General features: G+C 34.1%; 1 protein-coding gene and 1 pseudogene across 1 annotated transcript; one reads left to right on the top strand and one right to left on the bottom strand.

Moving 5' to 3' along the window:
• Positions 1 to 20938: 20938 nt before the first annotated feature.
• Positions 20939 to 35580, bottom strand: LOC130844306 (protein zyg-11 homolog A-like; annotated as a pseudogene).
• A 77962-nt stretch (positions 35581 to 113542) lies between these two features.
• Positions 113543 to 283569, top strand: CYLC2 (cylicin 2). Its single transcript, XM_057720613.1, has 4 exons — positions 113543 to 113745; positions 279208 to 279248; positions 280445 to 280566; positions 282367 to 283569. The coding sequence occupies exons 1-4, from the start codon at positions 113543 to 113545 to the stop codon at positions 283567 to 283569; spliced, it is 1569 nt and encodes a 522-aa protein (XP_057576596.1).
• The last annotated feature ends 4789 nt before the right edge of the window (positions 283570 to 288358 follow it).

Genomic DNA, 288358 nt, shown 5'->3' with positions numbered 1-288358 from the left:
AGTTTAGCACAGGACATTTTATATCTAAACTTTTTTAATTTTCATCACCACTCCTATTTGCTGCTGTTCTATATGAACTAAGCTATGTGTTTCATATAGGTAGCTAAGTATATGTGTAGTCCTGTTAAACATATAGTGTAGTTGTGAGATAAATGATTTAATTTGTATAAAGAGTATTATACTGCAAATATTATTCCCCTTCTACTACCCAGAATTATGTGTGCATTCTTACAGGTCCTGGGAGACTTTCTCTAGAATATATACCTAAAAGTGGAGTTCCTGAACCACAAAGCAAACACATACACTTAATTTCAATAAATAAAGCCAGATTGTTTTCCAAGATGACTGTATTTATTCTCCTGAGAGTAGCATCTGAGGTTTCTTCCCTCACATCCTTTACAACCCTTGGTATTATCTTCCAGTGTGGTATTTTATTATGCTAATATATATTGTGCTATCCCTCTTGTAACATGGGTGAAAAATACACCTTTGTTATTTTAAGTCACTGAATTTTGGATTTTTGTTACCAAAGCATAACCTGTTGTGGTTGATTCAATGACCATTCAAGTTTTCACTCTGCTGAATGTTTAGAGCCATATCACTTGGGTCCCTGAGGTTGTTAAGCTCAAGGATGTACTTTGGCAACATGGATATTGAAGGCATCTTTGCTTGTTACCACATTACCAACTATTTATGGTGAGAAGTGAAAAGAATGTTGGAGCGCAACACCAGTCAACCAACTGTGAGCATAAAAAATGCCAATTATTCAATGTAATCCATACAATTATTTATAACAGATCATTATTTTGGAGTTGCTCAACTGTGAAGCCTACTAATACATGGCATACCTATAATTCTCTATTGAAGTGGTTATATACAAATACAGCCAAAGTGTTTTGCAGAAAACATTAATTTCTTGAGTATGTAATGCCTGATTCAGGTAGATAAAAAGCTTGATTAAAGCAATAGCAATCAAAGTACTGGTCAAGGCAGTACAATTAACAACTATCCTTATGTAGTTCCAGAAATAGTTGCAATTTAGTGTACTCTACAATTGGAATCAAATCGGAACAGTGATAAGCTGTCACAATTTCAATTAATCACAACCTTTAATTAAGTATAGCAAGAGAAGAGCTACTCTCTTAAAATAATTAGGGTTTATTCTAGTAAGTGGGTTAGAAGCAACATAAAGTAAGCATTTTGCTGGCCAGAAAGCAGAGAAACGAGACAGACATGAAAATATCTTTTTTCTGAACCTCTGCTTTTTTTTTTGCTCTATATTTTATTCTTTAGCACAGCATATAACTCAATGTAAAACTTCACAGCTTTTTAGTCTTTCACTGACAGTGAGGAAGTCATTGCCATTTCTTCCTTCTTGGCTTTACCAATTGGATAATGGGAATAATGAATGGTAGATAGTTGTAAAAGGATAAATTAGTTGTAAAAAGATAAGATCCAGGGCTCACTTTTGATTGTAGGACAAAGAAACCTAATCTTATTTAGATAATACAAAGAAAATTAGTATTTGGCAGAGGACAGATGAGCTTCAATGATGGCTAAAATCAGAGGACAATGCAATCAAGACTAAATTTGTTTCTCATTTGTCCCTATCTCTCTATGCCAATTTAATTCCCTCATCAGAGATGTCTTCATGAGGCTGTAACCATGGCCTTTACATATTTCTAGGTTTGCCACAGGGAATTAAAAACTTAGTTTCCCTTAGTTCCATTTCTAAAATTCCTTCACCAGCCTGGTATGGATTACATAATCACTACTATGGCAAAGTGTTGGGCAGGATATTTGACTCACAACTCTGATTAAAATACATAATTGTGGTTAAGGAAATAAGTGTGGAGGGGAGGTGTAGACAGAGAGTAGACTAATATGTGTGATTTTTCTAAATTTAAAATTTGAATGTTGATAATCGATTAAGACTTTCCCATAGAAATGTGCAAGTCAACAACAATAGCAAATAAAAACAATGAAATAACCATTGAACCCTTATATGAATCTCCCCCCACCCCCCAAAATAAAGGATAACAACAAAAAAGATTAAATACAAAATATCCATTTACATTACCCAGAGTTGTTGAAAGACCCTCAAGATATCTGCCAGTTCCACAATTACTACAAAAAATTTGGGGAAAGAACATAGAGAATACTACTTCTTAGGTGGAGGAAAATTTTGCAAATTTTACAGTATAAAGAGCAGCTAAAAACTGTATATGGGTTCTATTCCTTATAATGGTGGAACAACTTCTACTAAACAAACACATCTGCCAATAAAAATATTGAATATTGGATAAGCTAAGTATTTTTGAAATGTTTACACGTGTGGTAAGCAGCCTAATATATGAACAATAAATGGCTCCTGATCCTTGAAATGAAGGTGGCAAACTAGAAGTGTCCCACATTTTAATGATTTTGCCCTTCAGGGAATCTCCCAGTTACTGAGGCCCAAGAGGGAATAAATTTCAAGCAGAAAGTGGAGAAGTCTTACTAGAATAAAACAACTGCGTTTCTAGTTTGAGACTGTAAGAGTGACCAGACATGGATGGGGCATTTACCTAGTAAAAAGGAAACCACAGTAGGGGAGGGAGTCCCAAATCAATATACAAATATACATCACATGTTTGGTTGCTCTGAAACTCATCATTTGCTACTCTAAGGAATCCCGTGAAAAAAAATAGTAAATGGGAGGCTTAAAATTAGAGCCTCTGCAGGAATAAAGCAACGAAGAAGAAATTTAACTCTTTTGCAAAACTAAAAAGAATGAGTGAACAGATTTTAATAGAGGATTAAAAACTCTATGAAAAAAGTAAATGGAAGTTATTTACAATTCAAATATAAAACATGTAAAATGAATTCAGAAACATACTAGAATACTAGATGGTCCGGACACTGCAAAATATAGAACCTCTGAACTCAAAACCAAATTTAATACATATTTTCAAACAAACTATATCAAGAAAAAAAGTGATAAAAATGAAAGAAAATGCCCAAGTATTTGATAATTGTGGTGTTATGTCAACAGGCGTAAACCTCATATAATTACAGTAAAAGAAAAAAAGAGAAAATTGTGCATAAGAAAAGTTTAATGAGATAATGGCTACTTTTTCCCCCAAATAGTTAAAAGATATCTAACCATTAAGCCAAAAAATTCAGCAAACTCAATAAATACAAAGACCACACCTGGGTACAGTATAGACAAGCTGCTGAAAAATAAATAGAAAAATCTTAGAAGCAACAACAGAAAAAAAAATACTGAGTAACAAAAATTAAAATGATAGCAAACTTCTCATCAGAAACTAAGCAAACTAGAAGACAATAAAGTGACATCTTTAAAATACTTGGAGGGACCGAGGAGTGGCAAGACATGGAGTTGGAAGACCCTGAGCTCATGTCCTCCCATAAGCACATCGAAATTACACCTATTTACAGAGCAACTGTCAATGAATGACCTGAAGACTAGCAGAAAATATCTTCTATCACTAAAGATATAAAGAAACAACCACAATGAGATGGGTGGGAGGTGTAGAGATGTGCTATTGTCAAGACCCACATGTCTGGGTAGGTGACCCCAAAATAGGAGAGTAATCACAATTGCAAAGGTGCTCCTCAAGGAGCAAGAAGTCCAAGCCCCGCATCAGGCTGCTCAATCTGGGGATCCTACACTGGGAAGAAAAGCCCCCAGAACATCTGGCTTTGAAGGCCAACAGTGTTTGCATTCAACAAAGCCAGAGGCTGTAGGAAACATAGACTCTGTTCTAAAAGGGGGCACACAAAATCTCACATGATGCCCAAGAAAGGAGCAGTAGTTTGAAACAAGCCCAGGTCATACCCATTTGCTAATATTGGAGAGCCTCCCAGAGAGGCAGGAGGCAACTGGGACTCACTCTGGAGACACAGATGCTGGCAACAGCTATTTTTAAAAGCTCATTCTACCACAAGGACATTGGTGCTGGCAAGCACTATTTTGGAGCCCTCGCTCTTTGGTGTAGCCTTGCACACCATCTGGTTGTCTCCTGATCTAGGAAAATTCCAGGCCAAACAGCCACATAAAGGGGACATAGTCCATTCCATCAGCAGACTGACAGCAACTGTAGATCCCTGTGAGGCCCACAGTTGCCCTAGGCCCTCACCCTGCTCTCCAGTACTGACAGCCTCAGCCTTAGTCAGAGCCTGGCAACCAGCTGGGCCAGAGGGCAGCCACATTTACCAGTGCACCCACAGTAGTCAGCTCTGCCACAGCAGAAGGGCCCACACAGCCTACATAAGGGGCACCCCTAGAGCATATAGCTCTGGGGAACAGAGGGGAGTGTATTTCTGGGCCCCATAAGATGTCTCCTACATAACACTAATTCTCCAAGATCAGGAAATGCAACCAATCTACCTCATATGTATAAATTTTAAAAAGGATCAGGCAAAATGACGTGACAGAGTAGTATTTTCAAAACAAACACAATAAAACACCAGAAGAAAAGCTAAGCAAAGTGGAGGTAAGCAATCTACCAAATAAAGATTTCAAGATAATGACCATAAATACACTCAGTGGACTCAGGAGAAGAATGAAAAACACAGTGAGAAGATTAACAAGGAGTCAGAAAATATAAAGAAGAATTAAACAGTTGAATAATACAATAAATGAAATTTTAAAAAAAACCTAGACAAAATCAACAGTACAATAGATGATACTGAGAAACAGATCAGTGAACTGGAAGACACAGTAGTTGAAATCACTCAAGTTGAACAGAAAAAAAATGTTAAAAATGAGAACAGTTTAAGAGACCTCTGGAACATCAAGAGTATGAACATTCACATGGGGGGATCCCAGAAGAAGGAGAGAGAGAAATAAGCAGAGAACATATTTAAAGACATAATAGCTGAAAACTTTCCTAACCTGGGAAAGGAAACAGACATCGAGGTCCAGAAAGCACACAAAGTCCTAAACAAAAATTAACCTAAAGACACATCATAATTAAAATGTCAAAAATTAAATACAAAGAGGGGACTTCCCTGGTGGCAGAGTGGTTAAGAATCTGCCTGCCAATGCCAGGGACACAGGTTCGATTCCTTGCCAGGATCTTCCCACATGCTGTGGGGCAACTAAGCCCATGCGCCACAACTACTAAGCCTATGCTCTAGAGCCTGCAAGCCACAACTACTGAGCTCATATGTCACAACTACTGAAGCCCATGCACCTAGAGCCCATGCTCCACAACAAGAGAAGCCACTGCAATGAGAAGCCCAAAACTAGAGAAAGTCCATGCACAGCAATAAAGACCCAACACAACCAATAAATAAATATATTTATTTAAAAAATTAAATATAAAGAGAAAATATTAAAGCACCAAGGGAAAAGCAATAAATGCTACATAAGAGTATCCCATCAGACTCAGATGACATTTCAGCAGAACCTCTGCAGGTCAGAAAACAGTGGATGAATACATTTAAAGTGATGAAAGGAAAAAACCCACAACCAAGAAAATTCTACCCAGCAAGGCTATTTAGCTTTGAAAGAGAGAGAAAGAGTTCTACACACAAGCAAAGACTAAAAGCATTTAGCCGTTAAACTGGCTTTACAAGAAACATTAAAGGAAATTCTCTAAGCAGAAAGGAAAATGTCACAACTATAAATATGAGAATTACAAAAGGAAAAATCTCATTGGTAAAAGCAAATATACAGTAAAGGTAGTACACTTATAAAGTCACTTATAAAGCTTGTAGGAAGGCTAAAAAACAAAAGTATTAAAATCATCTATATCCACAATAAGTAGTTAATGGGTATGCAAAACAGAAAGAAGTAAAATCTGATGTCAAAAACATTAAACATGGGGTGGGGACTAAAAATGCAGGGTTGTTAACATATGTTCGAACTTAAGAGATTATCAGTTTAATATCATGGTAACCACAAAACAAAAATCTATAATAAAAACAGAGAAAAGAGTACAAACATAACCTGAAAGATAGTAATCAAGTCACCAGGGAAGAAAACAAAAGAAAAAAGGAAACAAAGTATCACCCAATAGCCCAAACAATTAACAAAACAGCAGTAAGTACATACTTATCATTTATTACTTTAAATGTAAATGGAGTAAATGCTCCAATCAAAAAACAGAGTGGCTGAATGGATATAAAAATAAGATGCATATGTATGTTGCCTACAAGAGGCTCACTTCAGACCTTAAGACACACACAAAATGAAAGTGAGGGGATGGAAAAAGGTATTCTGTGCAAATAGAAACCAAAATAAAACTAGGGTAGCAATACTTATATCTGACAATAGACATTTTGAAACACAAGTTCTGTAACAAGAGACAAAAAAGGAATTGCATGATTCAGGGACCAATGAAACAAGAAGAAACAACAACTGTAAATATATATACACCCAACATAGTAGCACCTAAATACAAAGCAAATATTAACAGACATAAAGGGAAAATCTGTAACACAAAAAGAATAGGGACTTTAACACTCTACTTAAAACAATAAACAGATTATTCAGACAAAAAAATCAGTAAGTATACACTGTCCTTAAATGACACAGTAGAGCAGATAGAATTTATATTTATATATATACATGTATACATTTATAAACACACACACATATGTATATATATAAATAAAACATTCCATCAAAAAGCAAAAGAATACAGATTCTTTTGAAATGCACATGGAAGATTCTCCAGGACAGATCATATACTAGGCCACAAAACAAGTTTTGGTAAATTTAACAATATGGTACTAAACAACCAATGGGTCACTGAATGGATCAAAAAGGAACTCAGAAAATACTTGGAGACAAATGAAACAAAAACACAGTGATCTAAAATCTATGGGATGCAAAATGTTAATCTTAGAGGTAGGTAAATCAGTATCTGTTTTACACACAGATACGCATACTCTGGTTTCTCTAAAGATCATATAACTCACCTTCTAAACACACATATACACATCACATATTTGTTTTTAAATATTTTGTTATTAAAAATAAACAGTTAAGAATTAGCCTGCAATTTTTTTTTTAACAGACAATAAACTGTATATATTTAAAGTGTACAATTTGGTATTTTTTTTCTTATTAGTAATGTATATATGGGCATCCCAATCTCCCAATTCATTCTCCCCCAATGCTCTCTGCTTTCCCCACTTGGTGTCCATATATTTGTTCTCTACATCTGTGTCTCTATTTCTGCCTTGCAAACCGGTTGATTTGTACCATTCTTCTATATTCCTCATATATGTGTTAATATATATTTGTTTTTCTCTTTCTGACTCACTTCACTCTGTATGACAGTCTCTAGGTCCATCCATGTCTCTACAAATGTCTCAGTTCCATTCCTTTCTACAGCTGAGTAATATTCCATTGTAACATTTTGCCTTTCTTAAATCACTTTCTTTAAAAACAAACAAAAAACCCTAAAATTCTGTACACTACTAATTCTTGCCCCTCTTCTGTAATCATTTTCCTCAAGTCACTGCAAATCACTCTCATTACGGTCTTACACTTTCACCCTAGACATTTGTATTCATAAATAAGAGATGTTATTATTTTGTGTGTTTACTAAAAAGCCTCATACTGTGTGTGTTCTTTTAAAACTTGCTTTCCCCCAACATTATGTTTTAGAGATTTACATATGTTGATTTATGTGTGGTTAACTTTTGCTGATAAATTATGTCAATAAATCAGTTTATTTCCAAAAAATAAAAATAAAATAAAATCTATGGGATGCAGCAAAAGCAGTCCTAAGAAGGAAATTTATAGTGATACAAGCCTCCCTAAGGAAAAAGAAATATCTCGAATAGGCAACCTAACCATACACCAAAGTAACTAGAAAAAGAGCAAAAAAAAAAAAAAAAAAAAAAAAACCAAAACCCCAAAGTTAGTAAAAGAAAAGCAATCATAAAGATCAGAGAAGAAATAAATGAAATAGAAACTAGAAAATGATGCAAAAGATCAATGAAATTAAGAGCTGGTTCTCTGAAAGGATAAACAAAATTGATAAACCTTTAGCCAAACACATCACACAATAAAGAAAGAGCATTCAACTAAATAAAATCAAAAGTGAAAAAGAAGTTACAACCAACAACATATAAATACAAAAGATCATAAGAAATTATTACAAACAAGTGTTTACCAATAAAATGAGCAATCTAGAAGAAATGGACAAATTCCTAGAAATATACAATCTCCCAAGAATGAATCAAGAAGAAAAAGAAAATAATTTTAACAGACCAATTATCAGTTATAAAATTCAACCAGTAATGAAAGAACACTCCCAGCAAACTAAAGTCCAAGACCAGACAGCTTCACTGGTGAACTTTACATAACATTTAAAGAACAGTTAATACCTACCCATCTCAAAATAGTCCAAAAAATTACAGAGGAAGGAGTAATTCTGAACTCATTCTATGAGGCCAAAAACACCACAAAAAAAAATTACAGGCCAACATCACTGATGAACACAGATGCAAAATCCTCAACAAAATATTAGCAACTGAATTCAATCATGCATTAAAACTATAATATAGTATTGTGACGTGGTATCTCCCAGGGATGGAAGGATGGTTCAATATCTGCAAATCAATCAATGCAATATATCACATTAACAAACTGAAGAATAAAAATCATATAATCATCTCAACAGATGCAGAACAATGCTTTTTGACAAAATTAAACACATATTTATGATATAATCTCTTAAAAGCACACATTTATGATATAATCTCTTAAAAATGTGGGTATAGAGGAAACATATTGCAACACAATAAAGGCCATATACAACAAGGTCACAGGTAACATCATACGCAATGGTGAAAAGCTGAAAGTATTTTCTCTAAGATTGGAAACAAGACAAGGATGCCACTCTCATCATTTTTAATCAATGCAATATTGGAAGTCCTAGCCACAACAGAGAAGAAAAAGAAATAAAATGAATTCAAGTTGGAAAGGAAGAATTAAAACAGTCACTGATCTCAGGCTATAGGACACCTGAGGCCAATGATCAGAGCCTGAGGCCAATGCCACCAGGACAATGGTGGGGCAGAGAGGGCCTCTGCTCTTATCTTTCAATAAAGCTGTTGATCTAATTAAAAAAAAAGAAATATAGTCACTGTTTGCAGATAACATAATGATATATATAGAAAATCCTAAATACACCACCAAAAAACTACTAGAACTCATCAATGAATTCAGTAAAGTTGCAGGATAGAAACTTAATATACAGAAATCTGTTATGTTTCTATACACTATCAATCAACTATCAGAAAGAGAAATTAGGAAACAATCCATTTACAATTGTGTCAATAAGAACAAAATACCTAGGAATAAATCTAACTAAGGGAACCTGCACTTGGAACAATAAAAGACACCGATGAGAGAAATTGAAGGTGATGCAAACAAATGGAAAGATATATTGAGTTGGACAAGAAGTTTGTTTGGGTTCTTCTGTAAGATGTCATGGGAAAACCCGAATGAACTTTTTGGCCAACCCAATACTTAGATCATGGATTGGAAGAATTAATATGTTAAAATGGCCATACTAGCCAAGGCAATCTACAGATTCAATGCAATCCCTATGAAAATGTCTATTTGTTATTTTTCATGGAAATAGAACAAATAATTCTTAAAATATGTATGGAAACACAAAAGGTCCTGAATAACCAAAACGATCTCAAGAAAGAAGAACAAAGCTTGAGATATCACACTCCCTGATTTCAAACTATACTATAAAGCTATAGTAATCATAACAATATGGTCCTGGCTCAACAACAAACACATAGCTCAATGGAATAGAATAGATGGCCCAGAACTGAATCCATTCAATTAATCTACTGCAAAGGATACAAGAATATACAATGGGGAATAGACAGCCTCTTCAATATATGGTGTTGGGAAAACTGGATAGCTACATGCAAAAAAACAAGTTGGACTACTTGCTCATACCATACACAGCAATAAACTCAAAAGACTTAAAGACTTATAAGACTTGAAACCATAAAAGTTCTGGAAGAAAACATAGACTATGCTTTTTGACACTGGTCTTGGCAATTTTTTCTGAATCTGTCTCCTCCCGCAAGAGAAACAAAAGCAAAAGTAAACAAATGGACTGCATCAAACTAAAAAGCTTTCTGCATTGAAGGAAACTATCTACAAAATGCAAAGGCAGCATACTAAATGGGAGATATTTTCAAATACATATCTGATAAGGGGTTAATATCAAAATATACAAAGAAATCATATAACTCAGCATAAAAAAGCAAGCAACCTGATCAAAAATTGGGCAAAGGACCTGGAATAGACACTTTTCCAAAGAAGACATACAGATGGCCAATAGGCATGTAAAAAGATGCTCAGCATCACTAATCATCACAGAGATTCAAGTCAATCCACAATGAGATACCACCTCACAACCGTCAGAATGGCTATTATCAGAAAGACAACAAATAATTGTTTGCAATGATGTGGAGAAAAGGGAGCCCTCCTACACTGTTGGTGGGAATGTAAATTGATACAGTTACTATGGAAAACAATATGGAGCTTCCTCAAACAAAAATATAACTATCATTTGATTCCACTCCTAGGTATTTATCCAAAGAAAAGAAAAACACTATTTCCAAAAGATATATACACCCCTATGTTCATTGCAGCATTATTTACAATAGCCAAGATATAAAAGCAACCTAAGCGCCCAACAGTAGATGAATGGATACAGTAGATGAATGGATAAAGTAGATGTGGTATATATATACAATGGAATATTAGCCACAAAAAAGTAACAAAAACAAAAACAAATCTAAAACTTGCCACTTAGGATAATATGGATGGACCTAGAGTATTAATTCTAAGTGAAAGAAATGAGACAGAGAAAGACAAATACCATATGATCTCACTTAAGTGTGGAATATAAAACACAGAACAAACAAACATAACAAAACAGAAAACAGTCATAGATAAAGAGAACAAGAGAACAAACAGGTGTTTGCTGGAGGGGTGTGGTTGAGGGGATAAGAAATCTAGGTGAGGGAGATTAAAAAAATACAAATTTCCAGTTACAATATAAATGAGTCAAGGGTATGAATATACAGTGTGGGGAATACAGTCAATAACAATATAATATCTTCCTATGATGACAGATGGTAAGTAGACTTATGGTAGTGATCATTTTGTAATGTACAGAAATATTGAATCACTATGTTGTGCACCAGGAACCAACATAGTGTTGTAAACCAATTATATTTCAAAAAGAAACAAACTCATAGAAAAATAAACCAGATTTGTGGTTACTAGAGGTGGGGGAAGTGGGGGGGGGGGCGAATTGGATGAAGGTGGTCAAAGAACAGAAACTTCCAGTTATGAGATAAAGAAGTACTAGAGATGTAATTTACAACATGATTAATGTAATTATCACTGCTCTATGTTATACATAAAAACTGTTGAGAGTAAATCCTAAGAGGTCTGATCATCAGGAAGAAAGAATTTTTTTCCTTTTTTTTGTATCTATATGAGATGATGTATATTGACTAAATTTATCATGGTACTCATTTCATGATGTATGTAAGTCAAATCATTATACTGTACATCTTAAAATTATTCAGTGCTGTATTCCAATTATATCTCAATAAAACTGGAAGAAAAATAACAAAATAAAATACAGATAGGGAGAAAAAATTCTATAAACCTAGAATTCCATACTCAATTAAAAATAACTTTTATAAATAAAGGCAAATAAAGATTTTTCAAACACAAGAAGCTAGAATTTATTGCCAGAGGGTGGCTCTACAAGAAATATTTTTTAAAGTTCTTCAGATAGAAGAAAACTAATAATTGATCAAATTTTGAAGGTACACAAAAGAATAAAGATTATCAGAAATGATAGTAGTTTTTATTTACTATTAGATATAATTTTTCTTATTATATCTAATAGTAAAAAGATAATAATGACAATATGCTGTAGGGTTTATAATTCACGTAGAGATAAAATATTGCAGCATATGTCAGTCAATAGAACACAACAGTCTAGAAATTATCTCATATATACAACACATACAGTCAATTGATTCCTTACAACTGCTTCAACACAATTCAATGAGGAATAGAAAGTCTTCAACAAAATGTGGTAGAATAAAATAACTTTGACCCCTGCCCCATATCATATATGAAAACTGGATCATAGATATAAATATAAATGCTCAAACTATAAAGCTTCTGGAATATTTTCACAGTGATGAGATAGGTAAAGATTTCCTACATAAAATCCAAAAATTCCTAATTGTTAAAGAAAAAAATAATAAATTGGACTTCATGGAAAGTATAACTTCTGGTCAGTGAAAAACACTGCAAAAGAAAATGAAAATGCAAGTTTTACAGATGTTAAAATAATTGCTCTTTATAGAAGTCTTTATCTAGAATATACAGTAATCTTCTATAAATGAGTAATAAAAAGTTAACCCAATTAAGAATGGGCTAAAGACTTAGACCTTTCACAAAAGCAGGGAAATTATCCTTTATTTAATGACAGGCCCTGTGGTAAAGCCATGGCAAATGTCTTTGGAATTAAACATTGGCTTGTTATTTTCATTTCTCTACCTTTGTTTTTAGTATGGCATTTTATTTTTCAAGTAGTAGTCTATGACCACTAAACACCAGCCGCCTCCACACACACACAGAAACACAAACAACTAGAAGCCTAGCAACTTCAAATAAGCTATTTTTGAACATCTTGCCTTGTATATATGTGTGTGTACATATGTGTACTTTTTAATTTCACTTCCTCCTGATCAAAGATTTTAAAATAATTGTCATCATATAACATCATTTAACAATCATTTATTGAGCAAACTTTATATGTAAATGTATAGGGAGGTTCATACCTTCTCATTATTACAGGAGTGAACACATTAACTGAAGAAGATAGATATATTGGCTATAAAAAATGCAAGTGTTGTTAAATTTTTTTATTTTCTAAATTTGGGTTTTGGGCAAAAAAATGGAATATATATTAAATTTCTATTAGATATTTGACTGTGAAACGCCAGTTTTTCTTCCCTCCTTTCTCCTTCTCCTCCTACTTGTTTTTCTTATTCAAAATAGAAGCAAAAAAAATCTCACTGCTATTTAGGGTTTATAAACAAGTATACAGTAGCACATTTTCCTTTTCATTGATCAGGAAAACTATATAATGGTCAATGAAACTCAGATACATGAATTGCTGGATTTATTAAACTAATGTTCCTAAATATAATAGAGAAATTACACCAGTTTGGAGAAACTGGACTTTTCTCTCTGGATCTTAGGAGAAATTTTATCAAATAAATATGATCTTCTAATGCTAGAAAAGGAGAAGAAGGAGAAGAAAAGAGGATGAGAAGGAAAGGGAAAAGGAGAAGAAAACACTTTGGGGAAGCAACAAGTAAAGGACATGAGCTGGAAGTATAAACTTTGTGAGACCTGGTCACAGACCTGAGCATGTCAGCAAGACATCCAAAGACTCAAACTTTCTCTTAGTTCTCTTTTAGAGTAGGGAAAGATAGAGATTATACATTTCACTATTAGATAAGAAATACTGTTTTATTCTCTTTCCTTCCCTTTATCCCTCCATTCCTCCTCCTCTCTTTCTCTCTGTCTCTTGTGATAATGAGTAATCCATTCTATTAGGTAAATGATAACAGACTGACTACTGAAAAAAATGCCTCCTGCCCAGAGGTCGTTATGCTACAGCAATAACACAATCTGAAAGAAAGCAGGACACTATGAAATCACAGATATGAGAATAACTGGGTGAAATTGGACCTGAGATTTTTTTAAAAAAAACTTTTATTGCGATACAGTTAACATACAATAAACTGCATATATTTAGAGTACACAATTTGGTATATTTTTTCTTATTAGTAATGTATATATGGAAATCCCAATCTCCCAATTCATCCCCCTGAACCCTCCCCACTTTCCCCACTTGGTGTCCATATATATGTTCTCTACATCTGCGTCTCTGTTTCTGCCTTGCAAACTGGTTGATTTGTACCATTTTTCTATATTCCGCATATATGTGTTAATACACGATATTTGTTTTTCTCTTTCTGACACACTTCACTCTGTATGATAGTCTCTAGGTCCATCCGTATCTCTACAAATGTCCCAGTTTCATTCCTTTTTACAGCTGAGTAATATTTCACTGCATATATGTACCACATCTTCTTTATCCATTCATCTGTTGATGGACATTTAGGTTGCTTCCATGTCCTGGCTATCGTAAACAGTGCTGCAATGAACATTGGAGTGTATGTGTCTTTTTGAATTATGGTGTTCTCTGGGTATATGCCCAGTAGTGGGATTGCTGGGTAATATGGTAACTATTTTTAGTTTCGTAATGAACCGCCATACTGTTCTCCATAGCGGCTGTATCAATTTACATTCCTACCAACAATGCAAGAGCATACCTATTCCTCCACACCCTCTCCAGCATTTACTGTTTGCAGATTTTCTGATGATGCCCATTTTAAGCAGTGTGAGGTGATACCTCATTTTAGTTTTGATTTGCATTTCTCTAATAATTAGTGATGTTGAGCAGCGTCTCATGTGCCTCTCGGCCATCCATATGTCTTCTTTGGAGAAATGCCTATTTAGGTCTTCTGCCCATTTTTTGATTGGGTTGTTTTTTTGATATTGAGCTGGATGAACTGTTTATATATTTTGGAGATTAATCCTTTGTCTGTTGATTCATTTGCAAATATTTTCTCCCTTTCTGAGGGTTGTCTTTTCGTCTTGCTTATAGTTTCCTTTGCTGTGCAGAAGCTCTGAAGTTTCATTAGGTCCCACTTATTTATTTTTGTTTTTATTTCCATTACTCTAGGGGGTGGATCAAAAAAGATCTTGCTGTGATTTATGTCGAAGAGTGTTCTTCCTATGCTTTCCTCGAGGAGTTTTATAGGGTCTGGCCTTACACTGAAGTCTTTAATCCATTTGGAATTTATTTTTGTGTATGGTGTTAGGGAGTGTTCTAATTTCATTCTTTTATATGTAGCTATCCAGTTTTCCTAGCACCACTTATTGAAGAGGCTGCCTTTTCTCCATTGTATATCCTTGGCTCCTTTGTCATAGATGAGTTGACCATAGTTTATCTCTGGGCTTTCTCTCCTGTTCCATTGATCTATATTTCGGTTTCTGTGCCAGTACCATACTGTCTTGATCACTGTAGCCTTGTAGTATAGCCTGAAGTCAGGAAGCCTGATTCCACCAACTCCATCTTTCCTTCTCAAGATTGCTTTGGCTATTCGGGGTCTTTTGTGTCTCCATACAAATCGTAAAATTTCTTGTTCTAGTTCTGTGAAAAATGCCACTGGTAATTTGATAAGGATTGCGTTGAATACATAAATTGCTTTGGGTAGTATAGTCATTTTCACAATGTTGATTCTTCCAATCCAAGAACATGGCATATCTCTCCATCTGTTTGTGTCATCTTTGATTTCTTTCATTAGTGTCTTATAGTTTTCTGAGTACAGGTCTTTTACCACCTTAGTTAGGTTTATTCCTAGGTATTTTATTCTTTTTGTTGCAATGGTGAATGGAATTGTTTCCTTAATTTCTCTTTCTGATCTTTCATTGTTAGTGTATAGAAATGCAAGAGATTTCTGTGTGTTCATTTTGTATCCTGCAACTTTACCAAATTCATTGATTAGCTCAAGTAGTTTTCTGGTGGCATCTTTAGCATTTTCTATGTAAGGACTTGAGATATTTTTTTAAGTTCCATATTCCAAAGTAGTTAATAAAATTCTAGAGAGAAAGAATGATGTGTATGTTATTTAGGGATGTAAAAGCACATAACTTGGTATACATATGACATAATTCTTAATATGTTACATTTAAATGTATACACTTGTATATTTATATATTCATACATACATCTAAATGCAATTTCAACAATTTAAAGTGTATTGAAGTTTTGTGTATTTAGCTTTTATATTTATATATTTATTAAATTGTAATAATTTATTAAGATTAATGTACGTATTTACTGTTTGACTGATATATCAGACAAATTATTAAGGTAAAATTTTTCCAAAGTTTTAAATATTAAGATACATGCACAGAGATTTTTATGTCCAAACCTAATGCAACTCGACAGACTTCAAGTGATATTATTTCATACTAATGATTTTTTTGACAAGGTATTGTTACCAGGATGGAGGTATTTATAACTTTCTCCCAGATTTAATAGAAACCTAGAAGTTTGCAAGATATATTCTTAGTTACCATTTACTAAGAATATATTGCACCTAACTTCTTATTACTCTCACCACAAATAATGGGTGTAATTGGAGATATTGATGAGGAAATTGAAACTTCCATACTTGTAATTGCTTACTCTCCTCTATCTTGCAAAGGCCTGCTCGCCACTCTCAGTTAAACAGTAAAATGAATTACTAAGAGTGATCAGATAAGGGAAGAATGTCTCGCTCTCAGGCACCCACCCCAAGCCTTTGTTTGAGACCCTTTGTGCATAGACTTGTTAAGTGACCATTAACAAAAAAAAAAAAAAATGATTTTTCTTTTTAGTTATTCCATGAAGTAGCTGACTTGTGTTTCATGTTTTATCATTTACAACACTTTAGCAGAACTTGTATTTTTAGCATGGTCTTAAAACTACTTATCTATCTTTTTTTGTATCAAAAATAACTGCAATTTTAATGAAGAGGATAGAGCTTGTGGGGCAAAATGTATTGAAGCCCCATGATATGGTGCACTCAACTTAAATTAAAAAATAGTCATATTCTCTAAATAAGATCATTTCATTACAAGAAGATTCTGGCTTCTGAAATTAGAAGTTTAACTATGTTACATTTTCCTTAGTGAGTGAATTGTTCCTATGATAGTTTAATTCTGCATTGCTTGTTATTAAAATCTTTAGTTCACATTTTTATGAGGCTTCCTCAGGCACCTGATTGTTCTGCGTACCTTTGAAGGAAAACAGTTATTTTCCAATGAGGACATGCGGAGTGGAGACAAAGGAATGTTTAATGCCACAGTTCTTAAATGCATGAGCTTTGAGGCTAGGCATACCTGTACAAATTCCCTTTTTCACTTTTACTGGTTGTTCCCATTGCACAAGTCCTTTTTCCCCACTGGCACACATAAACCATAAAAACCTCTCCTTCCTAAATAGTCATTGCTTATTTGAAGCTCATGTCATCCAACAACACACTGAATCCTTTCTCTCAGCCTGACTACTGTTATCTACCAATACAATACCACAGCTCTTTCATCTTTGAAGATCTCTGTTCCAGTCTAGAAATTTAAGTATTCACATGCATAAAATATGCTAATCCAGATATCTCATTTATTTTATCTCTTTATCAGTAATATTTTCAACCCCACCTCAACCAATTGTTACCATAGTCATAGTCTGAATTAGCCATCACTTCCTCTCAAATCTTGATTTCAAATATTCCAGTCCCTAACTGGCACACTACATTTTTCCAGATAACTTGCCCAAGCATGTTAATGTCAAAAGTTTTTGACTCTATCAAGAGCTACCTTCCATGACCATCCCCACCTTTTTCACCAGCTACAAGACCCAATGGACTTTCTCCTTCTCTAGTTGAGCTTCTATGACTTATCCTTATGATCACTTCTCTTTAAATGCACTCAACTAACTGTCTCAGTCTCCTTCTAGTTTATACTCTTGATGAACTACCAATTGTGTATGCTATCTTCTATCTATCTATTTTACTTTTCTACCGGCGAATACGAAAATTGTTGTAGAAAAACCTGTGCAACTGATTTCACTGATTTAAATGACTGATTTCTAAATTTAAATCTACCCCCAAGACTGCACAGCTGTTCCACTATTATATTTCTCTATTCAACTTATTTCCCAATCTTTAACAACAGTGTTCAGCAAACTACAGCAAGCAAGCCAAATTACACCACTGCCAGTTTTTGTAAACAAAGTTTTTTAGGACACAGATACACCCTTTCAGTTTATTGTCTATGGTCACTTTTGTCCCAAAATGACAGAGTTAAGAAGTTGTAACAGAGATTGCATGGCCCACAAAGCTGAAATTATTTACCATCTGGTATTTAGCAGAAAAAGTTTGACCATCACTGCTAATTGCAATTTCATACCTTTTCTTTGCCCCTGAAGCCTCCCAGATACCCTCCAGAATTTTCTTCACTTTCACTGGAAAAATCTAACATATGTAAATTTTCTCATCTCACCATCACAAACTTATTTCCATTTTCCTCTATTCAACTTTTCTTCGTTCTAGATTAAAAGCAGGAAGTACACTTTTTACAAAAGGCTTACCATAACTTTTGTGCTCTGAATTCCATCCTCTCTTTCCTTATTCAAAATATTGCTCCCTTAATTATTCCTTCTTTCTCTTTGCATCATTTCTTCTCCTTTGGATCTTGGTTATTGGAAACATTTAATAAAGTTAAAAGGATAAAGAGAAGATTTTTGTTTCCTAGGCAAAGGACTAATTTTAGGGAAAATTTACCAGTTTCTATACCTGTGCCTTTCCTTGTAAACTTCCAAGTTCCACTGATTTTATTACACTATAAACCTAAAGTGGATTGATTGATAAATGACACCAGAGTAATGCATGATCCAGTTATTATTCTCCTTTAATAGTTCAATTTCTGAGTGAAATTGATCTCAGCTAGACTCAAAAGAAAGAAGGCTGATGGAATTAGTTCATATAACGATGGAAGGCCAACAATCTCTCAATTCATAAACATTTTATTTGAATAGGAATGCTTGTTCAAATGAATTTCTAGCTAGTGGAATTTTTGGAATAGAACAAGAGAAATAACATTCCAGGCAGTCTAAAATCAGACTTTTTTTTTCTTTTTTTGGTTGCTTTTTTTGTTTGAGGGGTATCACATAGGCCTTTACAAAAACATCTAATTATAAACACTGTTTCACAACAAAGTGTTTTTTTTAAACTATTACAACATCAACAACAACAATAGGAGCAGCATCGATGACTATCATTTACTGTGTGTTAGGCATTGTGCAAGTGCTTTATTTGATCAAAAACTCCTGAGCTAGGCATTCTCAATATGCCCATTTTACACATGAAGAGAACAAGGGTCAGAAAGGCAACTTATCCAAGATCACTCAGTAGGTAGTAGTACAAATCAAGGCAGGTTGCTTCCTGTGTTCCCTATATTTATCTCTGCACTATACTGACTCCTACATCTCTTATAAACCCACCCAAACTTCAAAAGCAACAATGCCACCTAGAAGGTGGTTTCAGGACTCATCAGTACCCAAATCCAGACAGAAAGCCAAAGGGCTGTGGAGGAAATACACTAGAGTTATAATAGTAATTGCTAACACTAATTGATTCTTTTACATAAATGTATTCATTTAACACTTACAATAAACTCTATGAGGTACTTAGATGTATCACTTTCTCAAGAGCCACATTTTACTTGTTGACTTGTACTCTTCGAAACTTAAGGTAATGAATATTGAAATTAAAAACTACTAATTCTATCTATCTATCTATCTATCTATCTATCTATCTATCTATCTATCTATCATCTATCTATCTATCTTTCTATCTTTGGCCTTCGACGGACTATACTGCATCTATTTTGCAACACTATTTTCTCTATAGCCACATAAAATAGGCCACCCAAGGCAAGAAATAAAAAGCAATGTGATAGGAAAGAGGCGTCTGAGAAAATGTGCTGATCTGACTGAGGAGAGGGCTGTTGTTACAGAGAATACAGGATACCATTCTGGAGGGCTTTGAAGAGCAGAAAAAGGCCTGGTTCAATTCGTTATCTTCTTTATTCTATATGACAACCCAGAGGAATGTTCTATTATTATCATTTGGGGTGATCAAACGACTCATTAAGCTAACAGTCCATAGTGGTAAGCATTTAACACAGTTCTATCTAACTCCAAATTCTGATAGTTTAATATCTGAAATGCTCTTAAAAAAGGAGAAAGTGGGTGAAAACATCATTTTAGGGTTCAATAAGTTTACAAAATAAACAAGAATATACATGAACAATGAAAGAAGATAAGACTTCTCAAAAAAAGATTATATTGTCATTGTACTACTCAAACTTTCAAAGGATTCAATCAGGAGAATAATAACAATAATAATAATAAAAAATTTCATAGTAAGTAGTTTATAAGAATCATCTTTCATAAATTCATGGTAAAGCAGCAAAACTGGGGGATTAACAAAGCAAATGTGAGGAAAAGTAGCATTAATTGTCTTATAGGAAAATTTAGGAACTCTATTATGTTCAGTTTAGAACAGGACAATATTCTTTAGGACACAGATAGCAACAAACAACATTTTTGTGTTTATTTAAAATGAGTTATGGGATCAGTATGCAGTGTTGTAGCATGAATTAAAAACAAATTCTTATACCAAAGTGAATATATTTAGAGGGGACTATGGTAGATGTGAAGTAGTTATATGTGAGATGGAGGACGGGATATAAAATTAAGGTCCATGGAATGGTAAAAATCTAAGTGAGATTAGGATTTAACCAACAGCCTAAAATTCCCCTGGGAATAATAATGAAGAAGCACAGTCGTAGGTAAGAGCATGAGCTCTTTTTCAAGCTGGATTTCAGTCACCAACGTACCAAATCCCCCTGAGGGTTTCTTCATCTACAACATGGGGCTGGTAATAATAGCATCCACATCATAAAGTTGATGTGCACACTGAGTAAGATAACATATTTAAAACACTTGCCTTCATGTCTGGCATATGGTAAGTAATCAGTAAATTATACAGAGAGAGAAATCACTGGGGCAAGGTTTGGCTTAGTCGAGCACTCCCTCACTTCCCCTGGATAGTCTCCCAAGGAGTGGAGTGAGAGTAGAATCTTAATTTACAGAGAAGAGGCTGAGTATGGTCTTGGTAATGATCCTTCTGAGTCTGAAGGGAAAAGGAGGACAGGCATCTAGGCTTGCTCCCCTGTGAGTGACACCTGCTTCCAGGCAGTCTGGTATAGAGCAAAAATTCTATTGTTATCATTCCTATCATCTTCATCTTCATCCTCCTCCTCCTCCTCTTCAGTATGTGTTAGCTGAGGATAAGATTTTAAGACTGAGTCACAGTAACCAAAAAAGAAAAACAAGTTTCCAGGAAGCATATGAGTTAAGTAAATGGATGGAATTCCAATTGAATGCAATTTTCCAATGAATCTCTGAAAGTGAAACACCAGAAATTTACTGTGCTTATTAACACCATAGATTGCAGAATTTAACAAGACCTTGACCTCACAAAAATAATAAAACTACAGTTTATAGAATTTTATACTTTTAGTTAACACTTCCATATGTCTACTTTTTATTAAATACATAAACAATGTTACTGTGGTTCTTGTTAATACTAGAAGCTCAACCTTATTGGGAATATTGTCCAAAGATAGTAATAATAATAACTATTTACTAATTTATTATTATCACAAGTTATTTTTTTTTTAGTTTGAATGTGCCAAGCACAGTTTTTGTTTATCCATATTAAGTCATTTAATCTTCAAAAAATCCTATGAACCAGTATAGTTCTTTTTCTGTCCACTTTATAACTGAGAAAGTTGAGGCAAAGATATATAGAAAAACTTGCCTAATGTCACAACAAGGTGGAGAACCTTGGATTTCCACAACTCTATAGTGGCTGTAATGTAAATGCCAAAGACCCAGTGCAAGAGGCACAGGGAGCTGAAATGAAGTAATTTAACCTTTATGTAACTCCAGTTTAACTGAAACAGTTATTCTCTTTGGTACATTTAAGTTGTATTTTCATTTTACTCACTTGATAATGGTTTCATAATATGCTTTTTGTGTGGATGAGGTAGTCAATGACAATCTTTTCTGAATAAGTAAATATTTTAAGATAATAGATTTAAAAGATTCAATACTCGTTCAGAAACAAACGGGTTTTTGTTGTGGTTGTTGTTGCTGTTTCATATCCTCTTAAAGCTCTTTGAGCCTCACGATTAATAGTGGAATAATGATGATAATATCTACATTTGGGGCTGCTGTGAATCTTAAATGAAATGAGGTGTGTGGAATATAGGGTGCCTGGTATGTAGTGATTGTTCAACAGAAATAAGATGCTTTCCCTTAAGCCTTAGTCAGATTTCAGTGATCATAACTAGGCTCCTAGTAAAATCTGAGAATAAATTTAATGAGGTCAGGTTCTTACAAATGATGAGTAAAATTGTGAAGTCCTATGAGCTGTAAAGCCGTATTCTTATTCTTATCATATTAAGCCTTCTTATGTTCAATAAGGTGTTAATCATGGTCTTAATATGCACAATGTGTTTCTGAGGCTTTACTTTCGGAGACTGTTCAATAGGGAATCACAATCATTTGGAATACTTTTCCTTTCAATTAACTCATACGTTAACTTGAAAACATTCACTCCTCTTTAGACATTACTGTTAACTCCTGATACTGTTGTCTAAGCTAACACCATTTTTTCCAAGTTCTCAAAGCAATTCCTCTTCTCTCTTCTTATTTTTCTGGTTATCCTTTTATGATCTTGTCTATATTTTAGATTATGACAGGAATGTTCCCAGAATATTACTAGGCATGTAACCTTATAAAACTACATGAGGTTCAAAAATCTTCTGACAGTTGTACTGAGAAATACACTAGTTAGAAGCATAAGAATATATCTAGAATAAAATTTAGCTATACATTAAGTCTACTTTAACTATTTACCATTATTTAAAATGATTCCTAATAGTTTTATAATGGAAACAGTCTGGCATAATGGACATATCTCTATGCCAAACCCCAGCTCTACCATCTCTGCTGTGTGAGCCTGGGCCAGTTACTTAGCCACTTTTAAGCTTCATTTTCCTCAGTAACAAAATAGTAATAAAAATATAGTCATCACAGGGTTGGTGAAAGGATTAAATGAGGTCAAATATAAAGTTACCTGACACATATCAAACAAGAGGCAACATTCATTAATGACAGTATATATTATTTAGCCAGTATTACAAAGCAGTTTCACATATATCATCTCACATGTGATAATCTCAGTATCTGATAGAAAGAATAGCATATATCTCATTTTAGAGGTAAAATCACTTGTTAGTAAATAATGAGTCTGGGGCAGGAACTAGAATCCACATTTCCTACCTTCTAATTCTTTTTGTACTTTAAGTATTCAGCCAAATATCTTTTGACTCAGTTGCCTAACACAGCAGCATATTCTGATATTGAGACAACTCATCTGGAATAAGTTTTTTCCTTATTTTTTAAGCCAGATGCTCATGACTATTCCTTTTATTTGGCCTTTCAATGTCTCTGAGTTTCTCTTAACTCAGAGGCTGGTATAAAGGCAAGAGCTAAGGCTGACTAAATAAGTCCTTTCATATATCCCTATAACTTATTTAAAACAAGATATTGGAGTAGCTTTCAAAATATTTTGAAAAAAAATCATTCGAAGCTAATTATTAATAAGGAAAGAGAATTATAATGGAATTAATCCAGCAATAAACATTTAATAAGGATATATATAAATATTTTTGCCAAGCATACATTCTTTAGGAAAACAAGTTTAACTTGTTGAAGGCATCATGAAATCAATAAAGCAATTTCTCTAACCAAACCTTTATGGATGGTATAATTTTAGACTCTATTTACTATAAATGCTCTTGTGAAAAAAATTCCAGCCAGATTTCTGATTACATTTCAAAAAAGGACTCTATCTATAGTTAATGCAATGTTGGCTATACCATGTTTTCAGGTAACTCTGAAACAGGAAAGCACAAGACATTTTTCAGCAGAGTTCATTTTCATGAGACTGCATAACATCTTTGCTGACCAAACAGGTTCTAATAATTTGTGCCTGCAAGTTCTTTTTAATGTCTTCCCCATACTGTATCACTAAGTAGCTGAGAAAATGCTTTACTGTATGAAAAGTGGTCCAAATTCTACTCTCAGTTATACATACACTGAATGTCCAGTATATAAGCATTTCATGTTTAAGTTAATAAGAAATCAAATATTGATAATCTCCAGGGAAACTCAAGACATTATTCATACTGGACACTCAACTTTAGTTACAGTAGGTAACCATCAATTTGTAAACATCAAAGAGCTCACATCTCAAAGCAGCATACATTTCTTGTTACATGAAGAGTAAGTTAAGACCTGATACATGGTGGGTAAACTAAAAGGCAGTGCCAAAATTCATACTGTTAAAAAGAAACTTGAGAAGAATTCCCTGGTAGTCCAGTGGTTAGGAGTCTGAAATTTCATTGATTAGGGTCCAAGTTCAATTCCTGGTCCTGTTCCCCTGGCTGGGGAACTAAGATCCTGCAAGCCATGCATTGTGGCCAAAAAAAAGAAAAGAAAAAAAGAAAAAGAAACTTGACTTACTATGAATGGAAAGATATTTGAGCATAGCTCATTTGCCTAATCTCCCTTAAATATAACTGACATGCCAATACTATTATTAAAAGTATTTATGCATATCATAAAATTTGTGTTATCACTAGAAATATGCAAAAGTGATCTCTCAAAATATGTCAAAAATGACATGTCACTGTGATTGACATTGGTAAGATTGCAGGGGAGTCCACGATAATGCAGTGTGTGTGTGTGTGTGTGTGTGTGTGTGTGTGTGTGTGTGTAGTTTAATATAAATTGTTTTATATATTGTTATACAAAAATAAATATGCATTTATTGTTTATTATAAATGCATGTAATGCATGTATTCTATTTATCAATGATATATGCTTATCTGTTAATTTAAGTACAAATATACTTCATCTAAATAATGTGAAGATGCAACATGAATACATGTTATATGAGTGATACATGAATAATATGCTCAATTGAAAAGTATAAACTACTCATGTATACACAAAGTTGTATAATAAAATAATGAATGGTAAACACTGGAGGTGATTCAAATAGAATTATCCAATCTAATTTGAAAGAGAAACTATGAGTATATAATAGGAAAATAAATAAACCATCAATAGATAGATAGATAAAACTCCTAAAAGGATACCAACTAAACTTGTAGGAAAGAGAAGATATTTGGGAAAAACTAAAATGGAGCAAGGGCCAAAGGTGAATTAAATTACAATAATTACAGAATTTTTCTAAGGGACGCTAACCAAAAAAATGTAATATCCTGTAGCCTGAAGGATTAATTCCACTGAACATGTAAGAAAGAGAAATTTTAATATAAATCTTTCAAGCTCATAGAGGATAATGTAAAATTTTCCAAAAATATTTTATGAAGCCAGAATTAACCTGGCTTAAATGTTTTAGAGCTAAAAAAATAAAAGTGACCTTCTAATTTTATTTGTGAATTCATATTTTTGAAAGCCAACATATAATTATTAGTAAAATTTGCCCAATGCATAGCACAATCTATATGGCAAACTGTGATCTGAATTATGAAAAAAATAATAGTAGGAAGTGGGGTCACAGAAATGAAAATAAACAGTCTAAGGAGACATAAAATTATTGAAAAATTGACTATGGCAGATCATTTTGAAAATAAAGAAAATTCTGATTTTGAATTTGAAATCTTTTAGAGAGTTTTACGTACAATAACATTTGTTGGCAATGTTTTGAGTAAATGAAAATAAAATCTGTATTTCTTGCTCAGACTCTCTTAGGAAGAAGAGAAAACAGCAGCCACAGAAGGTAAGAATATTGCTTAGGAGCCAGAAAACAATGAAGTATACTCGAGTATGGACCAACTTCTGAGTGGTAATAAAACAGGACATTTTTTAATTCAAATATTCATAATAAAGATAAATCTTGAAAAACTGAGATAGGCTATATTGTCTATTAGGTGAAGAGGAGCCACAGAAAAAAGTATATCAAAGGATGGTTCATCAATATGAAAAATTCTGTTAATGTAACTTTCCACGTTAATAAGGTAAACTTAAAAATATGTGATCTGAAAAGTCTTAATTTACTTTAGAATAATTATTTAAAATCAAAACCTTTCAGTGAAACACAGCATTCCATTTAAGTGTGTTCACTACCATCACAGCAGTTCATAACTATGGGTTTTATATGATAATAATACATCATGAAGAGGAAATAAGATGTATAATTTAAAACAAAAAATGGCAAAAATCTTTATGATTTGAAGATGACATGACTATCTACTTGGGGAGAATCCACTAAAAATAATTCTGCTATCTAACATGAAAACAGAATGGGTAGTTATAAAACAAATACTTGAAAAGTACAATTTTCCTATATACCTAAATTATCCTGTAAAAAATGCAATAGAAAATTCGTAATAATAATAATGCTAATGAATAATACTATAAAAACTAACAAGTAGCTGGAATCACCAATATAAAGGAAGCTACACAAATTTTTTTAGAGACACAAAATAGGACCTGATTGACTCCCTAATGGGAAACCCAATATTAGTCAGATGTTAATTCTATGCAAATTAATGTAATATATAAGTAAATACAATTCTAATATAATAATAAGTACTTATTTTATGAAACTTGAAAATAGTTTTATATTCCGCCGGAACAATAAATCTTTGACTGGAATAATTTTTTACAAAAAAGTGAAATCGAAAGAAACTTGTTCCCCAATGTACTAAAATATTACAAAGATATAGTAACTAAAATGTTATAGTTCTGGCACAGAGTGTCATAGCCAAGCAATGGAAAAGAATTGTGAGCCCAGAAAGTTATAGAAATATATATGAAAATTTTTTGATATTTAGGTTTCAAATCAGCAGGGAGAGAAAAGGATTTTTTTTTAATAAATCATATTGTGAGGACATAATCATTTGGGAAAATAAAATGAACAGCCCACTCTGTGTTCTAGAATGGCTTCAGACTATGTTCATTTCATTGAAATATCAGCTTTCAACATTTCTAATCTAGATTAGGCTGATAAGTATCAATATGACCCCTACAGAGGTCAAAATTCTGACAGTTGTCACATTAGTCTCTACTTATGTTATTGTTTACAACTGAAAATATTAAGGGGAAGAAATCTTATACTTTTTTCTTTTTTTTACTTTTTGGGGGAAAGTGAGACATTCCACTGAATATATCTCATTATCAGTTTACAGAGTGTTTAGTTCATTCATTAATTTCCTTAATAAAACATTTTGTTGAATGTCTAACATGTATGAGCCACTGTTTTCATTTCTATGATTTTATTTTGACTTGTTTTGTACTCTTGGAACTTACATTACTACTTGAGAAATTAGGAAACACATCAGCAAACAAGGAGCTCTACTAAGTGAAGAAAGTGGTGGAGCTCAGAAGCCAGCCTGGGCTGTTAAACTTCAGAGACCACTCTGCAATATACCCTCTCATAAACAAATATCACAATCAAGACATTACAAACAGGATCAAGCACTGTAAAACGCTGCAAAATTCTGATTCCTTAAAGAAGCAAATATCCATTCTTGGTGTTCACAAAGAAATAAAAATGTTTGAGTGCAGTTGAGGAGATGCTGGATTTCAAGTACCTATGTCAATGAGAATCCCCAAAGCAGACAGCAAATAGTTAATTATAAGAGAATCTGAAGCACGGAAGAGAGAATGAGAAAAAAAAATATGGGCATTTGAGAGTACTTACTGAGTAGAAGGTAATAGAAGCTACAAGAATAGCTACTTCCTTGCTTATTTCAACTTCTGCCATATATTCTTTTAAATCAGTGGGTCAGCACTGTCAAAATTTCTTTTCCTTCTTTTCTTAACTTATTGATACCATATTACAAAAATTCAAAATATCAATTCAAATTCCTAGGAATTATTTTTTCTTTAATTCATAATACAAGTATTAAACAAATCAAGCATTTATATTTTAATCCCAATTTGTTTCATTTTTACCCTAAATGTTTCAAAGTAATACAACCAAGGATATTAACCTACTTAATTCTCACTTTATAACTAATACATACTAAAAAAAAGTGTCTACATATAATAAGACAGCAATTTAAAAACAACAACAATAAAAAAGTATTTTTTATGGCTCTCATTACCTAAAGACCATATTACCTAAGCCGTCTTAGTGATCTTGACAATATATCTGTGTACCCCAAGAGCCATGGAAATCTCTCAGGGTCTTTGGTTCTTTATCTTATTATGCTTTCCTATTTCTGTGTTTTCCCTCTTGGTTTGGATACTGCAATTATTTAATCCCATCTTATGAGAATCTATGCTAAAATTTCTAACTAGCTTTTAAGATCAAGAGAAGTAATATCCATTGCAGTTCAGCAACTCTGGGAATAGTTCCACTATACCCTCAGAGCAACTCCTGATCTCTAGGGACCCAGTGTGACCCTATGCTTTTGTTGTAATTCAGAATGATATTGCAATACTTAAGCTCCCAGTGCCTGAGCCCCATTCACTAGCTGTACCTTATTTGATTACAGACTGTATAGATGCCAGGACATTCCCAGAAAAGCAAATCCCTGGATCCTTTTGGACCACCCTCCAGATTCCTGTTCTCCTGCATTCTTTCTTGTTCAACCAGCAGTAAAGATGAATATAGAGTTCTCTTGTACTAAATCTCCAGAAGCCTATCCAATTCCTGCTTGCCATTTTTTTATGTTTCAATGAAGTATTTAATTGAGAAATTAAAGACGACCTTTACAGAGAACATACAAGGGTGAGTCAAAAATTATCTGCACGCTGGCTGTAGAATTTACAGAAGTTTTAATATAACCAGAGTGCGGATAATTTTTGACTCACCCTTGTACATCACATTACTCTACTCAGAACACTCCTTTTCACACAAATATGAGCCCCTCCCCCTACACACTATCCCAAAGATTCCTGTACATACCACCTACGCAATAAAATTTAGGGGTTCTTTAAATCTTCCCTTCCCCCTTCAAAAAAAGAGAAAGACGGATAAAATGTAACTAAGTAGGATCCAATGGGGACTTTCCTCCCTCCATGTCCTCTGCCTGCCTCTTGTTTGTGGAAACCTGTAGACTCCCAGGCCTCCTGAGTCACAAAAGCCTGGCTCAAGAATGAATAATTGAAAGGATATGAACACATAGTGACAAAAGTAGCAGTTGGGCCAGAAGAACTGGTAACAATTTAAACAGTACATCAGCCATATGGGGATCACAGAATCTTTAGTTCCTCTCTGCAGTACTTAGGGAACAGGATCTGATGCACGTTTCCTGAGTTGTTTTTACAGATGCTAAAACCCCCACCAAATGGCAGAAGTTAAGGACTTGATGACCATGAGCACATAGCTCCCAGGCCTACTGGAGCCTGTGGATTGACAATGTTAGTCCCTATGACACTGCCCTGTTACTTCACCATCAAACAATCAGAGAACTGTGCACCAGCTGATTACACAGCTTGCAACCCCCCTCCCTCACCTTACCTTTAAAAATGCTTTCCTGAAAACCACTGGGGAGTTTGGGTTTTTTGAGTATTAGCTGCCCAGACTCCTTATCTGGCGCCTTACAATAAACACTGCTCTTTCCTTCATCACAACCTGGTGTCAGTAGATTGGTTTTACTGCCAGTGAGCAAGAAGACCTACGTTTGGTTCAGTAATAAAAAACTCTAGGAAAGAAACTCATGAAATGTGCTGGAAATCCCTGTACCCTGGGGAGTATTCCTGCCTCATTTGCTTCAACTTTCATAATATTGCCATCTTTATGTGAGGCCCAGTAAGAGTCATTCCTAGTGAAACCCCCTAGTTAATCAGTACAGGAAAATTATATGGGGACTTCCCTGGTGGTACAGTGATTAACAATCTGCCTGCCAATGCAGGGGACACAGGTTTGATCCCTGGTCTGGGAAGATCCTACATGCTGCCGAACAACTAAGCCCATGCACCACAACTACTGAGCCTGTGCTCTGGAGCCCACGAGCCATAACTACTGAGCCCACGTGCTGCAACTGCTGAAGCCCACACACCTAGAGCCCATGCTCTGCAACAAGAAGCTACCACACTGAGAAGTCCAGGCACCTCAGCAAAGAGTAGCCCCCACTCTCCGTAACTAGAGAAAAGACTGCGTGCAACAACAAAGACCCAACACAGCCAAAAATAAATAAATAAATAAATATTTGAAAAATTACATGGACACATGTTGGCCTCAGTGAGAAGATATATTTTCTAAATCCCTGTGATTACACAGCATTGTCTTAGGGTCTCCTGCCATGTATCCTGGGAAATACAGTGCTGTACAATTAACAGGAGCATAGTCTTAGTAGGTTGATCAAGCTAGAATTGCTTCCTTAACAGCTCCCTTTCCACACAGAGCTTAATTTAAATTCCCCAATAAAAATTACCTATGATTACTCACTAAAGACTCAGGGAGTTGCTTCAAGCTCTATTATTCTCAAATACTGAACCCCTTTACTCTGGTTGGTTGCCCTATGTTCAGCTTTTTCCCTAATGCTGTTCTATTTGAATGAAGTCCAGACATTTTGTTTTTGTGATTACTTTTAGCGGTATACTTTGCAATTTGGAAATGATGTGTTTCCTACTTCCTGACTTTAACCCAGTCCTTCAGAACTTTTTCTATAGACTTTCACTTGTCTTTATAAAAACAGATCTCTAATCTGATTTGGAAGTCAACTAGAATGTAATCTCCATAAGAGCAGGAATATTTATAATGTATCGCAACATCTGGAATAATGCATAAGTGCTTACTTTATACTTGTTGAACGAATTAATGGATGAGGAGTCTGTGTTGAAAATAGATAATTGTTTGAAAGTTACATAGCTAATTACTAATGGACGAAGCAGCAGCAGAATCCAGGTTGCTACTCAGGCACTTTCATTGCCTATAGTTTTCTTTTTTCTTCTGATGAGAAAACCAAATGTATTAAGTATTCTAGTAAACAGTAATTAGGAGGAATTTACTCTACTCAGAGTTTGAGTTTAAAGTGTAAAATTGTAGTAAACAGCTTCCAAGACGGCCCCCAATGATCCTGTGTCCTGGTGTGCATGACCTTGACTGTGAGCTGAAATTATTAATGTGGAGCCCTATACCAAAATTACAAGACAAAATTCTGGAGTTAACCAGACCCTCATAGCAACCAAATTCCAAGTTATCTCAACCCCCATAGCAATCTTTGATTCATGACTTGAGCGAGCCGATAACCCGACCCCATACTAGGGAAGGTATTCACCATACAGGACCCTAGCCTATCACCTAACAACACCTGTTGCCTTATGGGACACTGAGCAATCGATTAGCACCATTTTCCTGGGAGCAATTTTCCTTGTCTTGGGGTTATAAAAGTTGGCTGCGAGCCGATGAAAAGGGTCGGTTCTCCCTGGTCTGCCAGGAAGCAGGCCCACTGCTTTCCCAGCACCCTTCCCACCATCTCTGTTCTTTGTTCTCAATAAACGTGTTCTTTCCTAACTACTTTGTGTCTGGAAATTCTTTTCCAACCCACACTTGGACCCAAACAATCAACTCCCTTCTTGAACAAGGTAAAGGCTACCTCCTGAGAGATCCTGAGACAGAATCATCTGACTTGACTTAGTTATGCCACATCAGGTTTCTGACCCCTCAGACATTATGTGGGATAATATATGTTTTTATGTTTTAAGTTGTGGGGTAATTTGTGAAGCAACAACAAATAACTAATAAAATAATTTTTAAAATAAATGTACAACCATTTACAACCAAAATTATAAAGTAAAAAACATATGTATATACACACACCACATACACATGTGTGTGTAATATTTATACATTATATTGAATCTCTCTCTATGTATACTACATATGTTATGTATCTGGAGTCCCTTAGGTGAATAAGAGCATTCAACACAGACGGGTATCTCTGAAAATTGTTGAAATAAATTCTGCAGTCATCTAGAACGAAGGCTGCAATCCTCTGTGCTTGGGGGTTTGCCTCATTGTGCTCCTAAATCCTAGATGCCACACAATAGCTGCAGTATTTGCTGGGTTTTTACCGCAGACATGAGACACAGATCACAGTGACCAGAGTAGTACTGAAACCGAGCAGGACCCTCTGGGGGTCCAGGGCACAGAAGGCTTTCTGTGTCCCCCATTTCTTGGGAATAGGCTTCAGCATCCATGACATTCATTGAGTTCCAAAGGGCAGGTTCAAACAGTTGTTAATCAGGGAAGAGAGGAGATGCAGACACAAGGGAGGAGCAGTCAAGAAACAATAGTGAAGTCTTGGGACAGGATCCTGGTTCCAACTCAAGGAGTACACATAAAAATATCTTTGAGCTCTTCTGCAGAACTAAACCCCCCACACATGGAAGATTTTAACTACCTGATGAAGCATTCTTCATTCCAAAGAGAAGATTACAGTCTGATAACCTTGAGAACCACAGAAGCCCGTTAGGAAACCATCTGTGGCCAGATTAAAGGAATGCAGGCTCTACACACACCCCGCTCCTTACCAGCAACCCTGCCCTCGAACCATTGCTATAACCTCCTCACCAAATCCCCCCAGTTGGGACACACAATTTCAAAGGCATAAGCCCACTGTGTCCCCCTTTGCCTGGCAAAGCAATACAACTGTTCTTTTCTATTTCACCCAAAACTCTGTCTCTGAGATTCGATTCAGAACTGTGCACAGACTGAGTTTTCAGCATCAGTACCAAGAAGTGTGAAAATGCCTTGAAGGATCTGTAGGTCACAAATGCTGTCATATTACACCTTGAACTTGGCCATTTCTGGATGTTTCCATGCAGATCCTAGAGAAGAGCACTCCTATGAAGAACATAAAATAGTCAAGGTCGTTAATTAGATGTCACATGGTCAATGAGGCCTGCAGCAAAACAACTGACTTCCACTTCTTTGCTGTGGAGCAAACTGCTGATGTGCTTCACTACATCTTCAGTCACTAGCTTGGAAGAGAGTTCTCTGACACCAGCTACGTTGTTCTCTAAGATTTGAATGAAAAATGCCAATCCTCAATTTTCAATAAATTGCTTGCTGGCAGCTAGAGATTCATTTTCACAATTCCAACATGCTTTCACAGTAAATGAGAGAGCAATATCATGTGAATTCTCAGTAACCTTTTGTTTTCCTACTGCTAGAAGACCCTTGATTGCCATGAAGAGCTTTTCTTTAAGTTGTGAAGTTTGCTGAGGTGAGAGCTATGGGACTAGAATAGATTTGGAAGCCCACTGCCACTGTCTGCATGCTTTCAGAACCATCTCATAACAAACCTGGCAGCATCAAACCTGTCAAATAGAACCTCCACAGGAATCCTTGTCAAGGCATCACACCAAGGAGTTAATTGGTTACTCCCTGAGGGAAACTCCAATATTCCAGAAGATTTAGTATTCCATCACATCTTTCAGAAAACAACTTCTCCAGGGTAACAATCAGAACACTCAGGCAGACATTAGCCAGAGTAGGGAGATGCCTCCTCTTGCACCACATAGCAGCCCAGGGCATCCTTTTGAAAGTAGAGAGGGAAAATGGTCTGGCTCCAGAAGCTCTGGTGCAAGAAGTGAACCAGTAAACTGTGACGCCCAAGAAGGGAACGGGCATCAAGCTGGGCCTGGATTCCTGTGAGATATAACATGGGCCTGCTGCGTGAAGAGGGCACACCGCACTCTGGGAAGGTTTTAGTATCTACCAAACTGAAATGATAGGATACAATTTTCTTTATCTAAAGTAAGTTTCAAAACTTCCAATGGAGGTAATCAGTTGAATAATTAGAATAATGAGAAAGTACAACAAAGACACACTCTGATGAAATTTTAGATATTTAAGTATATCAAATAAATCCTAAATTTATCACCACTGGGGAAGGGGGAGGGATATACAAAATATGGTAAGGCAATGGATTAACAACCACAGTGTTTAATGAGAAGAAATTTTGATCAAATAGTTAATGGCTCCAAGGCAATCCTTCAAATCAAGAAAATAATCAAAATAAAAGAAATATCATAAAACAAGTAGTGATGATAAAAAAAAGTAAATTTTTCTCAGTAATAATCCTTAACATGTCTATTTAAGCATGCAGATGTTACTTCAAAATACTGAAAGAAAATACATTAATATGTAACAATAATAATTCGGACCAAAAAAACCTCTGATTATATCAGCAAAAATTCTAAGTAGTATATTTATGTTCAGAGGGGTAGTATGTTTTTTTCCACTGGGATGATTTTTATTTTTGGTACAAATTGATGCACAGTATCACAGACAGTGCATCTGTGCATTTATATATAGCTACCATGTTATCCCCTCCCCCCAATTTTCCCCATTATGTAGTACCTTAAAAAAACATTCATGTATTATCTCACACAACATTTTGAGGGGTCAGAACTGCAATGAGAATATGTAATTGCAAAATCATTGGGGAAGAGTAAAAATGGTAAAAAAATACTTTTCAAAAATTTTTACAAAACAACTAGAGAAGGAAATACCAAGGAAGCATATCATACACAAACATATCATAACTTTATTAGAGCAAGACGGAGATGATAAACTTTGGATACAAAATCAAAATCTAACACCATGCTGTTATAAAGGAGAACATGAGAAATAAATGTTAAAATTAAGTGTGAATTAAGGAATTGCCTGTTGTTCTTAGCCCTCAGAGCTATTTCCAGCAGAATAGATCACTAAAATGAAATAATTAATTGAAATCCTCCCGAGTCCCTAAGAAGTCAGATGTTTAAAACTGTCATACAGAGTGAACTAAGTCAGAAAGAGAAAAACAAATACTGCATATTAATGCACATATGTGGAATCTAGAAAAATGGTACAGATGAACCTATTTGCAGGGCAGGAATAGAAAGGAAGATGTAGAGAATGGATGTGTGGACACAGTGGGGGAAGAGGAGGGTGGGATGAAGATTAGGTTTGACATAAACACACTACCATTTGTAAACTAGATAGCTAGTTAGAACCTGCTCTATAGCACCGGGAGCTCAGCTTGGTTCTATGTGATGGCCTAGTTGGGTGGGATGGCGGGGAGAGGGAGGTCCAAGAGAGAGGGGATGTGTGTATGCCTATGGCTGATTCATTTCACTGTGCAGCAGAAACTAACACAACAGTGTAAAGCAATTATACTCCAATTAAAAAAAAATGTTGTAATACTTCTGTTTCCATTCCACTAAATGAATAGAAGAGAAACTAAATGCCCTAAAGCACAATAAGGAGGACCTATTCATTAGAAGTACGGGAGAGGGCTTGTATCTAAAAGGAAGAAAAATATATTACTTTAGAAAATTATATCATTTCAGGTAGGATCAGTCAAACTGAACACCATCTATCAGTAAGAATAGTATTTTAAAGACCGCAACTGAGATCTTAGGTTATGGTTTTGAATTGGTTAGAGTATTTCACTCCTCACTTCACTATACTTATCCGCTTGGGAAATGACAAACATTGAGGATACCCAGCAGTATTAAGGGCATTCCTAAAGCTAGTGAACTAAGCATTGAGGGAATTTTCTGTTGAAAGGATCAAGGGATCAAGTTCTCTTCTTGTGAGCAGGGACATAGTTTTCTGAAAAGTGAAGGATATTATTTGGTGTGAAGAGATTGCACTCATTCAACAAATACTTATTGTTTTACCTTCTGTTTCACACCAAATATTGAGGACAGAGTAGTGAACAAGGACTATAATGTTCCTTTTCTTCATGGTATTGAGTTCTAGTAAGGTAGCTTAGAAAATGAACATAAAATGAATCAATTAATTTGGGGTTATACATTCAGAGAATGACTGGGGAGTTTACCTGAAAAGAGTGGTCAGGGAAGTCCTTTCTGAGGATGGACTGTTTTATCAAACCATAATGAGATAACAGCTAGGTACATAAAATTTGAGGGGTGGGGGGAAGGGTTCCAGACACAGGGAAGAAAATGTACAAAAGCCCCATGGTAGAAATAAGCCATGCTGTGTACAGAACAAAAAGCCAGACAGAGTGGTTGTAGCACAGCATTAAGGAGAACAGTGAAGAGAAAAGCTTTGAGCAATAGATAGTAGCTAGGTTATATAGACCACAACAACATGTTTAGATATTACCCAAGGAACAATTAAAAGCCACTGGATAAGTTTAAGCATATGGGATGAGGATGGTACCTGGGAGTGGGTGGACAATGTAGGGTTGCTAATTTTTTTTTTAAAGGCTACTCTGCTATGCTGAGAATTAATGGGAAGGGAACAAATTAGAAAGCTACAAGTATAAACTTAGTGAGTATTAGTACAGTTTTAACCAGAAAGGTAACAGGAAATATGAAGATAAGTAGACTCAGTATATATTTATATTTGAGATAGAATCAATAAGATTTGTCAATGAATTAAATAGGGTAATAGTGGAAGATACAAATGAATAAATTAACTACTAGGTGATTTGACCTGACAAACTAGGTGAAAAGTCTTAGCATGCATGTATACAAGAAAAACTGTAGAAGGAAGTAGTCTTGAAGAAATGGAGAGTGTGATTTATAATTTTGTTTTATACACTTATAAATCTGATAAGTCTATTAGATGCACAAGCAATGATGACCTTTAGATGTACAAATGAAGAAAGCTGAACATAACATGATATATATATATATATACCTACATATACTTTATGAGCACATGTATATGGATTATATATTAAATTATATATACTAAAAGTAGCTTAACAGAAGTTGATTTCTGTTTTGCCAGCTTCACTGAGGCATAATTGAGAAATAAAATTTATATATATATATATATATATATATATATATATATATAGTGTTGGCCAACAAGTGCCTTTGATTTTTAAGTAAAAATAAAAGACACATTTTTCATTTTCACCAAGAACTTTATTGAACAACGTATTCAGCCTTTTGTTCCACTACATTCTGCCATTTTTCAAGCAACTTCATAATTCCATCTTCCCAAAACTTTTTATCTTTTTGAGCAAAGAACTGTTCCAGGTGCTTTTTACAGTCTTTCAGGGAATTGAAACTTTTTTCATTAAGAGAATTTTGTAAAGACTCTAAATAAATCAATATATGAAGGCACAATGTCTGGTAAATGTGGTGGATGAATCAGAGCTTCCCAGCCAAGCTATAACAGTTTTTGCCTGGTCATCAAAAAACATACGCAACACCTTGCATTATCCTGATGGAAGATTATGCATTTTCTGTTGACTAAGTCTGGATGCTTTTCATTGAGTACAGCTTTCAGTTGTTCTAACTGAGAGCAGTAGTTGTTGGAATTAATGTTTGGTTTTCCAGAAGGAGCCCATAATAGAAGACTCCCTTTCAATCCCACCATATACACAACATCACCTTCTTTGAATGAAGACCAGCCTTTGGAATAGTTGGTGGTGGTTCATTTCACTTGCCCCACAATCTCTTCCTTTCCACATTATTGTACAGCATCCACTTTTCATTACCTGCCACAATTTGTTTTAAAAACAGAACATTTTCATTACATTTAAGTGGAGAATCACACGTGGAAATGCGGTTAAGAAGGTTTTTATCGCTTAACTTATGTGGAACCCAAACATCAAAGCAATTCACATAAACAAGCTGGTGCAAATGATTTTCATCCCTTGATTTGGTTATTTTGCGTATGTCAGCTGTCTCCTGCATGGTATAATATTGATTGTTCTCAATTAATGTCTCGATTTGATGGCTATCAACTTCAACTGGTCTACCTGACCATGGAGCATTGTCCAGAGAGAAATCTCCAGCGTGAAACTTCACAAACCATTTTTGACACATTTAATCAGTTACAGCACCTTCTCCATACACTGCACAAATCTTTGTTTGCATTTCAGTTATGTTTTTAACTTTCTTGAAATAATAAAGCATAATATGCGGAAAACGTTGTTTTCTTCTATCTTCAATATTAAAATGGCTACACAAAAATCCACCAATTTTGATAAGTTTTTTTAAAAATGCATACTGATATGACAGTTGTCACATACAATCTAACAAAATTGTTTCGAATGAAGTAAAAGACAACTAAGTGCTACTAGAGCCATCTTATGGAAAAAACCGAACAAACCTTTTGGCCAACCCAGTATTTAAAGTATACAACTTGATGTTTTGATACATGTAAACAGTGTTAAATAATTACCACAATTAAGCTAATTAACATATCTATTACCTTGCATAGTTATCATTTTCATGTCTTTTTTTAAAATTGTAGTGAGAATGTTTAAGATCAACCATTTTAGCAAATTTTGAATTTCAGGTATATAGTACAATATTGCTAACTATATTCACCATACATACTGCATATGGATGAGGGTCAAAAATTATCTGCATTCCAGTTATATTAAAACTTCTGTTCGCTGCACTGTCTTATCAGCACTTTCCATTCAAGGCTACTATGTCCCCAATCACTGCTGTGCAGGTGGGAACGTGTTACATCAGTTCATTTGTAAGGTGCAAGTAAAAATGGATGCCCCACTTATGCTTTGCATGAAAGAAGAGCAGTGTGCAGTGATTCCTTTTTTGTGGTCTGAGGGTGTGCTCATCCGTACACTTCTGCCCGCACTGTCAACACTCTGCAAAAACTTCCTTTTGAGGTGTTAAAGCATCCTCCCTATAGTCCTGATCTTGCTTTATCGGACTTTCACACGTTTGGTCCCATGAAAGCAGCCCTATGAGGATGAAGATTCACTTCTGATGAAGAAGTGAAGACAGTGGTGCATTCATGGCTCACAGCTCAGCCTAAAACATCTTTTTAATGTGGGAATACAAAAGCTTATTGACAGATGGACAAAGTGTGTTGAAAAGCGAGGAGGTTATGTCGAAAAATGATGTGTTTGTCTTTTCTAAAAGTTAACTAAAATAAAATCTACAGCCTGAGTGTGGATGATTTTTGACTCACCCCCATGTGTGTGTGTACTACGCATATATATTACATTATATTACACTATGTACTATATATACTATATAAATATAATGTACCATATATACTATGTATTACATATTGGGTTGGCCAAACTGGCCAACCCAATATATGAAGTACTATACATATATATTGATGGGGTTCAGGGCAGGGTGCCCCAGAATATGTCACTTTGACATGTGAATTATAGATTATTTCAAGTTGAAGACAATCAAGATCCAACAGACTCAAGAAGAGCTTTTTACCTCCCCCTTAACTGTCTAAAAGAATTTAGATAAGGCACCTGTACCAGGGAGAGAGATATTATGATAACTTTATTTTTGCATCAGAAAGACTTAACCACATAGCACTGCAAACAGGCAAACATATGTTTACCAAACATTTGCTCTTCCCATCTTCCTATCAATTGTTTTAGTCCCTTTTGAAGTTCCAGAACCCTCCCCCCTTCTCCTTGGCTCAGGATGGCATATAAATCTTAATAATCTGACTATCAGTGAGCTTGGCATATTTGGGATTCCCATATGTATAAAATTAAATTTTTTTCTCCTGCTACCCTTTCTTTTGTCACAGGGGTGTCTTAGCCAAGAACCTAGAAGTGCAGACAGAAAATTATTTTTCCTCCCCTATAACATACTACATTAGATCTCCAGACCTTATTCGCCTTGTATAACTAAAACTTTGTATCCTTTGACCGACATTCCCCCACTTCCCCTTGAACCTAGCCCTTGACAACCTTCATTCTACTCTCTTTATCTATGGCTTTGACTATTTCAGATCCCACATGTAAAATGTTTTTATATATAATGCATACAGAGTGTAGGTTCAGTTTCAACTTAGTATCTCCACAAGTATTTTAAATTAGGTTAATTATTTTCTAATGAAATTTGTTAATTTGAGAACTTAAGAACAAATGGGATAGATCCCCCCCCCGCCCAGATTAAAATTCTAGGAAATTGTGAAACAATCTCAATCATTATCAAGGAAGAAAAGATAGTAAAATTTGAACTCTGAAGTATTCAGAAATAAATGGCAATGAGAACGCATCATATTAAAACTTACGAAATTCAGCAAATGTTTCACCAATGGAAGATATATTTCCTTTAATTTATTATGGGAGTGAATAAAAATAAAGTACCACTCAAGATGTTTGAAAATAAAATAAACCCACAGGAAATATGAGACTAATTTATAATAAAGTCAATAATGAATTAGAAAACAATGGACTTGCAGAATGGCCATCATTTAAAAGTCTACAAATAACAAATCCTGGAGAGAATGTGAAGAAAAGGAAACCCTCCTGCACTGTTAATGGGAATGTAAGTTGGTGCAGCCATTGTGGGAAACAGTATGGAGGTTCCAAAGAAAACTAAAAATAAAATTATCATATGATCCAGCAATCCCACTCCTGGGCATATAACCAGACAGAACTAGAATTCAAAAATATACATGCATGCCTATGTTCATAGCAGCACTATTCACAATAGCCAAGACATGGAAACAACCTAAATGTCCACCAACAGATGAATAAAGAACACGTGGTACATATACACAATGGAATACTACTCAGCCATAAAAAAGAATGAAATAATGCCATTTGCAGCAACATGAATGCAACTAGAGATTATCACACTAAGTAAGTTAGAAAGAGAAACAAATATATGATATTACGTATATGTGAAATCTAAAATATGACACAAATGAACCCATCTATGAAACAGAATCAGGGACATAGAGAATAGACTGGTGATTGCCAAGGGGGAGGGGGTGAGAGAGAGTTGTCTTGGGAGTTTGGAATTAGCAGATGAAAACTGGCATATGTAGAATGGATAAACAACAAGTCCTACTGTATGACACGGGGAACTATATAGATATCCTCTGATAAACCATAATGGAAAAGAATGTGAAAAAGAATGTATATATATATATATGCATAACTGAGTTACTTTGCTGTACAGCAGTAATTACCACAACATTGTAATTCAACTATACTTCAGTAGAAAATAAATTAAAAAAAGAGAACAATGGACTTGGTAAATATATGCAAGTTCATTTCCTTGAAATAGTGAATACATAAGGTGTAAAACAAAATGTAACCACTATGAAAACTAATTAAGAAACACATAAAACTTAAAATACATTCACATTTTAGGAATAAAATCTGTGCTAAAGCTACACATACAGTGTGTGTGTATACAGACACACACGTGTATACACACATATCCATACTTTCATTATTTAGAAAATAGAAACCAAAAACTCGATTAATCATTTTAGAAAATTACAAAAAGTCTCTCTACAACTGTAATCTAGGAAGTTTGGAAAGTGTTAAGTTTTGGATTCTTAATGAGAGAATATAAATGAGTAAATTTAATCTTAGAACAATCAGCAAAACTAAATAAATTAGAATGAAAATAAGAGTGTTTCAGCAATTCACTTTCAAATGAAAGTGGTCTAAAATGATTTTTAAGACAAGAGCTTTTACATTTATATTTATTACATTTAACCTTATCTTAGCTCACAGAATAAAATTCAGATCTATTAACAATAATCCACATGAATAGAAGCTCGCAAATGCAGGCAAAGAACCAACCTTATGCAATTATGAAAACTGTTTGTACAATCACTGTTTATTCACATTCTCATCTTTAATAGTGTATTGTTTTAGAGAGTTAAAATATCACAGTTTTGAAGATTTTCCCCTTCTATGGTATTATAAGTTCTTTCCAATTCTTATTCTTATACATTATTATAAAGGTAAATCATTATTTTTCATATTGGTAAAGAGGCAACATCTCAATTTCAAAGAGAATGAGATGGCCAGGACAGAGACTGTATATGTGATTCCAACACAGATTGAATCCACAAGTGAGAAAGTCAAAGCCTTTTAAAAAAGATGGAGGTAACTGGAACGGTTAGGAGAGAAAATAAAAACAGGCAGAAAAACAGAGGCAAGCTTGGCTTGAAAAAGAAAGCAAATTCAAACATACAATTGTGTATCTCTCATATCTAGGGCCAGCTTTCTCACTAATAAATTTGTGCTCTGCTTTCTGTCTGTCTTTGACTCTCTCTCTCTGGAAACTTTGAAAATTGGATAATATTTGTGCACACTGTAAGTATATTTAGTAAAGATAAATAGATTTACCACACAAAGAGGAATAATGTATAATAAGATTTAAATAAATTTCTTAAAGAAGTTTTCATATGGTGTGGAGGGGAATGAGAATATTCAAGAAATTTTCACTGATTCGTATAATAATTATAAAATGGGTCTCAATCTATGTGGAAATGGGAAAAAAACTTTTTGGTTTGTCCACAGCTTCATAGCCTTCTGAGAAATATGAAGGTTTATGAGTACATTACTTTTATGACTCCTTACTCAAAGGAAAACAAGAACATCCTGGGAAACAAAAAATAGGTCGAAAAGTAAGGATGAATCCAAATGCTGACAAACTATTGAAAGCCCCTCCTCAAATTAATCCACCAATATGACTGGTTTAGCACCACAAAAGAACAGCATATGGTAAGATAGAAAGAAATCTATCTACAAACTAGAGTTCCTTAGTTTGTTAAGATTACAGATACTACAGTAGAGCCCAGCGGGGGTAAATGGAATGGTTCTTTGTTCCTAACCTCAGTAAATGAACTAATAACAGCAAAAAGAAAATATTTCTGAAGTTACAATGGAGTTATAAACTTAGGGAAACCATGAGGCCTCTACACAGGCAATAACTTCTAAGCCATAACAATTTGTGTTAAAAAAGGAGACAGCTGGCTCAAAATGGAGTCACATGTGCTAAATCTCAGGTCAGCAAACCAAGACTTAATACTTGACCTAATTACAGTTTCAACACCATCTCCCTCCCCCCCCCCACCCCTGCCGGCCCCCCATCCAGGAGTGTGACCTTTCACCAGTGAACCTGGAACTTCCTGGTCAGCACAGGGAGGAAATCTGCTGATAGACCCTTTTCATTCCCCTTAGGATGGTGACCTTGACTAAAACAATGCGTTCCTTGCTGATAATTTCCTTTTTCCCTCTCCTTCTCTGCCTTTGAAAACTTTCCTTTTTTGTAGCTTGAAGGAACTATGCTCCTTTCTATTGCTACATTGCATATTGCCCAATTCATAAATTGTTTAATAAAGCCAATTTTATCTCTAAAATACACTTAGTTGAATTTTTGTTATTTAACATACAGCTCTAGTTATGTTAAAGTAAGATTTCTGTCAATCAACACCTTGTTACATCTATGCAAATGAAATTGGTCAAACAAAGCATAAAATTAATAATATTGGTTTATAAAATCAGAAAACAAACTTATGGGATGATCCTGTTTTAGAGACAACCACCTAATGACTAGGAACTATGAGACCAAAACTAACATATTTTCCTGCCAGCTTTAGCAATGTGTGAATATCTTGTCCTTTGGTGGGAAGTGAGTGGTGAGCATTTTGCTCCCTGAGATAAACCAAAAATAACAGGGTTTTTGTTTTAGTCCCCAAACTAAGTTAATCCCTGAGACTTTCTTACATATTACTGATTCTCTAAGGAAAACAATTTTATCATTGACTTTTTCAAAGCTGATACCTTTATAAATATGATAATCATGAGAATAAACTTTTTTTGTCAGATCTGAACAGACTAACTGGCAATATTATGTTTTTCCCTTTAAATGCTTTTTGTGTTTTCTGTTTCATTATTCAGTCCTTCTAAGTCTGACACCCTTGCATTTCTGGTAAACAGAGTCCTCTTTTCTAAATTCTTTTGTCTCTGAGTCATTCCTTCAAAGTTCTCCTCTGGGATATTTTGTTGGAATGATGAGGAGAGAGGTTCTGATGGGATTCAGGAGAGTCTACCCCAAAATGTGCCACTTTGGCATGTGGCTTATGTGGAACTGAAGACAATTAAGGCCCAACAGACTCAGGAAGAGCTTTTTACTTCCCCCTTAACTGCCTAAAATAATTTAGATAGGGAGCCTGTATCAGAAGGAGAGTTACTACAAAAGATGACTTTTTTTTTCAACATCAGAAAGATTTAGTTGCAGAGCATGGCAAACATTTGTTTACCAAATATTTGCTCTTCCCATCTTCCTGTGAATTATTTTCTTCCCCTCTGAAGTCCCAGACCCCTACTCCCTTCTCCTTAGCTCAGGATGACATATAAGCTTCAATTTCCTGATGGCTAGAGAGCACAACCTTGGCATTCCCATATGCACAAAATGAAATTTTTTATTTTGTCATTAATTTGTATTGTGTCAATTTAATAATTAGGCCAGCCAAAGAATCTAGAAGGGAAGACAGGAAAAATTTTCCTCCCTTACTGCTCTTTCACGCTGGAGATGAGGTTGAGAAAGTAGAAGCCCAGAAATAACCACTGGAACCCCAAATTTCTAGACTCACCACATTGAAAAAAGAAAACAAACAAACAAACAAACAAACAAAACAGATGCAAGAAGGAAGTGGACTTGTAGAAAGAAGCCAAGACTACAGAAAACAATCAGTCCTGACAGGATTAAAACATTCATATCCAATTATTCCAGACTCCTTACTTCAACCCTGACCATCCTTCTGTATGGTCTTATTTCCTTTTTGGCCTAAGCTAGTTCAAGCTTGTTTTTAATCCCTTATAATGGGAGAAAGGCCTGACTAATCAAACAATATTGGTCTACTTGGAAATATATGAAATGTTTAGGATAAGAGAAGCAGTTGTTGGGGTGGGGAAGTCTAAAGAAGGTAGTTGGAACTTGTGTCATTAGATGGAGCAAATAAGCTGCTTAAACCAATTTTGCCACGCGTGAAGGTTGTCATTAAAGACTCACAGGTGAATATTATTGAAATAGTGGTTTTATATCTGACATGATCAACTTTCATTCCCCTTTGCTATTTCAGTTTGGCAACAGACAATGAGTCATACTATGAGATCTAATGGGAGAAAACTCAGTTCTGAGGCAAATGACTGATTCCTTTTTCTTAAGGTAGAATTTTACTTTATGGTAATTCTGGTTGAAAAGACGGTTTTGCCTGAGCAGGTTATGTTCAACTGATGGTGGGCCATTATTATTTTAAAAGTTGTGATTTATCTCCATTCCTGAGCATTCAGATCCAGTTTTCAATCTTCTCTTGACAACTTTTTCGCGTAGTACTTAGGAAACCCAACTGAGGATCCCAACATGGGTACTAATTGCAACATTGTTTTTCCAAGCCTTACTCTATTCTTTACTGATTTCCTTTAAGGTTAATTAACCTCCTCTGCTCTTTGATTTGGTCCTAAATTAGCTATTGGAAGCCTGGTGATTGATTTAACTTTGTCACTGTTGCTTTGCCTTTCTTATTTTTACTAGATTAATATTCACCTCCTTTTCATTTGGCTGTCTTCCTTTTCATTAAATTGATTCTCCTAGCTGATGATTACAGTGAAGCATGTGGGAAACATTATTCTAATATACCTTGTTTATCTTAAGCCCATTTCAGTCAGATTTTACCTGGGAAGGATTTCAAGCCACTGTGTACTGCTTTTAAAAATAGAACTATTCAGTAGGTCCTTGTCAGTTATCTATTTTATATATAGTAGTGTGTATATTTTAACCCCAAAGGGAACTATACTCAATATCTTATAATAACCTATAATGGAAAAGAATGTTAAAAAAAAAAAAGAAAAGAATATATACATATATATTTGTATAACTGAAGCACTTTGCTGTGCACCTGAAACTAACACAACACTGTAAATCAATTATATTTCAATAAACATTTTTAAAAATAGAGCTATTTATCTAATGGTTAAGGTGAACAGTATTTGGGGAAAATATTAACGATTGACATGAGTGAAAAGAGAATTCATAGTACTTTTAAATTAACTGTCTTGATTATTACTTTCATATTAGTGAAAATAATTTCAGAACAGAAGTACCAGTGCATTTTCTTTTGTCATTTACAACCTAAAAGAGTATTTCTCAACTTCCCAAATTTATTTATACTTTAAATGTTTACTGTTGAATTTTCCTGCTAACATTTTATCTTTAATAATAAGATAGAAGAATAATAAGCCAGTTAATTGGCTAAGGTGTTAGCTACTTGGTTTCTGTGACACTCCAGGGTTTTGTAACTTTTTCCCCTTAAAGAAAGCAAGGATAATAATTGACATAAAACTGCAGAACAAAGGAAAAGTGTTAATACTGGGAAGTGTCTGTGGGAATGAACTGTTAAATGAGTTTTGCCAAGTTTACAATTTAAACTAGAATTCATAACTATATGCTCTTTGATCCAAACACCCTGTGGGTATGGAATCATTACACATATCATTACGTATAAAAGCACAACAGGAAGTTTGATGCCTTTTTGACACAAGAATCCAGTTACATTGCAAAAGATTTTCTACTGGAAAGGCTGATAAATGCTTAATGGCTTTTATTTTAGTCAGTTTTTTTTTTTTTCCAAATTACGGATTTCTTTTAATAAGGACTTTAAATAGTGACATACCATTTTTCTTTTTGTTGTTTTTTTTAAAGTATCATACAGAGTCACTAAATTTAACTCAATATTCTATGTGTGTTGATCCATTAGGGTTATTTTTATTTTTAATCCCTAATTTTTCCAAATGTTCTTCAAAGGAGGTAAGGGCTTCATTAAGGGACTGCTGTATCAATTTGACACAGCTCTATTAATTTCTGAAAATTCATTTTCTCATCTAAGAACATATCCCAGACTCCTCTCGACCATTTCTATTCCTAGACCTAGAATCAACTAGCGTCTCAAGGAACCTGAGTTTTCTTTAGTGATGAATGGTTTTAGACTGTATCTTCTGAAGTTTTTATGTCTCGTCATTTCTGCCTTGTCAATTCACTGCTGGTATTTGCTTTACATTTGTTAATAATTATACCTTCGTGATTAATTAGAGCCCTCATCAATATAAAATGTCCTTTTTGAACTTTTAAAAATGCTCACTGTGGGTCCAATTCTACCTTACAGAATATCAATATAATGCCCTCTCTTTCCTTTTAATTCACATTTGCCTAATATATCTTTGCCCACACTTTTATGCACATTATTTTGTTTTAAACATGTCCCATATTCAGCATACAGTTAAATTTTACTTTGTAAGTTAATGGGAAAATTATTTTGTTTTGTTTGATATGTCAAGCCAACTTATATCACATGACATGACTCAAAAGTTTTTTCTAAATTCTGTCATTATTTTCATATATATATGTATGCCGAGACCAGCTCGGCGACTCGAGGTGAGTGACGGCTGCCGCAAGCTTGAAGAAGACACAGACACAGACTGAAGAGAAAGATGGGACCGGGGGACTCAAGACCTCTAGGATCAAGAGCCCTGCTGACTCATCCCAGGTTGCTTTTATTGAGTTCGTGGGCTAACATTCTCAGGTTACACGCATAAACAATCAAAGGCCTCACATGACTGGGGCAATGATCCTTGTTTGCCTCCTGGGTCCGAGCTGAGCAGGTGTGGATTTGAGCTGGGTGTGGAGAGCAAAACAGCCCTGGGGGCAGGAGACCTCTCTCAGATATTGGGGGTCTGTGCCCCACCCGTGTTGGCCCCTCTGCGACTGTGCCTGTCTTAGGTTGTTCCTCCCTTGAGGAATCTTACCCGTCTCTGGCTAACCAGTCATCCTTCAGGACCAAACAGGGTGATATTAGTCTCCACGCCCCGCACCCTCAGCTCCTCCACTGCTCAAGCAGGACATTCTGAATCCCATCGCTCGGCCCACATACTTCAACATTTTCAAGGTTTCAAAAAAGGTTCCCGAATGTCTTCCCACATATGTATGTATCAGCAACCTCTGATCTCAATGATTTCTATAATTTGCCTTTTATGGAGTGTAGTATAGCTAGAATACAGTGTGTGGCCTTCTCATACTGGCTTCTTTCACATAGCAATAAGCACTTAAGGTTGCTCCATGTATTTTCATGGCTTGATATCTTATTTCCTTTATGTGTGTGTGTGTGTATGCATATAAAAGGCAAACTTAATGTATATAAATTAAACACAGCAGAACTTTGTGGTTTCTTTCCTTTATTCTTTGTATTTTTAAATTTAGGACCACTTATTTTTGTTCTCATGGTTACTTATATAAATATATTGAATATATGTATATATCCCCACATATTAATTTTAGACGGTATACCTAGGTTCCCTGTTATGATTTTTAATAAAGTTACCTTTTTACATCTGTTCCTCTTTCCCTCCTCTTGCTTCCTTTATGCATTTTTAAATTTAGCAAATAATAGTTTATTGCTTGTTATTATTATAAATTTGCTTAAGCATTTATTTGTTAATCTGTTAGCTTAAAATGTTATATTTATTCCTTGATTTTACATAAGAGTTAATGAACATTTTATTTTCCCCTTCATTCTCTCTCTTACTTTTGAATCCCCTGTATTCTTCCCCTACTTTGCCTTATGAAATCTGCACTTAATTTTAATTGTTTAACTGTAGATTATTTTAGATTTCTATGCAAACAATCATGTTCCGTGACAATAGTGACAGCTGTATTTCTTCTTTTATAATCCTTATGCTTTTTATTTCTTCTGCTTAATTTAAAGAACTCATTTCAATTTTGAAAGAAATAGGTGAGAGGAAATTAGAGATAGCATCAAATTCCTGATCTCAAGGGAAAAACTTTTAATACATTTCTTATAAATTTAATTTTAGTCATTAAAGTTTTCAGTTCTAGAAATTTTACTTGATCTTTTTTTTGAGGTATATTAACATATCATTAATGTATTCTTTTAAAGTGTACAATTCATTGTGCATAATCTGTAAAGGTTAATTCATGTTGTAACATATACCAGCAATTCATTTCTATACTGAATAATATTTTACTATTTAGATGCATCACATTATGTTTATTCATTGATCAGTTGATGGACATTTGAGATATTTCCATTTTTGGCTATTATAAACACTGCTGTTATAAATATTCATGTACAAGTTTGTTATGGGCATATTTTTTCAATATTCCTGTCTGTATACCTAGGAGTGTGATTACTAGGTAGTATGGTAACTATTTTTAACATTTTGAAGTATTGCCAAACTCTTTTCCAAAGTGGTTGCACAATTTTACAGTCCAATCAGTAATGCATAATTGTTTAAAATCTACATATCCTCTCCAAACTTGTTATTGTCTGTATTTTGAGATTCCTGACCCTGGGAATATCAGCAGAAGGAATTAGTGTCACAAGTCTAAGAGCCCAAATAAGCAAGAAGGCAGGTGAGGGTATGGGCTCTAGATTGATTGTTTTGCATAAATGAAGGAGGTTCCCATAAGAGTCCCTTGCTATCCTTAGGAATCTACTAACCCTGGGAGGAGCAGTCCCTCTCTGGTCAAGATAGTCCTGTAACGTCAAAATACCAGATAGAGAAACTAAAAAACATGGTTAATACATATGTACTTACCATTATAATATCATACAGAAGAGTTTCACTGTCCTAAAATCCCCCTGTGCTCCACCTGTTCATTCTGTCTCCCAGGCAACCCATAGCAACCACTGATCTCAATGATCTCTATAATTTGCCTTTTATGGAGTGTAGTGTAGCTAGAATACAGTGTGTGGCCTTCTCAGACTGGCTTTTCACATAGCAATAAGCACTTAAGGTTGCTCCATGTATTTTCATGCCTTGATATCTTATTTCTTTTATCTTTCAATAATATTCCACTGTATGGATGTACCACAATTTGTTTATCCATTCACCTACCAAAGGACATCTTGGTTGCTTCTAATTTCTGACAATTAAACTGCTATAAACCTTCATGTGCAGGCATTTGTGTATATATTTTCAATTCATTTGGGTAAACAGTGAGCACAATTGGTGTATGGTAAGAGTAAGTTTAGTTGTGTAAGAAACTGCTAAAATGCCTTTCAGAATGACTGTACCATTTTTGCTTCATACTAGCAATGATTTAGAATTCTTGTTACTTTAATCTTTCCCAGCATTTGATGCCATCAGTGTTATGGGTTTCAGATACTCAAATTGGTATGTAGTTATCGCCTTGCTTTTTAAATTTGCAATTCCCTAATGACACATGAATGCTTTGCATCTTTTAATGTTTATTTGTGTTTTCAAATCTTTTGCCTAATTTTAATTGGGTTAAAAATCACATCTTTCCTGAGCATGCACATAGTCCAGCAAGTGTGTGCTGCATTCTACATTCTCAGGAATATATGGGAGCTTTACAAAGCTTGCTATGGGCATCTTATGCCACAGATTTTTCCTTTTAAGTATTCTAGTATTTTAAGTATGTTACTGCCATCTCAGGCAGATTTAATGTTAAACAGTAATCATTGATTATTTTCTGCAAACAACAGGTTCTCTGCATAGAGCTGAGTCAGATCACATAAAAGACTATCCCTGTGAATGGAGCACTTCCAGATATCTGCCCCACAGGTCAACAGTAACAATTATGGGGGTGGGGGATGGTGCTTTTTGTAGTGTTGTGAAAACATACTGCCTGTCCCTCCAGTGGGTAGGCTGCTCTTTTACACATAACCATGGTTGTGAAGTAATTTTTAAAGCTACAGAAGGACTGGGGTGGGAACAGGACAAGTTAAAACACCGTGAAGCTGACTGTTCTTACCTGCATTCAGCAATTTTTTTTTAATAAATACTACCATTGTTAGAAACCTTAATTTCAAGAGTTCTGAAAAAGTCAATTCTCGTTTTTGTTTTGTTTTGTTTTGTTACCAGTATTCTCATTGCTTTTAGGGAGGAGCAGATTTTAAGAGGTCCTTACTTTACTATTCCAGAAGTGCTTCTCCCTGATCCCTTTTTATGAAATCAAGTTTTGCTAAAATTTTCCATATTATTATCTATGTCCTCCATTATTCCATATTTTGAATATATTCATCAAGGTTGTTTAAAAATCTTGTCTACTAACTACAATATAAAGATCACCTATAAGTTTGTCTTTTCTTTTTTTAATTTTCTCCTGCCTTTCATTCATATGGTATTTGTCTGTTCGTAATACCTAGCATTTTTTATTTGAATTATGTAACATTGTATATATAACATTATGGAGTCTCTAGAGATGATTCATTATTTCCTGTCCTAGACAAAGTAGCACTGAATCACCTTAATTAGATTAAAATTAGCTTAAGTCTGGGTTTCAATTATAGAAAGGTTCTATTTACCTTGGGGTCACCTCTGTTCAGAGACATAGGCCTTTGGCAATCTTTAAAGACTTTGTTCACTATGGAACTTCCCTACTATCTTGAACTGTAAATATTTGTTAGACAGAGCTTAAATTTTCATTCCAGACAACATCCTTTTTGCCTCAGTCCAAAACTGAAAAATGTCCACACAAGCAAAGCAGCTGTGCAATTTCAGCTCAGTTTTTTGATGTTCTTACTTCTCCAAAATCTTTGTCTATTTCTCATTGAAACAGCTTTCTAATGTTTTTAAATAGACCTTTTTTGTTTTATATTTTAAAAATCAAGTATTCTTGTTTTTAGCAGGATTTTTTCACTGTCTTATGTGAAAGACCAAGTATGAATGCAGCAGGTTTTCAATTCATGACGACATGGGCAACCTTCCTTTCTTATTTCCTGAGATATAACCTATTTGACTTATAGTCTATATTGATTGTGAGACATGCAATGGATAATTCACTTTTATAAATAACTAATTGCAAAGTAAGGAATATTCAAGTCTCAGTTATATCAAACCTATAAATTACAACTTGGTTGACTTTGTGATATCATAGTTTAGTTTTCCTTAATTTCTTTATTTTTTGGGCCAAAACTGACAAATTTAATATTCATCACTTTTATCTGATTCAAATAAGGCTTTCTTCAAAGGCTAACAGAATGTTAGTGAATTACATTAGTGAATTTTTATAGTTAGGACAAAATTATTCTACAAAATATATAATGATAGACAATTCTACTTGCAACATTTATCTTCATTAAAATTTTCTTTTGGAATGATGATGAAATATGTCATAGAATTTTAGATTATGCTGCTCAATTTTATCCAATTCTCATTTTTGTTTCCTTTTGTTTCTTTTTCTATGAAAACCATTAATTGGACAAAGTATAAAATAATGCTAGCAGCATCTTCAATAAATTGATTAGAAATGAATTCCTATGAACTAATATCTGTGTTTAAAATACTTAGAAATCAAAGTTATCATATTTACTAATTCTATTTGGAATTACACAAACAAGTAGAAATCAAAATGTGCAGAAAGTTACAAAATGATTAAGCTTTTCAGATGATCACATCACTATTATTCTCTACAGTTATACTGATTTCAAATTAAATTTTAAAGTAATGTTACTAGTTTGGGGATCAAAACTTATGGGTTCTGACATACAGCATACTAATTTCTTGTAGTATGATCTCTCCAGCAAGTTACTTAAATATTCAATCCTTGTTTAATTATAAAATAACAATATAAAACATTTCCTATTTCTATACATATGCTTAGAGAGATTAGCATATTCAATTTGTATAGAACTCTAGGAAGTAAGACACTGATATCTTCATTTTACAGATAAGAATCAGGTATTAAGAATAAATCATTCTGTGTGTGCGCATGTATGTATGTGTATGATCATTTTTGTGATATAATTTTAGACTCAGAAAAGTTGGGAAAACAGTGCACAGATTCATATATCCTTTACTCAGACCCAACAATTAAAATGTTCCCCATTTGTTTTATCATCATCATCATTCTCTCCCTCTACATCCATCTCTCTGTCTCTCTTTCTCTCTCCTTTTCTGTCTCTTTCTTTCTCTCTCTTTTGCTCCCTCCCAATATGTGATTTTGAATTATACATATATATTTATTTTTCCTAAACAATTTGAGTATGTCAGATACATAATGCCCCCTTATCCTTTAGTACTTCAGTATGTATTTCTAAAGAATGAGGACTCTGTTATACAACCACAGTATAATTATCAGAATCAAAATATTTAATACTGATATGATGCCATCATATAACTGCTTATCTAACAAAGTCTGTACACAAATTTCTTCATTTGTCCCAAAACTGTTCTTTAAAGTTATTTTATTTTTCTTATCTAGGAGGTAATCCAGAGTCACTAAGTGCATTTGTCTGTTTTTGTAGTCATCTAGCACATAAAAAACTTTCTCAAACTTTTGTTTCTTTCATTTTAAAACTTAATATAATTGAAAAAAAAAAAAAAACAATGATCTCTGACCTTGGAAAAGCTAAAAACTTTAATGGAACTCACTTTCCTATTGGTAAGTTGGATTCTTGTAATAATTAAACGAGGTAAAAAAAATTAAATGAGGTCCAACACAAATTAAGCATTGAGCAAAACAGTGGAACAAAGATACTATTTAAAGGATACAAACACTGTCTTGATAATTTTGATTAATGCCCTGATCAATTTTTAATTTTTATCTTACATTATATTAAGTAATATCTTATCATGATAAAATAATAACAATAGGCAAAATTTACTGAGTACCTACCATCTGTCAAGTACTATGGTAAGCTCAATACATATCTTACTTATCCTTAAACAATTTTTATTTTAATACGGGGAGTTTTATTATAATTTTATAAAATCGGGACATGGATTGTATATAGATTATATTACCTGCCAAAGTAAACTGCTAATTAATCAGAAAGGAGTTAAAGCCAGATAAGATGATTCTATAAACCATCCTTTTCCTTCCATGCCAGATTTTGTAAAATTTGTTGTATCAATTTCTGTTCTGAACAAAACTCCTTAACTGTCAAAAACTCTTTTACATCAAAATGTTAGAATTTTTTTTCAGCAGTCAACATAAATCAAATAGAATTAAATATAAATAAATTTATTTTCACTCATAACTAGGAAGTCCAAAGAAAAGGCAAGTTTCAGGATTGAATTAATTCCAAATAATTTATTTTGATTCACTTCACTCTGGTTCACTTCTCTCCCCCTAAGCTCCTCTAATTCTCAGCTTCCTTCTTAGGCTAGTAGTCAAAGAAATGTCTCACATATCTGAACAACAGCGTTCAAAAACAAACACAATACCGTGTCTCTTCCTAGAGATCTATCAGAATGAAAAAAAATTGCAAAAGACCTCAGAAAACTTACTGTTAGATTTTGGTGAATCTCAGGCCATTTGGTAAATGCCATCCTATCCGAAGGCAACGCTATACACTTCTTAACTTATTTCTATGATCCTGAAACAAGAAAGAGAAGATGACCGTGATCACTTAGACCAGTCAGAGCACAGAGCCCACTGAATCTACTTCATAACATAAAGGGACAAGATAGAATTTTGTGGAGATAAGAACTATATTCTCTAAAATTCTTTTTGACATTTATCACATACACATTAATACAATCAATACTCTGAGAACTCCTAAAGAAATCCATTTAATTTCAAATATCCCAATATTTTCTCAAAACATATGGCAATAGCTCGTCGTTTCACAGGATAGCTATTAGCATATCAAGACACTTTATGTCCATTGCAGAATGTGGTGTATATTCTGTTCCATCTTAATAATTTTCAAAATAAGTGATAGGAAATAGTAATTGCCTCCTACATGACACACACACACCCCCCCCCCCCCGCACAAATACTGGCAGCACTCTGTAAGATCTGTAGTTAAAAGGCCTAGAAATGTTATTTATCATTTTTTACGGTGCATTATATCTGTATAGTGATAAATATATCTAAGCAATGTTATAACACTAGATGAAAACACAAAGATTTAATAACGACCAATTAGGAACTTGGAAACTAATACTGTAAAGCTAGTTTTATAATGCTCTATCATTAAATCTCTTCAACTTCACCATCTCAAATAATATTCCTTGATTTATTTTCTTTCATATATGTGTTTGCCATTGTATTGGAAACTCTTAATCAGAAATTATAAAAAAAAATTTTTTCACCCAGTATGCCTTCTATTCATCATCTAAAATCTGTCAAGAAAATAAATCTAGGAATGAAAAAAATTTCTGAGCTTGTGATGAATGTATACAATGTATCAGAGTCACACAGTGCTTTTAAATATACTATCTCTGTTGATACTAACAGTAAACTTATAAAATAGATATTATTGTCATCATTTTGCAAGCCACTTTGACTCCACTTTCAAAATTTATATTTATAATATAAATTGTTATAAAAATGAAGCTCATGAAATCCTAAAAAAAGCAAGAGATCTGTCAGATAGTAAGTTCTAGATCTTGGTCTGATTCTCTGAACTTAAACTGACATTTTTAATACCTGAGCACAATTGACCAACCTATACAATTAGGATAAACTTCTTAAACTCAGCACATGAGCATACCTCTCACATGGTATGCTGAAAAGAACATTTACATATAACAATAATGATTGAAATAAAACATACTGTGACAATAACTATGGATCCCATATGATATGCGAGATGCTTTATGCATATTATACATTCTTCTCATAATGACTCTGGGGGCTGGTATCATTATAAATCCAATCATAACCGAGGCACAGAGAACTCAGTAATTTACCTAAGTCCTTAGAGTTAAAAGTGAAAATGTAGAAAAAATTTACACTTGCAGGATAAATCCTTGCTCTAGAATCATAGCCTATGTTATCAAATAATCTGACTTTTAAATTAAATTTTGATTAATTTATCACTTAATACCAATTTTAAAAGAATTAACTGAAACTCTTTTTTCCATGTAGTTTGGCCACAGATATGGTAACCAGGGTTTCTTAACCTCAGCACTACTGACATTTTGTACCAGATAATTTATCTTGTCAGAAGGAAGGGGGCTACCCTGTGCATTTCAGTGTGTTTAACAGCATCCTCAGCCTCTACTAACTAGGAGCCACTAGCAAATCCCCTCTCCAAGTTGTGACAACCAATAATATTTCAAGATATTGCCAGATGTCACCTGTGTGCTGAAATAATCTCTTTGGTAACCACTGGGTAATATCTACTGTAGAAAGGAGAAAGAGAATTACTCAGTGTATGTTAACAAAAAGGTGAGAGAGAACGAGAATGGGAGATAAAAATTACAAAAGAATAGAAATGTTATTTCAAAGAAAATTGAGGTCTATAAAAAGGAGAAATAAAATTCATATGAAACCTTATAGGATATAGGATAATTGTCATGAATTTAAGTGAAGTCCGCGGACCCTCTGTGTCAATAAAAGCCAAAGGTTTGGATGGCTCTCAGTTTTGGTGTGCGTTCTTATCACAAGAATACTTGATAAAGAGTCAAATTTCAAAAAGTCACTGCCAGAATTTCTAATTAAATCTGTCTTTCTAATAACACCAGCAGCTCCTCAGATGATTCAATGGATAGAAATAAAAATGTTATGAAAGAGGTCCACTTGAGTATTTGAGTTTTAGATACCAGCATTCTCTGCAGTTGGTGGTATGTTGTAAATAGAAACAACTGCTGAAAGATCCAGTTACAAACACATAGACTACAAGTTATGGATGTGGGGGGAGTCACTTAAACATACTGGGTGAAGCCTCATTTAACAGTTGAAAGAACTAAAGTGAATTTTAAAGTGAATTTTAAAGTGTATCAGTAAAGTTACTTTACTAATACAGAGACCACCTGAAGGAAAATTATTCTTCATAACATTCCCACCAAACATAGCCTAATTCACAGATGCAGTAGCTAATTCTAACTGAAATTGTATCTAGTCATACTTCTCTTGAGATGCTACTGCTTTTCTTAAGTGGGCAGTAAATCAATACAAAGACATGATTGTCTATTTGCAATTACAGTTCCAGAATGTCATTGTATGAGGAATTAGGGAAGGTGTGTGATTGGACAAGAGGGCTAGGGAATTTGACCTGAACCCACTTTTTTTCTTTTTTATGGAGAGAATATTGTTTTTATTTCTACTGTTAATTTTATTGGAATTGTTTGAGACAGTGATGAAGATTATTGGGAAGATGAAGACCCTCTCTAAGGTACTTCGTATCAGTTTGATTCCTCCAAAAAGCAGACATAGGATGGAAATATATGTGCAAGAGATTTATTGGGGAAATATCTGTGAATGGCAAAATGGAGGTAAAAGGATAGCAAGAAGAGCCTTTAGATTAATGCAGGTCTAGAAGCTGTGACAAGAAAGGGGGAAGGAAGGATGATTGGGCAGGAAGATTCTCAGACTGAAAAGGAGTTACAAAAATGTTTCATCTAAGCCTACAGAGCATTCTTAAATCCAAGTTTCAGTTAGAGCACATGCATCCTACAAGAATGGTAAATCATTGTCTGGGAATAACCCAATGGAAGCACAGCCTCAGTGCACCAATGTGGTGGTTTATCCAGAGGGATGGAAGCTGGGACTGTCAGTGGACTATGCACCTTGTAGTAGGCTCTCTTGAAGGAGATTGAAACACTTACCCATGGCTGCCACATACCCCCTCCTGCAGGTACACTCACTCTTACTGGCAAGAAACACTCTGGCATTCTAGTAACTTTTAATCATTGATTAGTGAAGTTATTTTTCATTTTGTTTTACATTTAATATTATTTGTATCTTTCATAATCTTTAATGAGCAACTATTAATTTTATGAAAAAAATTATATTATCTAAAATGGTATTTTTGTGCTCAAAATTATTTATAGCTTTCCAGATATTATACAAGTTTAAATTACTCCTTATTCTTCTTCAAGTTTTATGTAGGAAACAATTTGCTTAATATTCCAAGGAAAAGTATATATGTAAATATGTAATGTGTGTCTAATATAAAATAGGCATTGCTTTCCATTTTTAATATAGTTGTTTACAGAGCAATAACAATAATTTTAAAAGCTGACATACATGTATATTCACATTGCTTTTGTATTTTACATATATTTTTAGGTCATCTACTTGATAAAATGTTTCTTGGGATTATGAATTCTTCTATTTTATTATACACTAATTACAGTTTACTGTGCAAACTAATTGTACAACCAAAAGCATATATTTTATACTCAGAATATATTTTGGAGATTCTTATTTTTCAGAATATATAATGAACATAATATCATATAGTTGAAGAAGTTATACTTTTTTAGAGCACTTTTTCATTTTGATATAATCATATTTTTGAAGCTTTCATTTATAAATATGTCTTAATAGTCCATAAACACAGAATTGACATTTTATTTGCTATATATTTACCTAACAAAAAAGTTAATGAACACATTATTTTGTTTTTGTTTTCCTACTCAGCAAGCAAGACTTTTTTTACTGTTAGAGAATTTCCCATTGTATATATTCTTACAGACTTCAATGGAGGCAGATATATCTGTTTTCAGTATAGCAGCTGAAAGAGCAGGATTTCTAGACTTGTTACTACTCACTCAGAGCTCAAAAAAAAAAGTGAACTAGACATGGTTAATCAAATGCTCTTAACTGTATTCCTGAACATGGAATAAGTGAAGGGGTAATTAGAATTTACTTATGATGTAGCAACAATGATGTCCAGAAGTGTTGACAGGGTCCTGCAGCATCTGTAGCATCGTAACTAGACTCAGTGATGAAACACAATTATTGCACCTTTCTTTTTATTTTCAGTTTACTCATTGACTAAGACTGATATTCTATATCTAAGTATTCAATATTCTTTCAAATACATTTCTCCTTTTTTTCTTAATGATTCTATCATAACTTTTCTGTTGCATACCAAGGATTCAGATCAATACCAATGATGCACAAAGACACCAAATCCTCCAGAAAGAAGGACAGTCTGTATTTAGTTGTCAAACTCAGTGGAGGAATAAAGATTTAAATGTTGCATTAAAAGTCTCAGATGGAAATCTGGCAATTCATGTGAAATAATGATGAAATGGCTACTTAAATGATTATCTATGATAACCTAGTATCAAATGTCCATAGAAGTCAAAGCTTTAGAAAAATATGTTTATGTTGTAATAATTTAGGGTGAATAATATGAATAATTCAAGGATCATAGGGAAGTATGGGTATCTCTGAATTAAAAAGAAAATAACTGACCAGATCAAATACTTAGGGTGAAATTAAAGGGCTTTCTATAAACATACTCAGATTTCCTGATCTCTTCTAGCTGCAGGGCTAAGGTAGCTAAGAAGAAACCTTAAATTTGATCAGAGGCATTGCCAAATTGTAATTACAGAAGAATGTAAAACCTTACTTGTTGCTATAAGGAAAAGTCAGATAAATTATGTAAGGAGAATTGAAATGAGCATGTCTGATGACATCTGGACATGCCCATGCCATAATGCCCTATTCAATATTCAGTCTTTCTTGTTTACTGAAGTCTCTTCTCTTGTACATTGAGACTTTCACCCCTGCTTTAAAATTTTGCTGTGCTCTTGCCTCAGGTAATTTCATTGCAAAAACAATACAGTTCCACTCATGCTTCCCTATACTGTCTTCAGAACCATAAATAGTCAGGTCCAAGTGTGTCCTAAGGAGGAAAAAGGTAACAAGCATAAGGCAGGTTCGCTAGGTGCATGTGAGATGTGAGGATTCTCTATTAATGCTGGAGAAATATAATTGTAGTTGCATTCATCAAGGTTTCAAAGTTCTATGGATAATGGATTGTTTCATTCTAATAGTCTATACCTAAGGTGGCCCACACTAAAAAAGGTGAGCTCCTCAAATGTCCTTGAAATAGCATAGAAAGAGAAATCAAAATATTCAAGGAGTTAAAAATACTAAGTGAATTTAGCCTGTATTCAGCTTATGCAACCTCTATTTAAAATACACAAGGGGCAAAGAAATCAATCACTCAGAGCTTGAGTGGACAACCAGCAACTTTGAAAATTACTTTAGTCATAATGTGAACTGCTATAGTTTAAATGATTGAGTGCTTTAATTTCAGTGGGATGGTAATAGATACAGGTGGGAAAAAATCACTGATATTTTGTTGTTGGAGGCCATGTGACTCTAGTTAAGACATGGTAATAGGGATAGTGTAAAAATCACTACCTGATTTAGAGGGAATATGGATGGTGGATACTTAATCATATATTTCTGTGTTATATACAGTCATGCACGGTTATTCCCATCACGGTTATTCCCATATCTGCACATTTTATTTTTTCCTGATTTGTACTCTTTCTGTAGTCATGAAACCATGTTTGCCTCTACTACTGCTGCAGTTACCGATTGAAACATTTATGACAAACAATCCTGGTCTCTCATATTATGTGCAGGTACAACCTTAGAGATCCTGGCTTCTTAGCTAGCTGTTCTGAGATGCACAACACCTGCCCCAGGGCTTCTTCTCCTTTGATATAAGACACCATATAGCCCTGTTAAAATCAGCCTGGTACAACCAAAAATGCAAGGAGATAAAACTTCATGGGGAAATATTTGATTAATTAGAGATTGAAGTCAGTGGATAAATTCTTTCCCCCTCCTATTCTAACAGACTACCCTGTGACACAGTTTATATGGTTTCTTGAAAGACATGATGGAATTAAATAGTCAGTTGGACATTTCAACAGTCAACTGTGATATAACCTTGCATAGGCTTTCCTGCCTTTCTCATTTTGCCTTTTTTGTCCTTTACATCCACTCACTGAATTATACTCCCTAATAAAGTAATAATATAAAAACTTCTGTTTCATACTTTGTTTTCTGAGGCTGTATTAAGAGAGCTGCACAAAAATCAAGATAGGATTCTGGAGGTCAGAACTGGTTTGATTGCACTAAGGATCCCACTGCTGGTAGAAAGTATGAGGTAATGACAACAGTTGTGACAACAGCAGATATCAAATTACTAAAGTCATCCTTTTTGGTTTATTAGAATGAGGTGGATGGAGCATAATAAATAGAAGTATATATAAAAATATTTTCCCAGTTCTTTTCTAAAGGGGCCCAAGGTCATTTTCTATATATATCATGGCGGGGGGAGATACTCAGACTTTCTGAGGACTGTTTTATGATATCTGACACGAGTCAATTAATGTGAAATATCTTCATCATAATAACTCCATTTATTTTATGTCATTTACTTACTAGATAGAAATAGAGAGTACCTTTAATTTTCAACAAAACTTATAATTAGGCATCGTTGTCCCTAGCCTGAGGATCAAGAAATTGAGTCTTAGAGAAATTAAACAACTTTACTAAAAACTTTACCACTCTAAGCCTCGGAGCCAGATTCAGTTTAAGTCCAAATTGTGCACTCTTTCGCTATCATTATGTAATCATATCATGTTAAAATATTATTTTAATATTTTTATTATTAAAGAAATACATTCTCAATGATTGAAAACAGAAAGAATAAAGAATAGCAAAAAACCACAAACATCCACTCTTGACTACATAACTTATCTACAAGACGACTAGCATTATGAAATCAAGAATCTCATATAAAGCAGCAACAATATTAACTATAATAGTAACAAATGCATTGAGAAGTCTGAGGGTACAATCATAGGTATACAATAAGATGCCTTAATTTCTCATGGGTCATAAGATGTTTCATTGTCCAAAGTTCACTACTCAATATGCTCTCAAATGTCAGGGAAAATATATCAATAGGAATGTAAGAGTCAAAGAAATGGTACCTTTTTTTATTATCTCAATATCATAATAAAAGCTGACAAGTTACTTCTTATCAAGTTACATGCTATCAACTGCAATGAAGAGACTCCCATATGCAGGATGACCTCTGACCTTCCGGAAAAAATGCCGACTTATATCTACCTGACAAAAATCAAGCCTTAATTTACCAATTCACATATGATTAGATATGCTATCACAATGTGAGAATTTGGATGGTTGATATCTACTCTATTTATCTGTTTATCCATTTATGTCTCTCAAATTGCTTAGTGAAAAAGTCAGCATATTATATTTCCTATGTATCTGAGATTATTTTGGCTTAATTTAAATATTAACTTACATTTTTATTTAGAAATTCTGTATAAAGTAATTAAATGCCAGTTTGATGGCCAACATACAAAAATGTGGAAATGAGAAATAAAGTGAATATAAATTATTCTAAACTGAAGCTATCATGAATAAACTTAGAAAACTCAATTTTTTTCTATGGTAAAACTAAAATGCCATGATAGCAGATAACAAGGAAAAAAAGTGATATATGAGGGCTGAAAATGATATGTTAAAGCTTATAAAAGCTACTTCTAATGAGTTTGTGAGATTAAAATAGCAAATATAAAATTCTTAGAAAAAGGAAAAAAACAGTAGAATCAATTCATATCCTTTTGTGCTATTTAACAACAATTATTCCACATCACTATCAGTTATCAGCATTATTTTAGCTGAACTGCTTCCTATATTACTTTTTTCTTCTCTTTCTCTTTCCTTTCTTTTTTTTTTTTTTTTTTGTAGGGCTGTGGAGAAACTTTCTGGCCTTTTAAATTCAATTGCTACGTAATCTTTATGAAACATTTCAGCACATTACCATAAGCTTCCCTTTTTTTAAGTTCGCATAGTTGCTTTATCACATGTTGGGTAACCCTGTTTATTCTTTGAAAATTTACAGAAACAATGAAGAAATACTTTTGAAAATGTTTAAATATTGTGCCTAAGTATAGAGAACAAAAAAAAGAGCATCTATTTCCATGCATTTCACGCCCTGATTTGTTTCCCCAGAATTAAGTGAGCTTTTTAAAATCATTTTTTCTTGTCTTTTAAATTAATATTATTGGAAAGTATAGAAGATATATATTCCCTGAAGCCAGATTGTATGGACTTGAATACCAGACTTTCTACTGAATAGTTGGGTGATATTGAGCAAATTTCCTTACCTCTCCGTGTCTCCTTCCTCATATGTAAAATTTTGGTAATAATAGTCCCTATGCTATGATTGCTGTGAGGATTAAATAAATAACTGAATAAATTTAAAACATTTAGGACAGTGACAGGCAGTTAGTAAATATTCAATATCATTACTGTTATCATTATATACCTAAGCATAGTTTTTTGTTGTTGTTTTTAATGTCTAAGTGAAGGAATAATAGTAAACATTTACTTTTGTTTTTTATTTTTCAAATATATAATTGCCTTGAGGATCTTTCTATGACAGTATGTACATGGGTTTACTCCCTTCTCTTAAATGGTTCCTTGATACTCATAGTATTCATGTATTCTGATTGATTTAATTCAGGGTTTCTCATTCTTGGCACTATTGGCATACTGGGCTGGATAATTCTCTGTTGTGGGGCCGTGCTGTGCATCATAGGAAGCTTAGTAGCATCACTGACCTCTCCCCACTAAATGCCAGTAGCTGTCCCCAATGCAGATGTGACAATCAAAAATGTTTACAAAAATTGCCAAATGTTTTTTGAGAGACAATTATCACTGGATAGGAACCACTGATTTAGCCAATCGTCAATTAAGGGAAATTTAGATGATTTCTAAGTTTTTCTCTATTTTCAACAATATTTTGAGCTTGCTTGTAAAGATGTACATTTTTTTACTCATTACTTGGATTCCTTCTTCCCTTTGCTCCTCGAATTCTGAGTTTTACTGACAGATCCTCTCAATCTGAATCTCCAGTCAAAACAGACTTCTATTTGTTTCTAGAAATACTTCTTTCATTTTCCTCCTTTTTAAATCATAACTGTTTTCTCTTCCCTTTTCAACTTTTTAAAACCCAATCAATTTTTCATTCCAGAACTCCAAGAAATATTCTTTGGGCTCGTCCCATTAAATGGAACAACAATGAGTCCTGAATAATCTCGATATCTTGGTGAGATAGAAAACCTGGCCAGTATCAGAAAGTTAACATAGTATAAAAGTCCAAGGTTGTTGGATGAGACAGAAGATTACAATCACAGAGTTTTCAAGATGCAAAAAAAAAAAAAAAAAATCCAGGGGTTTCAAATTGTCAGGCCATGATATCTGGTCTGTAAATGTTTCTTATGTCCATTATGCCAAAGTTCCATCAATTGTTTTGAGAAGGTCTGCCTTAGCAGGGAATCCATTGAAAAAATAGGACAGCGAAGAAATATTTAGCAGTCATAGTTGTAAAAATCAGATGAATATAGGTACATAATCTGGATTTTACTCTTATTAGATATATGACTTTTACTTTTTTAAATCTTGTGAGCCTCAATTCATAATAAAAAGAAAATAATACAAAGTCCTTATGCAAATTAAATAAGATAACACAGGTAAAGTACTTAGCAGAGGGTCTGGGGCATATTTAGTATGCAATAAATGTCTTTGTTTCCAGATTTAAAGGCAATCTTTCTAGATGTCCCTGTGACAGGATTTGTCTCTAAAAAGCTCTCTAAAATTTACTCAGCTGTGATGTCCAGAGGTGTTGATAAGGTCCTGCAGCTTCTGTAGCATCCTAGCTAGACCCTTATTGGTAAAGCATAATTAAACTTTTTTCATTTTTCACTCAGCTTATTTACTTATTGATAGTCTATCCTAAACTAAGTAATCAACATTTTTTCAAATAAATCTCTTCTTTTTTTATTAACATTTTCAGTGTCACCTTCTGTTGTATACGACCGAAGACCCAAACCAATACTGATGATGCAATTCATTGCCATGTTTACACTGCAGTTCCTGGTATGTATCATTTTTTTTTATTCATTAGTGAACCTTGGTGCTGAATAAAATCTATGTCCCATGTGAATCTGCTTGGCAACCACATACACATTGTATATAAAAAATATTTCCCTGTTACCAGATGCAACATCTTAAAAACTGTGATTTGAAATGTGTATGTAAATCAAATCCTGAATATGTCAGTCATGTATGAAATATTTACAGAAAAATTGGTGCTTGAGTGAATTTGAAAAAAGTTAATTAAACAATAAACTCAATGGGTTTGTAACTAGAAAGATGAATAAAGCTGAACAGAAAGTAAATGACATGAGATAGAAATAAAGATATACAGAATTGATAATAAAATATAAAATGATTTGAAATATAAATTATAAGACACTTAGAGGATAGGATGAGAATATTTTACATATTATCTTAAGAGAATTTAGGTAGAAAGGAATAGAACAAATGAAAGACAGAAAATATTCAATATTATAATATTTGAAATTGATAGTTATTGAAAGAGTGGACTTCTAAAGACTACGTTTTGGAAGAATTAAAACAATCTCAGACTAAACATCTGAGCTACAAGGTGGAAGGGTACACAGTGAAACTGGTGAAACTGACAGGATGAATCAAAACGTGGTCTGTGTGAAATCATAAATTATATAATAAGAAATAATTTGCGTGATTAAAAATAACTAAACTACAGAACAAAAATGACATGTCATGTGAGGAGAGAAGTAATAGGAGACAATGTGTTTTAAAGCCCTTTTATTTTTCAGGGGACAAAATAAGATACCAATTTACTTTAGACTTCATTAAGAATTGGAAAATATCTTTAACGGTAACTATAGGAAAAAAAGAAACTAGAATATTTATTATATCCCAAACCAGTATAAAGAAACAAGTAGAGTGAGAAAACAAATAAAAATGGAATTTTAAAAGGATAAAAAGGATCTAACACCATACACAAAAATAATCTAATACCATACACAAAAACTCAAAATTGATCAAAGACCTAAATGTAAGACCAGATACTATAAAACTCTTAGAGGAAAACATAGGAGGAGAACACCTTTGACATAAATTGCAGCAATATCTTTTTTGGATCCATCTCCTAGAGTAATGAAAATAAAAACAAAAATAAGCAAATGGGATCTAATTAAACTTAAAAGCTTCTGCACAGCAAAGGAAACCATCAACAAAATGAAAAGATAACCCATAGGACGGGAGAAGATTTGCAAACAAAGCAACCTACAAGGGATTAATTGCCAAGATATACAAACAACTCATGCAGCTCTATGTCAAAAAAACAACCCAATAAAGAATGGGAAGATGATCTAAATAGACATTTCTCCAAAGAAGATATACAAATGGCCAAAAAGCACATGATAAGATGCTCAACATCACTAATTATCAGAGAAATGTTAATCAAAACTACTAGGTATCACCTCACACCAATCAGAATGGGCATCGTCAAAAAGTCTACAAACAATAGGGACTTCCTAGATGGTGCAGTGGTTAAAAATCCGCCTGCCAATGCAGGGGACATGGGGGGTTCAATCCCTGCTCCAGGAATATCCCACATGCCAGGGAGCAACTAAGCCCATGAGCCACAACTACTGAGCCTGTGCTCTACAACAAGCAAAGCCACCTCAATGAGGAGCCCACGCACCACAATGAAGAGTAGCCCCCTCTCACCACAACTAGAGAAAGCTCGTGTGCAGCAATGATATATATAAATAATTTTTTTAAGTGTACAAACAATAAATTGGTACAGACACTATGAAGAATGGTATGGAGGTTACTTAAAAAAAATTTACAGTTATCATATGATCCAGGAATCCCACACCTGGACATATATCCAGTGAAAACCATAATTCGAAAGGATATATGCACCCCAATGTTCATTGCAGCACTATTTACAACAGCCAAGACATGGCAGCAAACTAAATGTCCACTGACAGAAGAATGGATAAAGATGTGGTATGTATATATGTATGTATTTACTCAGCCATAAAAAAAAGAATGAAATAATGCCATTTGCAGCAATATGGATGGACCTAGGGAATATCCTACTAAATGAAGTAGGTCAGACAAAGACAAATATCATATGATATCACTCATATGTGAAATCCAATTTTTTTAAAAAAGAAAAGAAACAAATGAACTTATTTATAAAATAGAAATAGACTTACAGATGTCGAAAACAAACTTATGGTTACCAAAGGGGAAATGTGGTGGGGAGGGATAAATCAGAAGCTTGGGATAAACACACATATACTACTATATATAAGACAGATAACCAGTAAGGACCTACTGTATAGCACAAGGAACTCTACTCAATATTCTGTGATAACCTATATAAGAAAAGAATGTAAAAAAATGAATATATGTACATGTATAATTGAATCACTCTGCTGTACACCTGAAAGTAACACAACATTGTAAATCAACTGTACTCCAATAAAAAAAAAAATGGAGGTAAAAACATATTGGACAATTGAAAAACAATTCAATATAGAAAAAATAACTCCAAATATATTATAAATATTTCAAACTGAATGATAATAAAAATACTAAACTTTAAACTCACAGGAGACATCTAAAGCAATACTTAAAGTATACCATTAAATACTTATATTACAAGATAGAGAATGTTGAAAAGCATAAACGTTTAGCTTAAAAGTTGTTAAAATTATACCTCTGCAAACAATATAAGAGGAAAATATTAAGAAAGAGTAGACTATTCACTAATAAACAAATATAGTATAAAGTTAATCCCTGGAGACAAAAAGTAGTCATGTAAAAAAAAAGATTAATAAATAATTCTCTGGTGAGAATAAAAAAGAAATCTACAAACTAATTACATTAGAAATTAAACATAAAATAATGAATTGTAAAAATTTTATCAAGGCCTGTGAAAATTTAGGTCAAATGCAAACATTCCTAGAAAATACAACTTACCAAAACTTAAAAAAAAATAGAAAGTATGAATAATACTATAACTATAAATTGCTTTTTTAGATACAAATCTACAAAGTTTTACAAGCTCCACCCACCAAACTTTCTTGAAATAGATAACACCAAAGATAACACACTTTTCCCACAAATACAGAAAAGAAGAAATGCTCCAAAAACAATGATTTGAGGCTAATGAAACATGAGCAAACCATGTGTGGATGTGCCTGTGTAAAATGCCAACAATCTGGGAGAAGGCTCAATTACAGGTCAATTTCACATATTAACTGAAATATCAGTATCATAAATGAAATAATAACTAAATCCCCAAATGGACAAATTATAGATTATTTACAAAATGGAAAATAAGTGTGAAAACAATAATAATAATGATGGAAATGGTAATCATGAGTTTAAAAAATGCTCAGCTCAAACACTATTCTTAATTACTTGTGTATATTAACTAACTCAATTCTTATAATGATGTTATAATGTAGGCCCTTTTATTACCATAATTTCACTTATTTTCAGGAAATCGGGTCAGGATTAAATATACATTGACATTCAAACCCAAGGAAAACAAAAAAATAGTTTAAAAATAAGTATATATGTGATAAAACTATATATGAATTCATCTTTTGTATATATATTATAAATTCTAAATAAATATTTTGATTGAAGGGGTTGATCTCTGAGAGGAATTTACAGGTGTTTAAAAAATATTGGTATGACAATGAGATTTCACTTGAATTATTTTACCACACAACCATGTCATACATACATGCATGCATACACACATATGTAGTACATATGCATACATCCACATATATGCATATACATATGTAGATATATGCATGTGTGTGTATACATATGTATGAGGGGTATGTTTATGCACATTTATATTTATACCAATATCCATCTCTCTATGTATCTCTCTATGTATCTATGTATCTATTCATCTATCCACCTATTTATCTAATATTAAGAAAAATGTTAAAAATTTGACCTTCTATTTTTAAGTTATTTGATAAGTGAGGAGGTGTTTTTGGAGCATTGACATCTTTAATTAGAGGCATACAAGTGTGACTTCCACAAAATTAAAAAAAAAAGAACAGCTATGATAACAAAAAACAAGAGACTTTAAAAATTATGTCCAACAAGAGGGCAGACAGCAGTATCAAGCAGCATCAGCAGTATTTCGTCTCGTGGAACTGAAAACCACAGCCACAGAAAGAAAGAGAAAATGAAAAAGCAGAGGACTTTGTACTGGATGAAAGGACAGGATAAAACCCCAGAAAAACAATGAAATGAAGAGGAGATAGGCAGCCTTCCAGAAAAAGAATTCAGAATAAAGATGGTGAAGATGATCCAGGACTTTGAAAAAAGATTGGATGCAAAGATCGAAAAGTTTACCAAAGAGGTAGAAGAATTTAAAGGGCAAACAAACAGAGATATACAATGCAATAACTGAAATGAAAAATACACTAGAAGGAACCAACAGCAGATTAACTGAGACAGAAGGGCGAATAAGTGACCTGGAAGACAGAATGGTGAAAATCACTGATGCAGAAAAGAATAAGGAAAAAAGAATGAAAAGAACTGAATACAGCCTAAGAGACCTCTGGGACAATGTTAAACACACCAACATTCGCATTATAGGGGTCCCAGAAGGAGAAGAGAGAGAGAGAAAGGACCTGAGAAAATACTGGAAGAGATTATAGTTGAAAACTTCCCTAACATGGGAAAGGAAATAGCTACCCAAGTGCAGGGAGCGCAGAGAGTCCCAGGCAGGAAAAACCCAAGGATAAACATGCCAAGACATACAGTAGTCAAATTGACAAAAATTAAAGACAGAGAAAAGTTATTAAAAGCAACAAGGGAAAAAAGACAAATAACATACAAGGGAACTCCCATCAGGTTAACAGCTGATTTCTCAGCAGAAACTCTGCAAGCCAGAAGAGAGTAGCATGATATATTTAAAATGATGAAAGGGAAGAACCTACAACCAAGAATACTCCACCCAGCAAGGATCTCATTCAGATTCGAGGGAGAAATCAAAAGCTTTACAGACAAGCAACAGCTAAGAGAATTCAGCACCACCAAACCAGCCCTACAACAAATGATAAAGGAACTTCTCTAAGCAGGAAACATAAGAGAAGAAAAGGACCTACAAAAACAAAAACAAAACAATTAAGGAAATGGTAATAGGAACATACATATCAATAATTACCTTGAATATAAATGGACTAAATGCACCAACCAAAAGACAGACTGGCTGAATGGATACGAAAACAAGACCTGTATATATACTGTCTACAAGAGACGCACTTCAGACCTAGGGACACCTACAGACTGAAAGTGAAGGGATAGAAAAAGGTATTCCATGCAAATGGAAATCAAAAGAAAGCTGGAGTAGCAATACTCATATCAGATAAAATAGACTTTAAAAGAAAAGAAATGTTACAAGAGACAAGAAAGGACATTACATAAAGATCGAGGGATCCATCCAAGAAGAGGAGATAACAATTATAAATATATATGCACCCAATATAGGAGCACCTCAATACATAAGGCAATGCTAGCAACTATGAAAGAGGAAATGCAAGGCAGAAACAGAGACATAGATGTGGAGAACAAACACATGGACACCGAGTGGGGAAAGCAGGGAGGGTTGGGGGGGGGGGATGAATTGGGAAATTGGGATACCAAATTGTACACTCTAAATATACGCTGTTTATTGTCTGTTAACTGTATCTCAATAAAAGTTCTTAAAAAAAAAATTATGTCCCACTCACATATATTAGCATGTTTTGTAACCAAGGAGTGAAGTATCTTTAATGATATGGAGTAATGATAATGGATAATAATTTAAAGGTAAAAAAGCAGGATACAAAGTAATTTATAACAGAAGATGTTATAAATAATTGCAAACAATTAAAATTATCACATTTTAAATTTAAATTCATGTTTGGAAATTGTGAAGCAAGGATTAACACACTTGGTGTGTTTTCTCAGAAATCAAAGGAATAGTAAATTTTATAATGATAGATTTAAGGGAAAGAAAATGAATATTTGTTTAGTCTGACTGAAGCTGTTGCAACTGACAGATAACCTATCTCAAACAAATGTATGCAAACAGGTATATCTATTTTTTCACATAATTGAAAAGTATAAGATCATCCATAAGACCTCTACATTTTACATTATATTACTGAAGAAACACTAAAAGCAATCCTATTAAAATCAAGTACAAACTATGGATTTTGACATTGATTTTACATTTCTACTTTGTTCCTAACAAGTGACATAGAACAAGATATTTTTAAGATTAAAATATTGAGAAGAAAAATAGTCATTTTTATAGATAAAATTACTTCTTAAAATACCCAATGTAAGCAATTAATAAGTTTATGAAAATTAATGAGAAAAATTAGTAAGAAATTGAGGTAGGAAAACAGACAGAAGAAAAAATAATTTAAAAAAATCAATTCCTTGTCTGCAGGCTGGTATTAAATGATATATGTTTAAGAAAAACTTTGGTGAATAGATTATTTTCTCTAAGATCTCCACACACACAAATTATAATTTTATTTGAGATACTTTCAACTTTCCTTATTAATACTGCTTCCCTGGGTATGTATTTTTATGTTTGTGAGCTTCTCTTATGATGCATACTTTTATCAAATATTGGGGGATTCTTTGTTGCTTCCTCTCTCTCTTTTGGTAATCCAATTACCAGTAGCATACTCTGAATCAGAGACAATCAGGCAATTGAAACATAGAGGCAGGATCTGTCATCCATTGTCCTGTAATCCTTTCCAAAGTCTTGAAGTACTTTACTCTTTTTGGAACTTCTATTATTTTGGCCAAGGAATGAATGCAATTGCAATTTGCTCTTCATCCCAAGTGGGAGAGGGGAAAGAGGGTTATTTTCCCAGCTGTTGTAAATGAAGTAATTATCTTTAAAATCTCCTCTTACACTTTGTATTAGTCAATTCTAATCTTGTAACAGTCAAAAATCTTCAGTAGTCCTTTCTCATTTGTCTTTCTGGCTATGATTTCCTTTGGTCTTGTTTCTCCATCAAATAATTCACACCTTCTTCGTATTTTTTATGAATATTTGGGGAAAAAATGTTCCTAATGTTACTCTTTCCTATTTTTCAGCACTGTTGTGATTATATTTCACATTAAATTTTTTCTCTTTTCAAAAGATTGAGTGAGATGGTTGATCAATACCTCAATACCAGTGTGAATACCATCACATCTCTCCAGCTTAGAAAATATATCCATAAATTACTTGGCAAAATTTGCAGTCTTTCAGTTACCAACTTACCTACAAAATGTAGGGGAAAGTGGGGAGGGTTGGGGGGGGAACGAATTGGGAGACTGGGATACCAAATTGCACACTCTAAATACATGCAGTTTATTGTAAAAAATAAACAAATAAAAAGTTAAAAAATAAAAAAAATAAAGTAAGCTACATGTAAGCATACATGTATATATGAATGTCTGTGACTATTAGAAATCACACATACAAAGGTATTTGTTCATTTATAGATACCACACATACACACATATAGTCATAGGTGCATATATACATATATGCATTTGTGTACATATATAACACACATGGGTACGCAGATATGCATTCAGATAAGCACATGCATGTGTATGTTTGCATGTCTCCATGAGTGTATATAATATACCTATGTACACTTTTACTGTATATATAATTATACATACATGAAGATATCAGGAGACACATATTCATCTCCATATACATGCATACATGTGTACATATACAAATATGTATAGAAACAGGTATATGTATGCCTGTTTATGTATATATGCATATGAATGTACACATATACACTGAGATACATACACAATTCATACATATGTATACATATATTTCCATACACCTGTACACATACATACCATGGATACACATACCATGAAATGAAATTACACATATAATTTCATAACATCTATCTTGTTGGAAAATACATATATGACTATGTATATTTTGAACATCTTTCCAGGGCTATGAATATGTCTCCTTGATATCATTTAAATGGTTATTTGCTATTATATACTTGTGTAATAATTTATATAGATTTCTATTTTTTAAAATCTATGTTTCTTCTACTTTTCCACTACAGTATGTGCTTTCCTTAAAAGGCTGGGCCCTGCTGTCACATTACATGGAACATCAATATTAGTAGTTGTTGTTCATATAATAACAATGCCCTCAGGATCTACTGCGTAGGATAAGCAAAACCCACAGTGGCTTGTGTTTAGTAAACACACAGTAATTTTATGTATTATAACTATTTTTGTTATACAAGAATATGTGTATATATAAAATATTACTATATATAAATAATATAGCATATTAATAATATAAATATATACATTTGCCCTTGTGATTTATCACTATCCTACAATATATTTCTAAAAGTAGAGTTGGAAGATCTAAGATGATTTAACACTTTGATAGATATTGCCAAATTTTCTTCCAGAAAAGTTGTGCTAATTTATAATTCTTTTCATGAATAACTGCCCATTCATTTATATACATCCTTATCATTTTTCTTTCTTTTTTCCTTAATAATTCTTTTTCTTTAACATAAATTGAAATATATACCATCTTTCTGTTTAGAAAGACTTAAGAGTAGAAATATTTTAGTTTTACTAAATGCAAAATGATTCCAATCACAATGCCAGGAAGCCAACAGACAAGATGAAGTCTTAAATGCTAACTGTGTAAGACCTTGTTTTCTGCATGTGGTGTTCTTTGTTTACTTGGCTTACTTTTCCTCTACATCATTTCATTAAAGTAATGGGACTAAATACCACACTTCTGAACTTCTTTGAAACAACTTGAATACTTTTTTCCCCTAGTTCATCCCAATTTCAGCATCCTCGATTTAAAGTCTCAATGCAAGAAGCACCAATCTGCTGAATGTGGTTATTTTCCTGCTGATTCTGTTTTGTTTCCTCCACTTCCTAAGAAGAATGACAATGAGGTTTCCTTATGCTGCACTAGGGCACCTGTACATAAGGAATTAAGTCTCTGAAAAATCTGTACATTATCACTTTGGCATGCTATAGAAGAGAAAGAAGACATGAAGCTATCCATCCTCAACTAAGTAAACAAACAATAACAACACAGTTGAAGGGGAATAATAATGAGTGTTTTCACAAAATTAAGTAGAAGTATTAGAATTACATAGTAACAATGGATTTTAACTCTTCTGTGCTAGTAATGTGATTATGTTTCAGAGAATAAAGAACAAAGAACACAGAAAAAGAATAGTCAGACTTTGGTTAAGATTTCAGGGAGGAGAGGTGTTGATAAATTCAGGACCCTGGGAAAGGTCTGCCTTCTATCATGAAAAATCAAGTGGTGATTTGTTGCCTCAAAACGAAGGACCTTATATTTTGATTATAGGTATAAACTGAGCAAAGCATGTATGAATGCAGCTTCCTGGAGTCAAAATTAAGATGTATAAATGAAAATAATTTTATAGACAATGGTGATTTATTTTCATTTACAAACTATTCTAATAACATCAAGTTTCTCACTTAAGACACTTAGAATAGCTAACCTTGAGAGATTAAAATGGTTACATGAAATAAACTATGTTAAGGATCTAGCACAGAAAAACAAATGATGTTTCTTTTTAAATGTTTTCTATTTTTACTCAATTTTCCGAATAAAGAAGTAAAAATCTTGACAATGTATAATTATTTTACTGTGGGCAAGTGAGGATTTGAACATTTTGATGGATATATTATGGAACTATTCAGTGATTCATTTTTGAAAAAATGTTTCCTACCAGGTGGCATCATTTCATATAACTCAAGCATTGCCTTTAGGCTTAAACTGATTAGAATTGAGGCAATGCTATCAATAATGACTTAGTAACTTTCAGTATGTAAAATATAAAGAATTCTACTGCTTTTCTAATCCTCACATTTTTATTTCACACAGCAACTAGAATTTATTTTCAAAAAGCCCAGCTCTCTATAAGATATTTACCTGGATAGTTTCATACAATTGTACATCAGTTTTATTATATATATATGTGTGTGTGTGTGTGTGTGTGTGTATATATATATATATACTATTTCTCATGATCCTCATTTAACAAATAGGACACTTGAGTCACAGAAAATTTATATAATACTGTACACACAGAGTTACATAGAGCAAGTAAGAAGAGTAATTAAATTTAGGTCTGTGTAACCCTGCCGCCCAAGTCCCTACATGATAATGTATTTCTCCTATATGAAAACTCAAGATCCACGTGATCTTTAGAACCTGTCAAATTCAACCTTCATCTCATACAACTCAGTATAGTTTCTTTAGTGCATCCATCAACTGTTTTTCACTGGGTTCCTCTTAGAATATTTTTAAACAAGTCATCTCTTAGATTATAAACTTCATCTATAACCTGCTTATAAAGTGGAAATTTAATTTTTTTCAGTTTTTAAATAGCATTTGGTTTTCCTCACCGATACTGCAGGGAGAGATGACAATAATGGAGAGCCATCTTGATCTAATTGATAGCCTCTTTAGAAAACAGAAAGTGTTCCTTTCATATTTAAATGTAACATTTTAGCTTAAAAGGTGATAAAAGCATTTTATTGGATGTTTTAAATTGTAGACTGTGCCTCAATGAAAATGCTAAGATTCAGCTAAGGTTCCCTGATAATCTTACTTATATGTTGGGTTGATACAACCAGTTTATCAACAGAAATGTACACACATAAAAAGTTACTTATACTTTAAAACTGAAAAAATTTAAAACATTCCCTCCACCTTTTTAGGAAGTGATGATTCTTTTTTACTATACACATAATTTTAAATTTAAAAAAATGATTTTTAATCATTTCCTTTGGGTAAACATATGATGAAACAGTATGTTTAGAATTATTTTGCCTGAAAATTGTTGTGGTATAAATTTCATAGGTTTTGGAGTCAAACAGAATTAGGTTCAGCTATTAGCTCTGTCTTTAGCTACTTTTGCAATTTAGAGCAATTTTTTGGTATTTGATTTATTTAAACTAAAATAAAAAAAAAATCCAAAACAAAAACAAAAAACTGACACCAGAAACAGTCCCCCAATTTCTCACAGACCTCACCCCTTATCTCTCCCAACCAACAACCTGTTCTCTGTAACTATGAGGCTTAGTTATGTGTGTGTGTGTATATACACACACACAATTTCTTTATCCATTCACCGATTCATACACAGTTAGGTATTTTCCCCATGTCTTGGCTATTGTAAACGATGCTACAATGAACACAGGGGTGCATATATCTTTTTGAATTGGTGTTTTTGTTTTCATTGGATAGACACCCAGAAGTGGAATTGCTGGAGCATATTGCAGTTCCAAATTTTTTTGAAGTACATGCATACCGTTTTCTATAGTGGCTGCACTAATTTACAGTCCCACCAACAGTGCACAAGGGTTCCCTTTTCTCCACATCCTCACAAACACTTGCTATTTCTAGTCTTTTTGATAACAGTCATTCTAAAAGGTGTGAGGTGTTATCTCACTGTGGTTTTGATTTGCATTTCCCTGATGATTAATAATGTACATTATCTTCTCATGTACTTCTTGGCCACCTGTATTATCTTCCTTGGAAAAACTGTCTATTCAGATATTCTGTTCAGTTTTTAATTGATTGTTTTTTCTGTTAAGTTGAATGAGTTCTGTATATATTTTGGATATTAACCACTTAGATATGATTTACAAATTTTTTTCCCATTCAGTAGGCTGCCTTTTCATTTTCTTGATGATTTTCTTTGCTGTGCAAAAGCTTTCTGGGGTCTCTTTTATAAGGGCATTAAATCTATTCATGGGGGATCTGCCTTCATGACCTAATCATCTCCCAAAGATCCCACCTACAAATACCATCACACTGGGGATTAGGTTTCAACATATGAATCTGGGGATGGAGGAAGACACATTGAGTCTATAACACTGTGCCCTTGCCCCTCCAGTTTCATGTCCTCCTTGCATGCAGTAAGATGAGTGTTGACCAATATTCTAGAACTGTTTAGAGGAGGGGGAAACTGTGGACAAATTACTTTGGGTAACCTATGTAAATACCTGGAGAGACTGGATTTGAACATGAGATCATATTGTTAGTGGAGAATAATTCCCTACTATTGGGATCTGATGGGTATAAGGACTAAATATAGACACACATATCACTGTATGTAAATGAAAATTATAGATTCTGTTATATTAATTTGAAGAAGCAAACTGCAGACTCTATCTCCTTTGTGGAGAGCAGCAGCTCAAATTTTTGTTCAGTTTTTGATCATCTGGATTTTGCCCATGCATTCGTGGGAGATTTCTACAGATATTTGAACAGAATTTATTCCTAGGAATCTGAGTTCCCTTTCTCTGGTACTCTTTCTCTCTTCTAGGATTTCCTGCCTCGATATTCAACAGCTTTAGTTTCCCTGAATTCTATCCTCTGGGTCTTTGAGCCACTAAAACTGCAGGTTTTCTTTTGAATTTTAGCTGCCTCACATGGCACAGATAGGTACTTATTCTTAGGCTAAAATTCTGAAACCTACCCAATGCTGTTTTTTCCCTTTCAATTGTCAACTCTCCTCCAGTTAAGGCCTGCTTTTGTTCATTTTCCTGTGTCTTCAAGTAGGTTTTATGTTTTGCTTTTTAGAATTTATGGTTATTACCTGAGAGAGGACTGATCTAAAAGGATCCTCTCAGCCATAATGGAAGTGAAGCCTTAGACTACTGTTTTAATATTAAAATATGTTTACTATTTAACATGATAATTATACTTTTGTCATGCATCACTTGAGAAAGTGCATAAAGTTAATGGTTGGTTGAATCTTGTACACTTAATAAATGTTTGGATGTATATAATCACAATATATACATACACTTTAAAAACAGTATGCCTAGGATATCTTTTTTGTTTTACCCAAATGAATCTGGTACCTCACAGGAGTCTTTATATAACATACTGGAAAATATGTGCTTAACTGATATCCTGAGTCTCTTTCCATAGTAAATTTCCATTTTAAAATGTTGCTTGTCGTCATTAGCTTCACCCTCTTTTGTAATTCTTATCATTTTAAATGAGGAGAAGAGGCAATAGGCAGGAATTTAATTTGTCAGGATTTACTCTTAGTACAATAAAACTGGCATACCTGGTAATCTAACAATCAGGACTGGGGAATCTTTCTTCTTTATATATCTATTGTGTCTTTTCATCATCAAACTGCATTAAATTAGAGAAAAATTTTATCTTTAATTATATTAATATATTACTACATTTACATTTTGAGTGACATTTGGCATTCAGTACTTCTATTGTTTGTTTTAGCCTTTCCTGCAATTTTATATACTGAACAGCTAAAGTTGTAGTCATTTTAATAACATATTTATTATATGCACTCTTAGCTTAAATACATATAAACTTTATGCCTGACTGGATAATTGTGGCAACTATTTTTTTCTACAGTCTCAGCCATGAAATAATGTGGAAGTAACATAGGATTTTATAAAGTCTCGTCATCATATCTAGAGCACTTGGTAGAAAATCTGGCCTGTTTTCCAGTATTACCATACTTCTATAAAATCCCTCTGTCTAAGGATTAAAAATTACAAGCTTTTGAGCCTGACAGACTTGAGTTTGAAATGCACTTTTGGCATTAACAAGATTTTTTACTTTCTGGACATTATTAATCCCTCTGAAGTTGAGGGAAATGTATCTATTTATTGAGGTGTTACAGTGTGCTAATGTTTTTATGCTATTCTGTGTGACTATCAAAACAACTACAAATATTAAATGTATATTTAACTGGACATAAGAATCATTAAATTATTTGTCCTAACTTACTAATATCATATATGCAGAAGCTGAACATTGAATTCAATCAGTTCTCTCTAAAATAAATACCATTTGATATATACCATATCACTTTGAGAAACCTCAGTTTCCATGTGTGTAAGATGGATAAAGTAATTACTACTGTAGGAGATTACTATAAGAATTAAAATAATTTTATTGTAAAAATGTATGGGAGATTGTCTAGTGATTTCAGATGCTTATAACAGTTTTGTTGTTGTTGTTCCAGGTTCCCCTATGTCAGTAAATAAAGAATTATGGATAATCAGGTAAAACTTGTGTGGGTCAGGTAAAGAAGAAAAGGAAAAAAGAAATATACTATCCCATATTTCAATAGAATCAGCAATTCTTCCTTTTTGTTAAGTCTTAAGTCAAATTACCAGAAACGTGCAAGAAAAATACACATTCTACTTCAACAATTACACAGTAAAATTATAAATATAATGAGTATGATGTATTTGGATTCTGTTACTGCTAATGACAAGGCAATAAAACCTGGAAATTGAGATGAGATGTCCTAAGGATTACTCTTGGTTGATTGAGGAAGAAAGTTTAAAAACGTAAGCATTTTTGAGAAGTAGTTGGAAAATTACTGTAAGCACATAACTATTACTGTTGTCATATCATGTTTTGGTTCATTGGGGGGAAAAAATTGCCTAATGCTGATCCTAAGGAGCAAAAGAGATAGTGAAAAAATGTTGGGTTGATTTTTCCCCCTTTCTCCTATACAAATGCCTGAATCCAAGTCTGGAGTAGAATCAGGTAGAGTGGTAGACAGAAGCACTTAAAGTCCTGAATGGCTACAACTCATAAGTCTCTGCTTTGTAACAATAGAGCACAGAGTCTAAGATGATGTGCAATAGGACACAAGACAGAAAAGAGTCATGCTCATTATCTGCTATCTCTGGGATTTCCCCTAAATTGGTTTATTTCTTAAATCCCAATGTGTTAGCCTCCTGGTTTTTCAGCTTTACTGAGGTATAATTGACAAATAAAATTGTAACATATTTAAAGTGTACAACATGATGATTTGATATGTATGTACACTGTGAAAGGATTCTTCCCACTACATCAATAACACATCCATCACCTCTGGGGTTTACTTGTGATATGGAAATTGAGAGACAGCAGAGAATGAAGTGAATTAAGTCTTTATTTGTCAACTCAAAGCACACATAAGTTTGAGAATTTTGTATGGAAGATTTGCAGTTTGAATCTGGCTTTTCTTTAACCCAATCCCATTTCTTGTGTATCATTCTGGCTAGTGACAGAAACAGCATGGAGGCATATGTGCAATTCCCAAACATCTCTTTTGATTTAAAGGAAATCTTCTGAAAACTGACCATTCAGCCATTTTAAGGCAGTAATAAAACCTGCATTTTAAAAATCTAGTCAAACTTTAACTCCAAAGGCTAAATCTCTCCTTTTAGTATACTTTTCCAAAGTAGTATTAAAAAGTCACAAACACAAAAATACAAAAAAGGCACAAACCATTAGCTTTCAGCTCATCAAACCTTTAAACAGTAAACACATCCATGTAACCCCCATCCAAATGAAAAAATAGAATATTATGAGCCCCCTTCATGTCCCCATTCACTTACTACCCCTACCTCTAAAAGTAACCACTATCTTTACTTCATCATTAAAGAATAAACTGGGGTGATTTTATAATTCAAGTAAATAATATCATAGTATTGCCTCTATTGTGTTAGACTTCCTTAACTCAACTTTAAAATTCATGCTGTTATGTGAAGCAGTATTTTTATTTCTAAAGATCTTCCCATTGAGTGAATATACCATGATTTCCTTACCCACCCACTATTAGTGAACATCTGGTTACTTATCAGTTTTCATTGATTAGAAAAGTACTGTTGTCATACAGAGCGAAGTGAGTTAGAAAGAGAAAAACAAATATCGTATATTAACACATATATGTGGAATATAGAAAAATGGTACAAATCAACTGGTTTGCAAGGCAGAAAAAGAGACACAGAGGTAGAGAACAAACATACAGACACCAAGTGGGGAAAGCGGGAGGGTTGGAGGGGAATGAATTGGGAGATTGGGATTGCCATATATATATTACTAATAAGAAAAAAATATATCAAATTGTACACTTAAAAAAAAAGAAAGGTACTGTTAATAAACTTTATAAGTCTGGCTTTGGGTACACACATGTGCACATTTTTGTTAGGTCTCTCACCAGAGTGAGAAAAAAGAATGAAAAGAAATGAGGACAGTTTAAGAGACCTCTAGGACAACATGAAACACACTAATATTCACATTAAGTGATTCCAGAAGGAGGAGAGAGAAAGAAAGCGCCTGAGAAACTATTTGAGGAGAAAATAGCTGAAAACTTCCCTAACCTGGAAAAGGAAATAGTCACATAAGTCCAGGAAAGGCAGAGACTCTAATACAGGATTACCACAAAGAAGAACACACCAAAACACACTGCAATCAAAATGACAACAAATATAAAATGAGAATATTAAAAGCAGCAAGGGAAAAGCAACAAATAACATACAAAGAAATTCCCTTAAGGTTATTAGCTGATTTTTTTTAGCAGAAACTCTAAAGGGAAGAGAGGGAGAGGTCAGTAGGGAGGGATACAATACATTTAAAGTGATGAAAGGGAAAAACCTACAACCATGAATACTATACCTAGCAATGCACTCATTCAGATTGGACGGAGAAATCTGAAGCTTTACAGGCAAGCAAAATCTAAACAAATTCAGCAGCACCAAACAAGTTTTATAACAAATGTTAAAGGAACTTCTCTAGGCAAAAAGAAAAAGCCACAACTAGAAATAAGAAAATTAAAGAATGAAAAATTTCACTGGTAAAGGCAAACATACAGCAAAGAAACGAAATCATCTACACACAAAGTTAGTAGAGAGGTTAAAAGACAAAAGTAGTAAAAATCATCTGTATCCACCATAATCAGTTAAGAAATAGGCAAAACAATCAGATGTAAATTATGATATCAAATATAGTAAATGTGAGAGAACAGTATAATTTTAAAAATTCATTTGAAATTAAGAGATAAGCAACTTAAAACAATCATGCATATATATAGACTACTGTATAAAAACCTCATGGTAACCACAATCCAAAAATCTATTATAGATACACACACAAAAAAGAAAAAGGAATCTAAACATAACACTAAAGACAGTCATAAAATCATAAGAGAAGAGAACAAAAGAAAGGGGGAGAAAGACCTATAAAAATAAATCCAAAACAATTAACAAACTGGCAATAAGAACATACATATCAATAATTACCTTAAATGTAAATGGAATAAATGCTCCAGTCAAAAGACATAGACTGGCTGAATAGGTACAAAAATAAGACCTGTATATAAGCTGCCTTTGAGAGACTCATTTCAGATCTAGAGACACACACAGGCTGAAAGTGAGAGGATAGAAAAAGTATTCCACACAAATGGAAATCAAAAGAAAGCCATAGTAGCAATATTTATATCAGACTAAATAAACTTTAAAATAAAGAATGTTACAAGAGTCAAAGATGTACATAATTATCCAGGTATAAATCCAAGAAGGTATAACAATTGTAAGTATATATGAAGCCAACATAGGAGCACTTCAATATATAGGGCAATATTAACAGACATAAAAGGAGAAATCAACAACAACACAATAATAGTAGGGGACTTTGACACCACGCATATCAATCGACAGACCATCCAGACAGAAAATCAATAAGGACACACAGGTCTAAAATGACACATTAGATCATATGGTCTTGATATTTATAAAGCATACTATCCGAAAGCAGCAGAATACACATTCTTTTCAAGTGCACATGGAATGTTCCCCAAGATATATCACATGCTAGACCACAAAACAAGCCTTGGTAAATTTAAGAAAACTGAAATTAGAACAAGCATCTTTTCCACAACGCTATGAGACTAGAAAACAACTACAAGAAAAAAACTGCAAAAAAACACAAACACATGGAGGCTAAACAATATGCCACTAACAACCAATGGATCACTGAATAAATAAAAAAATACCTAGAGATGAATGAAAACACAAAGCTCCAAAACCTATGGAAAACAGTAAAAGCAGTTCTAAGAATGAAGTTTATAGCAATTCAAGCTTACCTCAGGAAACAAGAAAAATCTGAAGTAAACAACGTAACCTTACACTTAAAGCAACTAGAGAAAGAAGAACAAACAAAATCCAAAGTTAGTAGATGGAAAGAAATCATAGACAGAACAGGAAAATAAAATACAGACAGAAAAATAAATAGAAAAGATCAATGAAACTAAATGCTGATGTTTTTTGAAAAGATCAACAAAGTTGATAACCCTTTAGCCAGACTCATCAATAAAAGGGGGTGAGGGCCCAAAGCAACAAAATCAGAAATGACAAAAGAGAAATAACAATGGACACAACAGAAATACAAAGGACCGTAAAAGACTACTGTGACCAGCTATACGCACAACCTAGAAGAAATGAGGAAGAATTAGAAAATATGAACAGACCAATTACCAGTGTTGAAACTGAATCAGTAACTTAAAATCTCCCAACTAACATAAGCCCAAGACTAGATGGTTTCACAGGTGAATTCTATCAAACATTTAAAGAGCATTAATGCCTATCCTTCTGAAACTCTTCCAACAATTGCAGAGGAAGGAACCCTTCTGATCTCATCCTATGAGGCCAGCATCACCCTGATTCCAAAACCAGACAAAGATATCACAAGAAAAGAAAATTACAGGCCAATATCACTGAGGAACGTAGATGCAAAAATCCTCAACAAAATACTAGCAAACCAAATTCAACAATACATTAAAAGGATCATACACCATGATCAAGTGGGATCTATCCCAAGGACACAATGATTTTTTGATATCTATAAATCAATATATATATATGATACACCACATTAAAAATTAAAGAATAAAAACCATATGATCATCTCAATAGATGCAAAAATAACTTTTGACAAAATTCAACATCCATTTATGATAAAAATTCTCCAGAAAGTGGGCACAGAAGAAACATACTTCAATACAATAAAGACCATATATGACAAACTTACAGCTAACATCATAGTCAGTGGTAAAAAGCTGAAAGCATTTGCTCTAAGATCAGGAACAAGACATGGATTCCCACTCTTACCACTTTTATTCTACACAGTTTTGGAAGTCCTAGCCACAGCAATCAGAGAAAAGAATGAAATAAAAGGAATCCAAATCAGAAAGGAAGAAGTAAAACTGTCACTGTTTGCAGATGCCATGATACTATAAAATCCTAAAGATGCCATCAGAAAACTACTAGAGATCATCAATGAATTCAGTAAAATTGTGGGATACAAAATTAATATACAGAAATCTGTTGCATTTCTATACACTAACAATGAAATATCAGAAAGAGAAATTCAGGAAACCATTGTATTTATCATCGCATCAAAAAGAATAAAATACCTAGGAATAAACGTATCTAAGGAAGCAAAATACTTGTTCTCCAAAAGTTATAAGATGCTGATGAAACACACTGAAGACCACAGAAACAGATGGAAAGATATACCATGTTCTTGCATTTGAAGAACCAATATTTTAAATATTTTAAATACTACTCAAGGCAATCTACAGATTGAATGCAATCCCTATCAAATTACACTGGCATTGTTCATAGAACTAGAACAAATAATTTTAAAATCTGCGCAGAAACATAAAAGGCCCTGAGTAGGCTAAACAATCTTGAGAAAGAAGAACTGAGCTTGAGGAATCAGGCTCCCTGACCCTCAGACTGTGCTATAAGCTACAGTAATCAAAACAGTGTGGTAGTGTCACAAAAACAGACACATAGATCAATGGAACAGAACAAAAAGCCCAGAAATAGACCCACACATTTATAGTCAATTAATCTATGACAAAGGAGGCAAGAATACACAATGGGAAAAAGACAGTCTCTTCAATAAATGGTGCTGGAAAAACTGGACAGCTACATGTAAAAGGATAAATTAGAACAGTCTCTAACACCACAGACAAAAATAAACTCAAATAAATACCTAAATTTAAGACTGGATACTAGGAAACTCCAAGAGGAAAACATAGGCAAAACACTCTTTGACATAAATTGCAGAAATATTTTTTGAAGCCATCTCCTTGAGTAATAGAAATAAAAGCAAAAATAAAGAAATGGAACCAAATTAAACCTAAAATCTTTTTCACAGCAAAGAAAACCATAAACAAAACAAAAAGACAAACTACATAATGGGAGAAAATTTTTACAAATGATGTGACTGGTAGAGGCTTAATTTTCAAAATACACAAACATCTCACACAGCTCCATATCAAAAAAACAAACAACCCAATCAAAAAGTGGGCATGAGACCTAAATAGACATTTCTCCAAAGAAGGCATACAGATGGGCAACAGGCACATGGAAAGATGCTCAATACTGTCTCACCACACAGAGTTCAGAATAGCCATCATTAAAAAAGTCTATAAATGATAAATGCTAGACAGGCTGTGGAGAAAGGGGAACCCTCCTGCACTATTGGTGAGAATGTAAATTGGTAGGCACTATAGAGAACAGTATGGAGGTTACTTAAAAATCTAAAAATAGAGTTACCATACAATCCAGCAATCCCACTCCTGGGCATGTATTGTGAAAAGATAAAAACTCTAACTTAAAAAGATACATGCACCCCAATGTTCATAGCAGCCCCAATGCCCAAGACATGGAAGCAACCTAAATGTCCATTGACAGATGAATGGATAAAGAAGATGTGGTATATATGCACAATGGAATATTACTGAGCCATAAAAAAGAACACAATAATGCCATTTGCAGCAACATGGATGGACCTTGAGATTATCCTACTAAGTGAAGTAAGTCAAAAAGAGAAAGAAAAATATCATATAATATCACTATGTGGAATCTAAAAGAGATGATACAAATAATTTATAAAATAGAAATACACCTGCATCTTTATTCTTCCCCTGCCACCAAGGACGTGGGTGGGAGGGGGGAAGAGAAGCTGAGACAAAGTGAGAGAGTAGCATTGACATATATACACTACCAAATGTAAAGTAGATGGCTATTGGGAAGCAACTACATAACACAGGGAGATCAACTCAATGATTGGTGATGACATAGAGGGGTGGGATGGGGAGGGTTGGAGGGAGGCTCGAGAGGGAGGGGATATGGGGATGTATGTATAAATACAGCTGACTCACTTTGTTGTACAGTGGCAGAAACTAGCACAACAGTGTAAAGCAATTATATTCCAATAAAGAGGTAAAAAAGTATAATAGTAGGTGTATTTCTGGATTCTTTATTTTACACCATTTGTCCATTTGTCTGTAGTTGCACAAACATCACACTGTCCTAATGTTAGCTGCTGGATAATGTCTTGATATCTGTTGGTATAAATCCTACAGTTTTTTTTTTCCTTATGGTTACCTTGGCTCTTCATGGCATTTTGCATTCCAATAGAAAGTTTACAATCAGTTTGCCAATATCAACAAAATCTAGTGGCATATGATTGGAATTACACTGAAAGCATAAATCAACTTGGAGGAAACAGGTATCTTTATAATATCAAGTTTTCCAATCAAAACTAGAACAATCTAAGAAGTCTATAAATTATGAAAATTCATAATTTAATAATGGTATTGAATATAAAATATTAAATAAAATCAACTATATTTTCCTATATCAGAAAAATTAAATATGTATTTTATAGCAATTATTATGATTTTTTATTTTTATTTTTCATATTACCAAGCATCTCAAAGCTTTCTCAGTTACATAGTTTGCATTGTAAGCATTTATTTTCATTTAACTTTGTAGGGTATTCCTAAAACTCAAGTATGGTAAAAATCAAGTAAATTATGGAGTAACAGATAATCATAAGAATAAAGAGAATTTTCTCCAAACTTTTGGAAAAATCACAATGCTGAATAGTTTTAAATATTTCTGATTTTCTACTCTCTAATGTTTGTTTTTAGTAAATCACTAAGTATATAATCCCTTGAATATACTGCATTATTCCATGGCTTTCTATATACATGTATAATGACATATTCTACTGCAATTTTCTTTTTGACACCAAATAATTCATATCTGAATTGTTTTGCAAGTCACATATACATGCAAACAGGCAAACATACAAAACAGAATATTTAATATATCCTAATTAATGAATTAACATATTGACATACATCAATGAAATTGGTATTTCTCACGCACATACACACATACACACACACACACACACACAATACCCCAATAAAAAGTTTCAAAACATCTCTGTTGTATACCATGTCTGGCCTTGAACGATTTAATATTCTGTTTTTGTTCATAATCTCAGTGCTGGTTACATAGGTGTTTTTACTAGGGTTTCTGTAACAAACACCACAGATTAGGTGGCTTTAACAATGGAAAATTTTTTCTCACATTCTGGAGGCTAGAAGTTCAAGATCAAGGTGTCAGCAGTGTTGGTTTTATCTCTTTGACTTGCAGGTGACCATCTTCTGTGTCTTTACATGGTTTTCACTCTGCACCTATCTATGTCCTCCTCTTATGAGAATACCAGAGATATATGATTAGGGTCCACACTAATTACCTCATTTTAACTTTACTTGTTTAAAGATCATATCTCCAAATATAGTCACATTCTGAGGTACTGGCATTAGGACTACATCATACAAATTTGTGAGGGACACAAGTCAGCACTCAACAACAGATATTTTCAGATTGTGAAATTAATTGGTCTGTATATATACCATGTGGATAAATATATGCACACATAGTAAACAAGTTTCAAATAAGATTTCTCTCATCTGCTCTCTACTGATCCTGCTCCTTAAGCTCTATTTAAACCTTTTCTTTACCCTGGGCCAGCCCTGCTCTATTTGAATCCTAATCTCAGCAGTTTCATCCTTTGCATTCATCTCCATATTCTGGAAGAAAGATCTTGTTTTAAAGATTATTTTTATTTTATTCCTGACACTCTGATGGCTTAGGCTGTGCTGCCCCATAACTCTCTAATTTAATGATTCCCACTGGTCATTTTGATCTCAAACAAATTGGAGCCTTTGTAGCCCTCTCCTAGTCTCACAGGCTCCCCTTGTCACCTAGTGATGGCTTCCACTCTCCTTCCAGGCAAATATTTATTTCTATTTCTCTCTTTTTTCCTCCTTTCACTATTTCAGCTCACAATATGTGCTCACAGGTGTTGGAGATTCTGTAGGTAGTGAATGTTGTTGATACTTTGTTCTCTAGTTTACTGGAAGTCGTGTTTATTCTGTCCTTTTGGCTATACCAGCTGCTATTCCTAATTTTAGAGAGAATTGGGAATGCTTCTAAACAGTAAATCATGAACAAGATCTTATCCCAGCAGCAAATCTTTACTTTCATGTGTTTCAATGTTTTAATTTTTTTAATGGCATTATATTATTGTGAAGAGCAGAGAAATAAATGAAGGTGAACACTGAGTACTTAAAAATATGCACACATAAAACAATCTAACAAGATTAGATTCATAATTCTGGGGTTGTGCACGGTTACAGTGCCCCCAGCTGCATACTTGTTGGGTTTCTGGGCAAATGGGCTGATAATATCAATATAAAATTCTAAAAGCTACCAGTTATTACTAGAGAGAGAGTTTTTAGAGGCATGCATTTACAGAGTTCAGTAGACTATAGAGATGCAATACATTTAATTTTCATTAAGGATTAGATTATATTTAACCTGAAGTTGTAATTTGAAAAAGGCAAACAAAAATTAAGCTTATGCATAGATTCCAAAAAATATACAAGAAATATGTTATTATATATTATATATTTTATATATTTATATGATAGAAGACATATTTTATATATATACATTATATATATATATATATATATATCATTACACAATATCTGGGCTATATACATGCTCATAATAATAGCTCCCTAACCCAAATAAAGGGGATTTAAATGAAATGTATGTTTCATTTGAACCCCAATTTCCTTTTTGTTATATAATCACTATTAACATTTATTATGTATATCCTCCCATTTTTAAGTGACATGAATATCAATCTATTACACATATAGGAATAGTCTATGCATTCTTGTGAACATCGCCTTTCCTTTTTAATATCTTAAGTACTTCTTTAATTAGCACATAGCTCATTCTTCCATCATATGCATTATAGTCCACTAAATTGGGTCCTCATAACTTATTTATGCCAGCCCTATTAAAGGCCTTATCCATTGTTTAAAGTAATTTGCTATTATAAACAATACGGCAACAAACATCGCTTATGCAGAAAGCATAGTTCAACAATTAAAAAAATTCTCATACAATTTAAATGCTTAGATAGTTTTATATTCTCCAAAAAAAAAAAAGAAAGAAAAATCGTAAAGTCTGTGAAACAGGTATCAAGAGTTAAGAAAACAAGACAGATAAACCAGGAAGAAAAAATAATAAAAGAAAATAAAGAAAAGCTCCATTTCAGAATTCAAAACCAGAAGTATACCTGCTAAATCTCCCTGGGGAAACTTAAAAGACTAACACTGTAGAACCACTGCATCAGACATAGAAACCAATTTCCATATTAAATAGTTAAGATATTTAAGTTTTAAGTAAAAACCTAAACAAAAAGAACAGTCTATAAAAATAAGCCTTAGCTAAATAACTCAGAAGCTTTTATTATAAAAAGTTTAAAAGATATAATTAAAATCAATGAAATATTTGAAATATTGATAGATAACAGAACAATTCAAGAAAAACCAATACACAAAGTAAATAAGGCCATTTTGACAAAATATCTAAAGCATACTGAACATCAATTGAACATAAATCTTTAAACAGTAAGAGCACAAAATACACGTGGTGAATATTTAGGAACCAAAGGAAAAACTGACAGGAATATAATGGTGCCATTCTTTCATAATGTGACTTCAATCAGAACAAATGACATTTAAAAAAAATATCTAGAACAGATGTGATAAATCCCCATGTACTCTGGGACTAAACATGCAAAGCAGATGTGTGAAATGATCTTGTGTAAAGAAATAGAAACTACAAGGACTGTGATGAAGGCAGAATGATGTCTTCAAATGGTATGCAAATTTAAAAAAATTGGAAGCATTGTACTGCCAAGACAAAATGCTTCTGTTCAGGTTATTATTTAAGTTATATAAGCTTATAACATTTCTATGATCCCTCTGACATAAAATTCACTAAACCCATAAAGGTATAAAGATAACCGCTCACATCTATGGTCATAATATGATAAAGCTCGCAATTCATACTACCCATGCACGTGTAACTGACATAGTGATAAAACATCACTCTACTAAATAACACTTCAGCCAAACAAGAGCTTAGAAACTGTCATTTCAGAATATCTTCATTTTTTCCCCCTTTAGAATTAGTAAGAAATATGTGACTTCTGGGAAGAAATAGCTGCAATGACAGATGTAAACAACTAGAACCAATTTTTTCCTCAGAAGATGCCTGAGCTCTTGAATTGCACACATGATTAGGGGTATACAATATGACACTCAGGCATATCCACAACCCTGAAGTAAAAATATACCCCCTCGGGGAGATGTAAATACATAAGCAACTTATTTAAAATGTCACAGTAGGAGAGCAGAGCTCAGGTTCTCCATAGGGGTTACCTTTAAGTACTTCTTTCACACCATCCTCCCTCTCTTCTTATGACCTCACACTATTAATCCCTTAAACCTAATCTTCTGAGTTTGAGAAGAGCAGGGTGAAGCACAAGAATTTTCTGAAAAGATGAGATTATAGTGAAGAGGAATTCATCACCATTCACTAAAACAGACAAGAGGTATTAAAAGGAATATTATAGAACATTAATAAAATACATACTAAGTGAAACAAAAAATTAGGAACTTCCCTAGTGGTGCAGTGGTTAAGAATCTACCTGCCAATGCAGGGGACATGGGTTCAATCTCTGGGCTGGGAAAATCCCACAAGTCCAGAGCCTGTGCACCACAACTACTGAGCCTGTGCTCTAGAGCCCACAAGCCACAACTACTGAGCCTGCCTGTCACAACTACTGAAACTTGTGAGCCTAGAGCCTGTACTCCACAACAAGAGAAGCCATCTGATTGAGAACCCTGCACACTGGAACGAAAAGTAGCCCCCGCTCGCCACAACTAGAGAAAGCCCGTGTGCAGCAACGAAGACCCACTGCAGCCAATAAATAAATAAATAAATGTACAAATAAGTCTAAATAATACTACAGAAATTTACACTAAATTTAGGAAATATTTACCCCTCCATATATTATAATTTAACATTGATCATTATTCAATAAATAATTATAGACATTGGTAGTTCTAGCTAATGTATTCCTTCAATTAGAAGTCTGAATTTATGACTAAAGATAAATTACAAGTTTTGCACATAACATGATAACCTAGAAAATGTAAGAAAATCAGCTGGAAAAAAGTCATTTAGGGCATGAGAGATCATTTAATCACTTAATAAGTAAATGCAAAAAAACTTATAAACTTCTTATATATTTGCAGTGACCCTAAAGAGACTGATACAGAAAAATAAGATCCCATTCATAAAGACAAGAAAAATATAAAATATCTATGCATATAGTATATTGATATATGTTACTGATGTAGTGAAGAGAATAAAAAACTCGAATAAGCAAAGAAGACTGTTCTTGACTAATGGTAAATATAGTAAGATATCAATTAAAATTATACATATAATATAAATACACAAAAATGTAATTTCAAAAGAAATTTTTAAAAAAACCTTGGAACTTTATGATACTAAGAAGATACACAAAAAAATGTCAAAACATTTTTTAAAAGGTATTGAGGGATATGTTTCATACTGCTAAACAGTTAAATACAACATAAATTTCTAATAGTTTAAAACGTCAAACCTGGACTATACTGGTCAGATAGAGAAATGAAACTGAATGAAATAGAAAATCATGCGTGTGTGTGTGTATGTGTGTATTAGGGAGTGTGTGTTTTTTACTTGCTAGTAGGTTTTCTAGAACATTATGTTAATATAGCAAATATGCAATTATGAAAACAGGTGCAAATTGTGTTTGAATGGCTTGTTAACTCTTTGGAAAACGATGTTAGATTGTGTGTAACCATGATAAAAATAGAGAAAAAAATACATAAAAGAGAAATACAGTGTTTAGATTATACACAATATTTTGCTTTTACATGATGAAGACAAGAAAGCTGTAATCATATAAAATAAGATTAGATTTGTTGAGGAAAAATAAGAATTACTTGTTCTTATTTGTCCTCTATGAGGGACAGGGACATGAACAAAACCATCACTTTTAAAATTGCAATAAATGTTCCTCTGTGTCTCTTCAACAGGTGCCAAGGCATAATGCTTTTTCATTTTACCTACATGTTGCTAGATGGGATTACACAACATGCTATTCCCAGTCCCCAGTGGTGCCACACACCCCTGTTAGGCTTTGCAGCTTCTCTACCCTGTCCATCACTGTGTAAAGGGAAGTAAGTTGTTTTCTCTGACATCCCTTGGAACCAGGTGGGCAGGCAGTCTGGCAACAGAACAGCAGTGACTGACACTATCCATAATTCAACTTGCTGACAAGGATTGGTTGATCAATAAAAGCAGTCTTTTGACACAGATGACAATTTATTCTTCATTGATTGTCAGGTGATGAGTGATATCCTGCATCTATCATTTTTGCTGCTTATGCATTATCCAGAGCTCCATTTCTGGTCTTGCCTGACTCTTGACTCTGATTATAGGTTTCTTGCCTTATTCAAAATGAGGAGGACAGTGTTTTTATTCTCACTTTATCCACACATTAACACCTGAAGTTTGATTCATATCACCAGACTCAATTTGTTTTTCAAAGATTTTCCATAATTTGCTTGCTTGCAATGAAGTCTACTGATTACAACACATAAACATAGATTCATCTAGCTGGCTCTTGCCTCTAGCATTAGGGAAATACCTTAAAATACACTGCAGTTACTGTTGTAGCTGTTTCCTGGAGTCCTCAAAATGTATTTCAGGTGTGTTCATTACACATATTTTCTGCTTTGCCTTTTCTTTGAATTATATTCTAAATATCTCAGGGTGCCTGTGAGGGGTACTTTGCCTCTCTCTCTGTTGTTTGCCTATGCAGGTACCTCCAGGCAGCCACCCTTGAGAATTGAACTGTCTTCCCCAAACTGACATTTGAGCTATTAGGGAGATAGTGTGATAGATTAACTGTCCTCCCTGATGACTGCTACCTCTAGTACTCAATGACACACACAAGCACAGGTGCAGAATCGTTTGTTCAACAATATCTCCTTCATCCTCTTCTTGCAACTCTATTTCTTCCCCAGGGTACATGAGTTTCTCAGGGGTCAAATCTTATCATGTACACAACTTTGTGAGAATTACCTCTCTCTACAGAAGACTGAGGCTTTACTATGAAACCATGCTTACCAATGTCATCTTTTTTCAGTTCTCTCCAAGGATGATCTAGTGAACCCATATGGAAACAAACCCATATGAGAATCTCTGCATTAGCTACTAATATATACCTATGTATATCTGACAGGATTTACATGGAAATTGGGACTTTTCCTATACTTAGCTTCTTAAAGTAATATTTTCTATAGATGAGACAATAGATAGTTGCTGTAGGAAAGTAAAATACTTATAACAAAAGTAAGACAGGCAACTATGTATTATTGTATTATTTACATAACATCGCAGGTTAATGAATACATGGAATCATATATTGTGTTATATATTTATTTTTAAATTAATATTATAACATGACAGCTATTCTATATTAATATTATTCTATGTAAACATTAGTAATAGTACTCATTAAAATAACTATAAAAGTAATCATAGCCAATGTTTGATGTACATTTATTATAAGCCAGACTCTATCCCAACTACTTTATATACAAAAACTCATTCATTTGCTTCAACATCCTTATGAGTCATATGCTATTATATACCATCTTAGAGATACATAGTCAGAATTTGGGATTTTCTAGGTATTGCACAATAGTTTTCAGACGGCAAGTGCCCATTCATAGAATAAAATACACAAATGTTCAATAAAATATAACACCCAGGCCTATTAATGATTAAAATGCAAATTAAAATAAGAATAACTTATCTTTGATTTATCCACAACACTTTCAAATTAAAAATCAGAATTTTTTTCATACTAGTTGAGTATGGGATCAGTTATCCTCACATAATGTAGTTAGACATGTAAATGATGACAACAATTAGGGGCTATAAATCAAGACTTAATTTGTAGTATTTTATTCCTATTATCCAACTATTATTCAATAGAACATATATTGAATCACTCCTCATAATATGCTAAAGTTAGAAATAAGTTGAATATTCACTAATTGCATAATGTTTACATAAATTATGTTCCATTCATATAACTCAATATTGTAAAGCCATCCATAATCGTCATGAATATTTTTGATTGTGCTGATGGACAGAAAATCGTGATGCATGCAAAAAGATTAAAAACTCTAGGTTTGAAATTATTTATGTTTAAAATAAGTATATATGTATTGCAAGAACTCTGAAAAACATATTCACCAGAATGAAAATAGCAATGTCTATTGTTGGTGGTGGCATTCTCACACAATTCTACACTTTCATACTTTTGTATCTAACTTTTAAACAAGAGAATGAAATGTTAAAGAGAGGAAAATATATTTAATTTTGTAAAAAATGTCATTTCTGCTTCCCCAAATGTTATGTTCGATGATTTCTTCTAATGGTCCTTCTAATGGCATTTTAAATTTAAGAAATATATTCAAATGATTTGGAAATTTTCTGTGGAGGTTTAATATATTTAAATTATTTGTATTTAAATTTATTTAAATAATGTTAAATTCATTTAAATTTATTCTTTAAAAATGGGTAAACAGTTAATCCCAGTACTTTCACAGATATTTCTTCCATCATTGTTTAATGACACCTCTTTGATCATATATTACATATTTTATGTTTTCCTTATGGGTTGTATTCTGTATTCCACCAAATTACCTATTAGACCTCCTCAGCTCCACACTGTTTTCATTAATTCCTTGAATGACAATTTCAAGAGGTTTCTAGCTTGTAAAATGTCATGTTCCCATATTCATTAAATTTTTATTTCTAATTCTGATAATCTTATCTGATGCTTTAATTACAGGAAATAATTCATTATACCCACCCAGTAACCTGACATTTACAAAGCATATTCCTGTACACCATCCCACAAACTCTTATAAAAATACTGTCAATTAAATACTACTACGTTTTTTTTCTAAGCAGATGATAAACTGAAGCTCAGAGAATTTATCACCACCTGAGGAAATTACTACATTCTAAACATAGATTTATATCTAATTTCTGTATTTCATTGAATTTAACATGCTGTTAATCATTATATTTACCAATATTTCATACATCAGAAGGAAAAGTATTGTTAAACTGTGAAAGAAAGTACCCATATCACTTCAACTTTCTATTTTATTCCTATTATAAAAACACTGTGTATTCTTTTACACACTGATTTTATCATATATTGTGCTGTTCTAGTTTTATATTTTCCTACATGCAAATTACTTTGTTTAAATGCTGAATATTTATAATGTTTTTGAAGGTATTTTAAACAACAATGAATCTCTCCCTCTCTTGTATCTATGTGTGCATACAAATATATATACACACGTTTACATGTTGAGACATATATATATATGTCAACATATAAACAGTTTAAATGAGCAACAACTTTGACCACGTGCACAGGAAATGAAAAGAACATCATATTGCTGATTGACAAACTATGAGTTTAAATTGGTATTGATTATAAGACAAATCTCAAGTTGGAATGATAAAATGTGGAAAAAATGTTCATCTTTGAATAAATGATAAAGTGTTTTTATGCTTTCATCTCCAGGTCAAAGACATTTACCATCTATCTAGTATCATCAACTCCCTCATGAAAGAATTTTGAAAAAAGGATCAAAGGCAAAGCAACATAAGATCTCCTTAGCACCTCTGGCTTTCATTCTTTCATAGCATTAACAAATATTTAAGTATCTAACATTTGCCAAGATGCTACAATGGATTCCTAGTTCCCAAAAATATATACTTTTTTTCTGAAAAGGCACGTGTCATGCCATATCCTTCTTCAAAAACAGTATATTAATCCTGAAACCTACATAAAAAGTCATTTTTAAATCTGTCACTTATTTCCATAATATTATGTAACTGAATGTTTCAGTTTAATCTCAAGCTGTTTTTCTAAAAATTTCTGTATTGTAGCTAATTCAATTCAGTTCTTCTGAGAAGGTTTTCTTGTTGTGAAGATGGATACGATTACCACAGTATCGAATGACAGAGTAGAATATTCCTGATTAAAATTTCAGTGAATATAAGGCAAAATACAAAACTGTCCATTAAAGATGACTTTACTTCTATTCACATAAAAGCCACACAAACAGGAAAAACAACCTGAAACTGAATAAAATAAAGTACTAATAGTGATGATATCCTGGTTTCATTTTTCTTTCATGTGCATTTTTTTTACAATAAATGTATAAAATAAAATCAGAAAAATGCACATTAAAATGTTTCAGTATAATGGTTTTGAGAAAAACTACAGAGAAATAAAATATGCCATAGGAAAGTGGGATAAAGCTTTCATTACACCATGTATTAAAAATATATTCTCACTTTTACAAAACCTTGAAGGTGAGAACACAGGTAATAACAAGGTTTCATACTGTGCCATCGAAAATCAACTCTAGTTGACACTGATCTGTCATGTGGTTCCAGTGCTACTTAATGTTTTTAATGTCTGCTTACTTTATTCAATTTTTGTGATTTCCTGCTGTCAGAGGACTTTACTGTCAGAGAACCTCAGATGACAGTGTTAATAAAGGTGCAATAAAAATATAAAATTTGACTATGCCACTCATCTCCTTGTAAACTTTAAATGAATTCCTTTCTTTCTACAAAATAATACTTAAATTTAGAAGATTCACTTCCTTATTTCAGTCTTATAATCTCCTTCAGTTACGTGTTATGCCTTCATACCCCTCCCCCAAATAAAAATACATGTGATGCCACACATACAGCAGAACTTTCATCTGTGTCCTCATAAATGTTGAAATTTCTGACTAGAGTCCCCCTTTTTTTTTTTACATTCTTATAGTGAAGTTAATTTACAATGCTGTATTAGTTTAAAGTGTAGCAAAGTGATTCAGATTATTTGTTTTCAGATTATTTTCCATTATGGGTTATTATGAGATATTGACTATAGTTCCCCGTGTTATACAGTAGGTCTATGTATAGCATAGAGTCCCTTCTTATTAACATGGAAACTATTTTATATATAATTATTTCTTAAAGAGTATTGATTATGCATATATGTTTCAAAACTCAAGTCAGAGACATACTGACCTGCTCTGTGATACCATAAAACATTGACTATAATCCTAGATTGACCCTTTGTACGTACATGGCATTGTTATTTTTGATGATTTACTTGTGAGTTGTCCCCTCACCTTCTACAGATCTTTACTCAAAGCAATATTTTAGTGAAAACTTCATTAACAACTCATTTAAATTTGAAACTCAAACGGCCATATAGGTGTGTGTCTGTTCTTGAACTTTCACTTAAATCCCATTATTGCTTGTGTTTATATTTTCACCAACAGCATACTGTCTTGATCACTGAAAGTTTACAGTAAGTCTTGATATTAGATAGTGTATGCTCTACAATTTTTATCTTCTTTTACAAATTATTTTGTCCATGCTAGTTCCTTTGATTTTCATGGGTATTTTAGAATCATACTATTGATTAATATAAAAGAAATCTGTGATTTTGATCCCAGAATCATAATTGTGATATAAATCAATTATTACATTATAATGTAATTACATTATAATTATTACATTAAGAGCTAATGTGCTAAACATTCTAATTGAATAACAGTTTGTCAAAATAGACAAAAGTGCAAAAACCAACTTTATGCTGTCCATGTGAGAAATACTTTAAATATAAAAATCAAGGATAAATTGAAAGTAAATAGATTGGAAAAGATTCATCATGCAAATAATAAGCATAAGAATGCTGGAATGGCTAAATTAATATCTGATAAAATTAGATTTCAATATAATGAGTAATGCCAGAAATAAAAAAAAGACATTTTATTATTGATAAAGAATCAATTCAGGGTTTCCTAGGTGGTGCAGTGGTTAAGAATCCGCCTGCCAACGCAGGGGGCACGGGTTCAATCCCTGCTCCAGGAAGATCCCACATTCTGCGGAGCAACTAAGCCCATGCACCACAACTACTGAGCCCATGTGCTGCAACTACTTAAGCCCACACACCTAGAGCCTGAGTTCCACAACAAGAGAAGCCACAGCAGTGAGGAGCCTGCGTACCACAATGCAGAGTAGCCCCCACTCACCGCAACTAAAGAAAGCCCGTGGACAGCAAAAAAGACCCAATGCAGTCAATAAAATAAATAAATAAATAAATAAATAAATAAATAAATAAATAAATAAATTTCAAAATATCTTTTAAAAAAAAAGAATCAATTCATTGGGAGGATAACACAATAATAATAATTGTTTATGTGCCTAGCATCAAAGCTCAAAATTACACATTATAAACATTAATAGAACAAAAGGGAGAACAGACTATTGCATGATCATAGCTGGACATTTTGCACCCCTGATTCAGCAATTGATAGAATAGGCAAAAAAAATCATTGTCATTGAATATCTGAACATAATTATCAAACAGTTTATCCTAATTTATATTCAGTTAACACTACACCAAACAGCTTCAACAAAAACATTCTTTTCAGACAATATATGTTCATTAGGATATACTACATATTGTGAGGACAAGTTTCAATTGTTATGAGACAGTTCTCTATGGTTCACTTTTAAGTAGAAATAACAACAGTCCTTTGTTCTGGGTGATCTTTTCAAGAATGCTTACAGACTGAACAGTTATAGAAGATAGGGATAGTGACTCCCTCAAAACAAAGGACAGGGATCCTTGTTGTCCATAGTAAAAGATTTGTATTGCCTAGGTCAAGTTGTCTCATCTGTAGCTTCCTGGCAGGCATCTATCTGGGTTTATCAAAAACACCCTCATGGGATTTGGGGGCAAAAAGACCTGATATGATGTAAGTTAATGCTTGCTGTACTGTAATTAAGTTTTTGTTTCTGATCCAGGAGCTGCCTGTCTTCTAGCAGTAAGTATGAAGCTAAGTCGTTAGCATACAAGTAGCATAAAATCTATTCACATTGCTTGACAGTTTCAGCCTTGAGGATGAGATGATGACAGAGAAACGGCTTTGTGGAATAGAAGGGTTGAGGGTCTTGCGGAATGACTGACATGACAGGATTTGAGGTAAGGCCAATGGAGTACGTAGTAAACATGTTGATCACATTATATGGTCAACTGGATAATTAATGGACCTCCACTTTCTTATCTATCAGAGAGGAAGTACAGGTTGGTGGTTACAGGCCAAATACCAGAAAATAGTTTCTTCATGATGCCCTCTTTCTGCTAACTCCTCACTGAGTAGGGAAAAGGGGTCTTGCTCACCAAATTGGTAGTCATCCATAAGTCATATCTAAGATGTATCCTGAGTGTTCAGAAGGTTCACTCCCATTTCAAAAAATACACTGAGCATGAAATAATGCGAGTTTGTGACCACTATGTGCAGAAACAAGGTGACTCATCAGAACTTTGGGTCAATTGGAAAGTAAGGGTAGGGGAGCATAATACTTGTTGAGGATTGACAAGCACAATGCTCCTCTACAGCTGGGCTGTTTTATGGCTCAGCCCCATTCTACAGTCTATTATGCCAACTTCAGATCAATTCAGAGACATCAGAAAACATCTCAGAGCTTTTTTGTATGTGTTGTTTTGTTTGTTTGTTTGTTTGTAGTGTGCCCTAGTTTCTACAAGGGAGGTTTAGCATCTCAGATTTTCCCAAAACAGACAAATTTCCATGCTAAAACATAGACGGCACATTGATTAAAATACATATTATGTTTACAGTGCTACCCAATGTGACCCATTGGAGAATGAGAAACTGACCCAAATCTTGATAAATTTGCAATCATCCACACTTTCCTGGAAAACTCCTATAGTCCTTATGTTAAAATTTGATTAAAGCCAAAGAGATGTTATCATTACAATTAGGCAACAAATGCTTCCAACTAAAGTAAATTCCTGAAGAAATGTCTCTACTGTTCAAGGCAAGCTGCTGTCAGTGAAGGGTGCAACCCTGTGGCCCTATTTAGAAACAATTTCGCTGTTACTGCAGAGTCAGGGGGTCCTCAAATAGAAAATAAATCATGCTAGTAGTGATGATCTGGCCACTGGATACATGGTTTCAGAAAATTGAACATATTAGAAAATCCTCTAGTTCACCTGCAAGCAGTTGCTGAACTGCTTGAAAAGGAAAGTAAATTAAACTTCCTTAATGGCAAGAAAGTGGTCTCTCCCTTTGTGTACCCTGATTGCTCAGTCCCTCCTTACTCTAAACTTAGCTGCTTTACAGTAAAAGAACTTTTAGCAGTGAATCTGAGGTTTCTCTGTCTCTAAGAGAGATTTAGGGTCATATGTAACCACCCAAATATGCTAGGGAATTTCAGAGAATAGAGAGACTCAAAAGTCTATTGTTCTATTGGCTATAAACACCAAAGTCACCTTCCTACTAAGTTCCAGGGAGAATGGGATACTTGAATTGAGCTGTTAGAGTTATGGCCAATGTTCACAGAAGCTAAAATGATCTTGCGGAGGAGCCCTTTGGGCCGTTTCAATGTACTGTTGCTATTTTCACATCTGAACAGGTAGTAGGGATTGATGTGTTTCATACTTATGCCTCCCTGTCCCATAAATTCAAGAAATAATTTGCCTAACTGGAAAGAGTACACAGAGGGAACTGCTAGTAGGAGAGGAGTAACTAAACTCCCTGCAATTTTGCCACCAGAGAGTGTGCCAGGATTTAGCATAAGTATGTGTTCTACTCTCTGATATGCAAAGTGTTCTTTTTTTGAATTCTATGCTCTTGCTTGGCAAGTCAGAAACCTCAGTCTCACTGGAGTTGGCTGTAGTATTATACCTGTACTAGCAAGGATGGTTGATAAACCCCAGCAAAATCCAGAAGACTGCAAGGTAAGTAAAATATCTTGGGATTATATGAACAGATACATAATGTTCAATCTCTTCAGTAGTCAAAGAAAAAATGCTGTGTGTTTCTCCCACCACCAAAAAGAACATCCAGCATCAGGCCGGCCTCTGTGTATTAGAGAGAGTATGAGACTTACGTGAACTTTCTACTTGGTCATTTGTATTGGTTAACCCACTAATCAGAATTGAGTGGGATTCAAACCAATCAGCTATGTTGGAAGCTGGCAGATAAGCTGTGGCACACTTTCTATGTTTGAACCTACAATTCTAATAATTCTTTTAAGTTACAGTCCCTGTAATTGATGATTTTGTGGCTTGGGTCCTCTGGCAAAGGAAGACAAGCTTCAACCAAGATGTTCTTTACTTAAGGCAATTTTAAGCGCTAATTCTTAATCAGTAGGTGCAATCCTAGGACAGTGAGAGTGAAAGGCACAGAAGACAGAATATAACCAAATTGGTTATTGCTTCAGCATAGACCTAACCATTCACTCATCCATGTGAGATATCACTGTGCCTTATACAGGTCAATAGAGAAGGGGTGGGAGTGATTTATCTGCATTACCCTCCCATTTTCTCTCCTTCACTGGTTAAGCTTCACTCCTCTCCAATTCTACCTTACATCACCTGGTTCCTTATGTTCTCCCCGGGGAAGTCAGGTACCATGACCTGTGACCTGATGCTTCACATATCTCTGTAAGTGAGAGGAAGCACCAGCCACCCCTCTTGATGCTGATGTAGCTATGAACATTAACAACAGTCAGCCTCTACAGAGGTGACTGAGGAGAAGAATGAGACCAAGTGAGGCTGAGAGATCTGAGGCAGCACATTAGGCACATCTGATACACACTTCATTACCATTCTTGTCTTTTTATTTATTTCCTTATATGAGCTGTAAACATAAATAAAGGGTAGCAAACACTAGGAAGGGCTATTTAAAAGTCAACATTCATTTGAAATCCCTTTTATCACTTAAATTAAAGGTCTAAATGAATCATTATTTTCCTGTCTATTGAAGTCACTTAAAAGTCTCCTGAAATGATATTTCCCATTACATCAGGAAAGTAGAATAAGGAAATATCTTCCTTAGGAAAGGAAATTATGTATGAAATAATTTATTTCCTTTTTCTAGGAAACATGAATTATTTTAGAGGATATCATTTGCCCGCTATTATTAAATTCCTCGGGTGGGGGGTATTAGGCCAGTATTAAATAGTGGGAAGAAATTTCTGTAGTTCATTTTTTCTCTCCAGACATGACAAACATGATTTGATACACTGGTTAGAATTATGTTTGCACGAACTAGTAGTATTTTACATACTCTTAACATCTTTACTTACACTCCTTGGCATAATTCTCCTAAAATGTTATGATATTAAAATGAGTTGTCTGAGGATCCATGCCATTTAATGTGGCAATTTTTTTTTTACCCACATCTTAGCTGTGTGGTATATGCATTTATAACTTTTATCATCACAGTTGGGAATATATGTGGCACAAAACAAAGCAAAGAAAATTCTGTTTCTACCTCAAGAATTTGCATTTAGAAAATATGTGGAATGAAATGAAACATTATGAATATATGTGTTTATCTGCTTGAGGAAGAGAAAGATGTCAAGCATTTTATATGTCAAACTGTTTCCTCCTGCAAATTCAACATTCAAATGATTACCAGTATCTGAAGCAAAAATGGTCATCTACTTTCAAAAAATTCAAAATTAACTCCTAAACATCATCACTTTGCTAGTAATTTAAATTGAGTAGTGCACTCTGAGTCCCAAATCATGATCATCAAGTCAAATACCACAAGAATGACTGTTTCTTAGTCATCATAGAGTCAGTAAATTTCCTCAGTAACAAGATAGAGTCAAAATAGCAGTAAAACTCTTAGAAGCATAGAATAGAATTGTTATTGCCAAGGGCCAGCATAGAGAGAAATGGGTAGATATTGGTCAAAGGGAATAAAGTTTCATTTACGCAAGATGAATAAGTTCTGGAGACCTAATGTACAGTATATATGACTATAGTTAGCAATATCGTATTATTCAATACATACCTGAAATTTGCTAAGGGGGTAAATCTTTAGTGTTATCATGAAAATAATAAATGAAAGCAAAAATATAATGGTGATTATAGGAAGTGATGGATATATTAATTCACTTGATTGTGGTGATTACTTCACAATATATACATATATCAAAACATCGAGTTGTACATCTTTATATAAAATCCTTATTTGTCAATTATCCCTCAGTAAAGATAGGGAGAAAATGAAACTAAGAGAGGAAAAAACAAAAAAATGCCTTTTGAGGGCAATGTCATTCAATGACACAACTGATTCAATGCAAAGCAACAATTCCCTCTCCTTTCCACATCCTCCTCTTTTCCACCAAAGCCTCCTAAACACTTCTTTTTTAGTCTGCATGTCAATCAAGGCCTGGTACAAATGACTCAAATTCTGACACTCCATTACACTTAGTAGGGCATCCATAGGTTCATTTCTGAGGCAGGAGAGACTGCACAGCCTGCTCTCTTCATGGTTAAATACATCAACTTTGACAATATTTATTGAGTCTGACAAGCAACACTCAAGTCTCTCTTGTTTTTTCTACTTTCTACATATACACTAGCCCTCATAATTATTACCAATTCCCTATACTCGCTTTCTTATGAAGTCAGAGATTTTTTAACAGAGAAATTTGTATCCATACCCTATAGACAGCTGTATACTTAATACAGATGAGAGAACATTTATAGTTTTCAACATTTCTATGATTAATTTAACTCTTTCTCGGTTCAGTCATCCTACTTATGTTTTCAGTTTTCATACTAATTTTGCTAGGAACAAATCTGTATGATTTTACTTTTTACCACATGATGATGACTTCCTTCTGTATTGCTAACATGCAGATAACCACCCATATATGCAGCTCAAGCATAACACTGGGATCTAACTTTTGAGAGCAGTGCCAGCAATAGAACTTACTGCAATGCAAGAATTGTCCAATGGTGACTACTAGCCACATGTGGCTATTAAAGACATGAAATGTGACTGGTGTGACTCAGTTTTAAAATGTATAACTAATTTAAATGTAAATAGCTAAAGGTGCTATATGTAGGCAGTACGGTTTGAGAGAGTAAACTCAATTTTCAAAAACACCATTTAAAAAATATAGCCAATACATCAAGGCACATTGTAGTCTACAATTTAAACTAATTATCTGTAATATACAAATTCCATTCCTTGCACTGTAGGAATTTTGGATGAGTTATTGTTTTCAAAGTGTCCATAAATTAGCATATTTTACCATAAAAAGAGGTGAACACATTTTACCTGTCTCTTACTCTTCGAAGTGAGAGTTCCTATAAACAAAAGCTTTCACATCTTAAGAGAAAATAAAAGAACAGAGAAACATTTGAAAATGTCTATTCTCATTTTGTATAGTTCAACACCCCTCACTCTTCTTTTTTCAAATAAGTAAAGTAAGAACTATACAAGGTCACATGACTACTGAGTAACAGTGTGAATTACAGACTCAGGCATACTGGCTTCTACTTAGTACTCTTTAGGCTAAACATATCTAATATAAAACAATCAGTGTGAGGAGTTTGTTTTTTTGAAAAGAGAAAAAGGAAACACAATAAAATTAAACAGACTTGATATTTTAGAAAGGAGTTAAAATTAAATATTTCCAAAAGCACTATCAGGAACAGCAGAGGTAGTTTTTCATGAATGTTTTCATCCAAGAGCTTAATATATAAGATACCTAAATGGTTTTTTTTTTAAGCACTGAGCTTTGAGTCTTACTTGCAAACATAACACCATGTTGGAGTAATCAGGGAGTCATCACAAACTCAAAGTGGATTTATAGACTCTAAGTTTGTTTACCATTTCACAGGGAAGCATTTTTTTCTTCATATATAAGTTTATACTGTAGTACATAGATCTTTTTTATTGCTCAACATGTTTTAAAATGCAGAAAAAGAAAGACAATAATAAAAAAAACACCTGTGTTCCCACAATGTTCCCACAACCAATAATTAACAAGCATGAGATTTTGGCATTTTGTTATAGAAATTTTAGTAACAAAATATATTACAGAAAAAGTTGAAGTTCCTTTTGTTTCCTACACTATATTTTCAATATTTTTCAGTTTTACAACTTACAGGATTTACTAACTCCTCATGTCCCAGACACACTTGGCAGAAATAAAGCTGTTGATTAATCAGGATTCAATTGGGAAAACAAACAAACAAAATAAACCAGAATCTGCTTTTGCTTGGATAAACCAAAGATGCTTATCACAGAGTCTAAAATTACTTAAAGATCCATTGGATAGGATGAAGAAATAAATATTTGGCTAAATCGCCACATAAGACTTTCTAGCTACTCCATTCATTCTCCCCTGCAATCATTCCAGGGATTGCTCAAGCTTTCCTTCCAATCCAAGGTTTACTTTACATAAGAAAATAGGCCAACCTTGTGAATATTTGAGAGCTCTACTTGTTTCTTTTCCTTATTTTCCAGGATATCTTTCTGTTTTCTCAGGGACTATGACAACTCTTAGAATTTTCATTTGACCTGATCTTTCTGCAGTACTTAGTCAAAGTCCCTTAACTGATTTTGGCAAATGGATATTATAATAATCCAGCTGAAGTTTTGGTGAATTAAAGAGAACAGCATCTGTATTCCTATAAATTGCTTTACTATTGACTAATAATTAAGATGGTGAACAAATTATCTTATGGTTATGACTATTAAACAAAAAAAAATCTCATCTTGGTATTAGAATCATGGAAATTTGATTTTAACTCCAAATTTTATTTTTGGCTTATCTAGTTGTGGTCTTGTGGGATGCACAGGTCCTCTCTGAGGTAAATTTCTTTCCAATAATTTGGTTAAAATTAAATGAGACTAAAAAGGTGACATACCACAAGAGAATATTAGTAATATAGGAATCTATCAATAATTATTAGATAACATATATAGTAAATGATTTTTGGTAACTCCAACTCTTAGTGCTTGCACAATACTTACATATTTGAAATGAATATTCTAAAGACAGTAATTTTATAGAGGAACTACAAAGATGATAAACAGATTTTTTTAATGGAATATTTTTTTAAATTATTGATTATTTGTAGGTCAATAAGAGTTTAACACTTAAAATATACTTGAGAATGTTATACTCAAAGACCTTTAGCAAATGCACTTTTTGGCTATGAAAGTTAAATGTTTACTCTAAACTAGAAAGAGGAAATTAACTATTTTTTTTTAAAGGCCATTATAAACTGAAAAGATTCTTGAATATTTTTCTTACTATTTTTCCCTACCACTAATTCTGACATCTCTATTTCTTTATCCTCAAAACTCTTCTTTAAAAGTTTCTTTTAGAATAGTTGCGCATATTTTTCTCAATTTTCTTTTTTCCTTACTACCTTTGTTTTCTTCCTTCATTATACTATAATATTGCACTTAACATACATTTATCAAAGATCTCAATTTGCTACCTAACAGAACAGAGCATTGCCACTGAAAGACTATTTTGTTCCAGGAGTTCTCCCATACTCCTTTAGAGTCCATGGGGATTTACAGACGATTTAAACACCTAAGTTTTTCTCATAGTGTTAAAAGTTCTTGGAAGCAATTAGCAGTCACTGAGAACATATCTCAGTGACTAAGAAGCACACAGGTTTAGACTAAGTCTAAAATCAAGTGTAGGAAAAGGATTTCTCTGAACAATCCAAATAAATATAGAAACAACCTATGTTACTACTTTAGCAAAGTTACACCTACTTTGAATCACAAATGGTAATTTAATTCACATATTTTCAGTTTCCCGTTTTCCAGATTAGAAGATTTTTTAAATATTATATTATCTAATGTCCATAAAATGCCTTAAGTTCCAACTGGTTTCTCTATTATAATTTTACAAAAGGTCATGAAACTTATTCACTTTTTTGGATTCAGCAACTCAATTAGTAAAATCATTTAGTATCACTAATTTATACATCAGGAAGTCAGCCCAAAATGGCTAAATTAATTTTTTATGTATATTAAGTTAAGATTTGTTTAGTACACATACTGAAGCAGGAGATAGATGGGCCCCAGGCTGAGCAGCTGGAGTTGTCACCTGTGGACAGATACTCCAAAACAGCAGGAGCGAGAGAATAGCTGAGCCCTGTCCAGATAAAAGATAGAGACACCATATTTATCATTCCCAAGGTCAAGGAGAACTTCCTGACTATATATGTGCAGAAAGGTTCCTCGGAGGTCAAACGGGAGGGGGTGTCACCTCATAGTAAGTGATGTCAACCTATGAATAGGCCTCTTCGCTAGAATCCATCTTGGCTAAGAGGTATGCATGCACACAGGGGAGGACCCTGAGATATACCAAATACAGACTCAGAACCAGGTAAAGCAAGATGATTGGCCAAAGGAAACCTTGAAGAAATGCCCCATAAAAGTGACTCAACTACCATGAGGGCTTGACTCTCTCTCTAAGACTCCCTGTGTGTCTATCCACGTATATTCTTTTTCCTCCTAATAAACACTTTACTTGCTTCACTACTTTCATCTCTATGTGTAATTTCATTTCTACACAGCTGACAGGCCAGGGCCTTGTCACTGGCCACTGGTCCCTTATCTAGTGACTAGAATTCAGTGCTCTCACTGCCGTGAAATCCTGCTTCAAGCTGCTGCAGGCCAAGGCCACCTGAGATCAATAGCATGCCTTTTGTTATTTAAATAATCATTACTAATTTCCTCAAGAGCATGTTGCTTTTATATATTAAATCTTTAATTCTCAAAAACAATAAAAATGATTAATTATATTTAATGGTTACTAGTTGTTAAGTTACTACATTCTTCAAATACATCAGGAAGAGGGCATGATCACTATCAGTTTGATAGGTAAACACTTTGAGGTTTAGAGAGGTTAAATAAGTTTTAAAGGTCAAAGAGCTAGTAAATGATGGCTGTCAGTGTCTAATTCCATAACGTCTTCCTTAATATGCTATACTGCATTAACATTTATAATGCATATTTAATCTACTTTATGTATATAATTGTTTTAAAATTAAATATCTACTCTACACACCATTCTACATTACTATAAATGGTATATTTTAGGTTACTGCTAGTGCAACAAGAAAAGAACATATAATCAGAAATTTTTTTAATTCTATTTACAAATTAAACAGATGCTTATATAGAAAGATAGATTTATATATAGCAATTATATGTTAGAAATAGAAATAGAAAATACCTTATTAAATTAGTAAGACAGAGTATGTGGTGCATAAAGAAATTTCACAGGAAAGGACAGTACTTATATAGCTCAAACTAGGAGGTGTTATTGAAAGACATTAAATGAAATACCAAGATGAAATATTCTTGGAATACCAGACTTACTATCCTAAAAACTTTATTAATGTACTATAATTAATGGAACTCTAATCAGAGTCCAACAGAGTTAAAAAAAAAAAAAACTAGAAAGAATGATTTTAAAGTTACAAAGGAAGAAAAACAGTTAATAAAAGGCAAATCCATTTTGAAAAAGTTAAATTTTAAGACAGGCTATACCTTATTAGATGATAAAATTTGCTAAAAGTCCACTTCACTCAAACTACTATAATACTGGCACGGGATAAATAAACTATTACAACATATAGGAATTGTGCTAAACATGCATAGGGAATTATTGTATTACAAATGTCATTTTATTTCAATTAAAACAATGGAATTCAATTATTGTTATTTATATTTTATCTATATTTAATTATAAGAAAACAAAGCTAACATTACTTTATAATATATATAAAAATGACACTTAGATGAACAGAATATGGACTAAAAAAAAAACAGTAAGCATGAAAATCCAGAAGCCATTAAAAAAATATAGCTTAATTGACTGAAAAAAATATTAACAGCTTTGTTAGAGTATAATTGATATGTAATAAACTACAAATATTTAAAGTCTAAAATTTGATAAGTTTTGACCTACATATGAAATCCTCACCACAATCAAAATAATGAAGGTATCTATTATCCCGAAAAGTTTTCTTATACTCCTTTATAATTCTATCCTGCTGCCCCCTCTCCTTCCTCAAACTGCTTTCTATCCCTGATTATTAGTTTCTATTTTCTAGACTTTTACATAAATGGAATCATATAGTATCTGTCTGGATTCTTTAAGTCAGCATAGTTATCTTGAGATTCCTCCATGTTGCTGCTTCTATCAATCACTTCTTTCTTTTTATTACTGAATTCTATTGTATGAATATATCACAATTTTGTTTACTCATTCATCTGTTGATGCACATTTGGGCTGTTTTTAATTTTATTCATTTTGAATTATCCTTGTCATGCAAAACCTTGGCAAGTAAAATAACTGAACTGTCTCTTTAGCTCAGAGCTTTGAGTCTCACTTGCAAACTTAACTGCCTAGTTGATATAGTCTATAGTCAGCAGGAACTCAAAACGGGTTTATAGACAATTTTTATACTTTTAATTTCACAAGGAATCATTTGTTCCCCTATATAAGTTCTTTCTTCAGTGCAATTTAAATGTTTTACAGTGCACAAAAAAGAGAAAATTGATAATAAAAGCACCTGTGTTCCCACAATCAATAATTAACAAGCCTAATATTTTGTCATTTTTTTTGTTGTTTTAGATATTTTAGTAACAAAAGAAAGGAAATATAGGCTTAAATTATTTCAAATATAACATTTTAATAAATACCAATATCAAATCAAAAAGCAAAACACAGGCTAGAAGATGTATTTGTAGGATATGTAACAGAAAAGGATTGTTATGTATAACCAACGGATTACTTCAAAATAGAGAAATTAATTTTTCAAGTTTTTTTAGTTTTTTAAATGTCATATTGTATTACTTTTCTATATTAAACAATTTAAAATTTTCCTTTTTCTATTTTACTTCCACTTCCTCTGCCTTTTTCTGCTTCCCTTTTCATCTCTTTCCTTTTCCTCTCCTTGAAATCTCTTTCTGAACAATTAAATTCTAAAGCCAATAATGAAAGCTGAGCAAGGAGTGGTATAGGATATCCCCTAGTCCTGCCTCCTTCTTCAACAACAGCTCAGAGTGGAGTATACAAGCAAGAGGTTTAGGATTCCAAGTGGGATGAGAAGGACATCCATGTGGGAATGTGGGCACCCCTCCCTGTATGGTGGGTGAGAGCTGAGTAGAGCGAAGAGGAAATCTACACTTGGCTTATCTCAGGGACTGAGAGTCTGAGTGTGGTGGGCAGGTCATCCTGACTAAGGAGCTGCTGGAGTGTGGTGGTAGAGCCCAAGCAGGGCAAGGACAGCATGCACACAGAGGAGGGAGTGGATAAACTGGAAAAATGATTAAATAAGTAGTTTTATTAAATACAGAGGAAAACAGTTTTCTCAATGTTAAGCAATGGGATTAAAAATACAAAACTATGATATTAAATAGGAATTTTGAGTATTGGTTTGAGTTTATAGTTTTCAATTTAAACAGATATAAGATGATTGATAAACTGAAAATAAAATTATACAGTTGTGTGTGTGTGTGTGTGTGTGTGTAGCCATAGAACAGCTAGGATCTAATATCAATGAGTGGACCCCTAGCAACCAGATTTTAGCTTCTAAATTTTCTACTAAATAAATTAGAACTCCTTGGGAAAAAAGTTAATTCTAGGGTTGGGTAGGAAAAGAACATAAAGCCAGGAACTTCTCATTGTGCCTGAAGGCAAAGAAGTGCTAAAGGAATAATGGAAACATGACAGAGAACACAAAGCCAGATTGAATGGGCCCAAACTGGACAAACTGGGGATATTTTGAGTACTCAAAAAAATGAATAAAATCCAATGAATATAAAGAAAACTTAAGAAAATTTCATGAGTGTGTGTGTGTATACTTTTATCAAGAATGGGGTTTTTATAGAGCTTAAAATTCTTCAAATTAAATCTTTCCCCAAATCTTAATAATTACAAGAAAGAGAATCTTTTTAATAGAGAAAACTGAAACATACCAACTATCAAGTGATCAAAGTAAACATCAGTAATGGGACAAATTGAAGCTATATACCACTTGATAAGATACAGTGAAAAGAACACATCATTTCTGTGATATTCTGAAGATACATGACATGAATATAATCTTGAGGAAACACTAGAAAAACATAAATTAAGGGACAACACAAGACAACTGACCTGCAATCTTCAAAGCCAAAGAACAATTTAAGAACAGCTCTAGACTGGAGACTAAAAAGATACGGCATCTAAATGCAGTGAATGATTATTAACAATAGCTAAGATAGTGAAACAACCTAAGTGTTCATCAGTGGATGGATAAAAATGGTTTGAAGTATATATAAAAATATTTATATACATATGTGTGTGTGTGTGTGTGTGTGTGTGTGTGTGTGTGAGTGAATATTATTCAGTCATGAGAAAAGGAAACCCTTCCATTTGCAACACCATGGTTAGACCTTGAGGGCATTATGCTAAGTGTAATAAGCCAGTTACAAAAAAACAAATACTGCATTTCATTTACATGTGGAACCTAAAAAAGAAGTTAAACTCTTAGAAACAGAGTAGAAAAGTGGTTGCCAGTGGTTCACAGATGGGGGAGATAAGGAGAGGCTCATAAAAGGGTACAAATTTTCAGCTATAAGATAACGTCTGAGGCTCGAATGTAAAACATGGTGACTAGAGTTTTTAATACCATACTATATAATTGAAATTCGCTAAAAGAGTAGAAAAATAAGATAAATATGTGAGATGTGAAGTAATGAATGTTTTAATTAACCAGATGGTAGAATTCCTTTCACAATGTATTGTAAAATTATATCAAATAAGCACTATGTGTACTTTAAATGTCTTTACTAGAGTTTAACTGACAAATATGACTCATGTTTGTCAATTAAACTCTGGTAAAGCTGAAACAAATAAATGCAGTGAATGATTCTGAAATGGATCATCTTGATATACAGGATATTATTGGGAGATGGTTAAATTGGAATTGGGTCTGAGAGTTAGATTTTAGTAATGTATCAGTGTTAGCTTTCAATTACTGTACTATCTGTCTTCCTCTTTCTGTTTCTGTCTAGGAGAATGTTCATGTTTATAGGAAAACTACACTATATTATGTAGGGATGATGAGGCATCAGGTCAGCAATTTACTTCTAAATAGTCCAAGAAAAAATATTCTTTATATTGTACTTCTAAGTTTTATATAGGTTTATGACTATTTTACATTTTTAAATAAAAATAATATTTAAATGAAGACAAATGGGAACACTATTACAATGATGTAATATGAAAAAAACAGAAGTTAAATATAACATTTTGAATAAATTTTAAGCAAATGTAAACATTAGACAACATCATTACCATTTATAGTTACCTAAATGAATTCATGTGCAATTTAATGATTTATAATTACATGCCTAAATAGCTCACATAACAATCTGTTTACATATGTTTAAATTAATTACATAGTCAATGAGTTCCTCTCATATATCCTGAGTAATCCTTATTAATTTCTCCTCAATGAAACCATAATGCTTAATTTGGTTAAGCAAATACCTTTACTATCATAAATTAATGCAGGCCATGTACTTAATATTCACAGTGAATTCCATCTCAGAGAAAACTACACTGATGGATTAAAGGCATTCCAGGCAAGAAAAATAATTTCAAAATCTATTATTACCATGTTGAATATAATCATTTCCTTCAGTCTGTATAGCATTGTGTCTGCTCTTTAGGGAACTTCTAAAAATTCAATTACAATGAACCAATATGTCACGAAAATGTTATGGATTAGTATTTTTCAGTGATTTGTGCACTAATTTAAAGTGAGAACAGATTTGGACTAAAGTTGTGGGTACCTGGACAACCTGTCTTTGCTGTTTTGTTCTTTTCAAGAACATAAATGAATTTCATGTGTGTGCTTTCTGCTCACAGCACAGCTGTCTGCTAATGTTCTTTCTCCTGTGGAGATAAAGGGTCCCTTTGAAGATGTGGGTCACAAATAGCACCAATTACCTTGAGGGGAGTTCATTATTTGGACAGGAAAATGAGGACTAAGGAGGAGAGTCTCTGATCCTGAGTTGGGGGAAATCTCTGCTGTCTGTGGGCCTCACAGAGAGGAGACTGAATCCACTGACAGGGTTATTGGTATCACGTGTTTTGGGAGACGTGCTCGGCTCCATGGAGCCTCTCTGATTAGGCAGAGCCACACCTGTCAGGGTTCCGTGATGATGGGTCAGGGCTTCCTAGCTGCAGGAAAAGCCACAGATAGAAAATGTACTTCCCTTATATTATTTCTGAGGCATTAATAACATCCTATTTCAAGTGACAATCTAATCTCAACAATTACCTCCTGAAATAAAGATAAGAACTATAGTTGAAACGAAACGGCTATGTGGAGAAAGTAGTAGCAGACTAGGAAAAGCATTTCTCCAGGAGGTTACCATTATGGAGATGTGATGATAGATAAAGCCAACAGGAGGAATCTGGCAAGGGACATTTAGCCACTAAAACACGTAATAATAGCTAGCATGGACTTGTAGAGCAAATAATCTCCAGAGATTCTCAAATATATTTACATATGGGATCCTGATGCAATGTTAGAGTTTTTTTTTAATTGAAAGTAGATGGATCCCTAGCTAAATATGTTTTATAGTATTCATGAAAATGAGATTTAACAAGCTGATGAAGACTGGGAAACACCAGGCAGAATTTTAAAAGGAAGAAACAATTCTCACGATGAAATCACTGCATTCAATATATTGTAAGTAAAGTTTTGAAAGTAAAATGTATCTTCTCCCCCTGCTCCCCCCCAGAATATGCCAAAATATTTCACACAATAGGTACAGCAAGGGGAACGTTAGCTTTTGCATTGGAATTCATCTGTTACCAAAACTCTAACGCACTGACTTTGAACATTCCTACAGTTGAGTAAAATGACACTTTCTTCCACTGCCATTTTGTATGTATGAGAAAAGACACTTAAAGGGGTTTTTCAGCGAGGACCCTGAAGTTATCTCCTGTTGTAGTACAACCCTCCCAAATGTGGAATTTACGCCAGCAACGCTCATTAACAATGCTTGGGAAATAAAAATAGAATCTGGGTAATAAAGTCTAACCTTTTTCTCGGTGGCTCTTGCTCATAGGGTGCTGTGTCTGCAGGTCTCTCACCCAGCACTTCAGACCAGAGTTCTTAGTGCAAAATGGCTGTCCTGACAGCTCAGCTCAGGAGTCACTTGTGGAAGCTGCACAGAATACTCAATTCAACATGGCTGCGGCGGGCCATGCGCAGAGATGCTCCCCGCTGCAATGTGGAGCTTGAGCACGTGAGCAGCACAGCTGTGCCCCACCCGGGAGAACTCCACCCCTTCCCCACTTATGAGATCCCTATAAAGCTGCCTGGCGGGTTGGGGAAAGCGCATAGAGGGCAGGTTGCTTTCTTCCCATACAAAGACTAAAGCTTTCCTTTGCTTCTGATCTGAATTTAGTCTCCTATTGTCCCAAACAACAGGAGGACCCTTGTAGGGGTCTGACTGGAAAGGGTCAATAACGGAATCATTGGATAAAATTAAATTATCTTCATGAGAAATGGCAATTATTCGCTTTAAATTAGGAAACAAAAAAAATTCATATTTAGTGCACTACTGAAGATATTCCATAAATATTAACTGAATCTAATAGTCTCTTTAAGACTGTTCTTTTCTTTTACTGTAAAAATTTTTATTTATCATCATAAGCATGTATAATTCTACAGTAGAAAAACACTATAGCATTGTAATATTTAAATTAAAACTATATCTGGATGCCACACAGGGAATTGGTAGAGTCTATGTGACTTGAACATGAATAAATTCCATGTAAGTTAATTTACATGTTAACAGGCCATCCTTTCATAATGATGCCTTTGATAAAGTTAATTTTATTGAATGTGCATTTCTACTCACCTGAAGTGTTTTTTAGCCACTTTCATATAAATAATATATACTCAGAAAATTTAGGATACCTGATTGGGTAGAAAATAGTTTATACCTGTTGTAGGACACCAGGTTGGGTAAAGATAAGGGAGAAAATAAGCATCTTTGAACTTTCTGCTGAAATCATTTTTAAACTATTTTATTGGGTTATGATTGACATGTAAAAAGCTGTATGTATTTAATGTAAACAGCTCAGAGAGTTTGGGGATAAGGATGCACCTATGAAACCATCACCACCATCAAGGCCATAAACATATCTGTTTCCTCCCAAAGATTCCTCTCACCCCATTATTATTGCTGAGTACAATTCTTTTTTTTTTTATTTTTTTTTATTTTTATTTTTTGGGGGGTACACCAGGTTCAATCAACTGTTTTTTATACACATATCCCCATATTCCCTCCCTTCCTTGACGCCCCCCCTCGAGTCCCCCCCACCCTCCCTGCCCCAGTCCTCTAAGGCATCTTCCATCCTTGAGTTGGACTCCCTTTGTTATACAACAACTTCCCACTGACTATTTTACAGTTGGTAGTATATATATGTCTGTGCTACTCTCTCGCTTCTTCTCAGTTTCCCCTTCACCCCCCGCCCCCTCCCATACCTCGAGTTCTCCATTCCATTCTCTGTATCTGCTTCCTTGTTCTTGTCACTGAGTTCATCAGTACCATTTTTAGATTCCGTATATGTGAGTTAGCATACAATATTTGCCCTTCTCTTTCTGACTGAGTACAATTCTTTTTGAGGAAAATTATTTTTACCTAAAATCATATACAATTATGATTAAAAAAAACTTGTTTATTGTAAACATTCAGGCTTTTGCTATGGATCATGGCAAAACATTTTTCTGGAATTTTTCTTAACATTCTCTAGTTGCTCTGGCATAGTGCAGATTCAATTCCAAGTTTTCTCATCTGTCAATGACTATAATAAAGCAGATCCAACTCACAGTGCAGATTAGCTGTAGGTGAGTCAAAATTAGTAGTAGTTATATTGATCCTCAGATTTCCTTTTACAAAATGACAATGCTGCTACCACTGAATGAAGATAGCAGTGAAAAATCAGCACTCAGAATGCACTCACTGATTAAATCCTGTTCTGATAGTTTATATATATACAAGGAGCATAGTGATTTTGTTCCCTAATTTTCTCTTGTCCCTTCCATTGAGGAATGTCATATCCAGTGCACCATGATATGGCTAACATGTAACACTGTAGCATCCATGAATGCAGAGTTGAAGGGCTATAAAACAGCTAATTCCATAGTAGTCTGACCAGGGGACTATAATAGTCACAGTAGTTTTATAGGGTAATATGAACACTACCATGAGCAGTCTTTTAAACTGTTATTGAAACCAGTGAAAAATATACCTTTCTACCATGTTCACATTTACCAAAGGTAAAAAAGCCTACAGATGTTTGGGATGATTACTCACATAGTTGCACAAAATGGTTAATGTGTATTATCTGCTGCTTTGGAGCAACAGCTCAAATTCCTACCAATTTCATGTCTTAGCAGAAATGGAACATTGATTCTATCAAATTACAAATATTCCATACATTTATTCAACATTCTCTTTATGTAACATGTTGAAAAGCTATTATTACTAGGGTTTGCTCTAAAATTAAAAATAGTGCAAGTGCTACAAAGAATAGCTTTTCATTTGTAAAGTTTTGGGAGAGATTTTAAGCCATAGGTAAAATTTTTACCTGATATCTTTGAAGCATTCAAAAGCAAAACAACCACAATAACAATTTCAAATGCTGAAAATTCTTTGTGCTCTCAGACGTAAATCTTTGAAATTAACTTTGAGACTCAAGACTACATGATTGTGTATGGGCATGAGTGTGTGTGTGTGTGTGTGTGTGTGTGTGTACGCACATGCACATGTGTAGGGGGAAGCGGAGGTGGGGCTGTGGCATTGCTTGCTTTTTGAAAATTCAAAACAAAGCAAAATCCTATTCTGGAATGATGGATTTGTAGACATTGTGCAGCAAAGCTGCTCTTAGTGACATAAAAGTTCCATTTCTGGATGCAGAAGTCATTATGAGGACAATGGATTTGTGCTTTCTTTGAGAGGCCCTTGGGATTTGTGTGAGATTACAAACAAGAGAGGGCTCCTGTTTGGGAAGCAGTATTTGCCCTAGATATTAAAAGCAACTAGGAGCTTAATCAATAAGTCAGCCATAGGAAATTCCTCAAGAATTAACATGTCAAATAAACTCTAAATACAGTAATATCCAGCTTATAGTTGGCATATATAGGTATCTCCAAATCTGAATAATTTTTAAAAATAAATTTGTATTATTCACACCCTGGATAAAAGAGATAGGTGCTGTTTTCCATATTTAGCAAATGAAGCGCACTGGAGAGAAATATGGCAAGAGGGAGAAATTATGAAATAACCGATGCTGAATGAATGAAAAGCATTGAAGAGCAGTTTTAAATGGCATATAAAAAGCAACAACTAGTTAAAGAAATAGACTTTCTTCATGATTCTTCAGTAGTATTGAAGACGTACCGGCCTATTGGCTGTCACACAAAATATGTAGTCTAAGAATGTAATTTAGAGATTGATAGAAAGGATGCCCCCATATGACTCATTCAGATTATTGGTCTGCAGGCCAGGGGCAGACTCTTGATGGCATTCCATTCACCTATGTACTCATCATACATCACGCAATCCATGGAAAATGCCTACACATGTCCTTTAAAACATACGCCATTTGTGCCTGCTTATCATCACCTCCACCACAACGATTCCAGGCCAAGGCACCAACTGTACCTGAGCCACCGCAATGTTTTCTAAGGGTTCTCCTTACTGTATCTCCCTTACAGCCTTCCCTATACACAGATAATATTTTTAAATGGCAAATCAGATCATATCACTCACTTGTCCCAAACAGTTTTATTCCATTTTACTCTTAGAAAGTAACTCAAGTATCTTGACATTATTTATAAGGCCCTAACCCCTGCCTAATGTATCACTCCCTGATACTCTCTCTGCCCTCATAGCACAAAATTTTTATTCTTTCTCAAAGGCATTACTTAGCACCTTTATGCTTGTGTTTCTTAACTGAATTTTTTTTTCACATCTTCCCATGGCTTGTTCCTTCAACATAGCTCAAGACTCTGCTCTTCCTGAAATACATTTCTCATCATTCTCTTTACTTTTTCTTTCATAGTATATATTATTGATTTTTATTTTTGCCTTGGTGTTAACATTTTCATTTCACTATAATTTTAATTAAACCAAAAACAAGTTGAAAAAATTCAAGAAATTCCTATATATCCTTTATTTTTTTGTTCACCAATTTTTTATATTTTGTCCATTTGCTTTTGCTTTATCATTCTCTCCATGTGTCAATATCTATCTCTAATAATCAGTATTATTGTTATACTTCTCAGTAAAGTTATAAAAGAACAAAAATATGGAAATTTATCATTGATATTATATTATCTGATCAATCTTCAGTATTTAAATTTTGGAAACTGTCCTAATAATGTCCTAAAATTCATTATATTTTTCCTAACTCTATCAAGGTCTAATTCTTTTTTTTCAAAAAAAGATTTTATTATATATTTATTTATTTATTTTGGCCACACCACACAGGATGCAGGATCCTAGTTCCCCAACCGGGGATCGAAACTGTGCCCCCTGCAATGGAAGCGCAGAGTCCTACTGCAGGACCTCCAGGGAATCCCCCTCAGGGTCTACTTCTGGATCATCCATTTACATTTTTTTTTGTTAACAGTCTTTTTTTATTTTATTTTGTTTTTTAAGAACTTTTATTGAGATACAGTTGACACAATAAACTGCATATATTTAGAATGTACAATTAGGTAATTTTTTTCTTATTAGTAATGAATGTGTAGAAATCCCAATCTCCCAATTCATTCCGCCCCCAACACCCCCCGCCCCAGCTTTCCGCACTTGGTGTCCCTATGTTTGTTCTCTACATCTGTGTCTCTATTTCTGCCTTGCAAACCAGTTGATTTGTACCATTTTTCTATATTATGCATATATGTGTTAATATATATTTGTTTTTCTCTTTCTGACTCACTTCACTCTGCATGACTGTCTTTAGGTCCATCTATGTCTCTACAAATGTCCCAGTGTCATTCCTTTTTACAGATGAGTAATATTCCATTGCATATATGTACCACATCTTCTTTATCCATTCATCTGTTGATGGACATTTAGGTTGCTTCCATGTCCTGGCTACTGTAAATATTGCTGCAGTGAACATTGGAGTGCATGTGTCTTTTTGAATTATGGTCTTCTCTGGGTATACGCCCAGCATTGGGATTGCTGGGTCATATGGTAACTCTATTTTTAGTTTTGCAAGGAACCCCCATACTGTTCTCCATAGTGGCTGTATCAATTTACATTCCCACCAACAATGCAAGAAAGTTCCCTTTTCTCCACACCCTCTCCAGCATTTACTGTTTGTTGATTTTCCAATGATGCTCATTCTAACCAGTGTGAGGTGATACCTCATTGTCGTTTTGATTTGCATTTCTCTAATAATTAGTGATGTTGAGCAGCTTTTCATGTGCCTCTTGGCCATCCGTATGTCTTCTTTGGAGAAATGCCTATTTAGGTCTTCTGCCCATTTTTTGATTGGGTGGTTTGTTTTTTTTTGATATTGAGCTAGATGAACTGTTTATATATTTTGGAGATTAATCCCTTGTCTGTTGATTCATTTGCAAATATTTTCTCCCTTTCTGAGGGCTGTCTTTTCGTCTTGCTTATAGTTTCCTTTGCTGTGCAGAAGCTCTGAAGTTTCATTAGGTCCCACTTATTTATTTTTGTTTTTATTTCCATTACTCTAGGGGGTGGATCAAAAAAGATCTTGCTGTGATTTATGTCGAAGAGTGTTCTTCTTATGTTTTCCTCTAGGAGTTTTATAGTGTCTGGCCTTACATTTAGGTCTTTAATCCATTTTGAGTTTATTTTTGTGTATGGTGTTAGGGAGTGTTCTAATTTCATTATTTTACACGCAGTTGTACAGTTTTCCAAGCACCACTGATTGAAGAGGCTGGCTTTTTTCCCTTGTATATTCTTGCCTCCTTTGTCATAGATGAGTTGACCATAGTTATTTCTGGGCTTTCTATCCTGTTCCATTGATCTATATTTCTGTTTTTGTGCCAGTACCATACTGTCTTGATCATTGTGGCCTTGTAGTATAGACTGAAGTCAGGAAGCCTGATTCCACCAACTCCGTCTTTCCTTCTCAAGATTGCTTTGGCTATTCGGGGTCTTTTGGGTTTCCACACAAATCGTAAGATTTCTTGTTCTACTTCTGTGAAAAATGCCATTGGTAATTTGATAGAGATTGCCCTGAATCTGTAAATTGCTTTTGGTAGCATAGTCATTTTCACAATGTTGATTCTTCCAATCCAAGAACGTGGTATATCTCTCCATCTGTCTGTGTCTTCTTTGATTTCTTTCATTAGTGTCTTATAGTTTTCTGAGTATGGGTCTTTTACCTCCTTAGTTAGGTTTATTCCTAGGTATTTTATTCTTTTTGTTGCAATGGTGAATGGGATTGTTTCCTTAATTTCTCTTTCTGATCTTTCATTGTTAGTGTATAGGAATGCAAGAGATTTCTGTGTGTTAATTTTGTATCCTGCAATTTTACCAAATTCATTGATTAGCTCAAGTAGTTTTCTGGTGGCATCTTTAGGATTTTCTATGTATAGTATCATGTCATCTGCAAACAGTTTTACTTCTTTTCCAATTTGGATTCCTTTAATTTCTTTTTTTTCCCTGATTGCTATGGCAAGGACTTCCAAAACTATGTTCAATAGTGTGGAGAGAGTGGATATCCTTGTCTTGTTCCTGATCTTAGAGGGAATGCTTTCTGTTTTTCACCATTGAGAATGATGTTTGCTGTGGGTTTGTCATATATGGCCTTTATTATGTTGAGGTAGGTTCCCTCTATGCCCACCCTTATTGAGAGTTTTTGTCATAAATGGGTATTGAATTTTATCAAAAGCTTTTTCTGCATCTATTGAGATGATTATGTAGTTTTTTGTATTTTTTTAATTTAATTTTATTTATTTATTTATTATTTTTTGGGGGGTACACCAAGTTCAATCATCTATTTTTATAAACATTTCCCTGTATTCCCTCCCTTCCTTGACTCCCCCCTCATCGAGTCCCCCCCACCCTCCCCGCCCCAGTCCTCTAAGGCATCTTCCATCCTCGAGTTGGACTCCCTTTGTTATACAACAACTTCCCACTGGCTACCTATTGAAACAGTTGGTAGTATATATATGTCTGTGCTACTCTCTCGCTTCGTCTCAGCTTCCCCTTCACCCCCTGCCCCCTCCCAAACCTCAAGTTCTCCAGTCCATTCTCTGTATCTGCGTCCTTGTTCTTGTCACTGAGTTCATCAGTACCATTTTTAGATTCTGTATATGTGAGTTAGCATACAATATTTGTCTTTCTCTTTCTGACTTACTTCACTCTGTATGACAGACTGTAGGTCTATCCACCTCATTACATGTAGCTCCATTTCATCCCTTTTTATAGCTGAGTAATATTCCATTGTATATACATGCCAAATCTTCTTTATCCATTCATTTGTTGATGGGCATTTAGGTTGCTTCCATGTCCTGGCTATTGTAAATAGTGCTGCAATAAATATTATGATACAAGTTTCTTTTGGGATTATGGTTTTCTTTGGGTATATACCTAGTAGTGGGATTACTGGATCATATGGTAGTTCTATTTGTAGTTTTTTAAGGAACCTCCAACTATACTACAAGGCCATAGTGATCAAGACAGTATGGTACTGGCACAAATATAGAAAGGAAGATCAATGGAATAGAATAGAGAACTCAGAAGTAAGCCCAAACACATATGAGCACCTTATCTTTGACAAAGGAGGCACGAGCATACAATGGAAAAAAAGACAGCCTCTTCAATAAGTGGTGCTAGGAAAATTGGACAGCAACATGTAAAAGAATGAAATTAGAACACTTCCTAACACCATACACAAAAATAAACTCCAAATGGATTAAAGACCTACACGTAAGGCCAGACACTATAAAACTCCTAGAGGAAAACATTGGCAGAACACTCTATGACATACATCAAAGTAAGATCCTTTTTGACCCACCTCCTAGAATCATGGAAATAAAATCAAGAATAAACAAATGGGACCTCATGAGACTTAAAAACTTTTGCACAGTGAAAGAAACCATAAACAAGACTAAAAGGCAACCCTCAGAATGGGAAAAAATAATTGCCTATGAAACAACGGACAAAGGATTAACCTCCAAAATATACAAGCAGCTCATGCAGCTTAATACCAAAAAAGCAAATAACCCAATCCACAAATGGGCAGAAGACCTAAATAGACATTTCTCCAAAGAAGACATACAGATGGCCAACAAACACATGAAAAGATGTTCAACATCACTAAGCATCAGAGAAATGCAAGTCAAAGCCACAATGAGGTATCACCTCACACCAGTCCGAATGGCCATCATCACAAAATCTGGAAACAACAAATGTTGGAGAGGGTGTGGAGAAAAGGGAACTCTCCTGCACTGTTGGTGGGAATGTAAGTTGGTACAGCCACTTTGGAAAACAATTTGGAAGTTCCTTAAAAACTACAAATAGAACTACCATACGATTATGTGGTTTTTATCCTTCAATTTGTTAACATAGTATATCACAGTGATTGATTTGCATATATTGAAGAATCCTTGCATTCCAGGGATAAACCCCACTTGATCATGGTGTATGATCCTTTTAATGTGTTGCTGGATTCTGTTGGCTAGTATTTTGTTGAGGATTTTTGCATCTAAATTCGTCAGTGATATCGCCCTGTAATTTTCTTTTTTTGTAGTATCTTTGTCTGGTTTTGGTATCAGGGTGATTGTGGCCTCATAAAATGAGTTTGGGAGTGTTCCTTCCTCTGTAATTTTTTGGATAAGCTTCAGAAGGATGGGTGTTAGCTCTTCTCTAAATGTTTGATGAAATTCACCTGTGAATCCATCTGGTCCTGGACTTGTGTTTGTTTGAAGATTTTTAATCACAGTTTCAATTTCATTACATGTGATTGGTTTGTTCATATTTTCTATTTCTCCCTGATTCAGTCTTGGAAGTTTATACCTTTCTAAGAATCTGTCCATTTCATCCAGGTTGTCCATTTTATTGGCATATAGCTGCTTGTAGTAGTCTCTTATGGTGCTTTTTATTTCTGTGGTGTCCGTTGCAACTTCTCCTGTTTCCTTTCTAATTTTATTGATTTGAGTCCTCTCCCTCTTTTTCTTGATGAGTCATCCATTTAGTTGTTACATCTCAAATTTTTTGAGACTGCACAGTCTATGGACAGGCTTGTTGTTGTTGTTTACTGCTAATACCAGTGATTAGAACAGGAGAGGCAGCATAGAACTAAGATTACAAGCATGGGCTCTAAAGCCCTGGCTTGGTCTTGTCATATAAATTCTCTGTGCCCCAGGCTCTTCATTTGTAAAATGAAGATGATAGCAGTCATTTTCCAGGGCTCTTGTATGATTAAAGAAATTCACGTGTAAGTGCTATACTAATCTCTGATATATAGTAAACATTATATGTCATTGTAAAATAAATAGTGTCTGGCAGGTACCTGGCACTCAGTAAATATCTGTTGAATGAATAAATAGGTTTGGCAATACATGATATAGTAGTATAGATTATACACAAGTCTCAGATGCTTACAATTAAAGTTTCAAAAGGATGATCCTGATCATTGGTACAGAGGGAGAGGAAATTCTGTGGTCATCCAAAGATCTAGGCTTACAGAAGCCCTGCTATTGTCAATACATAGCTTCCAAGGTCACTCTGGATATCAATATACCACCAGTACAAGGAGGAGGGAAGGGAACAAAAGTAGGGAAGGAGCCTATGGAAGTTATTTATGGACCAGGTCTATAATAGGAATAAATATAATTTGTTTGCTAGAATTCAGCCACGTGCCATGCCTAACCATATAAGAGGATGGCAAATGTGGTGATTCTAATACGTGGGGAAATGTGTATATGTTTAGCACAGCAGTCAGCATATAGTAACTGGTTAATGAATTTTTTTTTCTCTTTCTCACAGTGTAGAAAAAAATGATAAACTAAGGACTAAAGTTCCTTCTCAGAAATGCACATTTCCATTTGTAACTTCATAATGAAGTCACTGGATCTCAAAATATTTTTTTAAAACATTAAAGACCATGTTGCCAATTTGGACAGTTTTGCCTTTGTATTTTTTCTTGACAGCTTCTTCACTGAAATTTCTATCCTATTACTTCTATGTCAACTCCACATTCCATCTTTCAGTTTAGAGAACAGTCTCAGCTTCAGACGTCTTATGTTCCAACACAGGCTGGATCTATGAATTAATTTCATCCTTCTCAGTCCCATTTTCCTTTTCAATATGAAAGAAATATATATACCTCTCATAGAGCTATTGTAAAGATTAAATAAAATAATTTCTTTTTAACAATTGCTTACACAGTACCTATTATGTGTTGGGTAGTTCTTAAAAATACTGACTAATATAATCTTAAATCAACCCTGTTAGTGCCCCCATTGTACATGTTAGGAGATTGAGACACACACAGATTAAGTAGTTTCTCTAAGGTCTAACAGCTAGCCAGTGTTTCAATCCAGGCAGTGTGCCTCTAGTCTCTCTGTACTTAACCTCTATGCTGCTCATGTGCTGTCTGGCTAAGATGGCCTTAACGTTCCTTTCAGCTTAACTAAATTTTAGAAAGATTTCTTCCTGATTATATGCCTCTAACTTCCCTTTCTTAGAGCATTTCTGCACCTTCTATATGTAAATCTCCTAGGTTCTTGACAGTTTTACTTCCCAGGAATGTCTTTCTCAAGGATTAGGGAGCCGCCTCTTTGAAATGTAATCGTCAAGAAAGATAGTGCAAAAAAAAGTATATGAAAATATGCTCAAAATCATTAAGCATAAAGGAAATGAAAATCAAAACTACAATGTGATATTACCTTACACCCGTTAAGATGGCCGTTATTAAAAATATTTATATGTGTGTGTGTGTGTGCATATACACACACACATATATGCATACACACACACACACATATACTTGTTGACTATTTGTATGTCTTAGTTGGAGAAATGTCTATTCAGGTCCTTCGCCCAATTTTTAATTGGATTATTATTTTTCTGCACTATCTTTCTTGATGATTACATTTCAAAGAGTTGGCTCATACACACACACACACACACACACACACACACACACATATATACACACACATATATGACAAGTATTGATGTGGAGAAAAAGGAACTCCAGTACTCTGTTGGTGGAAATGTAAATTGGTACAGCCATTATGTAAAACAGTATGGCAATTCCTCAAAAAATTAAAAAAAAAAGAAACTACCATTTGATTCCTTGTCTAAATATTAATCCAAAGGAATTCAAAGCAGGGTCCTAAAGAGATAGCTGTACTCCCATGTTTGTTACAGTGATTCACAATAGTGAAGATGTGAAAACAACCTAAATGTGCAATTGATGGATGAGTGAATAAAGATAATTTGGCATATACATACAATGAAATAGTATTTAGCCTTAAAAAAGTAGGAATTCCTGCTGTTTACAACAGCATAGATGGACCTGGAGAATATTGTGTTAAGTGAAATAAACCAGACACAGAAAAATACTGCATAATCTTACTTACATGTGGAATCTAAAATAGTCAAAGTACATAGAAGCAGAGAGTATAAAGGGAGTTGTCAGGGGCTGAGGGAAGGGAGGAAGGGGGGGTGATAGTTAAAGGGTACAAAGTTTAAGTTATGCAAGATAAGTTCTGGAGACAGCTAAACAATACAATGCCTGTAACTAACAATATTGTTTTGTATATTTAAAATTTTCTGAGAGGCAGTTTTTGTGTTCTTACTACACGTCATCATCATCACTGGGGGATGGGAGGAACCTTTTGGAGGTGCTGGATATGTCTACGGCCTTCATGGTGGCCACAGTTTCACTGGTGTATACTTCTCTCCAAACTCATTGAGCTCTACACATTAAATATAAACATCTTTTTACATGTCCATCAAACCTCAATAAAATATTTTTTAAAAAACAGAAAGAAAGGATAGTGCTTCTATATCCCAGTCACTGTGGGAGGATAGCAGCCTAACTTTGATAAGCGCCAATTAGCAAATGCAGATGGCCTAACCATTGAGCAGCCTCCCCCACTTACTACTTCCTCCAGTAGTTTTCCACTGAGCCACTCCAGCACTTAAAGTCCCCCTCCTTTTGTTTCAGGAGTGTTGAGTTCAATCTCTCTCTCCTACTGGAATAGTCTTGATCCCTAATTCAATAGTCTTGAGTAAAGTTTTCCTTGCCTATTGAACTCTATCCAGTAGTGTCAGATTTTCTTTGACATATCTCACAGCCTGATATATAGTGAGTTCTCCAAAAACATGAACTACAATTATTGATTTTGTATTAAAATGATATTATTGATTTTGCTTTTCAAATATTCTTCATGGCCCATGATTTCAAGTTAAAGCTTCTCCAATGAAGATTCTCTTCTAAATGTTCTTCGGTGTGTTGATGTCACTAAAAGTGAAGTGCCCATGACTGCAAGTGTTATCAAAATGTCTTAGAGAAGCAGAGAAGAGCAGGATTAGCTCTGCTGCCCCAGATCTAAGGATTACATTTCAATTAATACAGCCTCAGCCATGTTTCTATTTCTTAATATTTAGCTTATGGTCAACTAAATTATGAAACCTATTTTTACATTTGCCCGCTACTCAGTCATGGTTTCCACACTTATACACTTTGATAGTGAGAAAGCTGTTTTCTTACAATTCCATTCAGCTGCATGCAACCACAAGCATCACCGAATCAGTGTATGCATTCAATATACAAAACTCCTCCTGTAAAAATAAATTACAACTTAAAAGATGGTAAAGTACATTTTGTATTATATAAATACAGTTGTCCCTCAGTATCTAGTTAGGGGGATTGGTTCCCAGACCCCATGTGGATACATAAATCTGCAGATGTTCAAACCCTTTTGTATAATGGCTTAGAATTTGCATATTACCTATGCACATTTTCCTGTATACTTTAAATCATCTCTAGACTACGTATAATACATACTACAATGTAAATGCTATATAAATAGTTGTAATACAATATAAATGCTATGTAAATAGTTGTTGCAATGCAGTGAATTAAAGTTTTGCTTCTTGGAACTTTCTGAGATTTCTTTTCAAATATTTTTGATCCACATTTGGTTGAATCTGCAGATGTGGAAACATTTTGTATGAAGGGCTAACTGTAAAACAAATTATAAACCTTTACTGGTATTAATTTTTCTTTTTCAATATCCAAAATTTTGGTACAATTAAGGTCTAAAGGGGAAACTTGCTTGCTCTATCCTGTATTAGAGGCTAGTTGATTATGTCACAAAGAGATTAAAGAACTTCTCTCAGATTCCATAGTCTCAAATCCTTATCTGACTACAAAACTTTTAAATGGGGACAATATTGACAAAATGGAACCGGCTTGAGCATGAAATTACAAATTTATGTCAGGTATATGTATGGTACAACACATACCTCAATAAATGTCACTTCTCTCGCTTACCACCAAATAAGACCTCCACCCTTAGACCCTCCAATAAGTTCCTCACATAGAGGATTGTAACTAGACCTTGTGTCAAGATTTCTACTGTCTTAACTTCTCAAATTACCTTTGGAAGGTAATTTTGAAATTTAAATAAAATTGCAAATAAGAATTTTTCATTTCAAGAAACGTATGACTCAATGAAATGAATGGATTTGTTAGTCTATAAACTGTTTAAACAACTAGTGGAGCAGTACATCATAGGTTCATGAATAAAATACATATTTGAGAGACAATTAAAAGGGAATACTGATTTCCATGTTTCCAGTATGAAGTCTGTGATATTCTTCATGATGTCTCTTTGTATGCAATGTGTCTTTTCTTCTTCCTCTTCTGGCTAATTTTAGGATATTTGTTACTGTTGCTGTTGTTGTATTTATCATTAATTTTTCACAATTTGATCTTGATCAGCTTTCACATGGGTGTGTGTGTGTGTGTGTGCGTGTGTGTCTGCACCTACCTTCTCTCCAGGATGCTGACATAAATTCTACCTGCCTGTGTCTCCCCAAACTCCAATCTCAGTCTCTTCGGTTCTATAAGATCACAAACTTTTGGGAAGTTGCTCCTTTCTGCAACTCATAATACTATTTGAAGGCATAAAACTATATACTATAACCTAGGCAAAGTATGTAGAGGCTGATGAATCACTGACTAATCATATTATGAGTCACTGTGTATTTATTTCCCTTCTACTTCCAAATAATCTCAAAATTTTCAATAATAAAATATATTTTAAAATATATTTATATTTATAAATACAATTTATAATTCCAATAATAACATATATTTAAAATATGTTTTATATTTTGTAATTTTATAATTTTAAAATATATTTTATAAAATATATTTTAAGACAAAGTTTTTCAGGCAAGGAATGGTATGCTTTTAAAGAGATTATTTTTATTGTTTATTGTAGCTAAGACATTTGTACTTGATGACAAATGAAGATACTTAATAATTCCAGTAGTTTAAAAGAAATACATAGTTATTCAAATTAAGTGATCATTACATATCTATCTGTACCTGTACTACAGAAAATTCATAATAAAATTTGATATATTAAATTAAAATCCAAAAGACTGTCCATACTTAGATGAATTTATTGATATAAACTTGCTGTTAGAAATAGATGAAAAGTCAATTGCAGTTCCTTTCATTCTAACAAGAAAGACTAATAAAAAGGAAAAATTTGGAATCTGAGTCCATATTTGTGGAAATAAACTATTTTGTGGCACAAATCAAAATGGCACACTGAGTATTAAGATAAATACAATTTTATTTATTATTTTGCAATGAAGATAACTTACATACACCACATACATAGAAGGAAAATTTTACTCATGGTCAAAAAGACTATTTGTCACTATTGTCCTAGGGACCAATTGAGTATTATATGTTAGTTATTTGAACCTCTCTGTGCTTTCTTCCTTCCCAAAGAAACAGTTATGAGTCCAATACTCTGCACTGAAGACTTCCTTTGTCTCTCAAATTTTTCTGAATTTCAGAAATTAAAGGGGTTTTTGACAGGAGCATGGTAAACTTTCTATAGGCTTTAAAAAGTGGTGGTTTCAGCAGTAACTGCAGAGACAGTTATTTCAGATGGAGTTCAGTCCTGGGATGATCTTGCAGTTGCTGTTTACATTGTCTACAATTGAGCATAGCTGGGACTTAGTCTAAAACAATGTGGTGATATTCATTAGTTATAACTTAGTGGGTAGTAAAAAAGATAGTTATAAACAGCTTTTGCTTCCACAAGTTTAGCTTTGTCTCCATAGGATGGATGAAAGTGAGGTGGGTTGGGAATGGAGGGTAAATAAATGGAAGTTTACTGGATGTTAATTTTGTGAATCATACTTAAATTATATTCTTACATATTGGGGCTTATTAATAAAAATTATTCTTTTACACTCCTGGAACTTAAAATAATTTCATTTTAAATTAAACAAAATTAACATTTATGGGTGTGTAATAGGTGTTAGATATGAATAGGACCTTTACACTTATTTAACTTTATATTCACACTTAAATCCTGTTTACAATCCATCTAAGTGGAACAGGCAACAGCTGGCAAATGCCAGAGCTGAAACTGCAACCTAGATATGGCTGACTTCAAAAATCTATTATTTTTCTATTAATTATGTTTAACATCCCTGATTTTAACTTACAATTGAGCATTAAGGACATGAAAGATTTCTGTAAGAAATATTTGGATATTTAACAGGATTCATACTCTGCTCAGCCTATTTCCTTTAGAAATTTCAACTTATATATCATATCAGTTAACTCTGAATCTTCCACTGCCATAGCAACTCATTGAGCTAATCAATACAGTCAATGCAGTGGCTGGATTATAAGTATACACCCAAGCACACATATGCCAATATTATATGTTTGGGTCATCAAGTTGCTCAAATTGAGTAGAAAAATCAAATTAATTCCAATAGCACTGAATAGATATTCCCTACATTGCTGTTAAATTTCTTCCAAGCCATTCATCTTTAATGTATGTCGAATCAATGCTTTAACACCTATAGGGACTGGGTACTCATTATCTCAGGTAGCAGACATACTTGATTCCCTCTGGCACAAAACCCTGCTTTTACTTAAACACAAATCTATTTTTGAAATACTTATCTAAAACAGACATTAATCCCCTTGCTTATGACAGGCTTTCAAATTACTGAAGAGATATACCTAATTCCCTTGTGAGCTCACTCTTTGCTATTTTAAACTGCCATGCTGCCTTCCATCATGTGTCTTGTGAATTAATTTAGAGTCCTTCAAATCCTTCTTTTCTTCTTCATTTTTATCTGAATTGATTCCATTTTTATATACCTGACATTGAACAAAACATCTGAGGAAATGTCATACCCTTAGTTCTCTCAACTGGCAAATCATGCCGTTTGTCATATATGATTATACATCCTTAGGGGGTTTTGTCATTTTGTAGTATCTACAGAATCTAGTAAAGTGCATATAGTAATTTTTTTAAGTTAATTGTAAGATTACACATTTTAAAACATTACTGTTTCATTTATAGTTTAATGAAAGAAACTGAAAATTTAGAAGACATAGATGAATGGTTAATAAATGTTTTTGCTCTCTGGCAGTTGCATCAGCCAAGAAGGAATGTGTTAGTTTATGTAAACATTATTTTGAAACTGACTTAGGTGAACAAGTAATTTGTATGATTTTCCTACAATATGTTCATTTCATAGATTCAATATAGTATTCTCCAATAATGATAAAATGGTTACATAGTTCAATAGAAAAGTACTAAGGTCAACCTTCATTAAAAAAAAAAAAAGATAAATTGTTCTTTTAAGCTTTTTCTTCTTTTAAGATTTTTATTTGTGCTAAGAGTTTTAAATCAAAAACCAATTAGAATAAAGTAAAATCCAATTTTATGGGCCATGGAGAGACAATGCAATTTCATTTATCTTTGCAGAGTCTCTTCCATTTAGATCTCTTTTGAACATTTTATTCCTAGGGAATATCTTTTTTTCAACTGCATCAGTAAACGAAGGTGTAACACTGTTCAATTTTTCTTCTATGTGCTTTGTTCTCATCTGTCATCAGCTGAAGTCAGTTGTCAGTCTCCAAGATGTAATGAGAACTACTTTTTGCCATACAGAGTGTCTTGACACAGTTATTATAGTACCAATGAAAGCTTTCTCTGGAGGACACATTTTCTGAACAACCTGCAAATGTAATCCTTTTAAAATGTTTTTTTTTTCCCACATGAATTCTCATATGAAGAGTTCCTATGACTATACTTATTTCAAAGGAAAAATTTACACTTCCAAATTTATTACTTATTTAAGAATCATTTGAATATGTAGTCTTGCAAATATTTAACAAAAATAATAAGTAATACATTGAAATCAATTTAGTTTTTCTTTTGTAGCAAAATAAATAAAATATAAATTAGCACATTAATCCCTTTACACTTGATACTAAATATGGTCTTGGGACCAAATATAAAAATAAGAAATATACTAGATTATATTGCAAAATTATGTGAATCTTTTTGCTTTGAAATCTAAATAAATATAATTTTTATGAGATATGTATATGTACCTACTTTCCAATAAAGCAGGTAAATGAAAGCATGAAACTATAAAATGTAATTTTAGTTCCTTCAGATATTCTTTTAGTTGCCTATGCTCCCCCAATAAAAAGGATTATCTTTTTAATCTTATTTTATTTTCAGAAACCTCTAAATTATAAAGTGAATAAAAACTTCAAAATGCTAACTGCTGAAGTACAATTTAGTGATTATATCTGTTACTGAATATTCAGTAACAAAAATTACCAGTTGAGTAGATATGTGGGATGGAGTATGTGACACCCAATCTAATCAAATAAATACCTGGGAAGTGACATGTAATATAGGGAAAAGAGGTCCAGATAGATATATTAAATATTATGATACCATCTTACTCTGCCACATATTACTACAGTTGAGTATTGAGTAGTTTATAGTTAAAGAAAGCTGTTTCTTATGTTCTAACTCATTTTTGTCTTTTTTAAAAATTGTTTTCCCCTGTTCCCTCATCTCTGAGAGAGTACTGTTGATTGTCTTTTATTCTACCACCTCTGTTCTCATAGTTCTACTTCTTTTCTCATCCTTTCTCATATTCTCTCTTCAATTCACCTTTTCTCTCTTCTGCTTCTCTCCCTTGAAATGATCAAAGCAGTGATTTGGTACAGGATCAAAGTGGTGATTTGGTACAGGAAAACTCAGTCTCCTTTATTCTACTGAATTGAGACAAAAAAACTCAAGGAACAGGTTCTTTTCTTACTTTTGAGAGTGCATTATGCCAGCTTTAAATATGCAGATAAACAATAGTAAACCCAGCTCTATTTTTAATATAATAAATTTACTATATATTTCCATATTTTTTATCAAATTAGTTAAGTTTTCAGGTACTTGATATTCATAGACTGCCAAGTGACAATCATAAGCCACCAAATAAAAAGCAATTACCACATAGTCTCAAAGATCCTGTATTGAGCAGGGTAAAAGCTAAGGTTTAAAACAAAGCTACGATTTGACCTTAATAAACCAATGAACTGTTCTGTGCCTCATTTACCTTTAGTATTAAATGAGAATATTCTTACCTGTCTTGTCTATATAATCATCTTGTTATGGTCCTAAGTAGACAGTGCCTTAAAAACAAAATGAGAAATAGAGCCAGCCATAGAGTATTTTGGTAATGAAATAAAATGAATTCTGCCTTTTCTTTTCCAGAAATGTCTCTTAATGTGAAAACATATATATCCAGGGGTCATATTTGCACCTTCAAATATGTGAAGGGCATTTTTAAACCTGACTTTGCAACCTTTCTTAAGTAATTCTTCTACTGCTAAACTCTCCCCACATTCCTCTGTCAAATCAAACTTAGTTTTCCTGTATAGATTTATGCTATGGTTTTTTACTTGATTATTTTGTGTCTTGCTCATTAGACTGTAAGCTCTGTGAGACTGGGGAACATATCTTTTTAGTTCATCATTATATACCCAGAACATAACAGAATGGAAAAAAATGGATTAGTGAAAGGAAAAGTACATAGATAATCTGATTAAAAATACCTAACTCCAGACATTGTAAAATTATTCACCACAAAAATGAAATACAAATTAAAATGTTAATGAGATATCATTCAACTTCATATAGATTGCCAAAGCATATAAACATTGATAAAGCCCAGAACTGGTGAGGCTGTGGAGAAATTGGCACTTATTTGTAATTATCATAAATAATTGCATTGTTTTTAAAGTAAATTTTAAGTTTGAGAAGACTCATTCTTTTGATGAATGTTATTAGGTTGATGGGGATACATTTTCTTTCACATATCAACCAAGAGATACTTGAATGTGAATAAGTATTAACAAAAAAGTGTAAAAGTCACAAAACTTGTAACTCAGCTATCAGCTAGGATCACCCTTTCCCTTAACATCCAGGTAAGATTAGCCTGAACATTCATTTTACATCCTGTGAAAGGAATAGTGTCTTCAAGATTTCTACAAGTAATCAGATGGCCACCTGTGGCTCTATTACTTTCTTTATATAATTATCTTTCTCTTATGCTCTTTTCACTTTGGTAACAATTTCAAGCACTCATTTGTCTTGAAATTTCCCTATCCCTCAACTAGATCAAGCATATGATAATACAAGAAAATGCTTTTATGCAAGATTTTTTCCCCAGATTTTTATTGGAGTATAATTGCTTTACACTGTTGTGCTGGTTTCCACCACAGGACAACAAAGTGAATTGGCTGTACTTATGCATATATCTCTATATCCCCTCCCTCTTGAGCCTCCCTCCTACCTTCCTGTCCCACCCCTCTAGGTCATCACCAATCATTGAGTTGATCTCCCTGTGTTATGCAATTGCTTCCCATTAGCCATCTATTTTACATTCGGTAATGTATAAATGTCAATGCTACTCTCTCACTTTGTCCCAGATTCTCCTTCCCCCCATCCCCATGTCCTCAAGTCTGTTCTCTACAACAGCATCTTTATTCATCCTTTGCCACTGAGTTCATCAGTATCATTTTTTTAGATCCCATATATATGTGTTAGCATACAGTATTTGTTTTTCTCTTTCTGACTTACTTCACTCTGTATGACAGAGTGCAAATAACTCAGTTTCATTCCTTTTTATGGCTGAGTAATATTCCATTGTATATATATGCCACATCTTCTTTATCCATTCACCTGTCAGTGGACATTTAGCTTGCTTCCATGTCCTGGCTATTGTAAATAGTGCTGCAATGAATACTGGGGTGCATGTATCTCTTTGACTTACGGTTTTCTCAGGGTATATGCCCAGTAGTGGGATTGCTGGGTCATATGGTAGTTCTATTTTTAGTTTTTTAAGGGACCTTCATACTTTTTTCCATAGTGGCTATATCACATTACATTCCCGCCAACAGTGCAGGATGGTTCCCTTTTCTCCACAATCTCTCCAGCATTAAACCTAGCTAAGGAGGCAAAAGACCTGCATGCAGAAATGTATAAGACAGTTATGAAAGAAATCAATGATGACACAAACATATGGAGAGATATACCATGTTCTTGGATTGGAAGAATCAACATTGTGAAAATGACTATATTACCCAAAACAACCTACAGATTGAATGCAATCCCTATCAAATTACCAATGGCATTTTTCACAGAACTAGAACAAAGAATTATATAATTTATATGGAAACACAAAAGACCCTGAACAGCCAAAGCAATCTTGAGAAGGAAAAACAGAGCTGGAGGAATCAGGCGCCCTGAATTCAGACAATACTACAAAGCTACAGTAATCAAGACAGTATGGTACTGGCACAAAAACAGAAATATAGATCAATGGAACAGGATAGAAAGCCCAGAGATAAGCCCACATACATATAGTCACCTTATCTTTGGCAAAGGAGGCAAGGATATACAATGGAGAAAAGGCAGCCCCTTCAATAAGTGGTGCTTGGAAAACTAGACAGCTAAATGTAAAAGAATGAAATTAGAACACTCCCTAACATCATACACAAAAATAAACTCCATATGGATTAAAGACCTAAATGTAAGGCCAGACACTATAAAACTCTTAGAGGAAAACATAAGAAGAACACTCCCTGACTTAAATGACAGCAAGATCCTTTGTGACCCATCTCCTAGAGTAATAGAAATAAAACCAAAGTAAATAAATGGGACCTAATGAAACAAAAGTTTTTGCACAGCAAAGGAAATCATAAATAAGATGAAAAGACAACCTTCGGAATAGAAGAAAATATTTGCAAATGAAGCAACTGAGAAAGGACTAATCTCAAAATATATAAACAGCTCATGCAGCTCAATATCAAAAAAAACAAACCATCCCATCCAAAAATGGGCAGAAGACCTAGACTTTTCTCCAAAGATGACATATATATGGCCAACAAACACATGAAGAGATGCTCAACATCACTAATCATTAGAGAAATGCAAATCAAAACCACAATTAGGCATCACCTCACATCAGCCAGAATAGCCATCATCAAAAATTCTAGGAACAATATATGCAAGATTTTAAAGAAGGCCTGTCAGTCATGAAAGAGGAATTATGTTGCTGAACCTTTAAATATTATTTCACAGGTATCACATTTCTTAAACTCTCAGAGCCATGTTGACCACTGGTCAGATCAATCATCCTTCTGTTTCTGGTTCCTATCTTCTGAACTCCACTTTTATTGCATATTTCCTGTATGGATCTTACAAATGTATTCTCATTTTTCACTGCCTCCCTAGAAATCTTAGCTGTAGGACTACAATGTTACAAAATTTTCAGCTAAAATAAATGCAGGGTATTTGTGGCCCTTTGCCAATAAGAAAGACAATACTTTTTCTCCTTTAAAATAATCCATCTAGTTTAAAATATAGTAATATTTTTTTAAAATTCTCTCTTCTTCAGACAATTCAAATAATATGTAATGTGATAGGACCAACATGTGACTGAGAATCATGAGACTTCTAGTCTAATCTCAGATCTGACCATTATTTTAGGAAAGTTATGGTAGGCAGAATAATCATACGCTAAAAAATAAGTATATGTTAATCTCTGGAACCTGTGAATATCTTGCTTGATATGGTAAAAGGACTTTGGAATTACGATTAAGGTAAAGGACCTTGAGATGGACAGATAATGCTGAAATATCTGGGTGGGTCCTACCTAATTACTGAGTCTTTGAAAAAACCTTTCCTGACTGCAGTCAGAGCAAGAAGGATACTGTAGAAGAATGATCAGAGAGATGAGATGTTGCTGGCTTTGAAGATGGAATGAGGAGGTCATAAACTAAATAATCTTGGTGGCCTCTTGAAGCTGGGAAAAGAAAGGAAACATATTAATCCCTAGAAGCTCAAGAAACGAACACAGTTCTGTTGACACCTTGATTTTAGCACAATAAGAAAAATGTTGGACTTTTAAACTATAGAAGTGTAAAATAATAAAATTATGTTGTTTTAAGATACTGTTTGTAGTAGTTTCTTATAGCAGCAATAGAAAATAAAGAAGTGATTTATTATTCTTCCTTCTACATACAAAGAGATGACTAGAATGACTCTCTAAGAAGTTTTCACATCTCAGTTATCAGATGAACATGGCTACAGTGGTAATTTGGGGAGAGTAATTTTATTATTTTCCTGAGGACACATCAATCAATGTAAATCTATGGTTACTGGTTGCCTCTACTCAGAAGTGCACCATATGACCCAGCAATCCCACTATTGGGCATATACCTGGAGAAAATCATAATACAAAAAGATACATGTACTACAATGTTCATTGCAGCATTATTTACAATAGTCAGGACATGAAAGCAACCTAAATGTCCATCAACAGATGAATGGATAAAGAAGATGTGGCAATATATACAATGAAATATTACTCAGCCATAAAAAGGGACAAAATTGAGTTATTTGTAGTGAGGTGGGTGGACCTAGAGTCTGCATACAGAGTGAAGTAAGTCAGAAAGAGAAAAACAAATACCGTATGCTAACACATTTATGTGGAATCTAAAAAAATGGTACTGATGAACCCAGTGGCAGAGGATGAATAAAGACACAGATGTAGAGAACAGACTTGAGGTCACAGGGGCGGGGGAGGAGAAGCTGGGACAAAGTGAAAGAGTAGTATTGACATTATAAGCTACCAAATGTAAAATAGATAGCTAGTGGGAAGCAACTGCACAACACAGGGAGATCAACTCAATGATTGGTGATGACCTAGAGGGGTGGGATAGGAAGGTGAGAGGGAGGCTCAAGAGGGAGGGGATAGGGATATGGGGATATATGTATAAATACAGGTGATTCACTTTGTTGTACACAACAGTGTAAAGCTATTACACTCTAATAAAGATTGAAAGAAAAAAAAAAATAAAATGCACTATATTCTGTTACTCCTTGTAGTAGATTTATTGAGATCAGTAAATCTTCAAACTAATACTTTCTAATCCCAGACAGAGCAGTCCTGTAAAAAGGTTCAGAAACTATATGTTTAGGCATGATCTTTTTTTTTTTAAGCTCTTTTTTGGAATATAATTGCTTTACACTTTTGTACCAGCTTTTGAGGTATATCAAACTGAATCAGCTGTATTTATACATATATACCCATGTCTCCTCCTTCTCGCGACTCCCTCCCACCCTCGCTATCCTGGCCCTCTAAGGCATCACCCATCCTCGAGTTGATCTGTCTTTGTTATACAGCAACTTCCCCCTAGCTATCTATTTTACAGTTGGTAGTGTATATATGTCTATGCTACACTCTCACTTCATCTCAACTTCCCCTTTGACCCCCGTCCCCCCAACGCCGTGTCCTCCAGTCCATTCTCTGCATCTGCAACCTTATTCTTGCCCTGTCACTGGGTTCATCACTACCATTTTTTTTTTTTTTTTTTAGATTCTGTATATGTGAGTTAGCATACAGTATTTATTTTTCTCTTTCTGGCTTACTTCACTCAGTATGACAGACTCTATGTCTATCCATCTCATTACATATAGCTCCATTTCATTCCTTTTTATGGCTGAGTTATATTCCATTGTATATATGTGCCACATCGTCTTTTTCCATTCATTTGTTGATGGGCATTTAGGTTGCTTCCATGTCCTGGCTATTGTAAATAGTGCTGCAATGAACATTATGGTACATGTTTCATCTTGGATTATGGTGTTCTCTGGGTATATGCCCAGGAGTGGGATTACTGGATCATATGGTAGTTCTGTTTTAGTTTTAAGGAACCACTGAACTGTTTTCCATAGTGGCTGTACCAACTTACATTCCCACCAACAGTGCAGGAGAGTTCCCTTTTCTCCACACCCTCTCCAACATTTGTTGTTTCTAGATTTTTGAATGATGGCCATTCTGACCGGTGTGAGGTGATACCTCACTGTGGCTTTGACTTGCATGTCTCTAATGATTAGTGATGTTGAGCATCTTTTCATGTGTTTGTTGGCCATCTGTATGTCTTCTTTGGAGAAATGTCTATTTAGGTCTTCTGCCCATTTGTGGATTGGGTTATTTGCATTTTGGTTTTAGGGTACATGAGCTGCTTGTATATTTTGGAGATTAATCCTTTGTCCGTTGCTTTGTTGGCAAGTATTTTCTCCCATTCTGAGGGTTGTCTTCTTGTCTTGTTTATGGTTCCTTTCACTGTGCAAAAGCTTTTAAGTTTCATTAGGTCCCATTTGTTTATTCTTGAATTTATTTCCATTATTCTAGGAGGTGGGTCAAAAAGGATCTTGTTGTCATTTATGTCATAGAGTGTTCTGCCTATGTTTTCCTCTAGGAGTTTTATACTGTCTGGCCTTACATTTAAGTCTTTAATCCATTTTGGGTTTATTTTTGTGTATGGTGTTAGGAAGTGTTCTAATTTCATTCTTTTACATGTAGCGGTCCAGTTTTCCCAGCACCACTTATTGAAGAGGCTGTCTTTTTTCCATTGTATATTCGTGCCTCCTTTGTCAAAGATAAGGTGCACAAGTGTTCTTGGGTTTACTGCTGGGTTCTCTATTCTGTTCCATTGATCTTCCTTTCTATTTTTGTGCCAGTACATACTGTCTTGATCACTGTGGCCTTGTAGTAGAGTTTGAAGTCAGGAAGCCTGATTCCACCAACTCTGTCTTTCCATCTCAAGATTGCTTTGGTTATTTGAGGTCTTTGGATTTCCATACAAATCGTAAGATTTCTTGTTCTATTTCTGTGAAAAATGCCATTGGTAATTTGATAGGGATTGCATTGAATCTGTAAATTGCTTTGGCTAGGATAGTCATTTCCACAATGTTGATTCTTCCAATCCAAGAGCATGGTATGTCTCTCCATTTGTATCATCTTTGATTTGTTTCATCAGTGTCTTATCGTTCTCTGCATACAGGTCTTTTGCCTCCTTAGGAAGTTTTATTCCTAGGTATTTTATTCTCTTTGTTGCAGTGGTAAATGGGAGAGTTTCCTTAATTTCTCTTTCTGCTCTTTCATTGTTAGTGTATAGGAATGCAAGAGATTTCTGGACAATAATTTTGTATCCTGCTACTTTACTAAATTCATTGATTAGTGCTAGCAGTTTTCTGGTAGAATCTTTAGGGTTTTCTATGTATAATATCATGTCACCTGCAAAAAGTGACAATTTTATTTCTTCTTTTCCAATTTGGATTCATTTTATTTCATTTTTTTCTCTGATTGCTGCGGCAGAAACTTCCAAAACGAAGTTAAATAATAATGGTGAGAGTGGCACCGTCATCTTGTTCCTGTTCTTAGAGGGAATTCTTTCAGTGTCTTACCATGTAGAACAATGTTGGCCTTTGGTTTCTCATATATGGCTTTTATTATGTTGAGGTAATTGCTTTCCATGCCCATTTTCTGGAGAGTTTTTACCATAAATGGGTACTGAATTTTGTCATAAGCTTTTTCTGTCTTTTGAGAATATCATATGGTTTTTATCCTTCAATTTGTTGATATGCTGTATTACATTGATTCATTTGCACATATTGAAGAATCCTTGCATCCCAGGGATAAACCCCACTTGATCATGGTGTATGATCTTTTTAATGAGCAATTGGATTCTGTTACCTAGTAATTTGTTGAGAATTTTTGCATCTAAATTCATCAGTGATACTGGCCTGTAATTTTCATTTTTTGTGACTTCTTTGCCTGGTTTTGGTATCAGGGTGATGGTGGCCTCATAGAATGAGTTTGGGAGTGTTCCTTCTGCTATGTTTTGGAAGAGTTTGAGAAGGATAGGTGTTAGCTCTTCTCGAAATGTTTGATAGAATTTGCCTGTGAAGCCATCTGGCCCTGAGCTTGTTTGTTGGGAGATGTTTAATCACAGTCTCAATTTCCATACTTTTGACTAGTCTGTTCATATATTCTATTTCCTCCTTGTTCAGTCTTGGAGGATTGTACTTTTCTAAGAATTTATACATTTCTTCCAGGTTATCCAATGTATTGCAATACAGTTGCTTGTAGTAGTCTCCCACGATCTTTTGTATTTCTGCAGTGTCAGTTGCTTCTGCTTTTTCATTTCTAATTCTGTTGATTTGTGTCTTCTCCTTTTCCTGATGAGTCTGTCTAATGGTTTATCAATTTTGTTTATCTTCTCAAAGAACCAGCTTTTAGTTTCATTGATCTTTGCTATTGTTTCCTTCCTTTCTTTTTCCTTTATTTCTGATCTGATCTTTATGATTTCTTTCCTTCTGCTCACTTTGGGGTTTTTTTGTTCTTTTTTCTCTAATTGTTTTAGGTGTAAGGTTAGGTTGTTTATTTGATTTTTTTCTTGTTTCTTGAGGTAGGACTGTATTGCTATAAACTTCCCTCTTAGAACTTCTTTTGCTGTGTCCCATAGGTTTTGGGTTGTTATGTTTTCATTGTCGTTTGTTTCTAGATATTTTTTGATTTCCTCTTTGATTTCTTTAGTGATTCCTTGGTTGTATAATAGCGTATTGTTTAGCCTCCATGTGGTTGTATTTTTTACAGTTTTTTTCCTGTAATTGATATCTAGCCTTATGACATTGTGGTCAGAGAACATGCTTGATGTGATTTCAGTTTTCTTGAATTTACTGAGGCTTGATTTGTGACCCAGAATGTGATCTTTCCTGGAAAATATTCCATGTGCACTTGAGAAGAAAGTATATTCTGTCGTTTTTGGATGGAATGTCCTATAAATATCAATTAAGTCAAGATGGTCTAGTGTGTTATTTAAAGCTTGTGTGTCCTTATTTATTTTCTGTTTGGATGATCTGACCATTGATGTAAGTGGGGTGTTAAAGCCTCCTACTATTATTGCGTTACTGTCAATTTCCCTTTTTATGGCTGTTAGCATTTGTGTTATGTATTGTTATGCTCCTATGTTGGGAGCATAGATATTTACAATTGCTATATGTTCTTCTTGGATGGATCCCTTTATCATTATTTAGTGCCCTTCCTTGTCTCTTGTAATAGTCTCTAGTTTAAAGTCTAATTTTTCTGATACAAGTATTGCTATTCCAGTTTTCTTTTGACTTCCATTTGCATGGAATATCTTTTTCCATCCCTTTTCTTTCAGTCTATATGTATCCCTTGGTCTGAAGTGGGTTTCTTGTAGGCAGCATATAGAAGGGTCTCGTTTTTGTATCCATTCAGCCAGTCTGTGTCTTTTGGTTGGAGCATTTAATCCATTTACATTTAAGGTGATTATTGACATGTTTGTTCCTCTTACCATTTCCTTATTTGTTTTGGGTTTGTTTTTGTGGGTCTTTTTCTTCTCTTGTGTTTCCTACTTAGAAAAGTCTAGCATCCTGGATTCAGCACTCCCTCTCCAGAGCCTCCTACTTGACTTCTGATGGAGTAGTCCAGACTTCAGAGGTTGCTTATCCCAGCAATAGAAGGGTTTAAAGAAGAGTGTCTAAGCCCCAGACTAATGGCAGAGTGTTGTGTCAAACAAATACTACATCAGGGAAACATATACATGTATGACACAGAAATACTGAATCCAATAGAAAGTAAGGCACTAGAAAGATCTGACAGAAGAACCCCAGTATGCAATCAGACAATCAAAGAGAAAACCAACAGAAATTCAAAACCAAAAAAAAAAAAAAAAAAAAAAAAAAGCCACCACACACAAATAGAAATCCAGGGAAAATTTGAAAGCTAGGATCAAATATAATAAAGAGCAAGTGTACCATCAGACAGATAACTGAATAGCATAGTGTGATTGAAAATATGAAAAGAAAAAGTAAAGAGATAAAAAAATAGAAATGTATAAAAGATAGAGAAAGGAAGAAGGTAGGAGAGAGAAAGTTAGCACTACAAAAAACTTAGCTAGAAATAAAAATATGTAAAAAGTCTAGATATAAAAATAGAAGAAAAAATAGCATAAAGGAATTAAAAAATATGTTGTAATACATGTCTATCCCTTAGGACTAAGATCGTAATTTTTAATTTAAAAAAATCCACAAACACACAAACACATATCTAGGGAAATTTTGAAAGTGAGGATCAAATATAATAAAGAGGGAGAATACAATCAGACAGACTGAAAATTCCCAAAGCAAAATCAGACAATTATAATCAGAACTAAGATAAAGACCAAACCTAATAATAAAAACCAAAGCAGTGTGTCATCTGGAGAATAAAGCAAGGAAACAGAGCCAAGCAATAATATTGATTATAAGTATATTAAGATAAAAGAAGCTAAAAAAGGATAGATGACAGGGCAACTGAAGAGAGTAGTGTGACAGGAAATATGAAAAGAAAAAGAAAAAATAGAAATGTTTAAAAGATAGAGATGAAAAGAAGGTAGGAGAGATACAGTCAGCACTACAAAAAACTTAGCTAGGAATAGAAATATATAAAAAGGCTAAGAATAAAAATATAAAAAATAGAATAAAAAGTATGTTATAAAATGTGTAGATACCTTAGGACTAAGATCGTAATTAATTAAAAAACAAACAAACAAACAAACCTAGAACTGACCCCAGAATGGACCAGATCAGTAGAATTAATAATGATATTTCTGTTTCCTTGGGGTCTCAGCTGTAAATGTCCTTCTACCCACCTTGGGCTTTTTGTGTTACTTTGTGACCAGCAGAGCTTCCTTTATTGTTCGTCTGTAAGTGCCAGTGTGTGGGGAGAGAGAGGGTACAATAGTGGCTCCTTCCCCTGGGAGTGAGTGAGCAGTGGCGCCCTGCCTGGGTTGCGGTGGCTCGGGTGGCTCAAGCGGTGTCTGTTGCAGATGGATACCGGCGGCTCAGGCTGAGAGAGCAACTACAACTGCGGCTCCTCCGCCTTGCTACAACTCTGCCAGGGTGCCCTGCCTGGGTCACTGTGGCTCAGTCAGCTGTGGTGGTGCCTGTTGCAGAGGGACGCTAGCAGCTCAGGTGTAAACAGAATGTCTCCAGAGCTGGACCACTCCGTGAGCTTTTGGCTCTCAGCTGCAGGCACTCTAGGCCAGCCCCACCCCGGGGCCTTTGTTATCCCTGACTGCATTAGCCAGGCCCAGAGGGGTCCTTCCTTTCTCTGTTGCAGGCACCAAGAGAGAGGCTACACTCGCGGCTCCTCCCCCCTGCTTATGAGTCAGCAGTATCGAGCCGCTGCCATGGCCACCCAGCTTTCCACAGTAGGCATTCTCCGCTGTGGATTTCTTCCCTCCTCTCCTCTCAGTCCCTCTCCCCACTAGCAACAATGTTTCTCACCCTGAACCAGTTCTCTGGTTCCCATGTTCCAGCTCCCAGACCCCCTGTTCAGCTGTGAACCCACGTGTCAGTCCGAACACACTGAGCTGTGATGTGGACACTCCATGTGTTTCTCACTCTTTCTCGTCTGCCGCAGATCAGCCACTTCACCCTCTTTGAACAGTCCCCAATGCCTTCTTTCTGACCCAAGGAAATCCCCCATTGGAGAAGAGGTTTCCCCATCAGATAAGGGACGTTTCCCTGAATTCGACAGTCTCCCCTCTGTTTCAGATCCCCCCGCCCCAAGGTGTGGGACCTGTCCCTTTCCTTTCTTCTCCTCCTTTTTCCCCCTCTGTCCTACCCAGTTATGTTGGGATCTTTGCAGTCCTTTCTGGTGTCCGAGGTCATCTGCTGGTGTTCATCTGGTTCTCTGTGGGAATTATTGAGTCTTTTGATGTATTCCTGATGCATCTGTGGAGAGGGATGCATTCCACATCCTTCTACTTCACCGTCATCTTTCTTCCCCCAAGGCATGATCTTTTTAATGTCTTCTAGTGCTAATTTGGACCCTGACTATCTCACTTCTACCTGAAAATCAGACAATCTTGTCCGTCTTTATGGGTTAATAATAGGTTTTAATACAAAAAAAGATGTGGAACAAATATTTTTTCAGTCGTAACTTACTTTCCCAGACTAGTAAAAATATCTTGGCAGGCACAGGCTTCATGCACTTGTCAGAAGTCCTGATTATAGATACCCCCTTTTCCTTGTTATTGTTAACACTGAACCAAAGCAATCCTCTTTTGTCTATCTTTCCAAGTATTCACTTGCCTATTTTGAGGTAACTCTTAAGTTATTTACAACACCCATGTCTCTTATTTTTGTAGTTCTTTGGAGAAGAAGTTGGTTCTCAAAAATACTTTACCCACTATACAGGTTATGCGTTTATAACTTTTAAAACTACAAGTGTGGCTCCTTTGCTTCCCTAGAACACTTCACATCTTTTCATTATCAGTGATATAATCCAAACATTGTGTGCTTAAGAAGCAGTTTCCATGGCCATAACATCATGCCCAATGATGCCAACCAATAACTTCAGCAAGTTAAAAAAATCATCAAGGTATAATGAATGTAAGGTGAATAATGAATTACCATTGTACTCTGCCTTTTAAAAACATCTGGGCTTAGTGGCCTGGGCTTAACTGAAATAAATACGGAAAAGCAAACAAATAACTATACTGTCAATAACCTGCAAGGAACATTTAAACTTACAAATAAAGACAAGATTGAAGTAAAATCTCCAAGTTACACTTTTTAGCCATTGACGCTTACTAAATCATCTAGAATTATATTCATTCTATTAACATTCTTTGTGCTAGGCATCAGGGAGTGAGTGTAAATGAGATATAAGAGGCTTGCATTATTGTGGAACTTAATACCTAGATTTGGCTTTCTGTAACATTCTAAGTTTTAAATGTATTTGATATAGGTACCTGCACTGGTGAGAGTGAATGCAACCTGACACCACATCTATTCCCTAGTTTGAAGTGAACTCTCCCTAAATCAAATCTGCTTAGATGGATTTAAGAGTTGGGATACAGACCCAGTAAAACATGCAGAACACTGAGTGAAGGGTGTGATGAGAAAAAACAATTTCCGTATCAAGTTGCAGGAGTAAGGCCACTGCACAGAAAACACAATGGAAGCATAATGCTTTAAACATTTATTAATTTATTCAACAAATGTATACTGAGAATTTATGATTTGCCAGGCACTAAAGTTCATACAGGCAATCCAGTTTTAAGAATTCTTTCAGTAATGATAACAGCATCAGATACTAGCATTTTAACTGAAGCAGGTGAATCAATATCAAGAGCTCAGAGAAGCAGAAGCATTGGCATGAGGCAGAATCTCAGCTAACTTGAAACTAATATGTGGTGAAGACTGAGTAAATAAAGGAAAGCAAAAGGAGAATGATCGAGTTGGTTAAAATGTCATTAATATATTAACTTATATATAGTTGATAGATATTATAACACTACACTTTTAATTCCTCCCTTTCGACTTGTGTGTTATTTTGTCATATATTTTACTTTTATCACTGCTCTAAAATGATCACACTTGTTAATGGTTTTAATGGTAATGAATTCTCTCAACATTTGCTTTTCTTAAAAAATCATTATTTCACCTCTATATTTGAAAGATATTTTGCCAGGTATAGAATATAGGGTTGCAAGATCTATTATTATTATTATTTAAGCTTTTTAAAGATGTCACTGCATTGTCTCTGGCTTGCATCATTCCTAATAAGAATTCTGCTTTGATTCTCTGTATGTGATGTATATTTTCACTCTAAACACCATCAACATATCTCTTTATCTTTGGTTTCAGCTGTTTGAGTATGACGTTTAGTTTTTTTAGTTATTATTTATAATAATTGGTTTCTCTTATAGAGTCTGTGGTTTGATATATTTCATTTTATTTTTGGAAAATTCTAGGTCCTTATATCTTCAAATATTTCCTATGCCCTGTTATTGCCAACTTCTCCTTCAGGAATTCTCATTAGATATATAAAACTATCCTACAGCCCTTTAACACCCTGTGTTCCCCCATTCTTTTTTCTATTTTGATTCTGTTTAGGTAGTTTCTATTTCACATCACATTCATGCATGCAGCCAATCTTTTCCACTAGTGCCTTCAACTTATTAGTTATAGTTATTTAACATCTCTGATATTTTTAATATATAATTCACCTTTAAGTCTGGTTCTGACAACTGCTTTTTCTCTTCATGTTTTTATTTGCTTCTTTATGTGTCTCATAATTTTGATTGAATGATAGACATCCTGTGTAGAATTGTAAAAACTTAGGTAAATAGTACTTCTGTCTGGATATATACATACCTCTTCTGCTAGGCTGTTAGTGTTGGGTTTGAGTAAATTTGGTCAGGAATTGATCTGGATTTAGGTTTTGTTGTTGCTACTGTTACATTTAGTACACCACCACCTTCACATTTCTCTGCTTATAGCAGGTATTGACCTACTGAATTCTTTTCCTCATTGTTCCTTTTCTAGTGTCCACTTTTGGTCTTTCCTGTGTGACTATTTCCTAGAAGGTATCTCACCATGTCTTTGCCTGTGTCCCGGCAGTAAATTGCATTTTACTTGTAGTTTGCTAACCTGGTAGTAGAAAAAAAGGAGGATGGTGTTCTTTTTGTGGCCTGGTTCATCTTCAGTTTCAGCAGGACAGTTTTCCTTGGGTCTCAGGGATGAGTTTTTTCCATGATATCTCCTTTTGCCCAGTGGTAAGAGAAGTTCAATGATTTGGGCCAGGGATGGTTCTTATCTCTCCTCTGGGGTTAGAAATGGGTATTCCCCTATTAAAAGCATTAAAAGCAAGGTACAAAAACATCTATTTAATATACTACCTTTTCATTTTCTAAAGCAGGGAAAATAAGAATATACACATATTTACTTATTTTTCAAAAGAAAACACAAGAAAGTTAAATGATAAATCAAAATGCTTACCTATAAGAACTGGCAGGTTATGGGATGGGGACAGGACTTCTATGAATTTCTCTTTCTTATAGCTTTGAATGTTGAACTATGTATGTATTTATATATTCAATATATAAAATTAACGAGTTTGAAAGAAGTAATAGCAATTTTCAAATTAAGGAACAAAAGCTTATACATAAATACATAACAGCCTTATCATAATAGCCAAAATATGAAGACAATCCAAAATTTCTTCAATAGGAAAATGGAGACTTAGGAATTTTCATATGGTGGAATACAATTCCATGATAAAAAGGAACAAATTATTATACACACAATGTTATAAATGATTCTCAAAAATAATATGCTGAGTAAAAGAAGTCTGACACAAAAAAGTATATAGTGTATTATTCCATTTATATAAAAATCTAGGCCAAATTGATCCATTGTGACAGAAATCAGATCTACTGTCTACTGGGGCTGGGGATCAGTGAGATTAACTTAAAAATAAGCATCATGCATACACTCTTTCATGTGTAGAAATATACTGATCTTGGTGGTGGTAATTCAATGGCTGTCAAAATTCATTAAACTATAAATTTAAAATTGGTACATTTCATTATATATAATTTTTATTGTAAAAAATTTATTTTTAAAGCAAAAAATAAAGCAAAAGAGATATGAAAGGCAGCATATTAGAGTGAAGTCCCAAGTACATTTTTCTTCAGAGAGGAAGGCTTATTTTTACAAGATAGCAGCTGTTCTAAGTTTAGAAAATAAAGGATTACATCATGCTTAAAAAATTGCAGATAACTTACTTTTTATTCCACATTACAGAAATAATGTTCTACGTGGACTATTAGCATACATACTTCTGCTTGTTTGGGTAATATAATCAATATATATTATTCATGTGTTTGTGAATAATATCACAATATATTGAACAGTGACAATAGAAGCAACTATTCTGTTCCAAAAGGAAAAATGTAAGATTTCAGTTGTAATCATATCTACAGTTTTGTACAAACTCTCTTCTCCTAATATGTTGTTTTTGAGCCCATTTTACTTGGTTTTATAATATTTTATAGACATTGAAATAAATAATAATACCAAGGATACCAGCAGATTAAGTCAGAGAAATCGAGACAAATATATCCTGGCATAAACTTTTGCCATGTGCTATGTTAAGCTTTAGACATAGATAATTTTTAATATCTACAAGATAAAAAATAAATCTTAAAATTTAATGAGTATGTGTCCTTCACTGCTTTAAAAATCATTACTGAATAATGCAGATATATTTCCTTTTATTATTTACATCTTTCATCTTCTATCTTTTGCAGCTTAAACTTTTAGGAACTAAATTCAATAACATTGATTTTTACTTAGATTTTCAAAGTGCTTTGGGAATCTCTCAAAGAAAGACCATATGCCATAAGACTGATATTAATCTTGATCATGCCTTCAGGAGTGATTCTTTATAATGTCACATGACTCTTCATTTTGTATCTAAACTTACTAATAAGATACACATTAATTGTTAGAAAAGTATAATGTGGACACTCAATGAACATGTTTTCAGTTCTTTAAATTTTAATAAAGGAATGTCAACTAGTTTTTTTTTTTTCCCCTCTGAAATTGTCCTTTTATTCTAAAGTGGAGAAATTACTGACAATGTAAGTTATGATTACATTGTACTGCAGGCTGGCAATTTTAACATTTTTTTCCTTCAAAAATGTCTTTACATCCATTCATATTTTTCCTACTCCTAGAGTTCCAATGCACTAGAAGTACTTCAAAAGATTAGACTGAGGATCTCATTCTCTCCTTTTCTGATTGAGGCATATCTTTAACCATATCAAGCATCCAGTTCTACCAGAATGCTAAACCATTCAATCTCCCCATATCCAATACAACAAAGGCCCATGCAATACACAAAGGCAAGAAATAAATTGTATCGATTCTTTACAAATCTCAGAGGATGAAGCAGAGGGAATTCTATAAGTAAGTGAGAAATGCTGAAGCAAATTCAAACTATTCTATCTAGCCCCAAAGTGAGCATCTTCTAGGAACTAGGAAATATAATGAATACATAGTCTCTCAAAACCTCCAGAAGAAAGACAGCCCTCCCAACACCTTGTTTTTAGCCCAGTGAGACTTCTTATTTCCAGAACTATAACATGATAAACTTGAGCCATTTTAACCTACTAAGTTTGTGATAATATGTTATAGCAGCAATAGGACATTGATATAGGTTCTAATCTCATTTTCACACATGCCAGAATGTAGAAACCAGAATTTATAGGTTTTAGAATAGTTGGTCTTAAGGCAATGAGAGACTTAAGTCTCAAAAACTTTATAATAAAGATTATTGAAAGAAAATATATGGTTTCTGCAGAAGAGACTATTTAGAATAGATTAGACATGATAAAGTAAGAAATCATGTGATGACAAAGTATAATACCAAAGTGTAATTCAGAAGTGGTTAGTACAGCAGTTATATGGCATGTGAAAAGTTACATATAATATCCTTATCCATGACATACATTCATAATTGATTTCAGCACTGAATGAGAGCTACAGTGTACCCTTAAGATACATATCAACATGACACTCAAGGCAGCTACTACTAATTTTTTTAGTTGGAGTATATGTCATTCAAAATCCATTCTGAATGGAGTAAGGGTCATAAGCACTCAAATAAGTTAAAATAGGGGTAATTTAATAGAGAGCTAATTACATAGGTCACAAAAAAGCTAAGAAGAAAAAGGGGAAATTGAGGCTATTTAGAAATTAGCAATGGCAGAAAAACATTACAACCCTCGACAGGAGTCCTTACTGTGGCCTGTCACTTGGGAGCTGCAGCCAATGCTGGAAAATTTTATGAGGGAAATGAAGGTTGAAATATAAATCCATCATGTACTTTGGTATATATACATATTTCACATTTTCTTTATCCATTCAATCACCAAGGGACACTTAGGTTGTTTCCCTATCTTGGCTATTATAAATAATCCAGCAAGGAACATGGGGCTGCAGACATCTTTTTGAGTTAATGTTTTGTTTCCTTTGGATAAATACTCAGGTTGGAACTGCTGGATCATATGACGGTTCTATTTTTTAATTTTTGAAGAACCACTACTCTACCATCTCTCACTAGTGCTACTCATTAACTCCAAACAAGCTGGAAACCAGGTAAAATTGAGCCAAGGAAACCTAACAGGCAAAGATCAGGTCCTCTGCTGTACTAAGCAGAACAGGAGGGGCGAGGAAGGGATCAGAGAGCAATTGGCTTTGGATCATCATAGCATGTACGATTAAAAAAAACACAAAAAACTAAAAGGACATTCCCTCTCTAAAAAAAAAAAAAAAAACTCTTTGATATGTCAAGGAACCTAAAAAAAAAAAAACACATTCTGAAAAATAGGGATTCTGTAAAGTGGGATACATTTTCCAAGATGTAATGATGATTAAAACTGCAGTGTATAGATTTAGACTTGCTCCCATGTAAAGCTCCTTCCTGTTTCGCTCGTCTGAAGAACACCAGCCTGGTATATTGCATATACTGGAAAAATACAAAATAAAAATTGCATTTTCTCTTATGTGACTTGTCCATGTAAAATTTAACCATTCTAGATCAAAAAGTCAATTTACAAATTATATAAGATTAAATAGGTAATTTATTTATATAATTTATATAAAATAAATTTCCAAGTTATTTTTTAAATGAGAGTTTTGTGGAAATAATTCTTAGGTGTGGTATTAGATTAACAAAAAATATTAAGAGAATGTTGACTGGATATAGTCATAATCTGGTCATATTTTTCATATTTCCACATTTAAGATATATCTAATATTGATTTCATAAGATATAGAGAAATCTTGGAATATTAATAATTTTTAAAAATGAAGACTATAAAGTTGATGATTTTGTTAGGTGTGTTTCTCTATTGCTATACATAATCATTTCAGGCAGAAAATTATCATTGACATTTTAAGTCAAACAAATGAAGTAAAATGTATGCCAATTAGTAGGCAATAATAATTTTCCTGGAGTAGATTATAATAAGTGCTTAGTACACAGATGATTGACTTTGCAAAAATAATCATCAAGACATAATCTGTCTCTCAGCATTTATCAAGCTTTTCCTTCCTCAATCCATCAGAATCGACTTCATGCCCATCTGTCATAATCAATTGAATCTTTTTCAGCTGACAGACTAAAGCGCATGGGGGAATTCCTAGATGATCTGATGGCCAGCACTCCTTCTGTCAGAAAATTGAAAGGTAGATTGAGTAAGGATTCATTTTATCTATGACAAGTGATTAAGTATTTTGGATCCTAAAAGTTACAAAGTGAAAATTTCTGCCCTTATCCATTGCTCTGCAATGTCAGGGAATTTTCATATTTTATTTACAAATCTTATGGTATATTTTGCTTTATTTCTGCTACAGAAATCGTTCCACATGTCTCTGTATTACACGGGTTAACATCGATTTGATTCAGTACTAGGAAGGTGAATTCCTCAACTTAATTTCCTAAGTTAATAGTTTCCTCAATAATAAGGTATTGAACTTCCACAATGCATTAATTTTATCTTAATGAGTTCACTGTCTGATAAGATAAATGTATAAACAAAGTATTACCATTTAGAGTATTATTTGTAAAAATGAACTTATGAACAAGTTAGCATTAAATAATTAATCAGGTGGATTAATTTTCTAAAGGATGAGAGAAGTCTTCATGGGAAGTAAAGCTTACCTTTTGATGGAAATGAGCTTCTATTTGAAAATCAGGTATAAGTGTTTATTACATGAGTGAAAATATGTTTTCCACCTCATTTATATATAGCCACAATAAAATTAGACATGAAAACACAAGCCTAGGATTTTTGTAGCAATGCTCAAACATTGGCTTTGACATCAGAATTCAGCCAAAATTTGCTTGCCTTGGCTGGAACATTTGCACTTCAAATAGGGGAACAGCTAAATCAACATTTTTTCCTGATATCCCTATATATCAAGCATTCTTTAATCCATGCCAAAGAAGAATTTTAGGTACACAGTGACATTAAGATGCAGGTAAAAATTCAGGGATAATTGTGTCATCATAAAGCCAATTGCCTCATTGCTCTAACCCCCAGGTCTAAGGACTAATCTTTCCTAACTGATTTTGTAAAAATACAGAAAGGAATTATTTATATATTTATTATATTTATATATTATTTATATATAATTATATATATATATAGTAAAGGTATACATATGGTATTATAATGGCATAGGATATACATACATACATACATACATGAAAATTCCATTATCACTACTGACCAAATCTCTTAAATTCTAGAAGTGAATCAGAGAATGTTTTTACATTAGTCAGTTTATACCAGACATGAAGGGAATCTTACTAATCTGTGACATTCCTATGAATCTAACTCCATACTAGCAATCACAGTGAAAAATACATCTTGATTCTACCCATGCCTCAGTGGAAAGTGACTATTTAGTGTGGCAAAATGCAAGTCTAGTGCCTGCAGTAGCATTCTATAAGCTGTCAGTGTGCAGAAATTACTAAGGCATTCAATAGTTAAATCTTGTTTGGCTTTTTAATGAGTGGCCTTGGCTGAATACTATCAACTGTTTTCTTTAGCATCTTTAATAAAACCACCACATGGTGCCTTCCTCTATAATTTACTAATTTAATATATTGTTAAATTCCCTAATGTTGATTCACTCCTGAAGCCTTAGAATAAATCCTAATTCTATTATTATATCTATTAAAATAATCTATTGATAATTTAATTCCATTTGTTTTTACTTTATTACGCTTCCATAATCATACGTAATTAGTTTTCTTTACTGAATTAAATTTGTCACATTGTTACCAAACATATTCTGGTTAAGAAGTCAATTAGGGAGATTTCACATTTTTTAGAGTCTTGAACATTTTCAATTATATTGGATTTAATTTCTATTTAAAATTAGATAGAACCCATCTGCAAATCATCTAGTCAGGATGCGTTTTAAGAACAGACTTTCAACCATCTTCTCAATTTCTTCCATGGTAATTGGTTTATCAAGTCTTTATCCTTCTTTTATCAATAGTGGTAGTTTATCACGAAGAAATCATCTACTTTCTTCAGATTTTTTAATTTCTTGTCCTAGAGTGTACAGGTAATATTCTCTTAAAAATCTATTAACTTTGCTACATCTATAGATGAATCTGTTTTTATTTCTAAACCTACATGCTTTATTATTTCTCTATTTTTTAATCAAGCACATAAACCAGCTTTTCATTAATTTATCCTTTCCAATATTTTCTTGTTTTCTATTTCATTATATATTTATGTCTGCTTTTACCATTATTAATTTCTACTTTTTTGTTTTTTTAAAATTTTGTTTTATGCTCTTTTAAAATAAGTATTAAGATTCTTATTGATTAGGGCATGTAATGGTATGCATACTAGTGTCAACTTCATATGACAGATTCACTCTTATCTACTATTAGGTTGAAATTCCTTTTTAATAAATGTTTTCATATAGCAGAATAAGTCTGCAATAAAGATGGACACTCACTGTTTACGGTTGAATTGTGTCCCCCAGAAAGATATGTCGATGTCATAATACCCGTAAAAGTGAATGTGACCTTATTTGGAAATATATTTGAAGATGTAATCAAATTATGATGAGGTCATTAGGATGAGTCCTAATTCAATATGAGTGGAATTCTTGTAAGAAAATGAAAACACTATTTGAATACAGACACAACATAGGGAAAATGCCATGTGACAATGGAGATAGAGATTGAGATGCTGCAGCTGAAAGCTAAGGGATGCCAAAGATTGCTGGCAAACCACTAGAAACTAGGAAGAATCAAGGAAGGATTTGCCTGTACATGTTTCAGAAGGAGTATAGCCCTGACAACACTTTGAGTTTGGATGCCTAACCTCCAGAACTGTGAAAAAGTAAATTTCTATTGTTTTAAGCCACCCACTTTGCAGTACATTGTTACAGCAGCCCTAGGAAACTAACACACTCACCAAATAAAAATCAGGCCCTACACAGAGTTTTTTAATTGTTATTTTCTGATTGAAAATATTACTCCTTTAGCACTGCTGCTATAATTTCTTAAATTAATTGACATATTGTTTTAAACATGTTCCCAGAGGAAAGATCCTTATCATAAATGAGATACCTCTTCTTGTGACTCATCCCTCCAAGATTTATTTCAAGCTTTTTCTATCATCTGGTTTATCTACCAGAATTACTTTAGTATGTTTGTTTGAGGCCACTCCCTAGTTTCAGTAAAGATGAAGATTCACAGCATTTTTGTTTGATTCGGTCATATCTTTAGACTTTTATGTAGAAATTTCATGTTTACATAATCTTATATTCCCTTTCTTTTCCAAAAGTAAAGCTTTTGATAGGAGAAACTAAGCTTATTTATTTTTGTAATTTTCACACCTAAAAGAGTACTAGGAGCATTGTAAGCATAAAATTAAAATGTATTAAAGGAATGAATGTTATCCATTTATTCATTCATCAAATGACAAAGAAGTGAAAAAAACTTCCCAAAGGCATGTAATCTTTAACAACAGAATATGGTATTTCATATGACCTTCCATTATTCAAAAAGATACAGCATACGGAATAGTTGTGATATAACATTGTGTTAAAAGAAAATGAGTTTTTTAGTATGGATTGGCTATTTTTAAAGGATGCTTTATGTTTATTTCTAAGCTTAGTAAATACTTTTAATTGATATTTTCACGCTTTCTGAATTTTTATCTAGCTATTTTACCAGAGCAATAGTAATTGCATTATTATTGAGAAATAGGATTTAGAATCCAAGTTCCACTTCTATTAATCTTGGTGCATTAGTGTTTTCCAGTCAATTAAACAGGCCAGCACCATATTCACCCATGATTGAAGTGAAGACAGTATTTAGCTTTAGAATTCTTGATGGATAAATGATAGTAATCCATGAACCCCATTGAGCATAAATACAAAATCAAAATCAATGAATCAAACTCCCTTTTATCCATTACCTACCTAATAGCTAGAAAGTCCATTTTAATAGCTAGTCATTAGAGACTTGCCTTGGAATAAAATAAAGAATACTTATTTAGACAAATGGCATCTGCCTTTAATAACTATTTTATTTTCCTATCCTTATTTACCCTAAGGACTTATAAAAAAAATCTAAATGTACTAGCACTTCTTAAAAAGTCCTTGATTGTATTTTATAAAAATCACTGACCATAAATTTTAGGACTGCTTATCCAACTTTCACAGATGGGATATGTGAAGGAAAAAAAAGTGAATGTATATTATAGATCATCCAGAAAGTGAATAGGAAGCTAGAATGAAAAATGTCTCTGAATAAGCCTCAGTTATGTTATTATAAGCTAAAATAGTACTTTTATTTATGGGGTTGTGATCTTTTCTGTGTGTTGAACACTCTCTGGTTTTCCATAATTTTTTTGACTAGTTGTTAGGGACTTGACTCATCCATTTTTTACTCCCATTTTGAAATTATCCATCCAGATATAATGTTTCTTACTAGTGGAGAGATAGAAATATACTCTAGGTTTGACCAGACAGATGCTTTCACTCTAAGAAATCTGAAACTTGAAGTTAGTGATGCAAGTATGGAGTAGATTCATCTTGTCAAAATGCAATTTTGAGACTGATCTGGATTTTGGAATTTGCCAGGCACTTTTCTTTCCACACCCTGATTCTTTTGCTTTTTTGAAAACTGAGATATATTCCCATTATTCTAATTAAAATATGTCTTTCTTACTAAGGAAACTCAAAGAAGATAACTGAGGTGAGAAACCTAGATAACCTTGGGTTTGGCTATGACTTTTTAAATAAAGTACCAAAAGCAAGATATATGAAGGAAAAAAATTGATAATTTGGACTTTATTAAAAATTTAAAAATCTGCTCTGATGGAAATACTGTTAAGAGAATGAAAAGACAATCCACATACCAGGGGAATATATTTTCAAAACTTTTGTGTGATAAAGAACTGTTCTCCAAAACCTGCAAAGAACCCTTGAAATTCATCAACAAAAATAAATGATGCAATTAACAAATGGGCAAAAGATCTGAAAAGATACTTAAACAAAGATGTACAGATTTCAAACAGTGTATGAAAAGACACTCAATACCATATGTAATTAGTGAATGTAGATACCAGTGACACCAATTAAAATGGCTAAAATCCAAAACACTGATAATAGTAAATGTTGTGAAGGATACAGAGCAACAAAAACTCTCATTCATTGCTGTTGGAATGCTGAATGGTGGCAGCCACTCTGGAAGGAAGTTTGGCAGTTTCTTGTAAAACTAAACATTTTCTTACCATATGAGCCACCAGTCATGCTCTTTGGTGTTTACCCAAATGAGTGCTTATGTCCACACAAAAACCTGCACACAAATGTTTATAGCAGCTTTATATATAACTGCCAAAAATTGGAATCAATCAAGATGTGAATGATTGAGTGAATGGATTAGCAAACTGTGGTACATTCATGCAATGGAATATTATTCAGCCATAAAAAGAAATGAGCTATCAAGCCCAAAAAGACATGGAGGAACCTTAGACAGATATTAGTAAGTGGAAGAAGCTCATCTTAAAAGGGTACATAATATATGATCTCAACTATATGACATTCAGGAAAAGACTATGGACTATTTATTTAAAATTATTATTCAACAATAAAAATTAAATAAGCATGAAAGAAATTTATTAATTTTTAAAATGGTATCTTTGTACATTTGTAGCATTTCTATTCCTGAGATTATTAAAGCAAAGAAACTAGAGTGATAGTTTCAGAATACCCTGCATATAATCTCATCCAACACTGTTATAAAATTTTTTGAAAACCGAAACCAGTCTATTTTGAGAAACTTGATTATAATGAAGTAATAATCTATTATTTTAAGTGATGATTACCACTCCACAAATTACAAGTGAAAATTATTCTTTCTGTCGAATATAAACATAACCATATTTTTACCAATATAAACATAATCATAAATATGGGATCTTGAATATCTAGAAGAAATGTTTAGCAATAGGGCAACTAGAAGAATGTCAACAAAAATTTGCAAAATAATTATTAAAAAGAAAGGTGTTCATAATTTCTACATAGAGTATCTGAGGGATTTATTGATAACATCATTTTAATCAACATTAAAAAATAAAATGGACAATTCTATATTCCATAAAGAAAGTATAGAAATATTAAATCCTAACTCTATATTAGGCACATCCTAGCACATTTTAAGTAAATCTCTAGTCCCTACAAATGAGGAATTTTTATGGCTGTGCATCTGTTCTTTTTGTTGCTCCTGTCTGGAAGAGCATGGTTTCGATGCTGCTTTTTTCCTTCCTTCATTGTTGCCTAACACAAAACTGGAAGATATTTACTAAGACTTTCTAGCTAAAACACACAACTGTCTTCTTGTGCCATCCCTAGATCCTCTTCGAACTTGTATTATGACTATGATAATATACACATGTGTCTGTTTACTATTTTTTTCACTGACATAAAACAATTCTGTTTAACCTCAATTAATAGACAATTTACATCTAGAAGTGAATTTTACTGTCTTCCTCCAAATAGTCTTTGCCCTAAGTTCTTCAATTTTATCCAGTCAAGTTAACACTCCTAAAAGTATTAATGACAGATCTATTACTGAAATGAATACAAAAGAAAATAAATAGAGTTGAATAGTCATTGTAGAGCACCCATGCTGTCTATAATTTCAGGTGTTATTAATCTATTTACTGATTTATAACCTATCTATATATAAAACAATAAAGTGCTATTAGGTTATAGTCAACATATCCAAGGCACAAAATTTGATGTGAAAAACTGAGACAAAAATAAAATTATTGTGCAAAAGCAAGACAGAGTTGCTGTATTAAATACATATAACGAGGTTCTATATGCTTGAAAAATTATCCATATGCCAGACTAAATTTCTGCATCTGGATCAGACTGACTTTGGATACAGCTAATTTACTGCAGACCACTGTGGTAGTCTGTATCACACTGCAGTAAAACTGATCAGAAAAAGTATGAGAATTTATGAAGCAGAAAGAGGTTAATAATGATCATGTCAAAAGTTCAATAATGGGTAGAAATACTAGCAAATAACTCCCTAAATCATTTTACATATCTGAATTTTATCCCATGAAAAAAAAATTTTTGAAAATTAATTTGTAGGTCATACTAATGTCTATATTCCTGAAATTTTTCTAGGGTAAGGCAATGTCATATATTTATATATTTGATCTCCAGTACAAATAAAATGATCAGGAAGAAGCATTGACAAATTATTTGCCTATAGTTCTGATAGTTCTCATCAGAGATGACATTCCTAATATTTGCATTTGTTTTCTATTTGATGATAAATTGCTGTTTTATTCACTCACAAAACAAATACATAAGACCTTGAATAACCAAAGCAATCTTGAGAAAGAACAGAGTTGGAAGTATCACATTTCTTGATTTCAAAAACTATAGTAATCAAAACAACATGGTACTGGCAGAAAAACAGACATATAGACAAATGGAACAGAAGAAAGTCCAGAAATAAACCCACATATGCACAGTCAACTAATTTTCGAGAAGGATGCTAAGAATGAACATGAGGAAGAATTGTCTTTTCAATAAGCGGCATTGGGGAAACTGGATATCCACTTACAAAAGAATGAAATTGGACTCATCTTTCACCATACACAAAAATCAACTCAAAATAGATTAAAGACTTAAACATAAGACATGAAGCTGTAAAATCCTAGAAGGAAAAAACCTCCTTGACTTTGGCCTTGGCAATGATTTTTTGGATATGACGCCAAAAGCACAGGCAACAAAAGCAAAAATAAACAACTGGGACTATACCAAACTAAGAAGCTTCTGCACATCAAAAAAACAAACAAACAAAACAAATAAAAAAAGATCAATAAAGTGAAAAGACAACCTGCAGAATAGGAGAAGATATTTTTATTACCTTATATATAAGGTTAAATATATATAAGGTTAAATCCAAAATATATAAGAAACTCACACAATCAAATAATGACAGCAACAAAAACCCCAAACCCCAATTAAAAATAGGCAAAGAGCCTATGTAGACATTTTTCCAGAGAAGACACACTAATGGACAACAGGTATGTGAGAAAATGCTCAACATCACTAATCTTTAGGAAATCACAGATCAGTAACACAGTGAGATACCACTTCACACCTATTAGAATGACTATTATTTAAAAAATACACAGATAAGTTTTGGCAAGGATTTAGAGAAAAGGGAACTTTTGTACATTGTTAGTGGGAATATAAATCGGTATAGCCATTACAAAAAACAATACAGAGGTTCAAAAAGAACTACCACATGATCCAGGCAATCTCTGTTCTGGGTACGTACTGAAAGGAAGTGGAATCTACCAGGAAGAGGTACCTGCATTTTCATGTTTATAACAGCATTATTCACAACAGCCAAGATAGGGAAATAACCTAAGCTCTTATCAATGGATAAATATATATAAATATATATTTCAGTCTTTAAAAAGGAGATCCTGCCATTTGCAACAACATTCATTTTGCCTGGAAGACATTATGCTAAGTGAAATAAATCAGAAAAAAAATCCAAAAAACAGAATTATCTCATTTACATGTGAAATCTCAAAAAGTTGAATACATAGAAGCAGAGAGTAGAAATGTGGTTACCAGGAGCTTGGAGGTGGAGAAAATGGGAAAATGTTGGTCAAAGGATACAAAGTTGCAGTTATATAGGATGAATAAGTCTAGAGACTTAATGTATAGTATGATGACCGCAGTTAATAATGCTGCATTGAATACCGGAAGTTTACTAAGACAGTAGATTTCAGGTGCTCTCACCACACAAGAAGAAATCTTCTGTGAGATTATATGTTAATTAGCTTGACTGTAGGAATCATTTCACTATGGATATCAACATATCATGTTGTATGTCTTAAATATATGCACTTTTTATTAAAAATAAACATTTAAAAATAGGATCATTGCATCTTTATCAATTTTTGTAGATGATTTTTTCACTTTAGACTTGAAAGTTTAGAGGATTCTCCTGAGTTTTTGAGTTATTTCATTGGAGATTTGTTGTTATTATTGTTTTGTTGTTTATTTTATCTTCCATAGATTCTAAAGTGAGTGTTGTACTGTGATATTGTGGTGGGCATTTTTCCACTTAATCTCTCCACGATTCAGGTAGTGACATTTTCAACTTGCCTCCAATACTGGCAGTCAAGTTCCCCAGATACAGTGTAATCTAGCATCAAGAATATGGAATACATAGATATTTAGAGAGCTTAAAATAAGTATATACACCAAAACACATCTTAATGTGTAATCTCTACTGTGGACAGGAAAGAATGACCGCATATATACCAGATACTTGGCAATAAAACAGTGTGTTGAGTTAAAACAGGAGTGTAAAACAAGATGTATCAGTAAGTTGTAAGCTTCAGCTTTCCTTATTTATGTTACAATGTTTTTACTGTCCCGTTGAAATTAAAACAAAAATATAATAGATAAAGAGAAAACTGGTTTCCTTTTTATTTATGACAAAATATGAAAAAGACCTGCCATGATTTGTGTTAACGCAATTGACACTAATATTTGGTAATGTTCCTAACTCAGAGGATTCATCTGGACAATTAAAAAAGAGAACAGGTGAAGGATTTCAGAAATAGGAGAAGGATGGGAGACCATTTGATAATAAATTATTTATACTTGAACCTCATATTTAACTAAAAACAGTAACTATAAAAAGTCATTTAATTGTCTAGAAAGCAATGAGACAAAGTGGTTTGAAGCAAGCTTGACATGCCTTTCAATCAAAATTAATATCACTCAAAATGGTGAGTATTAATATTTTAATGAATATTAGTAATATAAATATACTATCCAGACACATTAATGGATTGTAACCAAAAGCAAGAACTAAATATCCATGTGTCCATTCTGATGTAAATAACATATTAAATAAATAGGGGAGAAGAGAAACATTTTCCTTGAAAAATAATCCAAGTGATTTATGTAGATACTTTCCCCTTCAGTAGGTGAAGCTTAATCACCTCCCCATCCCTTGTATGCAGGCAACATTTAATGACTTACTTCCAAAGAATAGGGTATGGCAAAAATGTAACTGTATAGTAGAGAAAACTGGCAAATGCTATGTAGGCCAGGTGAATCGAGTTAACATCATCGGTTATAAATCATGTTGACAGCATGTACCCCTGACCTTATGTGATAAAAAGAGTATTTCATCTTTTTTTTTTTTTAGAAACCAAAATCTCAAACTAATCAAGAGGAATGTAAGAGAAAATCTCAAATTAAGGTACGTTCTATGAAATACCTTAAAAATATTCCACAAAACTATTACTTGGCAAAGTAATGAAAAATCAGGAAAGACATGCAAATTATTACAGAATGGAGATACAAAGTAGACAGGACAACTAAATTCAATCTGATAGCTTGGATGGGACCCTAGAACAGAAAGAGTACATTAGTGGAAAATCTAGTGAAATCTGAATCAAGTGTGGAGATGAAGTTTAGTTAATAATGTACCAAAGTTGGTTTCTTAGTTATGACAAATATACCATGTTAATATAAGATATTAAATGTAAGAGAAACTGGCGATATAGTGAAACAATTTGTACTTGAAAAGAATGCACACAGGCATACCTTGGAGATATTGTATATTTGGTTCCAAACCATAAAGCAAATACTGTATTACAATAAAGCAAGTCACACAAGTTTTTTGGTTTCCCAGTGCATATAAAAGTGTGTTTACACTATGCTTTATTAAGCATGCAGTAACATTATATCTAAAAAAAAACACTGTGTGCATACTAAATACCTTTTAAAGCAATAAAGACTACTTTATTGCTAAAAAGTGTTAACCGCTATCTGAGCCTTCAGCAAGTTGCAATCTTTTTGCAATAGTAATATCAAAGGTCACCAATCACAGGTCACCATAACAAATATAATAACCATGAAAAGTTTGGAATATTTTGTGAATTATCAAAATGTGACACACAGTCACAAAGTGAGCAAATGCTGTTGGAAAATGGTGTCTATAGTCTTGATTAATGCAGGATTGCCACAAACCTTCAATTTGTAAAAAAACTGCAATATCTGAAAAGTGCAATAAAGTGAAGTGCAATAAAATGAGGTAAGCCTATATTTGCTAGTGTTGAGATATGTGTTATTATAATTGTTAATTAGGTCGAGTTGGTTGGTAGTGTTTCTCAGATCTCTGTATCCTGACTATTTTCTATTCGCTTCATCAGTTACTGAAAGAGGAGGGTTGATACATCAAACTATAATTGTGGATTTGTCTAGTTCTCTTTTTGGTTCCATCAGGTTTTACTTCATGCAATTTGAGATTTTATTCTTAGGTGCATTAAACACTTAAGCGCATCATGTCTCCTTGCCGAACAGTCCTTTATAGCTATGCATTATCCCTCCTCATCCCATGTAACAGTCCTTGATCTGAAGCCTGCCTTGTCTGATATTAATATAACCTCTCAGCTTCCTTTTGATTACTTTTTTCATGACATTTTCCCTCCCCTTTTACTTTTAGCTTACCTACCTTAATATTTAAAGTGAAATTATTGTAGAAAGTACATAGGAGGGTCTTGCTTTCATTTTCAACCTGACAATCAGCATTTTTATGAGGATGCTCAGACCATTTACACTTAATACAATTATTGGTATGTTTGGATATAAATATATCATCTTGCTAGTTGCTTTTCATTTTATGTCTGATCTTTTTCTCTGATTCTTTTTCTCTGCCTGATTTTAAATTAACTGTGTATTTTTTATTACTTGGTTTTATCTTCTTTTTTAACTCATTAGTTATGCCTCTTTTCTATTTTATTGGTTGCTCCCATATTTACAATATATATATCTTTAACTTATCACAGAGGACCCACAAATATCATACATTTTTGCCTATATTATATAAACATTACAGCAGCGTGGCATGGTTCCAATTTATTTTCCCCTCCTTTGTGTCCTTTGTTATATTTTACATTTACATGGTATAAAACCTATAATTGTTATTCTTGCTTTAGGCAATTATCTTTATGGATAATTTAAAATAATAATAAGTGCCTTTTATATTTACTTTTCTTTTTACTATTTCTAGAACTATTTGTTTATTTGTGTAGATCCAAGTTTCTCTCTGTTAATGATTTCTGTGTAAATTTTCTTTACCATTCTTTAAAGTGCATGTTGACAGGTAATTTATTCTCTTAATTATTGTTTGTCTTAAAGTCTTTATATTATTTGCAGTTGTAAAGATATTTATATTCAGTATAAAATTACAACTTTTCAGAGCACCCCCTTCCAATAATTCAAGATCACTCCAATGTCTTCTGGTTTTCAGGTTTTCTGATGAGAAAGCCTCTGTTATGTTATTTTTTCCCATATTTGATGAGTTTTTTTGTATCTGCCTAACTTCCAGATTTTCCTTTCATCCTGATTTTCAGCTTTCTGAATATTATTTGTCTAGGTGTTTTTGTATTTCTTGATGTGTTCATGTGTGTGTATGTGTATGAGTGTGTCTGTGTGTCTGATATTTATTTTTCTTTTACTTTTCTTCACTTTTTGGATTCACTGCTTGATTTCTTTTGTCATATTTTAAAATTTCTTGGCAATTATCGATACAAACATCTTTTTCTTGAACTTCCCTGGTGGTGCAGTGGTTAAGAATCCACCTGCCAATGCAGCAGACAATCCCTGGTCTGGGAAGATCTCACATGCTGCGGAGCAACTAAGCCCATGTGCCACACTAATGAGCCTGCGCTCTACAGCCCATGTGCTGCAACTACCGAAGCCCATGCACCTAGAGCACATGCTGTGCAACAAGAGACGCCACCGCAATGAGAAGCCTGCACACCTCAACGAAGAGTAGCATCTGCTCACCACAACTAGAGAAAGACCGTGCAGCAACAAAGACTCAACACAGCCCCCGATCTCCATCCCCTGCAAAGAACACATTTTTCCTTCTCTCTTCTGTTTCTGGAATTCCAAACTCATGTATGTTGAACTATTTCACCAATTGATCTGTTCTCATTCATCCTCTGCTTTTTCTTTTTCTCTTTATGTTTCAGATTGGTGATTTGTATTGAAATATATTCAATTTATTTTTTTCTTCAGCTCTGTTGAATCTACTGAATGAACCTCTCAAAGGAGATTACCACCGTTGCTGCTTTTGTGGGTTGCATTTCATTTTAACACTTTGTTCTAGTTTCCATCTCTTTTCTAAAATTCCCTATATGTTCATACATGTTAGCCATTCCCCCTAGATTCTTTAACATTTTAATCATAGTTATTTAAAGTCCTTATCCAATGCCTATGTCATCTCTGAAACTGGTTCTCTAGATTGTTAAATATAGATATAGATGTTTTATACTGCATCAAAAATTTTAACTAAATGCCAGACATCTTGAGTCTAACAATAGACATTGAGGTGAGAAGCACTTATGCTTGGAAATGGATAGTCTCTTTTCAGGCATTTAGCACAGGTGATTGAGTGAATACGGTCAGGAGTTGACCAGGATTTGGGGGTGTGGATATTCCTTGGAAGTGGAGCTCTCCACTTAGGTTTCAGCTGATTCTTTAATCTTACACCTCATGAGGGCTTTCCCTTTCTATGCTCTTCTCCCTACCCCAGTGGTAGACTGTTCCTGCTTGTTATTTGGTGCTTGCTAGGCTGACAGTTGGGGTATGTGTGTTTTAGAATGTTCTTTGTTGTCGCTGTAGCTTAGTGAGCCCTGTGTAATTGCATCTTAGAGGTGTAGCTTTCTCAGCATTCCTGTCCCTCCTTCCCAAGGCAGTGAAGCTCTGCCTTACATCTGTAATGAGTCTTGTGATGGAGAAATCTCCCCCTGCCCCTCTCCCAGTGATAGGAGACCTCTAATAATATTAGCATAGGTGCCTAACTCAAGTCTGTTTCCTATACTCTCCTGAGAAGTAACATAGCTTTTTCTTTATCTTCTTTTAGCAACAATATGTCTTTATCTATTTCCAGGAAAAACACATCTTCCTATCTCTCCCCCAGAGGCTTCACTTTGAGAAAAGACTCTGAGAAGGGTTGCAGGATTTGTGCCTTTTTTGGAAGGATACATCCCACCTTCTGCAATACCTGCAGCTGGTAGAGAGGCTCTCTCTGGTCTCTGCACTTCCCACAAGCTTTTATAAAAGCACCTGATGGAAATCCGTGGTATTCTATATGAGTAGCTGAGCCCTCTTATATCAATGTGTCTAAGGGGCTGTATATACTATCACCCAAGCCCAAACTCTTTCTTCAGCAATTTGTTAAAATTTAAGCTGATTTCTTCTTATCTGCTTGTTTTGTAGTCTCAACTTCTATCCATGTTTTGTAACAGGCAAGACAGTATATGTAACCTATCTCTTATAGTGGGGAAGGGTGCTGTCCTTTTTGGGATTTCATGCTACTTTTACCTTGCAACCTCAGCTTTCTGAAAGGATTAAGAAAAAATGTGTTTCTTTAGTGTTTCTTTTATTATCTGTCTTCTTTTCCCTTATTTTTGGAGTGAGTGAAATGCTTTTTTCATTTTTCTACATTCTCGGAGGAAATGGAATTTGATGCATTTAAAAATTAATTACACACATACATGTTACATATACATACATATATACATACATATACAACATGCACTAAAATGCTTTAAGACAGTTTGCATTTCTCACTACTTAGGAATAAAAGTAAGCATTTCACAAAAATTATTTCAATCTTTATTACCTATATTCACTAAAACCCAGTTTTGTACATTACATCTTTATTTTATTGACTCTACATTTCCAAACGTGTCCCTTGTTTTTTGTATATGTAATGCCCTGGTAATGGCACTCTCTCTCTGCAGCTTTTTTTGAAGGAATTCCTGTGTAATTCCAGAATATTTCCATTCCAAACCCTCAGTATTTTTTTATGTCAGTCAAATGTTTGTGTAGCATATATTTTGTAGTATTTGCTTGATTACAGAAAAATTCATCATAAAGAACAAATTTCATTCACTAAAGAAATTTATTAAAAAATCACATCAAACACTCTCAAATATATAAAATTAAGTTGCAATATCTAGTAGAGAAAATTCTTAAATGAGGTCCAATATTTATAATACACTCTATTTCAGGTTGGTTGCTAATATTTTTTAGAACAAAATCCCAGTTTAGTCAGCGAAATGCAGACCCTTACCTCTGGTCAGAAAAATTTCCTGTCAACCTCTTAGAAGATTTGAAGGGATCCGGGAGCCAGTTATTCCTCAACACGATTTTTTCAACCTACATTTCTATTAGTATCTCTTGGCCTGAAACACTCCTTTTAATTTAGGTCAGCCTCCAATTTGAGTTGCCACAACTGATTCTGATATTTTGAGTCACATATTTTGAATCACTGTACCTCTGTCAACAGCTGAGGTTGGAGGCCCTCACTGAATTCATGTAGATCAATTATGTTCTAAAACTTCAGAATTGTAAGTGTCGGAGAAGAATCAAGATGGCGGAGCAGGAGGACATGCGCTCACTCCCTCTTGCAAGAGCACCAGAATTACAACTAACTGCTGAACAACTATCCACAGAAAGACACTGGAACTCACCAAAAAAAACCACCCTACATCCAGAGACAAAGGACAAGCCACAATAAGACTGTAGGAGGGGCGCAATTGCGTTAAAATCAAATCCCATAAATGCTGGGTGGGTGATTCACAAGCTGGAGAACAGTTATACCGCAGAAGTCCTGAGGATTCTGAGCCCCATGTCAGGCTTCCTAACCTGGGGGTCCAGCAATGGGAGGAGGAATCCCCAGAGAATCAGACTTTAAAAGCCAGCGGGATTTGATTGCAGGACCTCCACAGGACTGGGGAAAATGGAGACTCCACTCTTAGAGGGCACACAAAAAAAGTGTGCTCACCAGGACCCAGAGGGGAGGAGCAGTGACCCCATAGGAAACTGAACCAGATCTACCTGCTGGTGTTAGAGGGTTGCCTGCAGAGGTGGGGTGCAGCTGTGGCTCACTGGGGAGACAGGGGCACTGGCAGCAGGGGTTCTGAGAAGTGCTCATTGACGTGAGCCCTTCCAGAGTCCACCATTAGCTCCACCAAAGAGCCTGTAAGCTCCATTGCTGCGTCGCCGAAGGCCAAATGACCACCAGGGTGGGAACACAGCCCCACCCATTGTCAGACAAGCAGATTAAAGTGTCACTGAGCTCCACCCACCAAATCAGATTAAAGTTTTACTGAGCTCCACCCACCCAGCCCAACCCACCATCAGTCCCTCCCATCAGGGAGTACCCACCAGCCTCTAGACAGCTCCTTCCACAACAGGGCAAACAGCAGAATCAAGCAGTATCAGCAGTATTTCAACTTGTGAAACTGAAAATCACAGCCAAAGAAAGACAGAGAAAATGAAAAGGCAAAAGACTTTGTACCAGATGAAGGGACAAGATAAAACACCAGACAAACAACTAAATGAAGAGGAGATAGGCACTCTTCTGGAAAAAGAATTCAGAATAATGATGCTGAAGATGATCCAGGACTTTGAAAAAAGATTGGATGCAAAGATCGAAAAGTTGCAAGAAAAGTTTACCAAAGACCTAGAAGAATTAAAAAACAAACAAACAGAGATAAGCAACACAATAAATGAAATGAAAAATACACTGGAAGGAACCAATAGCAGATTAACTGAGGCAGAAGGACGAATAAGTGACCTGGAAGACAGAATGGTGATAATCACTGATGCAGAAAAGAATAAAGAAAAAAGAATGAAAAGAACTGAAGACAGCCTAAGAGACCTCTGGGACAACATTAAACACACCATCATTCACAGTATAGGGGTCCCAGAAGGAGAAGAAATAGAGAAAGGACCTGAGAAAATACTAGAAGAGATTATAGTTGAAAACTTCCGTAACATGGGAAAGGAAATAGCCACCCAAGTCCAGGAAGTGCAGAGAGTCCCAGGCAGCATAAACCCAAGGAGAAACACGCCAAGACATATAGTAGTCAAACTGACAAAAATTAAAGACAGAGAAAATCTATTAAAAGCAACAAGGGAAAAAAGACAAATAACATACAAGGGAACTCCAATCAGGTTAACAGCTGATTTCTCAGCAGAAACTCTGCAAGCCAGAAGGGAGTGGCATGATATATTTCAAGTGATGAAAGGGAAGAACCTACAACCAAGAATACTCTGCCCAGCAAGGATCTCATTCAGATTCGAGGGAGAAATCAAAAGCTTTACAGACAAGCAACAGCTAAGAGAATTCAGCACCACCAAACCAGCCTTACAACAAATGCTAAAGGAACTTCTCTAAGCAGGAAACATAAGAAAAGAAAAGGACCTACAGAAGCAAAAACAAAATAATTAAGAAAATGGTAATGGGACCATACATATCGATAATCACCTTGAATGTAAATGGACTAAATGCACCAACCAAAAGACACAGACTGGCTGAATGGATACAAAAACAAGACCCATATATATGCTGTCTCCAAGAGACCCACTTCAGACCTAGGGACACATACAGACTGAAAGTGAGGGGATGGAAAAGGATATTCCATGCAAATGGAAATCAAAAGAAAGCTGGAGTAGCATTACTCATATCAGATAAAATAGACTTTAAAATAAAAAATGTTATGAGACAAGAAAGGACACTACATAAAGATTGAGGGATCAATCCTAGAAGAAGAGATAACAATTATAAATATATATGCACCCAATGTAGGATCACCTCAATACAGAAGACAGATGCTAACAACTATGAAAGAGGAAATCGACAGTAATACAATCATAGTGGGGGACTTTAACACCCCACTTACACCAATGGACAGATCATCCAGACAGAAAATTAATAAGGAAAGACATGCTTTAAATGACACAATAAATGAGCTTGATTTAATAGATATCTATAGGACATTAGATCCAAAAACAGCAGATTATACATTCTTCTCAAGTGCACATGGAACATTCTCCAGGATACATCACATTTTGGGTCATAAATCAAGCCTTGGTAAATTCAAGAAAATTGAAATCGTATCAAGCACCTTTTCTGACCACAATGCGATGAGATTAGAAGTCAATTACAGGAAAAAAAAACTGTAAAAAACACAAACACATGGAGGCTAAGCAATACGCTACTAAATAACCAACAGATCACTGAAGAAATCAAAGAGGAAATCAAAAAATACCTAGAGACAAATGACAATGAAAACACAATGATCCAAAACCTATGGGATGCAGCAGAGGCAGTTCTAAGAGGGAAGTTTATAGAGATACAATCCTACCTCAAGAAACAAGAAAAATCCCAAATAAACAATCTAACCTTACACATAAAGAAACTAGAGAAAGAAGAGCAAACAAAACCCAAACTGAGTAGACATAGAGAGATCATAAAGATCAGATCAGAAATAAATGAAATAGAGACAAAGAAAACAGTAGCAAAAATCAATAAAACTAAAAGCTGGTTCTTTGAGAAGATAAATAAAATTGATAAACACCTAGCAAGACTCATCAAGAAAAAGAGGGAGAGGACTCAAATCAATAAAATTAGAAATGAAACAGGAGAAGTTACAACGGACACAGCAGAAATAAAAAGGACCGTAAGAGACTACTACAAGCAACTATATGCCAATAAAATGGACAACCTGGATGAAACGGACAGATTCTTAGAAAGGTATAACCTTCCAAGACTGAATCAGGAAGAAATAGAAAATATGAACAGACCAATCACATGTAATGAAATTGAAACTGTGATTAAAAATCTTCAAACAAACAAAAGTCCAGGACCAGATGAATTCACAGGTGAATTTTATCAAACACTTAGAGAAGAGCTAACACCTATCCTTCTCAAACTCTTTCAAACAATTGCAGAGGAAGGAACACTCCCAAACTCATTTTATGAGGCCACCATCACCCTGATACCAAAACCAGACAAAGATACTACAAAAAAAGAAAACTACAGACCAATATCACTGATGAATTTAGATGCAAAAATCCTCAACAAAATACTAGCCAACACAATCCAATAACACATTAAAAGGATCATACACCATGATCAAGTGGGGTTTATCCCTGGAATGCAAGGATTCTTTAATATATGCAAATCAATCAATGTAATGCACCATGTTAACAAACTGAAGGATAAAAACCACATGATCATCTCAATAGATGCAGAAAAAGCTTTTGATAAAATTCAACACCCAATTATGATAGAAACTCTCCAGAAGGTTGGCATAGAGGGAACCTACCTCAACATAATAAAGGCCATATATGACAAACCCACAGCAAACATCATTCTCAATGGTGAAAAACAGAAAGCGTTCCCTCTAAGATCAGGAACAACACAAGGACGTCCACTCTTGCCACTACTATTCAACATAGTTTTGGAAGTCCTTGCAATAGCAATCAGAGAAGAAAAAGATATGAAAGGAATCCAAATTGGAAAAGAAGAAGTAAAACTGTCACTGTTCGCAGATGACATGATACTATACATTGAAAATCCTAAAGATGCCACCAGAAAACTACTTGAGCTAATTAATGAATTTGGTAAAATTGCAGGATACAAAATTAACACTCAGAAATCTCTTGCATTTCTATACACCAGCAATGAAAGATCAGAAAGAGAAATTAAGGAAACAATCCCATTCACCATTGCAACAAAAAGAATAAAATACCTAGGAATAAACCTAACTAAGGAGGTAAAAGACCTGTACTCAGAAAACTATAAGACACTAATGAAAGAAATCAAAGAAGATACAGACAGATGGAGGGACATACCATGTTCTTGGATTGGAAGAATCAACATTGTGAAAATGACTATATTACCAAAAGCAATTTACAGATTCAATGCAATCCCCGTCAAATTACCAATAGCATTTTTCACAGAACTAGAACAAGAAATTTTATGATTTGTATGGAAACCCAAAAGATCCCGAATAGCCAAAGCAATCTTGAGAAGGAAAGACAGAGTTGGTGGAATCAGGCTTCCTGACCTCAGGCTATACTACAAGGCTACAGTGATCAAGACAATATGGTACTGTCACAAAAACAGAAATATAGATCATTGGAACAGGGTAGAAAGCCCAGAGATAAACTACAGTCAACTAATCTATGACAAAGGAGGCAAGGATATACAATGGAGAAAAGGCAGCCTCTTCAATAAGTGGTGCTGGGAAAACTGGACAGCTACATGGAAAAGAATGAAATTAGAGCACTTCCTAACACCGTACACAAAAATAAACTCCAAATGGATTAAAGACCTAAATGTAAGGCCAGACACTATAAAACTCCTAGAGTAAAACATAGGAAGAACACTGTTTGACGTAAATCACAGCAAGATCCTTTCTGATCCACCCCCTAGAATAATGGAAATAAAAACAAAAATAAATAAGTGGGACCTAATGAAACTTCAGAGCTTCTGCACAGCAAAGGAAACTATAAGCAAGATGAAAAAACAACCCTCAGAATAAGAAAAAAATATTTGCAAATGAAAAAACAAAGGACTAATCTCCAAAATATATAAACAGTTTAACCAGCTCAATATCAAAAAAGCAAACAACCCAATCAAAAACTGGGCAGAAGACCTAAATAGGCATTTCTCCAAAGAAGACATACGGATGGCCAAGAGGCATGTGAAAAGCTGCTCAACATCACTAATTATTAGAGAAATGCAAATCAAAACGACAATGAGGTATAACCTCACATCGGTTAGAATGGGCATCATCAGAAAATCTACAAACAGTAAATGCTGGAGTGGGTGTGGAGAAAAAGGAACGCTCTTACATTGCTGCTGGGAATGTAAATTGATACAGCCAAAATGGAAAACAGTATGGAGGTTCCTTGCAAAACTAAAAATAGAACTACCATATGACCCAGAAATCCCACTACTGGGCATATACCCAGAGAACACCATAATTCAAGAAGACGCATGCACTCCAATGTTCATTGCAGCACTATCTACAATAGCCAGGACATAGAAGCAAACTAAATGTCCATCAACAGATAAATGGATAAAGAAGATGTGGTACATACATACGATGGAATATTACTCAGCTGTAAAAAGCAATGAAACTGGGACATTTTTAGAGACATGGATGGACCTAGAGACTGTCATACAGAGTGAAGTGAGTCAGAAAGAGAAAAACAAATATTGTATATTAACACATATATGTGGACTATAGAAAAATGGTACAGATCTACCAGTTTGCAAGGTAGAAATAGAGACACAGATGTAGAGAACAAATGTATGGACACCAAGTGGGGAAAGTGAGGAGGGTTGGAGGGGGAATGAATTGGGAGATTGGGATACCAAACTGCACACTCTAAATATATGCAGTTTATTGTAAAAAATAAAAAAAGTTAAAAAAAAAAGAATTCTTTGTCTTCATTTCTTCATCCTACAGAGTTCATATGTAAATTATTACATCTTAATACAAAATAAACTTCATCCATTTACATATTATTATGACAAACATTTATTTTTATCCCAGTGAAATACTGATACGAAATCATTGCTTAATAAAAGGAGAAAATTCCTGTAGTAACTTCAGCATCTGCTTCATGTAGGAAAAAGGAAAATTAGAAGGTGTGGGCAGGTAAGGTGGGTACATTCAAGGGAAGCTTAGATATAGTCTTTCTATCCTGGGCCTTTGCCTTAGTTAACCTAAATATTTGCTTCCACCATCCTCTCTTATGCTCATCCTAAGTTGGAAATTCATTGTCTCTAAATGGTAAATTAGTGATAAACTCCCTAAATTTCCTAATCTAAGATAATGTTTCAACATTATATATCACCACTCAGAAAAAGAATATCCAACATCAAAGTTCTATTAATTTATGGCACACTCATATGAATGTTCTACCTATTTTGACTGATAACCACTTTCTCCAAATATATCATTGAAGCACTAAGTCTACCAGGTGTGACAATGGAAGACTGACTACATTAGCAGAATTGTGACGTGCAGTCTTTCACTTCATTACTTCTTTTATTCATCACTGTATAGTGTTTGATATAATTAGTGATTGTGTATTAGTTGCTTAAAAATTGTTTAAAAAAATGAAAGTGGCTATCTTTCACAAAAACACATTATTCAGTAGCTTGGTTTCTATTCCTTTCACTTGCATTCTTAAGTATCAAAGCATAAACATACAGCAAAGTAGATAAACATTCCCAATTCCTTTGAAAGGCTATGAATACATTCAAAAAGAAGACAGTACTATTTTACACTTGGACTTTGTTCTGTACAACTGTTACCTGTAAATAAGACTGACTTTCCTACCTCCCTGTCTCTACCTCCCTCCCTCCCTCTCTTCCTTCCTTCCTTCCTGTTTTCCTGCCATACTTTCTTTCTTTCCTGCCTTCCTTCCATTCTTCCATCTTTACTCTTCCTTTAAACTTAGACGTTAGTTTTAAAACAAATTTATGTCAGGTTGTTGTTATTATGTTGCAATTACTAATTTAAGGAATAAAACTCTGTCTCTGTCCTCCAAAATGTAACAAGTTAGATATGAATTACCTAACTCACCTCCTAGTTGATTACTGCTCTGGGCATTCATATTTCCAAGTTCAATTTATGATGATGGCCTAGAGATAAGGACAAATGTGGAAAAGATCAATCTATTGAAAGGGGATCACTCCAAGAAGAAAGAACATAGAAGTAGGTCATTGTACATATTGAAGATGAAGTACTAGTCAACTACCTGGATTCGAATTCTTGATCTAAGTTGACTATGTGAACTTGAAGAACTCATTTGATTGCTCAGTTTTTTCATCTGTAAAACAGGAGTAATTCCTAATCCATAGAGTTATTTTACAATACAAATGTGTTGCTAAATGGAATACACTTAAAAATATATTAAATATTAAAAATTGTAAACTGTTATCATCACAATCATCATACACTGATTAACGCCTATGAAGATGGAAAGTTTATAACAAGATGCAATTAAAAGTGTAGTTAAGTAAACTTCGAATCTGAGTTTACATCTGTTTGGTTATATACATAGAATAAAGCCAAGTAACTTATTAAGAACTTGAATGGGTTTTGGATTTTACCCTACTTGCAAGCTAAAAAGTTGCTGGACCACAGTTTCTTTGATAATGGACTAAGTCAAGAGACCCCTGAGTCAGAGACATGATTACTTAGGGCACAGTAAGTAGTTCTCACCCTTAAATGTGTATGAATACTTATAACTTAATATTTACATGTATTTTCATGTGTTTCTAAGATGCATTTCTATATTCACTCTATATATTCCAATTATTGATATATTATTTTATGAACCCCCTTATTTAATCTAACCTTTGCCTCCATATTGCCATCAATTGTATAATTTTCCATGCCACTTAGCATGTAAATATTAGGTAGAAATGCTAATTTTTTTCTGTAATATATATGCAAAATTTTTATGCACACAATTTGCACTTGACGTGTTTACTGAAAGAATTGCTAAATGTCTAAATGGATGTCATGGATTGACCAAAAAATGATAATGTAAAATATCTCTCTGTTGGCAAAAGACTATTACAAAGAGCAATCTGACTTCTAGGGACATATATTTTATTCAATGAGTGCATAAAAAGAGGAAATACTGATTTCCTCTGGATCAGTATCTGTGAGGAAGGTAGAGCATCCTATGTAAAGAACTTCTTTTGTCAATATCAGAAATTTCCAAAATAACTATTTGTATGGCATACATGGACAAATGGCTGTGCTAATTAACATCTATACTAGTTATGGTAGATACCTAGGAAATATGTACTAAATCAAATTTATTGGGAATATAATATGGATTTCACTGTCGACTCTACCATCCACAATATCTCAGACGACTGTCCTGGAGAAGATCAAGAATATTTAAGTGAGAAGGTGTAAAAAGTAGTTCAAATATGGGGCATAATATAAACTCTATAACATATATTAAAGAATACTATTTTCACAGAACAGGATTGAGAATTAAAAATATCATCTTAACTTCCCACAATCCATAACCTCTGACATATTATAGAATATACAGTCAATGTATAATGAAATAGGGCCTTTGCTAGAAAACTAAGAAATGTTGACCAAATAGCAAATTAACTGAAGTGAGTTTTGGAATGTCCATGAAGCTTTAGGCTATGAATTATTTGACAGTGAGTGAGTCAGAATTAAGGTGATATATGAGTAAGGAAGAAAGCCATGTGTATGTTTGAGGAACATAACATATGCATACATATTTTGAGATACATCTACATGGAAAACTTGCTTCTAGTCTTAAAATGTGGACCAAAGGACTCAATTAGCACAGGGTGTTCTGATTCACAGGCAAAATTTTTAGTCACCTCTTGGGAAATGAAACATATTTATTTAAAGTAACATGCACTTCAGCAAATTATAACTGATGAGTGTAAAAATAAACATGTACATAATCTGGTTTTTATCAAAATGAAATTTATGGTTATCAAAGTGGAAAAGTGGGGAGAAGTGATGAATTAGGGGATTGGGATTAACATATAAACACTACTATATATAAAATAGATAACTAACAAGGACCTACAGTATAGCACAGGGAACTCTACTCAATATTGTGTAATAATCTATATGGGAAAAGCATCTGAAAAAGAATGGATATATGTATAACTGATTTACTTTGCTGTACACTTGAAACTAACACAACATTATAAGTCAACTCTAATAGACACAGTAAAAAATAAAGTAACATGTGCACTTCAACAAATCATAACTGATGAGCATAAAAATAAACATGTACACAATCTGGTTTTTACTGTTTTTTTGGAATAAGTCACAATTATAATAGTGCAAGCAACATCAGGAATGAAAAATATAGGTAAAGATAAGTCTTTCTGTGCCACTTGTGATATGGATTCCTTTAAAAATGGGAAACTCATATAATTTCATAATTGTAACAGGAAACAAAAGTAGGGAAATTTTCCAGAAAAAAATTACATATAAAAATACACACCATAAAATATGAACTTTACTAAATCATAGGCATTAAATGATAATAAAGAAATTTTGTTCAAAGATGACTTTGTTTCCATTCAAGCTCAATGGGCAGGTGTTAGAATTCTTATAAGAAAAGTCATTATAAAGATAAGTAGCTTAAAATCCAATGTCACTCTTTTCATCGTTCATAAGTGCTGTTTGCACTTGCTTTATAAAGTACACATTTGCTTTGTTGATTTATTTTGCTGTTTTCTCCCATATGAGGCAATAAAACTGCTACAAATAATTCCCTTGAGCCATTTCAACATTATTATGTAACAAAATTTCAAACATAAAACAACAGTACTGCCACACTAGAGTGCAAGGCATCAGGGAAAATTAATAGCTATCTGTAAATGGGTATCTTAACTGGCAAAATCATGATTCCTGGTTGTTAGGGGCACCTTGGCTTCTGAAATTATTGTTAATAATAACCAAGAAACAATAATTCTCTAGAAATGCAGAATAGAGGGAAATAATTCAAGAACATTTCTAATACACTGGAAAACTGCTAACGATGCATGATATGTGTGGGATGGTACAGGAAGGAGTAACAGGAATTCTTCTTATCTGTACCATCAACATAACCAGAGCTGTCTAAACTGGTGTTACTATACCAATATCAGACAATACAGATTAAAAAAAAAAAACAGAACAGTTTAGTGTTAAATGTACAGTCAAAGAAGGTCATACATAATGGTAAAATGTTTAACTTATGACGAAGATGAAATTAAACAAATTTGCTACTAATCACACGACTTCATATTATATGAGAAAAAATGGACATCACAATGGAAAAAATTCAAGAATTCAAACTGTTATCTATTTTTCCTGCATCTGTCCCCCACTGCTATGCTGCCTTTTTGAACAAGACTTAGCATATTTATTAATTTAACCTTTAAATCTCTGTGTCAGTTTTCAACTGAGTTCCTCCTTACTTCTTCCAGGCTCTTTCAGTTCCTATAGCAATTGTTTTCAGTCTTTTGACATATTAGAATTATCTGAGAAGTATAAGAAAATAGTCATGAATCCAAATCACTAAGTGTAGAAATTTGTTCATCTTTGTGTACTATAAGTTTTGGGGGTTGCCTTGCAAATCCATTATCTACAGATTCCAATATGTACATAAAAGAGAAGGAAATAAAAAGAGTCAAATATACCATGAGTACAAAGAGAAATGTGTTAAGAGGAACCATCACACTGAGTAGCTATTGAGACTGCTGTAGACAGTAAATTAGGTTTTACTATATATTTCTGTAAATTGCTTTTGAAATATAATATAAATACATTACTACTTTAATCATTTAACAGATAATGAATATTCCTAAGATCATATGAATTGTTCAGTGAAAGAACCAAAATTTCAAGTTTTATATTGACTGCCTCTAATGTCCTCAAGAATAAGCAAATATGCCAATGAAACATCAAAGAAGATTCAAAGAGAAATCCGTATACGCTGGTACTGGCACAAAAACAGAAAGGAAGATCAATGGAATAGAATAGAGAACTCAGAAGTAAGCCCAAACACATATGGGCATCTTATCTTTGACAAGGGAGGCACAAATATACAATGGAAAAAAGACAGCCTCTTCAATAAGTGGTGCTGGGAAAATTGGACAGCAGCATGTAAAAGAATGAAATTAGAACACTTCCTAACACCATACACAAAAATAAACTCCAAATGGATTAAAGACCTACATGTAAGGCCAGACACTATAAAACTCCTAGAGGAAAACATAGGCAGAACACTCTGACATTCATCAAAGCAAGATCCTTTTTGACCCACCTCCTAGAATTATGGAAACAAAATCAAGAATAAACAAATGGGACCTCATGAAACTTAAAAGCTTTTGTACAGCGAAAGAAACCATAAACAAGACTAAAAGGCAACCCTCAGAATGGGAAAAAATAGTGGCCTATGAAACAACGGACAAGGATTAACCTCCAAAATATACAAACAGCACATGAAGCTTAATACCAAAAAAGCAAATAACCCAATCCACAAATGGGTGGAAGACCTAAATAGACATTTCTCCAAAGAAGACATACAGATGGCCAACAAACACATGAAAAGATGTTCAACATCACTCATCATCAGAGAAATGCAAGTCAAAGCCACAATGAGGTATCACCTCACACCAGTCAGAATGGCCATCATCACAAAATCTGGAAACCACAAATGTTGGAGAGGGTGTGGAGAAAAGGGAACTCTCCTGCACTGTTGGTGGGACTGTAAGTTGGTAGAGCCACTATGGAAAATAATTTGGAGGTTCCTTAAAAAACTACAAATAGAACTACCATATGATCCAGTAATCCCACTCCTGGGCATATACCCAAAGAAAACCATAATCCCAAAAGAAACATGTACCATAATGTTTATTGCAGCACTATTTACAATAGCCAGGACATGGAAGCAACCGAAATGCCCATCAACAAATGAATGGATAAAGAAGATGTGGCATATATATACAATGGAATATTACTCAGCTATAAAAAGGGATGAGATGGAGCTATATGTTATGAGGTGGATAAACCTAGAGTCTGTCATACAGAGTGAAGTAAGTCAGAAAGAGAAAGACAAATATTGTATGCTAACTCACATATACAGAATCTAAAAATTGTACTGATGAACTCAGTGACAAGAATAAGGACGCAGATGCAGAGAATGGACTGGAGAACTCGAGGTATGGGAGGGGGCGGGGGGTGAAGGGGAAGCTGAGATGAAGCGAGAGAGTAGCATGGACATATATATACTACCAACTGTAAAGTAGATAGACAGTGGGAAGTTGTTGTATAACAAAGGGAGTCCAACTCGAGGATGGAAGATGCCTTAGAGGACTGGGAGGGGGAGGATGGGGGGGACTCGAAGGAGGGTGGGGGGGGAGTCGAGGGAGGGAGGGAATACGGGGATATGTGTATAAAAACAGATGATTGAAATTTGTGTACCCCCCAAAAAAAATTAATTAATTAAAAAAAAAAAGAAATCCATATATGCATGAGAGATTAATTTATTGCACAAGTATAAACCAGTGAGGAAAGGATATACTAGTCCATAAAAATAAAGGTATACAAACAATGATTTATATTAATTAAAAGTGGGATTGATTACTAATCATACCAGACAAAATTCCAGGTACATTGATTCCTCAAACTTAATGAAATCATTCTAGGGAAATTTTTCTTACTAACCCAAAAGTAACACAGAGACAGCATAAATAATATGAAAATAAAAAGCAACAGACAGTGTATACTTACAGTACATGTAACTGACAAATATTAGAATCCAGAATATATAAGTATTAAATATATAAATATGACAAAAATACAGTATATATGAATAGGCAATTCATCTCACTAAAAATAAAGGACTATGCTTAAATTGAAAGTGAAATACCACGTCACATACTTGTTAAAGTAACAACATTTAAAAAATGTGACAATTATAATTTCAGCTTATTTTAATTCTAATTATTTGTTCTTATTTGAAGAAATAAGAATACACACACTTCTATGGAAAGTATACACGGAACTTCACTTTAGTAATATCTAGTTAGACTAGTCTCTATTACACAATAATGCTATTTGTAGCTGTACATGTTAGAGATAATCTTCCACCTGTCAATAAGGAGGCATGCATAACTGTTCATAGCTCCACCATTAGCCATAGCAAAGACAGAAGAAGCAATTCTAGGATGCATCAAAAGAATGGAAAAGTAAAATGATATGTAATCATTACAGTCACATTCCTTTAAAATGAATGAAATAGCGCCACATATATCCATGTTGAATCAAAACAATCCTTTCTTGCCAAAATTGTCAAAAACTGAGAATCAGAATATATGGTAAATAATGTTTTTATTTTATGTTTTAAAGTACAAACAGTCCCAACTTACCATGGTTTAACTTCTGTGATTTTTCCAACTTTATGATGGTGTGAAAGTGATATGCATTCAGAAGAAATTCTACTTCAGATTTTGAATTTTGATTTTTTTCCCAGGCTAGTGATATGCGATGGTATAATACTCTCCTGAGATACTGCACAAGGGCAGCAAGCCACAGCTCCCAGTCAGCCACAAGATTATGAGGGTAAACAATCAACACACCTACAACCATTCTGTGCCCAACCATTCTGTTCTTCAATCTCAGTGCAGTATTCAATAAATTACATAAGACATTCAAGATTTTATTATAAAATTGGCTTTGTGTTAGAAGACTTTGCCCAACTGTAGGCCAGTGTAAGTGTTCTGAGCATGTTTCAGGTAGGCTAGGCTAAGCTATGGTGTTTGGCAGGTTAGGTGTATTAAATGCATTTTTGGCTTACAATATATTCAACTTGCGATGGGTTTACCAGGATGTAACCCTGCTGGAAGTTGAGGAAAACATGAAACACAGACTGTAAGTGCCACAATAGACACAGTTTGTGTGTGTTAAACCTTAAAACATGATTCTTGAATCTACAGCATGCTCCACTCTTCACAGAAAGGACAGATTTCACAGTGTGTCATTACTGTGAATATACCAACAATGCAGAGCTCAAAAGTACAAATATTATAGCCAGAAACACTGGGTTTCTTAGAAATGTTTTTGGGAAATCTTTTAAGATTATAGCTGTCTAGACTTATGATATTTTCAACTTATTATGGGTTTATTGGGCTATAACTCCATCATAACTTAAGGAATATCTGTACTCAAATCCATATTATATATTGGTTCCATGTGTGTGTGTACTCACATATAGATGCTTTTTAATAAATGAACTATTTTAGGAAACTTTTAGCTTTTCATACAAATTGTGAAGATAGCACAGAGTTTACAAATATCTCACACTTAGTTTCATTTACTACTTGAATGTTACATTAGCGTGGTATGTTCACAATTAATGAGACAATATGATACATGATACATAAATACATGCTTTATTCAGATTGCCTTCATTTTTACCTAATGTTCTTTTCAGGATATAGAACTCCATTATATGTATTTGATGCACCAGCTCTGTCTTGCTTTTCCACAATGATTTTATTTTTGTCTCAGCTTGTCATATAAAATTTTGTATCTTGGGTATTTTGAATATAACATAATTCCACTTTGACAATTGGGAACTCTTTCAGTTGGGTGCTGTGTCCCTTTGATAGACCCCATCATTGATTCTTTTTTTCTTTTTGATCACTTTCTTATTCTCTGGCACTATAAGATGCTGCAAGCTTGCTTTGTTATTTCTGCCCTGGTTATTTCTGCCCTAGAATCAACTATTTCTTCAAAGATTATGGTTCCTTTTATTGGAGATAATTCTGGAAAATCTGGAAACTAGGTATGCTTGTATTACTAAGATTTTCTTGCTTCTAATACATTTCAGCTGACAGCATAGGTAATATATGTATATATACTAATGTGTGCCTATACTCAAATTTATATTTCTGTATTTAACTACCTATTTTTAAATACTCATGAATTCATACTGATGTCTCCAACTCTAATCAATTAACACATGGATAATTCTAGCTTTCCCTTCTTATTTCTATCTAACACTACTCCAACAGTGAGAAGTATGGATCCCACCATCTGCCATCCTTTTACCTAATTTTTCATCCCACTATATACATAAATTTAAGTGGTTCAGAATTGTTAACCAGCTCTCCATGAGAAACAATTTACCCAAAAGAGGACTGTGCTATGCATGGCTCCTTTTTGCTTTATTTTTATGTGTCCACTCATTTCCAAAGTCACCTAACAATACATAAGAACATTTCCCCACCAACCTTCCTTGAGGTTATTTCATACATCTGTAATACAGTTAGATTCTTTCGTCACAGTCATAATTCCATCTTGGGGTCTAACAACTTCTTAAATGTTTTTCTTTAATTGCATATATAAAGGTTTGCATACATTATTCTTTGCGTCATTAAATTCTATTGGTTTCGACAAATGCATGGTGTTACATATCCACCACTACAGTATTATACTGAATAGTTTCACTGACCTAAGAAAATCCCTATTCTTCACCTATTCAACTACCCCCTCCAGCCCAAGGCAACCACATTGTTTATAACTATCTCTACAGTTTTGCCTTTTCCAGAATGTCACATTAATGGAATTATGCTATGTAACCCTTTCAAATTAGCTTCTTTAATTTATCAATACGCATTTATGATTCATTCATGTCCTTTCTTTGCTCATTCTTATCTATTGATGAGGACTATTCCATCTTATGGATGTACCACAGATTTTTTTTCCATTTACATATTGAAGAGCACATTGATACCTTCCAGTTTTCAGAAATAATGAATGAGGGACTTCCCTGGTGGTGCAATGGTTAAGAATTTGCCTACCAATGCAGGGGACATGGGTTTGATCCCTGGTCCAGAAAGATTCCACATGCCATGGAGCAACAAAGCCCGTGCACCACAACTACTAAGCCTGTGCTCTAGAGCCCGCAAGCCACAACTACTGAGCCTGCATGTCTAGAGCCTGTGCTCTACAACACAAGAAGCAATTGCAATGAGAAGCCTGCACACCACAATGAAGAGTAGCCCCCCCCCCCGCTGCAAGTAGAGAAAGCCCGTGAGCAGCAACAAAGATGAACGCAGCCAAAAATAAAGTAAATAAATAAGTTAATTAATTAATTAATATAAAAAAGAAAGAATGACATTTCTACAAAGGTTGATATACAGTTTTTTCGGTGGACATAAGTTTTCAAATCAGTTCAGTATATATCTAGGAGCTGGATTTCTGGATCTTATAGTAAGACTGTTTTTCTTTGTAAGAAACTGACAAAGGTCATTCAAAGTGGCTGTACCATTTGCATTCCCAGCAGGCAGGAATGAGGGTTCCTGCTGCTCCATATTCTTTTCATTAATTGGCATTGTAAGAGTTTTGAGTTTTAGCCATTCTAATAGGTACGTCTTAATGTTTAATTGCTGTTTTATTTTGCATTTAGCTCATAAATAATGAATATCTTTACATGTGTATATTTTCCATTCATAGGTTTTGTTTAGTGAGGGGTTTGTTCAGATATTTTGAGTTTTAAGATTTCGTTAGATATTCAGATATTTTTGATGCAAGCCCTAACCTGCTATAATTTGGGAACACAACTTGTAGTTTGTAAACCTTAGTTTCCACATATGAAAAAGAGTATGGATAATGAGTGTCCTTATTTTCAGCATTACTTGAAAACTAAATTAGATATAATATATAGAAATATGCCTACCATAATGCCTGGAACAGAGTACACATTAAATATTAGCTAATGCCTATGGAGTGTTTATTACTCACACTGTTTTATGCATTCATTATGTATGAATTTGATTAATTCCTGTAACAATCCAATAAAATAAATATATTATTATCATTGTCATTAGTATTTATTATCATTATTCTTATTCTCAGTGTACAAATGCACAAACTGAGGAAAAAGGAGATGAAGTAGCCAGCTAAATTTCAAGCAGCTATTAAATTAAGGAATAGAGAAGCATTCTGGCTCCAGATCTAACATTTTTACCATCGTGTTTCACATCTCTTCCCATAAACTACAAAAACTTAGGCTATCATTATTTGGGAAATTTTTTAAGATTTTGAAATCTATTATTAGCCTTTTTCCTCCCCTCTATCTTTATTTTCTTTGTGGTTTTGCAGATAATTGTAGTGCATTGAGTCTAGCTTGAAGAATTTTAACAAACTTTTGCACTCTTATGACAAACAATGACATCCCAGGAGCAGACAAAGTGAAATCTTAAACTCTGGTATCAGGGTGTAGTTTTACAAAAGTTTTATAGTGCAAGCTATTCTCCAATGCAGCCTTTGCTATGGATCACTCTTATTTAGAAATAATTATTTTTATTATTATAAATATCTATGTCCCGTTTTTAAAAAGCACTGGGAATGTTTCTAAGGGGATGTAGACAAAGAATTTGCCCTCAGTGCTTTTATTCTATGATTTGCATCTTTTTTCTTAGTCTTCTGGTATAAGCAGCCAGCAAGATACAGGTCTTATTTGTGATCTGAGGCAAGTCACTTCCCTGAAGTGATGTTTAAGATGCCTTCAATCACAATGCACTCTCATTTACCCATGCACTAAAGAGAAATAATTTCTTCTTAACCTATTACTTAATGTTTTCCTACTAATTACATGTAGTAGTTTTTAAAAAGAGTAGAGGAAACTATACAGCATTTTCTAATTCAAAAATTCTGAAAAATGTAGAGGAAATGGAAAGCAGTCAAATTATCTCTCCTAGGCCCTAGAACTCTATGACACTTGCCAGGATTGTTTTTATATTAATAAAAACACCACCCTTTAGGAAGTGGCCTTAGGACCTCATTTTGCTTTGGTATTAAAATGTAGTAAAGAGGCAAGGACTAGTAATTAAAAAATAGTAATTTCACAAGAACACTGTCATTACCTAAAATAGGTATAGTCACTCTCATCTCCATTCCCATTTAAGATATGAAAGGGATAAAGCACTGCCTTATACCCCAAACTCATGAGCTTCTGGGGATAGCATAAAGGTTTCATAAGTTTGGATACTAATACTACAAATCATAAATTCCCAGGCAATAGAATTTCAGCCTCAATTATATGAGGGTGAGTCAAAAGTAATCCACACTCTGGCTGTGGAATTTATTTTAATTAACTTTTAGAAAAGACAAATACTTCATTTTTGATATAATCTCCTTGCTTTTCAATACAGTTTGTCCATCTGTCAACAAGCTTCATGTTCCCTCATTAATAAATGTTTTAGGCTGAGCTGTGAGCCACAAATGCGCCACTGTCTTCACTTCTTCATCAGAAGTGAAACTTCGTACTTGTAGGGCTACTTTCAGGGGACCAAACAGGTGAAAGTCCAATGGAGCAAGATCAGGACTATAGGGAGGATGCTTTAACACCTCAAAACAAAGCAATCCACGAAAGACTTAGGTTTTGAAAAGTTTGTGCGAGATGGGTACCAAAACAACTCACGGAAGAGTATAAACAGAAGTGTTTGGATATCTGCAAACAAAATTTGGACTGATATTCTAAGGAAGGTGAAAGTTTCTTAAAGAGAATCATTGCTGGTGATGAGACATGGATTCATCACTATGAGCCTGACAGTAAACGGCAGAGTATGGAATGGAAACATCCTCAATCACTAACCAAGAAAAAGTTCAAAATCAACCATCAGCTGGACAATTGATGCTTACAGTTTTTTGGGATTCTCAAGGGCCAGTATTGGAATCAGGAAAAAGGTTCAACAATCAACAGTACTCATGACACTGAGATGCTTATTGAAGAGCTGAAGCCTAAATTTCAGATTAAATGCAGAGGACTGCTATCCAAGGGTGTTGTGATCTTGCATGACAATGCATGTCTGCACACTTCTGCCCACACTGTCCACACTCTGCAAAAACTTCATTTTGAGGTGTTAAAGGATCCTCCCTATAGTCCTGATCTTGCTCCATTGGACTTTCACCTGTTTGGTCCCCTGAAAGCAGCAGCCCTATGAAGACAAATATTCACTTCTGATGAAGAAGTGAAGACAGCAGTGCATTTGTGGCTCACTGCTCAGCCTAAAACATTTATTAATGAGGGAATACGAAAGCTTGTTGACAGATGGACAAAGTGTACTGAAAAGCAAGGAGGTTATGTCAAAAAAAGGTGTATTTGTCTTTTCTAAAAGTTAATTAAAATAAATTCTACAGCCAGAGTGCAGATAATTTTTGACTCACCCTCCTAGAATCATATTATTATCAGAGTTATGACTAGCATTAGGAGACTGACAGTAAAATCTGAGGCAATAAATATGAGTTTATATCTCAAGTCCCCTCTTCAAGCCAACTTATCTGAGAAAGGAATTACAAATTATGCTTTCCTGATATGGGTATGTGAAGAATTCAGAATGTGTTAATTGATATCTAGTTTAGAGTTCAGCTATTTGTTTTTAGTAATCATTCTTTTTTTATCCTTAGCTTTATTGAGATATAACTGAATACAACATTGTTTAAGTTTGAGATGTACAATGGAACAACTTGATACACACATACATTATGAAATGATTACCACAATAAGTTTAGTTAACACATTCAGTACCTCACATAACTACTTTTTTTTGGTAGTGAGAACATGTAAGACCTACTCTTTTAGCAATTTGCAAGTACATAATTCAGTATTATTAACTATAGTCTCTATGTTGTATATTAGATCCCCAGAACCTTTCTGTCTTATAACTGGAATTATGAATACTTTGAACAACCTCTCATAATTTTCCCCACCTTCCATCCCCAGCAACCACCATTCTACTCTCTACTTCTTTGAGTTTAGCTCTTTTAGATTCTTTGTAAATGAGACCATAAAGTGTTTGTCTTTTTCTGTCTAACATTTCACTTAATGTAATACCCTCAAAGTCCAACCACACTGTCACAAATAACAGGATTTCCTTCTTTCTTATGGCTGAATAATATTCTGTAATAAATGTATATGCACACACACACATATACACACTCAGGTTTTTCTTTTTCCTTGCATCCATCTGTGGACACAATCATTCTTGATAATGAGTCATCTTAGTGGCATAATTTATTTCTGAGCTAAATGAAGAACTTAACTCTTCCAGGAATTAAAAGCTCATAATAAAGTATAGATATGAAATGACTGTTATCATAGATAGGACTCAAAGTTCAAACTAAAATTCATTTAAAAAACACCTATCTGCATTCAGTTGCAAAAGTTATATCATATTATCGATAACTAAGTGGTACAGACAAGAAATTGCAATTCATGGCAGGCTGCATGCACGGCAATGCCGTGCATAAAACAAGGGATTAGGGGTTTTTTTTTCTTTTCTTAAGAACTTTTATTGAGATACAGTTAACATACAATAAACTGCATATATAGAAACTGTACAATTTGGTATTTTTTTTCTTATTAGTAATGTATATATGGCAATATCAATCTTCCAATTCTTTCCCCCTCAACCATCCCTGCTTTCCCCACTTGATGTCCATATGTATGTTTTCTACATCTGTATCTCTATTTCTGTCTTGCAAACTGGTTGATTTGTACCATTTTTGTATATTCTGCATATATGTGTTAATATGTAATTTGTTTTTCTCTTTCTGACTCACTTCCCTCTGTATGACAGTCTCTAGGTCCATCCATGTCTCTACAAATGTGCCAGTTTCATTCCTTTTTATGGCTGAGTAATATTCCATTGTATGTATGTACCACTTCCTTTTTATCCATTCATCGTTGATGGACATTTAGGTGGCTTCCATGTCCTGGCTGTTGTAAACAGTGCTGCAATGAACACTGGAGTGCATGTGGCTTTTTGAATTATGGTGTTCTCTGGTTATATGCCCAGCAGTGGTATTGCTGGGTCATATGGTAGTTCTATTTTTAGTTTTGCAAGCAACCTCCATAGTGTTCTCCATAATGGCTGTATCAATTTACATTCCCACTAACAGTGCAAGAGCGTTCCCTTTCATCCACACCCTCTCCAACATTTACTGTTTGTAGATTTTCTGATGAGGCCCATTTTAACCAGTGTGAGGTGATACCTCATTGTCGTTTTGATTTGCATTTCTCTAATAATTAGTGATGTTTAGCAGCTTTTCACGTGCCTCTTAGCCATCTGTATGTCTTCTTTGGAGGAATACCTATTTAGGTCTTCTGCCCATTTTTTGATTGGGTTTTCTTTTTTGATATTGAGCTGGATGAAATGTTTATATATTTTGGAGATTAATCCTTTGTCTGTTGATTCATTTGCAAATATTTTCTCCCTTTCTAAGGGTTGTCTTTTCATCTTGCTTATAGTTTCCTTTGCTGTGCAGAAGCTCTGAAGTTTCATTAGGTCCCACTTATTTATTTTTGTTTTTGTTTCCATTATTCTAGGGGGTGGATCAAAAAAGATCTTGCTGTGATTTATGTCGAAGAGTGTTCTTCCTATGTTTTCTTCCAGGAGTTTTGTAGTGTCTGGCCTTACATTTAGGTCTTTAATCCATTTGGAGTTTATTTTTGTGTATGGTGTTAGGAAGTGCTCTAATTTCATTCTTTTCCATGTAGCTGTCCAGTTTTCCCAGCACCACTTATTGAAGAGGCTGCCTTTTCTCCATTGTATCTCCTTGCCTCCTTTGTCAAAGATAAGCTGACCATAGTTTATCTTCAGGCTTTCTATCCTGTTCCATTGATCGATATTTCTGTTTTTGTGCCAGTACCATATTGTCTTGATCACTGTAGCCTTGTAGTATAGTTTGAAGTCAGGAAGCCTGATTCCACCAACTCCATCTTTCCTTCTCAAGATTGCTGTGGCTATTTGGGGTCTTTTGGGTTTCCATACAAATCGTAAAATTTCTTGTTCTAGTTCTGTGAAAAATGCCATTGGTAATTTGATAAGAATTGCATTGAATCTGTAGATTGCTTTGGGTAATATAGTCATTTTCACAATGTTGATTCTTCCAATCCAAGAACATGGTACATCTCTCCATCTGTTTGTGTCATCTCTGATTTCTTTCATTAGTGTCTTATAGTTTTCTGAGTACAGGTCTTTTACCTCCTTAGTTAGGTTTATTCCTAGGTATTTTATTCTTTTTGTTGCAATGGTGAATGGGATTGTTTCCTTAATTTCTCTTTCTGATCTTTCACTGTTAGTGTATAGAAATGCAAGTGATTTCTGTGTGTTAATTTTATATCCTGCAATTTTACCAAATTCATTGATTAGCTCAAGTAGTTTTCTGGTGGCATCTTTAGGATTTTCTATGTATAGTATCATGTCATCTGCAAACAGTGACAGTTTTACATCTTTTCCAATTTGGATCCCTTTTATTTCTTTTTTGTCTCTAATTGCTATTGCAAGGAATTCCAAAACTATGTTGAACAGTAGTGGCAAGAGTGGACATCCTTGTCTTGATCCTGATCTTAAAGGGAATGCTTTCTGTTTTTCACCATTGAGAATGATGTTTGCTGTGGGTTTGTCATATATGGCCTTTATTATGTTGAGGTAGGTTTCCTATATGCCTGCTTTCTGGAGTGTTTTTATCATAAATGGGTGTTGAATTTTGTCAAAAGCTTTTTCTGCATCTATTGAGATGATCATGTGGTTTTTATCTTTCAATTTGTTAATAAGGTGTATCACATTGATTGATTTGCATATATTGAAAAATCCTTGCATCCCTGGGATAAACTCCACTTGATCATTGTGTATAATCCTTTTAGTGTGTTGTTGGATTGTGTTGGCTAGTATTTTGTTGAGGATTTTTGCATCTAAATTCATCAGTGATATTGGTCTGTAATTTTCTTTTTTTTTGTAGTATCTTTGTCTGGTTTTGGTTTCAGGGTGATGGTGGCCTCATAAAATGAGTTTGGGAGTGTTCCTTCCTCTGTAATTTTTCAGAAGAGCTTGAGAAGGATGGGTGTTAGTTCTTCTCTAAATGTTTGATAAAATTCACCTGTGAATTCATCTGGTCCTGGACTTTTGTTTGTTTGAAGATTTTTAATCACAGTTTCAATTTCATTACATGTGATTGGTCTGTTCATATTTTCTATTTCTTCCTGATTCAGTCTTGGAAGTTTATACCTTTCTAAGAATCTGTCCATTTCATCCAGGTTGTCCATTTTATTGGCATATAGTTGCTTATAGTAGTCTCTTACGGTCCTTTTTATTTCTGCAGTGTCCATTGTAATATCTCCTGTTTCATTTCTAATTTTATTGTTTTGACTCCTCTCCCTGTTTTTCTTGATGAGTCTTGCTAGAGGTTTATCAATTTTATTTATCTTCTCAAAGAACCAGCTTTTAATTTTATTCATTTTTGCTATTGTTTTCTTTGTTTCTATTTCATTCATTTCTGATCTGATCTTTATGATTTCCCTCCATCTACTGACTTTGGGTTTTGTTTGTTCTTCTTTCTCTAGTTTCTTTAGGTATGAGATTAGATTGTTTATTTGGGATTTTTCTTGTTTCTTGAGGTAGGATTGTATTGCTATAAACTTCCCTCTTAGAACTGCCTCTGCTGCATCCCATAGGTTTTGGATTGTTGTGTTTTCATTGTCATTTGTTCTAGATATTTTTTTATTTCCTCTTTGATTTCTTCAGTGATCTGTTGGTTATTTAGTAGCATATTGTTTAGCCTCCATGCATTTGTGCTTTTTAGTTTTTTTTTCCTGTAATTGATTTCTAATCTCATAGCATTGTGGTTGGAAAAGATGCTTGATACGATTTCAATTTTCTTAAATTTACCAAGGCTTGATTCGTGACCCAAAATGTGATCTATCCTGGAGAATATGCCATGTGCACTTAAGAAGAACATCAAATCTGCTTTTTTTTGGATGTAATGTCCTGCAGATATCTATTAAATCAAGTTGTTTTATTATGTCATTTAAAGCTTGTGTTTCCTTATTAACTTTCTGTGTGTATGATCTATCCATTGGTGTAAGTAGGGTGTTAAAGTCCCCCACTATTATTGTGTTACTATTTCCTTTTTCATAGTTGTTAGCCTTTTGCCTTATGTATTGAGGTGCTCCTATATTGGGTGCATATATATTTATAGTTGTTATCTCCTCTTCTTGGATTGATCCCTTGATCTTTATGTAGTGTCCTTTCTTGTCTCATAAGATTTTTTATTTTAAAGTCTATTTTATCTGATATGAGTATTGCTGCTCTAGCTTTCTTTTGATTTTCATTTGCATGGAATATCTTTTTCCATCCCCTCACTTTCATTCTCTATGTGTCCCTAGGTCTGAAGTGGGTCTCTTGGAGACAGCATATATATGGGTCTTGTTTTTGTATCCATTCAGCCAGTCTGTGTCTTCTGGGTGGTGCATTTAGTCCATTTACATTCAAGGTGATTATCGATATGTATGTTCCTATTACCATTTTCTTAATTGTTTTGGGTTTGTTTTTGCAGGTCCTTTCCTTCTCTTGTGTTTCCCACTTAGAGAAGTTCCTTTAACATTTATTGTAGGGCTGGTTTGCTGGTGCTGAATTCTCTTAGCTGTTGCTTGTCTGTAAAGCTTTTGATTTCTCCCTCAAATCTGAATGAGATCCTTGCTGGGCAGAGTATTCTAGGTTGTAGGTTCTTCCCTTTCATTACTTTAAAGATATCATGCCACTCCCTTCTGGCTTGCAGAGTTTCTGCTGAGAAATTAGCTGTTAACCTTATGGGAGTTCCCTTGTATGTTATTTGTCTTTTTTCCATTGTTGCTTTTAATAACTTTTCTCTGTCTTTAATTTTTGTTAATTTGACTACTATATGTCTTGGCATGTTTCTCCTTGGGTTTATCCTGCCTGGGACTCTGTGCTTCCTGGACTTGGGTGGCTATTTCCTTTCCCATGTTAGGGAAGATTTCAACTATAATCTCTTCCAATATTTTCTTGGGTCCTTTCTCTGTTTCTTCTCCTTCTGGGACCCCTATACTGCGAATGTTGTTGTGTTTAACATTGTCCCAGAGGTCTCTTAGGCTGTCTCAGTTCTTTTCATTCTTTTCTCTTTATTCTTTTCTGCATCAGTGATTTTCACCATTCTGTCTTCCAGGTCACTTATTCGCCTTTCTGCCTCAGTTAATCTTCTATTGGTTCCTTCTAATATATTTTTCATTTCAGTTATTGTGTTGCATATCTCTGTTTGTTTGTTCTTTAATTCTTCTAGGTATTTGGTAAACTTTTCTTGCATCTTTTCAATCTTTGCATCCAGTCTTTTTTCAAAGTCCTGGATCATCTTCAGTATCATTATTCTGAATTCTTTTTCTGGAAGGGTGCCTATCACCTCTTCATTTAGTTGTTTGTCTAGGGTTTTATTTTGTCCCTTCATCTGGTACAAAGTCCTCTGCCTTTTCATTTTCTCTGTCTTTCTGTGGCTGTGGTTTTCAGTTCCACAGAATGAAATGCTGCTGATACTGCTTGATACTGCTGTCTGCCCTCTTGTGGAGGAAGATGTATCTAGGAGGCTCATGCATGCTTCCTGATGGGAGGGACTGATGCTGGGTAGGGCTGGATGGGTGGAGCTCAGTAAAACTTTAACCTGATTTGGTGAGCAGAGTTCAGTAAAACTTTAATCTGCTTGTCTACCAATATGTGGGGCTGTGTTCCCACCTTGTTGGTTGTTTGGCCTGAGGCTACTTAGCACTGGAGCTTGCAGGCTCTTGGTGGGGCTAATGGTGGACTCTGGGAGGGCTCACACCAATGAGCATTTCCCAGAACCCCTGCCCCCAGTGTCTCTGTCCCTGTCCCCTCAGTGAGCCACAGCTGCCCCCCACCTCTGCAGCCAACCCTCCAACACCAGCAGGTAGGTCTGGTTCAGTCTCCTATGGGGTCACTGCTCCTTCCTCCTGGGTCCTGGTGAACACACTATTTTTTGTGTGCCCTCCAAGAGTGGAGCACACTATTTTTTGTGTGCCCTCCAAGAGTGGGCTATTTCCCTCAGTCCTGTGGAGGTTATGCAATCAAATCTTGCTGGCTTTCAAAGTCTGATTCTCTGGGGATTACTCCTCCTGTTGCTGGACCCCCAGTTTAGGAAGCCCAATACGAGGCTCAGAACCCTCATTTTAGCAGGTGGATTTCTGTGGTATAACTGTTCTCCTGTTTGTGAGTCACCCACCTGGCATTTATGGGATTTGATTTTAACGCAGTTGTGCCCCTTCTACCATCTCATTGTGGCTTCTCCTTTGTCTCTGAATGTGGGGTGTCTTTTTTGGTGAGTTCCAGTTTTTTTTCTGTCAATGACTGTTCAGCAGTTAGTTGTCATTCTGGTGCTCTTGCAAGAGGGAGTGAGTGCATGTCCGCCTACTCCACCATCTTGAACCATCCTCTGGGATTAGTTGTTAAAAATCGATATTTTAAGGAATCTGGCTTCACCTCCAAGTCTTATGCCAAAGAGGTACTTGGTACTGCTTGATTCCCAACCTCTATCTACATTCTTCTCCCTCGAGTTCATTCTAAAGCTGTCCTGTCTTGCAGATTCAAGCCTGGGACAGTACACAAGGCTAATTTCTCACAAGCACTTTTTTCAGTAATTTTTGAAATGTACTGAGTTTTTCTTTCACTCAAATTCTTCATATGCATTATTATTTTTAATTGGACACTGTGCAGTATGATCTCTAGGCTCAGTGCTCTTCCCATCATGTTCAGATTTCTCCATGGTCAATATTAAAACTACAAAAAGTGATCTGAAGAGCAGAATGCTCAGGCAATATTTCAGTGGCATATGAGAGAAAGAAAGAATTAAATTATAAGGGAAGGAGAGTCAAAGGAGCACAAAGAAATAAAGGTGGATGCCTGAAAATAAAAATTGATTACAGTATTTCATCATGCTCTGTGGAGTCAATTCTGTCTCAACCTCACACTTCTCCAAAGCCTTCCACATTTTATTAATTGGTACACACTATTTGACTAAATTTTTTTCACAGGTGCACTAATTTAAGTTTCTCATTGTACACTGAATACATGGCTTCTCAGGGCAGAGGGAGACCCTGGAAAAAATATTTTTCAATTTCTCAAAGTGGTTATGTTAGAAATATTTCTGTTCACAATGAAAAATAACCTTTTTAGTATATTTCTAACTTCCTATATTTAGAAGTTCTTTTAATCTTTATAAATGTCATCTCCCACTTTCTTACTGAAGTCAAGTGGTGTGGTTTTATTGGTGTTTAACATGTTTTAGGTCTGGGATAATAAATATTGAATGAAAAATATTGCTATGGCTTATAATGTGATCTATGATTGCAAATTTCTATGAACAAATAATTATCTGGTAATATTTAATTCACAGAAGACACTTACCTAAAGTTTTCCTAAGGAAATTTACCTTGAAAGAGACCAGGAGCAAAAGCTACACTTTTTGAATTGGAAAATTTAATGGTATTTTCCTTTAAAAGAAAGAAATATGTTCCAGTATTTTATTTTATTTTATTTTATTTTATTTATTTTATTTTATTTTATTTTATTTTTTTGCTTTGCAAACCAAAAGAAAAAACTTGACCAATTACAGTAACTCTTTGATCTCTTGCACTATTTTTAATCTCTTCTTTTCTTAGCATGAAACTTAGACTTCCATTTTTGCCTTTATATTTTCCTGTTTTATTTTCTGTATTTTTAAAAATTTTATCTAAAATATTTTTTGGAATTAGGAAGGATACAATCAGTAGAAGACAGAAATTTTTTGGATTTTTATCCTCAGGTGGATTTTGACTCCATCTAGGTAACTATCATGGACTTGACAAATTTTATCTCCTGCATCAGAAACTTGACTTTCTTTTTCTTTTTACCTTCATTAGCATTCTTTGACCAACCTTTCTAAGGGCTTAGGATCTTCATGATACTTAACTTTTGCCTTTTATGAAAAACAGGAAAAATAAGCCTAATATTAATTAGCATTTATATTTTGGGAGAAATCAATTCATACTGATTTTTTTTAAGTAATCTGGCTCAAATTGTGAATTATAAGCAAAGCTTTACATCATCATAAAAATTGTTAGACATCAATGGACTATAGGGGATAGAATGGGCATGGATATTGGTATGGGCATGAATAATACATATATACATTTATATATATAGATATACAGATATGAATTTAGCTATAGGTGTATATTAAGTATACATTACGAACATGTTGAATATACACTAGGAATACATGTAACATAGACAAATAAAGAAAAACAATAAAGGAGTACCTATTCAGATTATATAGATAGATTGATGTAAAGTTAAGAAAGAATAAATAAACAGCAAAACTAAAAGTAATTCAGCAGTTTAGGTATGGTAGAGAATCCTTCAAGGACAGTGGCCAGCATTGAGTCCTACTGAACAAAACATAAAGTGATTATATTGGAGGAAGTATCAGGTTAGAATGAGTTATTTACTTAATTGATAATCAATTTTGAAAACTATAGTTGTAATTAAATAGTGTAATTTTGAAACCACTGTATTTTGCTTGATTTAATGAATATTTATTTAACTTCTATTATTTACAATTTTTGGTATGCCTTCCAAAGATTACTGAGATATAAGCGGTGATGCAATGGAGCTAGCTCATACCAGCTCACTGAAGCCAATTACACACAACTCCTTCCAACTCTCTTTTCATGTATATCAAGTTAGTAGCCTGAAATTTGCCATGGTAGAAGAATTTATGGAAATTAGTTTAAACTCGGCTTCTTTTTATATACATATTTAAAAATTTTGAGAGCCAGTAAAACATTTACTACTATGTCACTGAGTCATTATTAATTAACATTTATACTATTGAAAGATGACATATACTCTTTAAAATTTTTTACTTAAATTATTGCTTTTTATTTATTTTATATAAAATTATTTTTCTTTACAATTTAGCTATTGGTAATGTCACATTAATAAACATTTCATATGTTTCCATGATTATTATACATTTTTCAAGACTTGTATTTGTATCATAGAAGAAAATACATTCCTATTAAAGCAAATGAAAGAAATTTTTTGATGATGAAATTAAAGACAAAGCTGAACTGCACAACTTGAAAGTAAACTTGAGTTTATTTTCACATTTTTGGTCCTTTAGATTATCCCTGATAAATCAGGTACAGTGATGCTGGAATATGATTAAATGGGGTATTGGGGAACTTTAAATCAGTGAGGTCACTTGAAATTTGAATCATTCATGTTTATAAAACATTGCAGTAAATATATTATTTATCAGGAAACAGTAACTAAAAAGTATGTTACCCTCCTGTCAGTTCATCTGCTTCATAGAAACATAGAAACTTTTGGAAACCAAACCTGTGCATTTTGAAGTTATTGTTGATCAACACAATATGACCCAAATATCCAACTGCTTTTGAATTTTCTGATCACAAAAGAGTCAAAGTGCTTTTCTCCTTTCTGTCTGACACATGGTATCATCTAACTCTTTTGTTTGATTGCAGAACATATTTTTTGGTTTTGTTTTTATTTAATTCAAAAAATTTATGGTTCTATGACTGTAACATTGGAAAGTATCATTCATGTTGAGACAAGTTTTGGCATCCATGTAGGTTGTCTAGGTCTAGCTTGGAGAAATATCTTACTAGATGACTATTAGATTATTTTAGAAACAGTTATCAACACAGCAAAAAGAACAAAAAAAACCAAACATTATTCTCTATTTTGTTCTCAGAGTCAAAATCATGGGAGTCATAGATGCTTTCCACAACTGAAAAAAATTGCAATTCTTATTTACCAACAATATAAAGCATACAGTTTCTTCTTTTGCCTGTCTCCATCAGAAATTTTCACTTTCAAATTCCCTAATGTCCATTAATATTTCCTTACACCGAAGAAGTTCCACATTTTTCGTATACCAATTTTTAAAAAGACATTGTTTTTTTTTTGTTCAGCCTAAATTATTCTTATTTCTATTGAAAACAAACCCTAATTAATCTCTTAGTAAAATTTTAATAGGTTGTTTTTTTAATTCTCCTTTAAAATTTTTAAGTAGAGTTTTTACAAAATAGGTATTATTTGTTACAAGTGTGTACCCAGAACAAGCTATGCAGAAGTATTTTCAGTATTGAGAGTTTGGTGTGCAAAAACTAAAACAAAACTATTGCCATTCTAAATAAACTGAGGACTGTGTTTTCACTATATCTAAAAAGTGGCTATGCCACATACTAATGTCTTTCTTAACTTTTTTACTTCATCTTAATAGTGAGGTTATTAAATCATATTTTACAGCTGTTTTGTATGGATTCATTTAAACTAGAGATATATAATACTTTGAATACTGACTGAAAATAGAAAATATCCCATAAATTATCATCATTCCTTTCCATCTTCTTTAGACTTTTGTTTCTTCTCCCTTTTATTCTTCTTTTACATCTTTCTCCTCCTTGTTTTTTTCTTCTTTTCTCTCCTTTTTCTAGTCTTTCTTTTCACCATTTTTCTCTTCCTATCATAGTTCTTCTTCCCATTAAAGTGCTTATCTTCTGTCACTTTCCTTCCTTCTTCCTTCTTTTTCCTTGTCTATTTTTTCTCACTTCATCTCATCTATTCTGCTATCAATCACCCATATGTTTCCTCCTCCTTAGTCTTTCCTTTTTCACTCCTTTTTACCCCCTTGTTTTCTCACTTCTCTTCTACACACCCTGCTCCCTTCCTCTTCTTTTTTGTCTTCCACTTCTTTGGAAAAGTCATGGAATGGAAAAATGTAAAGGTAGATATAAATTCCTACCACTTCCAAAACATCTTGACGCACCATACTCCAATTGCAGTTGTCATAATTCTATCGGGGGCTTTTTGCATTGTGCACAGATTCATACTAAACTACCTACATTTTTCTACACTTCTCTTGCATTCAGATCCAACACTACTTTGGAGCCATAAAGTGAAGGTTATTATAAATTTGAATTAAAAATTTCCACATTTATTTTCTTTTAGCTTACCTCTGTTCTTGTTTCTGTTGAGTAATTTTCACTTTTTTAAACCCATGGTGTTTGGACAATTAAGATATTCAAAGGTTATAACTGCTAGTTAGTTAGAAAAGTCCATTAATAATATTACATATCTTTACATAAAATGATATGCCTATTAGTGTCACTTAAGATCATAAAGGAGAATACGTAGATTTTCTCATATACAAAATAAAGGAAGGGATTACCAAACTTCAGTTAAGAGAGAAGTGGGAAGATGATCAGAGAATAGGTTATATTGCCTCCAAGTTCCTCAGGAAAGGCTTACTTTATTAATAAGCCACTTATTTTCATTCTAAATTGATGAAGGGACACACTGCCTCTCAACATATGTCTGTTGGCAAGTTCAACATAGTTGTCTAAATTCAATTTCTATTCTTCCAGCTTACAGATAATGAAGACAAATAGGCTTCATATGTCAAATTCTGTCACTGCTTGGAGAGATCTGCTAAAAATCCATCACCCAATGCCTAGGATATTTATTTTAAACGTACAGAAACTTTTTTAGTCCATTAATTTGTGTAAGTAAGAGAAAAACATGAGGTCTTTGGATTTTTATATAAACAAATTTGTCACCATTTCGCATTTACATGTGCTTTTGGAATTAATTAAAGTTAGAACTTTTCCCCCCAAGATTATTGCCTTATATTGTTTTCTAAGTATTCATATTGAGAAAAATAATTTTATGCATTATTTTATTACATTGCTACTATAGAGATATTGAGTTTACATTGTCAATTTGTTTTCCTTATTAACTTGCTCCATAGGTGGATATTTATTTTTAATTTAACCTTTATAAGGATGCATATGTGTGTGTGTGTGTATAAATATACACATTTCCAAATGTCTTACTGTAGTTGTAGGCTTTATATAGTTTATTAATATCTCTACTTATATCTCATAAATATTCCAAAGCATCCAAGGAGAATTTTTGTCTGCTATCAAATTGAAGTAACTCTCTTCAACAAGCCTGCCTCAACTAATTTTCTTTGTCTTGTCATTTGCAACTTTTCTAATAAGCACCCTGGACTCATAATAACAACTTCAGTTACAAAAACAATTCCCTGACTCTTATGCACTGAATTGTGCCCTGCTCCATGATTTGTACATTGAATCTTTAATACCAGGCATCTCAAAATGTGTCTATGTTTTGGGATTGTTTTTAAAGAGGTAATTAAGTTAAAATGAGGTAATAAAGGTGGGGCCCTAAGCCAACATGACTAGTGTCCTTATAAGAAGAGAATGGGAAACCAGAAGTACGTGTTCATAAAGAAAGGCAGTATAAGGACAGACGGAGAAACAAGCCATGTGTAAGCCAAGGAGAGAGGGTTCACCAGAAATCAACTCTGTCTGCACCTTGATCTTGGACTTTCAGTCCCCAGAACTGTGAGAAAATAAATTTCTCCTGTCTAATATGAGTTATAGCTATTAAGTTGCCTTAAATAATCAGCACAAATAACGAAGAGGGACAGTTCTTCATTGATTCCATTTCCCAGTCATGCTCACATGTACATTTCCTTTGTAATTCATGCTAGTTCAGTTCCATAAAAGTGCATGTGCCAACATTAATGCTAGATATAAGGCTCATAAAAAAGGATATTTCGGGGAGATGATATAAATAGCTATCTTTTGTATGATTTAGAAAATGTGACCAGGAACATAGTCACACATTATTAGGGACCACAGAGAAGGGGAATCTATGTCAAAGTAGGGTGATGCTGTTGGTGGGAATGTAAATTGATACAGCTACTATGGAAAATAGTATGGAGGTTCCTTAAAAAACTAAAAATAGAACTACCATATGACCCAGCAATCCTACTACTGGGCATATACCCTGAGAAAACCATAATCCAAGAAGAAACATGTACCACAATGTTCACTGCTGTACTATTTACAATAGCCAGGACATGAAAGCAATCTAAATGCCCATTAACAGATGAATGGATAAAGAAGATGTGACACATATATACAATGGAATATTACTCAACCATAAAAAGGAATGAAATTGAGATATTTGCAGTGAGATGGATGGGCCTAGAGTTTGTCATACAGAGTGAAGTAAGTCAGAAAGAGAAAAACAAATACTGTATGCTAACTCATATATATGGATTCTAAAAAAATGGTAATGATGAACCCAGTGACAGGGCAAGAATAAAGATGCAGATGTAGAAAATGGACTTGAGGACACAGGGTGGGGGGTGAAGGGGATGCTGGGACGAAGCGAGAGAGTAGCACTGACATATATACACTACCAAATGTAAAATACATAGCTAGTGGGAAGCTGCTGCATAAAACAGGGAAATCAACTCGATGATGGGTGATGACTTAGAGAGGTGGGATAGGGAGGGTGGGTGGGAGTCATGGGAGGGAGGGGATATAAGGATATATGTATAAATACAGCTGATTCACTTTGTTGTACAGCAAAAACTGGCACAGCAGTGTAAAGTAATTATATTCTGTGAAGCCCTATACCAAAGTCAGAATTAATTTATGGCCTATATGGCCTAGCAACTCAATTCTGGAGTTAGCTTGACACCCCCCTCCCCCCCCCAGCAAGATCTGTATCTTAACTCAGGCTATATTTCTTGACTTAGGCTAGCTGATAGCACGATCCCATATTAGGGAAGGTATTCAACATATAGCATTCTGGCCTATCACCTAATGATACTCTTTGCCTTATGGCACACTGACCAATCAATTAATGCCATTCTCCTAGCAGGAATGTTCTTTGTCTAGGCATTATAAAAGTTGGCTGCGAGTTGGAGAAAGGGTCGGCTCTCCCTGGTCTGCCAGGAAGTCGTCCCACTGTCTTTGCAGCGTCCCTTTTCTCTAATAAACTCTTATCTTCCTTACATTCTGCCTTGTGTCTGGATATTCTTTTCCAACCTGTGCTGGGGCCACGACATATCCAATAAAGAGCTTAATAAAAAAAAATAAGAGCAAAGTACGGTGATGTCTAAGCTGAGTGTAGAGGAAGCGTGACTAGGAGTTTGACAAGTGAAAAAAAATGAGTAAATGACACATTAGGAAAGGGAACAATATGACAAAAGGCATGGAATTCAATTATTTTCAATTCTTCTTCTAGGCTAGAGACTAGCTTAGGTACTCAGAACTCATAGATAGGCTTTTGAGATACAGGCTTCCCAGCTATTGACATTTCCTACTTCTGTCTCTTCTGAATAAATTAGAGAAGCCACTGATATCTTTACTATGTAGAAGTAACTTAGAGTAGTGACATTTCTTGTCCAGAGGATAAGAATGAGTAATAGAGCCAAGACCCAAAACCAGTTCAGTTTCCTACAAGTGGCCCCTCCTTCTAAATCTACACTCACTACATTCCCCACATTGTACATTACTTCTTTTAGATTTCAAGTTTTCTTTGTGATATTATTATGAGACCTAAACCATTTTCCTAGAAGGCCCAGAACAAATATTTTCTATGCCCAATAATTTTATTGGTCATTCAAAAGTAATTGCTAATTTTTTTTTTAGTAATTGCTAATTTTACTCAATTACAATTACTCTATATAACAATTATAGGTGGTTAAGAAACTTACATATAATTTGGGAAAAGATTAAACAAAAATTTTAAAAGCTTAAAAAATGGAAAAATAACTGGCATATCAGATAATATAGGCTAATCTATATTTCCAGCTCCAATCAACCTCACACATTTTATTTTCTTCTGGATACCTTGCAGGCAAACTAATCAACTTTTACAAAAATTAGGTCAATTACGTTTCCTTCCTCAACCTCTTGAATCCCATTTCTTGTTCATGGAATTATGCTCTGCTCTGTCAACCAAAATAAGAATCTTGAAGTCATCTCTGACTTGTCTTGGTTCCTCACACTCTCACCATCTTCAATTTAGGACAGGGGGCACCAGCGAATGTATCCCCAAACCCTGCAAACATATAACATGAAATAGTAGATGATATTCTTCATGTTAAGAGTTACTTTTAAAAGTTCATGAGTTGTTAAACTTAAAAAAATCTAAAATTTGTAAACCCCTACTTCTCTTCTGCTGCTGCAACTTTTATAAGCCCAATTCTCTTGCTTTTGTCTCCTCACCCTTGCAGCTGATTTTCCTACATCTTTTCTCTTGCCCTTGGCAATTCATTGTACAGACTGATATCTAATTACTTTATCTGAAGCATAGATCTAGTCATGTCAGCTTACCAGACTGAGTTCAGCTAATTTCTAGCTAAAGAACAGCATGCATTACACTAAATGTTGGTAAATTAGACGTGAACAAAGACATGAGGGACCTTGGAATACACACTAAGAAAGAGGACACTGATTAACATCCGTTTGAGTTTTGGAAAGATAACTTGTGTCATATACTTTTTAAAAAAAAGAAAAGATGCTTGCCTTTGAGCCTATGGTACGTCTTATTCTAACCACTTTCTTCTGGAATTGTCACTTGCTGTAACATCGGTCCTTATCCTTGGCTGATTGCAGGGTGGAATGAGTCGGAAAGAAATATTAATGCCTGTGTCCCATCCTCAGAGACACTGATTTAATTGATCTGAATTGCAGCCTGGGCACTGAGAAATTTTAAAAGCTCCCAAATGTGATTTCAATGTGCATTCAAGGCTGAAAACCACCATCTTAATGGGATGCTATTCTCTTTTCCATCAGGCTATATGCTTACATTCCTATGTAAGTATTGCTTAGATGCTTTTCTTTAAGTCAGCCATTCAAGATTTTGAACACTATCTTCTTTGCCTATTTATACATATTTTAACCTCATCATTAGCACAATGTAGGCTTCCTTTTTCCTGGAAAAAGGAATAGAAAGTTCTTATTTTTCCAGCTAGACTTGCTGTATTAATCATCTAAATATCATCTAGAACTCTGCTATTGAATACAGTAGCCACTAACCTCAAGTGCTACTGAGCACTTGAAATATGGTTAGCTGAGTGCCAAGACTTAGTATTTTCTGTATGTAGTATATATAATCACATATTGACTATGTAATGACCAAAGACTATTACATATTTTTATATACTTCATCAGCTTACACTCACATATTTTTATGCTTTTTTTGCCATAATATACAGTTATCTTGTTCATGATTTTCATCATATGCCTCTTTGCATTAAAAAAGTAACTTCACAAAAGCATTGAATCATAGATTCTTAATACGTATTTGTTGAGTGACCAACAGTTGTCTGAAGTTATCCAATTTGATTACTGATTATGTCAGTATTCAATATTCTGAAACTACTTGAAGTTTTTTTCAGTTTTTATGGAACAGTTAAGCTCTGTTTCAAATTCATTTTGAAGTTATCATTGTAACACAATTCAAACTTAACATATGGGGTTTTCTTTCCTCCATGAACCCTCTTTCATGTATTACTTCCTTCCATTGAATAGTTAAGCTAACAGAGGCAAACAAAACACCAACACTGATTCTAATGCAAATGCATGCAGATCAAAGTAATTTGATTTAAGATATATTTTAAAGTTCAAAACAGAGAGAGTTTTGATAGATTGGATGACGAGAATAACCATGCATAAATTGTACAAGGTAATTTCCAAGTTTCTTGAATGAAAAACGGTGAATGAAGGTATGATAGAGGGAGAAATTTGGAGTATTTCATGATGCTGAGATAGAGACTGCTAAAATATCTAAATAACGTTGTTAGGAAATAAAGATGTATAAATAAAGTTTCTTATAAAATTTTCATTTGATTGAATATTACTGCTAATGTCAATTCATAGAACAAACAAATAGGCAACTTTATTGGATGCCAGGGGATTTCACCCAGATAGCAATTTCATTTAAAATCTTACTTGGCCTTTGTGCAATATGCCTCCATACCTTGGCTTCAGTGATCTCTTAACCTTTTTAAATTGATTATCTCAAAACAATGCTTGATCTGAGCTTGACATGCCTCCTGGATGGAATATCATTCCCTGCCAACTTGAAAAAGGCATAGTAACTGTGTAGAACACATAATTCTTTAGAAAATTTGGCAGTTTCTGTCAAAATTTAAATGCACAAACCCTTTTAGGAAACAATTCTATGTCTAGGACTACATTTTGTAGGAATCCCCCAAATGGAAACAGAATATATTTTGCAGGAATCCTTCCAATGGAAGCAGAAGTAGATTTTCAGTAACATTCTTAGTGGCATTCATTCATTCATTGAATATTATTGACACATACAACATGTCAGGAACTATTCTAGGCTCTTGGAATAAAGAGAAGAGCAAAACAGATTCAACACACGCCTTCATGAAGATTACAGATTAGTGAGTAAGAGAAAAATAATTGATATTTACACAGATGGTTAGATATCAACTGTGAAAGTAGTATGGAAATAAATACATGATGCTAGGAGAGCATGAAGGTATAGTGTTTACACTAAGGTATACTAAGGTGACTACTACTGAGTTACTTACATTTAGGCTAACATTTCTAGGATAAATAGGAGTATGGTAGGGGTGAGGATTGAGGGTGGGAAAAAAAAGGATGAAGTCTGTGAGATCAAAGAAATATCCCCTAAGGAAGTGATATTTCATCTGAGATGTGAAAAGGGAGAGAGGGATATGTGGGGAAGAGAAGAAATTTCCAGACAAAGGAAACTACATGTGGGAATGTATGAGGAAAAAAAAAAAACAAACACCTATGCTGGGAGTAAAATGAGGTCATTTTGTTGCTTAAAGATAACATTTCAAACTCTGACAGAAACTCTTAAATAAGACTAATAAAGAGCTAAATTATGTTATACCTAAAATATGCAATCTTATGAAAAAATACAGATATACAGACAGACAGATGAGATGTCCTGTTAATTGAAAAACTCAAAATATATCTCAAAACAATGTTTCAATTTAGAAAAAAGCAAATATGATACAACACACAGTGTGTGTGTGTAGGTTCAACGATTTTAAAGTCCTTCATATATGAAAACCATATTCTGTCTTTATCATTATTGCTTTTTAAGGCATTCCATGTTCTACACTTTTACCTGATTGCATGATCAGACCACTCAAGATGGGTTGCTCTCTTGCTTTTTGTACACCCCATGCTCAACCAGTCTCTATTTCATCTACACTCCACTCACAGGACTGACCTTCCTTCTTAATCATAAAGCCTAATCAGTAACTGTCTAGGGCCTTGCCCCCGGACCCCGCTAGTAATTGTTCTAATCATTAGATACACTATGATAATTTCCCTGGCAACCAATGTGTCAAATTAATTAATTCTCCCTATAACTGGTAACACCCCCACCCACAACCCTGCCACCTTCCTGAAGACTGCTGCCAGCCCTGTCCTTCCTGCCATCTGCCATATACATTTGGGTGTTGATCCAGGACCCGCTTCCTTCAAAAATGTAAGATCACTTGCCAAAATAAACTATTGATGTCTCTGTCACTGTCTTCAGGCCCTTCGGTCTCGAGGCTGGGTAATTAAAAGACTTGCAGGTCTGCAGGGTGCAGCCCAACACTGATCCACAGAGAAAATATTTCTTAAGCTTGGCAGTGGTCTGATAAGCAGGGAATAGAAATCAGACCTTAAGCTTGGCAGTGGTCTGATAAGCAGGGAATAGAAATCAGACCTCAATGATTAGGTATATGATTTGGGCATCTCAGCATATAGATGTCTGAACTGCATTGCTGATATTCACAAGATGTTGACCCATTTCCAGTGTCCTATCTCATTCTTTCTTTTTATTCCAGGTGATAAAACAGAAATTGTACTGCCAAAAAATCTGATTGTGCATTGTAAAATTCTGTATTATTACAGGTGGAATATTTAACTATAAGCAGATGACAGAAGAAGCAGGTTTGAGGAAAAATAATAAGATCTGCTACAGAGAAGTGAATTTTATTTTAAGCCACATATACATATCAGTAAAGAGAAGCAACTTGACTGGGAAAAATTCATTGAATAGTTTTTTGTTTTATTTTATTATTATTTTTTTAAGTCTAGGGGTGAATGAGTCATTGCAGCAAGGAAAATGAGAGGCTGGATTAATAGACAACATTCCAAGAGACCTAATTTGAAATTCTTATCCTAGTCAACATGTGATACTAAAACCTAAGGAGTAAGTAAAGACAAATTCAGTAAGAGATGCTTAGGACCTCAGAGTTTAAAGTGGAGTCTGAACTTTTGCTAAAAAAGACAGAGGGGGAAAAAGTTCACAGCAAACTTTTTTGAGGTGGGAAATAAGAAATCTATACCGCAAAAAGTAAATAAGAGCAAAAATTTTTGGAATATACCGGCTGTGGTAAGGATATCCATAGTTCAAGGCTTAGGTTACTTTTCAGTATTTGTAAGATATATTGCAACAGCTAAGATATGTAAGAAAATAAAGGCCCAAAGTGGAAAATAGTCACTAGCATATAGATGGTATCTCAAGTCAATGGATAGGATAGGCAGGGAAAGCTGCACAGAAGAATAGACCTAGGACCCACCCTGATCATTAATTTGTTTATTATTCAACATTTACTTACAGAGCATCTATTGCTGCATAGAATTATTTCTTCATTTATTAATGATAAAGCCATGGAAAATACTGTCAAACTATTCACTTTTGTAGAATTCATGTTCTAGTGGACTCTAGAATATTATAGTAAGGGCAAGTCTAAAGAAAGAGCCTGGAAAAGAGTATAAGAAGAGGCTGCTAGAAAGGAGTGAGAAAATGCAGAAATAATTTGGTATTATTCTGAGAGAGAGAGAGAAAGAGAGAGGGAGGGAGAAATTGAGAGATACAAGAAAAATATTGAGAAGAAGAGGAAAATGGAAGGATGTAGTCATCAGGGTCAAATGCTAGACAAACCAAACTGAAAAATGTCTCCTGGATTGCTCCCCTGAGCCTGGGGAGGTCATATGCCCTACTGACAAGTATATTTGCATATATGCACAATCATTATCATCCAATGCAGAGGGTGGTATGTGCCAGAAAAGAAAATAAATAACAACTGAACAGGTTCAGAGGGAGGATAAGCAGAAGTGTGAAAAGATGCCCACACTCCAGCAACAGAAGTAAGACATGTGGCTTACAAATGCTATAAGGCTGAAAGAGCCAGATTCCTTCCTAAACAGTTTTTGTAGTTTCTCAGACGCCGGGACATGCAGAGTCTTCCATCAAAAATTATACATAAATGGTTCTATGACTTGGCATTATCTTGATGGCAAGAGTTTCAAAAGACATGTGAAAAGGTGTACAGCATATTTTATGTGCATCTATACATCCCTCAAAGGAATAGTGTGTTTATTCTAAGTTGGTTACTGATAAGCAAACGGAATATCAAATATATAAATATTTAGCATGACTCAAAGTCCTACAAGACACAGAATGTATAACATTTAAGTCACATAGAATATATTAGACAGGCTGTTGTTGAACTGGCAATCTCAATGCATTTGTTCTTGCAAAACAAGAAGCATCTGAGGAACTGTGTAAGAATATTAGTGGTATCAGGGTAAATCTGGAAATCTTTCTGATTAGTTTCTTCTTTTATTTTTTTATTTTTTTGGGGGTACACCAGGTTCAATCATCTGTTTTTATACACATATCCCCATTAGTTTCTTCTTCATTTTGAAAAATAACCAGCTTGTATTGAAAGGTGTTAGCATTATTCCATAGCTAGTTTGATCCTGTAAGCAAAATGTGATAGAAAGGTTCTTTTCTTAACAAACAGGTATCCCAATGAGCCATTACTTTAGCAGTCATATCGTCTTTCATGTATTTATATCTGTTACAGCATATGACAGTTTGAATGTGGATTGCTAAGATTTATTTGATTTGTCCCACTTTCATTGCCCCATGTAGTTTTTCTTTCCTTTTCTTTCCCACAGATAATATAAATCAAAATCTTAGTGCCATAAAACCTAATTGGACATCTTGCAATTCTGCATCATTATAAAAGAATGCTATACATGAACAATGCTTTATGCATTTGAGTGGTTTATTTGCCTCTTCTGTAAGATAATACAAATGACAATCAGCTTGGGAAGCCGCACATGGCAGATTTTCATGGTACTATTATATCAGTTTAGGTGCTATATATGAAACCTGATGAGCCTGGTAATAACTTTAGAAAGCAGGGTTATCAAAGGAGTGCCGATTTCAGCAGGAAAGAGAATCATCCACAACTGGCAATCTCTATAGACTGCCAAATTACCCAAAATTCTATTCTGCAAAGCAGTAATCTTTAATGTTCCAATAAAAAGTAACTCTTTTGGGGATAGCTATTATGCTTGTAATTGAACACTCAGAAACTAATTTGCATAATATTGCAAAGGACCACAGAAAACACACTGATAAAAAAGATAATTTAAGATGACTGGAAAGCCATTTGTGCCTATGATACTCTGTCTTCATCTAGTCTTCATTCAAGTATCAAGCACCTACTCTGTGCCTCTCACACCTAAGTCACTGAGAATAAAGATTTGAAAAGTCCCATGCCCCAAAGAAGCCTATGTTTTACTGCTAAGAATAGTAAACAGGCAGTAAGAGCAATGCTTGATACTTCTCACGTTAGAAGTATATATCATGGATATTTGGGAGTGGGAATTGGGGGTTTAAGCGTGATGAATTAAGGAAGCTACTTAGATGAGAAGAAATTTGATGAGTTAGAAACAAAGGTGGGGGAACTAGAGAGAGAGGGCATTCTATGTAGAGGGAGTATCATGAAAATTCATTGAAAATGAAAAAGCTGGGTACATTTTGTACGTAGAATATAGTTTAGGTTGACCAAGTATGCAGAAGAATGAGAAAAAATAGGAGATTGCAAGCATTTCCTCCAAGGGGGAGACAAAGGACACACATAATCTTCGAAGCATCTAGTTTGAGGTTATTGATTTTATTTTTCTGTAAGCATATCTTCCTGCTCCTTGTCTCTTCTTAGCCAGCACCAAGCTTTCACGTGTGAATAGATTGAAATGAATAGCAAATTACTAATTTTCAAAGAATCATAATGAACAGAAATTTAGACCTGGAAAGGCTTTTATGCATCATCTAATCCAAAGTCATTTTTTTTTTTTTTTACAGATGGATGAATTGAGTCTAGATGGGAGAAGAAACTTGCCTATGTTCAAACATATTGTATAGATTTAATCAGATACAGTACTTCAAATGCTGTAACCCTACAGGATTTGGTATACCACAGTAAAAAGTGCCTGTTGAAACTACTATGTAGACTTGATTCCCCTATGCCAGATATGGGGAAGACTATATCCAACATCACATTCCAAAAAAAATCTGTTATCAGATGTTTAAGGAGCCCTTAACAAAGAAACTTAATGTCTGAAGTTTCTTTATGCCTGTTTCTGCTGGATACTGTTCACAGTGTGTCTTCTCTTATTTCGCTGCAACTGTGGAGTATAAACTCATCTTTCTTGTGTTCCTTCTAACATTTTTGTGCTCATTTACTTCTACTTGTTGGCACATTCAAGCAAAAAAAAAAAAAGCCCATGAAGTTCAATTCTGAGTTTTTTTTTTTTTTTTCCAGAATACACATGAGTGTATTTTGGAATTTTGTTGAGTGACTGAAAAGCCACTCAAGATTTGATTTGTGGTTATCAATTATCATTTGTGACTCTATTTCCACTGACAAGACAAAGTTCATCAGGGAATGCTTTCCTATTCCCTTGAGCCTACTGAGTTTATTTTGCATTCACTCTTAAAATGAGAGTCAAGACTTTGGTGGTTTTATACAGAGATATACCATTAAATTATCACTCTTGGTGAGTTCTAGTGTTTATATCCTATTTTTCATATTTCTTAAAATTGTAAAAACAGAAACTTAGGGTCTCTATAATTTGATAGGAAGTCTAAGATTATAATCAAGGCTTAGAATTCACTTACTTCCCAAAGATTATATTTCACTATATTTTTGGGTTTTGTGGATTCCTTAGCTTTGTGCAAGATATTTCAAAATATCTATTCAGCATATTATTTGTTCACAGTTCAATTTGTATTTTGGGCCTAACCATTTAGTCCACCTCCTAGCAAAAGTAAGATCATCACTGTAATTTCCACTGGTGATTACATAAATAACTGCCAAACAAACCAAATTAAAATAGAATTAAAATAAGCAATCTATAATAAGGTGAACACTACTGCAAAGTTCAGTAGGCTGTGGATGTAAAATATACACTTGGATCAAGACATATATATTTGTAGTAGTCATTTTATCAGACAAGTGGGAAAGGAAGTCAAATTACAGCACTACTTGAACTCAATGGTGATTTCGTATATAATTCTTCCACGACTTATGGCAGTATACAGGAGAATAAAATAAAATCATTCACTTGAGGACATTTTAGGTTCATGAAAAAATTAATACATTAAGGATACGATTTGGGGATATCTGTAGGCCCTTGGGTAGTTACCAAAGAAGTGGAAGAGACAGAATATACACAGTGTAAGCAGAAGTTAATTGGAGTGGACTGTATTTAAAGGGACATGAAGGAATAGCATTGAGAAATCTATTATTCTTGTATTCTCTTTTTCTTTTTCATTTGCATGGCAGTGCTAAATCTCTGCCTACAGCTGACTGTGTTTCAGGGCAAAGTTAATGATTTTGTTTTTAACTATCTAGGTCTTATTTTCCTCTACAACTTACAGAGAGGCAATGGTTCTACACTCCAATTTATTACTTTTATTATTAAACACATTGTTCTTCTTCCACAATGTTGGTACTTTCAAATCTCACTAGTTACAATTTTCTAAAAACTTTCCTATCATGTAACTGCAGACTAGTAGTTTTTAGCAAACACACATCTAAACTTTAAAAAAAAATCTCATATTGAAATGTCTCACATATATTTCTATTTTCATTGTGACATTGAAATTTACATTTGAAAGCATACATCTGTTTTTACTTATAAACATAAAAAGTCCCTCTACAAAGCTATATGCCTCCCAGACTCATCTTCAGATATTAATAGGTGAGTGGATTCTTTGCATTTTTAGTCACTTATATGTTTGTTCAAGCTCAGTAATAATAACAATACCATTTATTAAGTTGGTTCACCAGATATTTTGAGCATATAATAATAGTTACATTCTTAGGATACAAATGTATGCAGGAAAGATAACATCTGTAGTTTAACAGGGCTTATGTTCTATTGCTGGAAATGGATACTTAAGTAATCACAATGAAAGGATATATATACTATGATAAATATAGGGTGAGTATAACACAGTTAGAAAGATATGCTTTACACAGAGAGAATTTTCAAATCTACGGGGATGTTTTAAGCCAGCAGTCCCCAAAATTTTTGGCACCTGGGATGAGTTTCGTGGAAAACAATTTTTTCATGGACTGGGAGGTGGGAGGAAAAATGGTTTCAGGATGATTCAAGTGCATCACATTTATTGTGTCTTTATTTCTATTATTATTACAATTGCAACATATAATGAAATAATTATACAACTCACCATAATGCAGCATCAGTGGGAACCCTGAGCTTGTTTTCCTGCAACTAGATGGCCCCATCTGGGGGTGATGAGAGACAGTGACACCTGAAGTGTGTTGCTTATGTCCAGTCTACTCCATAACCTCGTTTTGGTTGCTGACACTGCATAAAACACTGCTCCACAAAGACAGGATGTTGGAAATGGAAGTACACTTTTCAGTGCTTTTGTGGCAATCTCAGGATATTTCACCTTGACTTTAGTCCAGAGTACATGGAGACTTGGAGTTGTCTCAAACATACTTTCAAGGCCACCTTCATTTGCGGATCAAGCAGTTGATCCTCTTCTAGCACAGACAGTCAATTCACCTGGCTTATTCACAAATGAGTCGCAGATCCATTCCTTCCAGTTCGGGAGTCTTTTGTGGTTGGGAAGTAATGTTCAAAACCTTTTGAAAGCTGAGAGAGGTGATCATACACCAGCTGGGAGAAAGAAGGCCCCGGCTGAGTCTCTTTCGTAATCTCTGCTAATATTTGAAACATGTCAAAAATTCCGATGTTCACTCATCGCCCCCATAGTTCCAGTTTGGCTTTGAAGGGAGCCACTTTATCTGCAGACTTGAACACAGTTGTCATCCTCCTCTGAAGTGACAGATTGAGTCTGTTGAGCAGGTTGAATATGTCACACAAGTAAGCAAGTTTTGTGACCCATTCTGTGTCACTGAAATGTGCTGCCAGTGGTGACTGTTTTTCTAAAAGAAATCTCTGGAGCAGCTCTTGTAACTCAGAAACTCTGGCCAGTGATCTACCCTTAGAAAGACATCTCACTTCTGTGTATAAGAAGACTTATGTGCTGTGCATCCAGACATGAGTTAAGGGCATGCACTTTAATGTGATTGATAATTTTAATCACATCCTGCAAAACATTGTTAAGTTCAGGTGACATTTTTTGGCTAGCCAGCATTTCTCTATGCGTGACACAGTGTGCAGACTCACATTCAGAAGCCACCTCTTTGAACCGAGTAGTGAAACCAGAAAGCTGTCCAGTCATGGCAGCCGCTCTGTCCGTGCATATACCAACCCAAAATGACCAATTTAGTTTTCCTGATATGTAATCACTCAAAGACTTGGAATAGTTCTATAGCTGTGCTGTTGGTTGGCAACAAAATTGCACATAACCTATCCTCATGCACATCGTCCTGAAAAATATATCACACAAAAACAAGCATTGTTGCCTTGTCAGCGTCGGTAGACTCATCAGCCTGGATTGCATGCCATGGTACTCATTAATCCTCTCTAAAAATTGTGCCTCAGTATCCTCTGCTATTTCATCAATTCGTCTAGTTATGGTGCTAGCCGAAAGAGGAACGTGTGCCACCTTTTGAACTGCAGCCTCTGCTAAAGGTTCACAACAAATGTCCTTAGCAGCAGGCAGGATCAACTCTTCACCAATTGTAAAGGGCTTCTTAGCTTTAGCAATGCAGTTGGCCATGAAGAATAATGCTCTCAGTACAGACACATTTGATGAAGCGGTAGCCTTCAATAATTGCTTTTGTTCTTCGTGTTCACATTTTTTCTTTTGAAAAACTCAAAAGGTTTGTCTTTCAGTGCAGGGTACTTGGTCTCCATATAGTGAAGCAGTTTTGAAGATTTCATGGCTTTGTTTGTTTGTTTTTAATAAATTTATTTATTTATTTATTTATTTATTTATTTATTTATTTATTTTTGGCTGTGTTGGGTCTTTGTTGCTGTGCACAGGCTTTCTCTATTTGCAGTGAGTGGGAGCTACTCTTCATTGCAGTGTGCGAACTTATTGCGGTGGCTTTTCTTGTTGTGGAGCACAGGCTACCAGGTGCGTGGGCTTCAGTAGTTGTGGTACATGGGCTCTGTAGTTGTGGCTCGCAGGCTCTAGAGCGCAGGCTTAACAGTTGTGGCACACAGGCTTAGTTGCTCTGCAGCATGTGGGATTTTCCTGGACTAGGGCTTGAACCTGTGTCCCCTGCATTAGAAGGTGGATTCTTAACCACTGTACCACTAAGGAAGTCCCCATGACTTTGTTGAATAGCCAGTTGCCACATATTATACAAAGCGGGCTTGGAGAATGTAAATCACCTGTTGCAAGGAACCTGTAATTTGAGTAGGACTCGGTATTTTCTTTTAAATGCAGCTTTCTTTTTGTTGGCAGTCTTAGAGTCTTCTACTATCTCATCATCGGGTTCTTCACCCATTTCAAAGAAGCTCTCCAGTGATGATTGTCTTTTACTCAGTTTGGCTAGGGTTACTTTGTGGGCTTACCAAAACTGTGACTGAGACATGTGCACAGTGTAGGAAAGAAGCACAGGTGAAAGTGGTAAATAAAATAATGGGCAGGCCATGCATGGACTAAAATAAGTGTCAGATTCTGACTTAAAGCCTGCCACCAGATGCAGCTTAATTGTCACTTGCCACTCACTGATGGGTTTTTATCTTTAAGATTGATTGATTGATTGATTGATTGATTGATTGATTTTTGCCTGTGTTGGGTCTTTGTTGCTGCATGTGGGCTTTCTCTAGTTGTGGCAAGCAGGGGATATTCCTCGTTGCAGTGCGTGGGCTTCTCAGTGCAGTGGCTTCTCCGGTTGTGGAGCACAGGCTCTAGGTGTATAGGCTTCAGTAGTTGCGGCTCATGGGCTCAATAGTTGTGGCTCACAGGCTCTAGAGCACAGGCTCAGTAGTTGCGGTGCACAGGCTTAGTTGCTCCACGGCATGTGGGATCTTCCCAGATGAAGACTCAAACCTGTGTCCCCTGCATTGGCAGGCGGATTCTTAACCACTGCATCACCAGGGAAGTCCTGCTGATAGGGTTTTGATATGAATCTGCAAGCAACTGATTTAATATGGTCTCTGTGCAGTCAAACCTCTCTGCTAATGATAATCTGTATTTGCAGCCACTCCCCAGCACTAGCATCACCGTCTTAGCTCCGCCTCAGATCTTATTAGAGTCTCATAAGGAGCACACAACCTAGATCCCTCGCATGCGCAGTTCACAGTAGGGTTCGTGCTCCTATGAGAATCTAACGCTGCTGTTGATCTGACAGGATGTGGACCTCAGGTGGTAATGCGAGTGATGGGGAGCGGCTGTAAATACAGATGAAGCTTTGCTCGCTTGCCTGCCACTCACCTCCTGCTGTGTGGCCTGGTTCCTAACAGGCCACAGAAGGGTACAGGTCTGTGGCCCGGGGGTTGGGGACCCTTCTTTTAAGCAGAACAAACAGAATAAGTGCTAGAAATGGAAAAAGCAAGTCCAGTTGCAGAATGTAAGTTTAGTAGATTTACTGAGTTATAACAGATAGATAAAACTAGAGATAAAAATACACATATTATTTGTGTTGTGAATAATATAAGCAGTGAGTGACCCTAACCTTGCCCATAACTTACTGTGTGTTTTCAGTGGAAATTGAAGTCTTAAATTTGTTTATCTTTTCTGTTCATTTTAGAAAGTTGATCAAAGGAAAAAATATGATTTCCTGTGATTTGTACCTGAAACATGAGCTTAGAAAAAAATCTTTTCATAACAAATGTACTATGTAAAGAATATCAGGATGCACTGAAATCACTCATATCCTTCCTTTTATGTCATGATTGCTCAGTTAATTATATATATCTTAAACATGTAAAGAGAAGAGAACAGATGGTAAAGACTTAGTTGAAAAGAGATAAGTCCATGAAAATAACCTTATTCATCATAACTTGAATTTCTTTGCTCAAATTATTTTGTTCTGTGGATCAGAAAATGATACTATTGAACAAAAAGAAAATGCAAGTGTGTAATTCTAATATCAAAGCCACTGATGTATCCCAACAAATGTTACATTACTGCTGTTGCTCTTGAAGAACACACAGACAGCAATATTTCTTAAATGCCTACAGTGAACAAAACTTTGCTTGAAAGAAGATAGTAAACCTCTGGGTTGAGAAGACATCTATTTGGAACCTTAAAATCCTTTGTAATCCATATATTATGGAAATAAAATTATAAACACAGTAAACCTTCATTAATCCCTTGGTCATATGTATAGAAGAGGGAATCTACTACTCCCTAAAAGTAAATACATATATCCCACACACAAGAATTTGTGTTTTCTTTGCTATGCTTTTCTAATTCATTAAAGCATACTAATATCCACCCATTTGATCCTTCAGAGAACTGGTATCATTTTATTACATCTTTCTTGCTACTAGGACCATTAATTCAATTTTTGAAATCACATCTACTTTTTTCAAAGGTAAGCCCACTAACCTGTGTTCTTGAATTGTTCTTACCAATTTAGAGTCTATTCGCCTCTAAGCTTCCAGGGGATCCTTTTAAAATGTCAATTGGATTTTGAAAGTTCTATGGTTAGAACTTTTTAATGGCCTACTGTTTCCCTTAGGAAAAACCCAAATCTCACTAATTCCTACATTTCCCTGAGTCTGCCTTACTCTACGCTACTTCCGATATTTTAGGCTCAGCCACTCATGGTAGAGAATAAAGATTAGTGTAAAGATTTTTAGAATCAAAGTTAGTTAAACTAAGTTCAGTTACTTCATGTACTAAATGGAATTATTAATAATAACTGCTGTATAGGGTAGTTGTGAGGTTTCGGTAAAAATGTGTCATTTCTTCTGATAGCACATTCTTTTTTTAAACTTCAGGTTTATTAAAGTACCATTGAAAAATTGTAAGATATTTAAAGTGCACATAATGATGATATATGTATACATTGTGAAAGTATTCCCGCATCTAGTTAATTAATACATCTGACAAAACATTTTTTATATGCAATCTATACATTTGGTCTCTTTAATAATAACAATAGTCATTTGCTCTTTGGTAAACAGGAATTATCCTAATTTTTATATTCCTTATAATTTGAATCCATGATAGAAAATGATTATATTTCACTTACCATTATTTTCAGATGCCTCACGTTCTGCCTGGCCCAAAACAGACAGTCAAAATGCTTACTTGAGTAACTAAATGTTGGGAATATAGGGATCATATACATAAGTATAGGGTGTAACCTAAGTCTGTCCTTAAGTTATAATGTTGTCTTTTAGGATATAATTATTAGTATAATCCAATGATTGTTTAAGGGAAATACTGATTACATTTCTCAGACCCATGCCTGGCTAGATGTCCTGGTAGACTTATTTTTTCTACTACAGGGACTCAAACCTTTCATATTACCTTCTCTTGGAAGTACTTTAGTAGTTTCCTTGCCTTATATAACACAGGGTGGTCCCTGGGTTTGTGAGGAGGAGAACAGTGGCAGAAAGTTATTCCATGAGTGGGCCCGTACATCCTAGAAGCCCCCAATCATCCTGTTTCATATATATGAGAGGTCCTAGCCCTGCTAATATGAGAATCTGATGTGAAGGCAGGCCATTCCTTCCACCTCGGTTAATGTGGCTACTAACATGAAATGGAAACTTAAAAAAAAAATATTAAAGGAAGGAGCACACTATTCATGGAGTCTATTGTTCTGATATCATCTGTATTACAAATCTGTACCCTTGTTTACAGCACTATTTCATTTTTGATATGTTTCTATTAACCTATATTTCTTTGTGGAGAGGAGCCACAGTAGCCTCTCTGCCTGCTTCCTGACTACACACAACAGAGCTGCTTGTATGTTATTTCTTACTATTCTAGAATATATGATATTAGAGGAAGGGGAACTTACAGGACCCTGATAGAATTTTATTAAGGCTATACTGAGAGTTGGGAAACAGTTGAGGTCTCTGTAGCCTCCAGCAGGATCAGAAAGAGATCTTGGGGGCTGGTAGCAGCTATTTCTTTAAATATGGAATCAGTTTTCTCCCTTACTATGAAAGCAGGATCTAATCACCCCCCAAAATTCATTTGCAAATTTTGTAAAATATGAAGCTACTTGAACTTTACCCATCCTGGAAGTCGAAGAAGTATTTCCAGGATCATGACATATCGGAAACAAAGGCCCTGTTTGCCCTTTCTGGCTTCCATTTTTTAAGTGTCCTGGTTTTCCACTTCTCTGTACTCCCCACTCTACTATTCCCACCACCACTCCAAAAAAAAAAAAAAAAATGTCACTGAGGGCCAAGCTATGTAAAACGCATATTCATTTTGAGATCTTCAAATCATTTCTTCTTGCTTGGGTGGCAAGTGCATCCCAAGAGTTCTTGGCTTCCTATTTTTAGCATCATCTTTATCTGTGGAGCAATATTTTCCTATTGTTTGAAATGCAAAAGGAATGCTGTGGTCCTGCCTGGCTTTGACAGATTAAAGTCTTCTCTGTAAGTTTTTCCACTCTTCATGTTATGTAGAGGACATATCCCAAAACCTTAACTATTTTTTCCTTGAAATTACAATTGCCACAATTTTAAATTATATATCCAATTCATGTTTGAGGTGGATGGTTAAACTGGGTGGTTTTTAAGGCCCCTTGCAACCCCAATATTATATAATTCTATATGATTTTCTCTGAAAAGGAGGAACTCTGGTATGTGGGGGGAGCTTTTACCTTTAAATCTCCATAATTTTCTCTGTCCAGTGTCAAAAAATGATGACTGAACTAATCTGTATCTTAGAGGAAGGAAAAGGAAGTAGTGTTTACATGACTAAGTGAGAAATTGTGACTCAGTTATAAAGGGGATATAATAGAACGTTACCACGATAATTACACTCAGAGTTTCTATCTAAATAACTTATTTGCATATGTATTTTTTAAGATAGACTAATATTGACAACTTATACACCTCCTTGAATGCCGTTTAAACAATTTGTTACTTGGGAAAGTGCAACAATTTAGGGTTTAACCTGCTTTTAATGCAAAGTACATTACTGAGAAAGAATGAAGTTTAAAAATTGATTCAGAGGCTTTTGAGATCTGAAGGAAACCGTTTATTACCACCCACACCATCTTCAATTTCCTGATGTTTTTTAAAAAAAGGATAATGGTTAAAGATGTGATCCTCCTGAGAAAGGTATGAAGTTTAGAAAGAAGTGTATCCTCTCCCACTCCACATACACCCCCCCCCACACACAGATACACATACGTCCCTGAAATGTAGCTTTTGGACAATTGCCTTAGTTGTTTGAAAACATCAAGGGAATATGACGCAATAAAATCTGAAGTAATATTCTTAAATTATTGTGAGAATTGTTGGGAGCACAGTGCAGTTCAGGATCTCAGTAGGGAGTCCATGTATCCCTTAGGACCTTGCCACTATAGATTAGCAGCTTTTAAAAAAAAAATTGTAGCAAAATACATGTAACATGAAATTTACCATTTTATCCATTTTTAAGTATTTGATTCAGTGGCTTTAAGTACATTCAGAACTTTAAATACATTATGGATGTTGTTGTACAACTATCATCACTGTCTATCTCCATAACTCTTTTCATTTTACAAAACTGAAACTCTGTACCCATGAAACAATAATTCCTCATTCTCCTCTCTCCTAGCCCCTGGCAACCACCATTCTTTTTCCTGTCTCAGTGAATTTCAGTAATCTAGGTGTCTAAGTGGAATCATAGTATTTGCCCTTTTGTAACAGTCTTCTTTCAAAAAAGCATAATATCCTCAAAGGTTATGCACATTGTACATGTCATAATTTCTTTCACTTTTAAGGCTGAATAATACTCCATTATATAGGCATACCTCATTTTATTGCACTTTGCTTTACTTCACTTCATTGATACTGTATTTTTTTACAAATTGAATGTTTGTGGTGACCCTGCATGTAGCAAGACTATTGGCACCATTTATCCAAAAACATTTGCTCACTTCATGTCTCTGTGCCACATTTTGGTAATTCTCTCAATATTTCAAACATTTTCATTATTATATTTGCTATGGTGATCTGTGATCAATTGATCTTTGATGTTACTATTGCAAAGAGATTAAAACTCACTGAAGACTCAGATGATGGTTAGCATTTTTTAGCAATAAAGCATTTTTTAATTAAGGTATAAACGTTGTCTTTAGACATAATGTTATTGCACAGATAGTAGACTATACTATAGTTTAAAAGTAACTTTTATATGCACTAGAAAACCAAAATATTTGTTTGAGTAATTTTATTGCAATATACCCATCATTGCTGTGGTCTAGAACTGAACTCGCAGTATCTCTGAGGCATGCCAGTATATATTACATGTGATATAAAGAGAAATATCATATAAATATAATTAAAATACACACACACATATATACACACTAAAATTTGTTTACCCATTCATCCCTCAATGGTGACGGACATTTAGGTTGCTCCCATGTTTTGGCTAAAACAGAAACTGCTGCTGGGAACATGTGTGTCCAAGTATCTAAGTCCTTGCTTCCAATTCTTTAAGGTATATACCCCAAAATGGAATTACTGGACCATATGTTAAATCTATTTTTAACTTTCTGAGGAAGAATTATACTGTTTTTCCATAGTGGGTGCACCATTTTACATTCTCCACATTCTCACCATTTGTTATCTTTTTTTTGGTTTGGTTTTTAATGGTAGCCATCCTAATGGGTGTGAGGTATAATAGTAACTCACCATAGTTCGGATTTGCATTTCTCTAATGATCAGTAATGCTGAGACTCTTTTCATTTAGATAGCTTCTTTGAAGATGTCTATATAAGTACTTTGCTCATTAAAAAAAAAATGGGTTATTTTATACTTATTTGAAGGGATTCTTTATACATTCTGCATATTTACTCTTATTTTGCAAGTATTTTCTCCCATTCTGTGGGTGGCCTTTTCACTTTATTGATAGTGTCCTTTCATACATGGAAGTTTCAAATTTTGGTGTAGTAAAATTTATGTATTTTTTTCTTTTGTTGCCTGCATTTTTGATGTCATATCCAAGAAATCATTGCCAAATCCAATGTCATGATTTTCTCCTATGTTTTCTTCTAAGAGTTTTTTAGATTTAGCTCTTAAATTTATGTCTTGGATCCATTTTGAGTTGATTTTTGTACATGGTATAAAATAAGGGTTCAACTTCATTTTTTTTTTTGCATGTGGATATCCAGTTCTCTATTCTACTCCACTGGACTATATGTCTGTTTATGTTAGTACCACCCAGAATTTTGATTACTATAGCTTTGTACTAAGTTTGGAAATCAGGATGTGTGAGACTTCCAATTTGTTCTTCTTTTTCAAGGTTGTTTTGGCTTTGGGGAGTCTGCTGTGGACTGAATATGTGCACCCTCCCCAAATTCATATGCTGAAACCTAATGCCCAATGTGATGGTATTAAGAAGTGAATTAAAGGTAAATATCTCTGGGAGATATTTAGGTCATAAGAGTGGAGCCTTCTTGAATAGGATTAATATTCTTATAAAAGAGACCACACAAGATCTCCTAGGTCTCCTTCCATCATATGAGGACACAGGGAAAAGATGGCCATCTAGAATCACAGGCTCCATTCCAGGACCACTGAGTCAGAATTTATACTTTAATGAAGATCCCCAGGTAACTTTTTTATACACTGCTCTGGGGCAACTTTTCTCACTTTTATTTTTATTGGGTTTGTTTTAATCTTACCATGCTTCTAATAAAAATATATATTAAAAAACTCCCTCTCCCTCATCTCAACTCAAGTTCCATCAATTGATGATTTTTTTCCATACCTTCACTGAGAATCATGGCTGTAAATGTTCCATTTTTGGTTTCACTGGGTCTTTGACTTTAGAAAATTTAAGAAATATTTTATTAGTATAAGTGTTTTTCTATTGACCTTAGCTTTCTGACACATCCTCAAGTTGGCTTGAAAATCCCTAACTTGTGCAAAAACTACTATTCTATTGAAAAGGTAGAGACCTGGAGAGTATACTTAGCTGGATTTATGTATCGAACCTGCTATTTACTATCTGGGTGGACCTGGGAGAGTTATTTAATCTACCTGAAACTATTTTCATTGAACTGTGATGAAGACTAGATGGCAGCTCCTATTTAAAGCCTACATGCTGTGGTCTTCTTATACTAGCTTGGTAAATTTCAGCTGCCACCTCACATTTCTACTTGCCTTTTATTAAGCAGAGAAAGTATAACTCTTGTGAGAGCCTGCCAATTGTCCCATTTCAATTATTCCTTTCTTCTAAAATAATAGAATCTGTGATTCTACCTGAGCATGCAGTTGCCTAGACTAAAGACTATTCCCAAGCTTTCCTGAATGTGGTCATGTGAAAAAATGGAATTATTGTATGCAACAGGAGGGAAGTTTCATTAAAGCAAATGACATTGCTCTCCTTTATCACCCTTTCTTTTTTTTTTACTTGCTGGTTGGAGTGTAGATATGTTAGCTGAGCCTAGAGCAAGCTTCTTTTTTTTTTTTTGGCACACGGGCTTAACTGCTCTGCGGCACGTGGGATCTTCCTGGATCAGGGATTGAACCTGTGTCCTCTGTATTGGCAGGTGGATTCTTAACCACTGCACCACTTAGGAAGCCCCTAGAGCAAGCTTCTTGAATCACAAGTTATAAAGTTTGTGATAAAAATCACAGAAAAACAAGATAAAAAATTTGGATTTCGGACATCATTGGCTTTCATATCATCCCTGTGCCATTCATCTGACTTTAAATTACAAATCAACTTTTATCCTGATTAAGCTATTAATATTTTATATTTTTGGTTTTTTAGAGCTGAAATTAGCCTTAACTAATACAAACATTTGACCAAAAGAGTGACGCATACAAAAAGTAGTAAGATAGTAAATGAGTCAAGAAAATATGGTTTAAAATCATAGCTCGGGCTTCCTAGGTGGCGCAGTGGTTAAGAATCCGCCTGCCAATGCAGAGGTCACGGGTTCGATCCCAGCTCCAGGAAGATCCCACATGCTGCGGAGCAACCAAGCCCATGTGCCAAAAAAAAAAAAAAAAAAAAAAATCATAGCTCAACTTTTAAGTTGAATGATAATACACTGAAGTATTATGTTCCTCAACATACTCATTTTAAAGCAGAAATGGTAAGAAAAATAATATATACCTCACATAAATGCTGTGAGAATTAAACATGCAGAATCTGGAAGAAGAGTCAGTAAATTAAGGCCTGTAGCCCATACGGGGCCTGCAGGTCATATCCTGCCCTCTGTCTCTGTGAATAAATTCTATAAGTAAATTTTTATCGGAACACAGCCATATCGTTTGTTTACATATTGTCTTTGCTACTTTCATGCCAGAATGGCAGAATTGCATAGTTGCAACAAATATCTTATAGCCCACAGAGCCTAAAATATTTATTTGCCGCTTTACAGAAAAAGTTTACATACCCCTGATTGAGGACACAGAAACTGATCATTGGATTATATATTTTCTCTCTATAAAACTCTTATAGTAAGGTGTTATCTTGCTTGTAAAATGACTGCATCACCAATCAACCTTCAATTATGCATATGCTTAGCTATGATTTTTGAGTGATAGATATGATAGTTTACTAATGCAGCAATGTTTATTGACTTAATCCCCTTGAGGCCTATGACATCCATCTACTGAAGGCTAATATGTATTATACCTTTAGTCTATAGCCTCAGAGCAGAGAATAACAGTTTGGTCAATACTAGATGAAACCAATGATTCATTAATTACTATTATGGGTTAAAAAGCCAGTCTACATGTAAGCTCTTTCCCAAGCAATGTAAGATTCTTCTCATGGGATACAATCCACTAACCTTTACATATTAGAAGGCTGCCAGGCGTAATCAATCAATTTAAACCCAATTGAACTTATCCACCTCAGGCACTAAAAATCAATGATTTAAATGAAGAAGTATCTTACAACAATAACTCGTGGAAATGTTAAAAGATCCATCTCCTTCTTATATAGCTAATGCATCATTTGATGTGAAGAAATCCTATTTACCTTTATTAGAAAACCACTCTAGTGTTTTCCATGTATCTTGCTCTGATTTTGATTGCAAAACTTTCCAGCTTGATTAACTAAAGTTAGTCTATCAGTCATTACAATAGTACTTTTAAACCAGAGTCAGGCTTTGTTCCCCTATAAATATTCCCAGATAGTGCAGCATTTCTCAGTAAACTATTTAAGCACTGAAGTTCAAGGATTAGCTCTTTAATGGACCTCTGCCCCCTCCTCAGTTCAAAGTACCTATTATATGTTTAATCACATTCACCTCTTTTAAGGACTGAGATTTGTTACTGCCTTATAATAGGATTTTCAATATGCCTTTCTATATAATTCACTTCTTTTAATAATACCGAGAAACTATTCAATTTAACTTGATTTAATAAGCACTTATTTTGTCCAACATTTGGCAAAATACTCTGTCACTTCCGGATACAGGTTTAAATTACACATGGTTCCTCCTCTTGGACAGCTAAAAAATGCAATGTTGTTGATAAATATATATGTATATATACATAATTAAAGGTTAGGAAATGTAGTAAAGAGCTTCACTGTGGAAAAGACCTTAAGCTGGTGTCAGCTTATAGTTCATATAATAGTTTTTATAATTGCTTGTGCTATGATATTGGATAAACCTTTTCTGAGCCTCTGATTTCTTATCTGTAAAAAATAAAAGTTATTATACTTACTTTTTTCAGTCAAGATTAAACAAGATGGCACATTTAGAAATTTGGCATTTGGTTGGTTTTTGATTAATATTGGTTGACTTCTCTACTTAGAATATATCTAGGGGCATGGAAGAAACAGTGATTCCAAGGAAGAAAATGTTAATAAAAACACACAAATCAAATTTTAAAATAGGTACAGTTTTACAGGCAGAAACAGGCCATTCCTGGAAGGCAGAGTGTGGAGGCAAGGCTTTTGAGAATACAGGGCAGTCTTCTCAATCTGGACATGTTTGTGAACTGGTGAAGTGGGATATTAGGCTGGCTAGTTTCATGAAAAGGGTTAATGGAAAAGTATAATGAAATATCACATTATTGTGATTAGAATAATTAGTGGAATATACTTGCACTTCAATAAATATTTGTTGAATGGATGTTGAACGACTTCTGATGTTTGTATTTCTACCCCAGTTCTTTGTATCAATTATTACTAGTGAGATGGCAACAGATTCCTATGCTTTGCAAAGTATTCATAAGTTAGTGCAATGAGGTAGGCAACTTACTGAATGTCAGTCTAATAAAATGCTACATAGGTTACTCTACTTTCCCAGAGTGACTGATTTAATTTCAATTGCAAAATAAAAAGTGGGTTATAAATACACACACACACACACACACACACACACACACACACACACACACACACACACACACACACACACACACACACACACACACACACACACCATGCAGCAATGTCTTTCAAAGAAAAAATGTTTATGACACTTACTACTGTTATCTTGTCTTTCTCTGCCACTTTTTAAAATGTAAATCTTTACTTTCCCAAATAAATGTATGCTGCCCAATGTGGCAGTCATGCTAGAAGCAAAGGACACCTAATATTTTTCCCAACCAAATCCTGGAGTAATGAAGAGTGTGTGGCTAGAAAGAAGGGGAGCAAATGAAAGTCCCAAATGTAAGAATAAATGGAGAGAGTAAAAGTTCAATGAAATCTCCAGTTTAGAAAACTCCAATTACCACCTCAAGAAGGGACTTATCTCTAAATAAGCTGTTCTTTTTCTCATTTTTTAATTTTCCTGTTGATGACCCATAATTAAAAATAATCTTCAAAGTAAATGACCCGTATCCTTGTTTTGATGGAACCAAAGAAGAGAAAGAAGCGTGAAAGTTTGCTTGCAAATCCAAAGCCAGGCTTAAAAGATACATAAAGTCTGATGGGAGACAGCCAAAGACAGCATTATATAATAAAGACACATGAAACAACTTCTGTGAGAAGCTGACTGGATCTGAGCAGTAAAAAGATAAACCAACACAATTCCTAATGCATCTATTATTTAAAGCTAATTTTCAACGTTATAATAATGTAGTAAAGATAGACAGTGACCTCAGTGGAAGGAATGGGATTTGACCCAGTTTTTCACTCCCTTCCAGCTATGTGACTTAGGACAACTCATGTAACATTTATGGTAGCATTGGATTAAATGATTTTCAAGAGCTATTCCTGCCCTAAAATACTCTTTGATGCTAGGAAATGAATTACTGGAATCAGAGACACAAAAGCAAACAAAATCTTAATTATGATGCAAACAAGACGTGGCATTTATAAATGATGGAGTTTCAAAATAATTCCCTTCCCTCGGATAAGGAGACTAATGAGCAGTGAAATGACCAATTGTAAGCAACAGATGGAAAACAGGGGAAAAAAATTCTGAAAAAGCCCAACACTTAGATAATTATCCCCTGAATAATTCACTGATGACTGAATTGCCCAAACATTTAGCAAAACTCATTGACTTTACTCCTATGACTCTCCTGAGGTCACTTTTATCAAAATAAATGCTCTCCCATAATGGCCAATACTAAGTAAGAAAAGAACAAAGGACACTTTCCCCATTTGCCATTCATTGGTTATTTTGCATCCAGTTAGGTTTTTCCCTGCCTTCTTCTTTTTGAAAGGATTCTAGCCAATCCATTCCCACTACCAATCCCTTTGTCCATGCCACCGTATGCCTCTCCTAGATTTTTGCTGCAGTGTCCTAATTGTTCACTCTAAAACTACAAGAAGAGTCTTCTAAAATGCAAACCTTTTAAAAAATGTCCAGTATTTCTCTTGAGAGAAAGCTATATACCTCATAATGTGTATTAGTGCTTTAAGACCTCCCTTTAGCTTTTAAGCACATTTCTTTTCAATTCCATTTTTTTTATACCAATAATATGGAACTCCTCTAGTCTGCTTACATCCAGGCTACAGTAGTTCCAAAGTTTATTTTACATCTTTTATTTAGATATATAGATACTGGAAAAAAATAGTGAGAGGACATTGTGGTGGAAATATATTGATTTACTCGATTTCATGCTTAGAGCACAAGGGATGAAAATAAAACTAAACTTAAATTCCAAACTGGAATATCCAAAGAGATTGTGTTAAATAAACTTGCATTTTAGCCTGAAAGTATGAAAACAAAGAATCATATACTACTGATACTTAATACAGTTTTCAAAAACTGTCTTGAAAAATTGAGATATGTGCATAGATATGCATACATGTGTATATATATGATATATATGAAAGGTGAGATGATAAATCTTATGTCTGATTCAAATATTCCCAGAACTTGAAAAATCTGTTTGATTTTTCATTTGTTACTTGAGCTTATAAAGCTATGAAGCACTGCTAAACTTTTGAGTTCCAGCAACTTGTTTGTTTATGTATAATTTTTTTTTCTACTTGGCTGACATTGAATTAACAGGGAAAGAAACGTATTTTCCTTCCAACTTAGATTACTTTCTATTCTATTCTATTCTATTCTATTCTATTCTATTCTATTCTATTCTATTCTATTCTATTCTATTATCAACTGTTCCCATATCATTATCTTCTCTCATGAGATATCACTTTATTTTACTTAAAGCCACAGATCTATACCTACAAGGTATTACATTCTCTTTAGTAGAGAGAGCAGGAGGTTTTAGTGATATATAGAAGAAGCTGACAGTATTTTAAAGCTCTGAAGTGTTGCTGAAATGCCAAAAAATGTAAACATAACAAAGTAATATGTAGCAAAATGTAAAGAGATAAAAAAGCAGCTTTTTCACTACTCCACTGCTTGAACTCAGTTACTTAGCAATTTGTATCTATTTACATTACTGTCATTCCTCAAATTTATTGTAATTAAACTTAACAAATTGACATCTAGGCCTGGGTCTTATTGAATGTTTATGTAATGGATTCTGTATTCTTTTCCTAGGGTTGCCATAAAAAATTCCCACAGATTTGATGGCTTATAACAACAGAAATGTGTTCTCTCTCAGTTCTGACAGCCAGATGTCTGAAATCAAGGTGTCACAAGGGTTTGTTCCTTCTGGAGGCTCTGAGAGAGTTAGTTCCGTGCTTTCTTCTAGCTCTCCTGGCTTCCCAGCATGACATTCCTTGGTTTGTAGACACATCACCAGTCTCTGCCACTATCTTCCCATCATATTCTCCCTTGTGTCTCTGAATGTCCTATTCTGTCTCTTATAAGGACACTCTCATTAGATTTAGGACTCAATTCTAGTCCAGGATGAACTTGCATTAAGCTTTACTTTAATTACATCTGCAAAGGCCCTATTTCCAGGTAAGGTTGTCTTCAGAGTTTCTGGGTGGACATTAATTTTTGGAGACTACCATTCAATTCACTATAAATTCCATAATGAATTATTTTGACTAAGGCATTTCTAATTTGTAGGCATTTTTTTCATCACACATTTATGAGAAAAGAGAGTAAAGTATCAAAGTCAGAGAACTCAAAATATATGAAGTAAAATTATACCGAATAACAAGGTAACAAAGAACTTTTTGATGCCTCAAGCAAGAGCAATTGTAGAGAGTATGAAACATGTCAACTGAGGATATTTTGAAGATAAAATGGAATAAGGAATGAGGTCTACTAGTGAGATAATTCTTTAAAGATGTTTTTATTTTATCAAAAGGGATGGTGAGTTGAGGATGATAGGGTTCTAGTACAGGGCTCCATGGGAAAAGGGAATTCATAAACAGATTTCAACCTATTTAAATAATAATTATATATATGTGTGCGTGTGTATATATATACATAGATATACTACACACATATCTATAGTTCTGTTTCTCTAGAGAATCTTGATTAATACAAGTAATAAATGAAAATTAGAAAGATAGAGCTATAGATGATGCTTTTAGAATTTAGAAATGTTTATATAAAACATTTAAAATAATTTTTGCAGTTAATACTTGAAAAGAAAACACAAATTTCCATTAAAATACCCCTATGAGATCTAGCATGTAACCAGGGGATTAATAATAGCTAATAAATATTGAGAGCTTTTAGCCAGTTTAACACTATTCTAAGTGTTCTATATGAATTAAATAATTTGTTTCATATCAACCTTATGATATAGGTATTAATATCATATTACTCTTATTTTATAGATGAAGAAACTAAAGCAGAGTGGTTTCATAACCTACCCAAGGTTTTATGACTAGTTTAGACTAGCCAGGCTGGGACCCAGACATTCTGGTACCAAACCCCACATCCTTAAACACTGCTATACTGCCTCTCAGTAGAAGGACTAAATTCAACTGGGGGGAGGAGGGGCTAGCTGGAGTCTTCTATGTCTGGCTTATAAGGCTACTGCTTTGTTTAATAGGCCATAGGTGTATTAGTTAGAGTTCTTCAGAGAAACAGAATCAATAGGATATCCAGTTGACCCTTGAATAACACGAGTTTGAGATGCACAGGTCCACTTATATGTGGGCTTTTTTCTTTCAATAAATACTGCAGTATTACATGATCTGTTATTGATTGAATCTGTGGATGCCAGAAGTGCAGATATGGGGGGCTGACTGTAAAGTTATCTGCAGATTTTCAACCGTGTGGGGGTCAAAGACAAGTGTCATGTGTAAGTCCTGCAGATAGCTTCCAGACAGATTAGAACAGACAAATAATTTTGCCAATAGGTCTGCTCTCCTCCTTCCTATTAAAGCAGGTTCTCCCCCTCCAAAATTCTTACACTTACGATTTATCTATTTGAGTTTGCTGTCTTCATGCAGGTATTTCATTTTCTGTCACTTAGTATGCCCTGAGAGACCATCTCCTAACCTCCTTGTAGCTTTTAAAACCTAATCCTCTCAGAGAAAATAATATGCAAAATGTAATGTCAAACCCAGTGTAGCATTATGTACAATTTTTTTTTTTGGCTTTGGAATTATCCTTAGTTTTTAACAAGTCGATTTTACACTTAAGGTGACTGCATTCATACATTTTCCCCCAGTATTACTAAGTAGTTTTTAGTAGGAAGATTTTCAGGGTAAGTCATTCTATTACTGAAAATTAAAGTCTAAATTTATGTAATGAGTTGAAAAATTCTTTCTCTGGTAAAATACATGAATATTATTGTCTCTGGTTCTATGCTATTAACCTTGGGAAAATTATAGTCTAAATATTTAAAGTCCTGAAATAAGAATTAGGAAACTTTAATGTTAATTATTTGTTTACCATGGAAATTTGACAGGTCTCTTTGCATATAGTAATTATATGAAACTTTAAATTATATCTAGTAAATTTCCAAATCAATATAGCACTCATCTCTATACTATGCCTAAGACATGTTCATCCTTACTACTTCCAGAAGGATATTATTAGTTGAGTTCACATATGCATAATATAATCAATTTTTGAGTGGAATAAGTATTGTCAATCTTTAAAAATCTTTCTTATATGAAGCCATAATATGTTTTCCTGCTAATTGTTTTAAGATCTGTTCTATGAAATGACAAATAATCAATAAAATTATATTTCTGCATATCCTGCTTTATTTTTATTGAGATATAATTGATACATATATATAAAATTATGTAACTTTAAGGTTACAATGTATTAATGTGATACAATTTTATATTACAATATGATTACCACCTTAGCTTTTATCTTTCTCTTTCTGCCTTATCTCACTGTAGCTTTTAGCTTCAAAGTACACTAATTGTAACTCTCACAAGCTTTACCCTTTTGATGTAGTTTTCGCATATTTCATATTCTTGACAACTTCTGGAAGCACTTCAGATTGCCCAAGCTTTTTCTGAAAACATACTATTCAGAAATAAAGCAAATAGTTTAATAGCTGCATAATCACTATGGAGAACAATGGGAAATTCATGACTCCTGTCATTGATTCTATTAAGTGTTATAATGATATTCTATATGCCAATAAGCTTTTAACACTGGTGGTTTCTGTCTCCAATGTCTAGGTTTTTTTTTTTTTTATTAAATCCCCTGAAATTAATATCCAAAATAGTATCAGTTTTCAATTATTTCACAGAAATTACCCCAAAACTTATTAGCTTATTAAATCACAATTTATGTGGATCAGGGATCCAGGCATGGCCTGCCGTGTCTGCTGGCTCTGAATATTTCACAAGCTTGCAATCAAGGGGGCTCAGCCAGGACTGCAGTCATCTTAAGAATTTGTTACATGGTTGTGTGTCAGGGTTAAATTTCTCATTGGTTTCCGGACTGAGGACCTCAGTTGTTTGGTGATTGCTGATCTGAGGCCTCTCTTCATTCCTTGCTAGATGAGCATCTCCATAAGGCAAATAGTTTCATCAGCAAGAACGTGAGAGAGCCAGAAAGATGACAGCTTTTGGTAACCTAATCTTGGAAGTAACCTCCCATCACCTTTGCCATATTTTATTTGTTAGAAATGCATCACTAGGTGAGCACACACTATAGGGGAGGTAATTATGCAAATAGATACTAAAATGTGGGATTAATTGAGAGCCTTTTCAGATGCTGCCAACATAGCATATTATCTTTTCAAAGTACAATGTTGGTCATAATCACAGAGCTTCTGCATGCTATACTGAGTTTACATATTTAATGAAATGGCATTGAGATTTTTATCAGAAGGTGCTGATTATTTCCAAGCATTACTATTAGTTTTGTGTAAAATATAACTAAGGTGAATATTTTTCCATATATGGTTCAAAAAGATAGTTCCTTACTACTCAGCCACAAAATAGAATGAAATAATGCCACTTGAAGCAACATGGATGGACCTAGAGATTATCATACTAAGTGAAGTAAGTCAGAAAGAGAAAGACAAATATCATATGATATCACTTACATGTGAAATCTAAAATATGGCATAAGTGAACCTACCCACAAAGCAGAAACAGACTCACAGACACAGAGAACAGATGGGTGGTTGCCAAGGGGGAGGAGAGGTGGGGGAGGGATGGATTGGGAGTTTGGGATTAGCAGTTGCAAACTATTATATATAGAATAAACAACAAGGTCCTACTGTACAGCACAGGGGACTATATTCAAAATCCTGTGATAAATCATAATGGAAAGGAATATGGAAAAGAATGTATATATATATAATATCATATTATATATGTAATAATCAGTTTGCTGTACAGCAGAAATTAACACAACATTGTAAATCAACTATACTTCAATAAAAGAAAAAAAAAGATAGTTCCTCTGGTAGTGTTATTAGATCCAACTATATTACTATAAAATAGATTAAGAAATAATAAAATAGAATAATTAATAATTAATAAATTAAGAAGGAATTACTGAATTTATTAACAGCATTCCTCAATAACAGATGTTCTCTAATGGACTTGGGTTGTATAGATTGTGTGTTCTCACTATCCAGATAGCTAAGAATAGCTTAAACTACTAAGAATGTACAATTTCTCTGTCTAGATGTTATAAACACTTTTCATTGTTCAGGAAACCCTGAACTTTCAGTAATTCAACTTTCAATAATTCCTAAGGATTGCTGAAAGGACCAGAATTCTATATACTAAATATCAAATAATTTGTCTAAAAACATATGTAAAGTCTACCAAGAAAAATTAATGTTTTTGTGAAAGCAAGTATTACTTTGGGAGAATGTAAAGCAATTATCTATATTAATGAGTTTTGTTGGAAAAATTCTTAATTATTTTAATAAGCATTTTATTATTAAAATAAATTATATGTGGAATTATTTTTTTTTAATTCAGGAGGATAGAAAGTTAAAATTTAAATTCTCTCTTTTTCTCAATACCAAGTCGTAGTCTCCAGAGACAAATTATACATAGTTTTATGAGCCTCTTCATTTGCAATGCCTAGTCTATTTATATACTCAGGTGTACATGTAAGACTAAAAGCATAATTTTTTCTATATGAATGGGATCATGATTTAATACTGTCCTGCCATACTGCATTTCACTTAATGATGTCTTGAATATATAACTTGAAAGAATTCACACATACACACATATAATCTTCATTTAAAAAAATTCTGTACATCATATTCCATTGTTTGGATGTATCATTATATGTTCAAATGGCTCCATAAATATCTGTAATAATTTTTCATTAATATTTAAATGCTGTGGTGAATATATATGAACTTTTATCTATTTGTTCTTTTGTGAATATAGCTCTATCTATCTATAGATAGACATATATCCAGTTGTCCTAGCACCATTTTTTGAAGAGATTATTCTTTCCCCCACTGAATGGTTACTATTATTGAAATATTATCTTGACATCAATCCTGTGATAATATATTTTAATTTTATTTTAATTTTTAAAATATTTTGTCCTTAAAAACCATCTGTCTCTACATTTTTTTTTCTGCTGTGATCTGAAGTATTTAGCAAACAAGTCCCATATACAACTTTTTTCTTCAATTTATATCTAAGTATTTCCTCAGGTAATTATAAATAGTATATTTTTAACATATGCATTCAATATGTTTATTGTTAGTGTTATAAATACAATTGATTTTTGTATGTGTATCCTGTGATAAATACATGTGTTTATGTTTATCATGTAACCTTGTTGAACTCAATTATAAATTCCAGGAGTGTTGTAGATCTGTGTCACTGTCTATATGGAAAATAATGCCATCTGCAAATAGAAACTATTTTATTTATCTTTTATGTATTTTTTTTTTAACCTAATTGCATTGGCTAGAACTTCCAGCACTCTGGTGAAAAGAGTGGTGAAAGTGGACAAATTTCTTTGTTACTGTTATTAAGATGAGAATACTCAGTCTTTCACTATTAAGTATAATGTTAGCAGGTTTTTTGAAGATGTTCTTTATCAAATTGAGGATGCTTACCTGTAATTCTATTTTTCTGATAGTTTTTACATGAATGGGCATTGAATTTGATTACATGCTTTACATCATTTGAAATAATCACATGACTTTTTCTTTAGACTGTTTTTGTGGTGGAGTACAGTAATTAAAATATTTGGATACTGAACCAGCCTTTCATCCCTGGAATCAACCCCAGTTTGACATAGTGTATAATTACTTTACATATTGTTGAAAGCTCTTTGCTAGCATTAAGGATTTTTGTGTTTATATTTATGAAGGGTATTTTTCTTTAGATTTAGTTTTTGTAGTGTGTCAGGTTTCTGTAACAGTAATATTAGTTTCATAAAATGAATTTAGAACTGTTCACTCCTCTTCTAGTTTTTGGAAGAAATTGTATAAAATTTGTGTTAATTCTCCTTTAATCATTTAAGAAATTCTTCAGTAAAATCATCTGGCTTTGGAAATTATTTTCTATGAAAAAATTTTAAATTGTGAATTCAATTTCCTGAATAGTCATAATGCTGAAGATTCCTGTTGACCATTTGCTCTGTCACTATGGTGCTAACTCCATCTGCTTCACTCCTTGTTGGCATGATTTGATTAAGCTGGAATTTCAGTGTCCTTTTGGGGGAAACTTAAGTTCTCCCCAAAGTGGCTTTCTAGAACCTCTCCCTTCCTATCACCCCAGCTCCTTTCCCCTCTTTTTACTATTTTTGATCTTCCCTTCAGGTCCCTTGAATATGTCCTCCTTCAAAACTTCTACCTCCTTCTTCCCCCTGTTCACTCCTGCCAGACCTTGCCTTTCCCACTCCAGCCCCACAGCTTCCCATAGTATTTGAGCTTTGTGCTCTTTACCCCCATCAGGGGCTCTCCAAGAACTCAGGAAGCCCAAAAGCAACCACTGAGGCTGAAAAGGCTAATTGGAAACAGCTGTATGTTTTACCTACTCTAAGAGTTTTAGAGACAACCACATGCCCACTTAGTTTCTCCTCAGTATCTCATTTCAAAATTAGTCCACTACCTGCTTAATTGAGGACTAAAGCTTCCCACCAACATTTATGAAGGAGATTTTTAAGATTTTCTTGACCCTACCTCCTACTATTGTCACTCTGGGGTTAGGATTTCAGCATATGAATTTGGGTGGTGGTTCACAAATATTCAGTAAGTAAACATCCTCAAGCCCATATATAGCACTAGGGACTGTATCATCTCACTAATTCTGTGTCTGTCATTTATTTAAAAGAAATTGTGACCAGATACCACCTTGAAAATTCAGTGACAGGATGGTATGAACAGAAGCAAGTATTGCTTTGGTCTATGCAGAGGTTGATTGTAGAATATGCTGTTACTTCCCAACAATTTTCCCTCAAACTATACCACTGTGAGGGCACACTGGTTCAATTTCTAACTACCAGCATATGCATCTGTTTTCCTGAAAGATTCATGTGTCAGCTGATCCTGTTATACTTGTGTCCTCAGAAGCAAGAAACACTGAAAATGTAACACCCTCTGGGAACGATACACATTGATGTCAATGAGAACTCAGGTATACATAGCCCAGTTCCTTGGCCCACAGGTGAAATAAATCTGAGATGCATGTTCTCCAGAAGAATTCTAAACTTATTTGCGATGGTAACACACTTGTGTTTGTTTGGTTCGGCGGTAGACTGAGTCCTAGAACAGTGCCTAGGACATAACAGTCACTCAGCCGTTATAAAACCTGACATAGAGTAGAAGGTAGTATATAGTCTGTTCTGTTCAATGAATTAATTGATGACTAGATTTTCTACAAAACGATATATAAGTCACAAGACAGTGCAAAGACTTGACAACATATGTATGAATTCTATTAAAACTATTTTTTTTAATTGGTGGTGGTGGGGGGGGAGCATCGATAATACTTGTATCACTATAAATCAATCACAGCAAGTTTGTCAGCCAGTTCTATGGTGAAGAAAATATGCATGAAGTCAGCAGTCACTGGAGATAACACAATCAAACATGTAAGTAGTTAATAGTTGTAATTAAGTGAACCTGCCTATTGATTCTTGCTTATCTTAGTTTGAGTAGTTAAAGAACAAGATTGAATATTATCCCATTAGTTTTAGGTACTTAATTGTCTGAAGGCAAAAGGTACAGAACTAAATGATTTATGACGTTCTCATATCTCTCTGAATAATAGCTTAGCCCAATCCCAATTAAATTAAATGCTAGCTAGGAGAAGTTCTAATTTAAAGTAGAATTGTTTTTATCAGCAGCCTACCTTGTCTCTTCCAACTTGACAAAAGGGATACCAAAACCAAATAAACACAAATAAAAATGTCTACAAAGCCTTGCTTATGTTAAGATGACATAAAACCTAGTGTTAGAATTTTGAAGAACTCTGATAGATAGATAAAGCTGACTTGACAATGAAAACATAAGCTTTCTTTCATGACATCCACACCTTTACCTCATAAAACAGAATACTTTACAAAATATAGAATGATATTGCATACCCTATCCATCTCTTCCCTTGAATCTAAGTCCTATCATTTGAAAAAAATGAATAAATAAACAAATAAAAAACTGGGCTGTCTTAACTCTGTTGTGCAGATATTCCTGTTAAAGTCTGAATCCTGTGTCTTTCTGTTCTTCTCACAGTTTCTCTACATTCACACAGAGAGGAATTTCTTCAAAGAAAACAAGTAAAAGATACTTTCTGAGGATAGGTGTATGAAGAGACAGGAAACTAGGAGCATTTCCTAATGGAATGAGATTAATTCAATGCATCTGAAGGCACATCATCAAATCTTGGTGAAATTTGACTACTAAATATTTCATAATATTTTCTATTCCACTGTTGTCTTTTTTCCCAAACACTTGACCACCGCAGTAGCTTCCTAACATCCTCAACTCCTTTCCTCTTTTAACCTTCTTTTCTTCGAAGGTCTTTTGAAATGCATATCTTAATAGGTAAGTCCTTATTTAAAATGCCCTCTCAATGGTCTTATATATAAAAACAAACAAACAAACAGACTTAGCCTACGACCTTAAGGTCATGGCCGTATCTATGTGCTGAAACTCATCTCATGCCCCTTTCCACTCCTTCTTTGCACCTCAGTTACACACATTCTTTAAGTCCTTTAAACAGGACATTGTCTCTTTTGCCTAATGCCACTGCATATTCATTGACACTTCAGGAAATTTTTCCTCCCACCTTTCCTTGAGTTTAGATCATTTGCAGTCAATTCCTTGGGGAAGAATTCCCTGATCAACAGAACTAGACCTGCCTTTACTATCCCCTTAAATTTACATCTCTTACATTATTTTCAATTATATATGTATGTCACTTTAACTATTGTATTTTTTTGTGCTTCTTTGAACACATACTCCAGGAGATCAGAGACTCTGTGTGTTTTATTCACCATTTTATCCTTGACAGTTAACAGAGTGCCTGGTGCTTGACAAATGTTCAATCTATATATGTGTATGTATACATATATATGTAATAAATGAATGAATGAATGAATGAATCAAAGTAATGGGAAAAGCTAAAGTTCTATAAAGAAAATCCGCATTAGATGAAGCCCTAAGAAAATTATAATTATGCACCCCAAGCTTCACTTACAGTTGCAAAACAGAAAAAGAGAATTGTTGTCTCAGAAATGCAAATAGAGCAGGGACAAGGGAAGTTAACACATCATATCAAAGCGCTCTAATTACATGTAACTTATTCAAGGGCAACTTAATATTCAACATAAATAGCCTGAGAAAGCGACCACATAGTACTCTACTGAAAGAACAAAATTAGAGCACACCACTAAAAAGTATCTTTTATAAGATCTAGTATCAAATTAAGGTACTAGTGAATATATTTAGTAAGTTTTAATAGAATACAATGAAAAATGGCTGTATTACATATGATTAGATAGGACCAGCTCAGTTGAAAATATGAAGGTTTGAGGTGAAAAGATGAAGTAGGATGATAAACTTGATGAATAAGCAAGGAAAATTACAAGGAAAATAAATAAGAGCACACTGAGGCTGATGGTCAACATCGACAACATTGTTTTGAGTGTATAAATGAAGCAAATTATGAAAAAAACTTGTTAGGAAATAGGTACAAAATTACCATTCTATGAAAACGGTATCATTATTCTAGAGATTCATGTTAAGAACTATAAAGGCTCCGAAATTTTAATGAGCTTGCAATAGTTCCATGGATTCTGGCAGAAGACAGATACTCCTGGCCAGAGACAAAGGACTTATTAACATGGAACAGCATGCAGCATGAGCTCTATATTTGCATCAGTTCCTCTTACCTCCCAAATCCCATTAAGTGTGATGTGGAGTGGCCCAGATAGATGCTGCACACAAAGTGGGTTTGTGTTGTACAGCTGAGGAAGTCAAAGTTTAGGAAATCTCAATCCTTTTTTTTTTTTTAATAATTAGTACAAATTTTATTGTGCATGCAACAAAAAGAAAGTTCACAAACCAGGAACACTCAAACCAAAACATGGAGGAAAGTTCAGGGGTATATAGTTGTCCCTTTGTATCTGTGGGGGATTGGTTCCACGATCCGCACTTAGACACCAAAATCCTTGAATGCTAAAGTCCCTTATATAAAACAGTGTAGTTTTTGTCTATAACTTACTCACATTCTCCCACAAACTTTAAATAATCTCTAGATTACTTATAATACCTAATATTGGGTTTTCCATAACATCTTATGGAAAAACCCAAATGAATCTATTGGCCAACTCAATACAATATAAATGCTACGTAAATAGCTGTAAAAGCAATGTAAATCCCATATGAATAGTGGCTGGCTTGCAGAAAATTGCTTTTTGGAACTTTCTGGAATTTTTCTTTCCCGAATATTTTTCAGGCTTAGTTGGTTGAGTCCAAGAACATGGAATCCACGGATGTGGAGGGCCAACTGTATTGTTATAAAGCAGCTTGTATTAGTGAGGAGGCAGTGACTGTTCATTCTTCACAGTGACTAGTTTCAATGTTAGAATTTTCTTATATGATAGGGAATTGGTTAGTGGTTACCTCATATCAATCTGGGGGAACAGTTTTTGCCTATGATTTCCAGAGACATAACCAAGAAGTGACCCAGGTGAAATTCATCTCTCTTGTCTTGCAAAATAAGCTAAATTAAGCTTTGCTTATATAACTAAACTGGGAAGCCCCAATCTTTTAAAGGATTTCTAGCAATTCTTCCCAATCTTTGTTCCAGAATAGGACAATATCTTTATTTTCCTGGAAAACAAATTATAAAAGTTTTCTGTATATACAGGCTAAGAAACACTTGAAAATAGAAATATATGTCTTGTTTATATATGGAAGTCTCAATATTGTTGATGAGTACTTTTTCCAAGTTTACATCTAAATTAAAAAATTTCTAATTGAAATCTCAAGATAATTTTTTCCAAAAAACTTAAAATTTAATTATTAAAATTTACCAACAAAAATATGAATTAAATGGTTATTCAGAGAATTTCTGCATCTTGAATAGTGATAGCTTTAAAAATGTAAATTGTTTAAATGTGTTGTATGGTAACAGAAAATAGTCCTTTGATCAATTGACCAGAATATCATACCATGATCTGAGTATCACAATCTCTTCTATATTTATAGCATTTTCATTTCTATGTATTCCATATAGATTCCTATATGCATATCGATTTTCAAATGACTTCAATATGCACATTACTTAAATCTAATAAGTTTTTTCACATTTTGATATATTCGAATTCAAGATGCCTCTTAAAATTAACATGTGTTATGAATGTTTACGTTTTCAAAACACAGATATAACTAAAGAGATGCTTTGTCTTATAAATTAGAAAACTGAGGAAATACAAGGCTATAAAATATACTTATTTTATATAAAGCAGGAATTTGAGTTAATTTAAATAAGTGTACTCATATGGTTAAAATTAATTTAAACAAGCATACTTACATGGTTGGTTTGTATATATATATACACATACAAGTTCTATCTATCTATTATCCATCTATCTATCATCTGTATATAAAGAGAGGGATCTCATTTAAACCCAAAGAGAGCAAATGATTATGGAATTTAGAATAAGGATGTCTTTATCATTCCACTTACAGACTTTCATATTAAAAGAAATAGATTAATAAGACCTCTTTATACTAAAAACTCATTAACAAAAATTTTAAAAGTATAAGAAACAGTTTCATGCTAAAGGGTAAAGTGTTAATTCCCTTAATGATTCTTGTATCCTTACAAACCAAGTAGAAAAAGACCTTTTGAGGACACAGGTAGAGGGCAGGCATCTACCCACAAGCTAGGAAAATAGCTCTCTCCAGAATACAAATTTGCAGACACCTTTATCATAAACGTCTAGCCTCTAGAAGCATGAAAAAAATCGATATCTATTGTTTAACCCATCCAGTCTGTGGTATTTTGTTATGGCAGCCTGAGCAGACTAATATACTTGTAGATACTTTAAACATATTTGATGAGATATCATCTTCATTCTTGATTTTTAAAAATCATTAGTAAAAAAAATTAGTAAGTAAAAAGTAATGGGATGTTTACTAATCCTACAATCCTAATTGTTAATGGTAACCAATATCATAGAGATCAATATGAGGATGGTTGCTAAAATATCCTATTATCATTATTCTGAAATTTACATTAAAATGTTAAAAGAAGCTAAGAAAAATAAATTCAATCTATTCTACAGAAGATCAATAATATTTGACCTATGATTTCCACCTGAAAAAAAAAAGGGAACCATCTATAGTAAAACTAATGAGATAGTTTAGTATTGCAGCTGGTTGAAAATTGTATATTGAGAATCTTACACTAAGCAAATAATAGTTTGAAATGTAAACAAAAAAAGTTCAGAGAGAAAATAAAAAATTTAGATGCTTCAAAATAAAATGAACAAGACTGCAAGGCATTTAAGAATAAAAAAAATAGAGAAAATTTCTCTATTTAAATTGTGTGTGTGTGTGCGCGTGCACACGCGCATGTTCATGTACAAATAGCTTAAACACCACATTAATATCTGTTTGCTCTTCTTGAAGAGATTTTGGCCAATTTAAGAATTGTGTTTTACATTCTATTCCAAACTTTTAATATTCAAAATATATGAATGCTTAGTTAGTGAAATATTTAAAAGTGCAATGTTGACTCACATTCATCGCTCACCTGTAACTATGTACAAAACACATGGCTCCCTCTTCTGCAAAGTATCAAGCTCATATCACATATTTTCCAATGATTCCAAAAATTTACTCAAAACATTGCTGTGCTGAGTATACACTTTCTCAGATCAAAAACATATTCACCATATTCACAAAATGAATACATGTATGATATGCTATACAATATGCTCTATACATAACAACATATAGTTGGTGGTAGGCTGATCTAGGTCAACAACTGGTAGGTCAATGGATCAGTTTGCAGAAAGTCCAGTCAAACACATCCTTTAGAAATTTAGCAGCATCCAGATACTGTGAGAAATTGATTTTTTTTCATTTTTATCTATTTTCCTAATGCAATTTCTGCCTCACTTTTTGACTCAGCCCATATATTTTCATGCTGGTTTCTGAAATGAATGGCTATATGGCATCTTGTGAATTGAACCACTTTTTGAAGTTCTGACACTAATATTTTAAAAGGTCAGTTTTAAAAAAAATGCAATTTAACTCTAACGTTTCTTGCAACTGTGAATATTTTGACTTACAGTGTATTTAAGAAGATCCTTTGAGATGTGGCAATTTCAGTACCATGATGGAAGTATTTTAATAAAAGTGAAGTGGTGGAATAAGACACATATTCTTAAAATAAATCAGTTAGATGTTTAATAGCAATTTGATTCCATTTATTCATTTTTAATTTATGTAAGTGAATGACCTTACTATGTGAGTATAGTACTGTCGTTACTCAACATACCACAAAATTCTCTGATAAAATACTTATATAATATTTCATATATCACATTGTTATGGGTAAGGTACTTCCTTTTGTTTGGATTGTTTCTTACTGATAATATAGTCTCTCTCTCTCTACCTCTCTCTTTGTCCCTCTCCCTCCGACCCGCCTCTCTCCATATGTGTGTATATCTCTGTTTACACAGAGTTCCTTGAGGTCAAACATTACTCAGTTCTCTACTCCAGCTCCCAGAGGAACAGTATGCCAGGTTAATATAATCAGTAACTATTTGTTGAATTCAGCTTTACTCCATTATTTAGGATTCCTATTTATTTAGGATTGGTGTTGTAGTACAGGTAATTGGAGCTTGAGATTAAGCTAAATTCATCATATCTAGAAGACTGATAAGAGATAAATGTTATGTAACATTTTCTTCTGGCTCAATTCTTGAAACTTCCATATTAGCCTTCAAAAAGGGAGAGGAGCTATGAGTAAAACTATATGAGTAAAAACTATAAAACTCTGCATGATATGAGGAATTAAATTTGCCACTGTCTCTAAACATAATTCAATGAAAGTAGAATGTATTAAGCTATTCCCCCTTGTAATGACTTTGGCAACTTAATATGTAGTTACCTGAATAAATGCTGTTCAAGAGATAATAAAGTAAAAAAAAAATTCTGAGAATGGGTTTTGATTATTGAATAATTAAATTTGTATACAGGAAAGGAAAGATGCCACTGATACATGAAGCATCCTAGGATGCAAGGCTTATGAGGACAAAAATACTTTAGACTGGAAGTGCAGAAATCAGCAAATGCTTGTCTAGTTATATATCTAAAGGACAGTCTCCACATTATAAGAATAGCATATTTCGTATACTCTCACCAACGCATTTCTTCCTTTCAAGTCATCAGAATCTATTATGGTATATTTTACAGATAAAGTATATATTTTTAAATTTCTTCTTGAATTTTCATGTTTTGATTTACAATATTCAGCAGCTTTTATATCAAATGGAAGGGCAACATGTATTCTTTTTTATTGTGGTAAAAAACACATAACATGAAGTTTACCACCTTAACCATTTTCAGTGTACCGTACAGCTGTGTCACGTACATGCAGATTGTCATGCAACAGATCTGAAGAATGTTTGCATCTTGCAAAACAGAAACTCTACACCACTGAACAACAACTTCTTTCCCCTCTTTCCAGACCCTGGCAACCACAATTCTACCTTCTGTTTCTAAGAGTTTGACTACTTTGGATACTGCAGATAAATGAAATCAGGCAATATCTGGTTTTTTGTGACTGTCTCATTTCACTTAGCATAGCGTCCTCCAGGTTCACCTATGTTGCAGCATATGATAGAACGATCCGCTTTTTAAGACTGAAGAATATACTGTCGTATGTATATACATTTTCTTTATCCATTCATCTGTCGATGGGCATTTAGATTACTTCCACCTCTTGGCTATTGTGAATAATTCTGCAATGAATATGAGAGAGTAGATATCTCTTGAAAACAGTGATTTCATTTCCTTTGGATATATACCCAAAAGTGGGATTGCTGGATTATATGGTAATAGTATTTTTAATTTTTGGAGACACATATATACTGTTTTCCATAGAGGCTGTGCTATTTTACGTTCCCATCAGCAGTGAGTAAGGGTTCTAGTTTCTCAATATCCTCTCCAACACTTTTTATTTTGTTTTTTTGTTTGTTTTGTTTTGTTTTGATAGTGGCCATCCTAACAGGTGTGAGGAGATATCTCATTGTGGTTTTGATTTGCATTTCTCTGATGATTATTGATATTGGTCATATTTTCATATGCTTGTCGGTCATCTGTATATCTTCATTAGAGAAATGTCTACTCAAGTCCTTGGACTATTTCTTTTTATATCAGTTATTTGTTTTCTTGTTTCTTTGCCCCTTATTAGATATGATTTGCAAATATCTTCTCCCCTTTCACAGGTAGTATTTTCTTTTGCCATACAGAAGTTGTTTTATATGGTCCCATATGTTTATTTTTGCTTTTGTTGTCTGAACTTTTGGTATCATACCCAAGAGCTCATTGACAAATCCAGTGTCATGAAACCGTCCCCATTTTCTCTTAGGAATTTTATATCCATCCCTTAAGATAAGGACTTTAATACATTTTGAATTAATTTTTGGTTTGGGATCATTGGTAGGCATATGTTTTTTACTCAATATCACTCCAGCATTATAATACAGGATGGGGATATTCATTTCCCATTTTAATCCACTGCAACCAGGTGGTGTAAGACCAAACACCATGTTTTCTTACTATTCTAGTTCTATTTATTTTCCTTTTGGCAGATTTTTATTTTCCTTCTTTTTTAAAATTTAGATCTGCTCTATCCCAAAGGCTTACTGTTATATTTTATTCCTCATGTTTTTATTTTAGGAAATTGGTAACCAAATTTCTCTGAGAGATACCAGTTTCTTTGTACACCTACATTGATTCACTGTTTCAGCTTTTACCTGAATACAAAATTTAGAACTTTAAGAGACTGCCATCTATAGAAAGGGGTTATTTTTAAAAAATTATTTAAGTAAAAGTCAGAGACTCTGTTCACTTTTTTCTAACCATTAGACATGAAAGACTTTTTTTTCCCTTTTGCTTTAATGTCTCAAAAGTAGAGACTTTGCCCCCACCTTAGGTATGGTTGATAAAGAGTGACTCTTCCATTGTGAAGCTCTGAAGACATGATCTGTTCTTGGCTTCTAAGGACGAAGGTGACTCAATTCTCTTTTGTATAGTTGAAATGATTAAAAGTGAAAACTATAGCTTTTCTTCTCAAAGTAACTAAATTTTTGAGATTTCTCTCTGTCTATCTGTCTCTCTCTGTCTCTATCTCTGTCCATCTCTGTGTGTGTGTTATAATGTGTGTATACAATATATACATATATGTGTATATGTATGTATGTATTTACATAGTAACACAGATGCATAATTTCTCAGGACAAAAATTAAGATATTGAAAGAATATCAGGCAGATGCTTCATGCTTTCCACCTTTCTCTTTTGTAACTTATAAATGATTTCTGAAGAATCTGAATGGCATAGGCCTTGTGGTACCATGTACTCTGACTCTATCCAAACTATCTCCTTTTGCAGGTGACTGAGGGCTTGCAGCAAAAATTTTCCCAGATTTTTGTAGCAAATTCTGTTGCAAGTGTATGCAGTAATAGGAACTCATCTGTCTTGATGATACTGTTTCCATTTAGTATGAATATAAACTCATAAATAAGTCATTCTTACACAGAGCTAAGTTCTGGTTATCCACAAGCTAAGGAACATCTAATCAGCAAACCCACTGCACCATCAGAAGTTAAATCTGACACAAAGCAAGCAGAGATGAACATGCTATTGTGAGATCTGGTCATTACTGAAGTATCAAAGCATTATATGAGTATGGTTAGATAGGTTCTAAAAAAACAGATTTCCTATTTCTCAAAGTATACACAAATTCTCAGTCAGTAGTTCATCATTCAACAACCATCCTGGACCATGGTGCATAAATCTAAAACTAAGTCATGAATACTATCCCATAACCTACCACCTAGGTTTCCCCTCTTTTAACCCATGCTAGGGAGAAAAAGATGAAATATTTCCTAGATACTTTAGCCCTTTACCTTTGCCTGTGGTTTCCTAGTCTTTTAGGTACAAAACCTATGTTCTACGCTTTACCTACTTGGGGTACAAAATAAAAACTCATTCCCTTTAGCATTCTTCTTAAACTCTTCAGTGCCCCATTTTAGTTATCCAAACAACAATTTTCTATCCTCCTGTAAAAAAGAAAACACCGATCCTTTACACTCCCCTGATGAACTTATTTTGTCCAGTTATATCCAAGGAAACAAACATTTGTCTCTTTCCACCTGTTTGCCGCAGCAAACTCAGAGAATGGAGCATATTATGGTGGGCCTGTCGAGACTCATTTTTTGAAAAGGGCCAAACTGTTTTGGTATTTTTGAGGATGACATGCAAGAACTGTGACAAAAATCTTTCATTCATTCTGTCACTTTTGCTGATATACTACATTGTGCCCATCATTGCTCCACCTTCAAAGGGACGGTAATGTCTCCAAAAGAACTGTTCTAGATATCTGGAATGCCTGCAAGAAGGGGAGGATGGCACCTCCCTTCCCAATTGGGCAATTTTAATTACTGAATGCTTCTGAGATACCCTAAAAACTGGAAGCAGGTGCTTTGATATACCTTGTTTGAAGGCAATGAAGAAAGCAAAACAAAGCTGTAACTTACCTGTTCAGATCACTTAATAAACTTTTTACACTAGGATTACAAATATATCACTGCCGACACCACTGGGCTGTAAGCTACGGAAGACAGGGACGATGTCTTACTCTTTCTTAAATTTGCAGACATTGGCAAGACACTAATACCTAAAGTATAGCCAATAAATAATGGTTGAATAAATCCATATTTGTGTGATAAATCTATCTTCCCTTTCTTTCCCTTTTCATATCATACTTTAAGTTTCTGTCAAACATGCTATTTTACTTTATTTTATAATTTTATCATCTTACATTACTTTTTGTAGTAATCCTTAGAGTCAGATGGGTTATCCGTTGCACCACTGGCCCTCCCATTAATCCTTCCAGTCAATCTAGGAATGGCTGACTCTCTGCTTAAGCACAAAAAGTTCCAAATAGTATACTGTTATCTATCGGTACTGTGTGGTACAGCAGATCTCTAGAACTTATTCATCTTGCATAAAAGAAACTATACTCATTGAAAAAACAATTCTTAAGAACCATCTTTAACATTTTACTTCCAAACTGCTAAATAAAAGAGAAATAAATAAATAACCCTTGAACATTTATTACACACCAAGCACTAGCTAGAGGTACTTTTTTTTTTAAATTTTATTTATTTATTTATTATTTTTTTGGGGGTACACCAAGTTCAATCATCTGTTTTTATACATATATCCCCGTATTCCCTCCCTTCCTTGACTCCCCCCACCTCGAGTCCCCCCCACCCTCCCTGTCCCAGTCCTCTAAGGCATCTTCCATCCTCGAGTTGGACTCCCTTTGTTATACAACAACTTCCCACTATTTTACAGTTGGTAGTATATATATGTCTGTGCTACTCTCTCGCTTCATCTCAGCTTCCCCTTCACCTCCTGCCCCCTCGCAAACCTCGAGTTCTCCTGTCCATTCTCTGTATCTGTGTCCTTGTTCTTGTCACTGAGTTCATCAGTACAATTTTTAGATTCTGTATATGTGAGTTAGCATACAATATTTGCCTTTCTCGTTCTGACTTACTTCACTCTGTATGACAGACTGTAGTTCTATCCACCTCATTACATATAGCTCCATCTCATCCCTTTTTATAGCTAAGTAATATTCCATTGTATATATATGCCACATCTCTGTATCCATTCATTTGTTGATGGGCATTTAGGTTGCTTCCATGTCCTGGCTATTGTAAATAGTGCTGCAATAAACATTATGGTACAAGTTTCTTTTGGGATTATGGTTTTCTTTGGGTATATGCCCAGGAGTGGGATTACTGGATCATATGGTAGTTCTATTTGTAGTTTTTTAAGGAACCTCCAAACTGTTTTCCATAGTGGCTGTACCAACTTACATTCCCACCAACAGTGCAGGAGAGTTCCCTTTTCTCCACACCCTCTCCAACATTTGTTGATTCCAGATTTTGTGATGATGGCCATTCTGATTGGTGTGAGGTGATACCTCATTGTGGCTTTGACTTGCATTTCTCTGATAATTAGTGATGTTGAACATCTTTTCTTGTGTTTGTTGGCCATCTGTATGTCTTCTTGGGAGAAATGTCTACTTAGGTCTTCCGCCCATTTGTGGATTGGGTTATTTGCTTTTTGGGTATTAAGCTGCATGAGCTGCTTGTATATTTTGGAAGTTAATCCTTTGTCTGTTGTTTCATAGGCAATTATTTTTTCCCATTCTAAGGGTTGCCTCTTAGTCTTGTTTATGGTTTCTTTCGCTGTGCAAATGCTTTTAAGTTTCATGAGGTCCCATTTGTTTACTCTTGATTTTATTTCCATGATTCTAGGAGGTGGGTCAAAAAGGATCTTGCTTTGATGGATGTCATAGAGTGTCCTGCCTATGTTTTCCTCTAGGAGTTTTATAGTGTCTGGCCTTACATGTAGGTCTTTAATCCATTTGGAGTTTATTTTTGTGTATGGTGTTAGGAAGTGTTCTAATTTCATTCTTTTACATGTGGCTGTCCAATTTTCCCAGCACCACTTATTGAAGAGGCTGTCTTTTTTCCATTGTATATTCGTGCCTCCTTTGTCAAAGATAAGGTGCCCATATGTGTTTGGGCTTACTTCTGAGTTCTCTATTCTATTCCATTGATCGTCCTTTCTACTTTTGTGCCAGTACCATACTGTCTTGATCACTATGGCCTTGTAGTATAGTTTGAAGTCAGGAAGCCTGATTCCACCAACTCCATTTTTCCTTCTCAAGATTGCTTTGGCTATTCGGGGTCTTTTGCGTTTCCATACAAATCTTAAGATTTCTTGCTCTAGTTCTGTGAAAAATGCCATTGGTAATTTGATTGGGATTGCATTGAATCTGTAAATTGCTTTGGGTAGTACAGTCATTTTCACGATGTTGATTCTTCCAATCCAGGAACATGGTATGTCCCTCCATCTGTTTGTGTCATCTTTGATTTCTTTCAGCAATGTCTTAAAGTTTTCTGCATACAGACCTTTTGCCTCCTTAGGCAGGTTTATTCCTAGGTATTTGATTCTTTTGGTTGCAATAGTGAATGGGAGAGTTTCCTTAATTTCTCTTTCTGCTCTTCCATTGTTAGTGTATAGGAATGCAAGAGATTTCTGTGCATTAATTTTGTATCCTGCTACTTTACTCAACTCATCAATGAGTGCTAGCAGTTTTCTGGTAGAGTCTTTAGGGTTTTCTATATATAATATCATGTCATCTGCAAAGAGTGACAATTTGACTTCTTCTTTTCCAATTTGGATTCCTTTGATTTCTTTTTCTTCTCTGATTGCTGTGGCTAAAACTTCCAAAACTTTGTTGATTAATAATGGTGAGAGTGGACACCCTTGTCTTGTTCCTGTTCTTAGAGGGAATTATTCCAGTTTTTCACCATTGAATGATGTTGGCTTTTGGTTTCTCATATATGGCTTTTATTATGTTGAGGTAATTTCCTTCTATGCCCATTTTCTGGAGAGCTTTTATCATAAATGGATGTTGAACTTTGTCAAAAGCTTCTTCTGTATCTATTGAGATGATCATATGGTTTTTATCCTTCAAGTTGTTGATATGATGTATCACGTTGATTGATTTGCGTATATTGAAGAATCCTTGCATCCCAGGGATAAACCCCACTTGATCATGGTGTATGATTTTCTTAATGTGCTGTTGGAGTCTGTTAGCTAGTATTTTGTTGAGGATTTTTGCATCTATATTCATCAGTGATATTGGTCTGTAGTTTTCTTTTTTTGTGACATCTTTGCCTGGTTTTGGTATCAGGGTGATGGTAGCCTCGTAGAATGAGTTTGGGAGTGCTCCGCCTTCTGCAATATTTTGGAAGAGTTTGAGAAGGATAGGTGTTAGCTTTTCTTGAAATGTTTGATTAGAGGTACTCTTTATATAAAGTTGTACTTAATTCTCACAACCATATGCAGTAGATGTAACTAACAAATATTTAAAGTTTTGATCACAGGTGTAATAATGTTTTAAATTGTATACTTGTGCATAAATAACTGTGATATGAAACCAGTTATAAACAGATTTCTGGCTTCATATAATTTCACACATATATAAGAAAAAAATACAGATTCTACTGTAAACATCAGCCTGGGGTACATCATAATTATGAATCTTAGTCCCTCGAGAATAAAGACAACTCAGAATAGCAACTTAGAGATCTATATCCATATGTACTCTACCAAAAGCTTACATTTAATTTACAAATTACTCACTTCATATTATTCAAAGCTATAAAAAGAAGGATAACTTCCACTTTGTAGGCAGTTATGTGACTAATGAAAGAGGCTTTGTTACCATCCTTTTGGAAGAAATACATAAGTACAAATAATTATTCACATATATACTTAAAAGTTGAACAGCTTATATTTATCATTTGGAAATCTTGTAAGAGAGGTGTTGAATGGTACTTGACACTGCTATGGGAATTACTACGATATAGTGATTTTTCATAAACTTATTACAAAGTAAATATGTATCCATATACCTATATTATAATAACTACTTTTTAAGGCTGAGTATCATTCCTTTACATGATTTAAGGTTAGGAGAAAAATGAAGATCCTACTAATACAACATATTACTTTGAAGAAAAGACAATATAATTATCCATATGACAGAATGTAAAACCTCATATCTATATGAACATCTAGATGAACAAAAAGAAAGAAAATTGGCTAAAATAATAATAAAAAACAAATCTTCAAACCATATATCCTCAAGATTGTGTTCTCAAGTATATAATTTTCAAATAAGTGCATTTATAAGTGATTTTAATCCTTTTCAAATATTCTGTTAATATATAGATCTGCAGACATATAAAAATACTCATGTCACAATTAGGATTGTTTGAACTTTTCAGTAATACCATCAAAATGGTCTAGGCAGTACAAAAATATTAAGAATAGTTCTCAAATTCCAGAAAATATCCTCATGCTACATAAATATGTCATGTATATTCTCTTCATATATTATTTAAAATTTTATGTATAGAATTGGAAATCTCACATTTTCAGCAAAAATGAATTCATTTTATAAATCTGAACTAGAAAAAAATACAACTTTGGAACAATTAGACATCTGTTGCACTGTCTTTCTCATTACATTCCTTTTTAAAAAGTTAACTGCCGATTTATATATTTGATATAACACAATTCATCATATGTAATTAGCATTTACTGAATTCCATGACAGTTTTAGAAAAACTAACGCCAACTTTTGCACTTGAGAATGAAGTAAGTGAATCACTGATAATTTACAGAAATAAACTATTATTTACCTATGTTCACTTTATTTTTTCATCTTTGAATAAAGATATGCTAAACACATATCCATATCAACCCTTATCTACTGTGTGATTCTATTTCTTACGCTTTATATTGATAATATGTTTATTTTCATGTATAAACCATCACCTGCTGGAGGGCAGAAACCAATCTTTTAAGACATTATTGGTCTAATCTTCATTGCTATTCTTCTAAAACTGATGTATAGTTGTCGTGGCATTTTTGAAGAATGAGTAAAATATTGAGAAAACCTCACCTACATTCCCTTGCGTTCAGGGCAGTCATTGTTAATCTCAGATGGGTAGAAAGGCTTTAAATGTAACTTCCTCCACTTTCCTCCTAAAAGATCCTTAAGGTAAAGTAGTTTTGAAGGAGTTACAATGGACTGTAGCAAGAATGATCTTCTGTAAGTCAAATCATCACACCCCCACTTAAAATCCTCCCATGACTCTCATGTAGCTATTGGAGTATTGCACAAGAATTCTCCCCTGCTGTTTTTAGGTTGCATTAGTTTCCATAATTTGTTCATCACTAATAGCATCAATGGAAGAAAAAAAATCATTTAAAATTATTAATGATATTGATAGTATATAAGGAATTTAACCATTTGCTGGCAGTTTTTATGTGTGTGTGTGTGAGAGCGAGAGAGAGAAATTAACAGGTTGCAGTTACTCACACAATACACATCTAAAGAGAAAAGCACATCCATGATTTTTTGCCTCAATAAAAGTGATGTTTCTATAGAAGAGGATCTGAAAAGAACATCAAGCTCAATACTTCTATAGACAGGAACTGAGAATTAAATAAGTGACTTGTTTATGTCTTATGCAGTGTGATAGAGACTAGGTAGGGATTTATATGTAACTCCTGACTCACATGTCAACACTCTTTCCATGTCACTGTTTTGTCTTGCTACATTTTTAACTGTGCACTTGCTTCCTCCTCAACCATTATCTAAACCTATTTTGTTTGCATATACGTATTATATCAAACTTACACCTATGTAAATCCCAACCTCATCTTTCAACATTTTTTTCTTTCTGTCAGTTGTTCCACATTAAACCACTTTTCTTTCTCCTTACTCCTTGATTATTTATACTTCTGTTTTATCAATGCTCATATATTTCTCATCCCTCAAGAACAAGATTAAGTGCTAACTTTCTATAAAACATTACTCTTTGAATTCTCTTGGCAGGGTTGTTTCTCTGTGATCATATAACCCCTCAGACTTCCTTCTGCAAGCAGAAAGATAATAAGCTATGTGAACAGTGGTTAAAAGAACTGATTCTGGAGCCAAACAGCCTACATACACTTCTTGATGTGATTTCATCACATGTTACACTTGGATATTGAGAGAAAAATAGGATAACTATTTCATTAAGTTATAGAAAAAATGTAAGAGAAATCTTTGAAGATTTTCATCTTTACTTTTATTCTCATAATATTTTCTTCAAATTGGCTTGAAATTACTTGCTTCCGTGTTTTCTCTATGTTAATATATTCAAGGAAATTTATAACATAATTCTTGTGTTTGCATATCATACATAGTAAAATTCCTGACGTGCAACAGAAATCTAGTGAGTGTTTATTGTATGAGTGAATAAATAAACTGAGCATCTGTAATCACATAACAAATGTTCTAGCCAAAAGTGAGTTCTCTAGAATACCACATTCAGAAATACGTTTTGACATTCATAGTACAAAAGACACTTTGACTTATAGATAGTTACGTTTGGAGAATAATTCCCAAACAAATAAAACAGATGTATATTAACATCAGCGTTGAATGGAGTAGTTGGAAAACAAGATTTTGCAATTGCTATCTAAAATCAGTTATCCTCAAAGCATTGTATTTTGTTCTATCATTATTTATATCACAGTTTTCCTGTACTTGGCACAGCAGAATAACCAAAATTTACACGTGTTATGTTCTCATATGTGTTCTAAATGTTCCTTTCACTGACAGTTTAATTACTGTTACTTAAGATAGCAAAAAAACAAAAACAAGAAACAAACAAAAAAACCAGACAATTTTGTAAGGGGAGAAAAATATTGCAGCTAATTAAATCTGCAGCTAAGCACAAAGGAAGAAAAGCAACCTTCTAACTATGAAGTTTAGACAATTTTCCAAGCTAAAAAATGACTTATAGATAAACATAATTGTGACAAACTATTTATCTAATAGCCTTTGCATTATCTTGGTTGTAACAGAAATATACAATATAGTATAATTGCATTAAGGATGAACTAAAAATTCTTATCTATATTTTTATTTTCCTAGTTTACTCCTTATGAAATAACATTCCAAACTAATGAGTGAATTTTGTTTTTTTTTAAAGAGCTTTTATTGAGATACAGTTAAGAGACAATAAACTGTATATATTTAGTGCGTACAATTTGGTATTTTTTTCTTATTAGTAATGTACATATGGCAATCCCAATCTCCCAATTCATTCCCCCCCAATCCTCCCTGCTTTCCCCACTTGGTGTCCATATGTTTGTTCTCTACATCTGTGTCTCTATTTCTGCCTTGCAAACCAGTTTAACGAGTGAATTTTGAATGTAAAATTTTATTTTAATGCAGGGGAAGAAAGACATATGATCAATTTTCTAAAAAAAAAAAAGACTGGAAGGGCATTATGCTAAGTGGAATAAGTCAGACAGAGAAAGACAAATACTATATGATATCACTTATATATGGAACCTAAAAAATACAACAAACTACTGAATATAACAAAACGGAGACCCACAGATATAGAGAACAAACTAGTGGTTACCAGTGAGGAGTGGGGGAGGGGATACACAGAGGTGAAAGAGTGGGAGATACAAACTATTGGGTGTAAGATAAGCTAAAGGGATGTATCGTATAGCATGGGAATAAAGCCAATATTTTGTAATAACTGTAAGTGGAGTGTAAGCTTTACGAATTGTATACAATTTTTTAAAAAATTTAAAAAGTACAATGTGATTTGTCATTACTGATACATGTTTATATATAGCAATGACTCCTTTTCCTCTAACTACCTCTTACAACAAGATTAAATAATTATTTTTAAATTCATCAGATCATAGCAACAGGTCTAAAGCAATAATTTTCAGTGTGTGGGCCCTTTACCAGAAGTATTATTTTCACCTGGGAACTTGTTAAAAATGCAAATTCATAAGCCCTACCAGAGAACCACTAAATAAGATGCTTACTGATATCAGAATTAAATGGAGGAGACTAGATACTTGGTAATACCTGAGTATAATGGTGCACACTAAGTCAATTGTTTTAGACATCTAAAATTCTTAGAGATAATCAATTAATGCCTATATTTATGCATAAAAAATCAAGGGCAAGAATGGTTAGCTCTCTTCTATACTGATTTAAGTTAATCAACATTTTGAAAATAGCTTTTTATATGGCAGCATCTTTATTTCTTCAATATGTCAAAATTTGCAATGTCTGAAAACAATCTAACTTTATTATTAAAACATCTGCTTTATGAGACCAGTTTAACACTTAACTTTTGGACAAGTGGGTGGCAAGCCCAAACTGACTGCCTCTTTCAAATTGTAAATTGTGTTTCCAGGAAGACACTGAGTGAAAACCCTGACACTTATTTATTTGATTTCTTATTCAATTTTGTGTTCAATTTCAAATTTATTAATTTACTCAATAAATGTCTACTAAGCATTTAATTTAATTCAGGCACTGTATAAGAAGAAGATCTCTCCTGATGCTTCCTAAACAGATGATATCATCTTTAAAAAAGGTATTCTTGAGAGCTACAGAGAGGAGCACTTCTTGAATCTCTTTGATCCGTATGGAATATGGGCAGGTAGCTTCTAAAAGGGTATTGGGTATCTTCACTTTTTAAATATAAAGCTACTGTTGGTGTGTATATATACACATACATATATGCGGGGGTGGGGGCGGGAGAGAGCTCTGAGGTTTGCTTTTGGCCATCAGTCATTACATGAAGCAGAGTGATACTTCAGTTGTTCTTACTGATAATCCCTCTATATTTGCATGTTCATATTTGATGTGGAAATTCAAAGTTTCAATAGTTAAATAAAGTTTTACCTTCAAATCCACTGACATTTTTTGAAAAGATTCTTTGTGGTAGGCAGTGAACTGAGTACATGACAAAATCTCTAACAACTTCTCAACGCATAGAAATATCAGATATACTTAAATATAATAAATACTTAGTCATGCTTGACACCAAAGAAGGATTTATAATTCAGAAATAAAGATCTTACCAAAAGAAGGCTACAAATATAAACACAGTGATATGAGTTGGTGCTGCTATACAGTTCACACATCGTAAGTGGTTTAAAACTTGGCACCAAAATAAAGCCAAAGCCAGAAATACTCTACCCAGATATGAAATGGAGTTGAAGTGGTGCAACTGTCCAGTTTATGGTTGATACTACCAACGGTGGAGAACTGGGGTTGAAATAAACCAAATCTAGATTAAAATAAAACAAAGTTTGTCAACCCCAATGTAGGAAGCCAAGCCTAGATAGCTACATAAGGACTGATAGGGAGTTTTCTCCTACAGGACCTAGGTAGACATATTGATACTGCGAGACTGGTAACTTGTAAAAGAATCATTATTTAAAATCAAGGAAAAAATATAAGAAAGAAATTACAAATGTAACAGTGGTTGTATGTTCCATATCATTTATTTTGACAAAGTAAATATAATATTAGAAAGATCTGATTTTGTTTTTGTTTTTTGTTTATTTTAGAAAGATCTGATTTTTTATGCTCAGAACTTTGGTTTATGTAAAAGACATCATTAATCAGTAAATACTTCAAACTTACTTTAATCTGTAATGCCTCTTGATTTTGCTTCTCTGAAGGTGATTTTATTCCTAGCTAAATTCTACACTGTAGTATTCTCATCATATTACATTTATCTTTAGCCATTTTATAATCACTTTTGTTATTCAGATATATTTATGTATATAGTGCTAGAGTCTATATTGGATATTCTAGTTTATCTATGGGAGTTTAAGAGGAATATTGAGGTCCTAGGCCTTATCCCTGGTACCAACAGACCACTGGATCTTAAAGAAGCTTTCAAGTGTTGATTGTCTGATGTATATGAAGGGATGATGAGATTCCAGGATATGACACAAGTGGGCATATTCCTGAGAAAGTGAGTTTATATAGTATTTGCAAAATCACCTCTTCTACCTTTCTTTATAATGTCTTTACCATAGATTATGGAATGTGTATTGTTATAAATTTTTAGAGCATTATTAAATGAGAGACTGTTTACCTGATTTGTCTGCGCTGGGCAGAACTGTAATTGCAAATGTCTGATAACTAAACAGATATGAATAGTTGATAAGGAACTGCACATGAGAACAAGTTATGGCTATTTACTGATAATACCTATGCACAACAGTATCAATACTTAGAGCTGTTTATGTCTGACCTTTCCATTTTAAGGAAATGTTAAATTCCTTCCCATGTATATATAATGCAAATGTAATTTTCATGTGTCATTCCAGATTCTCTCTATGCATTGTTTTAGTTCAATTTTTTTACTCTCCCCTATAAACTTTGGGAATATATAAAAAGTTTGTGCCTTTATCTGCACTGATATGATTATTGTTGGAAATTACTATTTTCTCACTCTACTATTACACAGTTTATAGGTTCATAAATCAAATCCTGACATACATAATAGATAAGAAAAGACTACATTAAAAAAAACAAGTTAGTGTGAAAAGGGATCTGACTAAAATTACAAAAATTGTGATTTAGACACATTTTCCTCTAACATTTGCTTGGGCAAGAAGACAGATAAAAGCCCACATGCCATATGTCTAAATATCTGACTTGTAAATCAAGTCAAAACTATAACCTGGCCTGAATTCTTACCCAGGGACAAGTTGCTCTACACTTTTTCTGACCCAAGAGCTAAGACTGATTTTTCTCAATCTCACTCCCTACTACAACACCCTATTCTGGTAAGCTCTTTGGAGAACCATGTACACACACACACACACACACACACACACACACACACACACCCCACACACACACACACACCACACAAGCTCAATCAGCCTTGATCCTTTTGCCTAGACACATGTTTGATTTAAGAACTTTCTCCTGTGAGTTCTGTTTGGTAATTGAACTTTCAAAACATTCTTATAAGGCCAAATTGAAAAGAAAAATAAGTTTTTGTATTTCTTATTGTGATCTGGAGAATCCTCTAAGTTCAGTGCTCTCTTTTTTTGAGAGAAACAAAAATAAAAGTATGACAAGTTTTATAACAATAAAATATTAAATATGTATATGTAACATTTAAGATGGTCTGCAAGTGTGGAAAAGAATATAGAGGAAAAAATTGTTTTACAGGCATAGTAATTATTAAAGCATCACATTTGAAAAGGTGTTGCATCAAAATGATTTAAACATTTCCTATTTTAATTTGAAATTGAGTTGCTGGTTTGTATGCAACATGATTGCATTTCTGTAGTGTTCACTTTTCTATTCAGTGTTTTAAATTTAGACTTAGCAGTTACTTATGTCATATTCTAGTGATATTTTCTATATCTCTCAATGCATTTATTAATTGGTTTTCTTCTCTAAGGAAGACTTGTCTTTTCTCTCGCCCTTTATATTTTTATCTATTTATGAATTCACAAATAATTATTTTATTTCATGGATTAGTCAAACAATTGTTATTTATTTTGTTGCTCAAATGGTTCCAGCTTTGGCTATTGGAGCCTCTTTCAGTTTGGCTCTTGTGTGCACTAAACCTACTACCATCCTTTTTATTGAGCAATTCAATTTTCATTTTATTTTAATCATGCAGGGGTTAGAAGATAATCGTAAGTCTTGAAAATAGATAAAAATGTATTTATAATATGATCTCAATTTAATAAGTACTTATTTGTGTGGAATAAATTATATTCCATAATTTAAAAATCTATCCATTATCTTATATTTATTTTTGTGATTTAAACTATTGATACATATGATTTCAAAGCTGTTGTCTCTGTGAAGTGGGGAAAAATAACATTTCATTATGTACATTTTTGTATTTTTAAATTATTTTCTAACATGAGTACATTTTAATTTTACACTGAGAAAGAATATTTTAAATTGAAAAATAAGTACTAGATTCTGGATAAGAGGTAGGCTTTTTTCCTTTAGTTTTGCCTTCGTGAATTTGACACATCTATGGGACACTTTCAAAAATAAATAAAAAGATATATGAAACCAACATCCAGCAGTGAGTTTCTGTTAATATCTTGGTTTCTAATATATGGAATCGGGGCCCCTGGGAGACTGATTTGATTTCAGAGCCAGGGCAAGGAAAATATTGATAAACCTAGAGAAACTTGTCAGAGCAAAAAGCGAGGAAACACTCAAGGAAAAGGATACAGCATATTGCAAGGACACATTATGGACAATTCTACAAAACAATGGACAGGTACTTTTCAGAAGTGTCAAGGTCAGGAAAGTCAAGGAAAGATGGAGAGTTCTGAAAAGTACCTGTCTGTTGTTTTGTAGAATTGTCCATAATGTGTCCTTGCAATATGCCATATCCTTTTCCTTGAGTGTTTCCTCGCTTTTTGCTCTGACAAGTTTCTCTAGGTTTATCAATATTTTCCTTGCCCTGGCTCTGAAATCAAATCAGTCTCCCAGGGGCCCTGATTGATACTTTGTATAATGCAAAATTTTAAGATTTGTTATTATGGTTGATAATATGCTCTATTTTGGAGAAAGCTAAATATTTATTTGAAAACTTGAAATGAATGTGTTTACCTGTTACTGAATTGAATATTTTAAATGTAAATTTAAATAACTTTCTTGACAGTTGGGGGGTTTTCTACATTTTTAGTGTTTTCTGTCTAATTTTCCTATTGATTACTAAGAGTGGTAAATTGTCCAACTATAATTTCATATGTGTCTATTTCTCCTTTCAGTTTTATCAACTTCTGAATCATCAACTGTAAATTCTGGTTTTAGGTACAAAAACACTTAGGAATATTATGTCTTCCTGGTGAATTGACTTTATATTTTTGTAATATTCCTCTTTATCCCTAGTTATATTTCTTGCTCTGACACCTACTTTGTCCAATGTAAATATAGTCATTCCAGTCTTCTTACAGTTAGTATTTTCATACTATATATTTTTCATTATTTTACTTTTAATACATATATGACTTGCATAATTTGATGAAAATTTTGCTATAATTCTTATTTTTGCTCTTCAGTATGTTACATGTTTTGGGTTTTCTTCCCACCAGTTGGCCTTTTCACCATTGTTCCTAATCATTTATGATCAGGAAATGCAATAAAAAGCAACAGCAATATACAATCACAAAACTTTAAACCAGCTAAAATTAAAATGACTCATGAAAACCACTGTTGGTGAGGCTGTAGATAAACAGTTCTCATAAACACTGCCAGTGATATAGGCACTTTGGAAAACTGTTTGGCATTATCTAAAGTTGAGTATAACTATACCCTATGATAAAGTACTTTAATAAATGTTATATGCCAACATAAATGTATGATCACGTTCACCAAAATACATATGCAAAATTGTTCATAACAAAATAATTTCTTTGTTAAAAATTGGAAGTAAGATAAATGCTCATTAATTGTAGAATATAGAGTAAACTATCATATATACATATAATGCTTACAGACTACAAATAATTATATAGAGAACAATTATGAACAAACTGCAAATATATGTGACTATATAGATAAACACAAAAATGTATATTGAAAGAAGCCACATATAAGAAAATATGTTGTATGATACTATCCATATAGATTTCAAAGCTAGAGAAAATTAATACTGTTAGAAGAGTGGTCACCTTCAGGTAGGGCCTGAATAATAACAAACTGAATAGATAACAGGCTACAAGTAATGATCCATTTGTAACAAAAATAGTTGTTAAAGCGTTTGTTCATTATATGATACTTTATCAAGATGATTACTGATGATTTTACTTATATTTAAAAATAATAATGAAAACTTTAGATATTTGCATGATTACATGGTTAATTTTCATAACAATGATACAAACTACTATATTATACAAAATAGATTAGAATTCACTTAGTAATTTTGTTTTTACATTTGTAGGCCATTGTTAAGTGTCTTAAATCTTTTAGGCAACACAGAGGGTAATAAATAAATTAATAATACATTGAAGAATAGATAGGTTGATAGATATACAAATCATACATATATACACCTGTACAGTCATATGCACACAAATATATGAATCACTGAAACCATTACAAGCTTGAAGAACCTACTTTAGTTATATATATATATATATATATATATATATGTAGAAGATTATATGCCATAGTTTTAAAATTAATTTTTATTGGATTATAGTTGCTTTACAATGTTGTGTTAGTTTCTATTGCACAGCAAAGTGAATCAGCTATACATATACATATATCCCCACTTTTATGGATTTCCTTCCCATTTAGGTCACCACAGAGTATTGAGTAGAGTTCTCTGTGCTATACAGTAGGTTCTCATTAGTTATCTATTTTACACATAGTATCAATAATGTATATATTTATATTTTTCATTTATTTTTATTTTTTCTCTAGTTATCTATTTTATACATAGTGTCAATAGTATCTCTCTCTATATATTTTCATTTATTTTTATTTATTTTTTCTTATTAGTTATCAATTTTATACATATTAGTGTACATATGTCAATCCCAATCTCCCAATTTATCACTCCCTTGCTTTGCCCCCTTGGTGTCCATATGCTTGTTCTCTACATCTGTGTCTCTATTTCTGCCTTGTGAACTCATTCATCTATACCATCTTTCTCTACATCTGTGTCTCTATTTCTGCCTTGCAAACTCGTTCATCTGTACCATTTTTCTAGATTCCACATATATGCGTTAATATATGATATTTGGTTTTCTCTTTCTGCCTTACTTCACCCTGTATGACAGTCTCTAGATCCATCTATGTCTCTACAAATGACCTAATTTCATCCCTTTTAATGGCTTAGTAATATTCCATTGTATATATGTACCACATCTTCTTTATCCATTCGTCTGTCAATGAACATTTAGGTTGCTTCCATGACCTGGCTATTGTAAATGGTGCTGCAATGAACACTGGGGTTCAATAGTGCATATATGTCAATCTCAACCTCCCAGTTCATTCCCCTCTTCCCCCTTGGTATCCATATGTTTGTTCTCTACGTCTGTGTCTCTATTTCTGCTTTGCATATAAGATCATCTATAACATTTTTCTAGATTCCAAATATATATTTTTTCTGATTATGAATGTTTATTAATTTTTTATTAAAATTTTAAGCTCTTTATTGCAGTAAAATTGCTTTACACTGTTGTGCCAGTTTTTGCTGTACAACAAAGTAAATCAGCTGTATTTATACATAAATCCCCATATCCTCTCCCCCCATGACTCCTTCCCACCATCCCCATCCCACCCCTCTAAGTCATCACCAATTGTCAAGCTGATCTCCCTGGATTATGCAGCAGCTTCCCACTAGTTAGCTATTTCACGTTTGGTAGTGTATATTTGTCAATGCTACTCTCTCACTTCGTCCCAGCTTCCTCTTTGTCCCCTACCCCATGTTCTAAGTCTGTTCTCTACACCTGCATCTTTATACTTCCCCTGCCACTGGGTTCATCAGTACCATTTTTTTAGATTCCATATATATGTGTTAGCATACGGTACTTGTTTTTCTCTTTCTGACTTACTTCACTCTGTATGACAGTTTCTAGGTCCATCTATGTCTTTACAAATGACCCAATTTCATTCCTTTTTATGGCTGATCAATACTCCATTGAATATATATACCACATCTTCTTTATCCATTCCTCTCTTGATGGGCATTTAGATTGCTTCCATGTCCTGGCTATTGTAGATAGTGTTGCTATGAACATTGGGGACACACTGCATGAATCTTTTTGAATTATGGTTTTCTCTGGGTATATGTCCAGTAGTGGGATTGCTGGGTCACATGGGAGTTCTATTTTTAGTTTTATAAGAAACCTTCATACTGTTCTCCATTAGTGGCTGTATCAATTTGCATTGCCACCAACAATGCAAGAAAGTTCCCTTTTATCCACACCCTCTCCAGCATTTATTGTTTGTAGATTTTTTGATGATGGCCATTCTGACCCGTGTGAGGTGATACCTCATTGTAGTTTTGATTTACATTTCTCTAATAATTTGTGATACTCAGCATCTTTTCATGTGTTTGTTAGCCATCTGTGTGTCTTCTTTGGAGTAATGTCTATTGAGGTCTTTCACCCATTTTTTGATTGGGTTTTTTGTTTTTTTTGATATTGAGCTTCATTAGCTGCTTATATATCTTGGGGATTAATCCATTGTCAGTTGCTTCATTTGCAAATATTTTCTCCCATTCTGAGGGTTGTCTTTTCATCTTCTTTATGGTTTCCTTTGCTGTGCAAAAGGTTTTAAGTTTTATTAGGTCCCATTTGTTTATCTTTGTTTTTATTTTCATTACTCTAGGAGGTGGTTGAAAAAAGATCTTGCTGCAATTACATCAAAGTGTTCTGTCTGTGTTTTCCTCTAAGAGTTTTATTGTTTCTGACCTTACATTTAGGTCCTTAATCCATTGTGAGTTTATTTTTGTGTATGGTGTTAGGGGCTGTTCTAATTTCATTCTTTTACATGCAGCTGTCCAGTTTTCCCAGCATCACTTATTGAGGAGGCTCTCTTTTCTCCATTGTGTATTCTTGCTTCCTTTGTCATAGATTAGGTGACCATAGGTGCATGGGTTTATCCCTGGGCTTTCTTTCCTGTTTTATTGATCTATGTTTCTGTTTTTGTGCCAGTACTATAATGTCTTGATGCTTGTAGCTTTGTAGTATAGTCTAAAGTCAGGGAACCTGATTCCTCCAATTCCGTTTTGCTTTCTCAAGATTGCTTTGGCTATTCAGGGTCTTTTGTGTTCCCATACAAATTGTAAAATTTTTTCTTCTAATTATGTGAAAAATACCATTGATAATTTGATAGGGATTGCATTGAATCTGTAGATTGCTTTGGTTAGTATAGCCATTTTCACAGTATTGATTCTTCCAATCCAGTAACTTATTATATCTCTCAATCTGTTTGTGTTATCCTTCATTTCTTTCATCAGTATCTTGTAGTTTTCTGTGTACAGGTCTTTTGCTTCCTTACGTAGGTTTATTTGTAGGTATTCTATTCTTTTTATTGCAATGGTAAATGGGATTGTTTCCTTAATTTCTCTTTCTGAGCTTTCATTGTTAGTGTATAGATGTGCAACAGATTTCTGTGTATTAATTTTATATCTTGCAACTTTACTAAATGCATTGATGAGCTATAATAGTTTTCTGGTGGCATCTTTAGGATTTTCTATGCATAGTATCATGTCATCTGAAAATAGTGACAGTTTTATTTCTTGTTTTCCAATTTGGATTCCTTTCATTTCTTTTCGATCTCTGATTGCCATGGTTACGACTTCCAAAACTATGTCGAATAATAGTGGTGAGAGTGGACATCCTGTCCCGTTTCTGAACTCAGAGGAAATGCTTTCAGTATTTCACCATTTGAGAATGATGTTTGCTGTGGGTTTGTCTTATATGGCCTCTATTATGTTGAGGTAGGTTCCCTCTATGCCACCTTCTGGAGAGTTTTTATCATAAATGGATGTTGAATTTTGTTGAAAGCCTTTTCTGTATCTATTGAGATAATCATAAATTTTTTTTCTTCAATTTGTTAATATGGTGAATCACACTGATTGACTTGTGTGTAGTGAAGAATCCTTAAATCCTTGGGATAAATCCCACTTGATCATGGTATATGATCCTTTTAATGTGTTGTTGGATTTGGTTTGCTAGAATTTTGTTGTGGATTTTTGTATCTATGTTCATCAGTGTATTGGCCTGTAATTTTCTTTCTTCCTTTCTTTTTTTGTGGTATCTTTGTCTGGTTTTGTTGGGGTGATGATGGCCTCATAGAATGAGTTTGGGAGTGTTCCTCCCTCTGCAACTTTTTGGAAGAGTTGAGAAGGATAGGTATTAGCTCTTCTCTAAATGTCTGATAGAATTCACCTGTGAAGCTATCTGGTCCCAAACTTTGTTGGTTAGAAAATTTATAATCATAGTTTAAATTTCATTTCTTGTGATTGCTCTGATCATGTTTTCTATTTCTTCCTGGTTCAGTCTTGGAAGGTTGTACCTTTCTAAGAATTTGTCCATTTCTTCCAGGTTGTCCATTTTATGGCACATAGTTGCTTGTAGTTGTCTCTTACAATCCATTGTATTTCTGTGGTATTAGTTGTAACTTCTTTTCATTTCTAATTTTATTGATTTGAGTCCTTTACTCCCCTTTTTTTTCCTTGATGAGTCTGGCTAAAGGCTTGTCAATTTTGTTTATCTTCTCAAAGAACCAGCTTTTAGTTCTATTCATCTTTGCTATTGTTTCTTCGCTTCTGTTTCACTTATTTCTTCTCTGATCTTTATGGTTTCTTTCGTTCTACTAGCTTTTTTTTTTTAATGTTCTTTCTCTAGTTGCTTTAGGTGTAAGATTAGGTTGTTTATTTGAGATTTTTTCTTGTTTCTTGAGGTAGGACTGTATTGCTATAAACTTCCCTCCTAGAACTACTTTTGCTGCATCCCATAGGTTTTGGGTTGTTGTATTCATGGTAATTTGTTTCTAGGTATTTTTTTTATTTCCTCTTTGATTTCTTCAGTGATCTCTTGGTTATTTAGTAGCATATTGTTTAGCTCCCATGTGTTTCTGTTTTCTTTACTTTTTTTTTCCTGTTATTGATTTCTAATCTCATAGAGTTGTGGTCAGAAAGGATGCTTATTATGATTCCAATTTTCATAAATTCCCAAAGCTTGATTTGTGACCCAAGATGCAATCTATCCTGGAGAATGTTTCATGTGCACTTGAGAAAATAGTGTATTCTGCTGCTTTCAGATGGAATGTCCTATAAATATTAATGAATTCTATCTGGTCTAATGTGTCATTTAAGGCATATGTTTCCTTATTAGTTTTCTGTTTGGATGATCTATCCATTGGTATAAGTGGAGTTTGAAATCCCCCACTATTATGGTGTTACTGTCAATATTCTCTTTTATGGCTATTAGCATTTGTCTTATACATTTAGGTGCTCCTATGTTGGGTGCATAGATATTTACAATTGTTATATCCTTCTTGGATTGATTCCTTGATCATTATGTGGTGTCCTTTCTTGTCTCTTATAATACTCTTTATTTTTAAGTCTATTTTATCTGATATGAGTACTGCTACTCCAGATTTCTTTTGATTTCCATTTTCATGGAATATCTTTTTCCATCCCCCCACTTTAAGTCTGTATGTGTCCCTAGGTCTGAAGTGGGTCTCTAATAGACAGCATATATTTGTTTCTTGTTTCCGTATCTATTCAATCAGTCTGTATCTTTTGGTTGGATCATTTAATCCATTTACGTTTAAGGTAATTATCAATATGTATGTTCCTATTACCATTTTTTATATTGTTTTGGGTTTGTTTTTGTAGGTTTTTTCTTCTCTTGTGTTTCCCACCTAGAGAAGTTCCTTTAGTATTTGTTGTAAAGCTGGTTTCTTGGTGCTTATTCTCTTAGCTGTTGCTTGCCTGTAAAGCTTTTGATTTCTCCATCAAATCTGAAAGAGATCCTTGCTGGTTAGAGTAATCTTGGTTGTAGGTTTTTCCATTTTCATCACTTTAAATATGTCTCACCACTCCCTTCTGACCTGCAGAGTTTCTGCTGAAAAATCAGCTGATAATCTTATGGGGATTCCCTTGAATATTATTTGTTGCTTTTCCCTTGCTGTGTTTAATATTTTTTCTATTTAATTTTTGTTAGTTTGATTAATATGTGTCTTGGTCTGTTTTTCCTTGGATTTAACCTGTATGGGACACTCTGTGCTTCCTGGACTCATTTGACTATTTCCCTTCCCATGTTATGGAAGTTTTCAACTATAATCTCTTCAAACATTTTCTCAGACCCTTTCTCTTCCTGTTCCTCTTCTAGGACCCCTATAATTCAGATGTTTGTGCATTTAATGTTGTCCCAGAGGTCTCTGAGAATTTCCTCAATTCTTTTCTTTTTTCTTTTTTTTTAAAATTCTGCTCTACAGCAGTTATTTACACCATTCTATCTTCCAGCTCACTTATCCATTCTTCTGCCTCAGTTATTCTGCTATTTATTCCTTATAGTGTATTTTTCTTTTCAGTTACTGTGTTGTGCATCACTGATTGTTTATTCTGCAGTTATTCTAGGTCCTTGTTGTATCTTCTTGATCTGTGTCTCCATTCTATTTCTGAGATTTTGGATCATCTTAACTATTATTACTCTGAATTCTTTTTCAGGTAGATTGCCTATTTCCTCTTCATTTATTTGGTCTTGTAGGTTTTTACCTTGCTGCTTCATCTGCAACATATTTCTCTGTTGTCTCATTTTGTCTCACTTACTGTCTTTATTATTTCCTTTCTGCAGGCTGCAGTGTTGTAATTCCTTTTGCTTCTGTTGTCTGCCCCCTGGTTGGTGAGGTTGGTCCAGTGGCTTGCATAGGCCTCCTGGTTTAAGGGACTGTTGCCTGCACTCTGGTGGCTGGAGCTGAGTCTTTTCTCTCTGATGGGCAGGGCTGCATCAGGTGATGTGTCGGGGTGTCATTGAGCTTAGTATATATGACCTTAGGCAGCCTGTCTGCTGATGGGTGGGACTGCATTCCTGTCTTGCTGGTTGTTTGGCCTTAGATGTCTGGCACTGGAGCCTGCAGGTAGTTGGGTGGAGCTAGGTCTTGGTGTCAAGAGAGATACCTCTGGGAGCATGCATGCTCATTAATATTCCCTGGGCCCAAGTATCCTCTAGTGGTCTATTATGCATCCTGTACTCAGTACTCCCACCCTGGAGGCCTATGCCTGACGCCTGGCTTGGGAACAAGAGCCCACAAGCTGCGCTGCACAGCCAGAGAAAAAAGAAAGAAAAGGAAAAAAAGAAAAAAAGGAAAAGAAAAAAGCCAAACAAAACCCAAGACAAAGAGCAAAAGCAAAAACAAACAGCAACAACAACACTACACACACACACACACACAAAAGAAGAAAGAAAACAGACACACCAAATCCAAGACAAATGATACAAACAAAACCAAACCAGCAGAAACATAGAAGCAGACAGAAATATAAAAAGAGAGAACAAAAGAATTCAAAAATGAGAACAATAAATAAGAATTAAACAGAAACAAAAAACTAAACAAAAATTAAAAAAGAAAAAAAAGCAAAAAAATAAAAATAAAAGGAAAGAAAACATAAAATAAACACATAAAACAATCAAAAAGAAAAAATAAAAATTAATAAAAAATAATAAAAACACCACCACCACCAACTGAAAAAAATGAAACAAACCAAAAAAAAAAAAAAAGAATAATAGTAATAGGAATATTTTCCTGGGGCCTCATCTGTTAGTGTCCTTGCTCTCCCAGTAAGCCACAGCCAATCCCTGCCTCCCCAGGAGGCCCTCCAATACCTCTAAAGTAGGTCTCTGGACATGCTCTGGGCACTGTAGGGCCAGCTCAGACTCTGACCTGTGCCTGGGCCAACTACCATGTGTATTTGCCCCCAAAGTTCACTGCTGCTAAGGCTAGACCAGTCTCAGTTGTGGGAACACTTGTTGTCTATTCAGGTATTCCACAGACACAGAATTTACCAAGCCAATCATGGGGATTTAATCTACAGCTTGTGCAGCAGCAGGGAAAGATTTCTGTTCCTCTTCCTTAGTCACACTGCCCCTGGGGCTCAGCTTTGGTTTTGGCCCCACCTCTGTGTGTGCACAGCTCTCAGATGTCTGTTTCCTGCCCAGATGAGAGGGAGTGAAGCAGCAGCTGACTGGGGCACACTTATTCCCTCAGGTGGGATAGGGGTATGGCAGCCACAATTGAGGTGTGCAGCGGGGACTGGCAAGCAGTTACAACAGACAGGGCATGCTCATTCTGGTGGGAGGCCCTCCCAGTGCCCATGGAGGCAGGAGCTGGTATGTGGCGGCAGTGGTGGTCCCACCCCTTGCATGCCAGTCAACAATGGTGCCTTGTTTCCTAGGAAGACTATGCTTCTTCTCAGAGCATTCCCTGCTGTGGGGCCCTTCACTCCCATCCCCTCTGAGTGCAGGGACTTTCCCTCACCTTCAGCTTCCCACCAGGGTTGCTGGTCCCTTTTTTGATTCTTTCTTTCTTCCTTTCTTCCTTTCTTTCTTCCTTCCTTCCTTCCTTCCTTCCTTCCTTCCATCCTTCCTTCCTTCCTTCCTTCCTTCCTTCCTTCCTTCCTTCCTTCTTTCTTTCTTTCTTTCTTTCTTTCTTTCTTTCTTTCTTTCTTCTTCCTTCCTTCCTTCCTTTCCTTTCTCTCTCTCTCTTTCTTTCTTTCTTCCTTCCTTCCTTCCTTCCTTCCCTCCCTCCCTCTTTCTTCCTTCCTTCCTTTCCTTCCTTCCTTCCTTCCTTCCTTCCTTCCTTCCTTCCTTCCTTCTTTCTTTCTTTCTTTCTTTCTTTCTTTCTTTCTTTCTTTCTTTCTTTCTTCCTACCCAGTTGTGAGGGGATTTTTCTTGTCCTTTTATGGATCCTAAGTCTTCCACTAATGTTTAGCAGGTACACTGAGAGAATTGTTCCATTTGTAGATGTATTCTTGATGTACTTGTGAGGAGAGATGAATTTCGTGTCCTCCTATTTCACTGTCTTGACTTCTCCTCCTATACACCATATTTTTAAATTGGCAACATATTGCAGAGTCTTAGGAAATAACCCCATAAATATCAAGGACCAATTGTCCTTACCTTTTTACTGTATTATTTTAAGAAATAAATGGATTAATTGTCAAAAATTATTTTATAACCTGAAAAACACTTATTGTGGACTTAGAAATCATACTTTGTTTACTAAATCACCACTTTGCAGTGAAATATCAGCATTAATAGTGTTAATTAGTGGATAGTAAAGCAATGGATCAGCAAAACCTGAATTCCTAAATCAACTTATAGAAATCCCCCACTCTAAGACGCCTCTAGAATTTACCATGGTCTGAGACATGGGAGAAAAACTTTCATTGAGTAAAACACTGAGATTTTTGTACCTCTTACAATAGCTAAAGTTTAAGAAAACTATTCTTCAATGGACTCTGTAGACTTTTTAACGATGGCCATTCTGACCAGTGTGAAGTGGTACCTCATTGTAGTTTTGATTTGCATTTCTATAGTAATTAGCAATGATGAGCATCTTTTCATGTGCCTATTGGCTATCTGTATGTCTTCTTTGGAGAAATATCTGTTTAGGTCTTCTGCCCATTTTTTGATAGGGTTTTTGTTTGTTTATTTTGTTATTGAGTTGTATGAGCTTCTTATATATTTTGAAAATTAAGCTCTTATCAGTCACATCATCTGCAAATACTTTCTCCCAGTCCATAGGTTGTATCCTCATTTTGTTTATGGTTTCCTTTGCTGTGCAAAATCTTCTAAGTTTGATTAGGTTCCATTTGCTTATTATTGCTTTCATTTCTATTGCCTTGGAATACTGACCTAAGAAAACATTGGTTTGATTTATGTCAGAGAATGTTTGCCTATGTTCTCTTCTATGAGTTTTATGGTGTTGTGTATTATATTTACATCTTTAAGCCATTTTGAGTTTATTTTTTGCATGGTGTGAGGCTGTGATGTTGGAGGGATGTGGAGTAAAGGGAACCCTCCTATACTGTTGGTAGAAATGTAATTGCTGCAGCCACTATGGAAAACAGTATGGAGGTTCCTCAAAAAACTAAAGAATAGAGTTGCCATATGATCCAGCAATTCCCCCCCCCCCGCCGGACATATATTCAGACAAAACTATATATCAAAAAGATATATGCCCCCATGTTCATAGCAGCATTATTTATAATAGTCAAGACATGGAAACAACCTAAATGTCCATCAACAGATGAATGGATAAAGAAGATGTGATACACACACACACACACACACACATACACTGGACTATTACTTACCCATAAAAAGCTTGAAATAATGCCATTTGCAGCAACATGGATGAACCTAGAGATTATCATACTAAGTGAAGTAAATCAGAAAGAGAAAGACAAATACCATACGATATTAGTTATATGTGGAATTTAAAATACGCCACAAATGAACATATCAATGAAACAGAAACAGACTCACACATATAGATAGCAGACTGGTGGTTGCCATAGGGGTGGGGATGGGGGAGGGAAGGATTGGGAGTTTGGGATTAGCAGATTCAAGCTATTATATACATAGGATGGATAAAATATAAAGGTCCTACTGTATAGCACAGGAAACTATATTCAATATCCTGGAATAAACCATAATGGAAAAGAGTGTGAAAAAGAATATACATATGTATAACTGAATCACTTTTCTGTATAGCAGAAATAAACACAACATTATACATCAACTATACTTCAATAAAATTAAAAAAAACTATTATTTAGGGGAAAAATGTCAGTTGAAATTCCCCAAAAGGAGCTAAATAATGGCAACATGTTCAAATACTACTCTATACAATATTTTTTATTCATCTTTAAGAGGGGTGGAGTGGTGGGTAGAATTAAAATTAACTCAGCTCTGTCAGTAAGTTGATAATTTTAATAATCACCTAGCTTTCTTTAAAACCTTGTATCTGTGAGCAACCCATAAGGTTACAATGGGAAAAGGCAACATAAAGTTATTCAAATGATTTAACAAAAGACACAGGAATGTCAGGGAAGTTAGGATTACAACCAAGCTTAATAGATAATTGTTTAGATTCACCCTTTTCATCCATAAATTAAAACTATATGAAAAATTGAAACAATCTTTTTTATTAATATTTAAAATCAATTGACTATTTTAAAACTACCAGTTGTATTTAGTCAGTAATAATGAATGAAAGTAAACACCAATATTAGACTGAATATTAGAGAACATAAAACACAAGTAATAGTGGCTCCTCTTGTTTTCCCCTTGAACTCTCAGTGCTCTTGGCCTCTTTATGATGTCACCCCTCTACATCACTAATTTGAACTTACTGTGCTTAAGTCCTGGCAAATCACAGGTGGGGGAAATGTCTGTACCAAGATTGTAAGTTCTCTTGTCAAATTTTATGTTTCAAAATAACTGAAATGCTCTAGTTAACTTTACATTTATTCTCTTTAGTGTAAAGAGATGTCTGTTATACCATTATTATTATTATTATTATTATTATTATTATTATTATTGTTATGCCATTGACAAACAAGAGTATGTGTTTAGCAGACAGTAATGTTCTCAAGCAGTATCATAAATTATTCTAATCCAAGACTTAACAAATTCATTCACTTGAGTAAAATACATACATGGCTATGGATAATTCTTTTTCAATGTGATTCTTCATTTTTTTATCATATTGTATTTTGGATCATATAGAATGAAAGAATTCATGATTGACATTCATATAACCATTATCATCTCCTTAGAGGCCATTTGGAAATTTATAAGAACACTTTTTTTTTTGTCACAGTGACTGAAGAGTGCTACTGAACTTTAGAGGGCATGGGTCAAGGGTGCTAAACCTCTGGTAGTAAGTGGGGCAGCCTAACACAAAGAACAATTAAATGCTAACTGTATTCCCCTTGAAAAATATTGAATATACAAAAGTACTTTGCGATGAAAAGCAGATTATACAGACATGGGAAGTTTGATGATAATAGTGTCCTTATTCTTAGTTTATCTTGTGTTAAAGTGAGGTAGGAAAATAAAACCTTTCAATTATGTAAACCTTTTTACTGTGAAGACATGGAACAAAAGCAAAGGCATGTAACTCTGAAATATAAAGGAAAGTGAAACTGGGTTTTCTTTGGACACTGCTGTTAAAGAAAAGATAAAATACAAATCTTGAAAATAAAACAGGCTTCCCTGTGCTTACCTCATTTTAATACAATCACTACTTGAAAGGACAATCTTTAGTAATGTTTGACTGTATTTGTCATGATTACTTTAGATGTTGAGTGACTTGCTGCCTATTACACAGTAATCTCTGCTCGGGTATACACCATGACAGAGTAATGTTACATTGTACTTACTTGAAAATGTTTAAGCACAATAAAATATTAATGTTATTATGACTATCATGAGCATTGTATAGCTTTCAAAGAACTTCACCATAATGGTTAAAAACCTATTTTTGGTTTTATGACTATTATGCTGTTTTCTTTCATAATCCCCAAACTCTTGTGCCACTGTAGAATAAAAGCGTGGTTGAATTCATAATCAAACGTCCCATTGTTAGCCAATGAAGCCCACACAAAAATCCTTAATAGAAAATTATCATATTTCCTTGGCCTCAAGTGGCAACTTCCCATTCTCTTAACAGACAATTTGAGATGCAGAAAATAATTTTCTACTGTGTCTTTCCTCTGAACTCTTCTAACAATGATAGGAACTTAATATTAGATTTACATTTCTGTGCCATGACTACCAACTTCGTACCTGATAAAGAAAATTCTCCTCTTTGAGCTCAGTATGCACCCCCCCCCACTTATTCTTCTTTAATACCTTTATTCATCCAAACCTCAACAACCCAACTCAACAGTTTCCTCTCTTCTTGCCTTTGCCTCCAATTCAGGTTGTGTCAGTCAACTCAATCCTTCCATTACTAATATTGAATAGGTCTAAGACACCTGAGGGAAGTGGGAGAGGTTTTCCCAAAGATTTGGCATCAGATAGGGATCTAAAAATTTGAACTTTAAAAACTTCCAGCACTAGCTTCCAGATCTCATATCCAATGTACGTTTTATCCTTATCTACCTTCTTTTGCATTAATAAGTCCTCTCTTACTATCTTGGCCTAGGGATTCACCTCGATATAGAACAGGGTTTATTGACCTTGGCACTATTTACATTTTAGCAGGGATGACTCTTTATTGAGGACTGGGGCGGGGAGCAGGGAGGAATGAGGATCCTGTGCACTGTAAGATGTTTAGCAGCATTCGTGGTTCCCTCCCTACTAGATGTCAGTATCAGCAAGTGTGTGTGCACACATGCATGCAGGAGCACACACACATACACACACACACACACACTTCTATGACAATCAAAATATCTCAGACATTGCAAAATATCCGCTGGGGGAGGAGATTCAAAATACATTCAGGCTGAGAGACACTGCTTTAGAAAATGTTAGAAAAAGACAGGAAATCTCAGGATACTACACATAGAACCATCTCTCAGCAAGACAATAACCACGTGGCTCTTGACTTTTGCCTTTACATAGAGACCTTTCTAGCAGATACAAGAATGACTCAGGCCCCAGTCAGTCGCTGGAAAACTTTCTGCCAAGTCCTTTGTGGCCTTATTTACTGTGCACCTGATACAGAATCCAAAAATCCAAAGCCTGTTGTCAGGATACACTAGGATATATTGGGAGACATATATATATGAAATAGAATACTGTTCAGCCCTAACAAAGAATAAAATCGTGCCATTTGCAACAACAAAGATGAATTTGAAGAGTATTATGTTAAGTTAAATAAGTCAGAGAAAGACAAACACTATATGATATCACTTACATATACAATCTAAGAAATAAAACTAGTGAATATAACAAAAAAGAAACAGACTCACAGATATAGAGAACAAACTTGTGGTTACCAGTGGAGAGAGGGAAGTGGGGAGGGGCAATAAAGGGGTCAGGGATTAAAAGGTACAAACTATTATGTATAAACTAAGCCACAAGGATATATAGTACAACACAGGGAATATAACCAGTGTTTTATCATAACTATAAATGGAGCATAATTCTTTTAAATTGTGAATTACTATATTGTATCCCTGTAACTTATATAATATTGTACATCAACTATACTTCAATAAAAAAAAGACATCAACAAAATGAAACTGGAGGCAATATCACATTATTGAGAGACCTTACCCTTTGAATTTATTATACATTTTAAAATCATATCCAAACAGAGATACCATTAAAGGAAAGAAGTAAAGGTGGGTGTATTTTGTACTTAGATTAAGTTTTCAGACTTAAAAAAGAATCCCACACACTTGGTTTAAATGTTTACACGTTTAATAAAATACCTTTTTCCATTAAAATATCTTTAATAAAATACCTTTTTCCATTAGAAACAGATTTTTCTCTTAAAAAATGAACTCTCCATGTCTCCTCCTTTGGGATCTCAACTTTTTATTGAGGAAAATCTAAAGCTAGCTTCTCTTTCTAAGTCATGAACATATTACATTCCACAATGCTGATAATGTGCATCTTCTACATAAAAAAGCTGACAGATACTGAGGCTGATTTTGAAACGATCAGATGTGTGGATCTGAAGTGAAGGCAGATTTGTGTTCCATTTAATCTTAGTTAAGATGAAGTATTAGTTATTGCGTATGTGTGTATACACACACACACACACACATATTCCAAGACCTTAATTCAGAAACTAGTCATATCACGAAATAACAATCTTTTGACTTAAATGCTGTGTTTATTCTCCTTTTTAAAGTAGTTAAATTAGACCATCTTCACACTTTTTTAAGAGAGACTTTTTTAAAAGGATAGGAATAAACTTATATTCACATAAAAATAGTTTTCAAATAAAAACTAATAAAACATACACTGACAGTTTGTGTTCTTTTCATAAGAAACTTCAAGAATTGAATCTGAATGCATCCTCACCTAGAAAATTTCTTGACTGTCCCAGAGATGCAAGGGGAGAGATGCTGTCACCAGCAGAAGCAGACTTAGGGGAAAAAATGGAAAAATTCTCTCTAGTCCTAAAAGATTAAATTGATTTAACTGCTTATGACATATGTAAATTTACACACGGTGAGAACTACGGTATTTGGATCATTGCTATTTTGGGGTCCTATAAATTCTTCTCAGTAAAAATAAAACTAAATTTGTTGAATTGTCACTAATCATAACCTAACAAACCTTAAGAAACATAGGAATTTTCAACCACATCATTAAGTTTCATTTTGCCAGTTTCCAGTCAGTCCATTGTGCCCATCTCCCACAAATGGCTGATAAGTTACCATAGAAAATCTTGCCTATTCTTGAAATTAACACAAATTAAATCATGTCTATGTTTCTGGATTTCTGGATTTTTTTCTTTCAGTGTAATTTTTTTTGATTTATCCATGTTGCCATGTTGCATATATCAGGAATTCACTCCTTCACACTGCTGAGCATTATTCTGTTACATGAGTATACCATACTTAGTTTATCCATTCTCCTGTTGACAACTTTAGTTTTGGATTATCATAGATTACTTTAGTTTTGGATTATTATGAATAAAGTTGCTATAAACATTTTCCCCAAGTTTTTTGTAGATTTCTCTTGGGTAAGCTACTAGTGGAAATGCTGAACCATATATAGAACATGTGTATGTCTAACTTTATTTTAAAAATATCAAGGGACTTCCCTGGTGGTCCAGTGGTTAATACTTCATCTTTCAATGCAGAGGGTGAGGGTTCGATCACTGGTTGGGGAGCTAAGATCCCTCATAACTTGCAGCCAAAAAACCAAAACATAAAACAGAAGCAATGTTGTAACAAATTCAACAAAGACTTAAAAAATTGTCCACACCAAGAAAAAAAAAATCTTGAAAAAAAATTTTTAAAAATCAAGTGGTATTCCAAAGTGGTTGTACCATTTGTACAACTACCACTGATGTTGAACATGTCAGATGCTCTACGTTGTAGCTGATGACTGGTGCCATTAATCCTTAACTTCAGCTATTCTAGTGGGTTTAAAGGGTTCTTTCACATATATATATATGATTAGATATATATAATATATATTTAATTTTTTCCTTTTTATCTTTAATTTCCCTGAGGATTTTTTTTTTAATTTTGTTTACAGGTCTCACATATATTTCAATAAAATTATTTAAAAATAATTTTATGTTATTACAAATTATATTGTTTTCTTAAATTTGTATGCTCAACTCTTCTAGTTATAGAAATATAATTAGTTGATATACTTAGATCTGTATCCTATGGTCTTATATTCAATAAACAGCTCTAAATTATTTTTTAAGTATCATTGGATATTCTACTTACTCAACCATGCTCTCTTTGAATAAATACAATTTTACTTCTTCCTTTCCAATCTTAATGCTTTTACTGCCTTATGGAACAAAACAGGCTCTGGATTACAATGCCAAATGAAGTGAGCATCCATGCCTTGTTTACAGTTTATAGAGGAAAGACAGTCAATATTCCACCTGTAATTAATTTGATTTTAATAGTAAATATTGTCTGGACTCTATCTGTTTGAGGAAAATGCCTTCTATTCCTTGTTTTCTCAGAGCTTTTAATTATGAATGAATGTTACTTTTTTTTCAAAACTTCTTCTGCATATCTTGAGATAATTAGATGAATTAGATGAATGTTTTCTTATATGTTATCTGGAGTAATTACAATGATTAATTCATATATATTACACCAACTAGTTTATATCCCAGAGAGTAAACCTCAATAACTATGATATGTTAGCCCTTTTATATATTGTTCAGCAAGAACAGTTAAATTGTTAAGGAAGTTTTGTGTCTGTGTTAATGCATGGTATTAGTCTATAATATACATTTCTGGTAATGTCCTTGAGACATTTTGCAGATAGAGTTATTTATATTGATCTCAAAAATGAATTTAAAATTTTCCCACTTCCTCTTGTTTCTGAAAAACTTGTGCAGAATTAGTATTTTTCCTTAAATTTTTAATTTTATTTATCATTAAAACTCTATGGGCCTGCGCCTTCCCTTCTGGGAAGGTTTTTGATAATGAATTAAATTTATTTAATAATTATAGGACTATTTACATTTTTATTGTTTCATCTTGTGTCAGTATTGGTAAATAAACTAAGTCTTACAAGGAGCTCATCTATTTCACTTAAGTTGCTCAATTTATTGTAATAAAATTGTTACTGATATTCCTCATTATCCTTTAAAATCTATATAGTTACACAACCCTCATCTGTCCTGATACTGGTAATTTGTGTGTTCTCTTTTTTTTCATCAGTCTTTCTAAAAGTTAGTACATTTTAATAATCTTTTCAAAAACAAATATTGAGCAAGGTTCCCTGTGCTACAGAGTAGGTCCTTGTTGGTTACCTATTTTTAAATATAGTAGTGTGTATCTGTCAATCCCAAACTCCCAATTTATCCCTACCCATCACCTTTCCTCTTTGTAACCATAAATTTGTCTACTATGTCTGTGAGTCTGTTTCTGTTTTGTAAGTTCATTTGTATCATTTTTTTTTTTAGATTCCACACATAAGTGATATCATATGATATTTGCCTTTTTCTGTCTGATTTACTTCACTTAGTATGATAATCTCCAGGTACATTCATGTTCCTGCAAATGGCATTATTTCTTTCTTTTTAATGGCTGACTTACATTCCATTTTATATGTGTACCACATCTTCGTTATTCATTCATCTGTCAGTGGACATTTAAGTTGCTTCCATGTCTTGCTTATTGTAAACAGTGCTGCAATGAACACTGGAAGGCATGCAGCCTTTCGAACCATGGTTTTCTCCAGATATATGTCCAGGAGTGGAATTGCTGGATCATATGATAGCTCTATTTTTAGTTTTTTCAGGAACCTCCATACTATTCTCCATAGTGGCTATACCAATTTACATTTCCATCAACAGTGTAGGAAGGTTCCCTTTTTTCCATACTCTCTATAGCATTTATTCTTTATAGACTTTTTGATGATTGCCATTCTCACTAATAATTAGTGATGTTGTGCATCTTTTCACATTCCTCTTGGCCATCTGTATGTCTTCTTCAGAGAAGAAGTGTTGAATTTTGTCAAAGCTTTTTCTGCTCCTATTGAGATGATCATTTTTTTTTATTCTTCAATTTGTTAATGTGGTGTATCACACTGATTGATTTGAGGATAGTGAAAAATCCTTGCATCCCTGGGATAAATCCCACTTCATAGTGGTGTATGATCCTTTTAATGCATTGTTGGATTTGGTTTGCTAGAGTTTTGTTGAGGATTTTTGTGCCTATCTTCATCAATGTATTTGCCTGTAATTGTCTTTCTTTTTTTTAAATTTATTTATTTATTTATTTAGTGGTATCTTTCTCTAGTTTTGGTATCAGTGTGATGTTGGCCTCATAGAATGAGTTTGGGAATATTCCTCCCTCTGCAATTTTTGGAAGAGTTGAGAAGGATAGGTGTCAGCTCTTCTATAAATGTTTGATAGGATTTTCCTGTGAAGCCACCTAGTTCTGGACTTTTTTGTTGGGAGTTTTTTAATCACAGTTTTGATTTCAATACTTGTAATCAGTGTCAATATTATCTATTTCTTCCTGGTTCAGTCTTAGGAGACTATAGCTTTCTAAAAATCTGTCCATTTCTTCTCGGTTGTCCATTTTATTTGAATATAGTGGCTGTAGTAATCGTTTATGATACTTTGTATTTCTGTGCTGTCAGTTGTAACTTCTTTTTCATTTCTAATTTTATTGATTTGAGCCCTCTTCCTTTTTTTCTTGATGAGTCTCACTAAAGGCTTATCAATTTTATTTATCTTCTCAAAGAACCAGCTTTTAGTTTCATTGATCTTTTCTACAGCCCTTCTTCATCTCTATTTCATTTATTTCTGCTCTGATTTTTATGATTTCTTTCCTTCTACGAACTTTGGGTTTTGTTTGTTCTTTCTCTAGTTGCTTTAGGTGTACGGTTAGATTGTTCATTTGAGATTTTTCTTGTTTCCTGAGATAAGATTGTTATCAACTTTATATTGCTATCAACTTTATATTGCTATCAACTTTCCTCTTAGACCTGCTTTTGCTGTGTCCCATAGGTTTTGGGTCATTGTGCTGTCATTTTCATTTGCCTCTAGGTATTTTTTGATTTCCTCTTCAATTTCTTCAGTGATCCACTGGTAGTTTAGTAGCACATTCTTTAGCCTCCATGTGTTTGTGTTTTTTTACAGCTTTTTTTTTCTTGTTGTTGATTTCTAATCTCATAGCTTTGTGGCTGGAGAATATGCTTGATATGATTTCACCTTTCATAAAATTACTGAGGCTCACTTTGAGGCCCAGCTTGTGATCAGTCCTGGAGAATGTACCACAGGCATTTGAGAAGAATGTGTATCCTGCTGCTTTTGGATGGAGTGCTCTATAAATATTAATTAGGTCTATCTGGTCTAATGCGTCATTTAAGGCTTGTGTTGCCTTATTGATTTTCTGTCTGGGTAATCTGTCCATTGATAAAAGTGGGGTTATATTTGCTCTGACTTTGTTTTCTCTTTCACGGACTTTTTTGGCTTAAGCTTTATTATTTTTCCCTTTAACTTTGACTTTAGTTTGATATTTTCCTAATTTTAAAGCAGAAATTTACAACATTGATTTTAAACCTTTTTTCCAATATAAGGCATTAAAGCTAAAAAGTTCTCTCTATGTACTGTTTTCAGCATTCCACAATTTTTGTTATAAATTATTGTTCAGTTGCTTCTTTTTCATAAGTGTGCATTGTGAATTCTGTTTGACCACAGGCTAGTTAGAAAAACATGTTTATTTTTCAAATATTTATGTATTTTCTATATACTGTTGACCTGTGAATAACGTGGGGTCTAGGGGAGCCAATCCCCACAAAGTCAAAAATCCACACAGAACTTAATAGTTGGCCCTCCAAAGCCATGGTAACCCATTTAGGGATTCAACTAACCATAGATCTTTAGTATGGTAGTATTATTGAAAAATATCCACAAATAAGTGGGCCCATGGAGTTTAAACCCTTGCTGTTCAAGGATCAGCTGTAGTTTTGTTATTAATTTTTAATTCAATTGCTTTATGATCAAAGAATATTCCTCAGAGATTACACAAAAATTAATGAACATCCCTATGTACCACTTTTTAAATCTCAAATTTAATAATATTGTTTCATGACAAAGTTCCTCTTTCAGACCATTTAGAAAAGAGAAGTTCATAACCATTGTTGAAAATTAAAATTTCTTCAGTAGTGTATAAATGTACATTGGGTAGATCTAAACCTAGAGATTTACATATAGTAGGGAGAATAATTTTATTGCACACCCTCAGTTAAGAAATCACTAGAAAAAAAAAAACAGAAGTCACTAGACCAGATAAATTATTAGTCAACACATCCTGAATTCTATTCAATTAATTCATTCGAATTTTTGTAGAGCGGCAAAAATGTGCCAGGTTTTGTGTTGGGAACTAAAACTTTAATGAAAGAAATGGGATACTTTTTTTTCCCTATACTTTATTCTTAATATTTACGTAATGTCAAAATAAGGAAAACACCATGAGCATGTGTGGTTTTATGTGTGTGTGTGTGTAAGCCCAAAACTCATTCATGATCAACAATGACATGATTTCTGTAATATAATGGGATGATGTATAATAATATTTCTTTAACAGATCTTAATATTTGCCTCCATTACAAATAAATAAGAATTAGATATAAAACTTCTCTTTGTGAGAATAAACATGCTCATATAGTACTACAACAAATGGAATTTTATAAATGGAAACTACTCTGCAACAGAGTTTTAGTTCTCACATTCTTCTAGAGAAGAAAAAAAAAAACCTCAAAATTCATATCAATACTTGTGGTATCACTGACAAACACACACATATTCATAGACAGACATGTATGCCATTGAGTGATCTGGATTTGGTTAAATTCTGAAATTATTTTGAAGCTCTGATCCTACCTAGGCATAGTGTTTTTAAGATGATGTCTTACAATTCTTATAATGTCTTATAGTTCAATTTTAAGAGAATTTGGAGCATAAGGTGGGGAAAAATTCAATCATGGTGTGACATTAACAAAAAACCCATAAATGTCCACATTGCAGATATGCATGTTGGTGAGTTTTTTTAAAAAATGCTTTCTCTACCTTGTTTTAGTTATATGGAAGTTTGTGCTAAAAACACATATTTGCTCATTTCTATTTTTCTAGGATGAAGTAGTCTTACATAATAATAGATATCTAAGGATGTAAAATACTTCTCCAGTTGGTGATGGCAAGTGTTTATGCATAATAATGATCATTAAATAGAGCGATTTTGTATAAATTAATTAAAACTTTTCCCTATTATTTTAATAGCCAAAAAATAAACTTTGGAACATATGATAATTACATCCCAGGTAAGAAAGTTCAATTTTTTTTAACATGTATGATTATTTTTAGGGATAAGTGATAAAACAACAGCTGTCATGGAGTATTATTAATAATCAGCTTTTAATTTTCCTAAGCACCTTTCTCATGGGCTCAGTGAATACATTCTAAGGGTATTTTGTCTTTGAATCCAAAGAAGATTAAGTGACTATGTTCAGCAACATAAAGGTGGACATATTTACAGGTTAGAACTCAGTTAGATAAGCTTACAGTTGAAAGGCAGTGTAAAAAATGGATAAATAACTTCTTATCTGTGTCAGGAATGTCTTCTGCTACATTTTTGATATTCTGTGTTGGACTTTTATAATTGGTAAAAAGACTCATAACTTGACAAGGCCAGTCAATCTGAGTTTGAAGGACTTCTTATCAAGTAATCAATTTTCTCTCCTATATTGAACTTAAATATATCTTTCATTCTGCATATTTTCTCACTGATCCTGATTCTGTTTTTAGGAGACTCACAGGACAAATTTATTTTCTCTTATATACAACATTTTTGTCCATATTTAAATAGAGTGAGGATCTCTCTCTCACTGGTCTCATTGGTAACCTAAATATTTTTAACCATTTATATTATAGTTTCCATGTAACTTGACCCTCACAATCACAATTCTGTAGGTTCTCTTTATTCATCAGTTTTCTTCATTAGTGTGCCACCAATAACAATGCAGTTCTTGGGTGTATAACATTTACTCTTGTAGCTTAGAAAATGATTACTAAGGGGATCTTAAGTGTTAGTCTCTATATTCAACCATATATTTACTGAATACTTTAAATAGGAACTGTGCTAAGTACTTTGGGAGCTACAGAAGTAGTTGCCATATTTCCTGTTCTCAATAGAATTGTATTCTAACCAAAAGAGCAAAATTCTAGATTGGAAGAGATAGAAAGATTAAAGGGAAACAGTAAAACTATTCTTTCCATTTACATTACAGATGGCATTAGTTTCACAATGACAATATAGTTAACTATAAAACTATTCAAAATTTTAAAAAATCAAATTTTATCTTCTCATATTAATAGTATAGAATTTCAAACATTATCAAATACATGAAACCATAATTTGAATCACTTGTTTATTCCTTTACATATACCTTACTGCTATTTTAGATCTGATAAAATTCTATTTATTCTGAAGTATATGCTTGATGTTTCCTTATTTTAGTCAGTGAATTAAGCAAAAAATCATGGAATCAGCAACATTTTGCCCTGCTATTTCCCAAACCACCACGGCCAGGAACAAAAAGGAGATCAAAACCTTCCCAACTACGAGACGGTACAGTTCCTGTGAGTATTGAAAAGATTGCATAATTTTACTGGTAACAATCTTGTGAAATCATGTATAGTTAAATATGTTACAGATCTGTGTTGACCAATGGGATTTCTGTGATGATGGAAGTATCTTATATCTTTGCATTCCAATTCCAATATGGCTATTGAATACTTGAAATGAGGCTAGTGCAACTGAGCAGTTGAATTTTACAATTCAATTTGATTCAATTCACATGTGGCTTTTAAATATCATATTGGACAGCACAGCTAAAGGTAACTCAATTCTACTACTTGGAGAAAGTAGATATATTTAATTTGTATTTCACTGTATAAAAATTATTACTTTATTTCATATTAAATATTTGTTCAGCAATCACACATTATAGAAAATATGTATCCAAGAAGCACAGAAATCTGAAGATCCTAATGCTACATTAGTATGAACATTCAGAAAATATTCCCCAGTTGGAGAAACCCCCTCTTCAGAATCATGGAGTTATATACTGAGGAAGTTTTAATGGTTTCTCATTTCCTGTAATATAGAATTCAGGATTCTGAATATTAGAAGATTAATATTTCCTAATGTTTCTGGAATCATAATGGAATATGAAAATGTTCCAAGAAAAGTTTTCACAAAATAAAGTATCATCAACTCTTGCTTATTTAAGAGAATGTAGTTAATCAGTAGTAACCCAGGTTTTTCTGTTTTCTCACATTCTTTTTTTTCCCTTTCTTTTTTTTTAAATTAATTAATTAATTACTTGGCTGCACTGGGTCTTCATTGCTACGTACAGGCTTCCTCTAGTTGCAGAGAGTAGGGGCTACTCTTTGTTGTGGTGCTTGGGCTTCTTATTGCGGTGGCTTCTTTTATTGTGAAGCACGGACTCTTGGAGCACAGGCTTCAGTAGTTGTGGCACAGGGGCTCAATAGTTGTGACTTATGGACTCTAGAGCACTGGCTCAATAGTTGTGGCACACAGGCTTAGATGCTCCATGGCATGTGGGATCTTCTCGGACCAGGGCTTGAACCACGTCCCCTGCATTGGCAGGCTAATTCTTAACCACTAAGCCATTTCTTTCTTTCTTTATTAAATTTATTTTCCAGCCATTAACATTCTTTCCAAAATTTGCTATTTTTGTAATTAAGCTTTTAAAAATATTTGATTAGGAGTTGAAAACAGAATGCACCATTCTGCTCAAATTAATGTCCACTGAATGTTATAGCTTTCATTATTGCAGTTTCCTATCTGATACTCAAATTATATCTTGCCAGGTGGAGGAGTATCAGGCTTTTGCTTTTAACCACAGGTAGCACTGTAAATTCCAGAGACCTTGAATGTGACAAAAGAGACCAGGACATGCCTGAATGTGAAACTTTTAGATATTACAGAATAATTAGTTTCTGAGTTAGCATAGAAATGAAAGGTGGGCAAGATATTCCAAGAAGTCTCAAGAAAAAAACAGAGGGAAACAACAACAACAAAACAACAACAAATCCAAACCTCTCATGATTGTGAAGAGAGGTTCTGATGTGCCATTAGTCAGTGGAATTCTCTGAGAATTTTAACATAAAATCCTGAGGGAATTATGAAGATCCTCTAAATTAAAATTAGGCCTAAAATGAGGCATGGATGTCCTTTAGTACAAAAAGGAACAAAATTGAAAAAGCATAATAAACTATTAAAAAGCTTAATATCCACTATTTACCAAAATCTAAAATCTTTTCATGGTTGATGTTAAATGTATTCAATATCTGGTAATAAAGGCTGTGTAGCTCACACACAAGTTGTTCATCATTATTCTATCAATATTTCAGAAATATGAGGAAGAGAAATTAAGGGAAGGTCGTAAACCACCATTATGGATGCACCGCTCTTTAATGAGAATTTCTGAGAGACCATCTGTTTATTTAGCTGCTAGGAGGCAGCCTCCACAGAAACCAACTCCTCACTCCAGGGAGGATGCTAAAGGTGTAGCGAAACCTTCATCTCCAGCAATAATTAAGAAAAGTAAAGAAGACAAGAAGGACAAATCATATTCAGAAGCAGAGTCCACAGTTTCAGAGGAAAAACTTCCGAAAGGTTCAAAGAAAGAACCAGGAGCTAAGGAGAAAGCTGATGCAAAGAAAGATGTCAAAATAGAGAAAAAAGGTTCAAAGAAGGGCAAGGAGTCAGGTATAGAATCTGAAGATGAAAAAGCGGGTGCACAAAAAGTTTCTAAAAAAGAAAAGAAAGACTCAAAGAAGGGCAAGGAGTCTGCTACAGAATCAGAAGGTGAAAAAGGAGATGCAAAGAAAGACGCCAAAAAAGGTAAGAAAGACTCAAAGAACGGCAAGGAGTCTGGTACAGAATCAGAAGGTGAAAAAGGAGATGCAAAGAAAGATGCTAAAAAAGATAAGAAAGATGCGAAGAAGGGCAAGGAGTCTGCTACAGAGTCAGAAGGTGAAAAAGGAGATGCAAAGAAAGACGCTAAAAAAGGTAAGAAAGACTCAAAGAAGGGCAAGGAGTCTGGTACAGAATCAGAAGGTGAAAAAGGAGATGCAAAGAAAGATGCTAAAAAAGATAAGAAAGACGCGAAGAAGGGCAAGGAGTCCGCTACAGAGTCAGAAGGTGAAAAAGGAGATGCAAAGAAAGACGCTAAAAAAGATAAGAAAGACTCAAAGAAGAGCAAGGCATCCACTACAGAATCAGAAGGTGAAAAGAAAGATGCAAAGAAGGATAAGCAAGGAAAAACGGATTCAAAGAAACCCGGCGACAAAGGTGATGAATCAAAGGACAAGAAAGATTCAAAGAAGAAGGAGAGTAAAAAAGATAAGAAAGATGAAAAGAAGCCCAGTGAGGCAGATAGTGAATCAAAGGATGCTGCCAAGAAAGAAAAGAAAGATGCCAAGAAAGATGCCAAGAAGGATGCCAAGAAAGAGGGTGACACAGAATCTGCTGAGTCAAAGAAAGATGCCAAGAAGGATGCCAAGAAGGATGCCAAGAAAGATGCCAAGAAGGATGCCAAGAAGGGCAAGTAGGCCTGGATGATAAGTCAAAAGAATATTTAATGAAACAATTTTAGTAGTCTGAAACTGAATCTATGACTGAAAAGGGGAATTCAAAGAATTAATGAAATAATTTTTTTAAATGGGGAAAAAGAACACAAAGATGGACTCAGAAAAGCTTCATTAAAATATAAGAAAGATGTTAAAAGGACTTGGAGGATACTTATGCTACATTTGGGGATATGAAGAATTCAGTGAGTGATCCCTAGAAAGATTCAAAAAGCATATTCAGAAGGTAATGATTTTGAATCTGTGGATACAAAGAAGAAGAAAAAAAAAAGGCATCAAAAAATTCAAGGATGCAGATGTTGAATCCACAGATTTAAACAAGCTGAAGTTGCACCCACAGATTTAAATAAAGAACCATAGGAGTCATGAGAGGAAGTCAAACAAATTTCATAAAGTCTACTTTCAAATAAGTACAAATAAAAATTAAAGGTAACATTCCTCAAAAAAAAAAAAAAAAAAGAAAGAAAGAAGAACAAATTACTGCTTTTTTTGTGAGCCTCTGCCATCTCTGAAGTATAAACAGCCACAACCAGGTTGATGGATATTGAATACACTGCTTCCAAGACAAGATAAATATACTTGGTAAGTTAGTTTTGTTTTCTTTTAAGTCAAATAAGATTAAAAGACAATTAAACTGACAGAGGTTAGAATTGAAATTTACCATTCTCATAAAATTTCTGTAATCTGCTCATTAGATTTTTACTAGACTTTCATCAAATTTGGACTTTTTCATAAGAAATATCTAACAATATGGTGGGGACACCACATGAATGAAGATTTTAAAAGTGTCAATGAAAAGGTTAAGGGAAGTAGAATTATTTAAGGTTAGGGAGAAGAGACTGGTTTATGATATACAACTTTAACAATTACTTACCAAAAGTTTTGTTTGTTTTAACAGAAAATGGTGGCTAATTTCTCTCCATTTAAAGAAGGATGCAAATCAAAATTGTCCAAATTACAAATGTGAGTAAATTTAAATGAGACATATTAAGTGATCCTTAATAACCTGATAAATACATACATAAAACCAAATTAACCAGAATTCAACAGTCTAGCAGAGTGAAAATACCTATAGGATGTTATTTTGATGTGAAAACAATTAACTTTATATCTTTATAACTACATTAAACTCTTGTGATCTGTGAATCTTATTAAAGTGAAGAAAAATAAAAAGCAATATAAAACAAAAGGTAAAACCTTGGACTTGCCAACTAGCGCCAATTAAATCTTTTCTGATTTAAAACTTTCTCAGATAAACTCAGCATCATTGTAGAACTAAGTGATTTTCTCTCCTCTTTATCCTTCACAATATAAACTCTAGATCCAAGATAAAGCTTCTCCTTGATATTAAAGGAAGGGTCTCCCATTTCATATGCCCTCGAGAGTTAACTTTCTATTAATGGTGAAGTATAACTGTTTTTCCTGTTCTTTAAATATTGGCCCCTGTCCCCCTACATCAACTGCTCGAGGATTAATGGCTATTGTAACTCATGGTCTTCCAGGTGGTCCTACCTTGCTGATCTGGATCAGGTGCAATGACAAAGAGAGTCAAATCCTGCCCCACTGCTCTCCTCTCCCCCTTCTAGGAAACTCCTCATTCTCCCTCTGCTTAGAGTAAAATTTTATGTTTAGGTGTTCAACCTTTTCTGAAAATGTTAGCGTCACTCTGAGAATTTAGGAAATCATTTATTTTTTAATTTTTATTGGAGTATAGTTGATTTACAATGTTGTGTTAGTTTAGGAAATCATTTAAATCTCCATCTTACTCTAAAAAATGCCTTTAAGGTCACTTTCTAACATAGCATTCAAAAGCCAAATTTTAGATTTAAATTTAATGTATAGTGAAAGAACAACTGAGTGTCTGCCTTTACAATTCTACTGAAATGCACCAAGATCACCAGGAACCTCCATGTAGCCAAATCCAATAGCCATATCTTTTCATCCTGGTCCCTCTTCTCTTTTCTATCTATATATTTCCCTGAGTTATTTCATCAATTCCCATGGATTTATACATCATTTTTATGCTATTGAATGCGACATTTGAAATGTAGTATTGATCTCTCCACTCAACTCCAAATTCATATATCCAAATATTAAATTAAAGCATCTACATGACTGTCTTCCAGGCATCTCAAAATTAACACGTCCCAAATAGAATTCTTGATACCCCTCCACCAAAACCTACTGTTCTCCGAAGTTTCACCAACCCAGTAAATGACAGTGACATCTAACCTGCTGACTCAATCCAAAATTGATGAGTCATTCATAATTACTCTTTTTTCTTTACCCTGCTTATCAATCAGTAAGTCCTTCCTGACTGCCTCCAAGATAACTGAATTGGTCTACTTCACTGTATTTCTACTATTTCCACACTAGAAGCCCAATTAGCCATTGTATCTCAATTAGAAACCACCCCCTCCCCAAACCACATCTAAATGCAGGGGAAGCCCATTTCATCATCTCTCACTGCTATGCGACAAACGATTCTCAACACAAAAATCATGATGTTTCTCCATTAATCTAAACTTCCTAGTGTATTAAAGTCACATTTTGCATACACTTTTCATCTGCTCTAGCTTATAAAGCCTTTAATGATCTGGCTGCTGACTATTTCTCTGCCCTCATGTGGTACCAAAATTGCCTACCATACTCTTGCCGGATTCTTTCTATATTTAACTATACAGGTTTAGTTAAAGTTTTCTAGGCTTCACACTTGTTCCCTCTGCTCATAACACAATTCTCCACAAACTTCACACTGTTGACATCTTCAAATTAACCATTTTCAGCTTAAATTTTACCTTTCTGGATAGTTTAAAATAGACTTTATTTTTTAGAGCAGTTTGCGGTTTACAGAAAAATTAATTGGAAGGTACAGAGATTTCCCATATATGCCCTGTACCCACACATGTGTAGCTTCCCCTGTTATCAACATCCCCCACCAGAGTAGTACATATTACTACTGATGAACCTACATTTATATATCATTATCACTCAAAGCCTATAGTTTATACTACGGTACATCCTTGGTGGTGTATATTTTATGGGTTTTTAAAAAAATACATTAATAACATATTTAGTAGTCTCACTATCCTAAATCTCCTCTGTGCTCTGCTGATTCAACCCACCCTTCCCCCCATCTCTAGCAATCACTGATCTCCAGAGTTTTTCCTTTTCAAGAATATCATATTGTTGTAATAATATAGTTGTCTTTTCAGACTGGCTTCTTTCATTTAGCAATATGCATTTAAAATTCCTTCATGTCTTTTCATGGCTCATTTCCTTATAGTGCTAAATAATATTCCATTGCCTAGATGTAAGACTGTTTATTTATCCATTTACCTAACTGAAAAATACATTAGTTGATTCTAAACTTTGGATACTATGAATAAAGCTACTATAAACTTGCATACAAAGATATTTTCATGGACATAAACTTTCAACCCCTTCAGGTAAAATACCATGGAGCATGATTGCTGGATTGTATGATAAGAATATGTTTAATTTTGTAACAATACTATATTAGATACTTAGAAATTTGTTCAGAGGGTAGATCTATTTTTTATCATACAAAGAATGGTAAAAATATATAAAGAAGGTGGGAGGAAACTTCTGGAGATTATGAATATGTTTATGGCACAGATTGTGGTGATGGTTTCACAGGTGTATACTTATCTCCAAATTCATGAAGTCATCAAGGTGTATACATTAAGTATGTACAGCTTTTTGTATGTCAAAAAAGGTATGTATGTATATATGTATTATATATGTATATACATACAGATATGTACATGTATAATACTTATTATACACACACACTCATAAACACACACACACAAAAAGCCTGCAAACTGTCTTTTAGAGTGGGCTGTACAATTTTGCATTCCTTCTAGCAATGAATGAGAATTCCTGTTGCTCTACACTTTTCCCAGCATTTGACATTATCAATGTTTTGGATTTTGGCCATTCTACCAGCAATTGGTGTGGTATCTCATTTTTTTGATTTGCATTTCTTCTAAGACACATAGGTGGCACACACTTTCATATGCTTATTTGCAATCTGTTTATCTTCTTTGGTGAGGTGTCTGTTGAGGTTTTGATTCATTTTTTTTAAGCTCTTTATTGGAATATAATTGCTTTACACTCTTGTACCAGCTTATGAGGTATACCAAAGTGAATCAGCTGTATTTATACACATATCCCCATATTCCCTCCCTCCCGTGACTCCCCTCCACCCTCCCCATCCTGGCCCTCTTAAGGCATCACTCATCATTGAGCTGATCTCCCTTTGTTATACAGCAACTTCCCACTGGCTATCTATTTTACAGTTGGTATTATATATATGTCTATGCTACTCTCTCACTTCGTCCCAGCTTCCCCTTCGTTGACTCATTTTTTAACCAGATTGTTTATTTATTGTTGATTTTTAAGAGTTCAGTGAATATTTTGGATAACAGTTCTTTATCAGATATGTCTTTTTTTAAATTATTTTTGGGGGGGTACACCAAGTTCAATCATCTGTTTTTATACACATATCCCCGTATTCCCTCCCTCCCTCGACTCCCCCCCCCATATCAGATATGTCTTTTTCAAATATTTTCTTCCAGTCTGTGGCTTGTCTTTTTATTCTCTAGTCAATGTTTAAACAAAGCAGAATTTTTTATTTTGTTTTAATGGAGTCCAGCTTATCAATTCTTTCTTTCATGAATTCCTTTGGTTTTGTATCTAAAAAGTTACCACCAAACCGAAAATCATT

Source organism: Hippopotamus amphibius, chromosome 2 (genome assembly GCF_030028045.1).
Source record: "Hippopotamus amphibius kiboko isolate mHipAmp2 chromosome 2, mHipAmp2.hap2, whole genome shotgun sequence".
NCBI lineage: Eukaryota > Metazoa > Chordata > Mammalia > Artiodactyla > Hippopotamidae > Hippopotamus > Hippopotamus amphibius.
The sequence above is the reverse complement of the archived record's forward strand: the minus strand, read 5'-3'. Positions and strand labels throughout refer to the sequence as shown.

Bases quoted from the DNA above. Each gene is read 5' to 3' on its own strand.
- CYLC2 (XM_057720613.1), top strand. From the start codon at position 113,543: ATGGCTGTCCTGACAGCTCAGCTCAGGAGTCACTTGTGGAAGCTGCAC. The intron at 113,746-279,207 runs GTTGGGGAAAGC...TTATTTTAATAG, and splicing joins CCTATAAAGCTGCCTGGCGG to CCAAAAAATAAACTTTGGAA. The intron at 279,249-280,444 runs GTAAGAAAGTTC...TCCTTATTTTAG, and splicing joins ATATGATAATTACATCCCAG to TCAGTGAATTAAGCAAAAAA.